Source organism: Carcharhinus amblyrhynchos, chromosome 13 (assembly GCF_965287045.1).
Source record: "Carcharhinus amblyrhynchos chromosome 13, sCarAmb.v2.hapA, whole genome shotgun sequence".
Lineage (NCBI taxonomy): Eukaryota > Metazoa > Chordata > Chondrichthyes > Carcharhiniformes > Carcharhinidae > Carcharhinus > Carcharhinus amblyrhynchos.
Window position 1 is genome coordinate 28,482,814 of NC_137336.1, and position 288,358 is coordinate 28,771,171.

The following is a 288,358-nucleotide window of genomic DNA, read 5'->3' on the forward strand; positions in this document are numbered from 1 at the left end:
GGAAACAGAAACCTTTAATGCTTTAAACCTTTAAAAAAAAAACCTAACCTGCATTCAAAATATCATAATCAAATAGCTACTAACCAAGATCTGGAAAGTGGAATTTGACTGGATAGCTCTTTTTCAGCTATGCAGCAACATGATAAGCCTCAAGGCCACCTTCTGTATTGTAAATCTATGTCCTCTTTGTACAGTACCTGTTTCATTATCTCATCTCTTGTCGTGAAACATGGTGCATCTTCAACGTCAACTCCATCTGCCATATCCAAAACTTTCTCCATAAGATGCTCACTGTAACTAAAAATGGTACAAGTTACAGTAGACTGTAGAAGTCATTCTACCAAAACATACCTGATTTTTCTGAAAAAATGAAATATACTCTTCTGAACTCTAACCTTCATAGTTCTACAAATAATTTAAATAAGAAATAAAGATTAGTCTCCTACTGATTAAGTTTATCTGTCACCAGTAGCTTTACATTAACACTGCAATGAAGATGTGTGAAAATCCCCTATTTGCCACACTCTGGCACATGTTTGGGTACACTGAGGAAGAATTTACCATGACCAATGCATCTAACCAGCACATCTTTTGGACCGTGGGAGGAAACTGGAAAGCATGCAGACTCTGGATATCATTGGCTTGTTTTAAGCCGGGTTTTGGTGGTAAGGAACGCCCAGGGTGAGGGATATTTGTACAACTCTGCTCTGACCAAGGGTCGTCAAAACTCGAAATGTTGGCTCTATTCTCTGTCCACAGATGTTGTCAGACCTGCTGAGGTTCTCCAGCAATTTCTGTTTTGGTTTCAGATTTCCAACATCCAGCACGCACGCACACACACAGGGGTGGCTAGGTGGCACAGTGAGGCTTTGCTGCCTCACAGCGCCAGAGACCCAGGTTCAATTCCCAGCTTGGGTCACTGTCTACGTGGAGCCTGCATGGGTTTCCTCCCACAGTCCGAAGGACGTGCTGGTTAGGTGCATTGGCCATACTGAATTCTCTCTCAGTGTACCCAACAGGTGCCAGTGTTGCGACCAGGAGATTTTCATAGTAACTTCATTGCAGTTACTGTGAAAATAGTAAGCCCACTAGTGACATTAATAAATATTTATATAGGGGTACATTTATGGTGCGTTCCCCTCTAATCTGCCTCAGTGATACTGGGGACGAGGGGCGTTGTATTGTATACTGAATATTTTTTGAGGTGGGGCTGGGGGGGGGGGGGGGATGATAACCTTGGAGTTAGTGTTGGGGGAAAAGAGGCCGCGCTGCTGCACTAGCCAGGCCTGGGTTCCCATCTCTGGAGGGACCCAAGCGGACCGGCCGCCCGCCCAGGGAAATACCCCGCACCCACCCGAGAGTCAGTCAGCGGTTACCCTCCCCCACTCACCGGCAGCCCATGAAGATGTGGTTGGCCCACACCATGGAGAGCGCCACCAGGTAATCCATGCGCTCCCGCGGGTAGTGCGGCAGGTTCCGCGCCAGGAAGCTCCGGCGCGCCGTCCAGTGCTTGTCGCTCTCGGACAGGCCGCGGAGCTGCTCCAGGCTCAGGTCCGCCAGCTCCCGGTTCCTCCTGAGGAAGTCGTCCAGGCTCGAGTCCTCCATCTTCCCGGCAGGCCCCGCGCGGCTTAGGCCGCAGGCCTCTGGGGATCCGGGAGAGCGGCGCCGGGCGAGGCTGCAGGGAGCTGCTGGTGCGCCGCCCACAGCATCCTGTTCACAGAGCAGGCGCCCCAGCTCCCACTCAACCATGTGTCCCTCATACCAACACACATTTAACATATATATATACACACATTTAACATATATAAATAGATACATATATAGATACACATACATTTAATATATACATATGCACACATTTAACATATTCCACAATATATAATGTATATAAAAGTATATATACTCACATTTAATATATAAAAATATATATACACACATTTATATAAAATATATATGCACTATATAAATACACACGTGTGTGTATTTATACATGTATATGCATACATGTGTATACATATATATGTACATACACACACATATTACTAATGAGAATTCTGTTTTGCAAACCTTACCAAAGTTCTCCCATAGGAAATCATGTAATTTTGTGAGCAAATACTTCAACCAGTTTGCACTTGCACACTTCTGAACTAATTAATCAGTTCATCTGATGATGGTTGAAGGATTTGCGTTAGCTCAGGCATGGTGGCACAGTGGTTAGCATGTCTGCCTCACAGTGCCAGGGCCCAGGTTTGATTCTCAGCTTGGGTCACTGTCTGTACATTTTCCCCATAATCTGCGTGGGTTTCCCCCGGGTGCTCCAGTTTATTTTTTTCCACATCAGAAAGGCGTACTGGTTAGTGCAGTAGCTCTGCTGAGTTCTCCATCATTGTACCCAAACACGCGCCAGAGTGTAATGAGTAGGGGATTTTCACTTCATTGCAGTGTTAATGTAAGCTTACTTGTGACACTAATAAATAAACTTTAAAGAAGAACAGGACATACTCTCTTCCACCTTCTGTCAGGAAGAAGAAACAGAAGTCTGAAAATACGTACCAACTGACTCAAGAATAGCTTCTGTGCTGCCATCAGACTTTTGAATGGTCCTATCACACATTAAACTGATCTTTTACTGCAACACCACATTCTGCACACCCTGCTTTCCTTCTCCCCTATCTACTCTATTAGCTCGCAAGAAACAATACTTTTCACTGTATCCCTGTACGTGTGACAATAATAAATCAAAGAACTCCTTCAAGTAGGGACAGGAGTAGATCATTCCTGCGTGTTCCACCCTCCAGTGGCTGATCTGTATTTTAATTCTACCCTGGCTCTGCATCATTTTGTCGAGCAAAAGTCTTTGATCTCAACTTGTATAAGAAATAGAAGCAGGAACTATGTCCTTTTGAGCCTACCCCATCATTCAGTAAAATCATGCTGATGTAATTTGTGGCCTTAACCCCACTTTCTTGACGGCATCCCCCCACCCCTTGACTCCTTGGAATACAACCCAAGCCACCTTGAAATCTTAGGTTTCCATCCCCCTGCCTCTCACCACCCATCTCATCCCTCTCCTCCTCCCATCTGTCTTCCCCAGCATGGTTGACAGGGCCCTCCACCATTTCCAGTCTATTTCATACACCTACTCTCACTCCTCCTTCTGAGAAATATAATTGAGTTCCCATTGTCTTCACCTTCCACTTCCACCTTCCCATATTCAACAAAATTTCCACATCCAGGTTTCATCTGCCAATTTTGAAGGCCTACAGAGTTTTCCAAACTCCGTGAAAATCCAGCCCTTTTGTTCTCCTTATTGCTTGTTTTCTTACCTATCTTTGCTGTAATAGAAAATTTGGCTACTCAGTTGCTTAATCAAGTTATTATTGTAAATAGTTGAGGCATAGCAAATCTTTGATTTCATTATTACAGTTTGCTAACCAGAAAATGACCCATTTATCTCAACTCTGTCTTCTGCTAGTTAGCAAATCCTTCATCCATGCTAATATATTACCCCCCAACACAATGAGCTCTTAAATTTAGAAATATAGAAATAGGAGCAGGTGTAGGCCATTAAGCCCTTTGAGCCTGCTCATCCATTCATTATGATCATGGCTGATCATCCAACTCAATAGTCTGTTCCTACCTTCCCTCCATATCTTGATCCCTTTCGCCTCAAGAGTTATATCTAACTTCTTCTTGAAAACATTCAATATTCTGGCCTCAACTATTTTCTGTGGTAGCAGATTCCACAGGCTTTCCAATCTCTGCGTAAAGAAATTCCTTTTCATCTAAGTCCTAATTGATCTACAAAAACAGTCTCCTATCTTGTGCTGTAACCTTTTATGTGGCACCTTAACAAATGCGTTTTAGAAATTTAAATACATCTACCAGTTCCCCTTTATCGATCCTGCTTGTTGATCGGACCTCTGGCACTGTGAGGCAGCAGCACTAACCACAGTGCCACTGTGCCACCCACGATAAATAGCAAGCAATAGACAAAGCTATGAAATTCCACAACCAACAGATCAGATCTAAGTCTGCAGTCCTTGCCACATCCAGCCATGAGTGGTGATGGGCAATTAACCATGGATAGGACTGGGGAGAGGGCCTGGATAAGATAGTTTGAGAGTCAGTGCAGACTCAGTGGGCTGAATGGCTTCTTTTGCATTTTCGGGATTCTGTGAAAAGAAAGTCAGTCCCCCTATTCACACCCTGTAGGTTGATCCAGTGGATGGTTTCAGGCTGTGTTTTGTGATTTTATCAGGATTCTGTGCAGATACAATTTAAAGTCTCAAAGGACAATCTCTGTCTTTTCTTCTGAAGTAAGCAGCCTGTTGGTTTTCACTGAAGACACTGTGTGTGGTGTTTGCCTGGTCAAATACAGACTGAACATATGTTTGCAAAATGGCTGGAGAGAGAGAAAGAGGGGCCATAAGTTCTCTTCTCGCTGTTGCCCAGTCATGGTCTGTCCGACTCTCTGGAAAAGCAGGATCCTTTGAACATAAATGGCCAACTTGGTGTCACATAATCTCCATTCACAAGCTAGCCAATTACTAAGAATGGTTATAGTAAGCTCGGGACCAGGCCTATTTTTTACAGTTGTTAGATTAGATGGTCAATGGAGCCCCCTCCTCAGTCAATGTCCAGTGTGACTGAGTTTAACGGCTCAGTTCACACCCACCTGGATAAACAGATTAGGTCTAACTGTCTATGAGGAGTTCAGAGGATGGTCTACTCACACTCATTTAAGCTGATTGTCCCAGTGAATTACCTCCAGACAACATGATTCCTTTCTACTAGCTTCGCGATTTGCAAGATGAACTTGTATAAAAATGCTCTGCCACTCCAAGAGCTGCTGTTTAGGACTCTTTCAAATATGGCTTTTAGTCATTTTAAAACTCAGCCCACTTAGTTAAAAAAAGTTATTTTTGATATAAACAAATATTATAACAAATGTTTGAGCCACTCATTCACCTCCCTCATCAGTATTGGATCAGTGAGAGGTGCATAAGGAGACAGGCAGATATGCCAGAGTGAATCTGAGTGGCAAATTAGCTTTACATGATAAATTCTGGTTCCTTTTCAAGTTTAACTATAGATTAAGAATCAAGAGCTGACATAGTACTCACCTTCCTGTAAATTAAACTGGCTTTTTAAATAGAGAACTACCTGGAGTGGCAGATATCTCCACTCCAGCAGTTAATTCAAGAGATGTTAATGAGTGTAGCAGTAATTAAACTGGTTAGTGACTTCTCAGAAGGTTCCTAAAAAAGACAGAGACTGGATGAATAGTGAATTAGGTGTACGTGAGAATTTGGTGCTTGGGGAAAGAGGTGTGGCATACATAGAAATTATTCAAAGTCAATTAAGTTAATTAAATAACACAAGTTACAATTAAGTTAACTAAATAACACAAGTTACAGTGGCAGAACAGGTGTTATATTTGCAGCTATGGAATGTGGGAGCATTTGTACACCAAGGTGATCCAGGACAAACATGCCTGCAGGAAATGTAAACTGAATAAGGATTACTGATATAGAAACCAAATTACAAGAACTGTACAATACAAGATAGGGGGAGAAATATCTGGATACTTTATTCCAGTCACACCTCTTGGAATAGGGTCATCTGTTTTGGTCAGCAGTCAGGAGGATGTGACCATGAGTGAGGTAGGCAAAAGGACCGAACAGATCACAGTGGTGGTGGAGCCTCAGACTTCACAATTGTCATACAGGGTTGAGGTGCTCGCAACCTGACTGAATAAAAATGAGGCCTGCAAGGTGGATGAGCAGGCTGACCATGGTACAGGAAGCCTATTCAAGCAGGGGCCTTGGGTAGAGGTTAACTGGCTGGAGTGGGGGCAGAGGGTGTCGGAGGAAAGGGCAGGGAATGAGCAGCAGATCCTGGTGGTGATCCCTCCCTCAATAAAGCACTAAGTACTTTTGAGGGACTGCCTATGAGAGAAATCCGCAAGCAAAGCTGACAGCTTTTGTTTATTTGATCTCCTCACATGGTAACTCCTCTGCACATTACTTTTGTATACCAGTAGTAGGATGAGACTCTTAACTGAGCAATAATTGCCAATTTAGGGCAGCACAGTGGTTAGCATTGCTGCTTCACAGCACCAGGGGCCCGGGTTCGATTCCCAGTTTGGGTCACTGTCTGTGTGGAGTTTGCATGTTCTCCCTGTGTCTGCATGGGTTCCCTTCAGTGTCCTCCTGCGGTCTAAATGACATGGTGGTTAGGGGCATTGACCCGAACAGGCACTGGAGTGCGGCGACTAGGGAAATTTCACAGTAACCTCATTGCAGTGTTAATGTAAGCCTTACCTGTGACTAATAAATAAATAAACTTTACTTTTTAATTAGTGTTCTGGCAAGATGGCTGTCATGACGTGGGAATGCCGGCGTTGGACTGGCGTAAACACAGTAAAAAGTCTGACAACACCAGGTTTTAGTCCAACCGATTTATTTGATAATACTCACAAGCTTTCGAGGGGACTGCCTCTTCATCAGGTGAATGGAGAGTTCTGGCCTCAGACAGAGCATATAAAGCACAGACAGTTTAGAGATTACTGATTAGAATGCGAATCTTTATACCTAACCTGCTGTTCAAGACCTGAAGTGGCTGACAATGTGAGTGGAAGGAGCACTGATCACAGGTTACAGAGATGTGTATTGTCTCCAGACAGTACAGTAAGTGAGGTTTTGCAAACCCAGGCAAGTCACGGGGGTTACAGATAGTGCGACATGAACCCAAGATCCCTGTTGAGACCGTCCTCATGTGTGCGGAACTTGGCTATCAGTCTCTGTTCAGCGACTCTGCGCTGTCGTGTGTCGTGAAGGCCGCCTTGGAGAATGCTTACCCGAAGGTCAGAGGCTGAATGCCCGTGACCACTGAAGTGTTCGCCAACAGGAAGGGAACAGTCTTGCCTGGTGATTGTCGAGCGATGTTCATTCATCCGTTGTCGTAGCGTCTGCATTGTCTCCCCAATGTACCATGCTTCGGGACATCCCTTCTTGCAACGTATCAGGTAGACAATGTTGGCCGAGTTGCAAGAGTATTTACCGTGTACCTGGTGGATGGTATTCTCACGTGTGATGATGGTATCCATGTCGATGATCCGGCATGTCTTGCAGAGGTTGCTGTGGCAGGGTTGTGTGGAATTGTGGTCACTGTTCTCCTGAAGACTGGGTAGTTTGCTGCGAACAATGGTCTGTTTGAGGTTGTGTGGTTGTCTGAAGGCAAGAAGTGGGGGTGTGGGGATAGCCCTGGCGAGATGTTCGTCTTCGTCAATGATATGTCGAAGACTCCGGAGAAGATGTCGTAGCTTCTCCGCTCCAGGGAAGTACTGGACGACAAAGGGTACTCTGTCCACTGTGTCCCGTGTTTGCCTTCTGAGGAGATCGGTGCGCATTCTCCAAGGCGGCCTTCACGACACACGACAGCGCAGAGTCGCTGAACAGAGACTGATAGCCAAGTTCCGCACACATGAGGACGGTCTCAACAGGGATCTCGGGTTCATGTCGCACTATCTGTAACCCCCGTGACTTGCCTGGGTTTGCAAAACCTCACTTACTGTACTGTCTGGAGACAATACACATCTCTGTAACCTGTGATCAGTGCTCCTTCCACTCACATTGTCAGCCACTTCAGGTCTTGAACAGCAGGTTAGGTGTTAAAGATTCGCATTCTAATCAGTAATCTCTAAACTGTCTGTGCTTTATATGCTCTGTCTGAGGCCAGAACTCTCCATTCACCTGATGAAGAGGCAGTCCCCTCGAAAGCTTGTGAGTATTATCAAATAAATCGGTTGGACTAAAACCTGGTGTTGTCAGACTTTTTACTAAGATGGCTGTCCACAAGCCTTTTCACCCCAGACTTAATCAAGCAGAGATGCACAGGCAGCAGGTTCCCCAACCCGCATCCTCCCATCTGATTAAATGACCTCACCATCCCTTCCCCCCATCTCCAAACGCACCACAGGAAAGGCCATTAAATCCTGCCCAAATGATTCGGTGAACCTGGTCCACGCTTTACAAATGCATGTTGGCTCTCTCTAATCAGCTCAAATTTCTCTAAATGTTCAGTCAACCTGTCTTTAGTTATGGATTCCAAAAACATCCCCAAAACAGATGTTGAACTAATGGGTCTATAATTCCCTAGTTTCTTTATCCCACCTTTCTTCAATAATAAAGTTACTTTTGCAATTTTCCAATCTAAGGGAACAATTCCTGAGAGAGCTTTGGAGGATGATGGCTAAAGCATTTGTAATTTCCTCATCTATTTCCTTTACAACCCTGGAGTGGAAACGATCAGGACCTGGGAATGAGTCAGTCTTTTGTGCCATTATTTTTTTCTAACCTGTTTTCTTGCTTAAGTTAACTTTAGTTAGTCGCAGAACTTGATTTATTATTAACCTCTCTTGAGTGTTCAGTACATTATCCTCTTTCTCTGCTATGAACAAAGTGACACAAAATGATTGTTCAAGTCTGCCATTTCCTTCGTTCCATTTTCAATGTTATCCACATCTGGTTTCAAAGGACCCTTGACAACCCTTTTTCTTCCAAAATAATTGCAAAAAAAGCATTTTGTGTTAATATTGATGTAACTTGAACGTTTCTTTCATATTATCTTTTTGCAGTGGTTAACTCTTTTTTTTGCCTTCCTTTACCATTCTTTATAACTCTCCTAGACCCTTGGATTTACACTGTTCTTTGCACTTTCCTTCAGTTTTATGTTATCTCTCCATTTGTTGCCCATGACAGTTTTATTTGTGAAGTGGAGCTCTTTCTCCTTGCGGGTATGTACCAACCCTGCATAAGCTAAATTGTTTGAACACCTCCCACTGCTCATCTGCGTTTTATGTGATAACAGTTTTAGAACATAGAACATAGAACATTACAGCGCAGAACAGGCCCTTCGGCCCACGATGTTGCGCCGACCAGTTACAAAACAATGACCCACTAACCTAAACCAATCCCTTTTCGTCCATAAACCTATCCATGGATCTCTTAAACACCCCCAAACTAGGCGCATTTACAACCGCAGCAGGCAGGGCATTCCAATCCCTCACCACCCTCTGGGTAAAGAACCTACCCCTGACATCCGTCCTATAACTACCTCCCCTTAATTTAAAGCCATGCCCCCTCGTGCTAGCTTTCTCCATCTGAGGAAAAAGGCTATCACTGTCCACCCTATCTAAACCTCTAATCATCTTATATGTTTCAATAAGATCCCCTCTTAGCCGCCTTCTTTCCAGCGAAAACAACCCCAAATCCCTCAGTCTCTCCTCATGGGACCTCCCCTCCATACCAGGCAACATCCTGGTAAACCTCCTCTGCACCCTCTCCAAAGCCTCCACATCCTTCCTGTAATGTGGGGACCAGAACTGCACACAGTACTCCAAGTGCGGCCGCACCAGAATTGTGTACAGTTGCAACATGACGCTGCGACTCCTAAATTCAATCCCCCTACCAATAAACGCCAAGACACCGTATGCCTTCTTAACAACCCTATCTACTTGATTCCCAACTTTCAGGGATCTATGTACACATACACCTAGATCCCTCTGTTCATCCACACTATTCAAAGTCCTCCTGTTAGCCCTATACTCAACACATCTGTTATTCCTACCAAAGTGAATTACCTCACACTTCTCCGCATTAAACTCCATCCGCCACCTCTCGGCCCAGCTCTGCAACCTGTCCAAGTCTTCCTGCAAACTATGACACCCTTCCTCACAATCTACCACACCTCCGACTTTGGTGTCATCAGCAAATTTACTAATCCACCCAACTATACCCTCATCCAGATCATTAATAAAAATTACAAACAGCAGTGGCCCCAAAACAGATCCCTGAGGTACACCACTCGTAACCGAACTCCATGACGAATATTTACCATCAACCACCACCCTCTGTCTTCTATCTGCTAGCCAATTCCTGATCCAATTTCCTAGATTACCCTCAATCCCATACATCTGCATTTTCTGCAGAAGCCTACCATGGTGAACCTTATCAAACGCCTTACTAAAATCCATACATACCACGTCAACTGCCTTACCCCCATCCACCTCTTTGGTCACTTTTTCAAAAAACTCAATAAGGTTAGTAAGGCACGACCTACCCGCTACAAAACCATGCTGACTATCTCCAATCAATTCATTACTCTCCAAATAACTATAAATCCTATCCCTAATAATTTTTTCTAAAACCTTGCCCACAACAGAAGTGAGACTCACCGGTCTATAATTCCCGGGGAAGTCTCTGTTCCCCTTCTTAAACAATGGGACAACATTCGCTAACCTCCAATCTTCCGGTACTATACCAGAGGCCAACGACGACCTGAAGATCAGAGCCAGAGGCTCTGCAATCACTTCTCTTGCCTCCCAGAGAATCCTAGGGTAAATCCCATCCGGACCAGGGGACTTATCTATCTTCAATCCCTCAAGAATATCCAGCACATCATCATTATCAACTGTAATACTGTCTATTCTACTCCCCTGCAACCCAGTGTCCTCCTCAGCTATATTCTTGTCCCCCTGCGTGAACACCGAAGAGAAATATTGGTTCAATGCCTCTCCAATCTCTTCCGGTTCCACACATAACTTCCCTCTGCTGTCTATAACTGGCCCTAATCTTGCCCTAACCAACCTTCTGTTCTTGACATACCTATAGAACGCCTTAGGATTCTCCTTAATCCTATCAGCCAAAGTCTTCTCATGTCCTCTTTTAGCCCTTCTTAACTCACTCTTCAACTCCCTCCTAGCCAATCTAAAGCTTTCTAGTGCACTACCCGAGCCCTCAAGTTTCATCCGAACATAAGCCTCCTTTTTCTTTTTAACCAACAAATCAACTTTTTTAGTGCACCACGGTTCCCTAGCCCTACCAATTCCTCCTTGCCTGACAGGGACATACCTATCACAGACTCGCAGTAGCTGCTCCTTGAAAAAACTCCACATTTCGGACGTTCCCAGTCCCTGTAATCTCCTAGTCCAACCTATGCTTCCTAATTCTCTCCTAATGGCCTCATAATTACCCTTCCCCCAGCTAAAACTACTGGCCTGAGGTTCATGCCGATCCCTTTCCATCACTAAGGTGAACGTAACCGAATTGTGGTCACTATCACCAAAATGCACACCAACTTCCAAGTCTAGCACCTGGTCTGGCTCATTTCCCAGCACCAAATCCAATATAGCCTCACCTCTAGTTGGCTTATCTACATACTGACTCAAAAAACCCTCCTGCACGCTTTGTACAAAAACTGACCCCTCTAACGAGCTAGAGCTATAGCAATTCCAATCAATATTAGTAAAGTTAAAGTCCCCCATAACAATTACCCTATTACTTTCACTCCTAACCAGGATCGTCTCCGCAATCCTTTCCTCAACCTCTCTAGAACTTTTAGGAGGTCTATAAAAGACTCCCAACAGGGTGACCTCTCCTCTCCTATTTCTAATCTCCGCCCATACTACCTCAACAGACAAGTCCTCATCAAACTTCCTCTCTGACACTGTGATACAGTCCTTGACTAATAATGCTACCCCTCCCCCCCTTCTACCTCCTTCTCTACTCCGACTAAAGCATTTGTACCCCGAGACCTGCAACAACCATTCCCGCCCCTGCTCTATCCATGTCTCTGAAATGGCCACAACATCAAAGTCCCAGGTACTGATCCACGCTGCAAGTTCATAAGTTTTAACTAGTTTGATCTCATGAATCTCTGTCTCACCCTGTTACAGTTAGCCTGAGCAAAAATCTAGAGTTAGTTAACATTGAATTTGATCATATTATCTGCACTTAAAAAATTCACTGTCTTTCTTACTGGAACTCCTGTGCCATTCCCAATGTATACAAAAAAGAAATGCTCCCTTTTAAACAACTCTGCTTCTGCTGCAAATTTGTTTATTCTCTGAATTAATAAATTCTGAAATTTCATTTTTGCCATTGAGAAGACCGTGGGAGCTCTGCTCACAGCTTTAAATCCCCTCTCATTCCTCAATTCTAACTATAGTTTCTACTGGGAGTGTTTCCTTTAAAATTATTCCCTCAATAGTATTTTCTCAATAAGGTTACCATCCTCTTAAAAAAAACAGTTCCATCTGTTAAAATGGGTTTCTGATTAATGTCTCTTTTTCATCACAAATCCACACCTTAAAGTTCCTGTTCCTCTTGACACCACAATGATGTAAGTGACAAATATGTAAGTGTAATATTTAGGTTTTGGGTAGGAGCCTCCAATGGTTCCTTCAAGGGCTGCTGCATGGATGTTTGTACTAAGTCTGCAGCAACAGAAGTCCCTTCACCAAAATTCCTTTATTTACAACTCTTAACAGCAGTACACAGAGTGCTATCAGTTAACAGTCCACCTCCGGGTATGTCAGAGGAACTGACACTCCCGGTTAAGTAGAAGGCAAAGACTCATTGGCCCATCAATTAGGTCCTTAGTCAGGGACATCTTTTTGTGTCTAACCAAATAAACAAAATCAACTTAACTTAGAGACAACTCAAAAGGGACAGCTCCCTAAAGGTAGGGAAACTTTAAAAGGAGGGAAAGTTCCTTATTCAGGGGGTTCATACTCCAATAGGCCAACCTCAGTGGTCTGAATGAAGTCATTACAATGTTGAGCATTGAAAAAATAGTATCCTTTGCCCTACACGGCATGTGTTACAGTCAATTGCAGATGCATTCTTGAAAAGGGCCTGAAACAGACTCTAGGCCCTGATTTGCTAATAGCTTGGGCTTGTAATATTCCAGTTTTATTGGATACAAAATTGGCTTGATGACAGAGACCAAAGGGTTGTTTTTCAAACAGGCGACCTGTGATCAACAGTGTGCCTCAGGGACCAGTGCTGTGTCCACAGTTATTTGTCATTTATATTTATGATTTAAATGAGATTATAGGAAGCATGGTTAGCAAGTTTGCAGATGACACCAAGAGTGGTGGCATAGTGGACAGTGAAGAAGGTTATCTCGGATTGCAATGGGATTGTGATCAATTGGGCCAGTGGGCTGAAGAATGGAGATGGAGTTTAGATAAATGCAAGGTGATCCATTTTGGTAGATTGAACTAGGGCAGGACTTACTCGGTTAATGGTAGCACTTTGGGGAGAGTTACAGAACAAAGAGATCTAGGGATACATGTTCATAGATCCTTGAAAGTGGAGTCACAGGTGGACAGAGTGATGAAGAAGACATTCAGCATGCTTGGTTTGATTGGTCAGAACATCGGATACAGGAGTTGAGATGTCTTGTTGAAGTCATACAAGACATTGGTAAGGCCACACTTGGAAAAATGTATACAGTCCTGGTCACCCTATTAGAGAAAGGATATTATTAACCTGGAAAGCGTGCTGAAAAGATTTACTAGGATGCTACCAGGACTTGATGATTTGAGTTATAAGGGGAGGCTGGATAGACTGGGACTTTTTTCTCTGAAACATAGAAAGCTGAGGGGTGACCTTATAGAGGTCTATAAAATAATGAGGGGCATAGATCAGCTAGATAATATCTTTTCCCAAAGGTAGGGGAGTCTAAAACTAGAGGGCATAGGTTTAAGGTGAGAGGAGAAACGTGCAAAAATGTCCAGAGGGGCAATGTTTTCACATAGAGGGTGGTGAGTGTCTGGAACAAGTTGCCAGAGGTACTAGTAGAGGCGGGTACAATTTTATCTTTTAAAAAGCATTTAGATAGTTACATGGGTAAGATGGGTATAGAGGGATATGGGTAAAATGCGAGCAATTGGGACTAGCTTAGGGGTTTTAAAAAAAGGGCTGCGTGGACAAGTTGAGCTGAAGGGCCTGTTTCCACACTGTAAACCTCTATGACTCTATGAAAACTGGATTTTAACACGCAGCATACTCAACAATCTTATCTCACCAGTGTACCTCTAGCAATGTTGCTGACTTGTGTGTTTCCACTTGCAGTTTCAGTTAAGTTCACGTTGAAGTCCATAGAACCCCTAGAGTGCAGAAAGAGGCCATTCGGCCCATCCAATCTGTACTGAGTCTCCAAAAAGGCATCATAACTTTATAGAGCCCCAATACTTTTGAAGATCCGCTCTGTGCAGAGAAAGTTTTTGTTGGTACAATTAATTGCCACAATTGAATTAGCGCTGAATGGGAATGTGAAGGGTTGGAGCCAGGAATTGTACTTTTGCAATTTTAACCGTGTGTTCAACCCTCATCTGTGGGTCCAGGCAGCGGACGATTGAGGGGGCTGTCCATCCTGATTGTCTGCCCTCCTACCGCGGCTACATTCACAGCCAGGTGTCCCTGAGAGGGAGCATACAGTGTCCACGGGCACAATTAAGGCCTTCCGTGCCTGTTGGGCACTGCAGGGGCTGGGGTGCATCATCGACCTTAATAATATCATTTTAATTTGATGTTTTCAAGTCTCCTTTGTACTTTGATTTTGTTCGGGCTGTTCCCCCTCGTTTTGGGGATCTGCCCCTTTTACTTTGTCCTGATTTAACTTGAGTTTGTTTATTTGGTTTGATCTTAAAAGAGGCTAATCCTCATCTGCCTGTCAAGCTGGGTTAAAATTGAGGCCAAGAATACAAGAGTAACGTAGTAATAGAAAAGTTTTTCAAAGCATTTGTAAGACTAGTTCCAGCTCTTGGAAGAATGTGGGGTAAATTTTGGATTGTTCTTGCAAAGAATTGGCACAGATGATATCTGATTTGGTAAAATCAGAGCCAATTGTTTTAATGACTCTGGACAGAATTCATACAAACTTCTTTCTAAATATTTTCACTTCCATTGGGTATCCACTATCCCAGCTACAATTTAGCACTCTTTCCTTGGAACAGGATAACCTCACATTGTGAACAATACCATTGGACATTTCAATTGAGTAAAATTATCTCCATATCTTCTGATCACATAGTGTCAAACCAAAGTTTGTGTATTTGCTGCAACATCTAAAGTGACAGGTAGACTTGGGCCGTTGTTGACAAGCAAAATGCACAAGTATTTGCTGCAGGCACAAATGTTGGGCACATACGAATGCCAAATGATTATTTCCAAATGTGGAAAGGTTTTGAGCCTAAGACAAATATGTCATATTTCAAAGTGTTACACTTTATTGCAAATGGCAGTTTTCAAGTATAAAGCAAAGAGCTAGCCAATCAATACTTAACTGACCTGATGCCTAAAAGTTGCAACCAATTCAACATCCTTCATAAATAATCATTAAATGATAATTGACCTAAGGCCATTTTCAATTAATAGCAATTAGATTTTGGATATGAACATCATACACTGCTTTACTTTTATCGCTTTTCAAAGTAAAAGCTCCCACAATTTACCCACAGAACTCTTAAGGCCAGAGAGCAAAGAATTTGTTTTGGACTCAGATAACCTTAAACTGGAATTCAAAGTTAGCAAATATACTGGGCAGGTAATTTATAATTTTCTGGCACTCCAACGACTTGGGAATTCCTCTTGATAAGTACTCAAAGGAATTGCATTTAACACGGGTCACCCTGACCCAGACAGAATGCTCCATCTCAAGAGATTCAAAACCACAAAATAACACTATTGTTTGCTTAGTTAGCTCTTGTTCCACCAGTTTTGATGCAAAATTAAACTTACTTTTGTTTCACAAGGATGCCACGATGGGTTGACTCATAAACCTTATCGCAGTTTTGGCCATGTATTAAATCTGAAACAAGATAGTTTTCTTTTCATGAATCTTTATTGTTTCGATATAATTCTGGTGGGAGCGGCACAATTTGACAGTTTAGAGCCCCACAATATGCCACCTAGTTAACCTTCCACATGCTAACTCCTAGCTCAGTTGTGCTTCTTTAGGAAGGCTTGAAGGTACGATCTATGGAAAGAAAGGAGCAGTAAGAGGTATAGTTACGCACAGAAACCACACTGTCCGGCAACTTCAAACAACTGGCTATAAAGTGATATTGGCAGAAGGTTGCGATTGAACAGTCCATCCTGTTGCCTAGATAGGTTGTGTGATACAGGCACAGCTCAGAAAAAAAACTAAAAGTGATTCACCCATTTCAGCATTTTTGAATTTTACTGATTTTGTGTTAAACAGGTTTATTCACAATAAGTATTATTAGTGTCACAAGTAGGCTTACATTAACACTGCAATGAAGTCACTGTGAAAATTCCCTAGTTGCCACACTCCGGTGTCTGTTTGGGTACACTGAGGGAAAATTTAGCACGGCCAATGCACCTAACCAGCATGTTTTTTGGACTATGGGAGGAAACCGAAGCACTTGGAGGGAACCCAAGCAGACACGGGGAGAACATGCAGACTCTGCACAGACATTGAGCCAAGCCAGGAATTGAACCCAAGTCCCTGGTGCTGTGAAGCAGCAATGCTAACCACTGTGCCACCGTGCCATCCCAATAAGACTTATTTACAGAATTACAGAATCAACTATTATATGTGATATATTGAACGCTTCAATAGACGTCTGGCAACAGTTAACAAATACACCAAATCGCTTTGAGATGAAGCAGATAATATAGGCAATGAATGCAAGTTCAGTTTTCTTTCTCGATATTCAAGATTCTTCATTTGAAATTGTAACCTATATCCTACATACAAGGGGGTCCATCTGAACTGGCTAGGCCAGGAAGACTCTAGGTTTGAACCTTTGTCTGTGCCTATGTGTTCTCAGCCAACACAGTAGTGAAGGAATAAAATTTACTTCGTATTCGATTACCAGGTAATGGAAAATTACCCATAGTTTAATTACAAACGTTAAATCTGCTCAATACAATGGTAAAACATTGCAATAGGTAATACAAAATTAGTTGGCAAAATGATATGGGATCAGTAATCTTTCAATCAAAAGGAGTTAAATGAAATTGACACTATTGATTATCAAGTGCTCTGGGATACCCTGAGGTTGTACCAGGTGCTATATCAATGGAACTTCTTTTTACAATACTTAATCTATGTTTATATAAATTCAGAGTGTCAGCAGTGCGAGTAAAATACTGCTTAATCGCATTTTGAGCATTTCACTACATCAGGAATTGAGTATGAAGAAGACATATGTTAGTGAACTGATTTAAGGGCTTTTCAGTCTTTGGTGATAGGTTTGCTTTGGAGTGTGATATTTCACAGGAAATCTCTATGAGGAGCATTAACATTTTCATGCTAGTTGTCAATGTAGCAACTGAAAGGATTTGAACAAATTAACAAATGTTTGATTAGTTTTTTTTCAAATTTGTTCCTTAAATATTAAGATAATTATTTTACAATTTTCCTTTCTCTTTTATTTTCTGAAAATGAGACTCCCTTCCTTTTCAAATTACTTCCCTCCTCTATAGAAGACATTATGCCTTGTTACAATGTAGGTGTAAAGATACAACCCTCTGCTATGTCTTATAAGCAGCCATTCTTCGTATCTGATCCTATGGATGATATTTGACTGTGGGAGGTTTCACAGCTAATCTGAGGTCCAATCTCACCAAATGTAATCTTTTCAGGAAGGATCACTGAGCAGGATTAGGAATCCCAGCTGTTTTTTCCTCCTTTTTACAAGAATCAGCTAGATGATTTGTGGCTTTGATTTCTTATACATTTGAGATCAGTTAAATTCATACAGGACAACATCTTAAACTGGGGATCCCCATGATCTGTTTTGCAGTGGGGCAGATGTTAAGCAGTGCATTTACTCACTGAATAATGATTTAACATTTTTGCAATCTTGTTTTGAAGAAAATTTTACAAAAACCGTTACATGTATAGAACAACCAAAAAATGGAAATATTGTAACACATACATTTAAAATAGTTGTACAAATGATGAATATCTGTAAACTGTTGTAAATTTTGTCCTGTTCCTGGCACATGATGTCCAGATATGCAAAACAATTTATCCTGGTATTCTCTGTGATTGTCCAATGCCAACCAGCAATCCAACTCTGGTAACTTCTAATAGATCCTCCAACTATATTGGAAAGAGGGTCAATCAATTTCTCTTTTTATCAATACATGGGCTTAATCAATAGATAACTCCAAAATAGGGTAGACACTAGAGTTTAAGCCTTGATTTTCATATTGGTGTTGTCCTGATACTGTTGTGACCAGTTGATTTCAGTGAATTAATACTGGCAATGAAAAGAGGTTGATCAGTGTAGTAGAAGGGTCTGGTAATACAGGGTTAGTGTGGGACTGAGTACAGTACTGTCCACACAGTGATCTAAGGGGGCACATAACCTGAAGCTAGGGTCAGTGTAGCCAGAGATGTGTTAAGATCTAGACATGGAGATAGCTCCTTGCTTGTACCCTTTACTCTGTATATGCATATAGTTACAAGTAGTTAATGAAGACTTGTTTTTAATGTACAGAAAACTACAAAAGTATTTTTAACAAATACGTGCTGTAACCAACGCCATTTCAACAATCAGAAAATTTTGGCTTTAGTATCTATATTTAGAAGCTGGAAACGATCCAGCTTCTAAAATGCTCGAGTTAAATGTGTATGTATAACAGTAGGAGAGTTTATACAGATTGATAAGATGCAAATTAATTCAATATTCAGAGGTATAAAATGTTTGCAAGGGTGAAGAAAGCCAAAGAGGAACAGTATATATGTTCAGGAGAATTTTGAAATGAAGGAAAAGAAATTGATGTTCCAGGGAAGACACAAGCTGAAATATAAATAAAAAATGCTGGAAAAACTCAGCAGGTTTGGCGGCGTCTGTGGAGAGAAAGACAGAGTTAATGTTTCAAGCGTGCATGACACTTTTTCAGAACTGAAAAGACACAAACTGAAATACTGTGACTTGAGCATACAAACATGGAGGTCAAATTTAACGCCACAGTGCACTGGGGTCTAAAACCCAGAGCGAACATTCAGCCTTGCACACTCCCTCGCACCCCGTCCATCCCCACACACATACATACAATTAACTTTTGCAAATGAATATTGTTGGGTTGTATGAATAAAGATTCTGCATTTATGATTTAGATTTATTTTACATGAAAAATAATATTACGATACTGATTATACATTCTAATCATTCTACACTTGTCACAGGATATGTATGAGAAGAAATGTTCATTATGACTTGTAATAGGGCCTACATGCTATAATACTATCACCGGAACTCTACCACCTTGTCCGCCATGGAATCCCCAGGCAAAGCTGTAAAGTTCCACCCTGTGTGTTATTGCAACAATGTAGAGTTTAACTTCTGTGCTTTCAACTTAACAAATATAAAAGTAAATTTGTTCAGGTCGATATTTTGTGCCGTTCCCTGTTCTAGTAACAGGGTGGATAGTCCAATGAGTGTTTCTTGTACCATTAAGGAATTACTATATGCATTGATCAACTTTAATATGGAAAAGCTTCATTAACCACTGACCATGAAACAGCAAGGGTCAAAGGAAGTGGACAAAGTTATTCATTCCTCTTCAGCTTTCCACTTAAGCTATTGTGCCCCAGATAACTTTTTCTGATGCAGATAACTGGTGCATGTCCTGGGACCTGCATGTCTCTGATTTCTGGTGCTGATCAAATGCATGTCATTCCATTTAAATATGATGTGGAGATGCCGGCGTTGGACTGGGGTAAACACAGTGAGAAGTCTCACAACACCAGGTTAAAGCCCAACATGTTTACTTGGTAGCAAAAACCAAAGCCAGTGGATTTTGTTACCAAATAAACATGTTGGACTTTAAACCTGATGTTGTGAGACTTCTTACTGTATTTGAATACACAGAGCAGGTAAACAAGCCTGTCAAGTTCAGGTCTTCCCCAGGAGCCTCAGAATCCTGAAATGCGGGATCTGTGGTGGCTAGACGCTGCAAAGAGAGCTGCACATTACCTGGAGAGCACTTCAGGTTTTTTACATTAATATTCAATGGTGCAACCATCACTAAATCCCCCAAATGGCAACATCCTTGGGGTTATCGTTGACCAGAAACTCAATTGGACTCGCCATATAAACACAGTGGCTACCATAGCAGGTCAGAGATTAGGAATACTGTGGCGAGTAACTCACCTCCTGACTCCCCAAAGCCTGTCTACCATCTGCAATACCTAAGTCAGGAGTGTAATGGAATACTTCCCATTTACCTGCAGCTGCAAAAACACTCAAAGCTTGACACCATCCAGGACGAAGCAGCCTGCTTGATTGGCACCACATCCACAAACATCCATTCCCTTCACCACTGACAGTCAGCTGCAGCAGTGTGTACCATGTACAAGATGCATCGCAGAAATTCACCAGAAATCCTTAGACAGAACCTCCCAAACCCACGATCACTTCCACCTAGAAGGTCAAGAACAAGGGCAACAGATACATGGGAGCACCATCACCTGCAAGTTCCCCTCCAAGCCACTCACCAACCTGATTTGGAAATATATCGCTGTTCTGTCACAGAATTTCCTCCCTTATGGCATTGTGAATCAACCCACCACGTGTGGACTGCAGCATTTCAAGAAGGCAGCTCATCACTGCCTTCTCAAGGGCAACTAAGGATGAGTAATAAATGCTGGCCAGCCAGCGATGCCCATGTCCCGCGATCAAATTGAAGAAAGGTACAGATTGTGTCATATCTCAGGTCCCATTCAGTGTCCTGAACATAGTTGGTACACCGCTGACCCACTAGGCTGCCAGTGCAGCCTCTGACCCTGGAACTGTTGTGGTGTGTGGCTGAAAGACCAATTATTTTTGGCACCAATATATTTTTGTCTGCTTCTTAGTGGTGCAGATAACAAGATAATCTAAACTTTAGACACATTGCGGTTACTAGTCACCAAGAGTTAAAAGATATCTATGTTAGGGATCCCTAGCTAATCACTTGTAAGAAGCAGACCATTTTACAATTTACAATGTTGTTAAACTATGTTTTTTTAGACCATGAACATAACCTGACACAGTAAAAGTCTCACAACACCAGGTCAAAGACCAACAGGTTTAATTTCGGAGGGCTGCTCCTTTAGTTGAGTCAACCTGATGAAGGAGCAGGCTCTGAAGGCTCATGCTACCAAATAAACTTGTTGGACTTTAACCTGGTGTGCTGAGACTTCTTACTGTGCCCACCCCAGTCCAACGCCGGCATGTCCACATCATAATTTGATACCAATATTCCCATTTCTGATTTAATGGAAACATGTTTGGGTGCCTGTGAGTAACTTACTTGCTGCAGTCAGGACCTTAATTAATGCAGGTAGATAGATCCTAATCATATCAATTGGCATTAATGAGGTTTTTAATCTGGTAAATTATATTTAGCTATTAATTTAATATTTCTAGTGTGGGTTTATCAGGGATTGAGTAGCAAAATGGAGTTGCAATTAAGCTGCAGGTCAAGTTATGATTGCCCTATTTGAATACAAACTCACTTCATAGAGTCTGTCTCAGTCCTGTCTGGTAAAATTTGGAAGGAATTTTAAACTAATCAGGTGTGGTGGTTAGATATTATGTTTGACAGGATGGCAGAAGAGGAAGACTATCGTCAGCCACAGCACTGATGGTGTGTTATGTTGGGATCAGCATATGCAGAGGAGAGAGGCCAAGATCACCAGAGGCAGATCGCAGAGGTTCAGTTTCCTTGACCCATTGGAAAAGCAGTGTTTCTGCAGGCAGAGGTTCTCATTTAATGCAGTGGTCAATGATTGCTTTCTCCTAGAGGAAGCCCTGCTACCTGTTCGACCTGGCAGCCACATATTACCAATAGCTGAGAAAGCCAGCGCAGCGTTCAATTTATTTTGCTAGCTTCTGGTTCCTTCCAGGGCTTGACTAAAGACCATCGTCTCACACTCTGTATACAGAAATGTATAAGAGATGTGACAGATGGACCGCATGCCAGAGTTTGGTACCTGTTATGACAATAGACAAAATGAAAGGGCACTTGGATTCACCTCGCTGGCTGGCTTCCCAAAGGAACAAGGAACTACAACACAGGTGCACAATAGATTCTCTGGGAACTATCATGAGCCATTCACATTCCAGCCAGTGGAAACAATCTCCCTGCTTCTATCTTATCTATTCCCTTCATAATTTTATACGTTTTTATAAGATCCCCCCTCATTCTCCTAAATTTCAATGAGTATAGTCCCAGTGTACTCGGCCTGTCCTCATAAGCCAACCCTCTCAACTCTGGTTTCAACCTAATAAATCTTCTCTGAATTCCCTCCAATGTCAGTACATCCTTTTTCGAGTAAGGAGATCAAAACTGTACACGGTACTCCAGGTTTAGCCTCACCAGCACCTTATACAGCTGCAACATAACCTCCCTGTTTTTAAACTCCATCCCTCGAGCAATGAAGGAGAAAATTCCATTTGCCTTCTTAATTCCTTGCTGCACCTGCAAACCAACTTTTTGCAATTCAGTGTGGGAATGGAATGCCACACAATGGAGCTATGAATATGTTTCATATGAGCCTGTTGGATCCGAGTAGCAACACACAAAGAGAGAAGAAGCCAGGGTTCTGACTGACTTTACCATGACTCTCCACAGCAGTAATGATATTTAAGGTAATCATGTCAACCTCATTGTGACTGGCAGGGTTTTCAGTGTTTGACATTCTCATACTTTACATCAATTCAGGTTTGTCTTCTTCTAGTCAGTCACAATTATACGAGAGGAAAGGCAATTTAATGTTTACTATTGATTGAAAAATGAATAAGTTGAAAGATGTTTACAAGGAGTTTATGAAAATACACATAATGAATATTATAAAATAGAAAATGATTTTTTCAATCGATGTAGAATCTTACTTTGCCTGTGCTTATTTATTAGTGTCACAAGTAGGCTTCCATTAACACTGCAGTGAAGCTACTCAGCCCTCCCTTGGTCCTTCCAATGGCATGGGACTCCATTGGGCCATGTGATCAGGGAGTGGGTAAAACTCCTGTCAATAATTTTGATGAAAAAATCAATATGAGTAGGAAACAAGATTTCTTCAATTATATTTACATCATATTTTACAGTAAAAATATTGACAGGAGTAATTTCATTTTCCTTGTTTACTTTCCTCAAATGGCCGTTATTTTATAATATTTTATAATTTATTTTCAAATGCATGACATGATGATGTAAATTGTACCATCAGATTCATTATATGACATCCTCTCTTCCTCAAAAGAACACTTTTGATGACAATATTGACCCCTTTAAATATTTTAGTTCAAAACAGTGTCAAAGACAGCTCTGAATTAACAGCAGCAATTGGCACATCCTGTTGTCTGTGACCTTTTAATATTGTTGTTGGTATTGCATTGTTCAGCGGTCCAGGTTACAAGTGAACAGTTAAAGCACGTGGGGAAACCAAATGCATTTCATAAAAGGAAGGGTGTAAAAAACATCAGTGATAAGATATTCAGAAAATGGATCACTGTATTTTGAAAAATGAATTCATGATAAACCTTAACAAAGTTGCTGGTTAGACCTCAGCTGTAGTATTTTGTATAATCCTGGACACGATGCTTTAAGAAGAATGTCAAAGCTTTTGAGATTGGACAAAGAAGTAAATCAGGTTGAACCATAGAATCCCTATAGTGCAGAAGGAGGCCATGAATCTGCACTAAGTCTCTGATAGAATATCTTGCCTGGGCTCACCATCGCGCACAGCCCACCCCACCCTAACCTATCCATGTAACCTCCCCCACCCCCACTTACCATGGCTAAACCACGTAATCTACATATCTTGGGACACTGAGGGGCAATTTAGCATGGCCAATCCATCTAACCACCAGTACATCTTTGGACTGTGAGTGGAAACTGGAGTACCCAGAGGAAACCCATGCAGACGCAGAATCAAACCTGGGTCCCTGGCGCTGTGAGGCAGCAGTGCTTGCTCCATGTCTAACTTTTTGACATATCTAAGTTTCTGTGTTCTGATGAAAGACCACTGATCAGTAACCTTGGGTGGGAAGTGGCAGCTTTCATAGCAAAAAGCTATTAAAGCTGTTGGTGCAACAATGAGCAAGTGGTTAAACAGCTGCGGGTGCTGACATACAGAATACCAACAGCAGCACATCGATCACTTTTACCATAAACATAACCTGCAATGCACAGGCAACTCCCAGGGGACAGCTGAGTTGACAAAATCTGTAACACACGAATTAAGAACTGTTTTAACTCAAAAGTTGAGTTTTAACTGGTGCACATTCCCACTTTTGTGGAACTCGCCAAGGAAAACAACATGGAAGTACTATACTATATAGTGCAGATTCATGGCCTCCTTCTGCACTGTAGCGATTCTATGGTTCAACCTGGTTTACTTCTTTGTCCAATCTCAAAAGCTTTGACATCCTCCCTAAAGCGTTGTGTCCAGGATTATACAAAATATTACAGCAACTTTGTTAAGGTTTAGCATGAATTCATTTTTCAAAATACAGTGATCCATTTACTGAATTGCCTTCATATCTTATCACTGATTTTTTTTACACCCTTCCTTTTATGAAATGCATTTGGTTTCCCCACTTGTTTTAACTGTCCACTTGTAACCTGGACCACTGAACAATGCAACATCAACAACAATATTAAAATGTCACAGACAACGGGTTTGAGGGGCCTGAACAAATGGCAGGAAATCCTTTCAATTCAGAGACCTTGCACCTCTTCCCTTGCCTGAGTGAAAGGCCTTTGTTTCTTTTGCTCTGAAAGAATGCATTCCCTACTTGGGAGGTGATTTCCAGTATTTTGGAGATCGTGCCAACTATTTTGGAGATGGCACGGCGGCACGGTGGTTAGCACTGCTGCCTCACAGCACCAGGGACCCGAGTTCAATTCCGGCCTTGGATGTGGAATCTTGACATTCTCCATGTGTCTGTGTGGGTTTCTTCTGGGTGCTCCAGTTTCCTCCCACAGTCCAAAGATGCGCAGGTATTGGCCATACTAAATTGCCCCTTAGAATAGAATCAATTAGCCATGGAATAGTGGGCCTGGGAAAGATACTGTGTCAAAGAGTTGGTGCAGACCCGATGGGCCAAATAAGATCATAAGAGATAGGAGCAGAATTAGGCCACTCGGCCCATAGAGCATGTTCCACAAATCCATCATGGCTGATATTTTTCACTTCCCCATTCTCCTGCCTTTTCCCCATAACCCCTGACTCCCTTATTAATCAAGAACCTATCTATCTCTAAACCTCCTTCTACACTGTGGGGATTCTATGAATAAGGCTGCCTTACAGTTTCCAGCAATCAGTCTTCAGGTCAGGATGGGAGCTGTTTATGCAATATTACTTGGGCCTTAGGTAAGGAACAAGCTGAGGCAGCATCACCAGCTGCAGCAGCAGGAGTAACACCAAAAGATGTAGAAGCAACCTACTCTCCAACCACCAGCTGCTCCGGGGGAGAGGGGCACAGAGCACAGAGCTTGCAAGAGGTGAGAGATCTCCATCACAGGATTTACAGGCAGAGGATTACTTTCTTGGACATGACTGAGCTCAGACACTCAGAGTATCCTGTAAGTTGGTCAGTGGCATCTGGAGAAAAACTCCCCCCCTGCCAAGTATACCAGGTGGGCACACAGCAGCTATCAGTCACCACAGCCATTAATTCCTTCGCCTCTCACTCCTTCCATGGATCTGCAGGTGGTATCTGTAGAATTGCACAATCTGCTGAGCTGGGAATTATTTGCACTTCTCAACCAATGTGACCAGTCAGAATGAATGGATACCCAATTTTCCTGCTCCTGCTGGCTTTCCACAGCTCCAGAGAACCATTGACTGTCTACACATGACCATCAAAGCGTCAATGACTTCCTGGAGCTGTTAATCCAAAGCAGAGTTAGTAAGCGGCCCTTTGGTGACAAAGATGTGGCTGATATCACCTGTAAGCTGCCCAAACAATGATGTCCACAGAGAATAAAATCCTCCTGACCAAAGGAGCTGTTTTAGTGTAAGCAACTAGGACGCTGATCATGTGCTTCAGGTGCCTCTCTGCACCTGAAGGAGCAACCAGAATATCTGGAATGATGGTGATCTCCTGTATCTTGCACAGTCGAGTGCAGAACTGAATTACAGAAATGTTACAATGTAACGCTGTGTTAAACACCCATGCGTACACACCTGGACATTACACTTCCTTTCTGAATCAGCTGCATCGAAATAGCCGGCTGCTCTTTCCCTTGCCCCTTCCCTTGGAGACATTAACACCACTGACTGGAGGTGAAGGCTGCGGACCACTTGACGTGGCTCCACCTGGTCCTTCAAGATGCAAACCGCTTCGAGACTCAGTGACCTGACAGTGAGGCACAATGGCAGCAGCACAGGAAGAAGAGGGACACCAACTCGAGGCTGCGAATTCCACTCCTCCACACAACAACGTGGCCCCACAGCTCCGTCATCTGAAGGCTCACCATGCCTGATGTACATCACCCTCGATTTCGAGAGGCTGCCGCCAACAATCCATGCGATATTTAATTCCATCACTAGGTAACTGGGAGACTGTACCTCTGATAGTCAGGCATGCTGAGACTCACTTGTGTCTAGCGCCTCCTCTTCAGTTATAGTGGTGACTTCTCTGCCTCTCCCTGGTGTTGTGTGCTGTCTTTCAAGATGGGAAAGAAGTAGACTCATGAGTGTAAGAAATGAAACAAACAAAAAGTGTTGGAAACTCTCAGCAGGTTTGACACATCTGTGGAGAGACAGCAGAGCCAATATGTCTAGTCTGGATGACCCTTCGTCAGGCTCAAAATGTTCACCCTGTTCTCTCTCCACAGATGCTGTCCGACCTGCTCAGATTTTCTAGCATTTTCTGTTTCTGTTTCAGATTCCAGCATCTGCAATAATTTTGCTTTTATCTTAATGTAAGAAATGGAATGTATTGAGAAGATGGAGGGTGGTACTTATTGATAGTCATGATGAAGGAAAAGTGCAACATTGCATTGAGATGAGGACATGTGCCAGGGTGGCCAGATGGGATGTGAAGAGGTGCCTACACAGAGAGGTGGATACTGTCGCACTGCTGGGTGTGTTGGTATGAGGACTGGTGTGCATGCAAAGGCTTGGGAAGGCAAAGTGAAGGGATTTGGGTGTTTACTTGAATGTGCCATGCCACTTGCCTTCCAGACTGGATCAGGTTATCAAACCTGTCCTTGCACTATCTCTTGGAGGATATCATCATAGCAACCTGCTGACCTCAGTGACTTCTAATTGCTCCTTCTTATTTTCTAAGGTAGTCTTCTTCCCCCCTAATGGCAAGGAACAGATTCTAACTGCAGGCATTTATAAATCACAGCTATCTTTAGAGAGGCATGCTTGAGGCGCTGTGCTGCTTTGCCACATGGCTTTCCATCACTCCAGTTTCTGCACTGGAGTATAAAAGCCTCTAGAATATTTGAAGTTGTATCCTCACAGAGTCTCTTCAACAGGTTTAACTGAAATGGACTGATGCGTGCTGTTGTCACACCCGTTCACCCTCAATGGGTTGGAAAACCCCACAGTCAGATGTGCGTCCAGGAGCACTGACAAACGCGCTGCTAAATCCTTCGGATTTCCAATGCAGTGCCAACCTCCTCAGTGGCGAGTGGGTCAGAAAGTTAAAATCCAGCCTGTTAACTTGGTTTGTCTCTTCATAGACGCTGCCTGGGTATTTCCAGCATTTTCTATTTTTATTCGAGACTTCTAGCATTTGGAATATTTGCTTTTGTGTGTGTTTTTAAGAAGATCTGGAACATGCTACCTGAGAAGGCGATGGAATCAGATTCGGCAGGAATTTTCACAAGACTATTGGTCATGTCCTTAAACAGAATTCATTTGTAGGTTTATGGGGGAAAAGTTGGGATGTGGGACTAAATTAGATTGCTGTTTTAAAGAGCTGACACAGGCACAAAGGGCCAAATGTTAAATTCTATTCTGTTTTATGCACTCACCACCACATTGGACCAAAGATTGGTCTCTGTTGATCTGAAATATCTGTTAGACACAGTAAAAAGTCTGACAACACCAGGTTTAAGTCCAACCGATTTATTTGATAGTAGACTCACTAGCTTTCAGGGTTAGGGTACTCTCCATTCACCTGACAAAGGGACTAACCCCGAAAGCTAGTGAGTCTACTATCAAATAAATCGGTTGGAGTTAAACCTGGTGTTGTCAGACTTTTTACTGTGTTTGCCCCAGTCCAACGCCGGCATATCCACATCATATCTGTTAGATGCAGTGCCGACAATCATAGCATGATGAATTGAAACTGTAAGGAAAACTACCTAGTCTGGAAATCTCCACAAGTCTTAAGACATTCAGAGTACCTTGGGATGATGAAAGATTGACTGAACCCCACTGACCCCACAGGTTTGACCCCACTAATTTTGATAAAATGGTGAATTCAGGGATGGCTTTCCATCTTCCCCACATTTCGCTGGAGATTCCTTGTTGGAAGTCAGTTCGGAAGCCGATGGTTTCCTAATAGGACTGAAAGAGAAGTGAAGAGAGTGCTACTCTTCCATGCTTCCTACTGGTTGGTACAACAGCAACGCTAACAAATACTTCGGAGAAGGTTGTCCATCTGTTCTGTGGCCAAAGAAAGCATTTTTGTCTGTCTCTCTTCACATAGCATCCTCATTGTCAGAGGTTCCTAATCATGGCTTATGCCCAAGATATCACTCTGGGACACAGCTGGCAGATGGTTTGAACCCCCATTTTTGGCATTATTCTGCATCACACCTGAGCCATCTTTCTAACTGACCCACTCTAAGGACACCACCAAAGAAGAAAAAAAATCAAGGGACAAAATTAATAGGTTACACATCCTCAGAATAAGCTTGTGAAGGCATTTTCATATTATTAAGTATAGATACGGTGCTGGGAATGATGGGATGTAGATTACTACACAGCCATTAGGTTCCTACTTACTGAGTTACTAGTCTCATGTAACTTCTATATCTTCCAGCCTGCTATTGATGGAGGAATGGGAGAAAATCACCTGACCACTTGGCCAGAGATATTTAATTGGTTGATGACTCAAGAGAAAAGGAACAAAAAAAATTGCTATAATAGACAAAGCCTTGTCACCCTTGTCAAAAAAGTATCATTTTACATGAAAAAGTACATTCACTGGAGGTCATATGGATGATTGATTCAACGACACCCTTTTAATTGGTTTTTATTAACCATTGTGCTCTATGCAAAGTCTGTAATTCAACAGTAACTCCCTCTTGTGACACCCTACGTTGCTGAATGCAGCCATGACGTGTGTTGTTATTCATCAGAATCCAAACTGTTGGTGTTGCAATGTGGTTATCTGATACAGAAGCTGCAGTTTCATCACAGAAAAACCAAACTGGTCTCCGTCTGCTTCTAGCTGATGTCTAAGTGTCTTGAGTGACACCACAGGGTGCTTCATTTCCTTCTTTGGACCTTACTGTAGTTGGGAATGATATGATCAATGACCACCGTAAATGTAACATATCAAAGTAAACAGAGGGTGATATCTGTTAGCCTCCCAAACAGTATTGAAACATCCCTTTATCCAAGACTGCATGTCTCGTTATTAGCATATTGACTTTTCAGCTTTGAAAGCTGGGTAGGAACCCGACTAAGACTATTAGAATGAAGATCTCCCAACTCCACTGCATATATTGTTTTAACTTTCTGCGAGTTGCTGGCAAGGCCAGGGTTTATTGCCCATTCTCTAAATGCCCCTGAACTGAGTAGCTTGCTAGGCCATTTCAGAGAGCAGTTAAGAGTCAACCACATTGCTTTGGCTCTGGAGTCACATGTGGGCCAGACCAGATAAGGATGGCAGATTTCCTTCCCTACAGGACATTAGTCATTGTGACAATCAACAATGGTTTAATTCTAGATTTTCACTGAATTCAAATTTCACCATTCTCGAAGATGGGATTCAAACCTGGGTCCCCAGGCCATTATCCTGGATCTCTGGATTATTAGTCCTGTGACAATACCGTTACGTCATCGCCTCCTTCTGACTAAAATGGCAACCTAAGGTGTTTGCCTCATGGTAGAGTCCCATTACTATAGCAAACTAGTTAGTACACTTAATAATCTTGCATCTTCAAAACTCCAACATTGAACAAAAGATATAAATTCCCCCTTTTGGACACTAGTGAACAAAAAACACATTTGCATGCACAATCCTGTGTGATAGTGAGTTGCGTAAGTTACCCACCGTTACCATACATTGACAACTGTTTGTTCTACTAGTCTATCACTGCACATGCATTGTACACATAGAGTAGAATTTTCAGTCCATCCTGTGGCATCCAGTGGAGGAGGTGACTCACCATTGGCCCCTGCTGTGATCTTACAGACATGCCAATGTCAACAACATTTTGTGTGGCATGTCTTTCCTGCTGTGGGGTGGTCACCTTCAACTGGTCTGGAAGGGCTGGACAGTCCTGCCCATAGTCTCTAAACTATGCAGGTTTATTAATGGAACATGTGCACGTTGACATTGGCTGCTTGGCTGGATGATATTCCTTGTCCAGAGTGTCATTCCTATGATCATTGTTGACTTGGTGACTATTGGGGTTGTTGGGGACACATGGACTTTTGCGATTGATAGTATTTTTGTACTCAGTACAGCTGGTGAGATCCCTTCTTCCTGAATACCCAATTGCTGTGAAGGAACAGCATTGTGCTGTGAAAGAACAGCTTCGCTAATTGCTTGGATAAACCTGGAGTTGCGCTGGTCTATTTGGTCAATCACTTCCACTATGTACAATTGAGGTGACAATTTCTCTATGCCTGTCCCAATGCGGGCTGACTCCTGTTGAGAGCACTGAAGCTTTATACCCTGACTGGCTTCCAGTTCAGCTCTGATGTGAACATTTTCCTTTGGCTCATGCATTTCAATGTCCTCATGGGGTCAGCAACCATTCTGTGGTTTAAATGAATATTATCTCCTTTTCTCTGGGTTCTTCAGTCCCCCTCACTTTGGAATCATTTGTTTCCTGCTCTCTGTTGACACATTTAAACGCTTCAGCTGAGATAAATGGCTGTTGTGTCCCATGTATGTTCTGAAACTCAAGGGCTTCCTTTGTGCCATTGTACTTGGTTCTCAAACTAATTTGTTCTCTCAATGACTATCGTGCCATCTTGTAATAGCAATCTTACTTTCGAGGGCTTACTTTTCAGAGGTCTAGCTACCATAAACCAGAGGAGATGACGGCATAGTGGTAGTGTCACTGGATTAGTAATCAAAAGACCCAGGGTAATGCTTTGGAGATCCTGGTTTGAATCCCACTACAGCAACTGGTGAAATTTCAATTCAAATAAAGGTCTAATGATGACCATGAAATATCTGATTCATATAGGACCTTCATGGAAGGAATTCTGCAATTCTCATCTGGACTGGACTATCTGACTCCACACCCACAACAATGTGGTTGACTCTTCAATGCCTCTGAAATGGCCTAGCAAGCCATGCAATTCAAGGATAGTTTGGGTTGGACAATAAATGCTGGCCCAGCCAGCAATGCCCATGTCCCTGAAAAGAACAAACAAGTTTCAATGAGCATTGAAATTGACAGGTCAGGGAAAAGTTAAGTGGATAAGACTGGGAATTGGAGATCAAAGGGGAGGTCAGACATCATGGTGCTGGTGGAAGGGGTCACTTATATGGTGGTGAGGGATTAAGCCTAGGAGGAGGAGGGTTGAGTCAGGACTGCGAAGGGAGTGAACCTGCTTGGATCAGGGAGAATCCCATGGGGAGTCAGGACTGAAGAATTCTACTGGGGGTTTTGTTTGGGGGTGGAAATATCCCCATGGGGAGTGAGGGTGTTGTGATTATGCAGGGTGTACTTGGGAAAGTTAGGATTTTGAACATTGTCATGCAAACCCTTACTTCTGAAATTCCCAGAGGATTTCCCTGCTGTATATTTGGCATACTGCCCCCACCGCCTCAAAATCTGATGCATTTGGGAATTTCAGAAGTAAGAGTTTGCAGGACAATGGTCAAAAGTTCTAACTTTCCCTAGGACACCTTGGAAGTTACACAACATTGCTCTCCCCATGCTGAACTATCCTTCTGTGCATGCTGTCCTCCAATATTTACATCCTACAATTATTCTGCTTTTTTGGCTTGGACTGTCTCTCAGCGGAATGTATCTCTTGGTCTGCTCTGACATTTCACAACTGCTGCATTTTTGCATATGTCCATCATTTCTTTAGTATCCGTTTCTCATTTTTCAGTAGATTTGCTCTCACCAAGGAGTCTCTCATGCCTAAGCCTAATCTATCTCTGTCAGTTCATCTTTTAGCTGTCCAAATTCACATGATCCTGCTAACTGTGCTACTGCTATCACTTACTGTTGCATTGTCTCATTTCGCCCTGAACTCTAGTGTTAAATACATATTGTTCATGTTCTGATGCTAGTGTGTCTTTAAGAATTTTTTTTTCAATCATGTTCTCTGCAGATTGTAAGCAGGTTTTTTCATTGTGGCATCGGCTTAGCAGTCCTTTTATTGCTCCTTCAGTGGTTTAAATAAGGCTTTGTTTATTTTTACTCCGGGCCTCAGGTACTTTCTGGGATTTTTTTTATGACCCTGGATTGTTAGAGAAAGAATGATTGACCGATAAGGTGACAGGAACCCTTTCATTTTCAGTTTTGGGTTGCTGGCTGCTGTTTTAGTTTAGAAGATGTTTGAACATCAGCCTGAAACGCAGCCTTTCTTACCTGTGTCTCTGCAGCTGAGTATTTCATAGGGCAGCATAGTGGCACAGTGGTTAGCACAGCTGCCTCACAACGCCAGGGACCCTGATTCAATTCCGGTCTCAGGTCACTTTTCTCCACATCTCTGTGTGGGTTTCCTTCGGGTGCTCTGCTTTCCTCCCACTGTCCAAAGGTGCGCAGGTTAGGTTGATTGGGCATGCTAAATTGACCATAATGTCAGGGAGAATTAGCAGGGTAAATGTGCAGGGTTACAGGAATAGGGCCTGGGTGGGATGTGGTTGGTACAGACTCGGTGGGCCAAATGGCCTTCTTCTGTACTGTAGGGATTCTATGATTACAGGTTTTCTTTTTTTGTTTTCTTTTATCAGCAGCCTTTTTGTTTCAGGTTTGAATCTTTCTGTGGTCCTCTGCTCTTGTTGTCTCCATTTTTTCACAGGGTTCAAAAATCTCTTTTTCTCCACTTCCATACATTTCCATATATGAAACCATGTTTCATTATAAGGACTGAAGGATCCTCAGTGTCTGTCTCTGTCTTTATTAACCTGAACAAAAATGGCAGCCAACAGTGCTTGCCTCATGGCAGAGTCACATGACTTTGGTAAATTAGGCAGCACACTTTGTAAGATTGCATTTTAAAAACACAAACATTACCCAGTATTTACCTTATCAAGTTCCCGCAAGATTTTACATGTTTCAATAACATCGTCTTTCATTCTTCTACAGGCCCAACCTATTCAATCCTGTTCCATAAAATAAGCCCTTCATCCCAGGAATGAGACGATGAAACTTCTTTGTACTGCTTCTAACACAATTATATACTTCTTTCAAATACGCAAACCAAAACTATACACAGTATTCCAGATGTGGTTTCACCTGTAGCCTGTGCAGCTGGCCACGATAAAACTTCCCACCTTTATATTCCATTTCACTTGCAATAAATGGCAACATTCCATTTGCCTTCCTAATTAGTTGCTGTACCTACATACTAATATATTGTGAATCATGGACCAGCTTACCCAGATCCCTCTGTATCACTGGGTTCTGCAATCTCTCTTCATTTAAATAATTTACTGCAGTTCTATTCATACTACCAAAGTGGACAAACTCATATTCCCCATGTTATACTTTATCTGCCATTTTCTCCCCACTCAACTTAACTTGTCTATGTCCCTTTGCAGGCTCTCTACCCCCTCCTAACAATTTACCTTCCTACCTATCTTGTGTCATCAGCAAATGTAGCTACCAAAGATTTGATCCATTTATCCATCATTGATGTGCATTGTAACTAGTTGTGGCCACAGCTTTGACCCTTGTGGCACTCTACTCGCTACATCTTTCTAACACTAAAAAGACACAGTTATCGCCACTCTCTGCTTCCAGCTGGCTAACCAATCCTTTATTCATGTTATTATGTTACCCCCTACGCCATATTTGTTTAACTTTTGTAATAACCTGATCATAAGAACATAAGAAATAGGAGCAGGAGTAGGCCATCTAGCCCTACGAGCCTGCCCCGCCATTCAATAAGATCATGGCTGATCTGTCGTGGCTCAGTTCCACATTCCCGCCCTCTCCCCATAACCCTTAATCCCCTCGCTTATCAAAAACCCATCAACCCGCGTCTTAAAAATATTTAGCGAGGTAGCCTCCACCACGTCAACGGGCAGAGAATTCCAGAGATTCACCACCCTTTGAGTGAAGAAGTTCCTCCTCAACTCCGTTCTAAACCGCCCCCCCTTTATCTTGAGGCTGTGCCCCCTAGTCCTACTGTCCTTTCGGAAGAGTCTCTCCACCTCTATCCTATCCATCCCATTCATCATCTTATACGTCTCAATGAGATCTCCCCTCATTCTTCTAAACTCTAACAAGTACAAGCCTAGTTTATTCAGCCTCTCCTCATAGCTCAACCCCCTCAACTCCGGTATCAGCCCAGTAAACCTCCTCTGCACTCCCTCCAAGGCCAAAATATCCTTGCGTAAGTGCGGCGCCCAAAACTGCACACAGTACTCCAGCTGCGGCCTCACCAATGCCCTATACAGCTGCAGCAAGACCTCCCTACTTTTATATTCAATCCCCCTCGCTATGACATGTCTTTTGGAAATCCAAATACACAACATTACATGTTGCACTTTGTCCACCTTGCATGTTACTTCCTCAAAAAACTCTAATAAATTAATTAAATATGATTTCCCTTTCACAAAGCCATGTTGACTCTGCCTGGTCACATTATAATTTTCTAAGTATCCAGCTATAACTTCTTTAATAATGGTTTATTGCAATTTTCCTATGACAGATCTGAAGCTAGTCATGATGTGGAGATGCTGGCATTGGAGTGGGGTAAACACATTAACTAGTCTCACAACACCAGGTTAAAGTCCTGTTGGACTTTAACTGGTGTTGTGAGACTTCCGACTAGATCTGAAGCTAACAGGGCTGCAGTTATCTCCTTTCTTGAATAAAAGTGTTATATTAGCTATTTTGCAATATATAGCTGATATGCTTCCAAAATGGAAGATATTTTGGAAGATTATAACTCGTGCATCTACCATTTCTGCAGCAGTTCTTCTAAGACCTTAGGATGCAGGCCATCTTGCCTTGGGGACTTGTCAGCCTTCAGGTGTAATAGTTTCTCCAGCACCTTTCCCCCAGTGACGGTGATTGTTTTAAGTTCCTGCCTCCCATTCAAAGATTTTCCAGTGTTTTTGGGAAGATTTCTGAATCTTTTACAGTGACAACTGACAGAAAATAACTGTCCAAGCCTCTGCCATATCCTTCACTGAATCTTTTAATGTTAATTACAAAGTTTTGAAGTCTATTTATTAGTCACAAGTAGGCTTACTTTAACTCTGAAAATGTAGGATGGCAGGGTGGCACAGCGGTTAGCGCTGCTGCCTCACAGCACCAGGGACCTGGGTTTGATTCCCAGCTTGGCTCACTGTCTGTGCAGAGTCTGCACGTTCTCCCCACATCTGTATGGGTTTTCTCCGGTTGCTCCAGTTTTCTCCCACTGTCCGAAAGATGTGCTGGTTAGGTGTATTGGCCATGCTAAATTCTCCCTCAGTGTATCCAAACAGGCGTTGGAGTGTGGCGACTAGGGGATTTTCACAGTTACTTAATTGCAGCGTTAATGTAAGCCTACTTGTGACTAATAAATGAACTTTAATTACTTGAGTTCTGTAACAATCCACAGAAGGAAAATATTGTAAAATTTGTATTTTTCCCTTGTCAACCAATTATTCATATTTCCAATAATGGTGCAGAGAACACAGTTACCGTCCCCCCCCCCCTCACCGCCCACCCTCCATATCCCCACACTTATTAATCTGTCCCCCTTCCTCCCCAACACCTCCACGTCCCCTCATTCAGGCACCACCAAAAATGTACTTGGCAGAAAAAAGACACCTTCATTATGCCATTAAAACTCCTGAGATTGGCTAAAAGGGCAACAAGGAATATGAGAGCCATGAATCAGAAGATGGAAATTAAAAATACAATATAATATGAGATAGAAAAAAAAGAACATTTAAATTCAAGTAAAATATACTAGAAGGCTCTCAGAAAGATGAGGCATGCTGCTCTAATGAAAGGACAGAAATCATGTTGGGTAATTCTATACAAAGAGATCATTTGGATTTCTAAAACAAGATATTTTTGTTAAATTAGAAATTGTACAGTTCCACACTGACAGAATATTGGTGCAAATCCAATTTTTAAAGAAGTCAGAACAAGGGAACCGAATGTTAGTTAGACTTCAGTATTAGGTAACTTGCGTGAAACGATCATAATAGACACTATTCATAATCACCTAAACAAAGGAGTCTTCAATGACACTCAGTATGACTTCTGTAGAAGAGGAGTATGTGTTAAGTATTTGGTTTAATTCTTTGGAGAAGCCCTTGGATTAGTGATGAGAGTAATCCAGTTTGCATTGTCTAAGTGGATTCTTAGAAAGCTTTTGAGAAGATATCTCATGGTAGACACTCTAAAAGGTAGAATTCTGTGGCACTGGGAAGTTACTACACTGGATCAAGAATTAGCTGCGTGCCTATAGGCAGAAATATGTGGTCAATGGAGATCAGTTACCAATGGTGACCTATAGGAATCTGCCTTAGAGTCCTTGTTGTTTACAATACTAATAACTTAGATGTGAGTATTGGAGGAATGATCTACAAGTTTGCAGAGATATTCAAGTCTTAACACAGCAGAGGAGACCAAATTACGGCGAGCAGATGTATCGCAGAATGGGCCCATGTTTGGTAGTTAGTAATTAACTTAGACAATTACAAAGTTTTGCACATGGGCAGGACTAGAATTAAATATATCCTGTATGAAACAGAACTGAATTCAATGTAACACAAAGCCTAGAATTCTGTCATGTCAAGTAAGTAAAAATGAAAATACTGGAAAAACTTAGCTGGTTAGGCAGCATCAGTGAAGATCGAACCATAGGCTGGGATTTTCCAGTGGAAGTAGACCTTTGGACGGTCCATTAAACTTTCCATCCCACCCATGGTGGCTGCTGCCATGGGCAGGACAGGGAAATTCCATCCATAGAGTTATCAATTTTATGTAGGTGACCTTCAGAGGAGGGAGGACGCATTAGTTAAAGTTTATTTATTAGTCACAAGTTAGGCTTACATTGCATTGCAATGAAGTTACTGTGAAATTCCCCTAGCTGCCACAGTCCAGCATCTGTTCGGGTCTATGAACCTAACCACCACGTCTTTCAAAATGTGGGAGGAAACGGAGCACCTGGAAGAAACCACACAGACATGGGGAGAATGTGCAAACTCCATACAGTTAGTGACCCAAGCCAGGAATTGAACCTGGGTCACTATGAAGCAGCAGTGCTAACCACTGTGCTACCGTGCTGCGCATTAGAGGTTCTAGTGGGCTTAAAAGTGGATAAATCCCTAGACCCAGCTGTGGAGGCCAGGAAGAAAATTGCAGGGGCTCTGACATTAATTTTCAAATCCTCTCTGGCCATAGGACGGGATAACCTCCTGACTTGAAACATTGGCTCTATTCTCTCTCCATGGATGGTGTCAGACCTGTTGAGTTTCTCCAGCATTTTCTGTAGATAGGAAGAAACTTTTCTCCTTAGTAGGGGTTTAGTAAGGGGCATTGATTTAAGGTAATAGATTTAAAGGGGATTTGAGGAAAAGCTTTTTCATACAGAGAGTGGTGGGAATCTGGAACTCACTGCCTGAAAGAGTAGTAGATGCAGGAGCCCTTACAATCTTTAAGAAGCATTTAGATGAGTACTTGAAACTTCATAGCGTACAAGGCTATGGACGAAGTGCTGGAAAATGGGATTAGAATAGATGTTTTCTGCGCCTATCACAGCATAGACATGATAGGCCAAAGGGCTTCTTTCTGTGCTGTTAAACTCTATGGCAGGATTTACCCGAGTGTTTTGCGGCAGTGGCTGGCAGCGGGATCTTCTGGTCCTGCCAAGGTCAATGGGGTTTCCTGTTGAATGCACACCTCATTGCTGGGAAACCTGTCGCAAGGGTGCACTGTCGGTGGGACTGGAAGATCCTGTCAGTGTGAGCGGCTAGAAAGTTCTGGCCTATTACTCTGTGATTCATCAAAATTGGAAAATGTTACAAATGAACTGTTCAAAAACAAGGACAGATCAAGGGGACAGAGAAAGAAAAGAAGTGTCTGTGATTGATTGGAAAGCAAGGGTGATTTTTTTTTAACAGAAAGAGAATTGTGCTGATAATGACCAGTTGTGAGAGAGAAAATGGAAGTGGTGGTTACAGTCAATGTTGAGGCTAGAAGGCTGAAGTATGTCGTAGAAAAAGTGCGTAGTGGTTGGAGTCACACTCATTCAGGCGTATCAGAGATGTTCAGTTAACAATCACCCATTCTACATTCAGTCCCTCCAGTGCAGAGAAGACCACATTACCAGCAGCAAATCCAGTTTGTACATCAGAATAAAAGGAAAACAACTTAAATCACTGTCCAATTTGAAAGAAATGCTTGGGAATCTGGAAGACGACAAGGGAAGTAAAAATGCACATGTTGCAGATCCTGCATTTGCATGGGATGTTGCAAAGGGAAGGCGAGCATTTGTTGGTCTGATGGAGAAGTGGACCAGAGTTCTGTATCATTTCTTGCTTCTCCTCTCATTTCACAAAGGTAATCCTAATCCACATTTCAGCCCGTTCCATATTTGCTTTCTGTGATAGTCTCCACACTAACATCCTAAACATTGCACAACTAGTCCAGATCTTTGTTATTACATCCTATTCCACATAAAGTCAAATTCTTGGTCCTTGTCCTCTGTGCGTAAGTCTCAAACTGCTCAGCACCATATATAAACTTCCATCCAAACCACATCAGTGAACCTTTCCACCATAATGCCCAAGGCTGAGCCCTTTATTCCTCTGACCCTTACCTTCTGTGTATCCGTAACCTCCATTGGTGGCTGAATTTTTTATCTGACTTGGCTTTAGCCTTCTCTCTTTCCCAGAATACATTGATTCATTACCTCTTTTCCTGCTTTTAAATGCCTCTCCAAACCTTGCCTGTGGTCTCTTCATTTCACCACCTATTGATGCTTGGAGTCTGTTTTAATTTTCTATAAAATGCCATGGGATTTGGTTTCTCAATGTTAAAAGTGGTATTGAAATGAATGTTGTTTAACAAAATCATTTTCCAAGAAGATTCTGCGCTCCAAAAGTAACTTATTATGTGAAACACTTACAGCTGTTTCAGTGAGATGAAATATGTGAAATATGGTGTAATATTGTTTCCCAAATGCAGGTTGATTCCAGCAGTGCACTTGCAAATAAAACCTTCCTTCTGTTGAGTGCTTATATCTAAAGTGCTACTGTGCAACATTAAAACGGTTTAATCTCCAGGGTATCTCCATTCTTGCTCCTTTCTGAAATGTACAGTAGAATGATAACATCACTGTTCCAGCTTGTGTTCGACACTTGTTACTGCAAAACTTTCTGAACCTGGTTGGTTTATTTAAAGTCAATCAATGCAGGAAAATAAAGAATATGTGGTGATTATGAGAACATGAGCAGGCCACTGGACCCGCTCCGTCATTTAATATGATTATGGCTGATGTGTACCTCAACTCCATTTTAATTACATGCAAAAGCCAAATACTGTAAAGCTGAAATAAAAACAGAAACTGGTGAAAACAGTTAGCAAGTTGGGCAGCACTGAGGTAAGTCAGGCAATGGCGAGAATAACAGAATGATCTGTGCTGGTCTCTCAGGCATGGCTGCACTGCAACCCTCCCACACTCAGTCACTTTTTTGAAGATTGAGAGATGCATGCAGGTACTTGGGGGGGCAGTGCCTAAACACATTGTTAAGCCTGGCTTCAGAGTGCTGAGGTGAAATTTTGCTAGGGCACCCCATTTTCACAGTGCACTTACTCCGCAGGCAACAGAATCTCCCCCCCTCCCCCACTTCATCTGTGGCATGTTCCCGCACCCCCCTCCCTGGCAAAGGCCACTGACATTGGGCATCAGGCCCTCCTGAATGGACCCCCTGCTCGACCCCTGGCATACGTGCCCCCCCGACCCCCGTCAGGACCACCGACACGATCCACCACTGAGTGATTCCCGTCATAGCCATCTTGTCATAAACCCCCTCCCAATCAATTGTAGCCCCTCGTCATAGCCCCTGCTCACACCCACCCTCTTGGCACTGCCCTAGCACACTTGTGGTGCCCATTGGCCACTGCCTGGGTGTCCGCTGGCCACTGCCGTGACGTCCGGTGGCCACTTCCGGTGTGCCAGATGGGCACTGCCAGGTGGGCACTGCCCAGCCGTGCCCCCAACCCCCAGGGGGCTTCAATGGCTTCCGAACTTCCCCGACGTGACCATCACTTCAGATCTCTGTTTGTGGAAACCAGTGGTGGTTCACGCCATTTTGGTGCCACGTCTGAAGACCGCTGAACTCTGTGTGCTGGGAATTGAACAGGCTCCATATATTTAAATGCTGCTTTAAACATGCTAATTGGACTCATGCCTTTCTGGCCGTGATCCAGTTCATGCCATTAGGAAGGGGCTGGGAGACTCACTAATTGTTTGGTGTCAAGCGCAAAACAAACTTTTAGGCTTGTACACAATTCTCTGGGACTAACAGAGCAGTGAGGCTGGAGAATCGCCTCCAGTATCACATTAGGGACACCAAAGGAAAGTCCATTCACAAGTTGGTTGGTCCAGATTCTTGCGCAACGCTACAACTCTATACAGGGTCTTTGAGCAGCCAATGATAAGGCAGAAGCAAAAGGCACATTCATAAGCTCAGATCAACATCTTCCCTGCCGCCTTTTTTCTCCTTGGCTAGAGAAGCCGGAGTCTGCCTTTGCTCCACAGTGGCCGCAGGTATCCCTGCTTCCATAGCTGGTACACATGAATCCGCAGCGGGACACACCTGGATCAGGCTGGCTCTCTTCCTTATAAGATCCACATGTTTTTTTACATGGCGACCTTGTACTTCCAACACGTAGAAAATGATCACAGAGGTGCAGCAGGTAATCAGGAAGGCTAATGAAATGTTGGCCTTTATTTCAAGGGGTTTGGGGTAAAAGAGTACAGAAGTCCTGCTGCAACTGTACAAGATATTGGTGAGACCACAACTGGAGCACTGTGAGTAGTTCTGGTCCCCTTATTTAAGGGAAGATATTATTTCATTGGAGACAGTTCAGAAAAGGTTCACTAGGATGATCCCCTGTATGGAGGGATTGTCTCATGAGGTTGGGATTCTACTCATTGGACTTTAAAAGAATGAGAGGGGATTTTGTTGAAACATACCAGATTCTTAAGGGACTTGACAGGGCAAATGCTCAGAGGGTGATTCCCCCCCTGCCACCATTCTCCCCACTCCCCTAAACTCCATCGCCCCCCCCGCCACCTTGAACCCCCTCCACCACCAGCGGGACAGTCTAGGACCAGCAGGCATAGTCAGAAGAAAGGGTCACCAATTTAAGCCTGAGCTAAGGAGGAATTTCTTCTCTCAGAAGTTTGTGACTCTTTGGAATTCTTTTCCACAGACAGCTGTGGGGGCAGAATCCTTGTGTACATTTAAAGTTGAAATAGATAGATTTTTGATTAGTAAGGGAATTGAGGGTTATAGGGAAAGGGCAGGAAAATGGATGTAAGGTATGTTGGATCAGCCATAATCCTATTGAATGGTGGAGCAGGCTTGAAGGGCCAAACAGCCTCTTCCTGTTCTTATTTCTTACGGAAACTGCATCCCTTCACCCTTGACAACCCTGCCTTCAGCTGCCAAGGACCTGCTCTTGGAATTCCCTCCTTAAACCTCTTGCCTCTTTGCTTCTCCCTCCGCCTTATGCATAAAGATACTTCTTCTGATAAAGCAAGGCATTGTGCAGTGTGATGCTTGCTGCAACCTGACTGCAGACCATCTCCAGCACAAGTGTCACATGGCCAGGGGCTGTCTAGGTCACCTCTGCACTATTTTATTTGTGATGTGGGTATGCCGGCGTTGGACTGGCGTAAACACAGTATTTTATTCGACCCTGGATGGTCTATACGGTATGTTTAACATTATCAAACTTTCACAAAAACTGGAATAACACCAATGGGAGCTTCAGTGAGCGTCCAACAATTATCTGTAAGCCTATAGATCATGGTAAAACCTCAAAGATATGGAGAGAGAGCAGGAGTATGGTGCTGAAGTAGAGGATCAGATATGATTATATTGAAATGGGTGAGCAAGTTCGATGGGCTAAATTACCTATTCCCGCTCCTATTTTCTATGTTTCTACAATAACTGATTACTTGTTCTCACTACAGTGTTTCTCCGTGTTGTTAAATTGTGGTGTTTTATGTGTTAAGCCTATTTTTACGTTCCTTTGATGTGTCACTTGAGAGACAGAATATGAAAGGTGTCAGGCCTCTGATTTTTCAGAATGGATTTTCCTCCATTAAGGAGATGAGAGCCCATAATCCATTCTGTTTCATTACCTATCACTGCCGATCGAGGGATCACCAGGAGCAAGGTGGCGATATCCTCCAGGACAGCATGAGTAGAAGGTTTGTAACTGTGTACTCAGTGCATGGCATCTTGGATGCTGTTGCCTTACCTGACAAGACCAGAACTTTAAACTCTGTGCAACACTTTGTACCACCACCTGATGGATCAAGGATGCGGCATTAACAGCTGAGGTCACCATCCTCATTCGTCCCGAGCTGTCCCTCCTGCTGGCTTGCTCCCTATATTCAAAAAGCTGCATCAATCCCCAGTTCTTATAGAAACAACCCTCTCAGCTGCCTCAGGAAACTAGAATCCCAAAATCCAAGTCCAGCCCTTAATGGCACTGCTTTGAATTCACTACTCCTTCTGATTCCTGCAACACCTTACTCTTTAAGTCCTTGTTAGGCTACAGTTGGAATATTGTGTACAGTTGGATGCCCCTCTATAGGAAGATCATACAAGTAATGAAAAAGGTGCAGCAAAGATATGAAAATGCTTCTCGGATCAAGAGTTACAGATGTTGAGACATTTAAAAGTTTGAAACAATTGGGATTACAGATGTTGAGACATTTAAGAGTTTGAAACAATTAGAGAGGTAGACAGTGACACAGTGGTATTGTTGCAGGACTAGTAATCCAGAGATCCAGGATAATGCTCTGGGGACCCAAGGTTCGAATCCCACCATGGCAGATGATTAAATTTGAATTCAATAGAAATCTGGAATTAGAAGTCTGATTATGACTGTGAAACCATTGTTGATTGTTCTTTCAGGGAAATCTGCTGGTCTTACCTGGTCTGCCCTACATGTGACTCCAGACCCACAGCAGTGTGGTTGGCTCTTAAATGTTCTCAGTAAATGCTGGCTCAGCCAGCAATGGCCACAAAGAAAGCAAGCAGTAACTGAATAGTGGCCTTCAAGACTATCAAGAGTTAAGATAAGGCAAATAAAGTAGGTTATATCCAACGGTTGACGTTGTTTTGTACTTGCCTCCTCTGATACCTCGGCTACCATTTTGTGAATTTCTTTCCCTCAGTCACCAGGTGACTTTATTTTCTGGATTTTATTTCTTCTGGAAAGATAACTCCAAAATAATTCTGGGGCCTTTATTCTTTTTCTCATTGATTGCTATACAATTCTAATACTCCCTCCCCTTCCTGCTGACAGTAACCCATTAGGCAGTGGCTTTGCCAAGGTATCATGCCCCAAATAAATAATTAGGGTATAATGGCAGACTCGCACATCAACCAGAGGGATTGTAGTTAAAAATGTTTGAGAGAAGATTGAATATTATTTTACTTACTTAAGTACTTAAAGTTTTGGATAAGAATGCAGTCCTGAATGTCAGGATAAAGTAAGATTATAGATTGTCTAAATAAAGCTATCACTTACATATCAATACAAAATGTAGAACTCTAGTTCAGTGAAACTAGATTTCATGTTCAGGAGTTAGATACTTATGCACTTTATAAACTTAGTATTGAGTCTTTTAATGCTACAAGCAAGTGGATACTGCTGACTGTTCTATCTTCGCAATGAAATCAACTTGGACAGCAGGGTACTGTTTGTGCATGTTAATAGAATGCACAAGGCTTTCTCCTCAGGCAGACTAAAAATTGATTTCCATTGTATTGTTAGAATTTCTGTTGAGACTAGTAACTCTTAAAGAGAAGGTTGAACTTCCAATTAAGAGCTGAAAGAACTACATCAAAATCTTATTTTTGAATCTTTTACTGTAACAGATGAATAAAAAGCACAAATGATTAAACTTTATTTTCTTTTTGTTGGGGATCTTATTGAAACATATAAGATGATTAGGGGTTTAGATAGAGTGGATAGTGATAGCCTTTTTCCTCGGATGGAGAAAGCTAGCACGAGGGGGCATGACTTTAAATTAAGGGGGGGTAGCTACAGGACGGATGTCAGGGGTAGGTTCTTTACCCAGCGGGTGGTGAGGGATTGGAATGCCCTGCCTGCTGCAGTTGTAGATGCGTCTAGTTTGGGGGCGTTTAAGAGATCTCTGGATAGGTTTATGGACGAAAAGGGATTGGTATAGGCTAGTGGGTCATTGTTTTTGTAACTGGTCGGCGCAACATCGTGGGCCGAAGGGCCTGTTCTGCGCTGTAATGTTCTATGTTCTATGTTCTATGTACATATGCTATAAATTACAGAAAAAGAGTCTCTATTTTACTGTTAGTGTAACCAAAAATCTCCTGCTGCAGTTTTATGTCATACTGTCCCTTAAGTAGGCATTTCAACCTCCAGGAACTTGTCTAAGATTTTCAGCTCCTGATGGCTTGCTTCCTTATTACTTTCCTAGTCAAGTAACTTCTAATCCCAGAACAACCTTTCACTGTGAGGGTTATACATAGAAAATAGAAGCAGGAGTAGGCCATTTGGCCCTTTGAGCCTATTCTGCCATTCATTATGATCATCTATTTCAATACCCTGATCCTATCTTTTCCCCATATCCCTTGATCCCTTTAGCATAAAGAGCTATATCTAATTTCTTCGTGAAATCACACAATGTTCTGGCCTCAACTACCTTCTGTGGTAATGAATTCCACAGATTCACCTCATTTCTCCTCATCTCAGTCCTAAAAAGTTTACCATTTATCCTCAAACTAAGACCCCTCGTTCTGGATACCCCATTGGGAATATTCTTTCTGAACCTACCCTGTCTAATCCTGTTAGAATTTTGTAAGTCTCTATGAGATCCCTCTCACTCTTCTTAAATGCCAATGAATATAACCTGACTCAGTCTCTCCTCATATGACAGTTCTGCCCTCTCAGGAATCAGCCTGGTAAACTTTCATTTCACTCCCTCTATAGCAAGAACATCCTTCCTCACATAAGGACACCAAAACTACACCCAATACTCTAGGTATGGCCTCACCAACAACCTATACAATTGCATTAGAACATCCCTATTCCTATTCTCAAATTCTCTCTCTATGAAAGCCAACATACTACCTGCCTTCTTTACTGTCTGCTGTACCTGTATGCTTACTTTCAGCAACAGATACAGGAAGACATCAAGGTCTTGCTGAGTTTCAACCTCCTTTTTTTGTTTTTTCACTCCATCCTTCAAGTGACAAAGCCAATGTTCAGAATGGGGGCAGAGCCGAATCCATTTCTTACTTGCTTCAAAAATCAAATTCAGAATCCAATTGAACTCATTTCATGTCCCCATAAGTGAGACAAACAAGACCTAAGCTGACAAGATAAGGCATTGCATCCCATATTGGGCTTGAACTGACCGATGCTTGACCTTAACCAAAAGGTGAGTTTACACCTTTTTCAATTTACATCCCAACAAATAATAATCTGCCTTCCTGTTTTTGCTGCTGAAGTGGATAACTTCACATTTATCCAGATTGTACTGCATCTGCCATGCAAATGCCACACAGTCTATCCAAATTATGCTGAAGCATCCGTGCATCCACCTCACAGCTCACCCTCCCACCCAACTTTGTATCAGCTGCAAATTTGGAGATAATACACTTAGTTCCCTTATTCAAACCATTAACATGTAACGTGAACAGTTAGGGTCCTAGCACTGATCCCTGCGGTACCCCACTAGTCACTGCCTGCCAATTGAAAAAAGATCCATTTATTCTATTTACTTCTTGATTGTGTACCAGCTGTCTATACATCTCAAGGCATTACCTGCAATACCATCGATTTAACTTTACGTAGTATTCTACTACAAGAGATCTTGTCGAAAGCCTTCTGAAAATCTAACTGAACCATATCCAGCAGCTCTCCTTGGTAAACTCTACTGGTTACATCCTCTAAGAATTCCAGTAGATTTGTCAAGCATGATTTCCCTTTCTAAAATCCATACTGGCTTTATCTAATTATATCACTGCTTTCTAAACACTGTGCTATGAAATCTTTGATAATGGACCCTAGCAACTGCTTCACTACCGATTTTAGGCTCACTGATCTACAGTTCCTTGTTTTTTCTCTATCTCTGTTTTTGAATATCGGGCTTACATTAGCTCCAGTTTATCAGAACTGTTCCTGACTCCAAAGATCTTTGGAAGATGACCACCAATGGATCTACTATTTCTAGGGCCACTTACTTAAGTATTCTCGAATGAAGGTTAACAGCTCCTGGAGATTTATCCGCCTTCAATCCCATCAATTTTCCCCAAACCATTTCTCTACTAATACTGATTTCCTTCAGCTCCTCGCTAAAACTTGTGTTTCTCAGATGTCTAGTCCATTATTCATGTCTTCCTTCGTGAAGACAAAAGCAAAGTAGGAATTTAGTTCTTCAGCCATTTCTTCGATCCCTGTTTTGAATCCGTTTCTGACAGTAATATTTGATTTTGTCAATCTTTTTCTCTTTACATTCCTATGGAAACTTTAACAGTCAGTTTTTATGTTTCCTGCTAGCTTACTTTCATACTCCATTTTCCCCTTCTTAATCAAATCCTTTGGTTCACCTTTGCTAGAATTCAACTGCTCTCAATGCTTTTTCTTGCCAATTTGCAAATTTCTTCTTTAAATCTAATACTATCCCTAATTTCCCTAGTAAGCCATGGGTTTGCCACAGTTCCCTTTCCACTCTTGGAGCAATTAGGAACAACTTTTGGAATTCATTCCTTGAATGAATCTGTCATCATCAGTTCACTGTCTTGACTTTCAGTAATGTTTCCCAGTTCATCACAGCCAACTTGTGCCTCAAACTATCATAGTTACCTTCACTGAAATTCAGGACCCTGGTCTCAGAGTCCACATTATCCACCTTGAAAAAAATTATTTTATATTATAGTCACTCATGCCCAAGGGTTCTCTCATTACTAGGTTGCCAACTAATCCTTTCTCATTGCACAATACCCAGTCCAAGATAGCCTATTCCTTGTTGGTTCTTCAGCATATTGATCCAGAAAACCATCCGGTATACATTCCTGACATTCCTCCACTATTGTACTGTGACGTATTTGACTCATACAATCCATATGCAGATTACAGTCACCATAATCACAGATGGTCCTTTAGCACATCTTTCTCTGATATCCTGTTTAATACTATTCCCAACATTACCACTAAGTTTGGTGGATATTGAATTCTCCCCGCTCCCCCCTTGCCACTCATTTGTGGTCTTGTTTCCTTGAATCCATCTTCCACTATCCGGAGGGGTACTGATTCATTAGTTGAAGGGACAGATTTTGGGAGGTGTTGGTGGGGTGGGAAGAGATATAATCAGCAGGAGATTTATTTGCTTTCAGTAGACCTGTTCTCCTGGGAACTGACTTCAATAATACTAACACTCAAGGCCATGCCTATTCAACTGTAGCATTATCTCCCTCTTTCTAGTGGGCTTGTCCTATTTCTGGGATGAGGCATACCCTGGGATGATGATAGAACAATCTAGGATCTTAGATGATAGATATGAGTGGGCAGTACTCCCAAGTTAGATAGTAATCCTCATGTGTTACTGAGGAGAACACAGCTGAATTTTGGCCTAATCCAGTGCTACAAGATCATAGAATCATACAGTGCAGAAGAGGCCCTTCGGCCCATCGAATTTGCACCGACACGTTGGAAACACCTGAACTCCCATCTAATCCCATCTGCCAGCACTTGGCCAATAGCCCTGAATGTTATGCCAAGCCAAGTGCTCATCCAGTTATTTTTTAAAGAATGTGAGGCAACCTGCCTCCATCACCCTCCCAGGTAGTGTATTCCAGACAGTCACCACCCTCTGGGTAAAAGGTTTTTCCTTACAACCCCCCCCAAATCTCCTCCCCCTCACGATGAACCTATGTCTCTTTGTGACTGACCCTTCAACTAAGGGGAATGGCTGACTCCTTATCTACTCTGTCCATGTCCCTCATAAGCTTATACACCTTAATCAGGTCGCCCCCCCCCCAAGTCTTCTCTGCTCCTCAAAAACAACCCTAGCCTATCCAACTCTCTTCCATCTGCTATGTCCTTAATATTCTATTCCATGACGACTGTTTTACAACACTGAATAGTTCATCAGTTGGCTTAGGAGGGTGTTTAAATTCAACCATATCATAGAATCATAGAATCCCCACAGTGCAGAAGGAGGTCATTTGGCCCATCGAGTCTGCACCGATCACAATACCACACAGTCCCTATCTCAGTAACCTCACATACCCTGCTAGACCCCCTGACACTAAAGGACAATTTATCATGGCCAATCCACCTAACCTGCGCATCATGGGACACCCCATTGGCACAGCGGTTAGCACTACTGCCTCATAATGCCAGGGACCCAAGTTCAATTCCAGTCTTGGTCACGGCCTGTGTGGAGTTTGCACCTTCTCCCCGTGTCCAAAGATGTGTGGGTAGGTGGATTGGCCATGCTAAATTGACTCTTGTAGCAGGGTAAATGTGTGGGGTTATGGAAATAGGGCTTCGGTGGGATTGTGGTCAGTACAGACTGGATGGGCCCAATGGCCTTCTTCTGTACTGTAGAGGTTCTATCGTTCTATGATCTTTGGAGTGTGGGAGGAAAGTGGAGTACCCAGAGGAATCCCACGCGGACATGGGGAGAATGTGCAGACTCTACACAGACAGGGACCCAAAGCCAGAATTGAACCCGGGTCTTTGGTATTGTGAGGCAGCAGTGTTAACCATTGTGGCACCGTGCTGCCCCATGTCACAGTTTACATAGTGCAATCTGGATTGATTAGTTTAAATACAGCATGTGGCTTTCTAGAGAGCTCCACTCTGCATGCAGTGCAAATTACACCCACATTTACATTGCTTTAAAAGTTTCTGACATATTCCAGCCTTCACTGTACAGTAACAGCAGAGCTTAAACTATGGCCATTCTCCATCCATCACCTAACAAAGCAGAAGAAATTACAAAGTTATCCTGAACTCATACCCATATAACTATGTTATTTTATACTTTAATTTATACTGTTGAAGAATAAGAGTAAACAGAATACTTTTCTTTACTTTTTGAGTACTTGCATAGTATCAGATTCTATCAGTTAGAGTCATAGAGGTCCTTTGGCCCAACTTGTCCATGCACTCCATTTTTACTACTAAGCTAGTCCCACTATTGCCCGCACTTGGCCCATATCACTTCATATCCATCTGTAGCTGTCTAAATCCTTTTTAAAGACAAAATTGTACCTGCCAATACTACTGCATCTGGGAGCTTGTTCCAGACACTCACCACCCTCTGAGTGAAAAGATTGCCCCTCTGGACGCTTTTGCATCTCTCCTCTCTCACCTTAAACCTATGCCCGCTAGTTTTAGAGTCCCCTACCTTTGGGAAAAGATGTTGACTATATACCTTATATATCCCCTTGTTATCTCTGTAAGATCACCCCAAATCTCCTACACTCCAGGGAAAAAGGTCCCAACCTATCCAGCCTCTCCTTATAACTCAAACCATCAAGTCCCGGTAGCATCCTAGAAAATATTTTCTGCACTCTTTCTAGTTTAATAATATCCTTAAATATAATACAAGACTGGAACCCCATGTAGACCACACTCGACAGGTTTGTTTTCCTGTAGGACATAGAATCTGGAATTCTATGACAATAAGCTACCAAGTTTACAGAATTCAGTTTCATACATTGCCAAGGTGGCATTTAAACCCACTGCTTTGCTGGTTCAGTAGCCTAACCATTATAAAACAGGACTTGTTAATGCACTTCCACCAGTATTGTATTTCAGGCTATGAAAAGCCAATTAAGCTTGATTCAGATTCTGTTCCCTGTTCTTCAGAACTGTTCTGGACCAATTTTCCATGCCAAAGACTCATAGACTGCCAGGTTTAGATATACCCATCAAAAGAGGTGCAGCATAGAAACCAATGTTTTCACACTTGTTTTCCATTGAGCAGGTGAGCTGGTCTAACCTCCTGTGCAGCAGGGAGAATCTGGAGAAGGGGAGTACAATATTGAGTCTGCTTGAAAGGACAGTTATAAAAAAAAATCTGGATCTTATGGCATCTCATTTTCATTTGTGAATGTAACATTCTTTCCTTTCTTGGCATATTCTCATTGCATGATGCACCACTAAGAGGGAACATGTTGCTGTTACATGTCCACAAATTCCATGAGGCTATTAGGAGAGAATTAGGAAGCATAGGTTGGACTAGGAGACTACAGGGTCTCGGAACGTCCGAAATGTGGAGTTTTTTCAAGGAGCAGCCGCTGCGAGTCCTTGATATGTATGTCCCTGTCAGGCAAGGAGGAATTGGTCGAGCTAGGGAACCGTGGTGCACTAGGAAAGTTGATTCGCTGGTTAAAAAGAGAAAGGAGGCTAATGTCTGGATGAGACTTGAGGGCTCAGGTAGTGCACTAGAAAGCTTTAGATTGGCTAGGAGGGAGTTAAAGAGTGAGTTAAGAAGGGCTAAAAGAGGACATGAGAAGACTTTGGCTGATAGGATTAAGGAGAATCCTAAGGCGTTCTATAGATATGTTAAGAACAGAAGGTTGGTTAGGGCAAGATTAGGGCCAGTTAGAGACAGCAGTGGGAATTTATGTGTGGAACTGGGAGAGATTGGAGAGGCATTGAACCAATATTTCTCTTCGGTGTTCACGCAGGGGGACATAAATGTAGCTGTGGAGAACACTGGGTTACAGGGTTGTAAACTGGACAGTATTGCAGTTGATAAGGAGGATGTGCTAGTTATTCTTGAGGGTTTGAAAATAGATAAGTCCCCTGGGCCGGACGGGATTTGCCCTAGGATTCTCTGGGAGGCGAGAGAGGCAATTGCAGAGCCTCTGGCTCTGATGTTCAGGTCGTCGCTGGTCACTGGTATAGTGCCAGAGGATTGGAGGATAGCAAATGTTGTCCCATTGTTTAAGAAGGGGAACAAAGACTTCCCCGGGAATTATAGACCGGTGAGTCTCACTTCTGTTGTGGGCAAGGTTTTAGAAAAAATTATTAGGGATAGGATTTATAGTTATTTGGAGAGTAATGAATTGATTGGAGATAGTCAGCATGGTTGTGTGGAGGGTAGGTCGTGCCTTACTAACCTTATTGAGTTTTTTGAGAAAGTGACTAAAGAGGTGGATGGGGGTAAGGCAGTTGACGTGGTATATATGGACTTTAGTAAGGCGTTTGATAAGATTCACCATGGAAGGCTTCTGCAGAAAATGCAGATGTATGGGATTGAGGGTGATTTAGGAAATTGGATCAGGAATTGGCTGGCGGATAGGAGACAGAGGGTGGTGGTTGATGGTTAGTATTCGTCATGGAGTTCAGTTACGAGTGGTGTGCCTCAGGGATCTGTTTTGGGGCCACTGCTGTTTGTAATTTTTATAAATGATCTGGATGAGGGTATAGTTGGGTGGATTAGTAAATTTGCTGATGACACCAAAGTCGGAGGTGTGGTAGATAGTGAGGAAGGGTGTCTTAGTTTACAGGGAGACTTGGACAAGTTGCAGAGCTGGGCCGAGAGGTGGCGGATGGAGTTTAATGCGGAAAAGTGTGAGGTAATTCACTTTGGTAGGAATAACGGATGTGTAGACTATAGGGCTAACAGTAGGACTCTGAATAGTGTGGATGAACAGAGGGATCTAGGTGTATGTGTACATAGATCCCTGAAAGTTGGGAATCAAGTAGATAGGGTTGTTAGGAAGGCATACGGTGTCTTGGCGTTTATTGGTAGGGGGATTGAATTTAGGAGCCGCAGCGTCATGTTGCAACTGTACAAAACTCTGGTGCGGCTGCACTTGGAGTATTGTGTGCAGTTCTGGTCCCCACATTATAGGAAGGATATGGAGGCTTTGGAGAGGGTGCAGAGGAGGTTTACCAGGATGTTGCCTGGTATGGAGGGGAGGTCCTATGAGGAGAGACTGAGGGATTTGAGGTTGTTTTCGTTAGAAAGAAGGCAGCTATGAAGGGACCTTATTGAAACATATAAGATGATTAGAGGTTTAGATAGGGTGGACAGTGATAGTCTTTTTCCTCGGATGGAGAAAGCTAGCATGAGGGGGCATAGCTTTAAATTAAGGGGTGGTAGTTATAGGACGGATGTCAGGGGTAGGTTCTTTACCCAGAGGGTGGTGAGGGATTGGAATGCCCTGCCTGCTGCAGTTGTAAATGCGCCTAGTTTGGGGGCGTTTAAGAGATCCGTGGATAGGTTTATGGATGGAAAGGGTTTGGTTTAGGTTAGAGGGTCATTGCTTTTTAACTGGTCGGCGCAACATTGTGGGCCGAAGGGCCAGTTCTGCGCTGTAATGTTCTATGTTCTATGTTCTATTCGTCAGTCACTGATGGTTGTAAAGGATTGAACTATGTTGACCTGTTTTGCTTTCCTTGTGGAGAAGCATTTCACAAGTTCTTGGAATTTTTACACAATTTTCTGTCACTAAGATTGAGGCCATCTGTTCAGCGCTCTCAGCTATTTCCCATCTTTCTCAAAGCCCATCAAACCAAGCTTACCCTAAAGATACCCCTGCCATGAACATGCATCTTTCTCTAATTTTTCTCCTTTTTCCCCTCATGCCCCTTCTAAGCTTGTTCTATCCATAAGGCTCACCCCTACTTCCTCGATCCTCTCCCCACTGCTCTTCTTCTGAGGCAGTCGCTCAGGATCGAGGATGACTTGCTTCCACTCCTGTTCTGAGATGATAAGTCCAATGCACAATCTGTAGACTCTGCCACATAAAGGGCAGATGGTGTTTGAAGGGTTGTCAAGAGGTTTGTGTATTCTCTTTGATACCTCGCCTTTGCCACTATCTGTTGCCAGAGAAGCGATATGATGTATTTGGTGCATTGCTGAATGAACCTTCTCCATTTCGGCTGGTCACAAGCTGGGGACTCCCATGTGTCAACAGAGATGTTTGACCTTTTCAGGATGCCCTGAAACACTTCCACCGAGCTCCTGGGAGTTTCCCGCCATGACTGAGTTCTGAATAGAGCAGTTGCTCCAGGAGTTTGGTAAGAGGTGTGCAAACAACATGTGATGTCCAGGGGAGCCGGCTTTTAATGCTTAGTACTTTCATGCTGGATATGTTGACTTGGGAGAAGATGCTGCTATTGGACCATCTTCCTTGCATCAGATTCACAAGATCTTGATCTTCACCACATGGCAACTCATTGAAAACTGCAAGGGACAATGGCAAATGCTGTATGTGGCCTTTTTCAATCTCATGAAAGCTGTAAACTCTGAAGGTTTATTGAGTATCCTCCTCAACTTTGGCTGCTCTCACAAATGTGGCACCAGCCATTGTGTACTCTGTGCAAGCTGTGATCCTCAGAACCACCACAGTCCCTATCGGAGTGAACATGGTAGGGGGAGGGATGGGTTTGGGGGTTGTTAAACAAGGCTGTGTCATCACATCAACTCTCTTCACTATCTTCATTGCTGCAATACTGCAGTTCACCTCCAGCAAATTGCTCACAGGCTTAGAGCTATTTTACAAAATATTCATTCTGCCTTCAATCCCAATCCACAAGCAGTCCAGTTTCAGTCATAGAACTTCAATATACAGATTACACTGTTATCTGTACTCACTCAGAAGCTGAGCTCCAGGTCATTGTTGACTCCTGCCCCACAGCATATGAGAAAATGGTTCTCTCACTTAATATCCAAAACACTAAGACTTACTTCCAAACAGCCCCCGACTAGACAATCAATCACCCAGCTTGCCTCTTCAGCCATATTTTAGTTGATATTAACAGTTAATAGTTAACAGTTCTCCCTTCAGGTACTATTCCTCTCTGCTTCAAATCTTCCTCCATCATCCCACTGCTCAAAACAAAACCCTTTACCTTCCTGTCCTTTCAAAGTAATGCTCCTTTCTTCTCTGGTCTATGCCTCCTTGTTTTTGCTTTCCAAATTTGTGTCCATCTTTCCTGCAATCTGGCTGTCACTTGTGACCTCGAGATGAGCTTCCAACAGTGTTTACATCCCATCTCCAAGACTGCCTACTTCCACCTCCATTAAATTGCCCAATTCCACTCCTGTTTCAGCATACCTGCCACTGAAACCCTTACCCATGCTTTTGTTACCTCCAGTGTTACTATTACAAAGTTTTTCCAACTAACCTCCCATCTTCAACTTGCATAAACTTGAACTGATCCAAACTTGTATCCAAACTTGCACTAAGGCCGATTCACTTGTCATCTCTGTGCTGCATTATCTCCCAGTCTATTAACATCTTGATGTTAAAATTCTCATCCTTGTTTTTATATTTCTTCATTTCTCCATCCCTCCCTGTCTCTGTAATTTTCCTCAGCCCCATAACATTCTGAGATCTCTGCACTCCTCCATTTCTGGCCCTTTAATCACTCCACCAATAGTGCCTCAAGCACCAATGAATTCCTATGAATTCCCATTAATTTCCTCCAAGGTATCTTTCTACCTCTCTCTTTTCCTTAAAATGCTCTGTTTTAACCAAACTACCTTCACTTGTGCTAATACCTCCTTATGTTTCTTGGTGTCAAATTATGTGTGCTAACAGTTCTGTGACTCTGTGCGGGCGCATACTCCCTGTGTCTATGTGGGGTTCCGCCGGGTGCTCCGGTTTCCAGCCACAGTCTGAGACATTGGTTAGGTGCATTGGCCATGCTAAATTCTCCCTGAGTATAACCATACAGGCATCGGAATGTGGCAACTGGGGGATTTTTGCAGCAACTTCATTGCAGTGTTAATGTAAGCTTACTTGTGACACTCATAATTAAACTAAACTAAAATTGAAGTGCACTGGAATGAGGTACTACGTGAAAGGCATTATATAAAAGCAAATTTTTATGTTGTTGTGTCTGAGATCAGGATATTGGTAAGAGCAAACCAGCAACCATGTAACACAAAGGGCTCTAATGTGCTTCACTGAGGACCATTTTCAGATGGGAAGAAGCAGTAGCAAACCAAAAATGGTGGTGTGTTACAGACTACCTGGTTTCTGTGACATGATTCACTCGTGGTTTTGGAACTGGCCAGAAAATATGCAAGCAGTACTTAAAACAATATCTTCCCCTGGATATCATCTCCCACACCCCTCATCTTTGAATGACCTACATCTAGTTAGGTTTTACAGAAAAGCCCCTAGATTTCTGGTCTACTCTGTTGCAAGCTGCCTGCCAGATCTCACTGAGCCATGGCAACTTGTCATGTAGCACTGTAATCAGACCCCACCATGAAAAGTATTTGCCAATGCCAACACCACCCAAAAGTCACCAATGTATCCAAACCAAAATTGTCCCCACTGTCTCTGGATTTTGTAGAAAATTTTAAAGAGTAACACCTTACCAGGTATTTACACAGATGACGCACAAATTCCAATGGATCTGATCTGGTAAAACGTAGATTTCTAAGTTATTTTGGAGCTCATTTATTCTCCCAGTTTCTTTTTCATAGCTTTTTCGTGGCATCTCAGCATCGTTGGCAAGGCCAGCATTTGTTGCCCTTCCCTAACTGCCTTTGAACCGAGTGGTTTGCTAGACCATTACAGAGGGCAGTTAAAAGTCAACCACATTTTGTGCACCTGGGGTCACATGTAGGACAGACCAGGTAAGGATGGCAGATTTCCTTCCCTCAAGGGTATTAGCGAGCCAGATGGGTTTTTACAACAAGCGATGATAAGTCCCTGGTCACTATTACTTTATTTTCCAGAATTATTAATTGAATTTAAATACGACCAGCTGCCATGGTGTGATTTGAGCCCATTCTTCGGATTTCTAACATTGACCTTTAGGTTACAAATCCAGGGGTGTTACCATTATGCCACTGTCTCCCCCACCTCTGCTCCCACCCAAACTCACCATCAATTATGTTCCATTTTCACCAGCTAAGTTGATGCCAATCTCACAGCCAATAAAGACTGAAATTACCCTGTATTATTTTTCTCACTCATTCCTTTCTTGCTTGTGAGGAGTAGTTGGTTATCCCTTAGAATGGCCTAAATTGTGAACTTCATAGGTGGGGAACTGGAGGCACCTAGAACTCTGTGGCATACTACCTTGGTGTAGAAACATGTAATAATAGTTGGCCTCCCATTCTGCTAATTTTGATATCATAATTAAAACTTGAATGCGTAAGCAAATTGGCAAACAAAATGAGTGTGCATCCTATAAAATTCTATTTTGTATGAAGAAAATGATTAAAGGATTTAAGGATTGATTCATTTTGTGTAACAATCTTTTCAGGGTTTTTAGAAGTAATTTGTAGTGTTTCAAAACTGAGAATATATATTTATACTTTCATTACCTGAAGCTTTCTTTGTTTTCCTTTGGTGCTGAATGTCAGTGGGATCATATGCTTCTTTTGTATTCCATGCTGTAGCAGTCACAAAATAAAATAGAAGATGAAGTGATTGGGCACTGTCTTCACACAAGAATGTTTGTGATTCTTTTCTCATCTGCTTTCCAAGCACATACCCCAGTGATGATATAGTCTGCAATGAAACATATCACACCACTGTAAAATATTCCCAACCAACCACCTCCTTTTGACATGATGAAGACAGAAATAAAACATGCGATATAACCAGCTTCTGCCGTTTAACATGGTATTGTCCCTCAAAAGAGAAACAAGGTGATTGAGCGGCACGGTGGTTCACACTGCTGCCTCACAGCGCCAGGGACCCAGGTTCAGTTCCAGCCTCGAGTCAGTGTCTGTGTGGGGTTTGCACATTCTCTGCGTGGGAGTTCCTTCAGGTGCTCCGGCTTCCTCCCACAGTCCAAAGATGTGAGGGTATGGTTGATTGGCCATGCTAAATTAACCCTGGTGTTACGGAGATTAGCAGAGTAAATATGAGGGGTTATGGGAATAGGGCCTGTGTGGGATTGTGGTCAATGCAGATTTGATGGGCTGAACGGCCTTCTTCTGCTCTGTAGGGATTCTCTGATTCAACAGTGGCTGTACTGGATAAATTATAACCGACTTGAGTGTTTGAGGAGAATTTTTTTTTCAGATTATTCTTTCCACCTTCTGCTGTCATTGACTTGGAGATATATTGCCATCACTGGTCCAAAACCCTGATATTCTGTAACAGCATTGTGGAAACACACCCACCATGAGAACTGCGATGGTGCAAGAACAGGTTCACCAGCACATCTTTTGGCCAACTAAGGATGGTCAATAAATTCTGGCCTTTCCAAAAACGCTCACACCTCTGAAGTGAATTTAAAAAGTGCAGAGAGGGAAGGGGGCAAGTGGAATGGAGAATTAAAGTGGCAAGTGACTGGGAGTTCAGCACTGTACTTGTGGACAGAGGTGAGCTGTTCAGCAAATAGCTCATCTTATCTACCTTTGGAAGAAAAGTAGGTAAATTACTAGTTCACCCAGAAGGAGTGTTTGAGGTTCTGGACAGTGGTCTGTGAGGAGATACATTTAAGAGAGCCATATGCAAATGATGCAGAGAAAATAAATAAATGAATAAATATAACTCTGTAGTATAGCGGACAAGATGTGTGATAAATGCAATGTTACATATTTATTAGGGAATCCCCAATGTGGTTTGCTTATGGTAAAACAGGTGATACATTACTGCTGCAATTTTACAGAGCCTTGGTGAGACCACCCTTGGAATATTGTGGAGTTTGGGTCCCCTTACCTAAGGAAGGATATATTTGTCACAGGGGGAGCACAGCAAAGGTTCACCAGACCAATCCCTGGGATGGCAGGATTGTCCTATGTAAAAGGAGACTTATTCTCTAAAGATTTGAAGAAAGAGAGGTGATCTCATTCAATTGGGCATAATTCTTGCAGGGCTCAACAGAGTGCATGCAGAAAGTATATTTCGCCTGGCCCAGGAGATTTGAAGCAGGGGGCATAGAGTCAAAATGGATAGGCCATTTAGGACTGAGATGAGAATGTTCTTCACTCAGAGGGTGGTTAATCTTTTGAATTCTCTACTATTGAGAGCTGTGAAGGCTTAGTCATTGAATACGTTCAAGACAGGGTGACAGATTTTTAGATATTAAGGGCATCAAGAGATGTGGGGCCAGTGTGGGAAAATTACATTGAGGTAGGTCAGCAGTAATCCACCTGAATTGTGGAACAGGTTTAAGTGGCTGAATGGCCTATTTCTGTTCCTATGTTTCTTTTAGACAATATAGTCGGCTTACATTAACACTGCAATGAAGTTACTGTGAAAATCCTCTAGTCGCCACACTCCAGCACCTGTTTGGGTACACTGAGGGAGAATTTAGCATGGTCAATGCACTTAACCAGCATGTCTTTCAGACTGTGGGAAGAAACCAGAGCACTCGGAGGAACCCATGCAGACATGGTGAGAACGTGCAAACTCTGCACAGTCATTGACCCAGGCCAGGAACTGAACCCGGGTCCCTGACGCTGTGAGGCAGCAGTGCTAACCACTGTGTCACTGTGCCACCCATAATGAATTATTCTGCTAAAATTGTGACTCTTTGCAGCCAAACAAATTTCCGTTCAGGTACAAGTGAGGTTAATCAGTGTTCAATTTCATTTCGATGAAGGAAAATTACAGATGGTAAACTTCTTACAAATAGAACATAGAACATAGAACATAGAACATTACAGCGCAGAACAGGCCCTTCGGCCCACGATGTTGCGCCGACCAGTTACAAAAACAATGACCCACTAGCCTATACCAATCCCTTTTCGTCCATAAACCTATCCACAGATCTCTTAAACGCCCCCAAACTAGGCGCATTTACAACTGCAGCAGGCAGGGCATTCCAATCCCTCACCACCCGCTGGGTAAAGAACCTACCCCTGACATCCGTCCTGTAGCTACCCCCCCTTAATTTAAAGCCATGCCCCCTCGTTCTAGCTTTCTCCATCCGAGGAAAAAGGCTATCACTATCCACCCTATCTAAACCTCTAATCATCTTATATGTTTCAATAAGATCCCCTCTTAGCCGCCTTCTTTCCAACGAAAACAACCCTAAATCCCTTAGTCTCTCCTCATAGGACCTCCCCACCATACCAGGCAACATCCTAGTAAACCTCCTCTGCACCCTCTCCAAAGCCTCCACATCCTTTTTGTAATGTGGGGACCATCAGTCAAAATTCAGCATATCATTCCTTTCTAAATAAATGGATCCTTTCTTCAGTCAGAAGATGCATTTAGCACTCCTGCGTAACAAGGCATTTTATGATATCAAAAAACTTTGCTTTTCTCCCAGTATCTTTTGAGGTTTAATGCAAGAAAGTGTACATAGGTGGCACAATGGCATAGTGGTGAGCATGCTGCCTCAGAGAGCCAGGGACCCGGGTTCGATACCCGGCTTGGGTCACTGTCTGTGTGGAGTCTACGCATTCTCCTGGTGCGAGTTTCCTCCCATAGTGTGAAAGATGTGCTGGTTGGGTGTGTTGGCCATGCTTAATTCTCCCTCGGTGTATTTGAACAAGTGCCAGAGTGTGGTGACTTGGGGATTTTCACAGTAACTTCATTGCAATGTGACACTAATAAATAAACTTTAAACTTAGGTGTTATAAACAAAATGTATACACTATTCATATCAAGTCACCCGTGGCACTGCTCATAGTAAGTCAAGAGGATTCAGTGTTTTAGAAGGACTGAAGTATTATGTTATGAACAAATCTCTATGTATTATTTTTATAGGCATGTAAATGAAAGTCCATTTAAGGCCGTAAAGTCTAATTTGATTAATCAAACACTGGGATTGTGTAGAGGACAATTAAGAGGCTGCTAATATTAGTAAGCACTGAACAAGCTAATTAAGAGACTGCATATGCTGACTTCACTGTTCTGTGTTCCTGGAGAGTATTTTTCTACTTATCTTGAAGAAAGAACTTGCTCTTTGAACTGTGACACAAAAGGTTGAGTGCGACATTTGAAGTGTGGCAGACAGAAATTGAATGGCTCTCTGAGTGTGTCATCTTATTATAAGATATTTATTTTGATGTACATGCTGTAATTCATCCTAAAATGTAGGGAAATGTAGTCTGTTAAATCACAGCATACACTCTAACAAATATAAAACGTTATCTAGTGTCAGGAACTTACTTGAATTTAACTGAACTAATCTGAATCCTCAATTTTGTGTGTGGCAAATTAAACAGTGGAACATCTGCACTGGCAGCATCCTGAAAGATTTTAATTGTCAAGTGCACCTTTTTAATATAAACATCAGTTCAGCTAGGACATTTAAGTATAAACGTTTTCTACCAAGTGAGGATTTTTGTTATATTTTTCAAGCTGTGGATTTTTTTTCCCTGGAACGTAGCCATAAAAGTTTAGAAAGGGTTTTTTTTCAAACACTTGGATGAATCTGGAGTTTTAGTGAAACTGTGTTATCTAAAGAGCATTGACTGTCTTTTCTCAGGCTGTACCCTCAGTCAAAAGCAAAGTCCTTGAATGCTTTACACACAATGGAAAGCAGTTTCTACCAGTGCACTTGAAGCAAAGAGACTTTCAGCACGAACAAGTCCCTAGGTCGTCTCATACCATAAAATATTAGATCAAACCATTTGTGTCGTTTTTGTGTGTTATTGTGTACCAGATATATACTAAACTGTTTAAAAAAAACTTTTCTCCCTTCATGCGAGACCACCTTTGCCTCACTTCCTCACTGCAAGTATTTGAAACAAAGAGAATAAATAGTAGCTGAAACTTTCGGAACTTGTTGAGTTGGTGTAATGAAAGAGAAACGTAATGGATTTACATGTTATCTCACCCGATTGTGATTAGATTTCCATTTAGTTACCCTGCACTTTAATGTGCAATCTCGTACATTTCACGTGATTATAAAACTATTTCCGTATCCACCTTTGGATATATATAGTCAATAGTTAGTTCAGCATCTAATAATTAGAATAGGCTGACCGCCCCCCCAAAAAAAAGTGATCATCTGCTCATGAGTGCATTGGGGTGGGAAGGTTGTGGATAACTTTATTAAGGCTTAAAATGTACCTGGGAGATTTAATATATAGTGTTTGGGGTGGGGTGTAGGGAGGTGGAGGAGCACCTTACATTCCAGGTTTGCTAATCGCTGTCAGTAGCTTGCCCTGGGTCAAAATTCTCAGCGTGAGAAGTGAAGGTGCCACCTTTTGCAACACCACTGGGGCGACTGATTAATGTTAAAATGAAAAATGCACGCAGAGGAGGGGAGGGAGGAAAACTGACAAGTGCTATGTGATAAATAAGTGCAAGATACATATTATTTTATAAAGATATGCATCTGCACCCTCCTCTCCGCCCCCTTAGTGCACCACTCTTGTGTAGTTTCCCGAGCTGTCTTTTGGTGCGTTACAATATTTAAGTCAAAAAAAAAGACGCCGGCTTTGACGCAGGGAGATCTTGTCTTTTTTTTCCAAGAGGCAATTTTAAGTACGTCATTAATATGGCGCCAAAAGATTTTGAAGTATGAGCTATTTCGTTGCTAGGTCCTGTAGTGTACGCCCGTGCCAAAAGAGAGAGAGAGAGAGATCGCCTTCTTTCCTGGAGGTAAATTTCCCAAAGTGAGTCTGCCTCCCGCGATCTAACCTTTGGATTTTTTTCAATCCCACTACCCAACCCCCCCCCCCAAAAAAAATACGATCAGGAAGGGCACTTTTTTTTAAAAAAAGAAAAAAAACCAACAACAAGGAGGGAAGATTTTGTTTGTAAGAGAGGGGAAAAAAGATAAGTAAGAGAAAGAGGGAGGGAGGGAAAGAGAGGAGGTGGGGAGGGGAAAAGCCACAAGATGCAGTTTGACACAGAGAGAAGGGGGGGGGGGGGGAAACACACACACACACACACACACACAAACAAACCCGGAGCGAGAGGATCCAGGAACGCAACAGGAACCTGCATTAAAGTAATCTGAAAGGTGGGATTGGGAGAGTGAGTGAGTGAGTGAGAGGGGGGAAAGCGGAGCTGCAAACTGTATGTATGTGTGTGTGTGTCTCTCTCTCTATGTGTGTGTGAGAGTGAGAGAGAGCGCCCATTGCATTTCATTGGCAGCCATCTCAGCACTGTGTAACTGCATGTTTTTTTTTACAGAGAGAGAGAGAGGGAGGAGGGAAGAGAGAGAGAGAGAGATTTAAATGTATTAATGTGCATCGGATCGATGTGCGTTTCCTCCTCCTGCGCTGCACGCTCTCTCTCTCTCTCTGCTTTTTTTTTCCTTAACATATATCAGCACCATCGCATTCATATTACAACACCATCATCATCAGCATCGTGGCCCGAGGACAAGTCACCGCAAAAAGAGAGAGAGGGAGAGGGGGATATAAAAGATCCGAAGCTTTATAAGCAAGCAAAAAAAAAATTGCGTGGTAATTATTATTGATCGTTTATAAGTAGCGAGCTGAGTAACTGTTTTATTTGTGGGAGGTGTGTGTGGGGTGGGTGACTGAGGAGGGGGGGGGGTCTGGGATCTGCATACCCCCCCCCCTCCCATAGACACACACACTCAGGCGTGCAGAAATCACCCTCATTTTGCTCCTTGACTTTTTTTCAAGGGGGGGGGGGGTGGAAACCAGAAGTGCAAGGCTGAACTTTTGTTTCTATTATGGATAATATTCTACCGCTTGCCTGTAGCTGTGTAGCAGTCACTGCAGTCCAGGAGTCCCAAAATATTGTTGACATTTTTTTGTTGTTGTACCCCCGCCTCTCCAAATTGGGGGTGTGGGGGGGGGGGAGAAGGAGAGATTGTCATGTTTGGTCTGTGTGTGTGTGTGTGTGTGTTTGAGAGGGGTTTGTGTACAGATGCAGATCTTAGGAGTAAGGAGGGAGTTGAGGAGGGAGAATTGGGGAAAGAGGGGGAAGAGGTTGAGAAGGAAAGATGTGCATTTAATTTTTTTTCAAACCAAATTCTTTATTTGGTTGCATGATTGTGGGTTTGTGTACGATCCACGGGGTGTTGGGACAACCGTTTGCAACGTAGGAGCTGTTTTTTTTTAAATGATACGTTTAATAAATGGTGCCTGTCTCTCTCTCTGTGTATATGTAGGTTCCTGAGTGCAAGCTGCGCTGCTGACTCTAGGGGGAGGTGGCTCTTGTTTATCCCGAATTCGCTGCGCTCAGGTTCACCGGGGGGAGGCGTGGCTGCTCAATATCACCCCTTCCAGCAAACAGCAACACCCACCCAGAAGACAGGAGGAAGAGGAGGAGGGGGGGAAGAAGAAAGGCAAAAAAAAGTTGCTGGATCCTGCACGCAGGTATAACTTGCAGCACGTTTTTAACACTTATTCAACCCCCTCGCCCCTCTTTTTTTTCCTGCCTGGATGCACAACTTAATGACAGATGCACACGTGTTGTTGCCTGATGTCGTGTGGCAATCACTTGACCAGTTGACTGAGTCACGCATTCAGTGAAAGCCCACAGATTGAAGATGTGGACCTCACCCCCCCACCCCTTTCCACCACCACTCTCCCAGAACTAAATTAACTGTCCCTGTGCTGAAACTTTTTTTTTGGTTGGGGGGGAAGAAAGGTGTGGTTTAAAACAACAGACTTTCAGCATCTTCATTTGCAAAGAATGCAAGCTGTAAAGCACCAGCTGTATACATTTTTTTTGTAACAGCTCTTTGAGTCAGTTTCTGATTATTCGCGTTCAAAATTAAGTTGTACGGAGGGGGGGGGGTGGGGCAGCTATTCTAATATTGCAATACAACTTGTTTCTAACATATGTTGCTTGTTTATTGGAAAGTAAAGATGACATTTCTAACATGCAAACATTTATTGTCACGTATTATATACAGTGAAAAGTATTTTCTTTGTGCTATGCAGACAAAGCATACGGTTCATAGAATATGTAGCAAAGAGGGTGCAGAATATAGTGTTACAGTCATAAAAGGTAGGTCCATTCAAAAGTCTGCTGGTGGCATATTAATTGTCAGGTTAAAGAGAATGCAATTCACAATGGGCCATGTCACAAGCAAAGTTAGAAGTGATTGTGATCTTTCTGGAAATGATTGAAGCCTTTCGATTTAAAATAAACTCAGCATTTCCATGCAGGCTGTGTTTGCAAATAGTTTGGATTTCAAACCAGCAAATGGACTTTCTGAAGTTTCTTCTGCACAGTCAAAGTGGAGAGGGAAATGTGACAGTTGTACTGTGGTTCCCCTCCCCCTTTTGCGCATCACTTTGCACACTGCTGTTCTTGTGGTTTGTGTATTGTGTTCCTTCCTTGCTTCATTGCTTTGGTGAAGGGCAAAAGCATTTTTTTAAAAAGCTGTGATCACATGTATGAGTTAAAAGGTAGTGGAAACTCTAGAGGTCAGTATTATGCCTGAGATTACTCGTAGATACTTGAAAGTGGGGTTAACAATGAACTGTCTATGATAATCAACTACAGTATCCTTTACAAAGCCCCATATTTGTTTGGAGCTGTGAACTCAGGGGTAACTCCTTGAAGCACTTGCAGCCCTTGTCTGTACTTGGTCTGTTTTGAAATGAATTGCAGTGGATTGATGGTGTGCAGATAATGCATCAAGTGACATAATGTGCAGGAGTACTGAAGTGCAGTAGTCAGATGCAATTTTGATGTTCTGTGTAGATTGTGTGAACTAGTTGTGTCGCTGAGGGGAAATGGTATTGGTACAGGCAAAAAAATGTGTTCAGGTCCTGTGCCTGAAATGGGCAATGAAAGTCCGTTGTTTATGCAATTAGAGGGTCTAACACCCATTTGTGATACTGTTCCATTGCCCAAATGCACTCAGCACTGGGCTGGCCCTGTTGAGTAATGCTTGCTCTACTTATGGCTAAACCAGTGGGTCCTTTAAGGCATTGTCACAGGCTGTCGCTGAAAAGCTGAAGTTTTTAAAAAAAAAATGACATGCCTGAATGTGGAGCTGGGTGGCATGTTCTATGTTGAAGCCATGGGCCACTGTTGGCAATAGCTCATCTCCTCACCTCTGATTGCAACCACAACACCTTCCCCTGTAGCAGCAACATGTCAACCTCTCTATCTGTGTGAATGAATTTCTATCTTAGAAAACTGTTCCAGGGTGGTTTTTGCACACCTCCTAGTGGTGGGTTTTAGACTGATATTGTTGGAAGGCACAAAGCATATAGTCCACCTGTTCTTGTGTCTACTATTAATTGTGGCCTAAGGAGATCAAGGTAGGCAAAATACAACACAATGAGACCATTTACCTTCAGATAAAGATTTTTTTGAGTAATATAAACTTGTACAACTGAGGGAGCAGATGGATTTTAAACAGATCTTGCTTTCTGTGTACAGTACCAACTTGGATGTCAGGTTTATAATCAGTGGATGAAATGCATGCTGTCAAAGAAGTCTGTAAATGGGATTATGCCACAACTAATTGCTCAAGCAGGTAGTTGATTCTAATTTGAAAAACCTGCTATATCATTGACCCCTATAATTAGTAGCATATTTCAACTACGTATTTGCAGTTTAATAAATCATTTTATGTATAATTACATCAAGACTGACATAAGCAAATATATGATGAGTATAGCATGACTGCTCAAGTTTCTAAAAATATTATTATTCGATATGAGTGACTCTGATCAGGTCACATTGATAGCTACTCCTTAGTGATATTCAGAAGTTGGTGATGAACTTTCTGTTGAAACCATTACTGTAATTGTGCTGGTTCTCCTAGAATTTAGTCAGGCATTCCAGGACTCCAGTACGTAGTGACAGTGAAGGAATGGTGAAATATTTTCAAGTTAGGAGGGTGATCTGGAGGGGAACTTGGAGGTTGTAATAATACTCCCAAGAATCCCCTTCTCTTGGGAGGCAGTAATTGTGATGAGTTGGTAGATTGCATCCTCTGGATTGTACATATCGCAGCCATAATGTGCCAGTGATGAAAATGTGGATGATGAGCCCAAAGGAAGGGACATCAATATGACAAACTGCTCCGTCCTGAATGGTGCCAAACTTCTTGAGTGTTATTGTGGTTGTGCCCATCCAAGCAAGTGGTGACATTACCATCACACTGTAGCCTTTCAACCCAAGTGATTGCTACTGGAGGACTCATTGATGATGACACATGTAAATATTGGGGAGGAGGCTGGGCTTTTTTTCTTGGAAATTGTTTTAGCCTGACACTTGTGTGAATGTTATCTGTCACTTCTCAGCACAAGTCTGAATGTTGTGCAGGTTGACATCAGCTGTGTTGTTGGAGGAGTGTGAATGGAGCTAAACCTTGTAGGTTCCTTAGTGCCATTTATGGTTGAATGCCTCCTTGTTGTATAAAGGTTACTGTTACTGTTTCTCTGGCAGTCAACACTTGTGGAAATGTTTCATTCAGGACTGTAAATGAGATCTGGAACTGAGTGGTCAGGCAGAACCCAGAGTGAGCAACATTGAACAACTGGTGATTACGTTGTCCATCACTTTGCTGTTAATTGGGGAGGGCTGATAGGGCGTTAATGGGTTTAGGTTTTTTTTGTAGAAAGGACACAGCTGGTTTCCATATTGTCAGGTAAATGCCAGCATCATAACTGTAGTAGAGCAGCTTGGTGAGGTCAGCTAACTCTTGTTTTTAGGTCTTCAACACTTCTGTACATAAGGGGAGCTTGCAGCCACGAGGGCTTTTATTGCTTTGGCGCACGTTCTGCTTTGGGTCTTTGTTGTCATGCTCAGTAGAATGCTTTCTTGATGTTCAAAGATTACTCTGAACCCTCAGAATACCAAATGATGGACATATATATTTTGAGTACTTTTTTTTAAGTGTTAAATTAACATCCATCTTTCGTAAACTTAATTTCATCCTTTCTTACCTCTGTGCATCCCTTCCCAGCATTTGAACCTTGGTATGCAATGTTCTGAGTTTTCCTTCTAAACTAATTCCTGAGTTAGAGGGACTCGCATTAAAACAGTGTCGATCCTGGATAAGCACGCCTATAAAAATCTTTGTTGGAAAATTTCGCTAAAATTCAATTTGCCACCCCTCCCCTACACTACTGTGCAATAGCAAAATTGAGATTTCAAATTGATCTGGATGTACCATGATACCACTACATTCTCTGAATTTCCTCCAGATGAGTTGCACCATATTTGTACATAAGAAATCTGTTGTTGTACAGCTAAATGTGTACTTGAAAGATCCAACAGACCACCGATCCCTTTAAGTTGTGGTACTTCAGGGAGGCAGTTTATAATATGAGTAACTTTATTGACAGCTGAGCAGTGAGGAATTTGCTTCCTCTTCCTGTCCAGTACTCTAGGGTCAATTATACTCTGAAATGTATACTGCCAGTCCTCTGCCATAACAGAGTTTTCTCTACTTTGCTATTAACACATAAATCTTTTGCCCCTTTTTGATTTTAAAGCCCAAACACCCCACCACTGCATTGCATCAAGATGACATCTCCATTTCCAAATGACCATCCTTATTGCCTGTTTGAGCAAGAGTGACAATTTCTGATGATCTCTATTTGATGTTGTGGACTCACACACAAACTAGTTTATGACTGCTGTAAACTCAACAGTCTTAGAGATGCTAAAGCTAGTAGGGAGAGGAGACTCAGTTCACCAGTCCCAGCTGGATTTCAAAGCAGGTGCCACAGATGGAAAAACATTGTGCAGCCCACTACTCTACCCACTCTGCTACTTTTTCACAGGTTGTTCAGAAAAACAGAAACGGTCTAAGTATTCTTCCATGATGGCAGAAAAAACACACCAAAAATGACTCTTATTTGTGGTACTTTTTTTACACACCCTTGTTTTGAACGAAGACAATGTGGTAACACTTCTGCTCGTGTTTAGATGGCTTAACACTCGTGGAAGCACCTGATTGGTTGAAAATGCAGTTACAATCCACAATACAAGATGTAGCTACTGGGCAAGTCATCTGGGAAAACAGACAAATTCTTTGAAAAGACCAGAAGATTGTATCATAAGGTGAGCATTTCTTACTGTATCTGATTCTTAACTGGCATTATCACTACCCAACACTTGTGGATTGATTGTTTCATCCTGCTGTTAAAGTATTTGCTAGTTGGATCAATATGTCTGGAAGATCTTGTTTTTATTCTTTCATGGCATGTGGACGTTGCTGGTTGGACCAGCATTTATTGCCCATCTTTAATTGCCCTTGAGCTGAGTGGCTTGCCAGGCCATTTTCCTGGGCAGTTAAGAGTCAACCACATTTCTGTGGGTCTTGAGTCACGTGTAGGCTAGATCAGGTAAGGATGGCAGATTTCTGTCCTTAAAGGACATTAGTGAACCAGATGGGTTTTTGCAGCAATTGATGATAGTTGTCATGTCCACCATTACGGAGACTAGCTTTATATTCCAGATTTATTAACTTAATTTAAATTTCACTGGCTGCTGTGGTGGGATTTGAATCCATGGCCTCCAGAGCATTTTCCTGGGCTTCTGACTAACCCAGTGACTTTACATTATTAAACTTGGATTTTTTTCATTACCTCTTGAGTTTGTTGTCTTGCTGTCCTTGTGGCCTCTTTGCAGTTCTCAGCAACCCTTTTGGGATGCTTATGTGCCTTTTTACCCAGTTGGAAGCAGTTTGTGTGTGGGTTCCCACAGTGTGACCCTCCCGCCCCTGTTCTGGGAGGTGCTTGGCTTTTACTTGGTTTCAAGCCATAATTAGGATTGACACCACAGTATGTGGAATTGCTGTTCAGTGTGTGAACCAGTGTTCTGCTGCCCTAGCAATGGAACACCAAACTCAAACTTTACTCGAAATACAGGTATTGCGGATGCTAGAAATCTGAAATAAGAATAAGTGTTCTGGCAACATCTGTAGAAAGAGTCAGGTTTAATACACTGTTCTGCAGAATTTTAAATGTTGTGTTACAGAGTTTACAAAGTTTTTATGTTTAAATTGAAGTTTTGATGAAATCTTATGTTTGGTCATTTTAATCCTATATTAAATGAAAATGCATTCCTGACTATAAACAAATGTCTAATTAAACAGGTTAAAAACCTGCAGTACTGGTGCCATGTTGCTGATTAATCTACTCAATAGATATGTATCCACTTTAAACAATGCTCAGTGCATCAGTCCAGCTGTGGAGTGTACTAGTGCGGGATTGATGAGGGAGAGATGTACTGTGAACTATTGTGAACCATATAAGGGAGTGGAACAATAGGTCAGAAGGGCAAAGCATCACTAAACAGAAGGTGCAGCAGGTGAGAGCAATTCAGGCACATATTCAGCTGTGTTTTTATATATTCTTGGAGGAAGTTGTCCAGCTTGAAGGAAAGTATTCAGGTGAGCAATGAAGATCACTGTCTTAGTCATCACACTGATGGACATAGAAGTGAATATCAATTATTTTACATTGCTGTCTGGGTAAGTATAGGGACACCTGTATACTAGGAGCTGAGAAAGATTATATTACACAGATAGAATAACTATACAATTAACTGAATCTCCTTTGCCATCTGCAGCTATCAAGTTTTTTAAAACATTTCAATGGAATTTATACACTGTGACACTGTGGTACAGCATTTGACTTTTCTCCAAAGTTGCTGCACCAGTCACATTGATGTTATTTTTCAATAGAAGACAATATTCCGGCGTCACGATTGTGTCAGGACTGGTGGTGGGTGCAAAGCAAATAGAACGCTTTACACAATAAGAGGAAATCACTATGAATGTTTATTGATGTAGAGTCTGGGAGATACTGAAGTTTATGCAGATGACATAAGATTTGTGTAAAGTACATACTTTGGCAATGATTTTCATTTGCATCAAATTCAGGGCATTGTCTTTTGCTATGAAACATATACTGTACATAGCAGTAGCCACAAACTCGTCCTGTGGCTTTTTCTGCAGAAAATCCATAAAGACAGCAAGAGCAATCTGATATTGCAGGACCATCATATACACTTCCGCACCTGCACACTTTGTGAAGCACTATGGAGGACGTCAGTGAGGTTGCAAGAGTGAACGCAGGATGATTCACAGCTTATGAATGAACACAGTAAGAAGTCTCACAACATCAGGTTAAAGTTCAGCTGATTTGGAATCACGAGCTTTCGGAGCACTGCTCCTTCATACTGCTGTTGTTGATGGAGAACTAGATGTTAAAGTTTTAAATTTTAAGTATATTTATTGATGTCACAAGGCTTACATTAACACTGCAGTGAAGTTACTGTGAAAATCCTCTAGTCGCCACACTCTGGCGCCTGTTTGGGTACACCGAGGGGCAATTTGGCACGGCCAGTGCACCTAACCAGCATGTCTTTTTGGATTGCGGGAGGAAACCAGGGCACCCGGAGGAAACCCACGCAGACACGGGGAGAAACATGCAGACTTCGCACAGACAGTGACCCAAGCCAGGAATCGAATCCGCTGACCACTGTGCCGCCCAATGTAGCTCACTCCATCACATAAGAACATAAGATCACGATGGCAATGTCATGCAAACGCATTCATAATTCAACCACTAGTATCACGAACAACAATTTCTATCTCTAATTGCCACATTCACTCCATTGAACATCTCAGTTGTTTCCCTGAAGTCAACTCTTAGCTTCTGCTCAGCACCTGAGTTTCTTTTCATTTTGTCCCATCTCTACTCCTATTTAGCATCTCCAACAATACTGTTAACTTCAGATTGCCTCCAAAACTTCACCTTATACATTGCAACACACAAAGAACCACAAATCACTTTTGTCTCTGGCTTTATTTTGGCCATATTAAATACATATACTAACACAGATTTACAATTGTTAATTTTCCTGTCTTCTCCATCTTACTGGCACATTTTTAATTTGGTATATTTCGGAGCAGAAACTTGTCTTGGGCTGTAGTGTTTAGCGGGTGATATGGCGCTAACTGCCTGTTATATGCTCAGCTTGATATTTCGTTCTACTGAGGTGAACGGAACTGAATATCGAGCTGGGAGTATAAAGGACGGTCATTATAAACCGAACCACCAGATGAAGCTCGCAACTGACAGCATGAAATCAGAATAGCTGTCCTTCCACGTCAGCTACTTTTTAAAAAATGCTGTCTTCACTTGTTTTATGTCTGTTCACACAATACCACTATCAGTTCCACAGCTGTGACCTGTGTCTTCAACTAAATGGACTGGACAACAATCCTTTTAGTACTTGCAACCCAGAAACCACCAAATCACACAGAACTCAGTTTGCTGTCTGTATTATAGCTAGCCCATGTGTTAGGTGTGAGTTAAAGGGGTAGCAGGTTTTACATTTTCATGAACAAATGTGACCCCACTTCTCGTACATAAGAACATAAGAAATAGGAGCAGGAGTAGGCCATCTAGCCCTTCGAGCCTGCCCCGCCATTCAATAAGATCATGGCTGATCTGAAGTGGATCAGTTCCACTTTCCCGCTTTCTCCCCATAACCCTTAATTCCCTTGTCTGTCAAAAATCTATCTACCCGTGACTTAAATATATTTAGCGAGGTAGCCTCCACCACTTCAATGGGCAGAGGATTCCAGAGATTCACCACCCTTTGAGTGAAGAAGTTCCTCCTCAACTCCGTTCTACTAAGAACATTTGGAATGTTCCCTGGTTCTACCAAAGCCGAGAATCTTACCAAGTGTTAACAAAGCCTAAGACTGTCATCGGAGCTATTAAACTGCACACCCTACCAAGTACACCTAAGCAACATATCCTAAACTCCAATTGGTACATTTTAATAGCATCGGCCTGTACTTCCTTCAGTTTTGAAAATGTTACAGGATAAAAATTGAATACCCATAAATGAAATATACACAGAAGGGCTACTTATCGACACTTTACACACAATACTGTAGTTCAATGACCAGAGCACTAGTAAAAATTGCATAATGCCTGATTATAAAAGTTGTAATTCAGTTTGTTCACTTGCTGCATTTCACAGCCCTGATGTTATTCCCACTGTAGCAGAAAGACCCTTTCTTTAAAAAAAAGCAAGAAAGAACTTGCGTTTATATCACATTTTCCTGTTGTTGGGACATCCTGAAGTGTTCCAAAGTTAATGAAGTACTGCTGACCAATATTTGTTGTTATTTTGTTGACAAAACAGCAAATCCTTAGCCTCACTATAAGCAGTGCCATAGGAGATCTGTTTGTCTCCTTTAAAATTGTCAGATGTTGTTTTTTCTTATTTTCTAAACAATTCAGTTTTACTTTTACATTAATTGTAAAAGTAAGGTAAAAGTTCACCCACTGTTTCATTAACATGAGTATAAGTGCAGCTGCGCAATCCCGTTATACTCTAATGCATCATGTTCTATCTCATGTCCTGCTCACTGTGATGCAGTATTGGAAAAAGTAGATGTAGAAAAACTATGAAATAGGCTTACTGCCTATTTCAACTTGTTGCAGATCAAAAGCAGCCTTTCTCTGTGCCACAATGGTTGCCTAGCTTTGGCTGTGTCGACCTTCATTTTGTAAGGCACTTCTTTGTCACTTGAGGGCCATTTAACTCTTCTTATACTTTTTACCTAGTCATTATCAGAGACAAAACATAGCTACCTGTGAGCAGAAGCCTCTGAATCCCTTGTACACTGAGGAGTATACAAAAGCAAATCCCTAATACATCTTGGCCACCAGATCCCAATATCTTCAGAGCCAAAATTCATGCAAGCTTTCCCACCGCCTGCGCCCCCACCCCCCCACTGAATTAACAGACATGGTTGGTCTTTAGGAAAGTATTAGTTAGAAACTCTCTGTGGGAAGAGTGCACTTCACTGAAAATACTGTTCACATGCAGTGCCAGCTCCTGCAGGAAAACCTGCAATCACAATCATTTGCTTAGCTATCTTTCTTCATGTCTGTGAATATTACCAGTGCACTCAATATTTGGGGCACTAGCTTGTTCGGAGCAGTGGCAGGTGATGTTTATAACATCACACAGTGTTGCCATTTGGATTTGCACTTGTCAGGTAGTTGACATGTATTTTTAGGGGAGTTGGAGAATTGGTCCAGTTTGGCATGCCAGTAAGGTAGCAATGTGAGAAGACATTCCAGTCCTATCGTGATGCTGTGTTCCTCAAAGTGCACAGTGCAGCAGGTGAGATGAATGCAGCATTGCAAACTCACGACAGCTACCGCCCCCTCCTTCAATCTTCTCAATGGAAAGAAATGTACCATTGTCCAAATCACTTGAGCTAGTTGTTACTCGGTAGCCTTCGTCCTCAGGAATTCTGTTCTTCCTGAGCTCTTCACAGATAATTGTCATTTGATTGAATGGCTTGTAGGTGACAAAGGGTAATGCATGATACTTTGGACAGTGATCCAATTGCACATGGTAAGAACGGATGCTGAGGAGTGCTACGAAAAAGCACATTTCTCTCTGAATTATCATTCAGTTCTCAGCTCTGCCACTTCCTGACCTTGCAGGTCCACTGGGGATTGAAAGGAATCTTTTGTTGCCTGAGTGGATGAGGAGGTGCTCAGCAATATGCTCCAAAACGTGTATCTCATACAGCTGTTGTTTGATGTGACCTGCCACCCCAAAAGGTCTTTATTGAATTCTCTGGGAGTGTAACAATTGCTGCATTGGAGGCAATGGGAGTTTGAAATGAGTCCTCCGATCGTCGCTTGGAGGATTCCTCTGCAGAGAAATGACAGTTACTTCATTGCAGACCTGAAAGCTTGTGGCATCTCAGATCTCTATCCCTATGTAAGATTGCAGGTATTTGCAACCTCCATGAGTACGTGACCACAAGATGAGTGCCTTCATGTTGGATGATGACACTTCTTTGAATACATGTGTAAATCAATTCTGGAGTGAACAACAACCGTTACACTACTTGTTCAATCTGTGCTTGACCCCTGTGAAGTGCTTTGAGACATTTTATTACATCAAAGACACAATATAAATACAAGTCGTTTCTGCTGTTATTAGGTGATAACGTGGGCCAGAATCAGGCAATGTGCTTGGTTAATGAGGAGGTACAAGGGGCTCATGGCACTGAGATGGCCCTGTCTTCATATAAGTTCAGCACTGGGCAGGACTATACTGAATTTCTTGAACATCCACCTGTGCAGCCTGGTCCTGTCTCCTAAATGCTATGTTGCTACTTGCATGAAACTTTGATGGAATAAGCCAGAAAACTGGAATGTGCTGCTGTTCCGTGAAGTGATAGCCTCATAAAGGTATCACCACTGCACTAGTCCTGGATCTGATTTCCCGCTAATCAGCAAAACAATTGGCCTTATGACAGCTTTCCAGGAAAAACTTGCTTTCTGGCGTCCAAGTGCCTGAAAGATGGTATGCAGCTTCCTCTTTATTGCCTCTCTTAATACAAGTATTGGGATGAGCTGCAGTTTCTTCCAGTTATGCATTGGGAAGACCGAGGCCATTGTCTTTGGAACCTTCTGTGTTACTGCTTCCAATCCATCCATGGCTGTGGTCTCTGAATCAGACTACTCTCATTCTTAGTCTCTTTTAAGTCCTAGTCTGAACTTACAACTCCATATCCTGTTACATCACAAGGACAGACTGTTTCAGTTTGGTTTGATTTATTATTGTCACATGTATTACTATACTGTGAAAAGTATTGTTTCTTGCGCACTATACAGACAGAGCATACTGTTCATAGAAGAGGAAACGAGAGTGCAGAATGTAGTGTTACAGTCATATCTAGGGTGTAGAGAAAGATTAACTCAGTGCGAGGTAAGTCCATTCAAAAATCTGGCAGCAGGAAAGAAGCCGTTCTTCAGTCAGTTGACACGTGACCTCAGACTTCTGTATCTTTTTCCCGATGGAAGAAGGTGGAAGGGTCCTTAATTATGCTGGCTGCTTTTCTGAGGGCTCTTTGTAGTTTCTTGTGGTTTTGGGTAGAGCAGGATCCACACCAAGCTGTGATACAACCAGAAAGAATGCTTTCTGTGGTGCACCTGTGAGTCGTAGCTGACATGCCAAATTTCCTTGGTCTTCTGCGAAAGTAGAGGCATTAGTGGGCTTTCTTAACTACTATCAGGACCAGGACAGGTTTTTTGTAATCTGGACACCTAAAAACTTGAAGCTCCCGATCATTTCTACTTCGTCACCATTGATGTCGACAGGAGCACGTTCTCCAGTACGCTTCCTGAAGTCGATGACTACCTCCTTTGTTTTGTTGACATTGAGGGAGAGATTATTTTCGTTGCACCAGTTCACCAGATTCTGTGTCTCATTCCATGATATTGCGTGACTCCAACCCCGTCTCCCAGCTGCTGCCCAAACTCTATCCATGTCTTTGTCTCATACAGATTCAACTATTCATGTTCACTCCCTGATTAGCCTGTGAAGCCCATCCAAAGCTCTGCTACTCATGACCTACTCTGCACCAAGTCTGCTCTCCCATCACCCATGTCCTTGCTGACCTGCAGTCTCCCTGATGTCTCAATTTAAGATTATCCTCCTCCTACGTATAACCTCTTGATGATCTTCCTCCTTCCCCATCTCTTTAACTTTCTCAAATTTTCCATTTCTCTGACCCTGACCGTTTGTGAACCCGCTTTCCCTTCTTGCTATCGTGTCATGTTTTCAGCCAACAAGATCCCAAGCTTAAGGCTCTTATCTCGGAACCTTATTCATCTTCCTTTCCTTTAAAATTTACACTCGACTCAATGTTTGGTTATCCCTCTTAATATCTTTGATTTAGCATCAATTTTTGTCAGATTAGGATTCTGTGAAGTGCCTTGGGGCATTTATTTTTCTTGAAGGGGGCAATGGGGTATGTGTAGGGTTGACTGGAGATCAGGGCATCCTTTACAAAGGGACAGCATGGTGGCACAGTGGTTAGCACTGCTGTCGTGTAGCCCCAGGCACTTGGGTTCCATTCCGGCCTTGGGTGACCGTCTGGAGTTTTCACATTCTTCCTGTGTCTGTGTGGGTTTCCTCTGGTGCTCCAGTTTCTTCCCATACTCCACTGATGTGCAGGTTAGGTGGATTGGCCATGCTAAATTGCCCCTTAGTATCCCAGGATGTCTAGGTTAGATGGATTAGCTATGGTAAATGTGTGGGATTACAAGGTTAGAATGGGAGAGAGTGCCTGGGTAAGATGCTCTGTCAGTGAGTCGGTGTAGACTCGATGGGCCGAATGGCCTCTTCTGCGCCATAGGAATTTTAAGATGAGTGGCCTTGTTGGCCTGTTGAGGTCCTCACTCCAAGAAGAATCTACCTAGCTTACAAAAGAATTTCAAAGTGTGGTTGAATAGTGAATTGAATCGCACTGACCTTCCCAGCAAGAATCTCATCTGTTTTGCCTATTGGGAACAACACTTAGAAATCTTTTGGGAGAATTCTGCCCGCCACTTCTAGACTTGACAATTACAACGCGTTCTTGACTGGCTTCTGATATTTTACTTGTCATCCAAAACTCAGTACTCTGTGTATTAACTCACATCAATTAAGTATGAAAACTAGGGAAATTATGCTTAACATCCGTCAAACTTTGGTTAGACCACACTTAGAATACTTCTGGCAGTTTTAGTTGCCATACTACAAAGTGCATAGCGGCACTGGAAAGGGCGCAAAGAAGACTTAGAAGAAAGATATCAGAAATCTGTGGGCATACACAAATCAGGAAAGACTTTACAAACTAGGTGTCTTTTCTGTTGTAAAAAGGGTGACCTAATGGAGGTGTTTAAAATTATATAAAGTTTTGATAACGGGGATACAGAGTGAAAGTTTCCTCTTGTTGGGACAAGCATAACTAGAGACCATCAATATAAAATATTCACCAAGGAATTCAGTAGCGAATTCAGCAGAATTTTCTTAGCTGAAAGAGAGTGGTAAGAATGGAACTCGGTACCACAAAGAGTGTTTGAAAGAAAAAGATGCATTTAAGAAGAAGATAGGTAGACATTGAAGTAGAAGAGAATAGATGGCTACATCGGTGGATTTATGTGAAAAAGAAATGGGAGGAGACTCGAATGGAGCATAAATGCAGCATGAACTGGTTGGCTTGAAAGTCCTATTTCTGTGCCTTATATCCTACATAATTCTATATAAAAACAAAGGCTGGGATTTTCCAGTTCCATCAGAGGTGGGATGGAAAATTTGAAGAGGCAGCCAAACATTCGTTGACTTTGGCTGGGAATTTCTGTTCTCACCATGGGTGGGATTGATAAATCCTGGCCAGATTCCCATTAACGTATTACCCTTGGGCTTGCTGGCCCACATTGCTTGGCTGGGAACCAGTGTCTTTATTTTGACATTCTCACCTTCCCTATCTCCTCTTAGCCCTACAACTCTCCAGGACGTTTGTGTTTATCCGATTCTGACCTCTTGAACATTCCTGATTCTAATCGCTCCATCATTGGTGGCCATCTTAATTGGTTAAGATCTAAGCTCTGGAATTCCCTTCCTCCACTTCTCTACCTTCCTACTTTGCTTTCCTCCTTTAAGACGCTCCTTAAAATCCTTTGACCAAGCTTTTGGTCACATGTCCTCATCTCCTTGTGTATCTCTGTGTCACATTCTGTTTTATAATATGAAGTGCCTAGTGAGGTTTCAATGTGTTAAAGGCAGTATCTGCTGTTCTTTGAATTTTAACCTAAAACAGTTATTCTGGTAAAATCTTGCAGATTTGGAATTGATGGAGATTGTTTTCTTTTGTTTTGTTTTGTAATTATTGCAGATCTTCGGATGGATAATGAAATAATGAAACGGAGGAAGTTCTCCACCAGCAGCGAGGACTCGGACACCACTGACAGTAAGAACCTCAATCGGTGGAACTTGAAATGTCTCTTAGGAAACAGAGTGAATGGTCATTAAGCGTTTATAAGAATTGGCAATCCAAAAATGATCTAATGTGTTCCTGAATCTGTGCTCCCATCGAGCAGGACTTTGGAAGCTTGTAAATGTACACCTTTTACGATCTGTCAGAAATTAGTAACAGTTTGTCATTCAGTGAGAATGATTGGTTTAAATACCTATGCTTTCATGTAGCTAAAATGATGACTCCAGTGTGATCGGAGCTGTACTAAGATTTGGAGTCGATCGTGAGCCACATCTAATCATTAACACTGTATATCCTTGCACGAAATAAACTAATATTATTATTAACTTGAAATACACAATGCAGAATTTGATACACACCTGTGGTTTTGCAGGTGAGGAGGTCCAGAACATGCCTTCCCTGGCACCCATCCATCTACTCTTGCATTAATTTTACAAGGAAGGTACCTTGATGGGGAAAGTATCAGATGGCTCTCTGCCCTTGTACCAGTTAATGTGCCACTCCGCCCCAGCCACTGTTTCTCAGGAGATGGGCTGAGGCCTGCAATGAGTCAGAATGCCGGCAGAGAACATTGCAGAGGTTTCGGATGTAAAGAGGAATCTTGTGTAGATTGGCTCTTGAATCTCCAGATACCCTTGTGTTTTACCCCCTCCCCACCCCTCTGTAGGGCTCTCCTCTACCCCCTCCTCCTCCTCTGGGGCTGCTAGCCTGGCCCTGACAGTGCATCCCATCATGTCCCCTCCCTACTTAGCTTGCATCCAGCTCCAGGGCTGAATATTGTTGGGGTCTGGATGCAGTCCCAGCGGTGGCCACTGCTCTGGGTAGCGCTGCTGAGACCAAAGAGTGTTTACCATCCAAATGGCCAGCAGCTCATTGAAGCAGGACCTTCTCCCCAGGTGGAGACTGAGGTCTCACCTCGAGATAATTAACGACCCAGCTGATACTGAATTGCTGTTGTGCCATCGGACTGTGGGAGCGGAAGATATGCCCATTTCCACAACTTCCCACAGCACCTGCTTGCTGGATTTAAAATCCAACCCATAAGAATTTAACATCAAAGCAAAAAATGATAATTTAATAAGAAGTGCCTTCAGTTACAAGTTGAAGTTAGTTCCAAATTAATGTCTGAGCTCAGTTGGCATTCCAGTCCTCTGCAGCATGGAGTGAGGACAGTCCTTAACTCTGTAGTTCAGGGATATTGAGTTCCTGGCCATTGTTGTACTGCTGGAGATGGGTATCTGTCAGACCGAGTTTTCTCCTCATGGAGAAATTGGACTATCCCTTGATCTTATTGAATGAACTGTTAGCAATATTGGAAGAAGCCTGGGAATAGTTCACCCGCCCATCCTATTGGCTGGGATATGAGAGGGGAACTGCGAAAAAGGACAGCATCATGGAATCCGACAGTGCAGAAGGAGGGCATTTGGCCCATTGAGTCTGTACCGACCACAATCCCACCCAGGCCCAATCCCCATAACCCCATGCATTTACCCTAACTGGTCCACCTGACACTAAAAGGTAATTTAGCATGCCAATCCACCTAACCTGCAATTCTTTGGAGTGTGGGAGGAAACTGGAGGAAATCCATGCTGACACGGGAAGAATGTGCAACCTCCACGTGGATAGTGACCCAAGTCGGGAATCGAACCTGGGTACCTGGTGCTCTGAGGCAGCAGTGCTAACCACTGTGCTACCCTAAGCTTTCATCCACTTTTGTCTCATCATTAATTGTGGCAAACGACCTCAATTGACCCCAGTGAGTCTTGAGATTTTTTTCTGAGCATTGGCTGTTACCAGAGTTTTTTTTTGCACCTTTTAAATCAGTTGATTTTCATAATCCAGTGTGAGATGGTTTTACTGGTGGGAGAGTCTCGAACAAGGGGACATAGCTACAAGATAAAAGGGCTGGTCATTTAAAACTGAGGTTTGTAAAAATTTCTTCACCTGCAGACGGTGGTGAACCTTTAGAATTTTCTGTCCCAAAGGATAGTGGAGGTTGGAGCATTAGAAGTATTTAAAGTAAAGGTGGGTAAATATTTGATAGATTGAGGAACAGAGGACACAGAAAAGGAGTTGAGGCAGGCATGGCTCAACAGTGATGGTACTGAATAGCGGGGCAGTCTTGGAAGTGTCAGGTGGCCTATTCCTAGTTCCTGAATTCTTGTGTAACATTAGTGTGCACAATTCTCTTCCATTGTCATCACCAGAGTCTAAAAGCTTTTCGACCTCTCTTTTTCCAAGGTCACATAACGTTATGGTGTCGAAGTTCTAAGACAACAAATACAAAACATCCCTGGACAAGACAGGAAGAGAAGAAACCTTCCGAGGTATGTTTTTACACACATTCACTTCAACATAGTTAAGTGTATGGTTAGATGCACTGACCCAAACAGGCCAGACTGCGGTTACTAGGGGAATTTCACGGTAACTTGATTGCAACTTCATAGTAACTTCACTAATGTAAGCCTTACTTGTGACTAATAAATAAACTTTAGTTTATAATGATCAGGAATAGACTTCTTGTCTATCAGCGACTCTACCTCTTATGTGAACTGGAAAAAGGGTCAGAAATTTACGATTAAACTCCAGCCAAAGTGGCTGTTTGGTTTGATTTAAGAGACGTTGATGATCCAGTGCAGATTACTTGGAAGGTTGAATAAATGAACACACAGTTTTTTCATTCATTCTTGCCAGTTGAGATCCATGCATATTTCTGCTCAATGTGTATGGTTCAGAAATGATCCAAATTGAACAGCAAGCAGTAGATTAAAAATAATTTTCCACAGTATTGATGTTCTGTGATTAGATGTCACTAACACATCATATTGATAAAACAGAACATCATTATCGTATTAATGTTTGCTCCATGTGAACTCATTGAATTTAATACTGGGCTCTTATTCTTGGGGTAAAATTAACCTAAATGAAAAAGAAAATTTGCAAAGCCCATTTTGCATAATCACCGAATATCAATTTCACCAAGTTTGTCTTTAATAGGCTTTAGATAGTGTTGACATTTTGGGTGAAGGGAGTGCTTTACTTTGCATGATATGTTGCTCTGCAATTTCCTGTGCAGCGCAGGAAGTGACACCTACAACATCTTGTTTTAAAAAAATCAAAGATAAAAGACTAGCATAGTTGATATCAATAATTGCCAACATTTTTATATTAAAATAATAACAATGCTTTCTTTAATTCAAAATGTTACCTGTGGGGTTAAAATTGTAAAATTTCTGCTCCTCCTGTTTGCACACAGTGGGGTCTCTACCATGATCCATGAGATTTGTTGCAACCTGTCCACATGGATGTGAGAGGGACTAATTATGTCATAGGCTGCCATTCACTTTGTGAAAAAAGGCACATAACAGTACTGGGTGGAACTTGTGAGTTGTCTTTCTGTTCCCTCTGTGATGGTTTCACAAATGGCAGTGCAGAGTAACAGGATGCCACCTGTAGTGCAGAGTCTCGAGTCGTTCTGATCATAGTCTCCACCTTCAAGTACTCAATCAAATTGCTGTGTGAGGAGGATTTATAGGCTGCAAATCCAATCTTGGAGACATAATGTGATGAGGACAAGAAGCTGCACATGCTGCCCAGCCAACCGGGTCCTGTTCAAGATGCAATTTATTATATTTTGCCTTGCTCTTTTTAATGGCAAAGACCCCCAGAGCAGCTTGTAGTAGAAAAGCATGTTGACCTGAGCAAAAGAAATGAGAGATTTGAGCATTGATTTTTGGCTGCTGATTTTTGTTAATGATTTCCAGCAGCGATATAATAATTTGCATAATTAAGATGATCACCGTCATGCAATTTCTTTCTTCGATTTAACCCTTCCCGACTTGGTGCTGCTTCTTGTGCTGTCTGTGGCCTGATGCTTTGTTCTTCAGTGTCTCTTCCCTGCTTTCCTATTGCTCATCCATCTATTGAAGGTTCCTTATTTACATCCCCCACCCCTCTTCCGTGAGAACCATCCCTTCAATTACCACCTTTCTAGTGCAGTGATCCAGTATTCCCTGTCTTGCTTCTTGGTGATGGAAGATTGCCTGCTGACTTAACAAATTAATTAATTATTTAAAGAAGCTGGCACATAGAAGAGTCAAAGGTGTTTATATAATTTCTCTTGCCGGGCAGTCAGTGGTCTGCACCGCCACCTAAGAAGTGGTTACAGTGTCTGTTAACTACCACTAGGTGCCATGAGCACAACTTGTCATTGGTAGGCAGAGTATTATAATAGGTATACCTATACCGGCACTGATGGGTAGCAGAGAGAACGTTTGTCCAGTAAAACGTGATCTCTGTGGTAATCTCCCTGCTACAGTTTGCTTATTGATTTGACCATGTACCTTGATTTTCTGTCTGTAACATAAGCAGTGAATATCTTGATCACTAATTCCCCCAGCCACATGGGATTCTTGAAACCCCAGATATAAAGTGAATTGTTGCTTTATAAGTAGGCCTTGAAAGCTAATTTGCAAAATAGTGGAAATAATTTGGATCCAATTGACTTGACTGCTAGTCGTATAGATAGAAGAGATAACATTTTGTGTAAAGGTGATACATTCAGATAGAGCCGATCAGTACAAGTTATTCAGTCTGTTTCTTGATAATCATGGTGTAAGATAAAATATTATTCCCTTTATTGAAAGAAAATGAGGAAAGGGGCAGTGATCCAATTTGAGATACTCTTCCAGTTTTCAAAAGATTACATATATTCAGATTTGTGAAAGACATTCACTAAGGTGTTTATAATGTTGTAAGTCCCTTTAATGTTACTTCATTATTTGTCATGCCTATTTGTGTATTTGTCATGCCAAAAGACATTAGAAAATATTCTAAAAGCCAACAGGCTTGGACAAGCCTTTGGGTGATTTGTAAAGGAGTAAAGTTTATTTATTAGTGTCACAAGTAGGCTTGCATTAATATTGCAAAGAAATTACTGTGAAAGTCCCCTAGTCACGACACTCTGGCACCTGTTTGGGTACACTGAGGGAGAATTTAGCATGGCCAGTGCACCTGACCAGCATATCTTTTGGACTGCTGGAGGAAACCCACAACACGGGAAGAATGTGCATATTCTGCACAGGTAGTGACTCAAGCTGGGAATCGAACCTGGGTCCTTGCCGCTAACCACTGTGCCACCCCAGAGTGTTGTAGACCCAAAATGTGTTGAATGGTAAAGCCAAATAGGCTTAAAGGTGATTTCAGAGATAAATCATTGAATCAAGGAATTGTAGAAAACTGAAAATTTATGGAGAGCATCCTTGTGCATCATCTAACTGGTCAGATTAACTAAGATGTGTGCAATATTTGCTAACTGTAATCTGGAGTTAATTTACATTTTGGATTTCAAGTCTTGCTTTGGACTCAATGAAGTGCCTAGGGCCTCACATAGCACAGCTGACTTAAAAAAAAGTGTAAGGGATTCTTTGATATCAAATCTGATTTAATGATTTCTATACTCTTCATTGCTCAGTCACTGTGTGTGTAATTAAACACCCTATTGTTTAGTCAGAGGTTATTAGATTGATTGAAGCCAGTGTGTTACCTCTCATCTGTGAAACAATTAATGAGTTACAGTAAAAATACTATTAAAGACACAATGAAAAGATGTTGTTTGCCCATTTTAGCCTGCTCTTTTTGCCAATCAGGTACAATCTCCATTACTGTGGTCATATGCAATTAAATTATTCTTTAGGATATTGTCATGGGTGAAGATTCTAGAGTTATGATGGATAATTTTGAGACATTAAGACTTTTTCACTAGAATTGTGGAAGTTAAGCAGTGACCTGATAGTAGTCTTTAACATATAGGAATTGCTAACTCTCATTAGGCACGTCCCTTAAGGTTGATCACTTGATCTCAAATCTGATAACATCTGATCATATGCAACTTGCCTGCAGTTTGCAAATGTTATTACATTTACCATCTAAGGGTTGGGACTTCTGTAGGTGAGTATCAGTGCACAGGATTTTGTGCCAGCGTTTGTCACATGAGAAGTCCGAAGAAACAGAAGGTCACCACTTGAAGTTTGTCTTTCTGAAATTCAAAACCTTGGTTTTTGACTCATTCTTATCCACTTGAAGCTTAATATCAAATTTTAATATTATTATGATACCACCTCCTAAGCAAGAGGTATACTCTAGAAATATATCTTCTGTGGAAATGATTGAGATGTATAAGATTATGAGGGGCATTGATAGTGTTGACAAGAAGAAACTTTTCCCCTTGGTGGAGGGATGGATGACCAGGGCCATTCTCTTAGAGCAGCAGATTTCCAGGGAATTTGAAAACCTTTTCACCCAAAAGGTGGTGGGAGTCTGGAACACACGGCCTGAAAGGATGGTAGGGGCAGAAGTATTTAAGTGTGCAGTTGCGATGCTAATGCACACAAAGCTACAGGCCAAGTGTTGGAAATGGGATTAGAATAGTTCGATGGTTGTTTTTGACTGGCACAGACATGATGGGCTGAAGGGCCTTTTCTGTGCCGTAGGTCTCTGTGGCTACACATGGGCAGAAGGATGGAACATGGCGGATAGTAGAGTTGAATGTAATTTTTCCATTTGCAGTGTTCTCTAACTTCCAAAAGAACTTGCTGCTGCATTGCTGTTTGTGGTGTTTATTTGTTTTTGTTGGAATTGGTTGCTGGCTGCAAGGTCACATTTTTCTCCTCTCCTTCCACTGCCCATTCACTGGAGTTAGTTTCCCTGTAGCCGTTTGGGAAGGGGTGGGGGGTAGACCGCTTGGTCAGTTGTATGAATGAAGTTGCAGCACCTGCACCCTGACACCCCCCAAGTCTGATTGTGAGAGTGGATTGGCCAGATGATCTTCATGATAGAGCAGTGGCAGCTGGATGGATTTTGCTGACCCTGCAGATTTTCCTTCCTGGTTGCTGGCGTTCACTGCACAATTTTGGCATACTCTTGGTCAAACAGAGAGCATTGACAGCCATGTTAAGATTATAAGAGGTTTGGGTAAGGTAAATGGTGGTAGATTGTATCCATAACCAAGACTGCCAACCTCTGTAGCATTACCAGTCTCCAAACTGGCCTCAGTTCACTTGCAGCTGAAGTCTTTCCCTAGACTTGACTATTCCAATGCTCCGCTGGCCAGTCTTCCAGCTTCCACCTTTTGTAAACTCGAACACATCCAGAACTGCTGCCCAGGTCCTTTCACCCATGACCCTAACCTACACTGCTTTCCAATCTGGCAAAGTTGCTTTTATCAAATTCTTATCCTCCTTTTCGCAATCCCAGCCTCATCACTCCCTATTCCTGTAATCTCCCAGCCTTAAACCCTCCAGGATCACTGTGCTTCTCCAGTAATAGCCTTCTGAGTTTCCTTGATTTTCCTCACTCTGCTATTAACAGCCTTGCCTTGTAGCTACCCGGGAAGTCCCTTGCTGAATTTCACCACCACTGCATCTGTCTTTCCTCCTTTTAGATGCTCCTTAAAGCTGCCTCTTTAACCAAGTTTTTATTCACCTGTCCTTTTGTGGCTGGTATCACATTTGGTTTGAGAATGCTCCTTGGCAGTTTTGACTACAGTTAAATGCAGGTTGCTGCTGGGTCATCAAGGAAATGAAAAGAGGGTGCAAGAAGCATTAAAGGGGAAGTTATTAAAAAAATGTTCTTTACGTCAAAGGCAGTAACCATCCCTGGCCTTGGGTCACTGTCTGTGTGTGGGGTTTGCACATTCTCCCCTTGTCTGCATGGGTTTCCTCTGGGTGCTCCGGTTTCCTCCCACGGTCCCACAGGTTAGGTGAATTGGCCATGCTAAATTACCCCTTAGTGTCAGGGGGACTAGCTGGGTAAATGCATGGGGTTGTGGCATGGGGTAGTATATTCTATGAATGGCTTCCTCTCTCCTGATCTAGTCTGCTGTTCTGGGTTACTGGTTTGCTAGTGCCCCAAGGGAAGTCATTCACTGATATGTTTAAGAACAGGATGATAACCACGCCCATCTCTGATTTCCCTGTCACAGTAAGTGCTACATGGTGTGCATACTTTGACCTCTTGCGGATAAGGTAGTACAGAAGTCAATCACGCAATTCTAAAATACATTTTGATTTCATTTGTCAAGCTTGAACTTTGGAAAAATAAACAGGCTCCCATAGAACTTGGGACTATTGAGGTAGTCTGGTAAGGACAAAGCTCATTGTTTAATTTGACAGGCAAACCAAGGTTGTGCCCTGTCTCTTAAAGGAAGACTAACAAGATGCCATGCTTTCAATCTGTAACGGCAAATGAACTGAGTTTACTACCAGACATGCGGCTTGATATTTAATATATTTTTAATCCTCCACAAGCTGTTTAATATTTATCTAAGAGACTATTGCCAGACTTTACAGATCTTGCCGCCGAGAGCAAGGAGTGCTTAACCTTTTTGTGGCCTGCGGTATGATATGTGCATCAAGGTACGCACGTAACCTTATTGATTGTGATCTTGGCATTTGTTGCTAAATGATTAAAATCTGGCCAGTCACAGGTGATGAAACCTCAGGTAAAGGTGGATTTTATGGTGCATTTCCTGCCTCTAATTACAGTGACACAGGAAGAATATTATTTCTTTCCCTCCCATACATCCCGCGCCGGGTATAACCATTCTAAACTGGTAAGGAGCTGGTGTGATCTACATCTCATTATTGCATATTAATTTATAACTCCTGTTCCACCCTGCCTTCAGAAAATCCTCATGTTGTTTATGGTTGACCGTAGACAGTCGGTTGATGTTGCCGCACTGCTGTTACACATTCTGGAACAAAGTCTAATGATCCTGCAGGCACGTGGCGTGAATGGGGCTGTAACAAGCGAGTGCACAATGATATTGTACTGCAGTCAGTTAAATGAAAGGGACAGCAAATACTTCTGGTCGCCCATATGAGATCATGAAACAGAAGACATGAAACTTGAGTGACTGATGTAGCAAACGCCCAAGATTGAAATGCGCCTTAACTTGATTGCCAATTCAGTACTGAAACAGTCCATGTCCAAATGCAGCAGGACCTGAACAATATCCAGGCTTGAGCTGACAAGTAACATTTGCGCCACACAAGTACAGGGCAATGACCATCTCCAACAAGAACGGATCTAACCATCACCCCTTGATGTTCAACAGCATTACCATCGCTGAATCTTCAACTATCAGCATCCTGGGGGGGGTTAGCATTGACCAGAAACTGAACTGGACAAACTATATACAGTTACAAGAGCAGGTCAAAGGCTAGGAATCCTGTGGTGAATAGTTTGCCTCCTGACTCCCCAGAGCCTATCCACCAACTACAAGGCACAAGTCAGGGGTGTAATGGAATACTTTCCACTTGTTTAGATGAGTGCAGTTTCAACAACACTCAAGAAGCTTTACACCATCCAGCGCAGAGCAGCCTGCTTGATTACTACCAGTTCCACAAACTTTCAATCCTTCCTCCATCAGTGAACAGTGGCAGCTGTGTGTACTATCTACAAGATGCACAGCAGGAACTTGCCAAGGTTCCTTGGGCAGCACTTTCCAAACCCATGGCTACTACTATCTAGAAGAACAAGAGCAACAGATACCTGGGAACACCATCACCTGAAGGTTCCCCTCCAGGTCACTCACCATCCTGATTGGAAACCATTCCTTTACTGTTGCTGGGTCAAAATCCTGGAATTCCCTTCCTCCCAGCACTGTAAGTGACCTACGTCTCCGGGACTGCAATCGTTCAAGAAGGCAGCTCCCCACTATTTCTCAAGGGCACCTAGGGATGGGCAACAAATACTGGCCTAGTCAGTGACACCCATGTCCTGTAAATGAATTTTTAAAAATGACCATTGTTTTGCATGATGCATCACCTATATTTCAACACGTTGCTATTAGATTTTTACGCTTTCCTTGTTATATTGGGGTGTTGATCCCTGCAGTGTTGCCATTATGTATGTGAAGGAATGGCAAAGGTAATTGTTCAGGCAGGGCTATGTTTAAGATAGTAGACTGGTTTAGTTTTTAACAAAAGATTTTTTTTCTGAAAAGCACATTATCAGTCAATAGAAGGCGTTTGCTTTCCTAGTAACAGGCTGCTACTGCTTTCTCAGATTTCATAAGAGGTCTTTGTAATACCAATGAAAGATGAGCTACTGGCTCCTCTAAACTTTGTTGCATTGCAATTCCAAGAAAGTTTAAATATGAAAATGTATTTATAGTAAATTGTGACTAATGAATCTATAATTATCTTGCCAAGAAATGTTACAGTTGATTTAAACTGTATTTGGTTTGGGACTTCCCCAAATTAGAAATGAATAGGAAGTGATTTGGTCCATTGAATGATATATGATAAAAGTGCAAAGGTAACTTCCCTGAAGCCTCCTTCCTCGTCCACGGTTGAAATGGTGCTGGTTTGTGTATGATGGTGTTTCAGCCACCTGGCTTTCTAATTCTTACCTCGCGCCTTGTCTGGAACTGTTTTGTCTCTGACTAAAATGGTAGAATCCCTACAGTGCAGAAGGAGGCCTTTTGGCCCATCAAGCCAACACTGATTCTCTGACAGAGTGTCTTACCCAGATCCCCTCCCCCACCCTATCCCAAAACCCCTCATGTTCACTGTGGCTAATCCATCTTACTTACGCATCTTGGGACACGAAGGCACAATTTTTAGCATGGCCAATCTACCTAACCTGCACATTTTGAACTAGGGAAGGAAACCAGAGCGCCAGAGGAAATGCGTACAGAGATGGGGAGAATGTGTGGAGTTTGCACATTCACCCGAGTGCTGGAATTGAACCTGGCTTCCTGGCTCTGCAAGGCAGCAGTGGTAACCACTATGCTGTCCAATGATAGTTTCAAACCTGGGAGCTCAGGTTTGTGGAACCACATGGTTGAATACGATATCCCAGTGTATTCAGTTCCATTTTGCTAGGACTATCCACATTGATCTTATTGTCTCATTGATGGCTGATTGTTACCTCACTGCTAGCCTGGTCCTTAGGAATGAGGTGGGCCAGGTACATCCAGTATCAGCAGGAGAACATTTAAGGGGACAGTGATCATTGTATCATAAGGTTCAGATTGGCCACTGAAAAGGAGAAAGAACAATCCAGAATAAACATCACTAACTGGGGGAAAGCCAACTTCAGCGGGATAAGAATGGATCTGGGCTGGTTAAATTGGAATGAAAGGATGACTGGAAAGGTGGTAGCTGAACAATGGGCTACCATCAAAGAAGAGATAGTATGGACACAGTCAAGACATGACCCCTTGAGTGGGAAAGATAGGGAAACAAATCCAGAGCTCCCTGAATGACAAAGGAGATAGAGATAACTTGAAGAAGAAAATCGGCTTATGACAGATGTTGGTTGGATAATAGGATGGAGATCCCAGCGTCAAAGTAGAAAAAAGTTAAAGTTTATTTATTTGTCACAAATTGACTTCATTGAAGTGTGAATGTAAGCCTATGTGAAAATTCCCAAGTCGCCACACTCCAATGTCTGTTTGGGTACACTGAGGGAGCATTTTAGCATGGCCAATACACCTAACCTGCACATCTTTGGACTGTGGGAGGAAACCAGAGCACCTGGAGGAAACTCACATAGATATAGGGAGAATATGCAAACTCTGCACAGACAGTGACCCAAGCCTGGAATTGAACCCAGGTCCCTGATCAGTGCTAACCACTGCGCCGCCGTGCCACCTCAGGTACAGAGGAGAAGTAAGCAAGCAAATAAGGGCAGCAAAGAGAGAGTATGAACAGAGACGTAACATAAAAGGGAATTCCAAAGTTTTCTCTAAGCACATGAAGAGTAAAAGGCTGATTTTAAAAAGAACCAGAACAACTAGGGATCAAAAAGGGCATGTATGTAAGGAGGTGGGGGGAATATTGGAGGTATTAAATGTATACTCTGCTGTTAAGGAGGAAGAAGATGCGATCCATGCCATGGTGAAAGTGGAGGTAATTAGTACACTAGATGGATTTAAAATTAACGAGGAGGGCATGTTAAATGGGCTGTCTATACTTAAAGTTGATAAAGCACCACGGGCTGGATGAGATGCATGAGGGAAATGAGAGTGGAAGTTGCAGAGGCGCTGACAGTAATGTTCCAGTCTTCTTCAGACTTGAGGGTGGTGCCAGAGTACTGAAGAATTGCAAACGTTAACACCCTTGTTCAGAACAGGCAACTACAGGACTATAAGCCAGTAAGTTTGGTGGCAGAGAAATTTCTAGAGTCAATAGGCAGATTTGGTGGCAAGCAAGGGGAATCTGATGGGAGCTGAGAAGTCTGAAAGCCACTGCCATAAAATCACGTTGTAACCTGCTGGCAGGTGGCGCAAGTTCGATTTGCATCCCATTGAATTCTTGTTAAATTAGGTGCTAGCTGGCATCCCATCAGACATCCTATCACACAAGCAGCAAATCACTTCAGCTTCAAACCCGATTGATAAAGAGCGGTGTGCACAAGGCGGCCCTCCATGTTGTGCTGCTTCTAGAATCCGAGCAGTGCCGAAGGAGGCCATTCAGCCCATCGAGTCTTCTCCACCACCCTATCCTTGAAACTCTGTACATCACTCTGCTGGGGCAGATCAGTTCCTGCCCTCCATTGCCACGCCGAGTTTGTCTTCATGGACAGTGCCATGCTGCTGGATCCATGGACCCTCCTGTGTCACTGTCTTGGATCAGTGCAGCATCTGTCGTTGGAGAGCATAGGAGGTCATTCAGAACCACCTGCCTCCGCATTAGCCTCAAAATGGGAGAATTCAGCTCAATAAACTAAGACAAAGTTAATGTTCAAATTGACAATTTTGGTTTAATTAGGGAAAGCCAGCATGGATTGTTAAAGGAAAATTGTGTGTAACTAACTTGATGGAGTTTTTCTTTGAAGCGGTAATAGAGTTGGTGATGTTAATATGAGGTACATGGACTTCCAAAAGATATTTGATACAGGGCTGTGCAACAGACCTGTGAGCAAAGTTATAACTCATGGAATAAAAGAGACAGTAGCAACTTGGATGCAAAATTGGCTGAACTGACAGGAAACAGAATAGTGGGGCATAGATGATTTTCAGGCTGGAGGAAGATTTGTTGTGGAGTTCCCCAGGGGTCAGTGTTGGGGCCAGTGATTTCATGATGTATATCAATGAGCTAGATGTTGGCGGAGGGCACTGCTTCAAAATTTGTGGACGATACTAAACTTGGAAGCGTTTTGATTTGTGAGGAGGATAGTATAGAACTTCAAAAGGACATGGACAAGTTGGCGGAATAGGCAGATGTGCCAGTTGAAGTTCAGTGTGGATAAATGTGAAGGGATTTGTTTTGGCAGGAAGGACATGGAAAGACAAGCAAAGGATGCAACTCCAAAGGGGATGCAAGAGCAGACAGACCTGGGTGTGTTAGTGCATCAGTCATTGGAGATGGCAACACAGTTAATAAAGCCTACAGTTACTTGGGCTTTTTGAATAGTGGCAGACAAAGATTAGGTTGAACTTGTATGAGATACTCAGCTGGAGTATTGCACCAGTTCTGAGTTTAGAAAAGATTCCAGGGATGAGACACATCATTTATGAATAGTGTCAGGAAAAGTTAGGATAGTTTTTGTTGGAGAAGAGAAGGCTGTGAGGAGATTTGAAAGCGGTACTTGTGAGGTTCTGAACAGAGTGGATAAGGAGAAACTGTTTCCACTCATGAAAGGATCAAGAACGAGAGGGCACAGATTTGCTTGAACAGAGTAGTTGGCAAAAGCAACATGAGGATAAATGTTTTCAAGCAGCCAGTGATTAAGGTCTGGAATGCATTACCTGAATGGAGGCAGGGTCAGTCAAGGCATTCAAAAGGGAATGTAGTGTGAAAAGGAATGATATGTAGGTTTATGAGAAGAAGATGGGAGAATGACACTCAGTGAATTGCTCATTTAGAGAGCCAGTGCAAACATGATGGGCCGAATGAAACCTTCTGCACTGTAACAATTCTGTGTTTTCTATAGAGTTATGGAAATAATTTCCTTTCTTCAGGTTTCTGTGAATACCATTGATCACCACAGAAAGTCCCTGGTGTATAAAACAAAATTATTATTCCAGCCTCAAAAATTGCATTTTTTGCATATATAATCATACAAGTAGACCTCTCACTTTTAAAGCCATGACATGCAATGCCCACATTAGTAAGTTTCACTGTTTAGCCCAATTAATGCATGCTTTAGTTACTTTATAACTGGGATCAAACAGGTGATACAAAAAGCCTTTTGTGGAAAGAGTTCATCTTCCAGCAGTAGCTGATCTGTTGTGGGATTCTGATCAGTTATATTCTTGATTCTCAATGCCATGTTCATGATGAGTAAGATGAGCTAGGGTGGAATTTTCCCATCCTGCCCACCACAGGAATTGTAACGGGCAGGACAGGAAATCTTACAATGTAAAAGTCCGTTGACCTCAGGCGGGAATTTCTGGCTTTGGGGGTGCAAACAACTGGAAAACCCGCCCTGATATTAAAGCAAAAACGTTTCATCCAGCTTTGAATCTATATTGATTCTCAGATTAATGTATTCACACTATGTTTGTTTGGGCTTGGTGCTCAACCTGCAATTCCCAGTGTCTAAACTAACTCAATTGGAGCAAGGTAGCACTCCCAGGATATCTCATTCCAGTTTGCACTGGTGACCCTACATTTACTCTGCATATGCAGCGTTGGTGCAGAGCAAATCAGCTCTGCAGTGACACAGTAGGTGTGATGTAAGTGCCAACGTATAGCCCTTTTTCGTGACACAAAGCCCACACAGTGGTTAGCACTGCTGTGTAACAGCTCCAGGGACCTAGATTTCAATTCCAGCCTCAGATGACTGTTCTGTGTGGAGTTTACACGTACTCCCCCGTCTGTGGGTTTCCTTCACATGCTCCGGTTTCCTCCCACAGTCCAAAGATGTGCAGGTTAAGTGGATCGGCCATGCTAAATTGCCTTTTAGTGTCCCAAGATGTGTAAGTAAGATGAATTAGCCGCGGTAAATGTGTGCGGTTGAGTAAGATGCTCTGTCAGAGTCAGTATAGAATCAGTGGGCCAAACAGCCTCTTCTGCACTGTAGGTTTTCTATAATCTATTCTATGACTCCATTGCGTAATCTTTCCTTCCCTTTAGGAACAGGAATGAGCTCATTTAATTTTTTTGCCAACTTCTCCTGGTTCATACTTATGCTAAATGGCAATTAATTCCTAATTGATTCTAAAGGTGAAGTAATAACCCCCTTATGTAACATTTATCTTAACTTTTCATTACTTTACAATCCTGGCCACTTTTTTTTCCTCCTGATTCAACACAAGTAACCTCTTAGCAAACACTTCATGGATTTCTCTTGTAATTTGAAAACTTGGATCATGTCCCTCCTTCACCTTTTGGTTAATGGGAACAGATTAATCTCTTCACCTCACTGTTCACTGAATTAAGAATTTCCATCATCCTTACTGACCGCCTTTGAATCTCTTCCAATTGATACACAGGCTTTCTCGTTCTTTTTGCACCTTCAATCCCTATGTGTGGTTATCAATATAAAATCCATAACTTCTGACTAATTGCATGTTTAAGGACACTGACAAGAAAATTATGTAATAATACAGTAGTAGAATAGCTTATTTATCTTCTGATAAACATTCAGTTCTTTCCCCTTCCTCCTTATTATTAGTCAGTTTTTTTTGTGAATAGCAGATTCTATGGCACTAATTGATGAGGAAACCGTTTGGATTTCACCATAATGAGAAGCAATCAGTGTTGCTATGAAACAACACTACAAACAACAACAGTTAGCCTATCTTTATATCAACACAGGTTCAGTCCGCTATATTGGGGCCAATGTGGGTTGTATACTGCTATCTCATAGAAATTTGCTGTTTCACCCCATACAAATTTGCTTGCTTGTTGTTTGTAGACCGTAGAATTACATTAGAGTAAACATCTTGCATGCTACAAATTTACTGGAGTTCTATGAGGATGTGTCTAGGGCAGTGGATAGAGGAGAGCAGGTGGATGTGGTCTTTCTGGATTTTCAGAAGGCGTTTGACAAGGTACCTCACAAGAGGTTATTGCAGAAGGTCAGGGGACATGGAGTTGGGGGTAGGGTGTTAGCGTGGATAGAGGATTGGTTGTCAAATAGGAGGCAGAGAGTGGGGGTCAATGGGTGCTATTCGGATTGGCGGATGGTGACTAGTGGGGTGCCCCAGGGGTCGGTGCTGGGGCCTCAGCTATTTACCATTTATATAGATGATCTGGAGGAGGGAACCGAGTGCAGGGTGTCGAAATTTGCTGATGACACCAAGATTGGGGGAACGGCAAATTGTGCGGAGGGTGTGGAGAGTCTGCAGAAGGATCTAGATAGGCTGGACGAATGGGCCAGGAAATGGCAAATGGAATTTAATGTTGGCAAGTGTGAGGTGGTCCACTTTGGTAGGAAGAATGGTAGGAAGGACTATTACTTACGTGGCGAAAAACTGCAGCAGGCGACGGTGCAGAGGGACCTCGGGGTCCTTGTGCATGAATCGCAAAAACCCAGCTTGCAGGTGCAGCAGGTGGTCAGGAAGGCGAATGGGATGCTGGCCTTCATAGCGAGGGGGATTGAATATAAAAGTAGGGAGGTCTTGCTGCAGCTGTATAGGGCATTGGTGAGGCCGCAGCTGGAGTACTGTGTGCAGTTTTGGGCGCCGCACCTGCGCAAGGATATTTTGGCCCTGGAGGGAGTGCAGAGGAGGTTTACTAGGCTGATACCGGAGTTGAGGGGATTGAGCTATGAGGAGAGGCTGAATAAACTAGGCTTGTACTCGTTAGAGTTTAGAAGAATGAGGGGAGATCTCATTGAGACGTATAAGATGATGAATGGGATGGATAGGATAGAGGTGGAGAGACTCTTCCCGCTCAAAAAAGACAGTAGGACTAGGGGGCACAGCCTCAAGATAAAGGGGAGGCGGTTTAGAACGGAGTTGAGGAGGAACTTCTTCACTCAAAGGGTGGTGAATCTCTGGAATTCTCTGCCCGTTGAAGTGGTGGAGGCTGCCTCGCTAAATATTTTTAAGAAGCGGGTTGATGGGTTTTTGATAAGAGAAGGGATTAAGGGTTATGGGGAGAGGGCGGGAAAGTGGAACTGAGCCACGACAGATCAGCCATGATCTTAAAGAATGGCGGGGCAGGCTCGAAGGGCTAGATGGCCTACTCCTGCTCCTATTTCTTATGTTCTTATGTTCTTACATGTTGCTGTGGATTTGAAGAAAGCACATACAAGTGCTGGGAATCTGAAATTCAAGGAGAAATTTCTTCCCTGCTGTCATCAGACTTTCGAATGGCCCTACCATATATTGAGCTGATCTTTCTCTTCGCCCTAACTGTAGCTGCAGCACTACATTGAGGCCAAAATGTTGTCTGATTTCAAGAAGAAATTAGATATTTAATTTTGTATGTTAACTATTATTATTAGAAATCAGATAATTGGCAGCATGGTAGCGCAGTGGTTAGCACTGCTGCTTCACCGTGCTAGGGATCCGGGTTCAATTCCCAATTGTGTTACTGTCTGTCCAGAGTCTGCACGTTCTCGATGTCTATGTGGGTTTCCTCCGGGTGCTCTGGTTTCCTCCCACAAAACGAAAGATGTGATGGTTAGATACGTTCGTCATGCTAGTTGTCCCTCTGTGTGCCCAAACAGGCACGGAATTGTGGCGACTGGAGGATTTTCACAGTAACTTCTTTGCAGTGTTAATGTAAACCTACTTGTGACACTAATAAATAAATATAGCTCTCGGGGCTAAAGGGATCAAGGGATATGAGGGGGAGGGGAAATCAGGATAATAAATTTGATTATTAGCCACAATCAAAATGAATGGCGGAGAAGGTTTGTGGGGCTGAGTGGCCTCCTCCTGCTTCTGGTTTCTATATTCTGCATCTTATCCTTTTCCTTCTTGAGTGGTATGCTGTGCCTATACAGCACGCAAGAAACAGTACTTTTCACCATATCGCAGTACATGTGACAATAAAATCAAATTCAAAATTTTTGGAAATGCAATTTAAATGCATCAACATCTTAAAACAAGTGTTGCAGTACTAATGAAGGGGTTAAATCTGAAACATTAACCTTTTTTGTTTTCAGTTTGGATATGCTGTTTACTGCCAGGTTGTTCTGTTTCTTTTATAATAAACCAACGTATTGGTAAACATTTATACTTGTGGTTGGAGCAGTGGCAGCTCCACCAGTTCACCCACTGATGGCTTGGTACTTGGGATGTGGGTGTTGCCAGCCAGGCAAGCATTTACCGCCCATCCCTTGTTACCTTTTGTATGTAAAGAGATTAGAGATAGCTCCAAGAAAAATAGGGTGGTAATAGTAGGGATTTTAACTTTCCCAACATTGACTGGGACAGCCATAGAATTAGAGGGTTGGATGGAGAGAAATTTGTTGAGTGTATTCAGGAAGAATTTCTCATTCAGTATGTGGATGGCCCGACTAGAGAGGGGGCAAAACTTGATCTCCTCTTGGGAAATAAGGAAGGGCAGGTGACAGAAGTGTTTGTGAGGGATCACTTTGGGACCAATGACCATAATTCTATTAGTTTTAAGATAGCTATGGAGAAGGATAGGCCTGACCCAAAAATTAAAATCCTAAATTGGCGCAAGGCCAATTTTGATGGTATCAGGCAGGAACTTTCAAAAGTTAATTGGGGGAGTCTGTGGGAAGGCAGGAGATAAGTGGGAGGCTTTCAAAAGTGTGTTAACCAGGTTTCAGAGTAAGCACATTCCATCAGAGTGAAAGGCAAGGTTGGTAGAAGCAGGGAACCCTGGATGACTTGGGATATTGAGGCCCTAATCAAGTAGAAGAAGGAAGCACGTGACATGCATAGGCAATGGGATCACGTGTATCCCTTGAAGAGTATAGGGAGTGTAGGAGTACGGTTAGGAGAGAAATAATGAGGGCAGAAAGGGGACATGAGATTGTTTTGGCAGATAAGGTAAAGGAGAAGCCAAAGAGCTTCTACAAATACATAAAGGACAAAAGAGTAACAAGAGAGAGTAGGGCCTCTTAAGGATCAACAAGGTCATCTGCGTGCGGATCCACAAGAGATGGTGAAATTTTAAATGAATGTTTTTCATCAGTATTTACTGTTGAGAAAAGCATGGATGTTGGGGAACTTGGGGAAATAAATAGTGATGTCTTGAAGATTGTACATATTACAGAGGAGTTGCTGGAAGTCTTAAAGCGCATCAAGGTAGATTAATCCCCAGGACATTGTGGGAGGCTAGGGAGGAAATTGTCGGTTCCCTAGCAGAGATATTTGAATATTGATAGTCACGGGTGAGGTGCCTGAAGATTGGAGGGTGGCAAATGTTGTGCCTTTGTTTAAAAAGGGCTGTAGTGAAAAGCCTGGGAACTACAGGCCAGTGAACCTCACATCTGTGGTGGGTAAATTGTTGGAAGGTATTTTGAGAGACAGGATCTACAGGTATTTAGAGACACAGAGACTGATTAGGGACAGTCAGCATGGCTTTGTGAGCGGAAAATCATCTCTCTCAGGTTTAATTAAGTTTTTTGAAGATGTAACCAAGAAAGTAGATAAGGGCAGTGCAGTTGATGGATGTTTACATGGACTTTAGAAGGCCTTTGACAAGGTACCGCATGTTAAGTTTTTGCATAAGATTAAATCTCGCGGGATCCAGGGTGAGGTATCTAAATGGATACAAAATTGTCATCTTGACAGAAGCCAGAGGGTGGTTTTAGGGGGTTGTTTTTCAAACTGGAGGCCTGTGACCAGCGGTGCGCTTCAGGGATCAGTGCTGGGTCCACTGTTATTTGTCATTTATATTAATGATTTGGATAAGAACATAGGAGGCATGGTTGGTAAGTTTGCAGATGACACCAAGATGGCACAGTGGACAGTGAAGAAAGTTATCACCGATTACAATGGGATCTTGATCAATTGGACCAGTGGGCTGATGAATGGCAGATGGCGTTTAATTTAGGTAAATGCGAGGTGATTGCAACAGGGCAGAGCTTACTCAGTTAATGGTGGGATGTTGGGGAGAGTTACAGAATAAAGAGATTTAAGGATACATGTTCATAGCTCCTTGAAAGTGGAGTCATAGGTGGACAGAGTGGTGAAGAAGGCATTCAGCATGCTTGGTTTTATTGATCAGAATATTGAATACAAGAGTTGGGATGTCTTGTTGAAGTTGTACAAGACATTGGTAAGGCCACACTTGGAACAGTTCTGTACAGTTGTGTACAGTTCTGGTCACCCTATTATAGAAAGGATATTATTAAACTAGAAAGAGTGCAGAAAACATTTACTAGGATGCTACCCGGACTTAATGTTTTTGAGTTCTAAGAAGAGGCTGGATAGACCGGAAAGTTTTCCTCTGAAGCGTGGAAGGCTGAGGGGTGATCTTATAGAAATCTTAAAATAGACCTCTAAACACAGATCAGCTAGATAGTCAATATCTTTTCCCAAAGGTAGGGGAGACTAAAACTAGAGAGCAAAGGTTTAAGGTGTGAGGGGAGAGATACAAAAGTGTCCAGACGGGTGATTTTATCACAGAGAGGGTGGTGAGTGTCTGCAACAAGCTGCCAGAGGTAGTAGTAGAGGTGGGTTTCTGTCTTTTTATTTTGTCTTTATTTTTAAAAGATAATTTTGTCTTTTAAAAAGCATTTAGACTGGTACATGGGTAAGATGGGTATAGGGGGATTTGGGCCAACTGCAGACAATTAGGATTAGCACAGAGGTTTTAAAAAAAAGGTAGCGTGGACAAGTTGGGCGAAGACCCTGTTTCTATGCTGTAAACCTCTATGCTTCAGTGACCTTTTGAGAAGGTGGTAGCGAGCCATTGCCTTCAGCTGCTGCAGTGCATGTGGTGAGAGAACACCCACAATACTGTTGGGGAGGAAGTTCCCGGATTGAGATCAAGTAAACGTGAACTAGCGGTAATATGTCTGTGGTGGGGTGGTGTGTGACTTGTGGATTTTATGCTTTGGTGGGATGTGGGCGTCGCTGGAAAGCCCATCCCTAATTGCCGTTGAACTGAGTGGTTTACTAAGCCATTTCAGAGGACAGTTAAGAGTTAACCACACTGCTGCAGAACTAAAGTCACATACGGGCCAGACCAGGTAAAAACATCAGATTTCCTTCCCTCGAGGACATCAGTGAACCAGACGGATGAGGATCCTGAGGGGTCTTGACAGGACGGATATGGAGAGGATGTTTCCTCTTGGAGAATCTAGAAGTAGGGGGTCACTCTTTAAAATGAACAGGTTGCCCATTTAATAAAGAGATGAGAATTTGTTCTCTCTGAGGGTTGAGAACCTTTGGATCTCTGTCCCCAAAAGGCAGTGAAAGTAGAGACTTGAAATACTTTTGAGATAGAGCTGGGTAGATTCTTGACTTAACAAGGTAAGGGGGTGGAGGTGATAGGTTATCGGGAATTGGTGGGAATGTGGAGTTAAGGTTACAATCAGACCAACCAGGATCTTATTGAATGGCGGAGCAGGCTTAAAGAGCAAGGTGGCCTATTCCTGCTCCTAATTCGTATCTGTGTTTAAAATATTTGATAGTTTCAGGGCCACCGTTACTGAGACTAGCTTTTATTTTTAGATTGATCAATTAATTGAATTTAAATCCTACAGCTGTGGTGGTGGGATTTCAGCCTGTGCCTCCTAAAAGTTGGCTGGGTCTCTGGAGTGTACTAATCTAATGACACTGCCATTACGCCACCATCTCCCCTTGAACTTGGAGGATGCTATCGAATAGTCTTATTGAGTAGCTACAATGCATCTTTTAGATGGTACATACTGCAACCAGTGATTGCTGGGGGTGTGAAATGGATCCAGGCTCAGTTAAGGAGCAACTATAGAGCAAAAAGAGGGAGCATCTCAACACCGAGAATAAATGAATTGATTGGATTCACAGAGTTCCACTAATCAAATATTGGACTAACCTAACTAGGTTCAACCGTATGCTCGTACTGATTTGAGGGTTAGGGTGGTTTCAGCTTGTGCCCTGAACTGTGGGAGGCTCATCTACTGCAAGGAGAGTTCTCAAGAAATCATTACAAATCAATTTCTCTGCTCACGTATAATGACAGTGTGAGCGAGTATTCCTTGAATTGACAATGATGTGAAGCACAGGTAGAAAACTGAACAACCCAGAATGCAGGGCAGAGCTGGGAGAGTAAAGCTACTGTACGTCACTCTTGTATTTATGGAACAGTCTGAAAGGAAAAAGAAAGATTTGCATTTATTTAGCATCTTTCTTGATTTTTGGGCTCCCCAAAGTGCTTTACAGCCAACGAGATACTTTCTGTAGTGTAGGCATCATTGTATTGTGGAAACATGGCAGCCAATCTGTGCAGTCTAAAGCCTCAACAGCAACAATGCAATACTGACCAGATAACCTGTTTTCAATTGCTTGAGAGACAGCTATAGTCCAGGGCACTGGGGATTTCCTTACTTCTAAGACCATAAGATGTAGGGGCAGAAGTAGGTCATTCGGCCAGTCGAGTCTGCTCTGTCAGTCAGTGAAGTCATGATTGATCAGTTAAATTTCAACTCCACTTTTCCACCTTAACCCTTGATGCCGTCACTGATTTAAAAATCTGTCTATCTCAGCCTTGAATATGCTTAACAATCCAGCTTCCAAAGCTCTCTGTGGTAAAGAATTCCACAAATCCACTACCCTCTAAGTGAAGAAATTCCTCCTCATCTCTCCCTTAAATGGGTAACCCCTTTTGCTCTTAGATTATGCCCTCCAATCTAGACTCTCCCACAAAGGGAAACAACCTCTCAACATTTTCCCTGTCAAGCCCTGGAGAATCCTGTGTGTCTCAATAAAGTTGCCTCTCATTCTTATAAACTCAGGGCCAACCTACTCAGCCTCCCTTCTTTGCAATAATGCTTTGGGATCTTTTGCATCCACCTGGGGGGTGGGATTGGAAGATCTCAGTGGCATGAACAGTGAGAAATCTCCAGCCTGAGAGTGAATAATAAAGATTTTCTCAAAGTATTCATGCCCACTTCTGGATTTATTTGTCTTATCATTTTTGGATGCTAATCTACTGGAAAAAAATTAAATCTGGAAATGAAATGGATGGTGAATGCCTTTTATGATGTGGAGATGCCAGTGTTGGATTGGGGTAAACACAGTAAGAAGTTTCACAACACCAGGTTAAAGCCCAACTGTTGGACTTTACCCTGGTGTAGTGAGACTTCTTACTGTGAACGCCATTTACTCATTCTGTCTGTTGACAAAGGGGCAGCCCACATCCACTTGACTACATTTCAGTCTGTTACCCAACTTGGTATGTTATATCAGGGTAGCCGTTATCTCAGGATGGCTTTTAAGCGTCTTTGTTTCAGTACCAAGCTTGCACAGTGAGCAAAATGACTCCGGCCCTAAGAACTCAGTGGCAGATTAGGCCTGGTGACAAAATGGGGTGCAGTGAAGCTACCCTGAGGTACGGGGCTACCCTGATCAGATCACTGCCCGCTGTATATTGTGTAAACACATGAATGGGCTTTGTTAAACTATCTGGCCATCTTCAAAGGTTGGTACTCGGGTGGCTGCCAGGTTTCTCTGTTCTCGCAGTTGGACCATTTCACCGGCATTGCTTCTTTGACCAAAACCTATCGCTTTCTCTGTGTTGAATTTGATTTGTCACATTTTGCCTATTCCACAGATCTCTTTATGTTGTCCTTGAAAGGAAAGGAAACACATTGCCTTTGCACGGTGCCTTTCACAAGTTCAGTATGTTTCAAAGCACTTATGCTTTCGGGTGGAGTTGCTGTTGTAATGAGCAGGGAACATGGCGGATATTTTACATGAACCTGATTGTCCTGGAAAGCACCCCTGCTGCTCTGTGATTGCTGCCATTGAATCTGTTAGATTGAATGACTGGACAGGTAGGACATCTCACCTGAAAGTCAGCACTTTTGACAGTGAAGCATTCCCTCAGTACTGCACTGGAGTGTCAGCTGAAATTATGGGCCTGATTTTACCATTAAGTCGTGACCATTTTCAGGCGAGTAAGGCAATCTGCGCCGGTTCCTCCTTTACGGAGGCCCAAAAATGGCTGCGACCGGGACCACGCCCGAAATGGGTGCAACGGCCATTTAAACACATTTCCGTGCAATTAAATTGACTTAATGGGCTGCACGCCCAACCTTACTGGCACTTCCCCCTTTACCACCATGTTCGCCCATCCAGAATTGGCGCAAAACAGTCATAGAAACACGACAATACAGGAAGAGGCCCTTCAGCCCATCGAATCTACACTGACCACAATCCCACCCAGGCCCTACGCTCATAACCCTACATATTTACCCATGAATCCCTCTAACCTACGCACCTCAGGCCACTAAGGGCAATTTTTAGCCTGGCCAATCAACCTAATCCGCACATCTTTGGACTGTGGGAGGAAACCGGAGCACCTGGAGGAAACCCACGCAGACACGAGGAGAACTGCACACAGACAATGACCCAAGCCGGGAATCGAACCCAGGTCCTTGGAGCTGTGAAGCAGCAGTGCTAACCACTGTGCTACCGTGCCGCCCATTACGGTTCGTAAAAGTCCGATTCGGGTGTTGCAGTTAGTGAGGAGGTAAGTGCCAAGCTTCCGATGGCTGTCTGTTTGAGATCTGACGGGGGGAAGGTGGAGGTAGGTGGGTCCGACGGTTCTCTGCTTGAGATTGGTGGAGGGGGGGGCATCTGCTGCCATGAGATCAGTGAGGGAGAAGCGGGGGGAGGCGGGTTGGGAGGTTTCCACTGTTTGTAATTGGTGAGGGGGGAGGGAACTGCAATCAGTCTGGGTGGTGGTTGGTTGGGGGATGGGACTCAGTAATGTTGTGGATGTGGAGTAATGTCTGTGGGGGCCAGGGGGAGACATTATCCAGCCTGGGAGGGATGTGGCAGGGGAGCCGCAATCTATCTTTTTTTGCGCAAGCGCAGTTGGGAACGTTGATCGGAGCTGCAGGGTTTTGGATGCGTTAAATCTTGCCCACTGGCTTCTGTAGTGCAATTCGGAATTGCTGATATTTTTGTAGACAGAATGCGTATGGGAGCGCCTGAGAACAGGTTTAAAAGTCGGATCTGAAACCTCCCAATTTCAAGTCTTCCCAGCACTTAGAATCAAAATGGTAAAATGTGTTCAAGTCTCTGGAGTCCGACCTATGACCTTCTGACTCAGAGGCGAGAGTATTACCACTGAGTCAAGGCTGAAACCTTTTAGTAGACCGATGTTTCCAATTGCTATAGCAACGAGCAAGAAACCAATTAAAGAATGCTGACTCATATAACCAAAACTGTACAAAGGATACTCGATAAAGCCGTACTGGAAAGTGTGCAGTATTGTGTTGAGGTCTGCTCCATAAATTACAAGGAAGCACCCCAAACCCTGAAGCCAGTTTACAAAGTGAACTTATTACCTCATGTCTGAATGAGGGGTAAAAACAAAGGGGAGAGGGGCTTCTCCATTTGAAATGAGGTGATTCAATGTTGACATTCTGTTAGTATGTGAAGCAGAAAAGGGATCAACAGGGGGAATTTATCCAGCCTAGTTGAGGCAGGTTTGACCATGCGCGAGTAAAATTGTAAATGTCGGGATGGGATTCCAGCATCATCCCGCCTACTTCATGCTTTCGCTTGGTGGGAACACCCCCGACCCCCAGTATCTCATTGAAGAATCCTTGTGACGCCTTCAGTGGGTCTCTTCCAGATGCTCCGGTTTCCTCCCACTGTCCAGAGATATGCGGGTTAGGTTGATTGGCCATGCTAAATTGACCCTAGTGTCGGGATTAACAGGGTAAATATGTGGGGTTGTGGTTGGTGCAGACTCGATGGGCTGAATGGTCTCCTTCTGCATTATAGGGATTCTGTGGTGGATACTCTTCCCCCTGGCTTCTGTCCTCTCTGTCTTTACAGAAAATGAGGCTGAGTTGGTAGTAACTGTTGAAAAGGTATTGGGGCTTGTGCATGTGTTGAGAACTGGTAAAGGAGCAATTTAGAATGAAGGTAGGGAGGTGATGAATAAAAACCCAAATATGTGGGATGTGAAGTGAGGAAGGAGTGTTGGGAGGAATTTCTGGATTTTGTGACTGCGGGGATATGAGGCGGGAATGGTGTTAGTGTGCCGCAGGATGTGACGGAGGGCAGGGAATTGGAAGTGAATGGGAAGGGTAGGAAAGGTGTATGGTCAGGAATGGAGAGGTGAAGAGCTGTGTTCAGCCCTGATGCCCTCAAAGTCCAACAGACGTTGCGCATATCCAGTGGGCAGTTGCCTGATTTCCAGCATCATTGAGTGGATGGCCTGTCACTCATTGAAATGAGGCCTGCGAGTTAAGATTGCTTCGGCTTTATGTTGGCGATGTCATGGGGTCTTCAGTTTGCTTCACCACCTATCTACCTCCCCAAGCTCATACAAAATTGGAGCTAAAATTTCTCATGCTTTCAGTGACAAATGGAATGTCTCTCCTCACTCCTCTTCACATAGCTGCCTGCTCAGTAAGGGAAAAAGACTCTTTAAAAAAAAAATTCATTCATGGGACATGGGCCAGCCAGTGTTTATTGCCCACTCCTAGTTGCCCGAGTTCAGAGTCAACCACATTGTTGTGGCTCCGGAGTCCTGTGTACACCAAATCAGGTAAGGATGGCCGATTTCCTTCCCTAAAGGACATTAGTGAACCAGCTGACAGTCAACAATGGTCATCATTAGATTCTTAATTCCATTTTTTTTATTGAATTCATATTCCACCATCTGCTGTGGCAGGATTCGAACGCAGGTCCCCAGAACATGAGCTGAGTTTTTGGATTAATAACCTAACGATAATACCACCAGGCCATCGCCTCCCTGTCTACATTTCTGAAATGTTAAGGGAGCTTGGTAATAGGGCAATTAAGTCTGACTTTTTTTTTCTAGCTATTGTAGTCTCGGAAAAAGTGAGTTGCTTCAGAATTGATGGTGTGAAGGCAAGAAGAACGATGTTTATGGAACGTGCGTGTGTAATGTTGAAGAGAGGGGCTGTTCTGTCCCAGCTTGTGGGCAGTAATTAGGTTTGCTTCAGTGGCATAATCACATTGCAGTGGAATTCATCAAAGCACCGCTACCAGTCGCTGGTAAAGTAATGAAGATGTGATGGACGTTTGCCATTTAGTCAGCATATTCCAAGTAAATTTGTTATTTACTTCCTTTTTACCCTTTCCAATTTTCCTTCCCCCCCCACTCCCCCTTGTAAATGTAGAAACTAATTGATCCATGGATGTCAGCAACTCCACTTTACAAAAGTTATCGTTCTTCGCATGTAATTTTAACAGTAAGCTAATCAGCTGTATGTGGCAATCCAGTGCAACCTGATTCAATGTTCTTCTGGATGAGTTGAGTTGGCTCAGCACAAAGGGCGAGCTGGAACCAAAGGCCATCTTGCCCGATAGAGCATCGTGCTATGTCTTCGCTTTCTGGGCAGCTGAGATCTCAACACTGCTGCTTAAATGTTGTGCCCACGCTTGATGCAGTGATATCAAGCAGAGAAGAAAAGATAGCTACCAAAGGAAATAAAACAAGAGTGTTTGGAACCGAGGTTGGGTTGCGAATGCACGTTGCCGAGCGATGTTCTGCTGAAAATAAACCACTGAGGAATGCTAACCACATAAGGAGTAAATGAGTTATGGTAGCTGTAACATGAGCGATTTACTCATCATAAATCACACACCCTGGTGCCTACTCTTGTTTATAAAACCCATATAGCACATGTGTTTATAAATGGAGGACCTCAATGTTGTGAAAATATTTTTATTTTGTTTTATTCATATCTAATTCGCCTGTGTTTCTGGCTGCGGGGTGACTTCTGAGTGGGGGGGGGGGGGGGGGGGGGGGTGGCGGGGGGGTGTTCCACGTGTGACATTAGTTACTCTGCCTGCTTGTTGGGATTGCATTTAGCACCAAGCCAGTGATGTGATCTTTGACTGCCTCATTGTTTCTGTCCTGAGAAAGCAAAGCAGACGTCAGTACAATGTGCCTCTGTATGTGATGGACATTTTGCAAAGCCAGCAAAAACAAACCTGTACTCTCATCTGGAGGGGTGGGCTGTATTTATATTTGCTTTGGCATATTGGCCAAGGACTGCCAGCTTTTTTTAGGCTGGCAAACATGAGAAATGCAGGGAGTGGATAAGTTCTGCTGTATGGGCGAATTGCTTATAGAAAGTAAGAGGATACAAGACATATTTGGATCCCAACCTCAAATAATACCTTTACATCTCTGAATAATCAGGCCTTGTATTATATCCACAACTAGATTTTCTGCTTTTGTAAAATCCCAAATGGAGCTGTGGCACAGTGGAAATCAGCCTAACCAGAAGTGGCCTGATCTCTGTCACAGTTTCTAGCAACCCGTAAAGTTAAATAATGATGGTCAGCTCCAAACAATATGGACAGAGGTACTGGGAACTCTGACTTGGTGGCTGGTGAGGCCTGGATCGTTGCTGGGGTGGAAGTTAATGTGCTTCTGCTAGCAACTGAGTTCAACAGTTCTAACAAAAATGGCTTTGGAAGCAAAATTACACACACACCTCAGGAATGTCTGTGGAAGGGCCACATTCTCCTGGTTCACTGCTGCAGGTCAAGACGGTGTTTTGAATGAAGTCAGGTAGAGGAAGAAGGCACCACTTGGCTTAGAATGATAAGCCCATTAGGAGTGGCAGGAGCTAGCAAACCCAATTAATTCCAATTCCTAATGCCTCACACCCAGCCACTGTGTACTATCTAAAGACCCGATCAGAGCAGGCAAGGGAAATGGACACAGCTATGCATTGTAAGATGCAAGAAACACATCTGCTACTGACATTGATGTCTCCTCTGTGAAATATTTAAACTGCTCACCAACAATGTCCAGGTAACCCCATCCTTTAAACCTTCAGTTTTCAACTCAATGTGCTCTTCATTCTCAATTTTGCATGCATTCACCTTATCAGAAGCCTCTTTTTCATGACTTGCTCATTCCCGCCTGCTGTGACCCTCACTATTGTCTGCATGCTGAGACCTGGGCATTACCAAGTTTTATTGGTACCATCAGATCTGCTTTCCCACAGCTCCATGGGTGTCAGCGCTCAGTACTGGTGGTATGATACGAACAAGTGTGCACATTGCTGCCTTTTCTCAGGGCAGTAACACAGAATCCTGTTGCCAGCTGCTTGCATGTCTGGCCACATTCTGATCTCTGGGGGTGATAATTTGCTGTGCTATTGGCACATTCCCACTGACTCTTACCCAGTAGTGTGATGGGACAGTTGGTAATTAGGTGGAATGTTGAAATAAAAATGTGCAATGTGTACACTTCATAGCAACAAGGAAGGCTGCTGGAGGCACTGAGGGGAGACCTGTGCTCACCTCCTTCTCTTGTTCTATTAGCCTTTCCCCTGTGAGGTAAGAGTGGCATGGTGGCACAGTGGCTGGCTTTGCTCCCTCACAGTTCTAGAGTCCTGGGTTCAATGCTGGCCTCAGGTGACTGCCTGTGTGGGTTTCCTCCCACATTCCAAAAATGTGCGGATTAGGTTGATTGGCTGAGCTGAATTTTCCCCTTGGTGTCAAGGAATTTGCAGGGTAAATATGTGGGGTTTCGGGGATAGGGCTTAGGTGGGATTGTGATTGGTGCAGACTTGATGGGCCAAATGGCCGCCTTCCACACTGTAGGGATTCTATGATTCAGTGAAGGCAGGCACGACATACGTGCTACCTGTTACATGAAGGAGTTTCCATGGATGGGTCCATTCCTGGCAACTCTTGCACTTTCCTCACCTATTTCCTTTAAAACTTGTCTGGAAGGTCATCAGTTCCTGGAGATTTGCTTGTCTTTGTTTTTCCTAACACAAAAGCAAAGTACCGCCGATGCTAGAACTCGGAAATAAAATAGAAACCACTGAAAGTACTCATGAGGCCGGGCAGCCTCGGTGGAGAGAGAAACTGAGTTCATGTTTCAGGTTGATGACCTTTCATCAGACCTGGGTAAAGTTATAGCGCTGTAATAGTTTCTAAGCAGGTGAAATGGTTATGGTAGAAAAGAGGAAACGTTAAATGGGGCGGCACAGTGGTTAGCACTGCTGCCTCACAACTCCAGAGACCTGGGTTCAATTCCAGGCTTGGGTCACTGTCTGTGTGGAGTTTGCACATTCTCCCTGTGTCTGCATGAGTTTTCTCCCAAATCCAAAGATGTGTGGATTCGATTGATTGACCATGCTAAATTAACCCTAGTGTAGGGGGATTAGTGGGGTATTGCTGGAATGGGGCCTGGGTGTGATTGTTGCTGAGTGGCCTCCTTCTGCACTGTAGGGATTCTATGATAGTTTTATACTATGAAGAGACTGTCGAGGGATCAGTAAAAGCTAATACCTTGTTTCTTGCTTTTTCCCCAAAAGGTTTTTCGGACAGATCTGATCACTGCCATGAAGCTCCCAGAGTCGCACCAGCTAAATGTGGATGAGTACTACATACTAGCCGACCCATGGCGACAGGAATGGGAAAAGGGTGTTCAGGTGCCGGCTAATACTGAGTCGATCCCCGAACCAGTGGTGAGGTAGGTCACGGTCGGTTTTGGTTATTCTATGGAAGTCCAGAGAGGTCCAGCCGCAACAATGCTTTGATTGTGATTTGTTCGCTACTCTGTGAACGTATGTTGTTTCAGTATTGGGACGTGCACAACATCAAGAGCTTTTATTTATAGTGTGCCTGTCACATGACAAGAGAAGGCATTGCTTGGAACGGTCTGGAGGTAGTTGGGTAGGACAGTGTTAAACCAAACAAAGGCTGGAAAGTGGAGGAGAACCATGGCCTGGCCGAAGGTCGTCCCGTTTCAGCCCTGTAGCAGGGACAATTGGAGAAATGTAGGCAGGGACTTAGAGTTAAAGTGTCACATAGGCTTACAGCATGGAAATAGGCCCTCGGCCCAACTAGTCCACGCACTCTTTTATTAAAATCCCTAAGCTAATCCCAATTGCCCGCATTTGGGCCATATGCCTTTATACCCATTATATCCATGTAACTGTTTAAATGCTTTTTAAAAGATAAAATTGTACCAGTCTCTACTACTACCTCTGGCAGCTTGTTCCAGACAGCCAATACCCTCTGTGTGAAAAAATTGCCCCTCTGGACACTTTTGTATCTCTCACCTTAAACTTATGTCCTCTAGTTTTAGACTGCCCTACCTTTGGGAAAAGATATTGACTATCTACCTTATCTATGCCCCTCACTATTTTATAGACCTCAACTTCCTATGCTCCAGAGAAAAAAGTCCCAGTCTATTCAGCCTCTCCTTATAACTCATTCCATCAAGTCCTGGTGGCATCCTAGTAAATCTTTTCTGCACTTTTTCTAGTTTAATAATATCCTTTCTATAATAGGGTGACCAGAATTGCACACAGTATTCCAAGAGTGGCCTTACCAATGTCTTGTACAACTTCAACAAGATGTCCCAACTCCTGTATTCAGTGTTCTGACCGATGAAACCAAGCATGCTGAATGCCTTCTTCGCCACTCTGTCCACCTGTGACTCCACTTTCAAGGAGCAAAGAACATGTACCCCATCTCTTTGTTCTGTAACTCTCCCCAGTGCTCTACCATTAACTGAGTAAGTCTTGTCTTGGTTCCGTCTACCAAAATACATCACCTCGCATTTGTCTAAATTAAACTCCATCTGCCATTCGTCAGCCCACTGGCCCAATTGATCAAGATCCCATTGCAATTGGAGATAACCTTCTTCACTATCCGCTATGCCACAAATCTTGGTGTCATCTGCAAACATCCAAATCATTGATATAAATGATAAATAAATAATAGTGGGCCCAGCACTGATCCCTGAGGCACACTGCTGGTCACAGGTCTCCAGTTTGAAAAACAACTCTCTACAACCATCCTCTAGCTTCTGTCAAGAAGCCAATTTTGTATCCATTTAGATACCTCACCCTGGATCCCGTGAGATTTAACTTTATGCATCAGCCTACCATGCAGTACCTTGTCAAAGGCCTTGCTAAAGACCAAAAGCTTGCTCGGAATTTGGTAGGAATTTTGGAGGGGAGCCTCTTGAATTTTGTTAGTGACCATATCGCAAAGGGGGAGATCAAACAGGACAGAGGGTACTGGATTATACTGGAGATCAGGGCAGCAAAAATGGAGGAGAGAGAGAGAGCGATTGAGAAGATCAACAGTTGCAGAACTCTGTATGTCTGGACAGTTAACAGGTTGAAAGTATAATTGTAGATGTTGTGGGGCGGGATTTCTTTCCAGGGTGGAAGTAGTTGGCTTGTGAATAGATAGGGAATGTGGGTTATAGTGAAACGGTGAGGGGATGCCTTTCTCTAGTAACAGAAAATAGCAGCGTCAAGGGGCTGCTCATGAACACTGTTAGAATTCCTATGAGGCAGAGGTCCAGAGAGGCCAAGGGCAGTGAGGAATACATCATTGACCAAAAGCACATTAGAGAATTTATATGGCTTGAGTTAAAAGACACATATCTCAGCAACATAAGAAGGATATGCTGTAGAAAGACCATCAAATAATGGAAGGTGACAGGAGGGAGAAATAAGTAATTCACTGGGAGGCCATCAGTAGGCTGAGAATAATCAACAATCATTAGCGTTTTCATTTCGGCTGCGCCCAAAAGGCAGAATAATATAATCAAAGGAAAAAAGGAAATTGAATTTTAACATGGAAACATTCCTCAGGGTAGAATTAAAAGAAATAGATACTGGGCATGACTCATAGAAACATAGAAAATTAGAGCAGGATTAGGCCATTCGGCCCTTCGAACCTGCACTAGTATTCACTATGCTCATGACTGATCATCCAACTCAGCAATCTGTTCTTACTTTTCCCTCATATCCTTTGATCCCATCAGCTGTAAGAACTATACAGAACTCCTCGAAAACATACAATGCTTTGGCTTCAACTACTTTCTGTGGTACTGAATTCCAAAGGTTCACTCTCTGTGTAAAGAAATTTCTTGTCATCTCAATCCTAAACGGTTTACCCCCATCCTAAAACGCCTCAGCCATTGGGAACTTCCTTCATGCATCTATCCCATCTAGTACTGTTAGAATTTGATAGGTTTCTATGAGATTCCCCCCTCCTGCACCCATTCTTCACTCCAGCGAAAATATAATCTATACTGATTCAATCTCTCTTCATACGTCAGTCCCACCATTCCAGGAATCGGTCTGGTAAATCTTCTGTGTAATCCCTACATAGCAAGAACATCCTTCCTCAGATAAGGAGACCAAAGCTTGACACAGTATTCCAGGTGTGGTCTCACCAAGGCCTTGCATAACTGCAGCAAAATATCCCTGCTGCTATACTTGAACCCTCTCGCTATGAAGGCTACCATACCATTAATCATCTTTATCACCTGCATGCTTGCCTTCAGCGATTGGTATACAAGGACACCCAGGTCTCGTTGCACATTCCTCTCTCTCAATCTCCAGCCGTTCAGATGATAATCTGCCTACCTGCTTTTGTCACCAAAGTGGATGATCTCACATTTACTCAGATTATACTGTATTTGTCATGCATTTGCCCACTCGTTGAGCTTACCCAAATCACACTGAAGCATCTCTGCATCCTCCTCACTGCTCACCCTCCCAGCCAGCTTTGTGTCACCTGCACATTCGGAGATATAACATTTGGTTCCCTCATTTAAATCAAAAATGTACAATGGGAGTAGCGCTAACCCCTGCTGTTCCCCACCAGTCACTGCCTGCCTTTTGGAAAAATACCTGCTTATCCCATCTGTTTGTTTCCTTGTCTGCCCACCAGTTTTCTCAGCACACTATCCCCAATCCCACGTGCTTTAATTTTATATGCTAATTTCTTGGGTGGGATCTTGTTGAAAACTTTCTGAAAGTCTAAATAAACCACGTGTCCATTGATTCCCCCCTGCACCCCCCCCCCCCCCCCCTCCAATCCTCCAGGATTATTTCAGACAAGTGTCATAAAATGTGGCGGGAATAGCTGATAGTGGAGCCAGCGGGCTACACAGTTGGCGGGATTTTACGACTTTGCTGGACCTGAGCCGCAAAATCCCGTCCAAGGTCAACTGACTTTCCTGTTGTCTGCCCTTCGCCCTCTCCGCTTCCCGTGGCAGGCAGGGTGGTAGAATCCGGAGGCCCCCCCCCCCCCCCCCCCCCAAGTTGAATTGGAAAATTCCACCCACTGTTTTCTGGGTTGTTATGAAAGCTGACTGAACTGTTGTATTAGCAATCACTGTGAAGTTTTACAGCTCTCTTAGTAATAAAGATAGGAGCTGCTATGAGTGTGAGTGTGTGTGTGTGCGCGCGTGTGTGTGTTACTGTACTTTTGTTATTGCAGAGTGATAGGTTCAGCTGAAGAAAGGTTTCCTGCCCTTTTTTTATCTCACCCCTTTCACGTACCAGTTCCGACCATCATTCTGTAGCAAAATATGTTTTCTTTTTCAAGGCAGCCAGTATCCTGACATCAACACCCCTCTTGGCAATTTGTCAACAGTGACCGTGTTCCTGATTTTTATCCTCCAGTCTTAGTCAGGTACCTGTTCCTAAGGTGTACCTGAAGGTTTTCTTGGATGAGGGTTTCAGTTTCTGTGCATTTAGGACGTCGACAGGCAGATCAAAGATTGTAATTCACTGACCAGTAGTACTATTAAAAGAATTGCTGACGTTTTTTGCTAAAATTACTAAGAGGGGAATTCACCCATCTTGAGCTCTATGTACCACACCCTCAGCATACATCTGTCACACAGAGACTGAAATTCATGTTCAAATTAGTCACGTCCAGTGAATTTTTGCAAGTCAGTCGGGAGGACTTTGTTGATCTGCAAGAGAGCTTAGAATTGGCATTTTTTTACACTGATTGCCCCAACTTTTTAAAAAAAAAACTGGTTCTATTCATTTTCTGGACCTGCATATGAAGAACGACCTAATGGATTGCTGAGACGAGTATAATCATACAGCATCATTCATCACTGCCATCCAGCAAAATTGGGTGGAGGCGGGGATGAAGAAATGAGAATATTGGCGAACAGCAATGTCCACATGATAAATGTCGAATTAAAAAAGTAGGGGATGGCACTTCTGATCAGTTTTCAGAAATCTAAAGAGTTTGTGTATCACAGGCCTAGGATTTTCCTCGAAGCAGCAAAATGCACAGCACTGAAATGGACACTCGGATTGGTCATTGTGAGTGGGGGTTGGACGTTTATATTTCCGAATATACCGGGCGGCATGGTAGCACAGTGGTTAGCACTGCTGCTTCACAGCTCCAGGGACCTGCGTTCAATTCCCAGCTTGGGTCACTGTCTGTGTGGAGTTTGCACATTCTCCTTATGTCTGTGTGGGTTTCCTCCGGGTGCTCCGGTTTTCTCCCACAGTCCAAAGGTGTGTGGGTTAGGTTGATTGGCCATGCTAAAAAAAAATTGCCTTTAGTGTGTAGGCTAGAGGAATTAGTGGGTAAATGTGTAGGGATATGGGGGGTAGGCCTGGGTGGGATTGTGATCGGTGCGGACTCAATGGGCCGAATGGCCTCTTTCTGTACTGTCGGGTTTCTATTTCTATTTCTATTTCTAAATATGATAACAAAATATTAGCTGCTTTTTGGCAAGCTGGCATACATGCTATCCTTTCCTCCGCCCTGGCTCCTGTGTACCCAAAGCCGAACCACATGCTGGTCCCTCCTCTATCCTAGTCTCTAAAATATGTCAGTCTCTGAGATGTTATTGTTTATTTATTAGTGTCACTAGTAGATTTACGTTAATGTGCAATGAAGTTATTGTGAAAATCCCCGTGTCACCACACTCTGGTGCCTGTTCGGGTACACTGAAGGAGAATTTAGCGTGGCCCGTGCACCTAACCAGCACGTCTTTCGGGCTGTAGGTGGAAAACGGAGCATCTGAAGAAAACCCACACAGACACAGGGAGGACATGCTGACTTTGCATGGACAGTGACCCAAGCTGGGAATCGAACCCAGTTCCCTGGTACTGTGAGGCAGCAGTGATACAGGGTATCTGTAAGTAACACTAGCTACAACAGAAACCTGTTTATGTGCACAGCAGCCGGACAGCAGGGGTAATGCTGGCTGGACGCAGAACTCTGGTAGAACAGCAGCAAAAAATTACCATGCTGCTTACAATGCAATGCAGTGAATGAGTTAATCGCACGCCATGATCTCCATACATGTTTTCAGGGGTTGTCTAATTTCTCTCCCATTGAATGCATTAATAGACAGGACTAATTGAGCTGATTTACGCCAGCAGAATCTGACACACTGACAAATGACTATCAACATGAAATACTGACTGTTGACATGCTTGCTGCTTCTCCCTAATTAGGAAGAATCCTGTGCTGTTACATTGGATAACTTTTGTGAGATAGATCATTGTCCTGGAAAGTTTGATGAGAACTTAATCTGCCAATGGACCCACTGAATCAAAGAGTTATATCTTTCAACTCCACAGACTGTTGTATTCTGAGCTTTGCACCACATTGTTCATTAAGCTCAGCTTATGCACTTGGCTTCCAACCCCATGGCAACGACTGGAAAAGATGTCATCAATCAATGGTGAATCCTATGGAGTTTCTTCATTTATTGTGTATCAGCAATTAATCTCTCATTTCTCTAAACGAAATGTTTACATTGGAAAAAATATATGGACAATATTGTGATACACTCAGCTTCGTTATTTGCTCATTGGATGGAACTGTAAAATGTACCGGAATATAACAGTGCAATAAGGAATTCATTGGGACTTCATAGGGGCAGTGCGGTGGCACTACTGCCTCACAGCGCCAGGGACCCGGGTTCAATTCCGGCCTCGGGCCATTGTCTGTGTGGAGTTTGCACGTTCTCCCTGTGTCTGCGTGGGGTTCCTCCGGGTGCTCCGGTTTCCTCCAAAGATGTTGGGTTAGATTGATTGGCCATGGAAAATTGCCGGTTAGCGTCGGGGGGCTAGCAGGATAGATATGTGGGGTTAAAGGGATGGGATTTGTGTGGTATTGTGGTTGGTGCAGACTCGATTGGCCAAATGGCCTCCTTCTGTACTGTAGCAATTCTATGATTCTATGGAACCTTGTAAATAAAAAGTTGCAGTTTAAGTAATCCAAACTGCTGATAAGAGAAGGTGGACTATATGTTTAACTAACTTGGTAGTTTAACAGGTTAGCCATCAGTGCTGGAGCCTGCGTTCAAGATGTGGCTGACACAGTGACACATTTGTTAGCACTGCTGCCTCAGCACCAGGGACCTGGGTTCGATTCTGGTCTAGGTTAGTTGGTTGTACTAAATTGTCCATTAGTGTCACGGGGATTAGCAAGAGTAAATAGGGTACAGACTCAATGGACCGCATGGTCTCCTTCTGAGCTGTAGGGATTCCATGATCTATGATTCTAACTGATTCTATGATCTACGATTCTAAACTACGATTCTATCATATTGACAGGATAAACATCCACTCTGTCTCCTTGCTGTTGGGAGGTGTCCTTTCCAAAATGAATGTAGACAGTGCCAATCAAAGTCGCAGTGAATTCTTTGGGATGAAGTAGTGTCCTTCGCAATTCCGGCTAACATTTAACACGTTGGGCAACCTCATCTTTGCTGAACAGGTCCAGAGAAATCAACAAGACATAGAAGAATGAGCTTGAGGAAAAAACTGCAAGATGAATGAGCTTGAGGAAAAAACTGCACTGTTACTACTGGATCTTCTTGGTTTTCTTTGAGAGAGCTTGGACATTGTTGCTTCATGCGTCTTCTGGCATGCACCTCTGTATATCTTTGCCATCAAATCAAAGCAAGAGCAGTGATTTGGTGGATGCAAGTTCTTTAATTCATGGATGCCATTCATGGTCTGTGAGTTCCTCGTAAGAGGTTCATCTTCCTTCCTTACTGTGAAATGTTAATTATTTCACAAAGGGAGGTTCAGAGGTCCAGGAAAGTCGGGCTCCGGCAGCAGAATGCACTTCAAGTGCCACTTGTGTTTTTTCACATCGTATGGTCTCTTAAGGTGACTTCCAACAAGAAATTAGTTCAAACTTTGCTTTATTTCTTTTATTTGCGAGCATTAGCACAGATGCATGTGGAGCTGTCTCTCTCTCTCTATCTCTCTCCCGTGGTAGGTAGCAAAGAAAAGTTTTAAAATGGAATTAATCATGTGCAGAAGTGTTTCCACCTCATTCGTTCTGAACCTTGGCTTCTGAGTCTAAAGTGATAATTTTCTATTAAGGCAGTATGTTAGGAATTACTACTTCACCTTAATAGGTAAAGCTCGTTGCTTGTCTGCACTGTGATTATCACCACGGGCCGAGTAGTGTCCTTCCACAGGAAGGAGGGAAAAAACTAAAGGCAAGTCTCCCGCCCCTTCACTCCTTCCAACTCAGTTTGTTTTGTACATCTTCTCATAGCCAGTATTAGCACAACATTGGCGAAAAGTGGGCCAGATGTTAAGTGCGGTTGGGTGACTCACAGGAGGGGGAGTAATAATAAACTATCGAGCAAAATGTTGTATGCATTTGGATCCTTGATTGAAATTTGCCTTGTTAAATGTTCACTTCAGCCCCTTGAGTGAATTCATAGAATCATAGAAACCCTATAGTGCAAAAGGTGGCCATCTGGCCCATTGAGACTGCACCGACAACAATCCCAGTTAGGCCTTATCCCTGTAATTCCACATATTTACTCCACTAATCCCTCAAACCTATACATCCTGGGACACTAAGGGGCAATTTAGATGACCAGTGCACCTAACCTGTGCATCTTTGGACTGTGGGAGGGAACCAGAGAACCTGGAGGAAGACATGGGGAGAATGTGCAAACTCCACACAGACAGTGACAGAGGTATGACTGTCGCATGCCGATGGGTTCGTTCTGAAGTGAGTGGGCTTGCTGCCACGAGTCCAACTCCATCTTCCTGCAGTCGCCGTGGCACCTTCCTATGGGGAAATGACTTTCCCCATAGTCGGTCAATAATGGACCAAACTGGCCACCTGCTGGGTAGCCGGCCAAACATGCTATTTTTCAATTTAGTTCTCAGTCCTGGCCTTGAGGGCCTGGGAAAATTCAGCCCAGTCAGTCCGCAAGTGACAGCATACAGCCGTAATCCTTGGCAGTACATTTATATGCATTGACAACCCTGCTGGCTTAAGTACAGGGAGCTACAAACAGAGAAATAAGGACCAGTTGACAAGCGTTCAAATAATTAAGTGGAGAGAAGAGTATCAAAAGAATAGGAGTGACTCGTTGCTGGGTTTAATTTTCCAATTAGCAGCTGTAAACTGAACTCTGTTTTTGCAAAAGCCTATTCGATGTTCTGCACCTCCTTTGATGTTGCCCAGTTTGATGTTCTGTTGCGTCCTTTGCTGGGGTGCAGTTCCAGAGGTGACAATTATCAGCTGTTCCTTGACTGGGTGCCCAAAATTCATCTGGCAATGGAAGCTGCTTAACTGTGGAGTGGGCATCACAGCTGAGACCTGATCCAACCCTCACTGACAACAGCTGAGTGCTTTCAGTAGAACGCACTGGACAGTCCACAGGGGAGAGCGAGTTTTACAGTCGTCCATGGGATTTCGTATTCCCCCTGCCAAAGCCTGAACTCGGCGCTTGGGATTGTTGGGATGGGATCATTGGGTGGACGAGGCAGGTGACTAAATGGCGGCATCGCAACATAAATTTGCACATTAATAGTTAGTAGTTTGATTAGAAATGTTCACCCAAACTTAAAATTCCCCGCAAATTTCGTTCTGCATCATCCCAAATTAATTTCTGTTTCATTTCTCAATTGCTTTAGTCTGCCTTATGCAGCTGCTTCCCAGTTTGCCTGTTTTGGATCAGATGATATTTGGATTGAGATGGCCTGTGTGGCTGATTAACCTAGAAAAGGGTTAGTGTCCATTGAGAGATCGTGGCAGGCTCATCACTAGATTTGACTGAGAATTTGCAGCAGGAGATGGCATGCTGCAGTTGATTTTTTTTAATCTGCTGTGGCACACGCTAATCTGATATGACGGCAAAATTCTTCAGATAGAAATTTGTAGAACAATTGCAATTGATAATTTACCACCCTGATTATCATCATGGTAAAGAGGTGTTATGACAACACTGGCTTTTAAAACCCAGCTTTGTCGTGTTTTAATCTTGCTACTTGAGATTGTGTGCGTATGAATGCAATCAGAAATCTAATGTCGCAGGTCAGAGAAATGAAGCTGCCCATTTCTGGTTTGGATTTCGCTACGTTCTCTCTCCACACCCCACCATCACCCAAATACCATTCAGTCCTTGCCGCTCAGAGTCATGCAATGCAGCATTTATACAGATTATGGTGATTCCAAGTCTTCAATCTGTTAAACTTCGAACAGTAGTAAAGGTCCTGCACTACCCTGCCTCACGCTGTACCACAAGCTAATGGTCCACCTCACATAGATAATGATCGGCAACTCAACAGTCTCAGTAACACCACTGGGAGTGGCAGCTACTGCTGGAACTGCGCTTGGCCATGGAAACAGGCTGATTCTTCCCTCCCCAGCTAGAAAAGTGGTGTCTGGGGGCACCAGAGTGGGTGGGGAACAGGGAGGGGATAGATGGTGTTGATGGGGATAGTTGATGCCATTGCTGCAAGGATGGCCATTGCTGGGGTGGTGGAGGGGGTTGAGGGGTGGGTGGTGTCAGTCCCTGGGCCACAGCGTGTCCAAGTAGGAGCTAACTGAGCCCACTGGGAAGCTGCCAGCCTTCATCTGACAGAAGTCCCTTCCTCAACCACCATTAACGTGTCATATAAGTGGTTCAATTGACTTCTGGGCAGGAAGCTAGTCCTTCGCCTTTCCTACTGCCAGTAAGCAGCATGGCCAATGCCTTTCCTCGCCTTTTTACAGGACCCTTCGCAGTCTGCCCCTAAATGGCTAGTAACCACCTCATTTGCATTCCAAAATCAAGGAAGTGAAAAAACATTGTCAGATATTCTGCACCGTCTTTCCTTCTCCGCTGTGTATTACTTTCATTTAGAACTCCTGCAGTGCAGAAGGAGGCCATTCAGACCATTGTGTGCACCAACTCTTACTCTATCCCTATAACCCCACTAATCCTCCTCAGCCGCACATCCTGAGATTCTAAGGGTCAGTTTAGCATGGTCAATCCACTAACCCGCACATCTTCGAACTGTGGGAGGAAACTGGAGCGCTCCGAGGAAACCCACGCATATATGGGGAGATAGTGCAAACTCCACGCAGACCTGAGGCCGGAATTGAACCCGGGTCCCTTGTGCAGTGGGGCAGCAGTGCTAACCACTGTGCCACCATGTTCTCTATGAACAGTATGCTTTGTGTAGTGCACAAGAAACAGTACTTGTCACTGTATCCAAATACATGTGACAATAATAAATCAAATCTAATATTTGGGAGCAGCTTTTTCCATTGCTTTGAAACCCAAAGGAATGGGATAGAAGATATATGAAGCAGAGAGCAATAAAAGTACAGCCAAAGGGAGGGTAAATTCAATTTAAAATTTGTAAGAGCTTGTTCTCGTATTCTGCCCAAACATATTCTGTTATCCATGAAAGATGAATTGCTGCATCAAATTGGCAATTTATGCAGTTACTCACTGATAATCGAGTATTTCTTTGCATTGTGTGTTAACTGGAACTCTTCCAGTTGGGTTTCTTACAGTATTTACTTATTCTTTGATTTACATTGTAGGTCTGACCCTCCTGTCTTTTCTCTAATTTTAACCTTCTCAGAAAGCAATGAGTCATAATGGCTTTGCCCTGACTCAGACTGCAACACCAAATCCAATAACACTCTTCGAGCTGCTGACTGTAATTTTTGGAGCTGTTTTCTTTTTTAACCACTTGGTGCTCATGGACAGCGGTGAGCTCACTTTAGCAGAAACGGCTAGGCCTGCCAGAAGCTTGCGCTGATGGCCGCCTGATCCATTTTCTCAATGGTGCAGAAGAGTGTTACATCACAGCGAAGCATGGTCCAGATCCAGTTCAAGGCACTGGACACCTGCCAAGATTTTATATGCCTGCCTTCAGAGGTCTTTGTGGCTTGTGACTAAGTCACTGGAAAATGTGAATGAAGTCTATTGATACCCCTCTTTGTTTGATAAATAGCATCAATATCTACTTGAGTAGGTTGAATTGAGGGAATCATTTTTTTGTAGGTAACCTTAGCAAGTGGCCAAGAAAAGCCACGCATTTCCTCAGAAACATATTCCACATTCTTCATCTGACCACATTGGCATGTGAGACTCAGAAGCAGCACAAAATGGGATTCTTTTAGCAACCTTCTAGACCTGCACATAGTACACATTTATCAAGCAACCTCTAATTTCACCAAATTTGCAATCGTTTCCAAGCCATTCATTTTTCAAATATAATTTTATCATTTGTACTTCCTAAGCATGTAATAAAATGGTCCAGTGACTGCTTTTGAATTCTTTTGAGGGTACGCTGGAAGAATATAATGAGATTTTTGACTTCCACTTTTATCCTCGCTGGTAAAGCGTAAACACTGTTGTGTCCTGCACTTGACAGCATTTCAAAGTTAATTAAGGTAATAACTGTCTCAGCCTGAGTTGTGATTTCAACCTTCAGTAAAGCATTCTAGGCCGGAATTCTCTGATCTCGTCTGCCCCGCTGATGCTGACAGCAAGAATGGAGAGTTTGATGCTTAGCCAAATCCCTTGTTTACTCCAGCAGGGCTGGAGAAGCCCAGCCACTGGCGAGGTCAGAGAATTCCAGCCCTAGTTATGCATTTTTCTTTGTTATTGCTCAGATTCAGGGAGCAGTGTTGGTTGAAGAGATGGTTCATGCACTGAATTGCACCTGCAGTTATTCTGGAAACATGAACATTGGGTGGTGTGGGAAGATGTGATCGGAACCAAAACAGTTAACGTTGTGTATCCCATATCACAATTGACATTTGATAAAATGGAGGCGTTCTACTTTCTGACTTCATTCAGGTCTAAAAACAATATTTGTTTCTCGTTTTGTTTCCTCTTGTTGACAGGACAATGGGCCTATCGAGCCTTCTTTAGTATAAATAAAAATCCTTTTCCTTGCCTCCCTTCCTTCCCCCATTCAGTCATGTTGTATTCCCATTCAAAAGATCTTGTCAGTCTGAGTTCCCAGTCAGCGATTTGATGAATGGGGTTTGGTTTCGGAATAATGGCTGTCCTTCATTCTGAGCTGGATCTTCACGGAATTGGAAGGCTTCGAGGAGGTGAAAAAATGTGAGCCAGGACATAATTCCGGGATTCCTGGACCTGTTCCCAGTGCAGACTAGTAGGGCTGCACCTTGTCTTCCCAACCTGACTGGCTGCATTACGAAAATAGGCAAATCTTACGCTTCCACAATTGAAATCAGGTCAGCTTTCAAAGGGCTTGTGGTTCAGGGCCCCTCGGATATATTATGAACTATAGTCTGGATCAGGGAACCTTTTGAAAGATTAGTTCAAAAGGTCTGACCCATGCCCCCATGGCTCCTCATGCCCTTCATGCCAAGCTATGATATTTCTATATCCATTCGCCCACGTTACACTCAGTACAGAACCAATAATCTCTATAGCAATAATAGGATGTGTGAAAAGGCTTTTTTTAAAAAAATTCATTCATTCGTAACTTTCTGCTTAACTAAAACTGCTTTACTACAACACCACCGACGTGTCAATCGTAGATTGTTTGCTGGAGCAGACGAGTGAAGGAGCAGAGGGACAGATAAGAAATTACCTGTTTAAAAACCTGTTTAAATAAGTTTAAAGCACTTTGTAGTAAGAACTAACCTTGTAGAACTGTTTAAATCATTTAAAAGCATTACCGCTTTAAGAATTCTGAGGGAGTGGTTAGAAGGGATTGTGGGCCAGCAGGCTTTAGATCAGCGCCAGTTTTAAAAGGAGGCCTGGTGTAGACAGCGGGCAGCGGAATGAGTGGGAAGCAGAGTGAGCTATTAGGGCTTAAGATCAAAAGGGCTGGGGAGAAAAAGGGCCAGGTAAGTTCGTGTGGAAATTTTCGTGAATAATGGAGGGGCATGTGATGTGTGGTTTCTGTATGATGTGGGAACTGGTGGACCCCAGGGTCCTTCCCAGTGACCATGTCTGCAGTAAGTGCAGGTTGCTGGAGGAGCTCCAGCTCAAGGTAGATGAGCTGGCCTCTGAGTTACAGACACTGAGGCTCATCAGGGGGAGAGAGGGTGCCATTGTCAATGGGGTGCAAGTGACATCCACCCCTCCTAGACTGGCTAAATCTAAGGGTCAGGAACAAGAGGGGGCTGCTGAGAGGAGGAAGGGGGGTGGGGAGAGGAGGAAGGGGGGTGGGGAGCGGAGGCCTCAGCCTCTCAATCTGCATAACAGGTTTGAGGTTCTTGCTTCCAGTCTGGACGAGGACGAGGGAGGTGAGGTTGGTGAGCAAACTGCACACGGTACAGTGATGCAGCAGGGCATAGGCAAGGAGAAGGTGAAAAGGAACGTAGTTGTAATTGGGGATAGTGGGGTGAAGGATATTGACACTGTCCTTTGTCACAATGACAAAGTGCACAGAAGGGTGTGCTGTCTGCCTGGTGCTCGAGTCTGGGATGTCGCATCTGGGCTGCAGAGGAACCTGGAGTGGGAGGGTGAGAATCCGGTCGTTGTGGTACATGTGGGTGCCAACGACATAGGCAAAATGCAAACTGAGGATGTGGGGAGGGAGTAGGAAAAGCTGGGAATGGAATTAAAAAGTAGAACCGACAAGGTGATTATCTCTGGATTACTGCCTGAACCGTAGGCAGACGGGCGTAGGGTTGATAAGATTAAGGAAGTGAATGGGTGGCTCAGGGATTGGTGTGGGAGGAATGGGTTTGAATTTATGGGCCATTGGCATCAGTATTGGGGTAGGTGGGACCTGTTCGGGCGGGATGGGGTTGGTCTGAACCGTGCTGGGACCAGAGTCCTAGCAAATCGTGTAAAGAGGACTGTAGGTAGGGCTTTAAACTAATTGGGGGGGGAGGGTGCGAGGGTAGGTGACATTACGGGGTCTAAAGTTAAGGAGAGGGTACAGGTAAGGGTAGAGGCCGAGGATGTCCCAATAATAAATGGAGTAGGGGGCGTGAGTATGGTTGGTGGCGTTCCGGCAAATAGGGTCCAGGTGAAGGCTGGGATGAAGGCACTGTATCTGAATGCACGAAGCATTCGGAATAAAGTGGATGAGCTGGTGGCGCAGATCGGCACAAATGGATATGATCTGGTGGCCATTACAGAGACGTGGCTGCAGGGTGACAGGGACTGGGAGCTGAATGTCCAGGGGTATCAAGTGTTTAGGAAGGATAGGCGGGAGGAGAAAGGGGGGGGGCGTAGCTCTGCTGATTAAGGATAGCATCAGGGTGGTAGCAAGGGATGATATTGGAGCCAAAGAGCAGAAAGTGGAATCGTTGTGGGTGGAGATTAGGAACAGCAAAGGGAGGAAGACGCTGGTGGGTGTCGTCTATAGGCCCCCGAATAATGATCTGGAGGTGGGGCGGGCTGTTAACGCGCAAATAAGTGCGGCGTGCAGGGATGGGACGGCCGTAATTATGGGGGATTTCAATCTACATATTGATTGGTCGACCCATGTTGGACGCGGTGGGCTCGAGGAGGAGTTCTTGGAATGCTGCCGGGATAGTTTCCTCGAACAGTGTGTGTTGGAGCCGACGAGGGAGCGAGCTATCTTGGATCTGGTGTTATGTAATGAGGCGGGTAGAATTAGGGACCTTGCGGTGAAGGATCCTCTTGGGGACAGTGATCATTGTATGGTGGAGTTTCTGGTGCTGAGGGAGGAGGAGAAAGTGGGTTCCCGGACGTGCGTCCTTTGTCTGAACAGAGGGGAGTATGGTAGGATGAGAGAAGAATTGGCGAATGTGGACTGGGGGAGCGCGTTAGAAGGTAGGTCTGCTGAGGAGCAGTGGAGGATCTTTAAGGAGATCTTTCTTGGTGCTCAGCAGAAATTTATTCCGATGGTCAAAAAGGACCGTAGGAGGAGAGGTAATAAGCCGTGGATAACGAAGGAGGTGAAGGAAAATGTTAAACTAAAAGTAGAGGCGTTTAGAGTAGCTAAGAGTAGTGGGCGAGAAGAGGATTGGGAGAGGTTTAAATGTCAACAAAGATTGACAAAGAAGTTGATAAAGAAGGGTAGGAGAAACTATGAAGCTGGGCTAGTGCTTAATATAAAAAAGGATAGCAAGAGTTTTTATAAATATATAAAATGGAAGAGGCTGGCTAGGGTGAACATTGGACCCTTAGAGGATGAGAAGGGGGACTTAGTGGTAGGGGATGGGGATATGGCTAAGGTCTTGAACAACTTTTTTGTTTCGGTCTTCACGGATGAGGACGTGAATAATTTGCCGGGTGTTAGCGATGGAAAGGTGGTAGGACTGGAGGGTCTCAATGACATTACTGTTACTAGAGAGGCGGTGCTCGACAGACTGGAGGGGCTGATTGTGGACATGTCCCCAGGACCGGATGGAATGCATCCGAGGGTTCTGAAAGAAATGGCGGAGGTGATAGTGGATGCCTTGGTGGTTATTTTCCAGACGTCACTGGATTCTGGGGAAGTGCCGGAAGATTGGAAAATGGCTAATGTTACGCCGTTGTTTAAGAAGGGTGGCAGGCAAAAGGCAGGGAATTATAGGCCGGTTAGTTTAACATCTGTTGTAGGTAAAATGTTAGAATCCGTCATCAAGGAGGAAATAGCGAGGCATCTTGAGGGGAATTGCTTGATAGAGCAGACGCAGCACGGTTTCGTTAAAGGGAAGTCATGTCTGACAAATTTACTGGAGTTCTATGAGGATGTGTCTAGGGCGGTGGATAGAGGAGAGCCGGTGGATGTGGTCTTCCTTGATTTTCAGAAGGCGTTTGACAAGGTACCTCACAAGAGGTTATTGCAGAAGGTCAGGGGACATGGAGCTGGGGGTAGGGTGTTAGCGTGGATAGAGAATTGGTTGTCAAATAGGAGGCAGAGAGTGGGGGTCAATGGGTGCTATTCGGATTGGCGGTTGGTGACTAGTGGAGTGCCCCAGGGGTCGGTGCTGGGGCCTCAGCCATTTACCATTTATATAGATGATCTGGAGGAGGGAACCGAGTGTATGGTGTCAAAATTTGCTGATGACACCAAGATTGGTGGAACGGCAAATTGTGTGGAGAGTCTGCAGAAGGATCTAGATAGGCTGGGCGAATGGGCCAGGAGCTGGCAAATGGAATTTAATGTTGGCAAGTGCGAGGTGGTCCACTTTGGTAGGAATAATGGTAGGAAGGATTATTACTTACGTGGCGAAAAACTGCAGCAGGCGACGGTGCAGAGGGACCTCGGGGTCCTTGTGCATGAGTCGCAAAAACCCAGCTTGCAGGTGCAGCAGGTGGTCAGGAAGGCGAATGGGATGCTGGCCTTCATAGCGAGGGAGATTGAATATAAAAGTAGGGAGGTCTTGCTGTGGCTGTATAGGGCATTGGTGAGGCCGCAGCTGGAGTACTGTGTGCAGTTTTGGGCACCGTACTTACACAAGGATATTTTGGCCTTGGAGGGAGTGCAGAGGAGGTTTACTAGGCTGATGCCGGAGTTGAGGGGGTTGAGCTATGAGGAGAGGCTGAATAAACTAGGCTTGTACTCGTTAGAGTTTAGAAGAATGAGGGGAGATGTCATTGAGACGTATAAGATGATGAATGGGATGGATAGGATAGAGGTGGAGAGACTCTTCCCGCTCAGAAAGGACAGTAGGACTAGGGGGCACAGCCTCAAGATAAAGGGGGGGCGGTTTAGAATGGAGTTGAGGAGGAACTTCTTCACTCAAAGGGTGGTGAATCTCTGGAATTCTCTGCCCGTTGAAGTGGTGGAGGCTACCTCGCTAAATATTTTTAAGACGCGGGTTGATGGGTTTTTGATAAGCGAGGGGATTAAGGGTTATGGGGAGAGGGCGGGAATGTGGAACTGAGCCAGGACAGATCAACCATGATCTTATTGAATGGCGGGGCAGGCTCGAGGGGCTAGATGGCCTACTCCTGCTCCTATTTCTTATGTTCTTATGTTCTTACAGACCATTTAATGTATCAGTAGCAGAAACTGAAAGCACTTGAAATGTCTTCACCTTGTGCAACTAAACATTGACAGAATCAATCAGAGAGCACAAAATGTTAATCAAACAATATTTTCCAAGGGAGCAGGCCTTTTAAACAATCTGCCTTGGCACTTGGCAAGTTTGTGCCAGCCTCCGAACTCTTTCAGGGATTAGTGTGCCTGACTTCTGTTATTACCTGCCCCCCCCACCGGAATGAAATTCCCACCTTTGCTGGTGCTTACTCTAGAAGCAGGTGTGTCGAGCCAGAAAGTTTACCGACTCCTGGTCCCCGCTTTGAAGCTGAACATCCTGCCCCTCTGTTCTTGGAGCAGACAGAAATAACATTTAGTGATGGAACACTTCAACTAGAAGCATATCATGTTAGGAATTAGTCCCCTTGTTGAAAACAGGCCTATAACTATTCCCACTGTTTCAGCAGCAGTAAAACTACAGCTGATGTGGTTTCTCTCAGTACCCATGTGCTTTGGGTAGACCTTCCATGAACATTTCAGGTTGTCCTCTCAGGCTCAGGTGCTGCTGAATGTCAGTGTTGACTTGACCCTAGGTTGACCTATATACCCTGGATATCTTGCTAGCATGATTGAACGATCCCTGCACCAATTCCAAACTATTCCATGCACTTCTGTTCTTATCCGTTACCCTTTATCATCACTATTGACTGGGCAGTTGATAAATGTGAATCTCTTGTTCCACCTTTCTTTAAAAAAATGCGTGAAAGTTGGGGGAAGGGGTGCGGGTGGTGGTTTCATTGACCTAGGATTGGCAAAATGAGCCATGCAGTTTCTTGCAACCTCAATGAGTTTCAGGCTGCCTTTGGATGGCGATGCCATTCTCTCAATGTCAAGATTCCTGCTGACGTGTGCAGCTATTGGCGTGGTGGCACAGTGGTTAGCACTGCTGCCTCTCAGCGCCAGGGACCTGGGTTCGATTCCTGGCTTAGGTCACTGTCTGCACGTTCTCCCCGAGTCTGCGTGGGTTTCCTCCAGGTGCTCCAGTTTCCTCTCATCGTCCAAAAGACATGCAGGTTATGTGCGTTGGCCATGCTAAATTCTCCCTCAGTGTTCCCAAACAGGCGCCAGAGTGTGACAACTAGGGGATTGTCATATTAAGTTCATTGCAGTGTTAATGTAAGCCTACTTGTGACACTAATAAAATAAAAAAAAACGTGGGATGTGCTACCTGCACGCAGTAATCAGTTAAAACACCAGATGACACCAAGTTGCCACTAGTAGCCATCTGGACTCGAAACAATGGTCCTCTTCTCATTCCGCAGATGCTGAGATTTTCCAGCATTTTCTGTTTTTGTTTCAGTTTCCAACATCTGTAATAATTTAAAACCAAGTGACCATGTGGCGTGTGATGCAAGGAACATATGCAAATTAATGGTGGACCACAATCCTTTTACACGTTTTCAACAGCCAATCAATTTAACTCCTTTTAAGAGCAGCATGGTGGCACAGTGGTTAGCACTGCCGCCTCGCAGCACCGGAGACCTGGGTTCAGTTCGCGGCTTGGGTCACCATCTGTGCAGAGTCTGCATGTTCTTCCTGTATCTGCATGGGTTTTCTCCGGGTGCTCCGATTTCCCCCACAGTCCGAAAGATGTGCTGGTTAGGCGCATTGGCCGTGGTAAATTCTCCCTCGGTGTACCTGAACAAGCGTTGGGAGTGTGGTGACTAGGGGACTTTCACTTCACTGCAGCGTTAATGTAAGCCTGATTGTGACTAATGAATGAACTTAAAACTCCACATCTTTCTCAGTCTTCCAAAGGTAATTGACCCAGCCTCCATGGTGTTTTTTGGAGATGAGCTCCAGATTTTTTTACTGCCCTTTGTGCAACAAAATACTTCCTAATTTCACTTCTAAACGGCCTAATTTTTATTTTGAGATTATGCTTACTACTTCCAGAAATCTGTAAATCAGATTCCATCATCATTTTCAGACACTGATTAAAACTCTGCCTTCTAAATGCAAGGAAATACAAGCCAGTTTTCTGCAAACTAGCTTGACAATTCAATCCTTTAAACTCGGGTAAACTGATAAATCTGAGTCCCGTCCCGTTCCCCGCCGCCGCACCCCCCCCAAGGCTACTTTATCTTTCCTGAAGTTTGGGGTACATAAGAACATAAGAAATAGGAGCAGGAGTAGGCCATCCAGCCCTTCGAGCCTGCCCCGCCATTCAATAAGATCATGGCTGATCTGTCGCTGCTCAGTTCCACTTTCCCGCCCTCTCCCCATAACCCTTATTCCCCTCTCTTATCAAAAACCCATCAACCCGCGTCTTAAAAATATTTAGCGAGGCAGCCTCCACCACTTCAACGGGCAGAGAATTCCAGAGATTCACCACCCTTTGAGTGAAGAAGTTCCTCCTCAACTCCGTTCTAAACCGCCCCCCTTTTATCTTGAGGCTGTGCCCCCTAGTCCTACTGTCTTCTTTGAGCGGGAAGAGTCTCTCCACCTCTATCCTATCCATCCCATTCATCATCTTATACGTCTCAATGAGATCTCCCCTCATTCTTCTAAACTCTAACGAGTACAAGCCTAGTTTATTCAGCCTCTCCTCGTAGCTCAACCCCCTCAACTCCGGCATCAGCCTAGTAAACCTCCTCTGCACTCCCTCCAAGGCCAAAATATCCTTGCACAGGTGCGGCGCCCAAAACTGCACACAGTACTCCAGCTGCGGCCTCACCAATGCCCTATACAGCTGCAGCAAGACCTCCCTACTTTTATATTCAATCCCCCTCGCTATGAAGGCCAGCATCCCATTCGCCTTCCTGACCACCTGCTGCACCTGCAAGCTGGGTTTTTGCGACTCATGCACAAGGACCCCGAGGTCCCTCTGCACCGCCGCCTGCTGCAGTTTTTCGCCCCGTAAGCAATAGTCCTTCCTACCATTCTTCCTACCAAAGTGGACCACCTCACACTTGCCAACATTAAATTCCATTTGCCATTTCCTGGCCCATTCGCCCAGCCTATCTAGATCCTTCTGCAGACTCTCCACACCCTCCGCACAATTTGCCGTTCCCCCAATCTTGGTGTCATCAGCAAATTTCGACACCCTACACTCGGTTCCCTCCTCCAAAACTGAATGCAGTGTACCACATGGGGTCCACAAAGACTGTGCAACCACGCATCATTCCCTCACTTTGGTCTTTGATAAAGGCCGACATTCCATTAGCTGTTACCAAATAAAGGCAGAAGTTTTTTAAGTTTGGTTAAGGCATCATGATCGGCACAGCCTTGGAGGGCCGAAGGGCCTGCTCCTGTGCTGTATTTCTTTGTTCTTTGTTTTGTACTCGTGCACTAGCTTCGAATTATTTGTGTTCATGAATACCCAAATCTTTTTGTTCCAGCACAGCTCCCAAGTCTTTCACCTTTAAGAAATATCAAATCTAGAGTTAATGACTTCAGATTTTTCCTCATTGAACTCCAACTGCCATAAAGAGATAAACAGTGTTTCATCAGAATCGAGTCCCTTTATTATTTTAGTACCTTGTAGATCACCAGTGCCTGACTGCTGTGTTCTTCCAGCATTGTCTTTTCTTAGTTCAGATTTCCAACATCCACATTATTTTGCATTATCGTCTGCCATAGCTTTGTCCGCTCACTTTGTGGCTTTCTGCTCCCGTTCACACTGCTGCGTCAGTACATTCTGCCAACTTCCCCTCAGTGTCCCCAAACAGGCGCTGGAGTGTGGCAACTAGAGGATTTTCACAGTAACTTTGTTGCAGTGTTAATGTAAGCCGACTTATGACACTATTAAATAAACTTTACTCAGTTTCCTTGGATACATCTTAGTGCCTTATTCACTTCAAGTACAGACAGCCTATCTGAAACCTTCTGATCCATTTTAAACTCTTCAAGTGTCTGAACTGCCTCCTCTTTCACCAAAGCCTGGGTAGCACCTTCCAGTGTAAAGGCAGACACGTGATATTCATTTTGTACCGTAACCATTATCCCAACCACCAAGCACAAATCCCTTTTTTGGTTCCTAATTGGCACCACTGCTCCTCTTACAACCCTTTCATTATTTGTGTGCCTATTGAAGACTTTTGAATTCATTTGTACATTAGCTGCAAGTCATTTCTCTCATACTCTCTCTTTCACTTTTACTTTTCTAATTGCACTCTGAATCTAACTTTCAGCCTAATATTTTATTCACTGACATCTGCCAGAAGCACACTTTTCCTGCTTCATCTTAATCCCTGTCTATTCCATCATCCAGGGAGCTCTGGATTTATTTGCCTTACCTTTCTCCTTCCTGGGAATATATCTTCACTATACTTGAAGTATCTCTTCTTTCAAGGCAGTGCACTGTATGGTTACAGCTTTGCCTGCTATTCCTTGGTGATCATTCCCACAGTAGCATTCTGTCAATTCAGCTCCTCAGCGCCAATGCAGTGCTGACCATTGGGCTTACCAGTGGCTGTGTAGATTTAGAAGAGGAATGCCTGTTGAAAGAAGGAACACGAGTGCACTCTCAGAGAAAGTGCTTGTACTCATTGGTAAACATCTTGCACTGATTGACAAGTGACCCAGGAATTGTGTCAATTATGTTTGGCGCAATTACTTGGTCACGTCGGAACAGACTTGGTGATTGAGTTGGGTTGTCAACTGCAGCATAATCTCCAACGCTGTGTTGAAGTTGTATATTTTTGGCTATTTCAAATCAGTCCTGTAGGTGTTTGTTAGATTAGTCAATTTATTATAGAGTGATGCGTCAAATAGGTCACTGTTGATTTGCCAGCAGCAATACCATTGTCACTTTCCTAACTGAAAGGAGTGACTAACTTGAGTTTGCGTAATATTGCGATCTGATGATAAGCTTGCCAAAAGTGCAAGGATTCACTGATAATGTCTGTATTGCTACTAGGATGCTAAACAACCCGACAGCAAACAAACGCTCCACTGAGGCAACCTCTGTGCAATTTGGGATCATCATACTTAAATAATGCAGGTGATGGCAAGATTTCCTAGCAACAGCTAGGAAAGGGGAGGCTATGGCCTAGCGGTATTATTGCTAGACTATTAATCCAGAAACTCAGCTAATGTTCCGGGGACCCGGGTTCGAATCATGCCACAGCAGATGCTGTAATTTGAATTCAGTAAAAAAAAGAAAATAAGGTAAATTTATTAGTCGCAGGTAAGGTTTACATTAACGCTGCAATGAAGTTACTGTGAAATTCCCCTAGTTGCCACAATCTGGTGCCTGTTTGGGTCAGTGCACCTAACCAGCAAATCTTTCAGACTGTGGGAGAAAACCCACACAGATACAGGAAGAACATGCAAATTCCACATGGATAGTGACCCAAGCCAGGAATCGAACCTGGGTCCCTGGCGCTGTGAGGCAGCAGTGCTAACCACTGTGCCAAAATCTGGAATTAAGAATCTACTGATGACCAGAAAACCATTGTCAATTGTTGGAAAAACCCATCTGGTTCACTAATGTCCTTTAGGGAAGGAAATCTACTATACTTACTTAGTCAGGCCTACATGTGACTCCAAAGCCACAGCAATGTGGTGGACTCTCAACTGCCCTCGGGCAACTAGGCCATGTCCCACGAATTAATAAAAAAAAGTTGTGAAGCTATAACCTGGAGTGCTGTCACCATTTGAAGTTTGTTGTGATACAGATCCAGGATATATTTTGCTGGGTCAACTTCCAACTTCAATTCAGAGGCAGAAGGAAGATTATGGACAGGATTTTATGGCCTCTCTCATCCCGAAACTGTAAAATCCCAACTGATCCTCCCATTGTTTGCCCTTCACCCACTCCGAATCCCATGGCCGATGGGGTGGTGAAATTCCAGACCATCCCTCAATCCAAATTCGGGTCTAAAAGCTATCAGAATCTTGAAGCAGTGCTTCCAATGTCTGTGCGGAAGGAAAAAGAGGTGAAAATGCTAATGGGTAGTATATCTGATGAGAGATACTGTCCTTCAGTATTTTTTGGCAATATTTCATGAGAAATTGGAAGACCTTTATCAGCTCTTGTAAAGGACTGACTCCGAGAAGCTTTAATCCAAATTGAGCTAAGATAGTTGAGTCCATGATCTGAAATTCAGAATTTTTCTGCCCCCCGCCCCCATCCATTGTGAGAAGTTAGCATATTTCCATCAACCCAGCCAGAACTCATTAGTGTATTTCAGCCAGGTTCAGATACGTGGCTTTGGTCCAGACGTTTTGTTGATTAATGCGAAAAATCTTTTACTGAAATTTGATTTAACTGCACTAGATTAAAGACATGATTATCTGTCATACTGTTTGCTTTTTGCAATACTATGAACTGTGATTCCAATATACTTTAATTTCCTTTACTGGAGCTATTGAATGCTTGATGAATGAATCAAGTTGAAGTTCCCATCCTAGTACCAGGACTTGAACTCTTGCATTTCCAGGTGTTAAATTCTCTGAGGAAGGTTTCTACTTATAAAAAAAGAGCAACTTCGAAGCATGCCTGCAATTGATATGGAATTATTATATTCAGGAATGCTTGTGTTACTCATTGGCAGGATGTAGCCCATGTATTTTTGGACTCTAAAGTCTTCAAACATGAGTCAAGAATTTAAAATTGACGGCAAGAAAGGGCTAGTATGATCATCAAGCCCATTGCTATCACTGACCACATTTATTCCATTTTATTAGCTCTAGCACTGAAAGTGGGCAGAGGTAATATTTTTTGCCCCAGTCTGTAAACAATATATCTCAAAAACTATAGGACAGATTTCAACGAAACTTGGTACACAGAAAGGATGTGGCACAAAAAAGAACTGATTTGTTTTTGGTCAAGCTGAGAATCTGGATCCTGGAATGTTTTAACGGATCTGTTAACAGTGGGCTAAAGGGCGATTTGACTTTTGCTTTGAATGTAATGTTTTAGAATGTTGTGAATTGCCTGAGCCATTGTGTGGTGCAATTTCTCACAGCTGTCAAAATGTGAACAGTGTTTTCAGAGCAGGTTGTTGGGATATGGATTGGCCTACAGCCTCCTCAGTGAGAAGGAAGCTCTTAATAAAGGTTTTTTTCAGTTGTAATTACGGAGCATCACCCAGGCGAGGGAAAGCCTTAAGGAAGACTTGCTTTATTGTGTTAATTCTGAGTTATCTCTTCACTTGCTTTGAACTGTACCCAACCCATTTTACTCTGCAAGAAAAGGTTTTGTAAAATATCTCTAATCATAGAAACCCTACAGTGCAGAAAGAGGCCATTTGGCCCATTGAGTCTGCGCTGACCACAATCCCACCCAGGTCCTACCTCCCTATCCTGACATATTTACCTACTAATCCCTCTAACCTACGCATCTCAGGACACTAAGGGGCAATTTTAGCATGACCAATCAACCTAACCCGCACATCTTTGGACTGTGGGAGGAAACCGGAGCACCCGGAGGAAACGCACGCAGACACAAGGAGAATGTGCAAACTCCACACAGACATGCGAAGGGAAGTAAAGTGAACCTGTAGATTATCAGTCTGACCTTCCATTCTGTGTAACCATTAGCTTACCTTGGAACACTATGATACAAGGGTGTGAAAGTTATGGTACAGCTGTAAAACGGAGTAAGTTCAACTCAGTTGGATGGACAGCTGGTTTGTGATGCAGAGTGATGTTAACTGCGTATTTCAGTTCCTGTACAGTCTGGGGTTATTCATGAAGGCCCAACTTCTCAACTTTGCCCCTCACCCGAGATGTGATGATCCTTAGGTTAAATCACCACCAGTCAGCTCTCTCCCTCAAAGGGGAGAACAACCTATGGTTATCTGCAACTTAACCTTATACAGCTATAAAAAGACCTGGTTAAACAACACCTGAAGTACCATGAACAGTTCAAGGTACCATACTTTGGAAAGGAAAAATTGGGCTTGGTGAGAGTGCAACGTAGAATTATCAGAATGATATCTGAATTCCAGGGGCTATGTTATGCGGAGAGGTTACACAAACTGGGGTTGTAACTCCTAGTCTTCAATATATTCAGGGTAAATGATGGAGAGGCATTTTCTGCTGGTTGATGAGAATAGGACCAAGGAATAAAGTCTAAAAATGATAGACAGACCTTTCAGGAGTGAAATTAGGAAATATTCACACGCAAAATGGTAAAAAGAAAATTGGGACTCTCTTCTGCAAATGAATATCAAAAGTGGATCAGTTTTTAATTTTAAATCTGAAGCTGATGGAGTTTTGTTAATCAAAGGTATGAGACATTGGGTAAAGGCAGTTACATGGATAAAAGCAACATACAGCAGAATTGGAGATGTGAAACAAAGTAATAAAGTGGAGGAAAAACTCAGCAAGTCTGGCAGCGCCTGTGGAGAGAGAAACAGAGTTAACATTTTGAGTCCAACATGACTCTTCTTCAGCAGGTATGTGGAGTTAGATGGCAGATCAGCCACCGTCACATTGAGTGTCAGAACAGGGTCCAGGGCCTGAATGGCCACTCTATTACCTAAGGCCTTATGGAGCTACTATTCATCCAGCTGTATTCAAGGTGATGTAGCTACACCCCTTAACTTTCTAAGTTCCAAGGGATCCATCGTTAGCTTGTCTAATCTGATCTCATAATTTAACTCTTGAAATCCAGCTATCATTCTAGTAAATGTATGCTCCAATCCCTCCAAGGGCGGTATGTTGCTTCCTAAGGTGTGGTGCCCGGAACTGCTCACAGCATGCTAGCCATGGTTTAATCAGGGCTTGTGCAGCTATATCAAAACAGCTACCCCATTGTTTTCAATTCCTCAAGATATGAAGTCTTTTCCAGTTACTTTTTTGATTATTTACTTGTTCATGACATGTTAATTGATGGCTTAACAGTATTAACTGCAAGTTTTCCTATATATTCAACAACAAGTTGAATTTAAATAGTGCGTTTAATATAGTAAGAGTGTTGCAAGGCACATTGCAGGAGCATTGTCATACTTCGTTTGATAATGTGCCACCACACTGGAGGTATAAAGGCAGTTGACGAGGAGGAGCTCCTTTTAAAACAAAGGTGAGCGAGAGAGGAGAAGAGGTTTGCGGAGGGAATTCCAGAGGTTGAGCCAATGTGGTTAAAGGTACGATCGCAAATGTAGAGTACTGAAAATCGGGAATGGTAAGAGGCCAAAGTTGGTGGAGTGTGGAGATCTTAGTAATTTGTGAGGCAGGAGAATATTACAGAGATAAGAAAAATCAAAGCCATGGAAAGCTTTGAAAAGAGGAATAAGAATATTAGAATTGAGCCATTGCCAGACTGAGAACCAGTTTAGACCAACAAGCACAGAGGCGATGGGTGAATGGGGTTTGGAGCGAGGTAGGATCCGGACAGTAGAGTGATGGACGTGGGCTGAGTTGGTGGCTAAGGACCAAAGTTCGTGAAGGAAAAGAAAGACAATGGCTTTGGTCTTCCCAATATTTGGTTGGAAGAAATTCTGCTCATTTATTGCTCCACAGGGAATAAATCTTTCTTTCCAATCTCATGTTCTAATAATCTAATCATCTGATTGCATATTCACAATTCAGGTTTGATGAGCTGCATGAATGCATACTATCCATGTATGCTGGCATTTTCCAACTGTGACATGCCTATATTGAGTTCTAGCCCCCTCAGAGCTTCAGCAAGATGTTGCAATGAAATATAACATTGTAACTATCCTGTGCCCTTTCAGTCAGCAGTCCTTTTATACTTCACGTTTTCCTTCTAAGTTCCGTTCCAATGCCAGTTCCCTCACTGTCCTCAATCACCTACACTCATCTGAGTGTGGAAAAGATGAGCTAAGTCATCCCAGGATAAAAGGCTGAATGTCGGGGCTTGATTTCAGTTGCCCCGTGGGGGTGAGAACAGATGTGGGCATACTGTTGAAAATAGGGCTCTCGGATAGCATACCAGTGCCCCAACTCCCCTGGAACACACTGCTATTTCCAAAGTTAGGTGGGATGGGTGAGGTGGCTACAAACCTGCTCACCTCCAATTAACAGTCTGTTAAGCTCCTTGAGAAACTTACTATCTAGCTGGGGACGACCAGAGGTCTATAAAATAATGAGTGGCACAGATCAGCTACATAGTCAGTATCTTTTCCCAAGGTAGGGAAGTCCAAAACTAGAGGGTATAGGTTTAAGGTGAGAGGGGAGACACACAAAAGGGTCCAGAGGGGCAAGTGTCTGGAACAAGCTCCCAGAGGTAGTAGAGGTGGGTAAATTTTGTCTTTTAAAAAGCATTTAGATAGTTACAAGGGTTAGATGGGTATAGAAGGATGTGGGCCAAACCAGGACAATTGGGACTAGCTTATGAGTTAAAAAAGGGTGGCGTGGACAAGTTGGGCTGAAGGGCCTGTTTCCATGCTGTAAACTTCTGTGGCTCTACAACTGAACAGTCTCCTGTCCAGTCATACACCGCTGTCAGGTACAATATGGGGAGCCATCAAATAATGTTTATTCTTGTTGGGGAAACCATATCTTTATAAACTGGACTTTTTTAAAATATGAAAGGACATTAGATTATTTGGGCTTGTTTTTTTTACAAAAGTTTAGAAGTTCACCTTTGGAGTGGGAGCAACAATGGCTTTTCCAAGAATTCATCTGACCAGCGTGGTATTTGAGGGGGGAACAGCTGTTTGCAATTCTTTTCATTGATGAGGACTCACTGGCAAAAGCATGTGATTTACTGGAAATCACATGGCAGAGACAGGATTTAAGTTGTGGATCTGTTTTTTGAATTCACTTGGGTCTAAACTGAGAAAATAAAAAGCTACTCAGCTCACCTGCTTTGCCTGAAATAAGTGCTTAGCAATATCCAGCCAGAGGATCCTCCTCTTGGGTGGGATTCCCTGGCTGTGCGTGCTCCAAAATCGGAGAATTCTGCCCAAGTCAATAGACCTATGCATGGTCTGCCCCTTGCCCACTTTGGAAACCTACAAAGCTGGGGGGTAGAAACTGACCCGGGTTTAAATATTCCTCCAGGCCAAAACTCTTTTGCTGAGAGCCTCCAGACCCTGGAATTAGAGAGTGAGCTTCAGATTGACAGCATCAAACCCTTAAAATTTCATCCCCTTTTTGCCCATATCTGCAGAGACTACCCATGTGTCCTTTGTTCCCCTGTGTGAGAGAACTGGGAATGTTTTCAGAAGGGATAATAGTTCTACTCCCAGTTAACAAGTGTGTGTTGAACAATTCTTGCAAACTTGCTAAAAAGGCTTGTTTTCTAGTAAATTGATCATTCTGAATTTATCCAAAAAAAAAGCCTGGTTGAAGTCTTCCTTATTCTGGGTTCCGAGTAGTGAAAGTAAACAATTGATCATTTTGGGGAGTAGATTAAAGTTTTAAGCTAGTGGAGTAGTAAAGTTAGATAATCCATGCACACCTCCCATCCTGGTCATAACATCCTGAAGGAAAATGTTTGGGGCAAGCGTTCTGGTATCAGATAAAGTTTTGTGCCTTTTCAGTGGTCATTGGGCCATTTCTGTGCGCTGTGAGGCAGTTGCCTTATGATGTTCTGCCTCCCCTATTCTGCAACACAGCAGCTTCAAGCCCCTGTACTTGTTGCCATTGAAGGTTGCTCTCAGCAGACTCCCAGCTCCAGGCAGTGCTTGGCACCACTGACTGGGGAGATGTGGCACGGGTTCAGAACCCGGAAGTGACCCCGGAATTTGTTTCCAGTCCTGGATTGAAAATCAAGCCTGGCGTGATTGAAAACAATGAGTGAGATTCTCCAACCCCCCCAGCCACGTGTTTCCTGCCGGCAGGAGACGGCACGTTGTTTGTGAGCGGCGGGATTCTCTGGTCTCGCTGCTGTCAATGGGAATTCCCGTTGACCTCAGCCCACATCGGCTGGAAACCTGTGGGGGGAGGTACGCTGCCGATGGGACTGGAGAATTCCGTTGGCATGAATGGCCGGAAGATTCCAGCTGATTTCTTTTGCAGCATTCTTCTCGTATTTATTTTCGATTTTTATGCCCTCATTAAGAGCTTTGTAAATCCTTGATGGTTTTATGTTGGGAAGGAAGGGACAGCTATCGGAAGAGGACTCCTGGTTCTAGTGAACGAGTCCTTGGTTTAAAAGCTCAAGTTAAGAGGGTTCTTACTGGTGTTGCCGTTTGCAATCTGGAACTAAGCAATAGAGATCAGGAAGGTCTCAGAATTGATTTTATTTTTGTGTGTGCTGATGTAGACACTCTTGGTTATAAGAATCGTCCTTGGTGCTCCGAGGATGCTGCCAAAAAACCAGCCTGGGCAGACACGGTTTCTCTTCCGATTGGTTTTCAGTCTCTCTGTAAAAAGCTGCATAGAATTTTGCAGTACAGAAGCAGGCCATTTATTTGATTTGATTTGATGCATTGTTGGCACGTGTATTAGCATACAGTGAAAAGTATTGTTTCTTGCGCTATACAGACAGAGCGTACCGTTCATAGAGAAGGAAACGAGAGAGTGCAGAATGTACTGTTACACCCATAACTAGGGTGCAGAGATCAATTTAATGCAAGGTAGTACCATTCAAAAGGCTTGACGGCAGCAGGGAAGAGCTTTTTAGATTTAGACCCCAGGTTTGTGCTAGGTATTTTTCCCAGTGCCCTGGTTGTTCTTAAAATGCTCTTTTTCAAGCAAGAACTGGAGCTAACTCATTGAAAGAATCTGTAGAGAGTAGTTCCACAGTTTTTGGTGGCAGGGAATTTCACACTCTGTCCACCCTTTTCTGCAAGCGCATTTTTTAAAATTCCTGTGAATTTTTTGCTTTGTGCCCTTTTGTTACCATTTACCCGACTGGTAGAAATAATGAGTGGTTAACACTGCTGCCTCACAGCGCCAGGGTCCCAGGTTCGATTTCCAGCTTGGGTCACTGTCTTTATAGAGTTTGCATGTTTTCCCCGTATCTCCATAGATTTCCTCCGGTGCTCCAGTTTCCTCCCATACTCCAAAGATGTGCGGGTTAGGTGGATTGGCCGTGCTAAATTGCCCCTTAGTGTCAGGGGGCCTAGCTAGGGTAAATGAATGGAGTTATGGGAATAGAGCCTTGGTGGGCTTGTGGTCAGTGCAGACTCAATGGGCTGAATGGCCTCCTTCTGCACTGTAGGATTCTATGAATCTGTGATCATTTGTTTATGTTATTGGAACCGTGATCCTGAAAACCTCTTATCGGGTCAGCTCTCCTGGAAAATTAAGTCATGGATGTTCAGTGTTGGGAATGATCGGCCCATCGTAGTTGTGGCAGCTCTTTGGGAGAGCTGGCCAATTAATCCCATTGCCCTGCTGTTTTCCCATAGCCCTGTAGTTTTTCTCCTCCTTCAGGTATTTATCCAGTTCCCTTTTTGAAAGCTACAACTGAATCTGCTTCGAACACCCTCCCAGGCAGATTGGAACAACTTGCTGGGTAAAAAATATATTTCCTCACATATGTTGCTTTTGCAGTCAGTTTAACTCTGTGCCCTGTGCTTACCAACTGGGAGAATTCTCCTTATTTGCTCAATTATCGCCTCTGTGGAGAACAACCCAGCCACTCTTGTTTCTCCACGTAATTCGAGTAAGTTTCTTTCTTCCTAACATGTCGTGGCTAGCATTGAACAGAATATTCTGGCCAGTGTTTTAGAAAGTTGACTTGTTAACAATAGCCGCGGCAGATGCAGGGACCTCGGGGGAGGGACCTCCTCCCTTTACAGGCAATGTATCTGAAGGTAATGTTCTGTGAGGTAAGGCAAAGGAGCATCACGATATTTCATTTGGAGTGGCACTCTCCTCAAAAGGCAGCTGGCAGCTGGTCGAGCTGTGTGACAAAGAGCTGGCAGAGCAGTTGCTCCAGTGAAGAGCGCCATAGCTGAGATGTTGAAGAAGTTTACCCATTGAAGATGTTTGTCTGTGCCCACCTTTTGCTTTCGCTAGTGACAAGCTTGGGGGCGCCATGGGCATGTAATCCCTCCACCTCCACCAGAACTAAGTTATAGATGGGAGGCCCATAGGCGACCTTCCCGCCCCACTGTCTGTTGAGGCCTCTGTGGCCAAGTAATGACCACTTAAGAGCCTCATCCTGCTGCTGTTGCTGGTATTAAACCAGTGACATTTGCGTTGTGCACAGCAGTTAAGACCGTGCAGCCAGCTTGTAATGAGGAGCACACAACATGTGTCTACATTATGATGTTTGACTACTTTGTCTCCAGTGGAGCCCTTAATAGAACATGTTGAGGCAGTTCCGAACAGCAAAGACATCTTTCAGGGTGACTGTACATTCCTTCCTGTTAACCACATAAATCAAATGAAAGGGAGCACGCCCAAACAGACACTACAGTAACAAGGATGGTACTTGCACTTGTCAGACTGTCTTTTGGACCCAGCCGAAGTTTCAAAGCTGCCGCCAGCCTAGGAATCACTGAGGTATCCAGCAGCCAGCCACTGCTTCTTCCCTACAAAGTTAACAATGAATAGCACTAAACTAGGCTATTGGGTATAAACTGCAAGCAGTCACAAAAAGGATGCGCTGGAGCAAGAGATGCTGAGTGCATACCAAGCTTTACTGTATTAAAAAAAGTATCTGGGATTGGATTTGGACCTTGTGCAGAGACAGGACGTTCACTCATTTCTGCAGCACGAGCCCAGTGTTGTCTGTCTGGAAAATATCAGGCCAAGTATACTCTAAACTTACTTAATCCTAAATTTTCTAAATCGTGCACACACCATTAGTGCATTAGAGAAAAATATCTCCCTTTTAATTTCTACTCAGTCTACACCATTTCTATTTGGTATCACCAAGTTCAGACCTGTCATTGTCATTTGCCATGCCCACCTCTTAGACTCTTCTGTCCAAATTAATGAAATTTGGATCCCTTCTATAATAATAATGGGTGGGATTTTCCAGCCCCGCTTGTCCCAAAAGTGGAAAATCCCACCCGATATCAGTGTTCCTTTGCGTAGACTGCCCACCCTGCCCGCAATGATTCCAGTGGTGAGAAGGGTGGGAGTATTCCTGCAAATGGATAGATAGTTGCAGATTTCTACTTGGATATCCATTCTACACACCAAATGCTTCATCATGATCATTTGTACCATAGAATAGCAATTATCTAAGGATGGGTTACACACCTTCACCTAATCTCAAATTATATTGCAAATCATGCAGTTTGAACTCGTGTGTTTTGTGGTCTTCATCCAAGATTTATTTTCTCTTCTGTTATTTTGTATGTTATTTGAATCTATTTCATACTCCTCTCCTTCTGAACTGGCCAAGTTGCTAATCATCCCAGGTCGAGGGTGGACAGCCTTCCCTCAGTACACATGACTGACAGATGAAATTATTTCATCAACTCTGGAGATTTGTGACTGAAACTGTCTGGGGATTAAACTCTTGGTACGAGCACTCTTGTACCTGAGGATAAGTAGTCAGAGCATTGTGAATCCAGAGGTATCAGTGACAGAAAGTCTTGGAGTGCCTCTTCAAAGATTGACACTTGTCTGACATTGTAGGAACGCCACATCTCAAACTGTTCAAACTCTATCCAGTCTAAAATCATAATTACTTAAATGTAGGAGGAAGGGTTTTGCTTTTATTCTCATTTTTGGCCCAAAGTTATTTTTTGCAATTTTTCCCCAATGTAATCTTATATTTTAATAATTATAATTGTTCACCAGTTGCAATAATTACATCAATGTTGCAATCATAGTACATAGTAGGAGCATATATATTTGTAAGCAACATAGGTCCATGTTTTAGAACATAAAAGTTGCAGACGCTAACGTACTCTGATTTAGGATTTGTCTATCAATGAGGTAATGTACTAAAAAGAATCCTTCTCCAAACATTATCCCCACAAATTTCCAATGGGGCAAACAAGTGAATAAGATATAATTATTAATGGAGTTAAGCCTCTGTGACTTTGAAGGCCTTATGTTATCATTTTGACATCTCCAGCATGCAGTATACAAGATGTAGTTTATCTGATGGAGGGTGCCATGAATTAAGCATTACTGCGTACGTTAGCTAGTGGATGATCCTGGCAACTAACTTTGGAGAGCTGTTGTAGTTTCATGATGCCCTGCCAAACTATCTTCCAATTACTATTTTAGTTGCACCAATTAACTTTGCGGCACATATGGGTAGCTTGATTCATGTGGTCATGGCTACATGTTAGAAGGTTAGCAGAATGGGCACTGCATGTGGGAAAATTTCTCCTGGTTCAGCCTAAGGGGAAGCATGATTTTCTCAGGAAGCATTTGAGAAGGCAGTGTGCTGGCAGTGGTTGAGTGACATGTTTAGTGGTCTTTTTGATGTCGTGAAATGCCTTCTGTAAATAGGGTTGCACGTCTTGTCATATCCAAACTTGATACACATTGCACCCTCTCCACTGCAACCTCTTGAACGCTGCTGTGAGTTCAGGGTTCCAGCTGTGTGGATGAATAAAGATGTGCCACGTTTATGGATTATGTTGCTCTTGTTTTAACTTATTTCAGTAATTTAATTCTCCCTCAATGTCCATGTATTCTTGGATAGAGTAGAACTCTCAAAGATACCAGTACCATTTTATGGACATTCAGATTTTAGCACTCTTTTTGTTTTCTGAAAGAGGATGGTCATCCTTAAGATGTTTTAAGCATTTGACTTTGTAGCTCTTCTATTAAGAATAAGTTTGCAGGCTACAATTTTACTCTAGCATTCTAAGGGGCTCATATTACCGCTCATTCTTGAGGATACTCTTGTACTGGCATTAAATCCATTGCCAGTTAAACAAACCAAAGAAGTGAAATCTCAGTTGTCAGCTTTGAAATTGCAAAATTCACAAACTTATTGATCCATTTTGAACTTTGGCTCTTTGAATCAGAATGGATAACAGTAGTGAATGTCGACTGCCATGACATTGGCATAATCACCTTGCATTCATACTGCATCTAGACACAGTAGTCAGTGTTATAAGGCACATCACAATGACAAAATGGACTCTGAGCACTGACGCTGAGGCCAAAAACTCACGTTTGGAAACCCAGGGAGAGAGGGAGCAAGGGGAAGAGTTTAGAGAAAAAGAGGTATTGGCAGTGGGTGGTGGAGTGGTTGAAAACTCTTCTCTAACTGTGAAGTAGAAAGAAGTGAATGGCCACGAGAATAGTATTAAACAAAGTCACAGTCTGAAAATAGATACATTGATATGCTGGGAATTTGTAGGTGAAGATTTTGTATTTACTATATTGGAAGTCAGTCACCACAGGAGCTTGAGGGAAAATGGGGCAGTGAATGATTAGGATGGGAAAGGGTGAAAGCAACAAACCTTCAGACAAATCAGAGTTTATATAGAACATGGGAAGTGGGTGAGAGACTTATTGGAGAAGGCAAGTCTGGAGGTCACTAAAGCTTGGTTATGAGTTTCATTATTGATGAGGTTGTGGTAAAGACAGAGACAGGAGATATTGTTGAACTGAAGATAACATTGGTTTGTAAAGAATATGGAGTTTGAAGCTTAGCCCATGGAGTCATGTTAGACAATGTTGGGTTTGGGTTGAGCTTTTCACCGGGGAAACAGTGTGAAGCTTTTGCCAGGCGACAAATGTGAAAGTCCCGTTTAATTTCAAGAATATTAAGTAAGGCAAAGTTCTGATTCATCCAGTACTTCATATCAGACAGGAGACCTGATAGCACACTGTTGTTCATGGAGTTGGCAGTCTGGTAGAGTGAGATACTAACACCAGAAACCTTTTACACAGCATGTGGTAAAGACTTGTAATTCCCTGTCAATGAACATGAAGGTGCAGCAGGAGGTCATTGATTTTAAAAGGACAATGGATAGGCACCTGAGGAAAATAAACTTGCATGGCTACGGATACAGAGCGAGGAAATGGGACTGACTGCATTGCTGTACAGAAAGACAGCATTGACCTGATGGATTGAATGGCCTGCAGTTTCTTAATGTTTCTGGACTCTTATGACTTGTTAGCATGCATGCAGAGTGTCATTGGGTAGTCTGACTGAGGAAGAGTGTGTAAACAAGGACTTCTGGTCATGACTGTGCAGGTGATTGAGAAGAAGCCCGTTTGCTGGCTAACCTCTGCCTATAACTCAATATGGCATCATTTTAGTTGTGTTGGCAGGAAGGTGATGGCGTACGGTGGTTAGTACTTTCGAGTGTTATGTGTAAATGCGCCAGAATGTACTGGGACCAGCACTGTATCCAGCCTGCCAATATAGAATATGATTGGGTATTCTCTTGAAAGAATCCTGATTTGTATAATTACAAAATGAACAAAAGAAGCAAGTACATCACCTCGTGGGAGCAAATAATGTGAATGTTGCGCAATTAAATGCACTGGGATGTTGATGGATAGCAGCATTATTATTGGCCTTGGGGTAATATTGGTTTGTCTGAAGTAGCGCTGTGCTGTTGTTCCCTTAAATGCAAAATTGTACATCAACAAACTGGTCCCAAATCACTTGTATGCCAGTTACAGCGGGCTGTTTTAAATGAGCAAAGTTCATTTTGGCCCTATGATGCACATAATTGCATGAAGGATAAAAGGAATGCCTGCTGCATTTGTAATGCTATTTCATTTTTGATTTCACTTTCTCCTTCTGCAGGGTTTTACCAGAATTTGAGAAATCGCTTCTGGCTCCAAGAGAACAAGTGTTGGAGACTCTGACTGGCTGCGAGTCTTCCGAGTCTGGCTACATGGACATGAAGTTACCTCCCAGGAGCGCATGTCGCTATGACCTTGACGAGGTGGACGTCTACTGGCTGGAACTGGTGAATGCGGAGTTTCAAGGAGCAGGTATTGTTTGGTCCTTTCCTCACCAGAGAGGACAGTAAGTCGGATATAAGTACTGTTTCTCTGCTGCTGAGGGATTTCCAAATTTTAATGCCAGCAGGTTGACACTCCACAAGTAGATCTTCTTCAGTTTCCTGGTTGATTTCGCAACCACCATTTTGCTGCTGAGATTCCCAAACCGTCAGCGTTGAGTGTTTGGGGATTCATTCTCTGCATACAGCTCTCTTGTTGAATGGGCTGGAAAGCTCAACTTTGCATTTAAGAGGAATTGGCTGCACGGTCTCGCTCGAAACTCCCACCCAAAGTCAGTGGAGATTTTCATTGTCGGACTCTCACCCGCTCCAATTCTGTGGCGGGCTGTGAGGTAGAGTTCGGGTATAGATCTCTCAAGTACATTGTGAGTACACATCATTTATAGGTGCGAGCAAAACCATCCCTGTCTGTCTTGAAAGTAGACAATTAGAATATTCTTTGAAAGGGAATTCTTGCTTAAAAAGGTGAGGTAGTGCCATAATTGAAAACAACATTGTTTTGCCAAACATGCCCAGGACTTTTGTTCTTACTGTTTTAATTGCGCATATACAATTAGTGACACACACAGCCTTAAACAGAGCAGTGATCGCCTTTGCTATTCTCACATACACACTAACATTGATACACCAGAGAGCACTCAGAAGAGTCGGTGCTGTCCGTACTTAATGTGTCCCATTATAATAATTTATCCTTTACTGGGATTATAGACAGCATAAAGACTAGTTCTATACCACTATGACACGCAATTTCAAGAAACCAGTGAAGCGTTAGTGTATTTGTAATGCTCACCCCAGCTTTTAGGATTAGGTACTTGGATGATGAATGAAATTCTGTGCGTTTTGGATCTTTTGAAATTTTGCTTTTGGGACTGGAAACCATTGATAAAATCTTACTTATTGTGGAATTTGGATTCTTTTCATTGCATTGGAGCACAGTCTAAGCGTCACATGCTCACCATGACAGAAATACCAGGTTTTAGTGAGATCTAATGTCTGCCATGATGATTCACAGCGTCCCCACTGTGCAGAGGAGGCCATTTGGCCCATTGAGTCTGCACCGACGACAATCCCACCCAGACGTGAACCACCCACCGCCCCCCTCAGATTTACCCCTGACACTAAAGGGCAATCCACCTAACCTGCACATCTTTGGAGTGTGCAAGGAAACCAGAGCACCCAGAGGAAACCCACGCAGTCACGGGCAGAATGTGCAACTTTCACACAGTCACCCGAGACCGGAATTGAATCCAGGTCCCTGCGGCTGTGAGGCGGCAGTGCTAACCACTGTGCTACCGTGCCGCCCCATGTTGGCACATAATGTCTGATGTTAAACTTTTGACGACTGGTACTTGCTTGATTTGTAACCCACACATTGCAGAGAATGATGAAGGGTCTGATTTCTCTGCAAGTCAGAGGTGCTGCTGGTGGCTCCAATGGGTCCAAAGCCCTCAGGATCTTCCATCCCCAGCAGACTGTAGTTTGAAATTAGGCAGTGTAATTTGAAGAAAAATAGCACTTGATTAGTTCCAAGGAAGTCATTTTGCACCATTATAGTAATAGTCCCTTTAAGTAAAACATCTTGCTCTAAACATTTTGCCACAGGTTTTCAAGGCCACTGTGAGTGTACATTGTGAATGAGAACAATGCAATGTTTGTCCAGCTCTATAAATACTATACAATGCGTTTCAAACAAAATCTGAAGTATCAGCTGCATGCAGGATACGTCCACGTACTTGAGAATGTTTACCTAACGGCAGTGTCTGTCTGTGTGACGGAGCTGGAGATGGCATGGATTTTCCTATCGTCAGCATTTTAACAGCTGCATTAACTCATGTAACTAGTAATGCAGTTTGGAAAATCTGTGCACTTCTGCACAGCCCTTTTATCGCTGAGACTTTGAGAGGGCAGTTAGAAAATCATGTGGGACTTTGGGCTTCACAAATACGCGGTATTGAGTACAAAAGGGGGGAAGTGATACTGAAATAAAGAAAATGCTGGAAATACTCAGCAGGTTAGACAGCATCTGTGGAGAGAAACAGAATTAACAGCTAGAATCTTATGTTTGCAGCAGATATTTCACAGATTTTGGGATCTTGCGACCCATGAGGGTGATGGAAGTGGAGCCAATGAATGATTTGAGAAGGAAATTGGAGGGGCAATGTGCAAACTCAACTCATTGATCCGAAGCCTCTCCCGGAGGCATTTCTGGCAGCTGCCTCCGTTCCTGTTGTTGCAGCCTGCAATGGACAGCTACCGGATCCTGATTGGCTATAAACGCTCTAGGTGGGAGTGGTCCCCCTTGATCCTTGATTTGGGCAGACTCAACGCTGGCCACTGAAGTGCCTGAGAGGCACTTGGATCTCCTCCAAAGTAGACAACATGAGGCTTTCATCACTTCTGCAGCCAACAGGCAAGACTCACCATTGCCTGCATTAAACATCACAAGTTAACTTTGTTCCTTTCTCCACCTGTCTGACCTGCTGAGTATTGTCACCATTTTTTTGTTAACATCTCAGATTTCCAAAATCCTCAGCAGTTTGCTTCTGGATAATGTTAAGTTGGGCAGTTTTCTTTTTGGGCGCCCAGTATATACCTATCCACAGTTTGGTGCTAATTGGCAAGATTGGAGTGCATTGGAAGGGTAAAGCAACTCGGATGAAAGTGCTTAACTTTGGAAGTGCTTAATGTTGATGTAGGGTGCAAGTAGTGGAAAAGGTTAATTCCTTAAAATTCATCATCTATATTGACAAAAAGATCACCAATACCATTTTGTTGGACTCCTTCTTTCACTGGGGTAGAATTTTAAGGATTTTAAGGGAGCGTAATACACTACCATCAACTGTTTGTTGGAAGCCTTGGACTTTATAATACCATATGATTGATGGTGGGCAGGACTTCCTTCTGTCCATGGATATAGTCTAGCCCAGCTCATCAACCTGGCAAGGCACAGCATTGCAGTGGCCAGAAGTGATAGTGCAACAGTCTGCCTGGAGCTAATTCTCAGGACCATTGGGTGGGAGGATGGTTGGGAAGGACTGTATCGCAGTGTTGGGGAGTAGGATGTAGGGGAATGGACCATCAGGCTGAGGATCCCAAACCCACCATACCTCCTAAGATGGAGAAAAGCTTTTTTTTTCCCCCTTTGTATACAACTGTACCTGCTAGCCTAGAAATTGAGACTGGGTGTGAAAAGGCCCTTAGTGGCCATTAAATGGCCTTGATAAAACCGTATGAGATAGGAGCAGAATTAGGCCATTTGGCTCCGCCATTCAATCATGGCTGATAACTTTCTCAACCTCATTCTCACACTTTTTCCCTGTAACCCTTGATTCCTTTACCAATCAAGAACTTATCTATCCCTGATTAAATACACTCAGTGATCTGGTCTCCACGGCCTTCTGTGGCAATGCATTCCATAGATTCACCACCGAAGAAGTTCCACCTCCTCTCAGTTCTAAAGTGTTGTCATTCTACTCTGAGACTGTGCTCTTGGGTTCTGGTCTCTCCTACTAATGAAAACATCTTCCCAACGTCCACTCTATTCAGGCCCTTCAGTATTCTGTAAGCTTCAGTGAGATAATAGAAACATGGGCGAATTTCCCACCTGAGGTACTGCCCAGCCATTCGTGAAATTGTGTCTGGGTTGGGGCGGGTGTGTTCACAGTGGGAGAATAGCATTCACGCGCTTTTATTCCCCTATCCCGGCCTCAGACCCTGCTCTGGGGAGAGTGGAAAATTCTGTCCCAAGTGCATTTACTGTATTAATATGAACAGGCTAGAGGAAAACATCCACTTGTGGCAGCGTGTTTAATATGGTTTTATTATATAACCTGTGATACTCCTCATTTCAATTACATCCTTTCCCTTCAACTATCACAAGTCAAGGGCAATTAGGGATTGGCATCAAATGGGTTCTGTGAAAGAACAAATAAAAGTGATCTGTAACCAGATGAATGACACCTGATATACCGTTCTCCTGACAGCGCAGGTTTTAATGCTGTGGGTTTTTCACAGTTCAATTGACATCGTACAAATGTTTCACCCTCCTTTTGTACTTCATTGAAATTCATTTACAAAACACTGCTTTTTTACGAGGCTGTTCTTTAAAAGTAAAGGCCAAAGCTTACCAGACACCCATCCAAGCATTAACGAGATAGTTGATGGCCGTATCCTGCTAATTAATAACTGCAACGTAATTGACCAGTTTGCACTTTGTTATGCTAATTATATATTACGCCGTGGAACTGCTGCAGCAAAGCAACAGCACAATCAGTTAATTGGTAATAGTTAAGGAATGGTGTATCTCAGTCGTTACAGTTCCAACTAAGTAATTACCCCTCTGATCAATTACCCTGTGGAAGGGAGAGTTCTGGAGCAGTGTTCCTTTCTGTCACTGTTTAGATTGTAAATACAATGTCATTCTCTTGCTTTGGAAGAGGAGGAGATGTCCCACAAGCTGAAAGCAGCATGAATTCTGTACCTGGCTTGGGATTTGGATGTGCGTAGGAGAACAAATTGGATCTGTCTGCATTTAAACTGCAGTCTCCCCTGAAATGTTCATATTCTGTTTTTGACTGACGTTTGCTACATGGTTTTGCATCGTGTACAAGAGGGAAAGATGGAGACAGGGAATGCAAGCCTTGAGTTTTGCAGGAAAATAATTAATATGATTGAGTCAGGACGGTTATCACTGCTGCCTGTCAGCGCCATGGACCTGGGATTGATTCCCAGCTTGAGTCACTGTTTGTGTGGAGTCTGCACGTTCTCTCTGTGTCTGTGTGGGTTTCTTCTGGGGGCTCCGGTTTCCTCCCGCAGTCCAAACATGTACGGGTTAGTTGGATTGGCCATGCTAAATTGCCTTGTGGTGTCGGGGGATTAGTTGGAATAACTGCATGGGGTTATGGGGATAGAGCCTGGGAGGGATTGTGGTTAGTGTAGGCTTGATGGGCCGAATGACCTCCTTCTGCACTGTAGAATCATAGAATCGTTCAACCCTGCACTGAACACAATACTCCTATATCATCCTAAATTAATAAATATCAGCTAAATGTGGTATTATTTGGTTGCAAGCAACAAAAGATATTTTTCAGAAACTCCCACTCGTAGCTGATGCTTCATTCAGGGAGTTGTCAAGTGCCAACAGCACAGAGAAGCCTGACTCTAGGTGTCCGCCATGACGGGTGATCTCCAGTCTGTATTCTTCCCTTGAGATTTGAGATGACGTTATTCTAATCTAATCATTTCCAGTTATGCCAATTTTCTACTTATCGAAAAACCTGAAGTTTCTTTTGGAAACTACAATTATATTGATTGCTGGAGGGACTGCTGGTTATGTATAGAAATGAAAATTCAACTTCTTCCCCATATGGACACTGGTTTCCCCAAAATTTCATTGGAGCCATTGAATAATGGTAAGTTTGCTGTGCCTACCACTATGTTTTACAACTAATGCCCTGATTAATGATAGACATTAAACTCTTGCCTGCATTATTTCTATGCAGTTGTTACCTGTGCTTAGAATAAATTGTATCAAGGAACTCGAAACTGGCTGCAGTTTGCACTTGGCTGCTGCTTGCCCTTAAGTGCAGGCAACAAGGCTGGGTTATTGTCATGACAAGGACATGCCAATGACTTTCATTGGGGTCAAGTCATTTCAGTCATGCTGTTGGGGCATCCAACCATTAATATCAGCCATGATTGAATGGTGGAACAGACTCGATGGGCCAGATGGCCTAATTCTGCTCCTGTATCTTATGGTCTTATAGGAAAAGTACTTAAGGTGATACAAGAAAAAGTTGAAGGCCTTTGACTTGCTAAAATGAACATTTTCAAAACAGAAAATTGCACCATCATAATCGATTTAAATGGCCATTTCCGTCCTTTCTGGTGATGGCAGGAGTGACTTATGAGGAGAGATTAACTAGGTTAGGATTGTTTTCACTGGAGTTCAGACGAATGAGGGGGCACCTCAGAGAGACTTATGACATTCTAACAGAACTAGACAGGGTGGATGCAGGGGGGGTATTCCCAGTGGTGGGGGAATCCAGAACCAGGGATCACAGTTTGCGGATTCAGGTTGGACCATTTAGTACAGAGGTGAGGGAGACATTTCTTCACCCAAAGAGTGGTGAGCCTGTGGAATTCATTATGACAGGAAGTGGTTGATACCAAAGCAATGAATGCATTCAAGAGGCGGCTGGATATAGCACTTAGAACGAATGGGATCAAAGGTTATGAAGTAAAACCAAGAATGGGCTATTGAGTTGGATGATCAACCATGATCGTAATGAATGGAGAAGCAGGCACGAAGGGCCAAGTGGCCTCCTCCTGCTCCTATCTTCTATGTTTCTATGTAAGTACAGGCATTTCTGAGTAGTCAGTGTTACAATGCTGAAATTATATTTATATTATATATGCTATATTTCAGTCAGTTGTATACCATTGAGAGACAGAACCTGCCATTTCCAGTGGAAAGTTGATGTCTAAAATTGGGTGGTGGTCTTTCAGAATGGTCACTTTGATTTGATTTATTATTGTCACATGTTTTAGTATATAGTGAAAGGTATTGTTTCTTACATGCTGTACCGAGGAAGCACATTGTACATGGAGAAGGAAACAAGAGGGCGCAGTATTATAGTGTTACAGTCAGAGCTAGGATGTAGAGAAAGATCAACTTAATATAAGGTAGATCCATTCAAAAGTCTGATGGCAGCAGGGAGAAAGCTGTTCTTGAATTGGCTGGTATATGACCTTAGACTTTCGTATCTTTTTCCTGACGGAAGAAGGTAGGAGAGAGAATGTCCGGGGTGGGCGAGATCTTTAATTATGCTGGCTGCTTGTCTGAGTCACAGGAAGTGTCGACAGAGTCAATAGATGGGAGGCTGATTTGCGTGATGAACTGGGCTTCATTCATGACCCTTTGTAGTTTCTTGGTCAGAGCAGGAGCCATACCAAGCTGTGATACAACCAGAAAGAATACTTCAAAAGTGCTCCTACTCCATTCTGTTGAAAAAGCAGTAGAGGAAAGGTCAAGTATGTGAGGCACGATGTCAAAAGGTGGAATTAGAGCAGTTATAGCCAAGGATGAGTATTAGTGCAGTCTTATTGTTCCATGTGTTTGAGTATGAATATTATAAACCGTAGTTTTACATTTCTACACACATTTGATTTAATACTTCACAGCTTTCTGTGATTAAACCATGCTGCAAATTCCCCACCGTAATAAATGTGTTGATGTTTGTGATAGGAAGGCAGGGCACCCAATTCAATCGCGTGTCTTATCAGACATCCTTTGCAAACCACTCCAAGCAATTGCAGCAGAATCAGAGTTATGAGCCGTGTATTGAGTACAATAAACATTACGCATTGAATTTCAATAAATTATAATGTTTGGCTATTGTGCCAGAATTGCTACTGGGCTGAATTAATGGGCTGTGCTTGATGGACTGAACAACCTTTCTTTCTGAAAGAAAATATAGTTTCCCTGTTTTGTTGCCTGGCGGCGACGACTCAGTAAGGGAACCAATTCAGCAGGTGCTGACAAGCTTCCAAATCCTGCCCGAAGAACCATTCCACATTTGGGCTCCAGCGCGGAGTGTGAGCAAGATCCCAAGGATGGTAGAAATGGGCATTACAGCTGAGGCCAATCCTGTTCTCATGCCGGATGTCCGCACCTGATTCTCTAGCATGGGTCACTTGATCAAGGGTTGAGGCAATGTTCTTCCCTCCGGAGACCAACCCCAACCTCACATTGCTACCCTGAAATCAGATAGCTCAGCTCAATATGATGTTCTATGTTTGTTGACCAAACCCATTTTTACCCAGTTTTCTTGTGGCTTATCATTTGTCCATAAAATTCTGTTTTTCCAAAAAAAAAATTCACTTCCAAGTTGGAATGTGTTTGGCCCCTGATCCCAACGTCTGTGAAGCAGTAAGTTGAATTAGGACAAATTTTAGAAAGACAAGGAGCCAGCACAGGTGGAGAGGGAAATCAGACCACAGGATGGTAGAAAAAGAATGACACTTAAATAAAAATAAAGATGATAGTGAGACCTCAGCTCTAATTAACAAGAAAAAAAGCTGCTGATAGATTTAGGATAAGACCAGGTCTAAGTGTTGTCAGACTTCTTACTGTATTTACCCTAGTCCAACGCCAGCATCTCCACATTAGATTTAGGATAAGCCAGCATCAACTGCACTAACAACTTGCATTTATATAGAGCCTTCAGTGTGATAAAATAAATGCACCAGGTGCTTCATAGGAAGTTTATCAAAGAAAATCTGACATCTAGCTACATAAGGAGATATTAAGACGGGTGACCTCAGCAAAAAAATGTAGAGAACAAAAGCCCTGGAAGTTTTAGGGAGGGAATTCCAGAGCTTAAGGCTAACATCAGGATGGTGAAATTGAGTTGAAGGGGCATTGATTTCTCTCTCATAGGGCTGGAGGAGAATACTGCAATAGGAACAGGCAAGGTCCTGGAGGATTTTGAAAACAAGAATGAGAAATTATAATTGAGGCAGTGCTTAATTGGGAGCCACTGGAAGTCGATGATTACAAGCATGGGACAATGGGACTTGGTGCAAGTTGGGATGTGGGCAGCAATGTTTTGGATGAGTTTACCGTTATGGAAGGTGAAAGATGGGAGGCCGGCAAGCTGTGTTTTGCAATAACAAAGGCATGAATAAGGTGTCAGTAGGAGACAAGCTGAGGTAAGGTTGGAGTTGGGTGACATTGTGGAGGTGTCCTAGGTGATGTTGCTAAACAAGTCAGATCCCAGTGTGGAACCCAGAATGATAAATCCTGACTTCTTTGTTCAGATATGTGGAAGGCAGCTAGTGAACAAAAATCATGGAAGTCTGCTGATGAACTTCTATCAAAAGAATACAATGTATAACACAAGTTACAAAATTTACCTAATGATCTCAGTAAATACTAAGTGAACTGAGGTTAGACACCCCACACGCTGAAACCAATTGGCAGATGCCACCCAAAATAACTTCTAGCAATTTTTATCAATCCTTCCCCCTTCTCCCCAGATACTTGTCTGAGAGCCAATTGGTCTCTGTCTACCACACAAAGGTTTCCAATCTCCATTTTGGAAGAACATGCCTTGGAATCTTCTCCAAAACAATACTTCCTCTTGGATGTCTTCACTAAAGATCCACCTCCAGAGTTTCAGCCTCTCCTTTCGATGATAATTTTTCAATTTCAGTCCTTTTTGTTTACAGTTTGTAATTTCTAATTTTGCAGGCACTTCAGCTGTTTCTGTACTGTCCATTACTGAGGTTGATAGAACAATAATGTTACATGAACCAGTTCTCTGCTCAACTGTACCACAATTAGGGAAGGAGTTTTAATTCACAGGAGCGGCTTCAGAACTGTGACATTTTGTGTCATACATCTTCATTCTCTCCAATTTGTTTTGAAGTTCCAGAATCTCATTGCTCTTTTCAAGATAAAGTTTAAGTTTTGGTTTCTAATTCTGCATTCAACAAATTATTCTTATCTCCCAGCGATTCTTTTTCTTGTTTGCGACATTTCCCCGACGCTTGAAGTTAATCCAAGTTTTAACTGAAGATTGACCTTTTGTCAGGTTTGCTTCCACAAGTTTATTATTTAGACATTTCAGGTTCTCAGTCAAGTATTCCATCTTCCGTGAGTGATTCTCGATCATTCTCACCAATTCATCTTTTTCATTCACAAACTCCTCTTTCATACCAGAAAGCTGGTTTTCTACATCAAGCAGGTTTTCCTTCAATTTCTTGTTATCTGAAATAAGTGTCCCAATTTTTGAATACCGTAACTTCCGGTCGTTTAAAATCATCATGATCAGCTGCTTACTACAATACAGTCATCACCACATTCTTGTCTCTACTATCCAGTCATTACCCAGAATAAAATCTACCCCTTCAATAGGTGATTCCGGAATAATGCCCACCTTAAAAATTGTGCTGATGAAGTTTCTGCTCGAATTGACTTTACACAAAGAAACAGATTCATAAATGCCATTAATACCCTTTTATTAATACTGCTTCCTTCATAAAAACTGTTCACAACACAATTTGTATTATCAGCCACCATCTGTAACTGATCTGCTCCAGTGTTTCTCAAAACTTTATTTACTTATTTTGTTGGAGTAAGGGAACATTTCTCCATTCAAAACAAAACATCCAAAACGTCTAATAACCTGACTTCTTTCACCAGTAATTAAAGATTTCTCTAGATAATCTTGAACCATATCCTCCCGCCTTTTTGTAGGTTCTGTACTAGATTTCACCTGTACCAATACTACAGTTATAACAACCATTTCCTTTTCTAAATCTGTACATATCTGTAAAGGTGTAGTTGGGATGAAGGGAGCCATGTATTACATACAGTTCATCTTTTCTTCTTTAATGAATGTTTTATTCTCTTGTTAAAAGTTCCAGCAGCAGATTCCTGCGACTTTGTTCGGTAGCTGCCTTCCACATACCTAAGTAGAAAATAAAAGTTAGGATCTATCAAACTGACTTCCACCCTGGGGATCTGATTTGTCCAACAGTTGGGTTTTGTAACAGTTGAAGTAGGCAGCCTTAGTGATAGCATGGAAATGTGTTCAGAAACTGATCTCGGCGTCAAATATGGTACAGAGAGGTTAGAAACCATTTAATTAGAGAAAACAAAATAGTTTCAGCATCTGTACTGGTTCTACCAAGAGCTGGTTCCAATTTCTTGCCTCTTCCCTGTAGCCTTACATTTTTTTCATGTACTTATCCAATTCCCAAGACAGGAGAGGGACTGTAGCAACCCATCTTATTTTTAGACTGAGGTTGGACTTCTGCAAAGAACGGATTGTCAATTTCATGGATAGTGATCAAAAAATGGAGGAATTCTTGAATAAATATTTTGCATTGGTCTTATTACAGAGAAGAATGTGAATTATTAAGTCGTTGAGAGTGAAATGAGCGAAGTGGTGGACAAAAAGAACTTATTAGGAAAGGCAGTTGAGCCAAAGTATGTAAAAAGCTCCTGGCCCTGACCAGATGCATCCAAAGATCCTGAGATGAGGGAGAAAAGTGGAAAACCCTAGAAACTAAGGGAGAAATTTGAACCTGATTGGCTTCAGGGACACTGACGCAATCAGATTGGCCGCCTGTTTAACATCCTGTTTCCACTGAAGAGTAAAACAAAAGGCTTGAACATACCACTTAAACGTCCATTGTTGGGTCAGCGAAGACACAACTCTACATCTGGGAGTATGCCTGGACACGGAATCTTCGATGATTCTGGCCGTTCACTAGACTTTTAGCCTGTCTAGCTGTTATTTAGCCGGTCAGATGTCCTGGCCTCTTGGGGAACTGGACCCACTGATTTCCTTCAGATAATACAGGATTGGTATGGAACATAGTACCAGAAGTAGGCCATTCAGCCCCCCGAGGCAGTTTTACCATTTACTTGATCTTGGCTGATGTGTATCTCAGTTCTATTTACCTGCCTTTGGTCCATATTTTTAAGTACTTTGTGTAACAGAAAGACTCAAAAATGTAAGTTAACCATTTTGTGGAACGTTTTCCAGATTTTCATTGACCATTATGTGGAAGAAGTGCCTCCTGATTTTATTGCTAAATGGCCTAACTCTAGTCTTGGGACTCTGCCCCTTTTGCTCCGGATATCCCACTGGAAGAAATGGTTCCTCCTTATCTAGCCGGTTGAATCCCTCTGGGTTTTAAAATATTAGATACCTGCTGAGGTCCATTTGATGATAACAAGATGAAAAATTCTATTTGTTTTCCCAGGAATGCTCGAAGTTGATGAGCTGATGATGGAGAGGATCATTGAGGAGCTGGAAAGTCAGTGCCAGGAGAACATGAACCTGGCCATCGAGACGGAAGAGGGCCTTGGCATTGAATATGATGAGGATGTGGTGTGTGATGTGTGCCGCTCCCCAGAGGGAGAGGACGGTAATGAGATGGTTTTCTGTGATAAATGCAACATCTGCGTTCACCAGGTAAACAATCATTCTTTGTTCGTGGCCTCGGTAATCCATGAATGCTTATGTTTTTATTTATTCGATTGTGGGACATGGGCGTTACTGGCTGACCAACATTTATTACCCATCCCTAGTTGTCCTTGGAGGGCAGTTGAGAGTCAACCGTCTTGCTGTGAATCTGAAGTCACATGTAGGCCAGACTGGGTAAGGATGGCAGGTTTCCTTCCCTAAAGGACATTAGTGAACCCGTTGGTTCTTTAGGACAATCAGCTATGGTTTCGTTGCCGTCAATAGATTATTAATTCCAGATTCTCTTTAATATTGAATTCAAATTCCACCGTCTGCTGTGGTGGGATTCGAACCCAGGTCCCCAGAACATGAGCGGAGTTTCTGGATTAATAGTCTGGCGATAATACCACTAGGTCGTCACCTCCCCAGTGTATGAAATTCATTTTACTGTGATTGAAGCCCTGGGTGCAACAGCAGCAGATATGGGAAAAGAACACTGTTCTCAAATTGGGGCAGAATTTATGAACCTTTAGTTCGTATCCAACCCATGTTTTATCTGACATGAGAAAGCATGATGATGCATGATACACAGTCAGGATGATAGCCCAGAAAGCTAGTCAGCCCATCAGGCCTGTCCTTTCAACTTGCTATATCTATGGACTTCACCATACCTGTTTGATCTCCTGGTAAACACCATTAGTAAACGTTCTATAGCGTTTCTTCCTGCATCAAACAATATGTTTAAATATCTGGCTGACCTTAAATCCTACATTCTACGTCTTTGGTGTCAAGCTTTGTGGGTTTTATGCTCCACAGTTCCTTGAGTTTAGAATCATTGGCTGCTGTGGTAAATGAACCTTCAATCTCCTTTCAGCCAGGTTACAGTTTTACCTGCCTGATTTTCTGGGAAAAGGTGATAAGACCCAGGATTCAAACAAGGAAATCTTACCGCTGCACTGGGTCTTACAGGAAATGTATCATGTGCCATCAACATGATATTTAATTTTGCTAAATAGATGAAAATGAACTCTAGCTCTGTGTATCTCAGGCTAATTAGACAAATTTACCTACAAGTGCTTGAATAGTAAATACGTGTACCCAAAGTGTAGTTACAGTAATTACAAATCACTTATTTCCTCAAAGCTCCCAAACAGCAGGCACTTCGCTATACCAGCACTCACCTTGAAACTAACCTACGGCACAGTTTCTTCCCATTACCACAAGCCTTCCCAGAGTCTAAACTCAGTTCAGATTGCTATCTAGTTTCAATAGAACCCAGATTAAATTCCAGATTTATCTGATGATCTGCTGGAACAAAAAGATTTTAAAACTCTCTTTCTCATAACTACATCAGTCAGCTGTTCACCAGACTCGAAATGCTGTTTGCCTAACAAATACAGCTAGTAAATAAATCTATACTGCAAACAGTGCCACAAGACTCGATCCTTTCATCTCTTTCAAATATGTTGAATGAGCAGGTGACACAGGCATTACCGCCTCACAGCTCCAGGGACCCGGGTTCGATTCCCGGTGTGAGAACGGGCAGAGTCTACATGTTCTCTCCGTGTCTGTGTGGGTTTCCTCTGGGTGCCCCAGTTTCCTTACACAGTCTGAAAGATGTGCTGGTTAGGTGCACTGGCCCAAATACACATTGGGTACACATATTTACTATTACATAAGAACATAAGAAATAGGAGCAGGAGTAGGCCATCTAGCCCTTCGAGCCTGCCCCGCCATTCAATAAGATCATGGCTGATCTGTCGCTGCTCAGTTCCACTTTCCCGCCCTCTCCCCATAACCCTTAATCCCCTCTCTTATCAAAAACCCATCAACCCGCGTCTTAAAAATATTTAGCGAGGCAGCCTCCACCACTTCAACGGGCAGAGAATTCCAGAGATTCACCACCCTTTGAGTGAAGAAGTTCCTCCTCAACTCCGTTCTAAACCACCCCCCTTTTATCTTGAGGCTGTGCCCCCTAGTCCTACTGTCTTTTTTGAGCGGGAAGAGTCTCTCCAAGTACTTGTAGGTAAATTTGTCTACTTAGCCCGAGATACACGCAGCTAGAGTTCATGTTCATCTATTTAGCAAAATTAAATATCATATTGGTGGCACATGATACATTTCCTGTAAGACCCAGTGCAGTGGTAAGATTTCCTTGTTTGAATCCTGGGTCTTATCTGTGAAAATTCTCCATCAGTGTACCCAAACAGGTGCCGGAGTTTGGCAACTAGGAGATTTTCACAGTGACTTCATTGCAGTGTTAATATAAGCCTACTCGTGACACTAATAAATAAACCAAACAGATCCCTGACCGTGCAAAGTAGCAGCATTAGATTTCTGCATGACACCCGGTCTGGGATGTGTATTTTCTTCAGTTTTCAGCAGCCTCCGTCCATTTGTTTGGAACTCCCTCCTTAACACACTCCGCCCTTCAATCTCTATCTCTCCACCCTTAAGAACCTCTTCTAACCCCCATCACTTTCACCAAGATCTTAAATTTTAATTTAATCTAATCTGATAAAAAGATATTGGCCACTCCTTACTAATCTCTCCCTTTGTCGCTGACTTTATATTAAAGGTGTCGTATGAATGTAAATTGCTTTTAGATGGAATTAATATTAATGATTAATGATAGTAACATGCTATAATCAGCAAGAAAGAACTCAGTAAATGATCCACCAAGCATGCGATTGGTAATGTTTGGCATTTTTCAATTAACCTCTGCTGTGCGCTGGAAGTCATGACGTGGCGGCGCCGGCTTTGGACTGGGGTAAACCCAGTAAGAAGTCTCACAACACCAGGTTAAAGTCCAACAAGTTTATTACCTGACGAAGGGGCAGCGCTCCGAAAGCTAGCGTCTTGTGCTACCAAATAAACCGGTTGAACTTTAGCCTGGTGCTGTGAGACTCCTTACTGTCTTTGCCCTGGAAGCTCAGGCATTACTAGGTTTCAGGCACATGTACTTTCCGGATTTAGGCTTTGCTATTGTGCATATGTTTTAACTTTAAACCCTGTGATTTAATCCTATAAACTGTGATTACCAACTGCCTGCACACACAGATTGTGGTTTTTGTAAATCTCTCCAACATCAGAGCCAGAATGTACCGGCACGCGTTTGGTAATTCTTAAAGTAGTTGTCTGCTTCTTGCCATGTCAGCCAGCCATCTTGAATTTCCACGGAGCTTCTTCAGATTATTTGGACAGAAGGTCAGAGCTCCAGAGAGATGGTGGCGGCCATTTTAAAATTAGAACAGAAATATTTAGACATGATAAACAATTGTCTTAACTGTAACTGTTGTCCATTTCCAGTAAAGAATCATTTTTAACTGAGAGCCGTAACATTATGAAAAGAAAATTCCTGTTAGTTTTACAAGTGTCATTTAAATATTGATTCCAACGTTGGCTAAGATGGCTAATTCTTTAGAACTTCAGTTGAATGCTGACTTGATGATGACAGATGACAGTTTGGCTCACAGCCTTCCCATAGATAAGAGTTTATTCGCTTGTGTCCTCGTAGGAGACGTTTGACCGTTTGCTGTTTTTAAATCACAACAGGCTTGTTACGGAATTCTGAAGGTGCCCCTTGGCAGCTGGTTGTGTCGGACGTGTGCCCTGGGTGTTCAGCCAAAGTGTTTGTTGTGTCCTAAGAGAGGAGGTGCGCTGAAGCCAACACGCAGTGGTACCAAGTGGGTCCATGTTAGCTGTGCCTTATGGATACCTGAAGTAAGTCACCTATCTGTACAGAGATTCATAGAATCAAACAGTGCAGAAGAAGCCCTTCGGCCCATCGAATCTGCACTGACATGCAAGAAGTATCTAGTCTTCCATGTAATCTCATCTATCGGCTTTTGGTCCATACTCCTAAATGTTATGATGTGCCAAGTGCTCATCCAGGTACTTTTTAAAGGACATCAGGCAACCTGCCTCTACCATCCTCCCAGGCAGTGCATTCCGGACCGTTATCATCCTGGATAAAAACGTTTTTCCTCACATCCTCTCCAAACCACCTGCTGCTTAACTTGAACCTAAGTCCCCTTGTGACTGACCCTTCAGCTAAGGGGAACAGCTGCTCCTTAGCACTCTGTCCATGCCCCTCATACACCTCGGTCAGGTTGCACCTCCCCTCCCTCCTCAGTTTTCTCTGCTCCAACGAAAACAACCCAATCTCTCTTCATAAATTAAATGGTCCATCCCAGGCCGCGTCCTGGTGATTCTCCTCTGCACCCCCTCCAATGCAATCTCAAGATTAACAACAAGGTCTCACCAAACTGCTGTCATCTCATTTTGAGAGAAGTGGGTGCCCACTACTTTTCCTGTTGACCAAGGAAAATAAATTCAAGAGTTAAATATTTTCTTGGTACAAAGCTAGTTGGATTATTTGACTTCGTTGTGAATGATGTGTTTATACTACAATTGGCTAGAATCAAAATTTAGAGGTTAGCAAACTTAAATAAAAGAAAGCATTTGTAACCTGGGGATTTTTTTTAACAAGACTTTGTTATTTGGATGATAACCCCTCTCACAAGAATTAAATAATATACTGGGTTCAATGTAGCTCTCACACCTCTGGGATCTCATCAAATCTTTTCTCTCAGTTGGCTGCAAGTGTTTTGTTTGAAATGAATGTGGACAGTCTCAGTCCTCTTTCCCCATGAGAACGGGGTGACAGAATTGTCCTTAATTTGGTGCCAAGCCAACAATCTAATTTGCAGCCCTTAAAAATGGCTAGTGTCGGGAAATAGATGATTACATTGGTGCATTATGGCATACTCTTCTAAGGTTAATTGTTAGGAGAGAGTAGAGGAAACCTTTCTCCGTCTTGTCAGCACATTATCACTGGGCACCTGCAATTATTACGGATTATTTTTATTTGCAGTAGCTTTCCTTGCCTCGATAAACATGGAAGTGAATGGAAAAAGAAAAGGACAAAGTTAATATACAACTCTGATCTTGCATTGAAACACAAGGGGCTCTTACTCATTTTGTTTAAAATAGGCAACACCAGGAAGAAGTCTAACATCTTTACATTCTGTTGGTGCAATTTCCCTATCTGTGAGGAAGGACAATCACATATTCACACACATGCAATAGACAGTGCTTTTCCACAAAGCATTACTCCACATTTGTTTAAACTTCCTTGCTTTCATAAACTTTCATAAATGTTCTGCTGATTCTAACTGCAACATAATTGTTTTATGATTGAATGATCAGGAGGACAGTTGGCTCTTGTACACTGGCTAGAAAGATGACCCAAATGAGCTGGGTGAACTTGTGACTTTTCCTACTATGCGGCTGTTGCATCTCGGTAATGGGAAACATTCTAGAAATGATAAATTGGGGAAAACATTAAGAGTCACTTGGGCAAATGCAGGTTAATTAAGCAAAGTCAATGTCAATTTGTGTTTTAACTAACACGCTTGAGTTTTTTGATGAGGTAACTGAGGGTAGGTGAAGGTAATGCTGTTGATGTGGTGTACATAAACTGGCAAAAGTTATTTGATAAAGTGCCACACAGCAAACCTGTGAGCAAAGTTGGAGCTCATGTAGTAAAAAGGATAATATGGATGTGAAAATGGTTGCGTTACAGGAAACAAAACAGTGGTTAATGTTTTTTGAATTGGAGGAAGGTTTATAGTGCAGTTGCCTAGGGCTCAGTGTTAGGACCCTCTGCTCTTCCTGATATGTACAAATGACCTCCATGAACCACAGATGTGCAATTTAGAACCTGCCTCCATTCCTAAAAATGGTGGGGTTCAGAGCAGGACTTCCAGATGTATGCCTCTGCCACCATTTTCACTCAGGCATCTGGCCTTGGTTTCAAAAAGCTGAAGCTAGAGCTAAGGAATGAACTTGGGGTCATAGAAGGAGCATCTGCCTGTTCTGGGATTACTGCCTTGGGATATAAAGAAATATTATTCTCTATTAACCTATACTGTACATGATCTGGTGATGCTTCGCCCTAGCGTTGGTAGAAAACTTATTCCAGTTCCCAGCATGGGTTTCATGCCTCACTTGGATGCAATGTTTCCCACCAAAATTAGTGTTTGCTTCATTAAACAATTACTCGCCACTGCTTTAGATAATAGAAGTCAGAGAGTCACAGACGTTTACAGCATGGAAACAGGCCCTTCGGCACAACTTCTCCATACACTCTTTTTGTTAACCACTAAGCTAGTCCCAATTGCCCACATTTGGCCCATATCCCTCTATATCCATCTTACCCATGTAACTATCTAAATGCTTTTTAAAAGACGAAACTGTACCACCTCTACTGCTGCCTCTGGCAGCTTGTCCCAAACACTCACCACCCTCTGGAAAAAAATTGCCCCTCTGGACCCTTTTGTATCTCTCCCATCTCACCTTAAACCTATGCCTTTTAGGTTTAGACTGGGAAAAGATGTTGACTATCTAGCTGATCTATGCCCCTCATTATTTTATAGACCTCTATAAGATCACCCCTAACTTCCCACACTCCAGGGAAAAAGTCCCAGTCTATCCAGTCTCTCCTTCTAACTCAAACCAGTCCCGGTAGCATCCTGATAAATCTTTTCTGTACTCGTTCTAGTACAGAAAATACTATTTAATACTATATATTCCTTCGATAGTAGGGTGACCAGAACAGTATTCCAAGTGTGGCCTTACTGATGTCCTGTACAACTTCAACAAGACACCCCAACTCCTGTATTCGATGTTCTGTCCAGTGAAACCAAGCATGCCGAATACCTTCTTCACCAATCTGTCCACCTGTGACTCCACTTTCAAGCAGCTATGAACCTATACTCCTAGATCTCTTTGTTCAATAACTCTAGAATAGTTTATTCTAACTCTGTTATAACTCTATTAAGTCTATTAAATGTATTATTATTAAGTCTATTACATGTATACAAATCAAACACACAATAATAACTAAAACCGGAATATGCCACATGTCAGTTGCATTTGAAATATTCAATGTCCTGCTTCTACATTTCCAGTTTGACTGTTTTAATTTCTGAGTTGTGTGCGCTTTATTTAGTTTCTTTACACTGTAAAAGTATATTCCTCTTTGTTCACAGGGCGATAGCTTTAGGAGTCAAGACAGATCTGGCGTTCTTTTTTAAATTCCCTTTCCCTTCATAAGCTAGTACGAAAAATCAGACACCAATTAGCTCACACCGAGCTCAAGTCCTTTCAGTACCTGTTTTATGAGATGGATTACCAAACCTTGAGAGCAAATTGCAGCCACCCTTCCAGTTGAGGAATAGTTGGGGCTGCCCATCTGGTGCGCGGCCAAAGCCATCCAAGACCATAGGATGGTCGTGCTTGGCCCTGACTGTGCACGTGGTCTCGAGGCAGCGCAGGTGTGCGGTGGAATCCCGCCCGAATGCTCCCCTGTTTGGACGGAATTCCATGTTGGCCCAAAGCCTATGCCGCCCCCCCCCCCCAACCTCCTGGGTCAGGTGCCCCACAGCATATGCCGCCTCATGGAAATGCCTTCCGTGCCTTTTTCCAGCACACGGAGGTGTTTCCTGTACGGGCTGCTGCTGCGCACCTTCCACTACCGCATCCTCGCCTGTCGCCCGGATACACCTTTGCGGGCCTTGTTGCCACCGGGCGGTGGAGGTCCCTCTACAGAGGGATCTCCCCCAATTATCCTGGGGACCTGGGGTGGAGGGTGATGCATGCAGTCGTTCCATACAGCCGTAGGTTTCGTGGGTTCACGGGCTCCCAAGATTGCCCCTTCTGTGGCCTGGTGGAGTCCGTGGACCATGTCTACGTTTTGTGATTTAGATTGCTCCCCCTTTTTGTTTTTCCGGAAGAACCTTTTATTGATGTTTTGTTTGCACTTCAGTCCCACGCTCCTGATCTACGGGCACCTGGTACAGAGCGGGGCAGGTCGGGATGGCAACCTCCTCATGAATCTGCCCCTGGGCCTGGCAAAACATGCCATTAACAGGTCCAGACAGCAGGCGATCGACGGGGTCATCTGTCCTGATTGTCTGCCCCTCTACCACAGCTATGTTCGCTGCCAGGTGTCCCTGGAGAGGGAGCCTGCAGTGTCCATGGGTGCATTTGATGCCTTGTGCGCCCGTTGGGCACCACAGGGGCTGGGATGCATTATAGACTCCGACAATCACATTTTGGTTTGATGTTTTAAGTTTCCTTTGCACTTTGTTTCTGTTCGGGCTGTTCATCCTCCTTTTGGGGATCTGCCCCTTTTACTTTATCCCTGTTAATTTGAGTTGGTTTATTTGGTTTGCCTGAAAGAGGAAGGAATAGAGTAAGATAGATAATAAATGTACAATATTGAACTGTCAAAGTATAGGGCCACCAACTCGTGGTGTTCATTTTCCAATTCTGACCACTTAGCAGTCCACAGTATCTGCCTGAAACAAACAAGTGCCGCAGCACCCAGTCCAATACGATTGGGCAGAGGCGGAGGCACTCAGTCCAGTGTGATATGGGCAGAGGCTGAGGACAGATTTCTGCCAGTTGCCCTTATGATGGCAAGATCTAGATCCATGATTCGACAAAGGCAAGGTAAAAATACTTCATGACCCATCAAACTAAGATTTAATGTGTTTCAATATTTTTAGGTAAGTATAGGTTGCCCTGAGAAGATGGAACCCATTACAAAGGTGTCACACATTCCCGCTAGCAGATGGGCTCTGGCTTGTAGCCTTTGCAGTGAACGGACTGGGACATGCATTCAGGTTAGTATGAGCATGCCAGTTTCCAGTAATGTTCCATGACTACAATAAAAGTGAAATGCAGTTTGTTCTGGTAGGAGATGTAGAGGTGATTAAAGTGCCAGATTATGCTTTGTTGCATTAATTAACTCCCTGCTTCCGAGCCCAGCCTGAACCTTCATTTTGACTGATCGTAGACAGGAGAATTTACACCTTTGTGGAAACTTGTAGAATGTAAATGTCTTGGGCTCTCCTGGAGGTGACAGTTCATTAACTGACTTGTACAGACTATGAACAATCCAAGTTTGATACCCATCCCTCCTGCTGTACAGACTGTACTAAATTGGCTGATCTTAACCACACAATGGCCGGAGCTTTGCAGGTTAGGGGTAAGAAAGAGGAAAATTGGGCTGATTTCCCACTACTGATCTCTAGTGAACAACTCCTCCTGGAAGCTGCATTAACTTTGGGTGGGATTCTCCCACGTGCCCGCTATTGGGTTCAGTGGCAAGCAAGGGGTTGGGGAGAGGAGAATTTGGTTGGCGGTCCCAAAAATTGGGTTTAGCTTTGCCGTGCATTTACAGCAGGATATTCCGCTGGTGCCCACCATGGCAGACTGGGAAAACTGACCTGAGGCCAGTGTCAGAGTTATTTACATCCTGTTAATCGGACGCAGATGAAGACACCCACCCACTCTGCAGCGCCCAGCAGGAAAACACACCCATGCAAAATGTGTCTGGAACAATGTGGTGTGCGTATGTTGGGATTCACCTTAACGATGCCTGGCATTGGGTCTGGAGTTCACGATGGAGGCTGCCAGCGACCCTGGACCCCAGAACACTACCACAGTAGGTGTGGGGGGGGGGGAGAGCATCTGCTGGCAGACCTTCCAGATTCAGTGCCCTGCAGGGGGTCCATGTTCCAGCTTCAGGATGTTCCTGGAGATCCATCTTCATTCTGAGGAAGTCCACCTTTTTTCAATAGTGGGTCAGTGATGTTAGGCACCTTTTCAATATGGCGTTGAGATAGGACGACAGACTACTCGACATCGGGCCTGCCCCCCCACGGAACAGGGCACGGACCACCCCGTTGCATAATTAAGGAGGTTGGGGCTGGAGGGTTTAGTGTGTTTTCCTGTCAGCCTTCACGGCGGGAAACCCTCCACATTCCAGTCTCCGCCACGGGACTTAGTCCCCTGAATAAGGGAGAATTTTGCCCTTAAAGTGAAGTTATAATTAGACTTACATATGGCGCCACATGCTGATGAACCGTCTACTGAAGGTTACTGTCTTGGCCTGTATGTGAAGGATGGTCACTTTGGCAAGGTATCCAAAATTAGCCAATACCTGCAGAGCTGTAACCTATTGTATATCCAGGAAAAAGGCGAAGGAAGAAAATTGTCAGGAAAAAAATGGACGGATAAAGGCCTAAGTGCCTTAAAGTAAGTTCCAATTTAAAACTCGCATGTAGTAGTACTGTGTATGTTTTTGAATATTCTCATGTTAAGAAATTTCCTATTCTAGTTAATCGTAATTGTTTTGGGTGTGTCACTTTTTTTAATTTTCACAGAAACAGATTGATCCTAATGTTTATGTTCCGCATGAGCTTCTGCCCACCTTGCATTGTTTTAAAGTTCAAAGTTTTCACTTATTAGTGTTACAAGTAGACTTACGTTAACACTGCAATGTAGACTTACATTAACACTGCAATGAGGTTAGTGTGAAAATCCCCTAGTCGCCAGACTCTGGCACCTGTTCGGGTACACTGAGGGCGATTTTAGTATGGCCAGTGCGCCTAACCAATACGTCTGTTGGACTGTGGGAGGAAACTAGTGCACCCGGAGGAATCACATGCAGACACGGGGAGACAGTGCAGACTCCAAGCCAGGAACTGAACCCAGGTCCCTGGCGCAGTTTGGCAGCAGTGGTAACCATTGTGCCACCATGTGTGTTGCCCCATCAACAGATCCTTCCATTAATTCCTCCCTCATATATTCATCAACCTTTCCCTTCATGGACCTGTACTTACTGCCTCCACCACTATATATGGTAGTGAATTCCACATTCTGACCACTTTCCCCCTCTGCCTTGACACTGGCAATCCTCTGCTCTCTTATCACAATGAGCTGTACCTCGGAGTTGAATCAGAGTGGCGAGACTGCCAAAATTCTCTTGTCTCTGTTCTATCAGCAGAAGTGCAGTGGAGCAGGACTTGCGTCAGAAGAAAAGGGTGCAGATCCTCAGGCTGACATCAGAACTGAGTCCCTACAGTACAGAAAGAGGCCATTGGAGTCTGCACTGACTACAATCCCACCAGCCTCTACCCCCATATCCCTACATATTTACCCACTAATCTCTCTAATTTACGCATCTCAGGACACTAAGGGACAAGTTTAGCACGGCCAATCAACCTAGCCCACACGTCTTTGGATTGATTAGAGGGACTAGGCTGGGGAAATAGCTGGGGTAGAACCTGCCTCGATTGCTTGAAGCAGCTTTTGTCACTTCATCAAATTAGCAAACCATCAGTTATCAAAACTGTTTGCTGTAGATATCTTCACACGTCACACAGGCAGCACAGCGCCAGGAACCCGGGTTCGATTCCCCTCTTGGGTCACTGTCTGCAAGTTCTCCCCGTGTCTGCATGGGTTTCCTCCGGGTGCTCTGGTTTTCTCCCACAGTCGGAAAGACGTGCTGGTTAGGCGCGTCGGCCATGCTAAATTCTTCCTCAGTGCACCCAAACAGGCACCTGAGTGTGGCGACTAGGGGATTTGCACAGTAACTTCATTGCAGTGTTAATGTAAGCCTACTGGTGACACTCATAAATGATAAACTTTCCAAAAGGTGCAATAGGTCAGTGCGCAAATCCCACACAGATTTGAAGATGGAATTTTCCCGGAAGTTGGTAAAGGCCAATAACAGGTGGGAAAAGCAGTATCGACAGCTTTTTCAACCACATAGCCCTACACTTAGGAAAAAAACGGCCAGGGACAGGTCCCGTGACGTATTGCTGGCAGCGCGAGCCTCTGATTCACCCGTCAGTAGCTTGGTCCCACCAGGATTGGGGCATTAGCTTTGAAGGTCATCCCCCAGCATTAAGGAGTTCATCCTGGATTTCCCTGCCTCCCTGCTCCCTTTACTAATGGTGGGAGGGGGGCAATCACTTTTCAAATTCACCTCAATTTAAAACCCAATTTGTCTGCTCGCCCAAGACTTTCCATTCCCTGCCTGACTCAATCAGGAGTGAAAAATCCCAGCCTGGGTTCCATTCCTCACAGGTTGCAGGTTAGTACGTATTTAGCACACATGCCCTGCAGTGTAGCTATACTGCCAATGTGAGGGCCTCGCCAGGAAAATGGAGTTCCCTGGTGGAGTGGAGGGAAAACCATTGCAAATTTGTAAACCGTAAAGTGTTGCGAGTAATCTTATTCACTTTTAGCTCTGCTTGTTAGGAGCAGCTTACATTGATTATCTTTGCTTTCCCTTCCAGTGCTCAATGGCTTCCTGTATAACAGCATTCCACGTGACCTGTGCGTTTGACCGCAACTTGGAAATGAGGACTATTCTCGCCGAGAATGATGAAGTTAAGTTTAAGTCCTACTGCCTGGATCACAGCAGCACTCCCACCAACTCCTGCACCAAACGGGACGAGGCCATGAGCAAACTGAACGAGGCACGGCAGCTTGCCACGGCAACTGATGGGATGCCGGAGGTCAACCAGACTGAGCGAGACCTGGAGAAGGCGAGCCTAAGGAAGCAGAAGCTGCAACAACTCGAGGAGGAGTTCTATGAACTGGTAAAGCCCTCCGACGTGGCCCAGCAGCTGCAGATGTCCGACGTTTTGGTGGATTTTTTCTACCAGTACTGGAGACTCAAGAGAAAGTCGAATTTCAATAAGCCTCTCCTGGCTCCCAAAACGGATGAAGTGGACAATCTGGCCCAGCAGGAACAGGACATCTTATACCGACGACTGCGGCTCTTCACACACCTGCGGCAAGATTTGGAGAGGGTGGGTATGAGCTTTGAAGTTACTTACACCTCACGCAGACCACTGTGGAACCAGCTGTCATTTGTTTCTCCGTTAAACCTGCATTAACAACCGTCATAATCTTTTATGTGTTGGGAGGTCCAATAATTGGTATTGTCTTCTGCTGCCAACATAAAACATAAGAGCTAGGAGCAGGAGTAGGCCATCTGGCCCGTTGGGCCTGCTCCACCATTCAATAAGATCATGGCTGATCTTTCCGTGAACTCGGCTCCACTGACCTGCTCACTCACCATAAACCTTAATTCCTTTACTGTTCAAAAATTTGTCTATCCTTGCCTTAAAAACATTCACGAGGTAGCCTCAACTGCTTCACTGGGCAGGGAACTCCACAGATTCACAACCCTTTGAAGAAGTTCTTCCTCAACTCAGTCCTAAATCTGCTTCCCCTTATTTTGAGGTGATGCCCCCTAGCTCTAGTTTCACTTGCCAGTGGAAACAACTTCCCTGCTTCTATCTTATCTATTCCCTTACATAATCTTATATGTTTCTGTAAGATCTCTCCTCATTCTTCTAAACTCCAGTGAGTATAGTCCCAGTCTACTCAGTCTCTCCTCATAAGCCAACCCTGTCAACTCCGGAAGCAACCTAGTGAATGTGCTCTGCACCCTCTTAAGTGCCGGTATATCCTTTCTCAAGTAAGGAGACCAAAACTGTACACAGTAACCCAGGTGTGGCCCTCACCAGCACCTTATACAACTGCAACACAACCTCGCTGTTTTTAAACTCCAAGCAATGAAGGACAAAATTCCCATTTGCCTTCTTAATTACCTGCTGCACCTGCAAACCAACTCCTTGTGATTCTTGCACAAGGACACCCAGGTCCCCCTGCACGTTGTACCATTTAACTAATAGTCCATTTTGCTGTAATTCCTACCAAAATGGATGACCTCACATTTAGAAAAGAAACTGACCCTCTCCCATAAACCAGAATAGACCATAAAAGCTAACATGAGTGAGTGCAATGCTGTGGGTACACACAGGATTGTGACAGACAATCGCATTCACTAATCTAGAGGAAATGGTGATTCAGGTTAGTTTACTCCTTTGTTGTGTGCCTAACCGAGGCTGAAAGCTGGAATTGGTGAAGTGATCCCTTATTATGCTATTTCATTGTTAACATTTTAAAATAATCTCCTGCGGCTCCTAGCTCTCCAAAAGATGGTTTTCTCATTTCTGCCGCCAGTGTCTCCTTGAAAGCAGTGGCCCCACGGGGTGGAAATAAGCTCGATGTCTTGCTGTTGAAGATGCATCGTGTATCTAGTGAAATCATTGCATCCTGAAATACAAGTGTCTCTGCCTCTTTTGGCTGAGTCAGCCTTATTCCCAGCGCAGTGGGTTCAACTTCCACTGAACTTTGGGATCTTATGAGGATCTGGCAGAGTAAGAAGTCTGACAACACTAGGTTTAAGTCCAGCCGATTTATTTGATCAAATAAGTCGGTTGGACTTAAACCTGGTGTTGTCAGATTTCTTACTGTGTTTACCTCAGTCCAACGCCGGCATCTCCACATCACGATCTGGCAGAGTGCCAGTTCTGGCGAGGAAATCGGCATGAGATTCTCCAGCTGCACTGGCCAGTTTTCTCTCTTGATCTTGTCACTTTAGCTGCTTTAAAAAAAAGAGTGGGAATGGTTTGTGTTATCACTGAAGAGGCAGGGATTCTCCGAGCCGGGAGCCAGCCCCACTGAGAAAGGGCTAATGGATAACTGGAAAAAGAATGAGTCCCACCACCCCGGCCCCTCAATCACTTCTGGTCCTCCCAATCATTGCAGGCATCAGCCCCCTTCTATATTCCCCCCCACAACAGCAGCATTGCAACTTCCCAACCCCCCACCACCGAACACCTCATTGCTCACAATGTTCGCTCCGCTCCACTCCACCCCTGCCACAAATAGATGAGTGTCTGTCCGCATGTGAGGCTCCCCCCTAGGGCCCACTTCTGGCATGGCTCCCTGGTACAGGTTGGCACTGCCAGGTTGACGGTTGCAGGGCACACTGCCTGGCCATGTCTCTCTTCCCTGGGAGGCACAGTGACCTTTGTGCCCCGCCTTGCACCTTCTTTATCAGCCAGCCGATTCCTTCAGAGCCTGCTGTAAATGTAGTGTCTGCAGCCCCATTTACACAAGTAAAGGGGGGGGAGTTTCCAACGCTCTCCTGACAAAGTCTCAGCTGCAGAACAGGAGAAGCTCAGAAAATTATCCGTCTGTGGCTGGCTACACAGGATTGCGAAAGCGTGTCTAGCAGACTGAAGAGTATATTGTGTAAAAATTGCTTTATATCAGCGTGTTAGTGAACTAAGCATGCCCTGAAGTGGAGAATAATGACTCACTGATTCACTGATACATATTGATGTTATCTGAGTACATTCTTGGACAGAAGATTGCGTTTACAGGCTGCTGTCGGAATTTACAGTCCTACCTACTGCTTTTAGCTTGTTGCGCAAATCTCCCATTTAAAGCAGTTTGCATTCCTAGTTCTTATTTCGATCTCTATCTCCATCCCTTTTTCTTGCAATCTTTTTCTTACTTGCTTTCCAGATGTGGGAGAATTAGGTTTGTACAATAGAAGGTGGAACTAACCCTTGCTTCTCACAGCACAAGTAAAAACTACTTTGCAAATCATCTATAAATTCCCGACTTTGAGCTATCTTTGACGTCAGTATTTAGACTCGCATACACGCAGTGTAAAATGTCACGGAGCTACGCAGAACAAAACGATGACCCGGGTTCAGCCTCTGTTCGATGTAGCATTAGTTGATTCAGACTGGGTGAAAGTGGAAGCACTACAATCAAAAGCAGTGTTCCCAATAAAGGGTTACAAAAAAACCAAAGTGTCTCCTGCTTTTAAGCATACGCATGTAGGCTTTGAGAGAAGAACAGTTTGGTTGCAATGCCCTATAGCGAAAGAGTATGAAAATCCAATATTGGCAATTGTTAACTTGATGAAATATCAGAGACTGTCAGAATCTGCAAATGTGGACCCCAGACTTGGTCACTAACTTCCAATATAGGAAGGTTAAAAAGAGAAGATCATAGAGAAAAGAAAGGAGAAGATGGCACAGTGGTTTTTGCGCTGCTGCCTCACAGCGCCATGGACCCAGGTTCGATTCCTGGCTTGGGTCACTGCCTATGTGTGGAGTTTGCACATTTCTCTTGCGTGGGTTTCCTCTGGGTGCTCTGGTTTCCTCCCGCTCGCCAAAGATGTGCAACTCAGGTTGACTGGCTAGGCTAAATTGCCCCTTAGTATCAGGGGGACTAGCTAAGGTAAATAGATGGGGATAGAGTCTGGGTGGGATTGTGGTAGATGAAGACTCGATGAACCAAATGGCTCCTTCTGTACTGTATGATTCTAAGAATATGGAGCTAATGGAAAAGACTGTGTTGTATTGGTGTTTACTTTCTTATTGTATGAATAGCTCTTGTCTTTTTGTAGATTTCCTTGACCCTTTCACCTATCCTTTCTCCTACAATCTTGATTTCACCCAACTTTTTGCTTCCTGATTTATGTCCTCTAATGTCTTGAACAATGCATTCTGTTTCTCAATTAACAAAAAAAATCCTGTGGTCAAATTATATTTCTATTTTCATCCATTCTTTGAAGACGTGCAAGACCATGTTATTTCACTACACTTATTATGTTTCATATACACATTGGAGCCCAGAAACATTAGCAATACCGCCACCACATCCTCCAGGTTCAGTGAAAGGACAGTCAAACGCTTGTGTCCTTCTTGAAGTCAGGTCCACAAGTGTTCAGCTAAAACTTCTGCAAAATCAACTTTGATGGACTGGACACTGAGTACAGTTGGCTGATAATCCGCTCCTCCGCCAGGTCCAGTCCTCTCTCAAGTGGCCAGTATTCCAGGGGAGGACAAATGCAGTGCTTCAAAGACACTCAGAAGCATGGGAACACTGGCCATACTAATTAGAAGTTGTTTGCTGCCAAATGTTCAGAATGGCAGCAGCCTGTCCATTAAGTTGCATCATGCTTCGAGTTCATGCCTTAATCCATAGAATCCCTACAGTGCAGAAGGTGGTCACCTCGTCCGTCGAGTCTGTACCGCCTCTCCGAAAGAGCATGCCACCCCCACTTACCCCCTGCTGCCCTATTCCCGTAACCCATAAGTATCCAAACATGTATAGGTAAGTGGTGGATTAAGCATGGTAGATGCACAGGGTTATGGGGATAGGTGGATGGATCTGGTCGGGATGCTTTTTTGGAGAGCTGTTACAGAGTCAGTGGGCTGGGTGGCCTCCTTCTTTAGGGATTCTGTGATTCTTAATGATCAGGCAAAGCAATGAAAAAGAAGGAAACAAAAGGAAGTAAATTCTGCACTTTGGACCCCACTAACTCATGGGACATCCTGCCTCTTGTCTTGCCCCAGGAGACATTCCTTCACCCACAGAGTGGTGAACCTGTGGAGTTCATTACCACATGAAGTAGTTGATGCCAAAATATTGAATGTATTCAAGAGGCGACTGGATATAGCACTTGGGGCGAATGGGATCAAAGGTTATGGGGAGAAAGCATTGAGAATAGGCTATTGAGTTGGATGACCAGCTATGATTGTGATATATGGTGGAGCAGGCTCAAAGGGCCAAATGGTCTCCTGCTCCTATTTTCTATGTTTCTGTGTACCTAAAGATCGGTGGATCAAAAATTAGCCTGAGTAGAAATCATCTTCAAATCGAGGGACAGCCCATGACATGTCTGGCTGCCCAGCCATTAGATTGTTGCCTGACACTACAATTGGGAGTGAGTTCCTTCTAGCCCTGTCCTTGATTTATTTTTCCAGCTTGTTGAGATTAAAACAAGGGGGCCAAACTTTACTTGACATCATTTCTAACGTTCTAAATTGAGAGTTCGCACTGTGGGAAGTCTGTATAAACCACCTCATTGCCCACTGCAGAAATTATTTTCTATGAGCGCATAACATAAAATCATAAATATAATATGGGTGAAGATGGTGTTGTAGTGTTAATGTCCCTGGACTGGCAATCCATAGGCTGGGATAATGCTATGTGGCCATTGGTTCACCTCCCATCACAACAACTCTGGAATGGCTAGGAGGAAGAAAAATCATCAAAACAGGCTTTACTGCTGGTGACGGGCTTTCTCCAAAAACTGGGACAGCACCTGGACCTGGTCAATGAAAGTTACTATGCAGATAAATGGGGATATGGGAACCCACTGGAATCTGGAAGTTGTTGTCCATTCAGTGTCGTCGATGAGGACCTCGACATTGTTAGTCATTTTGAGGCTGGATGTGGTGTGTCCGAAGATGATGGATCAGGTCAATTCGTGCACGGAATGTCCTGGCACATATTGGACAGACTTGTGTAGGCACCATAGTTGTTGCACTGGTGGCTCTGGACTTGCACAGCTCGCGCTTAAGTTGTGCTCCAGCAATGCACCTTCCTTCATAAGCTTGACAGCCCTTGTGGATGAGGCAACGCCAGGTAGGGCAGTTTTGTGCCAGCATTTCCCAGGTGGTCATGACTATGTCAAGCGACTTCAGGGAGGCCCTAAGTGTGTCTTTGTAACATTTCTTCTGCCCTCCATGCGAGTGTCTTCCAGCAGAGAATTCCCCAAAAAGGAGCTGCTTGGTTTCATCTGGCAGACGGATGACATGACCTGCCCACCGGGTCTGCCCTCTCATCAGCAGTGTGTGGACTGATGGTAGACTTGCTCTAGAGGGAACTTCAGTGTCTGGTACTTTGCCTTGCCATCTGATGCGTAATATTCTGCAAAGACAAGTCATGTGGAAATGATTGAACTGTCTTGCGTGCCTTTGAACAAAACTAAAGGTCTACAGTGCCACTACCCTCCTGTATGCCTGTGAACCATGGACTGTGAATCTGGAAGTAACTGAGGTCTGTTTGCTGTGTGGAGCATAATTTTGTGGAGTGCGCTATGGCTGATGAATATAAAATGGGAACACAATTTTTGTAGTTAAAAGTATAATTTGTATACAAAAAGAAAATACTGTTTAATCAACTGTGCTTTTAGTCATTTGTTACAGTAAAAGTTTTAAAACATACCATTCTTTCAGCTATTAACTGGAATTTTGAATTTATATTGAAAAGGTTATTGCCTCTATGGAGATCATAATAGCAGGAATATTTGAGTAAAAACCCTAATATTCGTAGCACTAGTTACCAGTTATAGTAATCTTTAATATTCTCATTACTAACAATGAGATTTACCATTATGTTTAACATCAGTGACTATCAGAACTAATGCACAAGCCACTAGCCAGCAGTTAGAATTCTCTTTAACATTTATACCACTGACCAAACGAATTATATTTTCCTTTTCTTGGATTGGTACCATTGAAAAACAGAGTCTGCAATTTCACTATGATGTCAGGCATTTATAAATCTTGGAATTCTGAAATTACTGTGTTACTGAATTACTGTTAATTAATTATGATGGCAAAACAGGCTTTATTTTTATTATACATGCTGCTTATTTATAGCAATGTTGTTGCAGTTGTTGTTAAACAGCTGTATGCTTTAAGAGCCTAGTGTCAAATCTTTGTTACAGCTTTACAGTCGTTGCCAAATTGAGACTGCACATGGCTATTATAGTACTTTGTCTGTGAGTTATTTCCTTTTCTTCTTCCTCTTTCCTCCGAACCTTCATTTTGCTGTCACACAACTTTGCCAGTCAAGAAGCAGGCACGGGAGTCTGCTTCTGGCTGCACCAGTGCAATATCAGGAGTCATGGAAGCAGTGGGATATATTCTGGCACAGCGAGTTGTGAGCCTCTGAGTTCCCTGTGAAAGTGTGAGGAAAGCTCAAATAAAGGCCAAGTGCTCTTCGGTGGGGTGGAGGGGAAGAGAAAAAGTTGAGTAGAGTCTATTTCTGCTTTGTGGAGCGCTGAAGGTGGTAGTAAGCTACCAAACAGCTTGGCTGCAGTCGACGCCGAGCCAATGTTGCAGAAATCATGCACAGGAACAAGCTACCCCCATGCAAATCACACATCTTACTGACTTGGGAACATATTTTTGTCTCTTTATTGTCACTGGGTTTCCAATAGCCATACTGTCCCCCTATACCACATGAACCGCAGTCGATCAAAAAGGAGGCTCACGACCAGCCTCTCAAGGGCAGTTAAGAATGGGCAGTGAATGCTGGCCTAGTCAGTGAAGCTCACATCCTATGAACAAACTTTTAAAAAACTTTCTCGAGTACCTGTGATTTATCTGACTGGTAATTGTGTTGTCTGTAGGGCAGGTGGTCTGAAGCTCCTACCACAGGCGCCCTTTTGAGAACTTGTAGGGATGTAGAGGACTTGGTTACAGATAACACTTTAACTGCAGTCGACTTGGGTACAAACAACACTTCAACCCAGACTTCTCAACTTCCAAGCTTTAATAAGTTGTGCACAAGTGAGAACATGAGACAAGCAGTATTGCAAGGTGATCTGTTGTTTCATACGGAAAATTTAGCAATCATAGTTAATTAATAGCAAATGAGAAACACGCAATTTTTCAAATGCTTTATTTGCACACATATCCACCAATCATTAGCATGGCCTTTTGCCTTCTGTCTCCCGCCAATCTTTCATTAGCATAATATGTCCGCTTATCTTGCCATATGGTAATTGTCATGGTATCTTGTTCTTTGCTTTTATCCTGTGTCTTAGTCTTGGAATGCGGTGTTTATGGAACAAGGTTTTCAGGTTTAGTCACTTATCTTGAGTACATTAGCGTCGACCTTACTGATGGCATTACAGACGGCATCACTGAAGGCCTTGTTTGGCTAATAATCACTTTCCATTACTTGACAAGAGTTTTTTTGACAATTATGGAACTTCAATTTTCACAATTGTTTGTAACCTAACGTCCACTGGGACAATGTGAGGTAGCTTTACTGTTCATTTAATATGTGTCGTAGCTGACCAGTGAGTTTCTGTTGTTGACACTGTACACTCAACATCGTGAAGCATCATTCTTACACGGAATGAACACAGAACTCACCAGCATACCTAAACCAAGAAAGAAACTCCCTCAAATCACTGGAAATTTCTGTAAAACAAGAAAATAACTCTGTTTGTGAGGACTCTAATGCTGCTGGTTATTTTAGAAGATGTTGCTTTTCTATCCAGTTAACATTGATTAAGTCAGTGCATTCCCCATTCCTCCAAAGTAGTTCAGACAACTGGCAGAACAACATGTCTGTCACATCAAGATCATGCTTTTTTGCTGGCGTGTTGGGGTCTGCTTGATGCGTAATGATATGGGATCAAGTTGACTGTGCAATCATCTGTGCTCTGTGCTGCAATGGGAGTTGATGGTGTTTTGATGTACTCCAGTGTGAAGGACAATAATGTGCTTGTTTTAACAGGTTAGAAATCTGTGCTACATGGTGACTCGGAGAGAGAAAATGAAGCAATCGGTCTGTAGGCTCCAGGAGCAAATATTCCACCACCAAACCAAGCTGATAGAAGAGAATCTGCATCAAGGTAGGGCTCTAGTCGTTTGATTCTTTATTATTCCACGTTTCTAGGCTGTTATTTTCTTCTTCGGCTTCAAACACAGTTCTGATTTTTGGAGAAGGTCGGAAAAAGGAGAAATGTTGTTCGCTCGATTTTTTTTTCCCCTATTGACTTCAATTAAATATTTTTGAAATGTAGTCATTGTCATTATGTAAGCAGTTAATTTGCACACAGCACAGAGTTGCAAACAGCAATAAGATTACCAGAAAATTTGCATTTGGTGTTATTAGTTAAGGGATAGATATTGGCCAAGACATCAAAAGAGCTACCCTGTTCCCCTTTGATTATTGATGCGGAGATGCCCGTGTTGGACTGGGGTGGACACAGTAAGAAGTCTCACACCAGGTAAAAGTCCAACAGGTTTATTAGGAATTACGAGCTTTTGGACTGCTCTTCCTTCATCACCTGCCATGGAATCTATTGCTTTGTACCCGCTCTCTGATGTGGATGTGGAAGTGTGACCACAGGGTCATGGCTGACATACTTTATCTTTTTCTTTACACCTATTAAGTCTATGTAATTACACTTCAACTCCTTTTCCGAGTCTTAGGTAACATGTAACATGAAGTGGCGTTGCGATATCCATCATAGTGCTTCTTTACATTGCATGGGGACAATTAAAGCTGCCAGCAAGAAATTTTGTCTGGGCATTGGAGCTGTGGCTTCCCATTATGATTCTGTTTTAAAATTGAGGTGAAAGAAGTGAAATCCAAATGGGAGTGTGGTACTGATGAAACAGTGGTTTAATGGGATGCCCCATGTCAGTGCAGTGGGATGGACATTGCAAACAAACGAACCTTACGTGCCAACAGCCTGTTGCAATGAAGAACTGAATCTGAATAAATGCCTTCTTTTAATGAGCACTCACAATTCAAGGGCGGCACGGTGGTTAGCACTGCTGGCTCACAGGACCTGGGTTCAATTCTGGCCTCAGGTGACTGTGTGGAGTTTGCACATTCTCCCCATGTCTGCGTGGATTTTCTCCAGGTGCTCCAGTTTCCTCCCCAGCCGAAAGATGTGTGGATTAGGTGGATTGGTCATGCGAAATTGACTCTTACTCTCAGGGGGACTGGCAGGGTAAACATGAAGGGGAGGGGAATAAGGATTAGGGAGGGTGAGTGGGGGGATTGATATCAGTGCAAGCTCTTTGAGCTGAATGACCTCCTTCTGCACTGTAGGGGATTCAAGTGTGAGTAAACTCAAGGGGAGAAGTTAAAATGATACATGCTGCTGACAGTAACTATACAGTGGGACGGAGTTGTAGCTTGAATTTCTGTGTCATTTTTTTTCTTTTGAAATGAGATATTCCTCCCAGTGGACCACTTGCTCATTCTCAGATTTATCCACTCCAGGGACTGCCACAAGGATTGATCTGATCGTGGATAAATAAAACTTGCATTTGTATAACACTCTCTCACATTCACACGATGAATTGCTTTTGAAGTGCAGTCCAGGTAAGCGCTGCAGCTATTTAATTGCAGCTGTGTCCTATCAGCAATATGAGGCCAGTCAGTCAGTATGTTTTTATGATATTGGCTTAGGATTGAATGTTGGCCATGATTCCAAGCAAATTCCTGCCTTTCAAAAGACTGCCTTGGGATGTGGGTGAGCAGAGAGATTCAGATATACAGTGATGGCACGTTTACCTTCATCGGACGGGGCATTGAGTATAAAAGTTGGCAAATTATGTTACAGTTATATAAAACGTTAGGTCACATTTGGAAGACTGTGTGCAGTTCTGGTCACCACACGACCAGAAGAATGTGGAGGCCTTGGAGAGAGTACGGAAAAGATTTACCAGGATGTTACTTGGTATAGAGGGTATTAGCTATGAGAAGAGATTGAATAAACTGGGATTGTCCTCCCTGGAAAGAGGGAGGCTGAGGACCGACCTGATAGAAGTTTATAAAATTATGAGGGGTATAAATAGGGTGAAGAGTTGGAAGCTTTTTCCCAGGGCAGAAATGACAATCCCTAGGGGGTATAAGTTCAAGGGAAGGGGGGAAAGGGTCGGTGGAGATGTGCGGGGGAAGTTTTTTACACAGAAGCTGGTGGGGGCCTGGAATACACTGCCAAGTGAGGTGGCTGAGGCAGATACGTTAGTGACATTTAAGACTTACCTGGGTAGGAACCTGATCAGATGGGGAATAGAGGGATTCAAGTGGTTGGTCTAGATAGGACAGCATGATCTGTTGAAGGGCCTGTTCCTGTACTGTACTGTTCACAGTACCTTCATTGCAGTGTTAATGTAAGCCTTACCTGTGACTAATAAATAAACTTTAATTTTAATTTTTAAACTTTAATTTTTTTCTTTGTATGGAAGTCGTTGAAGGCCAGTGGACAGATTTTAAAAATTAAACAACTGAAGGAATCTTAGCCTTTTTCTCAGGAGGCTGGAGTAAAGGTGATGTTAAGTTACAGCAGTACAAACCTCTATTGAGATTCCCATCTTGAGTATTATATTCAATTCTGAGCATTGTATGTGAGAAAGGATATATTGGCCTGACAGTGAGTGCTGTCCAGTATATTTATTAGTGTCACAAGTAGGCTTTCATTAACATTGCAATGAAGTTACTATGAAAATCCCCTAATCACCACACTCCGGCGCCTCTTTGGGTGCACTGAGGGGAATTTAGCACGGCCAGTGCAACTATCCAACACATCTTTTGGAATTTGGGAAGAAGCTGGAGCACCCGGAGGAAGCCCACACAGACACAAGGAGAACGTGCAGATTCCGCGCAGACAGTGATCCAAGCTGGGAATCGAACCCGGGTCCCTGGCGCTGTGTAACACCGTGTCCGTTGTTCAAAGTGGTTTAGTCAGCTGCTTTTTTGTTCATGGGCAGCCACTCAGTGCTCTTTAAAACATGCATGGGATTTGAACATTGCTGGCATCTGTTGTCCGTCACGACCCCACATCTCACCCCATCCCTCAGGAAACCATCCTTTTCTGTATGATACGGACAGCAATTTTTATCTCACAGAATGAATATCGTGTCATAGCCAACCCCTCACCTCTAATTTGCATACAATAGCAACACTTGCGTTTAAGGCATCCAACCAGAACCTTGGTCAAAGAGGAACATCTTTTAAGGAGCATATTAGAAGAGGATATAAAGCCAACGAGGTTGAGAGGGGGGAATTCCAGAGCTGAGAACCTTTCAGCTAATTCAGCATAAATTGGAGATAGAATCTGTGACGAAATTGGTCTGTTTAGATCGGACATCAGTCATCATGTTTACACTTACTTACCTTTTCCAATACATTTCTAGATTTCATAGGATGTATATTAGTTCAGGGATAAAAGAGATAAACGCTGCATGTAGTTACACTTAAGATCTATCAGCGGTAAAATTCTAGGCCTTAAAGCTGCACAAAACCAGACTTACTCGCATTACTTGGCAGACCCAAAGCTTTTTCAGGGAATTCCCCTGATACTTGTTTTAAGCTAAGTTTCTGCACCTGGGGTTTTTTTTCTTAAGTTCTCTTAATAGTTTGAAACCTTCCTGGAACAGCTACTGACAACATCAGGACTGCATTGATCTTTTAATTGGATGATATGAATGGTTCCCATCTTCTTTCAGCATTTGTTGAAATGTCCTGCACGCACAAGTCAATTGGACATGTACCCAATTTAAACGGAGGCACTCCAGTCAGCTGTTAAAGAAGGATCAGACACTTATAATAAAAATTACTAGCTACTTGATTCTGCCAACCATGGAAAAAGACAATCGGCGAAATCTTGCTGGAGTTCATGCCGGTGGGCTCTTAGGCCCCGCCGGCAATGCACTCCTGCAGTGTGTTTCTCATCAGTGAGGGGTGCATTCAGTGGGAAACCCTATTGACAATGACAGGAACACAAGATCCTGCTACCAGCAAGCAGCGCACCATCTCCTGCCGATGTAAAACACACTGCAGACAGGGAGAAAAATCCCAGCCAATTTAAATGTGTGGAATTTAAACCCAGAGTCTTGTGACTCGGAGAGAAAGACATGACCAACTAACAGAGCCACTGTTGACCCAGAAACAACTCAGTGAAGGGCTTAATAATTTATGAACAGCAAAAACTGTCTTGCTAACTGCAAAGCATTATTCAGATTAGTAAACAAAAGGGATGCCCCCGACTACACCACAAATCCCACTTCCTTGTGACAAAAGTCATTTAGAGAAATGGAACTGAACTTGAGTGGGGTAGGGTTGAGGCAAAAGGCAAGTCCTAGGACAGCAGCTTCAAGGCTGGTTTTGGCCGTGAAGTGTTGCCAAATGCACATACGTAGGTGTAGGTAACTCATCTATTGCCTTGTTGCTCCTTAAGTTGGCTGTGATTTGGTTGAGTGTCTTCATTCTTCTGCAATCATTTGTCAGCGTTTGCAGAAAGATTTTCCTTGTGCAGCTGGTGTTCTTTATTCATTTTTATTTTTCTACAAAGTAGGTGGAAGAAGGTGTCCGATAGGAAGTATTTACCAATTATTTTCATTGGTCAAAGTTTTCTTTCCTCTTTCCTGCCCGCAACTAGATCAGTCATTCGACTAAAGGAGCAAGGGGTAAAGGAAGAAGTTCTTTAAGGTGCCTTCATATTTGATTTACATGTTGGCCCACATTTTTAACGGTCTTTGATGCTGCTGTCAGGACAAGGGACATGACTTTAACAATATAAATGCAGGGAGACAGATAGCCAGGTGCTTTTTCCTGAATAATCAGAAGCTTTTTCCCAGCGTGGAAGAGTCAATTACTAAGGGGCACAGGTTTAAGGTGCGAGGGGCAAGGTTTAAAGGAGATATACGAGGCAGATTTTTTACACAGAGAGTAGTGGCTGCCTGGAACTCGTTGCCAGGGGAGGTAGTGGAAGCGGATACGGTAGTGACTTTTAAGGGGCATCTTTACAAATAGGTGAATAGGATGGGAATAGAGGGATATGGGCCCCAGAAGGGTAGAGGGTTTTAGCTCGATTGGGCAGCATGGTCGATGTAGGCTTGGAGGGCTGAAGGGCCTGTTCCTGTGCTGTAATATTCTTTGTTCTTTGAGACAGCATATAGACTTCACTGCTTGTCAATCAAAACTACAAAGTCGCCATGTATAAAAACACCACTGTACCTTGTATTTATATAGAAACTAGAAGCAGGAGGAGGCCATTCGCCCCTTCGAGCCTGCTCCGCCATTCAATTTGATCATGATTGATCATCTAATTCAATATCCTGATCCTTGCTGCTATTCCTTGATCCCTGTAGCCCCAAGGGCCATATCTAATTTCTTCTTGCAATCACACAATGTTTTGGCCTCAACTACTTTCTGTGGTAGGGAATTCTACACGTTCACCACCTTCTAGTGAAGAAATTTCTCCTCCCCTCAGTTCTAAAAGGTTTGCCTCTTATCCTCAAATTATGACGCCTAATTCTGGAAACACCCCCCCCCCCCCCCCCCCCCAACCATTGGGAACATTCTTTCGGAATCTATCCTATCTAACCCTGGGTTATGGGTTTCTGTGAAATCCCCTCTCAGTCTTTTAAATTCCCGAGAATATAATTCTAACCAATTTAGTCTCTCCTCGTATGAGAGACCAGGAATCAGCCTGATAAACCTTTGCAGTACTCCCTCTAGGACATATTTTGCTCAAAAGATCATTGAAAATATGTTGCTGAAAGCAAATGTGATGATGAATATCAAACTCTGTGGCACTCTACACAGTTGACACAGGGAGACAGTGGCATTGTCGTATTGCCACTGAACTAGTAATCCATAGACCCAGGATAATGCTCTGGGGACCTGGGTCCCTGGGTCCCAATATCACCACAGCAGATGGTAAATATAAAAAAAAATCTAGAATTAAAAGCCTAACGATGACCATGAAACTGCCTGGTTCACTAATGCCCCTTAAGGAAGGAAAGCTGCCACCTTGCCTGGTCTGCCTTACCTGATTCTGGGCCCTCAACAATGTGGTTGACTCTTAAACGCCCTCTGAAATGGACTGATAAGTCAGTTCAAGGGTAATTAAGGATGGGAAATAAATGCTCCTTAGCCGGCAATGTCCACATGAATATAAAAAATATTAAAACTTGAGACTTGCTTGCTAAAGGATCAATAATTGATCAAATAGTGCAATGGCGGCACAGTGATTAGCACTGCTGCCCCACATCGCCAGGGACCTGGGTTCAATTCCCGGCTTGGGTCTCTGTAGAATTGTGTGCAGTTTGCACATTCTCCCCGTGTCTGTGTGGGTTTCCTCCAGGTGCTCCGGTTTTCCACCCACAGTCTGAAAGCCGGGCTGGTTAGGTGCATTGACTCAAGCAGGCGCCAGAGTGTGGCAACTGGGGAGTTTCATAGCAATTTCATTGCAGTGTTAATGTAAGCCTTATAAATAAACTTTTTTTTAAGGTTGTGGAATTATACTGTACAGCTGATTAATCATAAGAACAGTCTGATTTGTGTGATACCCCAGTCGGTGCATGTTAGATTCAGAAATGACAACAGACAGATTGATAAAACGGAACATGATTTTAGCTTCCTCGTGTTATCAGACAATCCTGAGCGAAGAAGTGGCACAGTTGAAGGATATGCTGTCTCTCTATTTTGACAGAAGAGTTTTTTGAGAAAACTGGCCCAGTTAGTTTCAAATTGTCTACTTTGCTAGGAACATTGCTTACAGGTTCAAACATCATTGTGGAAAAGTTTCAGTGACTAAGCTGCAGTGACATTCAGGTATCATATCTCAATCAGGACTATTTTACTCTAGATTATTGGGTGATAACTATAGGACAGTTAGCTTAATTCTGTCATGAGAAAATGTAAGAGTCTATTCTAAAGGATATAGTAATAGCAGAACATTTAGAAATACGCAATGGCTTCATGAGGGGAAATCATACCTGACAAATTTATTAAAATACTATGAGATCATAGAGAGCAGGATAGATTAAGGGGAATCAGTAGGTGTAATATCCTTGAATTTCCAAATGTATTCAATAAGGTGGTGCACTAAAAGCCTTGTAGACTGCATTGGAGGCAGTCCAGAGAAGGTTCACTTGGTTGGTCCTGGGTATGGAGGGATTAGGAGGAGAGGGTGATCGATTAGGCCTATCCTCATTGGAGTTTGGAAGAATGAGAAGCGACCTTATTGAGAAATGTAGGATTCCTAGGGAGCTTGACAGGGAAGATGCTGATAGGTTGTTCCCCTTGTGGGAGTGTCTAGGACCAGAGGGCATATTCTCAGAGCAAGGGCTCACCCGTTTAAGTCAGAGATGAGAAGGAATTTTTTCTCTCCGAGGGTAGTGGAATTCTTTACCACAGAGGGCTATAGATGTTGAGTTGTTAAGTATGTTCATAGCTGAGATAAACAGATTTTAATCAGTAAGGCAATCAGAGGTTATAGGGATAAGGCAGGAAGGTGGAATTGAGGATTATCATATATTAGTCATGATCTCATTGAGTGGCAGAGCAGATTTGATGGGCCGAATGGTCGTCTTCTGCTCCTACGTTTTATGGTCTAACACTGACCTGAAGTGCTACCCTCAGAGCAGCCCCAATTTTGTGCTTAAGTCACTGGATTGAACGCACAATTTTCCAGTTCTGAGATCAGAGCACGACCACTGCCATGACGTTGACATCGGTGAACTCCTGTGCTAAGCTTTGTTTTGTGTTTGTGTGAGTACGTCTTGCATTCCTCCTCTGTTCGAACCACTGTGCATTCCTGTGTATAAACTATGTTTGTAATGTGCAAGGGAAAGCCAAATTAAAAATCCCTGCTCTTTGTGAAATGGGGGTTCCTGCTTAGCTGTACTGTCTCACCGAATGCTGCTGGAAGCACTGAACGCGTTAACTCTAATTCTGTGTTGTGTACGTGCCAGATCATAGCTGGAAAATTTTGGATGACGTCAGAGACTTCCTGTGATTGCTGCACAATTCCAGTTGTACATTTTCTTACAACAGGGTTGAGGCTAATTGCAAATAGTGACGTGGGGCCATCTAATCTTGTTCTATGTGGGTGTTTGTTATTTTAAAGTTTCCCTTATCCGCGTTTTGAACTCCACACAGTGGACACCAGACAGCTTGATAATGTTTACAGTTCACAAGTAAGGCTGACCACATACTAGTCAAGCTGGTAAGCAAAGTCAGGATTCTGCGGAGCTGCTGCTTGTGCAGCCTTCTGCTCGCATGACCAGATTTAAAATCATTTAGAACTTGAAATTTGTGCTCACTATCAGTTTTGGCTAACTGCTACAGGCAGCAACGTGAGTTGTCAGCAGGGGAGTTGGAGTCTGGGCATTATGGTGCCATTGTCCCAGAGTTTAGCAGAGCGTGTGGGTGCCTCGTGAGGGGTGGAAAAGGGGGATTGTGGAGCATATATAAGGCTGAGCTACAGCTTTGTCTGAGAAATAAATGGTGGTAATCGTGCTGCAGAAGGGTGAGGTGGAGGCAACCGTTAGCAGTGATGGCAATAAAAGGCGGCACAGTGGTTAGCACTGCTACCTCGTACTGCCAGGGACCCGGGTTCGATTCCCGGTTTGGGTGACTGTCCGTGTGGAGATTGCATGTTCTCCCTGTGTCTGCATGGGTTTCCTCCAGATGCTCCAGTTTCCCCTCTCAGTCTGAAAGATGTGCTGGTTAGGTTGATTGGCCATGGTAAACTCTCCCTCAGTGTACCCGAACAGGCGCCGGAATGGGGCGACTCAGGGATCTTCACAGTAACTTCATTGCAGTGTTAATGTAAATCTACTTGTGACACAAATAAATAAATAACAGAGACAGCAACAGCTGCCCTTTGGGAAGCGGAATGGTGATTGTGGTGGAGAGGAAGCAGGTGCCTTGGAGATCGGAGCAACGTCTCCCAACGGGAAGCTAGTTTGGTGAGCTGCTTCGTGTTTCCACGGGGCCAGGTGACTGCAGCAACTGAGAATCAGAAAGCTTTCCCTGCAGTGAGAAAATTAGATTGAATGTCAACCTTCGACTTAGCAAAATTCCCAGCAAGGAAGGAGTAAACACTGAAAGCAAAGCTGAGCTGCCAAAAGAGAAAGTGCTGGAAAATCTCAGCAGGTCTGGCGGCATCTGTAAGGAGAGAAAGCTGACGTTTCGAGTCCAGAGGACCACCATAGTGTTATTTAAGTAAATGTGGAATAAGAGTTGGTGAGTGTGTAACTGAAGGATTGTTATAAACACTCATCTGTTCATGGCAGTCCTCTCGGGAAGGAAATTCATCATCCTTATCTGGTCTGCCTAATGTATCATTCCCGACAACAACTGTAACATCCTTAGATAGCATCTTTAAAATAATGTAACGCCCCAAAGGGCTTGATAGTATTATAAACCAGTGTATGACGATCAGCCGCATATCGTCGGCCATATCAACTCAGACGACCAGAAGCTTTGTTAAACAGGTAGGTTTTAAGAAGAGTTTTGTAAGACAGAAAACAGTAGAGGCACAGAAGTTTAGAGATGGAATTCCAGAGCCTGGGTCAAGGCGAGTGAAGACGCAGCCACCAATGGTGGAACAATTCAAATTGAGGACGCACAAGAGGCCAGATTTATATATCTTGCAGGCCTATGGTGCTGGCAGAGATTACAGAGATAAGGCTGGATGAGGCCATCGAAGGATTTGAAAACAAGCATGAGGATACCAAATGCCAAAATCAAGGCGTTCCTTGACCAGGAGCCAATGTAGGCCAGCAAGGTGAAAGGGAATGGGACTTATTGCAACTTAAGACACAGGCAGCGGAGTTGTGGATGACCTTAAGTTAACAGAAGGTGGAATGTGGCAGATCAACCAGGAGTGTGTTTGAATGGTCAAGTCTAGAGGTAACAAAATGAAGACTTCAGCAGCGTATCTGTTCGGGTAGGAGGTAAGTCAGGAGAAGTTATATAGATGGAAATAGGTGGTCTTCACAATGATGACAGACCTTCTGAAATGGTCTAGCTAGTTTTCCTGAAGTGCTCTAGACATGGTCACTATGGGAGCATCTTCACCAAAAGTACCTGGACTCTTCCAGGTTCCTTACCATCGAAAGCAAGCTCTCAGGCTGGTTTGGCAAAGCATCAAACATTTCACATGTATACTCAGCATGCTTCTGCAGTGTGTCCCACCAAAGTCCCCATCTGACTTGCTTTTTACTTGCCTCTGATTCAGCCCTAAAGAACTTGTACACCTGCAGTGTGGATTGTGAAAAAGCCTTGGACCGGATGAACTGGCAAAATCTGTTGAAAGTGCTGGAGATGATCAGAGATGATTGGAGAGATAAAAGAATAATTGTCCATGGGACAGACTGCTACAATCAGGACGGGCATTTGATGAAACAGGACTTGGTGCAATCGGGTATTGGATGGGACAAGGCTGCGTATTATCTCCACTGCTCTTTAACACCTGTGTAGAAGTCATGTTAAAGAACCACTAATGAAACAGAAAGTAGGAGGTCAATTCTGGAAGTAGTGACATTTAAAAAGAACCGGGCCCTAGTGACTAGAACAACAGAGGATCCAGAGATAATGCATAAGGTAAATGAAATGCTGGAAGCTGTGGACTGAAGGTTAATATAAAAAAAATGAAAAGTTATATAGATTGGAAGAAATAATGGTGGGAAAGTAGAAATCAAAATAAATTGTCAACAACTGGAACAGCTTTCACAGCTTAAGTACCTAGGAAGTGTCTTGTCAGAAGGTGGTCACTGGCATAAAGAAATCTGAGCCTGAACATTGATGGCAGAGAATGCATACTCTGCACATAAAGAATTGCTCAGTGTAAGAATGAGTAGAGATCTTAAGAAAATAATGATCAAGACTGTGATCTGGACTGTCTAGCTGTACAGGGCTGAAACGTGGGCCTTGAGAAAAGTGGATCTCCACAGGTTAGAAAGTTGTGAGATGTGGTTCTGGAGCAGGATGGAGAAAGCACCAGAGCAAGGAAGAAGCTGTCCAGATGGTGGAGGTGGGAAGAACATGAGTGAGTGTCATCGAGAAAGGGCACGTAGCTGGGTTTGCTATGTGCTGAAGGAGGTGATTAAGGAAAGGTTAAAGGATGAAGACCCAGCAGGGGAAAGGGTATGAGAATGTTAGAGAACTTGAAATTGAAAATCAGAGGGTTAATGAGTATCTGAAGAGGAAACTGCAGGACCATAAGGAGCAGAATTAGACCACTCGGCCCAGCAAGTCTGCTCTGCCGTTCAATCATGGCTGATATTTTTCTCATCCCCACTCTCCTGCTTTTTCCCCCATAACCCCCTTATTAATCAAGGACCACAATGTGTGGCAAAATGAGCAGAGGATCTGCCTTCAGGCAGATCACAACTATGACTAATGCAGATTCCACATCCATATTATTCTCTAAATTGCAGGCATTGTGAGTATCTGAGCTGCTGTCTTCGAGTGTGGTGACAGTGCTGTGCCCTTTTCATCCCTGCCCATTTTGCTGTACCTTCCATTCACTCTTGTCCTCTAGCTTACTTGTTCCTGCTATCTCCAATTGTGCACCAGCTTATCCGGCAAGAGAGTTAAAAGTGTGGTGTTGAGTGTTGTGCAATCCGTTTCGCTGTTGTGACTGGCAGAGTTGAATAGCTGGCAGTTTGCACAAGCTGTGAGAGACTTGCAGAAGTGCCAAGTGTGTCAGGGTGAGGTGCAGTATAAATGTCTTGGCCAGGATTTTTTTTTTGTTTTAAAAAGACTGCAATTAGAGATCTTAAGAAAATAATTATCAACGCTGTGATCTGGACTGTCTAGTGGTACAGGGCTGAAACATTAGGGCGGCACAGTAGTTAGCACTGCTGCCTCACAGCGCCCGGGACCTGGGTTTAATTCCGGCCTCGGGCCTGCTTGGGTTTCCTTCTGAGTGCTCCAGTTTCCTCCCACACTCCAAAAACGTGCGGGTTAGGTTGATTGGCAATGCGAAATTGGCCCTTTAGTGTCAGGGGGATTAGCAGGGTAAATGTATGGAGGTATGCGAATAGGGCCTGGTTGGGATTGTGTTCAGTACAGACTTGATGGGCCGAATGGCCTCCTTCCATACTGTAGGGATTCTATAATTCTGTAAAGGTTCTGAAAAATGACGGCGCCTGGTCATGTTAAAATTCGGGTCTCCAATATTGACACTCCTTCTTCACCCTCATCCTCCTCTCCCACCCCAATCTCACCCCCGCCCCCACCATCACAGTCTCTCCAACTATGCTGTTACCCACTTCCTCATGAACAAGTGTGCAGTTGGAGGATATTCCAATTGATGGCAGTGAAGCAAGATCTGGGAGACCCCCGTATTGGGAGGATTTGTTGGACAGATATAAAAGATTGAGGGTACTTGGACAAATATCTTGTAGTTCTGCGGGTTATTTACTTGCAGTCAAATTTCTGCAATATTTTAATCCATGTAACTGAGTGCTCCCAGATGCTCTGTAACGTGGGTGCAGAAAGAACTCCGAGCCATAAACAACACATGAAATAGAGGAACAAATGAGCCCTGACATGATTAAGGTTGGAAAGAGAGGAAGGATTTTTAAAAATGTTTTATGGACTTCTCTCGTTAGTTTCTAACTTCAGTGATGATAGTTTATTGCTAGGCCTGGTGGTATGAGGATGTTCTTGAAGGGCTCTGAAAGACCTGCTGGTTAGGTGGATTGGCCATACTAAATTCTCCTTTAGTGTACCCGAACAGGCGCTGGCTGGTTTGGTGCTTTATAAACCTGGTTTCCCAGCTTTGTGGGAGGGGGGGGTTAATTGTTCATTTTCTCCTCAGCGCGAGATTGCTGAAAGAGATTTTTATATCAAGTGTTCTTTCACTCCTGTTCTTTGGACATCTGCAATATTGCCACAGTGAGGATGCCCCCATGGGACTCTCCCCTTTTACATTTTACAGGAGTAAGTGTAGGGAGGAGCTACATAGAGATATCAACCCGTAACAGGCAACAGAGAAAGGGTATCTCTGGCATGCGTTACAGCTGTTTTATGTGGACATTGTCCTGGAACAGCCCAATGAGGCCATCCTTCTCATCTCAAGACTTTTTTTAAATTCATTCATGAGACATGGATGACGCTGGTGGCCAGTATTTATTGCCCAACCCTAGTTGGCCTTGAGAAGGGGGTGGTGAGCCGCCTTCTTGAATTGCTGCAGTCCATGTGCTGTGGGTCATCCCACAGTGCTATTAGGGAGAGAATTCCAGGATTTTTCCCAGCAAAGGAACGGTGATATGTTTCCAAGTCAGGATGGTGAGTAGCTTGAAGGGGAACACCACCTTTACTTGGCCAGTCATTCCTGCCTCCATGTTTATTTAAAGGTGCTGTACATGATGCGTTATCTGTTCTTTAAATATATGCACTACCTTATCCTTAAGGCCATCCTTAAATATTCCTTCAATATCCATCCTCAAGAATGATTTGGTAGCACCACCAATGACTGATTTGTTCTGAAGGTCATTGCTACCATGTTTTTTCAACAACACCTTCCAAACCTGTGACTTTTACTGCCTAGAAGAAGCACATGGAAATATCATTGGTACAAATTCGTACAAAAGTCATGCAACATCCCAACTTGGGACTTTTAACCATCCCTTCATCGTCGTTGGCTGGCTCGGTGTAAAGTTTTTGGGGGTCAGTTTAGCTCAGTTGGCTGGACGGTTGCTTCGTGATACAAAGCGACACTGACAGCATGGGTTCAATTCCCATACCAGCTGAGGTATTCGTGAAGGCCCGTCTTCTCATCCTTGCCCTTGCTTGAGGTGTGATGATTCTCATGTTAAGTAACTACTAGTCAGCACTCCTAAGGCCCTCTCCCCACATAAGGGGATAACAGTCTTATTAGGTTGAGACGACTTGTATTGTAATAAATCTCTTCCCATTTTTCTAACTGGTTACTATTTATGGGAACTTTACCGATTGGTTTACAGCACCTGGTGAGAAATCAAACACAAGGGAAAAACTCGCTTGACCTCATCCTGACCATTCTACCTGTCGCTGGTCTATCTGTGTGGCAGGAGTGATGATTATATAGTTAGCCCTGTGAAGATGAAGTCTTGTCTTTACGCTGAGAATACCCTCTGTCACGTTGTATGGCACAACCACCATTTTTAATCAGACATGCTCAGAACAGACCCAGCAGTTCAAACTGGGCCACCGACAGCAGCAGAGTTTATTCATACACAAGCTGCCCCCCTCTGATTGTCATATTCTTATCCTCACTCTACCATTGCCATCAAGTCATTGACCAACCCTGGTTCAGTGATGTTTGCTGGAGAGCACGCCAGGAGCAGCACCGGGTATTCCCAAAATTAGCTGCCAGACTACTGAAGCTACAAGAGGACTACATGTATGTTTAAAAACTGGAATCAGCTTCCTTTAGATGCTGGAAATCCAAAATAAAAACAGGAAATGCTAGATCTGGTCAACAGCATTTGTGGAGAGTCAGAGTTGATGTTTTGTGTTGATGGCCTATTGTCAGAATCGTTCTGATGAAAGGCCAGACCCGTTGAGAATTTCTAGCATTTCCTATTGTTTATTCTAAAGACGGATAAATTATCAAACCACAGTGGATCAGATCAAAGCAAGTACATCCAGTCAACAGTGTTGATGGACAGTTAAACAACTAACTGGAGGTGGAGGCTCCATGGGTAGTGTCCCCATCAGCGGACAAGGTTGGACTATTTGGAACCATCTACAGTCAGAAGTACAGGGTCAGTGATTCATGCCAGGTTCCTCCTGAGGTCACCAGCATCATAGAAGCCAGTTTTTGCTGACTGGAATTTAGAAGAATGAGACATGGTCTCATTGAAGCATATCGATTCTTAAGGGGCTTGGCAGGGTAAATGCTGAGAGGATGTTTCTCCTCATGGGAGAGTCTAGGACTAGAGGGCATAGTCTCAGAATAAAGGAGCGCCAATTTAAGACTGAGGTGAGGAGGAATTTCTTCTCTCAGCGGATTGTGAGTCTTTGGAACCCCTTGCCACAGAGAACTGTGGACCAAAGCCTTTGTATATATTTAAGGCTGAGATAGTTAGATTTTTGATCAAAGGAATCAAGGGTCATGGGGGAAAGGCAGGAAAATGGGTGTGAGGAATGTTGAATCAGCCATGATCCTATTGAATGGCGGGGCAGGCTGAAGGTGCCTCTTCCTGTTTCCAATTCTTCTGGTCTTATGGAGTGTACCTGCAATACATGGACTGTAGCAGCTCAAAATGGTGGCTCACTTCCATCTGAGGAGGAACACTTTCAGACAGCAACTGGTTAGGCCTGGCATACAAGGCCTGAAAAGGTGGCAGAGTCAGATTTTCAGTTGTGGATTTCATAAGGAAATTGGATAAGCATGTGTCGGAGTACTGTGTATAATTTTGGTCTCCTTACTTGAGAAAGGCACTGGGGGGGATACAGAGGAGTTTCATCAGGTTGATTCCAGAGTTGAGAGGGTTGGCTTACGAGGAGAGACTGAGTAAATCGGGGCTATAGTCACTGGAATTCAGAAGACTGAGGGGAGATCATATGAGATTAAGAAGGGAATAGATAAGATAGAAGCAGAGAAGTTGTTTGCACTGGCAGGTGAAACCAGAACTAAGGGGGAGCAGATTTAGGACTGAGTTGAGAAGGGACTTCTTCACCCAAAGGGTTGTGAAGCAGTGGAATTCCCTGCCCAGTGAAGCAGTTGAGGCTGTCTCATTGAATGTTTTTAGGGCAAGGAAAGATCAATTTTTGAACAGCAAAGAAATTAAGGGTTATGGTAAACGGGCAGGTAAGTGGAGCTGAGTCCTCGAGAGCCATGATCTTATTGAATGGTGGAGCAGGCCCGAGGGGCCAGATGGCCTACTCCTTACATTCTAAAAAAATTCCAGGGCAATGGGGAAAGACTGGAAAAGGACAAACTAAATTGTTCTTGCAGAGGACCGGTAAATACTGGCCTTGCTATTGATGCTCACATCCATGGATGAACAATAAAAATAAGTGTGAATCTGGATTTCAATTGTCAGTAGACTGTGTAGGCGTGAGAGTCTTCACAGCTAAACTTCATCCTGTCCTCCCCACTTTGCACCTTGAGTAGGAGTTATGATAAGTGGTTAGAGGAAGGAGTGTTGACTGATTTTCCCCTCCCCAACTCCAAGATGCAAAACTCAATTATATGGCTTCAGCTGCTGCCCTGGTTAAGATTAGTTAACTCGAGACGGACTGGAGAGATGTACCAGAGACATTCCCACTCGAGATGGTTTAGGTGGATAATTTAACTGAGCTATTTGGGAAGCCATCTTCATATTTGCCCACTCATTGCTGATTGATGGCATGCCCTAAAGCCTTGATGGTGAACCATTTGACCACTAGTTTCAATAAAAGATACTCAGACTGTAAATAATTCTTAGCTGATATGTCTGTGTTTGATAAACTTGCCACTAGAATTCTTCCCAGCCAATATACTTATGCTGCAGTCAGTCAGGGTTACCTGTATCTGCTGTGTGACACTATAATTAAGACTTTGGAATATGAGCACGATATAAGAATTAGTTCAGTATTTTGATATACTAAAGTAATAATTAATGTCTTTTCCTGCCTGAATGAGGTAATTATCCTGATAACCATGACAGACTAACAGGAAACTGGGAAAAACAGTCATTTTTTGTTTTGCTTGCATGGAGGATGTTGCCTATTTATAGACCATAATAATTTGAGTATTTATATAAGTTTGTTTATTTTTTTTGTTAAAATTAACCAACACAACATAGATCTCTGATCTGTCTTTGTGACTCAGTTTCACATCAGTCTCCTTGCATTTAGCCTCAAAACAACCTGCTGAACCTTCCCAGATGATTGTTCTGTCTTCCAGAAACATAATCTGCTCCCAGTTCTGTAGGTTAGAAACTAGAAGCAGGAGTAAGCCATTCAGCCCTTCAAGCCTGCTCCGCCATTGATTATGATCATGGCTGATCTTCAAAATCCTGTTTTTCCTCCTCCCCACCCCTTCAATAATTCAATACATAGGAGCTATGTTGCACCCTTTCTGGTCCACCCTAACATGGAAAGGATATTATTAAACTAGAAAGAGCGCAGATAAGATTTATTAGTGTGCTACTGGGACTTGATGGTTTGATTCTAAGGGGAGGCTGGATAGATTCAGATTTTTTCCTCTGGAGTGTAGAAGCTGAGAGGTGATCTTATAGAGGTCTATAAAATAATGAGGGGCATAGATCAGCTAGATAGTCAACATCCTTTCCCAAAGGTGTGGGAGTCTAAAACTAAAGGGCATAGTTTAAGGTGAGAGGGGAAACCTACAAAAGGATCCAGAGGGGCAATTATTTCACACAGAGGATGGTGAGTATCTGGAACAAGCTGCCAGAGGTAGTAATAGAGGCAGGTACAATTATGCCTTTTAAAAAGTATTTAGACTGTTAAATAGGTAAGATTGGTATAGAGGGATATGGGCCAAATGTGAGCAATTGGGACTAGCTTAGTGGTTAAAAAAAGAGGGTGGCATGGACAAGTTGGGCCGAAGGGCTTGTTTTCATGCTGTAAATCTCTATGACTCTATGTTAGAAATGTATTTGGCTACATCATCAATGTGTATGTTTAAACCATTCCACTCCTTTGTAATTTTCAATGGTCAAGGCATAGGCGCCTTGGGACTCTGAATTAACAGACGTTATGTGTTATGTGCCTGTGTTGCTTTCACGCTTAAGAACTTTGTAATTGATGCTGTTTAGGTTTGTAGTTCCGGGTCTACACTAGGACTAATTGGTAGACTAAGTGTGTTTACTGGCATCATACTGCGGCACAAAGGTCGGTTTGTGAAGAGATTTGATAAGCGCCTGATGTTCCTTTAGAATATCTTGCTGAAAGTAATTGCGCTGTTAACTTATGAAACTGCTTTCATGTGTCGTTATAGAGACCCAATCCCAGGAGATATTAGAGCATTGTTGAATGAATTGTGCACGCTATTCAGAATTGCTTTAAAACGGTGTGCAGTGTATAAAATAAGGATCAGATACCCAGTTATTTCAGGTTCTTGTAATTTAATTTTAAGGAGTAAAACTAATTGTTGGGGAAAAGAGATGCTGCAGTGTTGATGCAGTGCTTAGTTAAATATAGCATTGATCCATAACGAGCAATTTTCTTCCATTCTCCGCTCTCCCACTTAACTATAGTGGTACTTCAATGAATCTCTGGCACTGCCAGGCTGGCACTGCCCAAAGGGCACCCCCTCTCCCAGGAAGGCCCCAGTGGTCTCTATCCCCACCAGCCGGATGAGCACACTTGTGGGGGACCTCTCCTGGCAGTGGGGGGACACTAGCAGGCCCCGTGACTACCGTACCAGGCCCGCTAATCACACGGGAATTCAGATTTCCAAGTGGTATTCAGCCCTGTGCCAATTTCTGATGCAGAACTAATTACGTGGTAAAAAGGGCCTGGGAGATTCAATCGACCAGATGTCAGTCATGAGTCCCACTAGAGCCGCTGCCACCTCCTCACCGTGGCCACACACACACACACACCCCACCCCGGTGATGTCTCTCAGTCTGCGATGCTACCCGAGTAGCGCAGAGGGCTGGGAGAATCCCATCCATGTTGAGGTATTGTATAAATACACATTTTCTTTCTTCTTAGAGAGCAATCTGGAGATTGTGTTGAAATGATTGATATTCTGCAAGTTTCTGGACTTGGGGCATTCGGTTTGCTGTTCACCTTAGCCCACAGTTGCCCAATTCTTGCCCAAGTTTAAATCAGGGCTAGAGTTTCCTTAATTGTGGGCACCCTTTGTGAAGACTGACTGGAATGCCAGCTCTCTGCTTGTGTGGTGGGAAACTGGATTGTTTTCATGATGGCTCCATTTTTCTTTAAGTTTCTGTGTTGATATTGTTCATTATGTAAGCCTTGGCTTAGCGACATCACCCTGCTCACCCCAGTTAGAAAGTCATGGGTTCAAGATCCATGTTAAAGACTTGAGCCAATAACCTAGGCTGACCCTTGGGTACAATACCGAGGGAGTACTACACTAACTGTGCTACCTTTTGTATGAAATCTTAAACTGAGGTCCTGCCTTCTCTTTCAAGTGGGTACAAATGACCCCAAAGCAGCAGGGGAAGAGGAGTAGGGTGTTGTTCTGATGTACTGGCCAATATGTATCTTGCAACCGAGCTCATTAAAATGACTTATCTGATCAGTTATCTTATTGCTGTTTGATTCAATCATGACTTACAGAAGGGAATTGGATAGCACATGAGGGCAAAATATTTGCAGGGCTGTGTGCTGTAACCATTCGATGATTAATTGACTGCGCAGCATTTTGGGACATGCTGGAAATTTGAAAGGTATGATATAAATTGAAGTTCTTTTAAAAGCTTTTTTTGGAGGTAAGGGAGTATCACTGAAATGTATAAAGGAATGGGGAGATGCAGCTTCTCACCTGCCAAAGGCAATCTTCCTGACTAAGAGCGCCAGAAAAGCTGGCTGTCTATATTTTAGTGTTAATGCTTGTGTCAGTTGTGAGTCTGAATTCGTTAACCTTATTTCCCTCCCCATCTCTTTATTGAACCATACTGGAGTACAAGCTCGTAGGCACCAGTAAATAACAGCCTTTCTTTATTAGTGAGCTACTTAATCTCCTGTAGTTGAGCTGAACCCTACCTAAAGTTTATTTATTGGTCACAAGTAAGACTTACATTAACACTGCAATGAAGTTACTGTGAATTTCCCTTAGGCCATTCAGCCCATTGAGTCTGCTGCACCATTCAGTTGTGGATGATAAGTTTCTAAACCCCTGTTCCCATCACTCTTGATCCCTTCACCAATCAAGAACCTACCTATCTCTGTCTTAAATACACTAAATGACCTGGCCTCCACAGCCTTCTGTGGCAATGAATTCCACAGATTAACCACTCCCTGGCTGAAGAAATTCCACCTCATCTCGGTCCCTTTACTCCGAGGCGTTTTTTTTATTATTGATGATTCACTGAATGACGGCAAATTAAAGTTGAAGTAACTTACAACCTGGGCAAGCTTCCATTTGTAGGTGCAAATCTGCACAAAATTGTCCAACAGCAGTTTATTGCAGGTAAGCAATTATAAATTTCTGACGTGAGCGAAATGAAGGAAATTAAGGGCTATTCATGAGCTGGTTACTTCAAAGCCATTTTCTGATGAAGCAGTAAAATCGTACCTCCATTTGAAGGTAGTGGAGCCTTAAATAATTAAACCTGATCATCTGTTATGTACCTCCTTGATTATTTGATAAATCATCTTCCTGTGCTTTTCATCCCATGGCTCTCGCTTTTCTGGGTAGCTAGGGCCGGATGAAAATATATCTGCTCTTGTTCCTTCAGAGAGTGCTTTGAAGTTTTGCGAAAATAATTGAAAAAGATACATATCCATTTATTTTCTCCCACTATCGTCAAGAAAACAGAGAAAGGCAACCTGTTCTTAGGTTTCACTTTTTTAAGTTAGCTAGTTTTGAGAAATTGGATAGAGTAATTGTCAAATACTAAGGAGGAAAGTATTACATGTCCTGTTAAAAGCTGGTGCTTTTTCTTGCTTAGAGATTTAAACTGTAAATACGTAGAGAGCCCAAAACTGAAACATTTACATCGAAAGGCCAAGCAGCAGTTTTACCAAGACAACAGACTTTTGATTTTAGCCCATCAATTTGAATCAAGTACTTAAGATGCCAAAAACCTATTAAATTTAAATCTGATGGTTTTGACCACCCATTAGCAATCTTATTGTGGGAAATACTGATATGTCATCACAGGTATAAAAGGAGGGGACAGTGGGACAAAGAGGTAAAGCAACTGCCACTTTCTAGAGCTCTCAGCTGTAGAGTGAGAAAGAGAGAGAGAGTCGCTGGCTCTCATAGCTTCATCTACACCTTAGAGAAAGCACCATCTAAATAGCAAAGCTACAAAGAAGAAAGAAGTTCCAAACAGAAAAATCAACAGAAAAGGCCCAGAATATTCTGGAAGACGTAAAATCTGGTTGTAATTTAGAGTGACTAAACTTGCTTTTTGTTAATGAATGGGAATTGTATTTATTTGAACAGCATTCTATTAGAATCTTGTTTTATTGGGGAATAGTTAATAGTTAGAAGGAATTTATTTGGTTTGTTAATAGTTAATTTGCTTACTGTTAGATAAATAAATTGTTACATTCATTTTAGAGTGAGTGTCAGGGATTTATTTTGTATTTAATCACTAGAAGTTGCTGAAGGGCAGGTCACACTACTTCACACACACTTTATATAGATTATAAGGTGAGGTACTCCTCTGGGTGTTTCGGTATGAGTTCTCAGAGGGGGGATCCATCTCTGCTTTATAACACTAGTAAGAAGTTGGCGTGAGTGCTGATAAGAATGGCTTTTCCCTCTGACCTCAGTTACTATTTCCCCACAGCATCGTGACTAAGACTCAGACATAATATTTAATGTACTGCTGCTTAGTAAAGTTGTACATTAGTGCTCCAGTGAGGTACTCGACTTTGTGGCCTCATTGCAATGCTAATGTAAGCATACTTGTGACACTAATAAATAAACTTTAAAAACAAAACTGGAATCCATTTGACTAAATTCAGGTTTCAGTCCTTAAACTTGGGTCTGATTCTGAAATATTCACACGCAATCCTCATCCTGCTCCCACAGCCTACCTTCCATTCAATAAAAAACAGCAGCCAGCCGTGTTAGCAGCTTTGGGAACTTCTATGTCGGATTCTCTATCCTAGGAAATTCCACGAAAAAAACAAAAGGAAAACCGAGTGATCCGAAGGAGCGTGGGAAGAACAGATCGAAGGGCAGTCTCGAGAAGAAAGGCAAGTTAAAGAGTGAAACGCGGTCCTTATTGAAGCAACTTGGTAAGTCACCTTGTAGTTTTACACCAATGAAAAATCAGAATCAGCAACATACTGGTATTTCATGTGTGCCTGGGAGGCAGGGCCTAAGCAGAGGGGAGATTTTTCTATACTCATAAGATGATTTTGTCAGGAGAGCTCCAAATGTTTCTTCCCCAAAAGGAAGAAGGTATCAATTCTGTAAACATGGAGCAGGTCACTTGCTCACTTTCAGTTTATGAAATCTTTCTTCTGCACTTGATGGTACCACATCTGTCTCTGAGCCAGAATACCCAGGCTCAAATCCCCCTCCAGGACTTGTTGGCCATGGAATCCATGGTGCATGGCCATGGTGCAGACAGGCCAGCTTATATGGCCGCCAGTCCCCAGCCTGCAATAGGAAAAGTTCAAGGCAGGAAGAATGTCTGGCTCTTTAAAGCTCCCCCCGTGAATCCCAAAAATAATCATTGATAGGAATGGAGAATGGTGATCAGCCAGCGATGTGGTGACCATGTGTACCATGGGAAAAGCCAAAAGAGAGAGGGAAACCATCAATGTTTTCAGATATTCTGAATGTTTGTACACGTTGTCTAACACTGTGGTGGGCTCTTTGTGTTTGAATAGCTGAACAGGCTTGAGGGACCATAGCCTACTTCCCTTCCTATGTCTTATTTTAACTATCGTTTTATAGGTGTCCTGAGAGAGATTGCCAAGTTATCTGAAATCCTGGATTCAGATTCCCGAAACACCAAAGTCACTAGATTTGAAAATCCTATCAGTCTGCTCCATTGGTGGAGGTTGTGAAGCAGGTCTTCATTCACTGGTCCCCAAAGATGGAGACCCAGTTGCGAATAAGGTCATTACCATGATTGAGGTGCACCATCAGTGCCTGCAGCCACCTACTCTAATCTGTCCTTCAAACTAACCATTTCACTTGAGTTTTCAGAGGCCAAAACTGGGCAGTTAAAGGTGCAGTCTATAGAATAGAATCATAGAATCCTTGCAGTGCAGAAGGAGGTCATTCAGCTCATCGAGTCTGACCACAATCCCACCCAGGCCCTATTCCTGTAACCCCACACATTTGCCTTGCTAATCCCTGACACTAAGGCACAATTTAGCATGGCCAATCAACCTAACCCACACATCTTTGGGACCCGCACATCTTTAGTGATCCCTCTGCTCCTAAAGGAGTCAGTTCCCAACATAACCAAGATAATCAGACTCCTTCAGGGTCCATTTGTTCTGGAGACTTTTAAACCCTTTCCTGGGACTTTTGATGGAATTCTTTGCAACTCTTAGTTGAGAACTCCATTGAGGTCCCCAGAAAGCCGAGTAGACGGAATTCCTTGGATATCCCAGGGTCCTCGCCTTGGTTCTAATCATGCTTCCTTGACATGATGGGGTGAGTGGAAGATAAACCTCTGGAATCTCTTGGTAGAATTCCATCCTGTTTTATAGTCCCTCATCAGTTTTGGCCCAAGTGAATTTTGGAGCCTGCAGGATCATTTTAATTCCTAAAAATAGGTGGGTTTAGGTCAGGTGAGCAGCTAAGACATAAGAAATTTCAAACTGGAACACAAATGGCAAACTTCCACTTTTAACAGGGATGGGCAATCAACTCATCCTCATAAGGTGGGATCCTCATTTTAAATATTTTAGTGAGACTGTTTTTCTCATATTATCACTCTCTCAGCTTTGACACTGGCAAAGTTTATCATGCCTTGGGATGCCCAGCAGCCAAAGGGAGGTGGTGTTGCCCAGGTCCAGCATATAAATGAGAAATAGGAAGAGGCGAGGATAGACCCTTGGGGCTCATGAGTGCGCAAGCAGGAAGAGAAGCCACTGCAGCTGCTTCTTAAGCTGTGATTTAAATAGGTAAGAATGGAAACAAGTGGAGTGCATTGCACACACATGGGCAACAGTGGAAAGGTGTTGGATGAGAATGGTGTGGTCAACTATGTCAACGGCTCCAGGCTGAGAAGGACAAGGAGGAAAAGTTTATCTTAGTGACATTAAGTTTGGGAGAACCTGAGGGGAAACCTGTACTCCGGGGTTTCCTGACTAAAAATAGCTCCCCTGCCACCTCCCTGTAAATGTCAGGGGCCATTGTAGCTGAGATCCATAGAGACAGCAGAGACAGAAGTCAATTTGGTTAAGATTGGAATTCGGCTTCCAAATGTAAAGTAAAATGGTGTAGCTTTATCCACAGCAATTATATCAGTCCAGGAGTGGTATATGATGCCTTTCAAAGAAACCTGTTCAAAACAGTTTGTGAATCATATCGGGATTACAGAATTAAAGTGAAGCAGATCAACGAATGGCTCAACTATTAGAGTAAGGTTATTATCATTGCATATCTGTACAAGAGTGTAGGATTTTGTACTAAAAGTATTGTTATTTCTGCAAAAACTTTGCAGAATCAGTTGTGTACGGGATAGGAAAAGAACTAACAGAGAAGTCTTAATCAGCAACATTTCAAGTACTTTCCCCAGTTTCACCATGGGCAAGGAAATGCAATTTAAAACGGATAAGTGCTGAGCAACACTTGCAAGTCTGAACGATATTAAATTTGTTTCCAGTTGATTTATTATGATGAAACTTACAGAGCAAAGGGATTTGGGGAAAGGAAATCATAGACCAGTTAAAATACCTTGAGACTGAGAAATGGTGGTAAACAAGAAAACAGAATTTGTATCATGTTGAAGATGATGCGTTTAAATTATAATGCATTAGTGAAATGGGCCTTCCATTCATCTTTATTTGTCATAAACCTGCCTCGGGACATTTACATATTAAATAGGGGTTTGGGGTGAAGAGAAAGCAGAAACAGGTACATTGGATAGCTAATCATAGAGAGAAAATCAGATAGGCCAGACAATTTACACAGGAGGAAAGAGAAGTATTGTAAATGTTTTACAATAATTGGTGTTGAATGGATGCAAAGTAAAGCTCCATTAAACTCTCTTGGGGAAAAGATTTAATAAGTAAGATACAGAATAAAGCTTTATTTCCTCTGCCGTAATAGAAATGAACCATTTACTGTAACGGCATGATACTTGGTTGTGCACTTATCAACCATCCATCCTTGTTACCTCTCTTGAAAATTCCCAACTCACACCAAACCGTGGGCAATTTCAGCTTGCCCACATGCAACTGGATTGAGAATGTCCAAAACCTTTTTCAGTTTAAGTGCTTTACAAACAAACAGGGACTGTGGAAACATTCAATGCTGCACAACAGTCTTGTGAGCAGAGTTGTGGCTCATAGTATAAAAGAGCAAGTAGTAACATGGATATGATGTTGGCTTGGTGACAGTAAACACTGAGTAATAGATGTTTTACAACCTGGAGGAAAGTTTGTAGTAAGTTCCCCAAGAGTCAGTGTTGGGACCCTTGCTCTTCCGGATGTTTATCAGCGACTTAGACTTTGACGCACAGTGTACTATTTCAAAAATTGCAGACTATATGAAACTTGGAAACATTGTGAACTGGAAACTAGGACATAGACAAGTTGGTGAAATGGACAGACAGGTGGCAGATGAAGTTTAATGTGGAGAATATAAGGTGATACATTTTGATGGGAAGAACATCGAGAGACAATATAAACTAAAGTGTACAACTCTAAAGGGGGTGACGGAGCAGAGGAACCTGGGTATATATATGTGCATAAGTCACTGAATGTGGCAGGACAGGGCGAGAGAGTGGTTAATAAAGCATACAATATCCTAGGCTTTATTAATAGGGACATGGAGAACAAGAGCCAAGGAAGTTATGTTGAACTTGTATAAGACAATAGTCTGACCTCAGCTGGAGTATTGTGCTAATTCCTAGGTACCACAATTTAGGAAAAAAGTGAAGACATCAGAGAATGTGCAGAAAAGATTCACGAGAATGGTTCCAGGGATAAGGAACTTCTGTTAGGAACATAGTTTGGAGCGGTGAGGCTGAGAGGAGATTTGATAAGAATATTCAAAATCATGAGGACAGAGTAGATCGGGAGAAACTGTTCCCACTTGTGAAAGGATTGAGACCAACAGGGCACAGATTTAACACAGCAAGAGATTCATTTTTGGAATGCACTGCCTGAGCGCGTGGTGGAGGCAGGTTCAATTGGAGCATTTAAAAGGGAATTAGGACTGTTATTTGAAAAGCTAGAATATACAGGTGGCGGGGTTGGGGGGAAGCAGGCCCCAAACGAATTGGTCAGTTGAAGAGCTGGTGCAGACACGATTGGCTAAATGGCTTCCTGCACCATAACAACTCTGTGATCCCATTAGCCTGGTTGAAAAATGAAAAATCACCGAGATGAATGGATATTGTCTCTCTCTCCTCAGATAGTGTCTAGGGACTGTTCATCAAGGCTTAGACCATGATGCCTCTATGGACAAGGTGAAGAAATAGGTCCCAGTATAATGGGGATTGAACCCACACTGTTTGTGTTATTCAGCACTACTCTTAACCATCTGGCCAGCTGAGATAACTGGCTTCAACTAGGCATTGTGCCTCCCAAATCACCATCTAACAAAGCATTCTAAGTACTAATCCATATTGTACTCTGTCACGCAGAGTCAGAATGTCAACATTTTCTTTTTGGCATGTCCCGCTCCTTCCTAATTTTCTTCCGAACAATTCACTGGTATCTTGTCTAATTACCTTTACTCCACTTGTGAACCTGAATAGTGAAATTTACCAAATATTTGACCATGGGACAGGGTCTGAGAGTCACAAGATGACAATCAGGAATGAAGGCCCCAAGAACCCTCATTCCAGGAATGCTAAGGTCATGGGCCAAATTTTTGTTACTGAAGTGGGTAGCTCAAGTCAGGACATTTCATTATTTGGCAGGCCCTCCTCAGTTTAAAGAGCCCCATTACAGTCAATCGTGGCTCTAGGGAGATAAGGGCAGGAGAGAATCTGGTCTGCCAACTCTCGAAGCATATGATGGATGGTTATAGGAACAGGGAAGTGCAGAGACTGGCTGATTAGAAGGCCTATCTCAGTTCTCTGTAACTTCCTGTCAGTTGTAGTAAAAGTGACCAGACCCTCTAACCCTCACTGTCCACTCACTGTCACCCTCCCCCACCTACTCCCTATGATGCCTCTGTAGGTACATCATACAGAACCAATAAACCACTAATAGCATTGGCAACTGTTGAATTGCCAACAAAAGAAATGTCTTTTCCGAAATCTGCTTAAAAAACCTGGTGTTCATACAGCCCTGTAAAAGTCACACAGAGTCATTAGAGTATCAGTAACAGAAGCTTTACCCACTTCAACCCTCCTTCCCTCTTTAATATTGTCCAAATAAACATGTAGACATTGACAAAAGAGATCACAGAATAATATAATATAATCTCATAAAGCTGTCAATCAGGCAACATAATCACTCCAGAATGTCCAGACTCCCTGTTGAGCTTTGGTTTTTTTATGAGTCTTGGAGCTCAGTCAAGCTTTCATAATAAACTCAAGCCAAAATAAAGTCTAGCCATCTGTTTCTGCTGATACTGTTCCCAGATGGCAAATTATATAAAAAGTTTTGCCTAAGTTCCCTTTTGGATTTCTTGGTAATTATCTTATACATGTGTCCTGTAGTTAGGCTTTAGCCAAAACTGGAAACATTCTCTCCATATCCATTTTATCAAAATCTTTCATAATTTTAAAGACTTTCGTTGGGTCAAACCTTTTTTTTTAGTGAAAAAACACTCTTGTCTTCAATCCTTTTCTGATATGTATACCCGTAAATTCCTGGTATGATCCATGTAAATCTTCCTCATAGAAATATAGAATCTAGAAGCAGAATTAGGCCATTTGGCCCTTTGAGCCGGCTCTACCATTCATTTTGATCATGGCTGATCATTGAATTTAATATCCTGATCCTCCCCCCCCCCCCCCCGCCAACCCTTCCCCAATATCTCTTGATCTCTTTAGCCCTAAAGCTATATCTAATTCCTTCTTGAAATTAGGTAACGTTTTGGCCTCAACTACATTCTGTGAATTTCACACATTCACAACCCTCTGGGTGAAGACATTTCTCCTCACCTCAAGTTTTAAAAGGTTTACCCCTCATCCTCAAACTATGACCTCTAGTTCTGGAACCCCTCCACCATTGGGAACATTATTTTTGAATCCACCCTGTTAGAATTTTCTAAGTTTATATGAGATCCCCTCTCACTCTTCTAACGTTCGCTTAGTATAATCCTAACCAATTTAGTCTCTCCTCATATGACAGACCTGCCATCCCGAATCAGCCTGGTAAACCTTCACTTTACTACCTCTATAGCAAGGACATCCTTCTTCAGGTAAGGACACCAAAACTGCACACAATACTCCAGGTGTACCCTCACCAAAGCCCTATACAATTGCAGCAAAACATCCCTATTCCTATACTCAAATCCTCTCGCTATAAAAGCCAACATACCATTTGCCTTCTTTATTGCCAGTTGTACCTGCTTGATTACTTTCAGCGACTGATGCACAGGGACACCAAGGTCTTGCTGAGTATCCACCCCTCTCAATTTACACCCTTTCAAGTAATAATCTGTCTTTCTGTTATTGCTACCAAAGTGGATAATTTCACATTTATCCACATCATATTGCATCTGCCATTGCAGATGCCCACACACTCAGCTTATCCAAATCATTCTGAAGCATCTCTGCACCCTCCTCACAGCTCACTCTCCCACCCAACTTTATATTATCTGCAAATTTGGAGATAATACATCCAGTTCCCTTTTCCAAACATTAATATGGAATGTGGACAGTTGGGGCCCTAATACAGAGCCTGTGGAAACTCACTAGTCATGACTGCCAACCAGAAAAAGACCCATTTATGCCAAGTCTTTGCTTCCTGTCTGCTAACCAGCTTTCTCTTCATCTCAAGACATTGCCTGCAATCCCATGTGCTTTAACTTTACATAGTAGCCGGTTATGTGAGACCTTGTCGAAAGCCTTTGCAAATAAGTAAACCACATCCACGGGTTCTCCTCGCTCAACTCGACAAGTTACATCCTTAAAGAATTCTAATAGATTGGTCAAGCATGACTTCCCTTTTGTAAATTCATGCTGACTTTGATTATACCATTGCCTTCCAAATGCTGAGTTACAAAATTCTTGATAATAGACTCTAGCAACTTCCCCAGTACTAACATTAGGCTTATTGGCCTATAGTTCCCTGTTTTAGCTCTATCTCCCTTTCTGAATAGCGAGCTTACATTAGTTACCCTCCAATCTGTAGGAACCAGTTCAGAGTCCAATGAATTTTGGAAAATAACCATGAATGGATCTATTTCCAGGGCCACTTCTTTAAACTATCTGGAATGAAGAATGAGATTTATCCACCTTCAGTCCCATTGATTTTCCCTAAAATGTTTTTCTACACATGCTGATTTGCTTCAGCACCTCACTAAAACTTGTTTCTCTCAGAATTTCTGGTACATTATTCATGTCTTCCTTTGTGACAACTGAAGCAAAAGACAAATTTAATTCCTCAGCCATTTCTTTATTCCCCATTTTGAAATCCCCCATTTCTGACTGAAAGAGGCTGCCGTTCATTTTTGTCAACCTTTTTCTCTTTACATATCATTAGAAACTTTTACAGTCAGTTTTTATGTTCCCCACTAGCTTACTTTCATACTCTATTTTTCCCTTCTTAATGAATCCCTTGGCCCTCCTTTGCTGAATTTTAAACTGCTCCTAATCCTCAGGCCTATTGCTTTTTCTTTTGCTAATTTCTATGCTTCTTCCTTGAATCTGATATTATCTCAGATTTCTCTTGTAAGCCGTGGTTTGGCCACAATTCCCTAACTTGTCTTGCGCCAAAAGGAATAACAACTTCTAGAGTTCACCTTTTTGTTCCTTAAATGCCTGCCATTGCTTCTTCACTGTCTTTCCTTTCAGTAATATTTCTCAGTCCATCATAGCCAAGTCATGCCTCATACCATCATGGTTACCTTTATTGAGATTTAGGACCTTGGTCTCAGAATCACCTAATATCACCACCCTCCTTGACAAAGAATTCTACTGTATTATGTCACTCATCCCCAAGGGTTCTCTCACAACTAGATTGCCAACTAATCCTTTGTCATTGCACAATACCCAATCCAAGATGACCTGTTCTCTTGTTGGTTCATCAATGTGTTGTTCCAGAAAACTATCCTATATGCAGTCCAGAAATTCTTCCTCTATTGCACTGTAACTAATTTGACTCCCAATCTATCTGCAGATTAAAGTCGCCCATAATCACAGATGTTCTTTTAACACATGCATTTCTGATTTCCTGTCTAATGCTTTTCCCAACATTACCACCACAGTTTGGTGATCTGTATACCACCCCCACCAATGTTTTGCAATTTGTATCCTTTTTATTCTGTGACAACCAGAACTGCATGCAGTACCGTAAATGTGGCCTAACCAAGGTTGGATGCAGGTTTAGCATAACTACCTTACGTTTCAATTCTGTTCCTCCAGAAATAAACCAAGGTGTTTGTTTCTTTATTTTATGGTTTCGCTGACCTAGATATCTTCCCTGCAAATGTCTTGAGGGGAATTTGTACATCATTGTTTTGCTTCGGCTTGGAATAGTTTTAAACTCTGGGAGCAAGTGGGTCTGCTGACTAGAAAGTGAAAGGTCTGCACAGTACACAATTTAGCGTAGGTTTTGCTGCTAACTGCAAGAAGGTGTAGCTTCTGGCTAGGTTACAGTGCAGCTCTCCTCACCGCAAACACATAGCTGAAGCACCTATCCAAACAACTGATGGTCTGATGGAGGAAATACCAAGCAATCTGGAACCTCACCCACCCCCAGTGTCTAAACCACTTCCCAGGAGGAGAAAGCAGGCCAGCAGGAAGGAAATAAGCTAGGGGCAGGCACACACAACAGCAACTCCAAGCAACAAGGCCAGTCTAAGTTGAGATTTTCATAGAAAGGTTTGTACAGGAGGAGCACAGACATTGCACCTTTGGAGCCATCCAAATAAGTGGAAATTGTTACAGTGAGTTCACATGCCCACAGCCTCCTTTGATGCTCCCAAAACATCTGCTATTAGTAGACAGGAATTTCGGATTGCAAGCCAAAACAAATTCCGAATGGTAGTAATGCATTTTAGAAAAAGAACATTGCCTCCGGCACTGACTTCAGATGACAGAAACAGGGATGGTTTAGTAGGAAGTTTTAAACACGGGCTGAATGGATGCATGGTGGGATCCTCTGATGTGCTAAGGAGTTATTGACATTAAAACCGTGCTATCGATTCTTCCATTCCATTAGTGCTACCTCAATACCCTGTGTGGCATTGCTTGCTTCTTTTTTCTTGTTACCTTGAAAAGGGTTACCTGTAATCATGAGTGCGAAACATGTCAGTATTCTCCCCGAGAGGAAACAGAACTCCTCTGAAGTCACCAATTTGGAGGGGCAACTTTAGATAGTATGAAGATTGGAAGAGTGTTGTGGGACCATTGGTTTGCGGGCTGCGTTGCAGATGTGACAGTTTAATACAAACATAAGCAGAAGAAGCAGAAATAGGCCATTCGACCCCTTGAGCCTGCTCAGTTACTCAATAAGATCACAGCCGATCTGTTTGTGTTTCGAGTTCTATATTCCTGATAACCTTTGATTCCCTGTCTATCTCCACCTTAAAAATACTCAATGATCCCATCTCCGCCACCTTCTGACGCAAAGAGTTCCAAAGTGGCACAACCCTCTGAGAAAGTGGAAACGAGCCCAGTCTGTCCAATCTTTCCTTCGAAGACAACCCGCTCATTCCAGGTATTAATGTGTAAACGTCATCTGAACCGGCTCCAATGCATTTACATCCTTTCTTAATTAAGGAGACCAAAACTGCACACAGTATTCAAGATATTGTCTCACTGATGCCCTGTTAACTGCAGCATAACAGGATGATACTCTCCAAAAATATTCTAAGTGTTGAATTTGTGTGAAAGCTGGTTTTTTTTTAGCGGGAGCTCAAAAATGAATCTCCCACACTCTGCACTGCAGAGTGCACCAACATGAATCGTGCTATGGGGAGTGGGGGGGGCTATCCCCGCTGGAGAGGCTGCCTGCATAGTGCTGAGCAGCCCACCTTGCATGCGTCAATCTGTCCATGCCGAGATCAGCGCGTGCGCAGTGGCCCCTGTCTGCTGGCTTCTTGATTGTTGGTCAGGTCGATCACTGGCCAGCCCCACACCGCCAGCCATGCATCAGCCCCGACCCACGCACCAGGCTGACACCCCCCCTCCCCTCCCCCAATGAGATGGCCAGTCCTAATGGCTGGCCTCACTTCTCCTCCCCACTCCACTGATTTTGATTGCAGAGGGGCAGTGGGACCCCCTGTCCCCATTGATTGCACCCCCCCCCCCCCCCCCCCCCCCCACCAGACCTTGTGCCCCCAGAGACACATCCATCAGGATCTGCCTTCAGAGGTCCACCCCCCCACAATCAGGCCCGGTCCCATTAGGCCTCGCCACTTTGGCCCTGCCCATGACTGTTAGGCGGTGCCAATATTCCCCCTGTGCATTGGCACTTTGCCCCTTGGGCAGTGCTGGGGTCCCAGGCTGGCGATGTCAAGGTGGCAATTCACTGGGGGCTCTCTGCTGGCACCCGGCTCTCTGGAAGTCCTTAATTGCCCCCTTCACTCCAGTGGAGTCGGGCCACCAGCTGCCTGCAACTGGGGCGCTATAGTAATTTTCGCTGAAGTAAAATACTCCTGACTCGGTGGGGGCATGGATATGCTAGCGGGCCCGGAAATTTCAGTCCCGGACAGACTAATGGCATTTAAATTATATTAAAACTAGACCTTACATATATTATGCTGATGAGCTGACAGTGCTGGAAATCTAGGGCTGGAAGACGCACTAAGACCCAGATGCCCAGCATGAATGGGCTGCCACTAAAGTCTCCTGGCCTACTGCGCTAGCGCTGTGTAGTGGGATGGGAGAACCGCTCCCAACAGCTTTCCTTTTATATTCAATTCCATTCATAATAAAGAATAGCAGGCCATTAGCCGCCTTGATTACATGCTGTACCTGCATGCTAACTTTTATGACTCGTGTATGAGAATACCTAAGTTTAAGATTATTTATTAGTGTCACAGGTAGACTTAAATTAACACTGCATTGAAAATACTGTGAAGATCCCCTGGATCCCTCTTAGCTTGGAACTCCGCAGTCATTCTCCATTGAAATAATTCTCTGCCTTTTTATTACTCCTGCCAAAGTGAACAACTCCACTATTTCCACATATACTCCACCTGCCAGATTTTTGCCCACTCATTCTGTCGATCTATATCCATCTGCTAACTCCTTATGTTTTGTTGACAAAATACTTTCCTACCTATCTGTGTGTCATTGCAAATTTAACTACCGTGCCTTCACTTCCCTCATCTAAGTCAATGATGTAAAAAGTTCATGCTTATACAACCACTTCCTTGTTTTCAGTGAGCAGCTGATGGACCTTGATTCACCCCCTCAGCCCAAAGAATTTCTTTCTCAATTTCTCCCCATGAGTGATACACTAAGGAGATAGTATTTGGGTGATTGGTCATACCCTGCTGTTCTGCTGTAAACTAGCTGATTTGGAGGCTGACCAGCTGCCCCTAAGTTACCTATACCTGAAGAACAACTTCGTCAACAAAACTTCCAATTTCTCTTTGCTCTACAGAAAGATTTCGAGGAGCTTTTACAACTTTCTATGTTGTTAATCAGTCTCCACAAAAGAAAACTGCTGGTTCTCTATCAGTGATGCAATCTCCCTAATTTGCCCCCTACTCCCTCAAACACTGTACCGTCCTCCGGTGGAGTAATCACACATCGCAGACCCTTCAACCAAAAAAAAACACACTATCTTTTTATTTGTTTTTTTTATTCATTCGTGGGACATGAGTGCTGCTGGCTGGCCAGCATTCATTGCCCATCCCTAGTTGCCTTTGGAGGGCAGTTGAGAGTCAACCACATTGCTGTGGCTCTGGAATCACATGTAGCCCAGACCAGGTAAGGACAGCAGATTTCCTGACCTCAAGGGCACTAGTGAATCAGATGGGTTTTTCCGACAATGGTTTCATGGTCATAGGTAGATGCTTAATTCTAGATATTTTTTATTGAATTTAAATTCCACCACTTGCCGTGATGGGATTCGAATCTTTTACATTTTAGTCTGAAATGGAGTAGTTCTGAATTGGAGTTAGTAAAGAGCAAAATCCTGAGTTCTACACGTGTATGCTGCCTCTTGCAAAATTTAGGTTTGCTCATTGTGCCATTTCTTTTCCAGGTTTGTCGTCGTCTATTTCATTGGATGGGGAGCTTTTGCAGAATTGGCTGGCTCAGACTGTTCAAGTGAAGACAGAAAATCTCCTGAGCCATTGGTCTTTACACAGCCGCACAGGAAACGAAGAGACTACAAGCTTCCTGTCAGATAAACTTCTGCATGACGAGCAGTCGTTACTTAGCATTGGTTCAGTGAACCATGCTGGAGATCTTCAGTCAGAACCACCCTACGCACTGGAGAAAAAATCCAGGCACAAAGTAGGGGAAGACAGTAAGCCCAAGTCCCTGAAAGATTGTATGGGCATCATTCACACCAAGAATCAACATAAGAAACAGCCGAACTCTCCACTAGATGGCACATCCTGGCATGGTAACTCCAGTGAACTTTCCACCCAAGGCAGTTACACCAATGGGTCTAAAGGACCGGGGTCTAAAGCCAATGGAAGTCACAAAAGGGCCAGCGATGTGCGAAAGACCAGCAAAAAGCAGGCCTCCCATCATTCCAGTTCCAAGGCAGCTCTCCCCAGTACATCGCCAGTAAGGAATATCGGTGAAATTGGAGAACTGTTGGACTACTTTGAACCTGCTTCACCTAAACCCAGTTCTTCAGTTAAAGTGCCTAACACGTCCGCAAACCCCAAATCTTGGGTAACGTTCAAGATTCCAAAACCGCGAGAGAGCAGCAGGAAGTCACAAGTGCAGAAGCAGGATCTGGGAAACAAATATCAGCAGCTGAGCCCGGACAGAGAAAAAAAGCCCAAAGACATGTCCAAGGTGAAACGACTCTTCGACAATGAGACTGACGGCTATTTTTCTGATGCTGAAATGAGTGACTCGGACACGGAGTCTATGGCTAACAGGTCACAAAGGCTTCAGCGCTTGAATTCAGAGAGTGTGCACCGCAAATGTGGCGGAGAGGTGGTCAGAAGGAGCATTCTGGCTTCCTAAGCATCCAGACTGATTGGATAAAGAATAGTCAGGTGGTTCAAAATCTCCAGTCACTACTCTCGCACTCACTTCTGCTGATAATCTGACCTATGAAATGCTTACTCTGCAAGTTCCAACTCAATGGTTAAAGTTTCAGTGTCACTGCCTCTCTTTACTCTACCCTACAGCTGCCAGCCTAACAAGATTATCATGTGGTGAACTTTTAAAATTCTAGTCCGTAAAAGCCCTTTGAAATAGGGACTTAACTTGTCATAAACCAGCATGCAGTCAAAGTTACTACCTATGGTATATAGTGTGTAGTTTATGCCCTGGCGAAGGAATAATTCCACGTGAATGCCAGTTATTTGATGCCATGTACGTTCAGGCATTACATCACTGTCATATTTATTCCCCTCCTGTTCTGTGCATCGTCTACCCAATTCCTACATGGCTGTAGGAAAAGAGCCCTCCCCCCCCCCCCCCCAAAAAAGGAGTGAATCTTAACTAAAAATCAGACAAAAACTATACACTATATATTGTAAAGCTAAAGGGTTGACAGTCAGTTGAGGCAATGATTCAGTTTTTGAAAGTGTTATGCTACATTCATAAACCCATTCAAGCTTTAGTCTCAAGATTTGTGGCATCATCTAGAATTCTCGACTGAATCACTGCCTCCTAACTTGTCACCACCCGCCCGTCTGCTATCCCCTGCGCGATGTAGAAACATTTTGCCGAGTGTCGTTCTGGTTGTCGTGAAGAAATAAGAGGCTAAGCGGTCACCCTGCTCACTGTTCTGAGGGGTGTCCTTTGCTCTGTCCAGCTTGGCAATCTGTCTACATCACGTCGGCAGTCAGGTGGGAGAGGTTGCGTCCCCGTGATTGAGATTTTGAATGAGAAAGAAAAGCTACCGCTCGTTGATGGTCAAGACGTCGTGCAAGGAGAAAAATAAAAATGATTAGAAATTTGTGGCATTCGTCTTCGACTAAAAATAAAGCACAAAATGCACTTTTTGGAAGTCTGTCACAGTGAAGAAAGTGCAGACTTCGTCAGCCGTACAAGAGTCGCAAAGCAAAAGGGATTTTTTTTTAATGCTTTTTAGAAATTTTAGGAAGTAGCTAGGTGCTGGAAAAGAAAATTTCAATAGTATCAGATGTATACTGGGGTCTTGTACCCAGTAGCACAGTTCATTCTGTAATATTCTAGGTGTGTTATACATTGGTTATTACACTCATATCATGGTGTGTAACTATAATACACCTGAATGTTTACCCCGTAACAATACAAAATTTTTGCAGTTATGCCACAGAGCATAAAGTTTTGAAATTCGCCTCTCCACTATTTTAACAAATAAATTAATCTGTTTATTTTAAACAGGTTAACACTTCCACTAAAATAGCGAGAGAAATTCCAGGCAACATCCATACTCTGATATCCTAAGGCATTATTTCTGGATCCCAGTCTTTTATATGATATTCCCAGTAACACACACATATGTGTGTGGGATATATATATATATATATATATATATAGTGTCCTTACAGTGAATTATTAGGGCAGATGATGACTCAGCCTGCAGTTAAAGCACTATCATGGAGTTACAGATTTCTGTGGCTCTCACACAGTGACTGCTCCACTGCCATATTTGCTGTGGACTTGCTAAGTTACCCGCCTGAATCAGCCGGCAGCCACACAAATGTATGCAAAATGGGGTTCTTCGGAAGCTGCCACAGTTCAGAGGGCAAGGTGGGATAGCATGTGCTCTGTGCACATTCCATCCAGCTGGACTGTGTGGTGAAAAGAGGCCCCGGAAACAACTGAAGTAATTTCGTTGGGCCAGGAGAGGCAGGAGTGCTACTCAGGGATCCACAAAGATTATGTGGGCTGCTGCCGTTTCCTCATCCCGCAGCCCCCACAACCCTCCCTCCCAGACCTGCCTGCCTCTCAGCCTCTAAGCTCACTGATGCTGCACTGGCGAGCTGCAGCAAGAATGTCCGTTCGGGGAACACGGCTGACTGGCAGCATGGCGATGAGGCCTTCAATGGACCTTGCCTCCCACCAGCAGAATGCTCCCTGCATATCTCATGGCTGGAGTTGCAATCAACCCTATTATACAAGACATACACTCGTGTGTCATGTATCAGTAACACATTGTATTACACAGGTGAATGCTATATCTCGCAACACAGACTGTAATCTACCATATGTTACATATTTTCAGGTGTGTTCTATCTAGTAACACACAGGATAAACTGTACACAGCAGTGTGTTGAATACACACCAATTACACATTGTGCAATACCTGGTGTATTACATGGTCAAACCCTCTCAAGTATCAAACTTTCTAATGCTCTTTCAATGGTAGGATCAGCACCCAATTCCCTGCTGTACATTTTTACGGACATATTGGGTGAATGAAAGCTAAATCCAAAGGACAGTTGTTAATGTTCCAAATTTCCTCCTTTAGAAAGTCAATGACATAGATTCCAGCACAGATTTTCAGTGCCCCTTGGTAAGATTAACAGGCATGGGGTCAGCTTCTTTATGCTAGTAACACCCAGTTCTACCTCTACATCCTTCCCCTTGGTCCCACTATCATTTGTGCGCTATTGGACTGTCTATCTGACATCATATCATGAATGGGACAAACCCCATTAAGTAGACCCTTAGGCATTAGTTTCAGCCGTCCCCAAGCCTGGACCATTACCATTGACTTTGACTTTGTTCTCCTTCCCAGCCATTTGCTCAAACAGAATTTCCTCCAAAAGATTGCTTCTTTCCAATGTATTTAAACCTCACCCTTTTTGCTGCAAAACCCTTACTTACCCTTAGACTTGTTTTCTCTGATCTCCTCTTCCCTGGTCATTAAATGTCACCTGAGTCTAAACAAAATGTCCCCATTTATCACCAAATATCACCAAAGGCTGGAGTTAGACCTACTCCACAGAGGTCACTTTGCGGAATGTGCGATCAAAGCCTGTTTTGCACATGTAATTGGGGTTTCTGATGCTGTTACTTTGATGTAATATGGGCAAAGCTAAAGCAATGCAGAGGAATTCCCCATCTTCTGTCTCGCTCGCCCATCACCTTATCCGTGTTGACCTACATCGAACCCAGTCCTCCACCGTTTAAAATTTCAAACATTTAAGTTCTTTGTTATTTGTCGTCAAATCTCACCATAACTTTATCTTACTCCAGCCTTGTGTGATCTCCCTCTCCAGCCTTGTATGATCTCCCACACCCTTGAGCTCTCCAGCACTGGCCTTTTTTGATAAATGCTTTCCATTTAACCCACCATTTGTGCCAAGGCCATCAGCTAACTTGATGTTATTTGCGAGAACTTCTTCCCTAATCTTTGTTACTTTATGGTGATCATTTAGCAGAAATCTTTAGAAAATTAGCTTCATTCACATTGAATGAAAATTCTACAAAGCTTGCTATTAGTACCTGTGGCATTATAACTTCAAATCTCAACTTGTTTTAGCCTTTAAGCTTTACAACCACAACCAAGCTTGTGGTGAGAAAGTTGAAGGAAGACTTATGAGATGCCTGAGACAGACGATCACTCACGTTGTATTGTAAGCTAAAAGGTAACAAATTGTTTTGGGAAGCTTTTAATATTCACTCCCAAACTAGTCCTTTTTTGTTCTTAAACATGTTAATCATTGGATTTGTCAGTATAGTGTGGCTGACTACTTTTTCTTTTTTCCTTCTTGAAATCTTGCACAGAAGGCTTTTGTGACAGGAACTTCCTGTCAGCAATAGGAAGTGCTTGCAAAAAGAGCTTCCTGTCGATATTCAATACTTTTTGAAAACTCACAAGATGTGTTGTCAACCAGAGATGTCTAAACCAAAGTTACAGCACTGCTGGCCAATAAGAAACCACTGTGACTGACTCTGATCTTGAGTCAAGGTTACTTGTGGTTTTTAGCACCTCCAGTCTTGTAGAACTGACCTAAAGTAGCAAATGGCCACAATAACTAATTGAGATTCTCAATGGCTGGAACTCCCAACACGACTCCATTACAATGCACAATTTCGAATATACTCTTGATCCATTTTGATGCACAAGTCTCAAGTTGAATAAGTTCTGTATATCCACAAGGGCAGCAAAGCTACTTTCTTGTCCATGTTTGTATTCACTGGCAGTAATAAACACTTCTGGGTCAGCTCTGTGTGGCTGAGGGCTGACTCTTGAGTTTTACAGCATTGTGCTATACTGAAGCCTTCAATATTGTCTCCAATGAACCACTCCTGTTGCATCAAATAACATAACTAGTTTAAACTGGCCTTAATCCGAGGCCTGCTTCACAACACACTGCCATGAGAATTGCCCGATAAAATACAACCTAGAATTGCGAGAAATTATAAAACAGGGTTTATTTACTTAACTGTTTATATTAAACCACAGTTGTTATTCCATCCCTTGAAGTAAACAGTCAACAGACGTTGACTCCGCTGCGTTGTCTTAGTATTGCTGTCATGTGGATGAATATGTTGGATTGCTGCATTACTTTCACCGGGTTCCCTCTAAAGTAATTGGGATGCCTTGGTAAATAGCCACCAGTCTCTTTCCCTGCGCGTAGATAACTTTGGGAGGGTTGAAAAAAGTATGTAAATTACATGTGTGAATATCTGTTCTATTTAAGAAGTGTCTTGTTTGGAAAACAGAAGAGTCTGCACCCGCAATTTGCCACATGATGTGCCAAAAGTGAGTAGAGATGGAGTAACAATGCAAGGACTTCTACCGTCCATAACAAGGAAACGTTCTTCACCCACATTTGCTTCTCTCTCTGGGCATCCCATTTAGTTTGGGGCGATTCCTATATAACTGTCATGTAATGTTATCAAGGCTACCAGTGTCCCCACAAATACACTCTGTACCAATAACAATACTTCAAAAAGTGGTCATTTAAATATTTCATCTGAAGTTTACCATTCCAGCTTATGATATTGATGTTCTACATGGATATCTCATGAACACTTGATTCTTGTGTGAAAATGACACCAAATGAATGAAAGCTGAAATAGATGACACAAGGCATTGAACCCTCCAGCAATTGAACAATGCCAGGCTTGTTGTATGAATATATTTAGATCAAAACCAGACTGTTTGACACTTTAATATAGCTGATTGAATATCAGCGCTCTTGAACGTGGGTATCTCACAGGCCTTTGCAAAGGTTAGTTGATAAATTCATTGCATGATGCGGTATTAAGCTACGCAGACTAGGAAAATACATGTTTGATTCCCTGGTTTGTTCTGATCTAAGCTGGAGTAGTAGTTGATGAGCTGCAGTTGGCCTGCAGTGTCTCTAAGCTAGGGAAAGGAAGAAAAAAAATAGATTTGTCATTCCTGATTGGTGTCTAATGGGTGTACAGATTGAATGAGGTCAGAGCTCAGCAGTTAAGCTTGACCCTTTCAAATTACCATAATACTCAGTGTCTCAGCTCACATATGTGGATTGGCTGCTTGGACATGGTACAGCGTCTGGCATATGATTCCCCGGTGCGAGTCTTCAAGAGAGGAGGCGGAGAAAATTGGGGGAAAGTGGCATCAAGCATCAGCATCCCGCAATATGGATTTGTTAGTTTTAGAAACAAAGGTCTTACTGTTCCTGCGCTTTGTCTCAGATTATGGATAAGTTCAAAGAGACACTTTACTATGATAGCATAGTTTCAGAATATTAGCTGGTGCATGCTCTGTAGATGCAGAGACTCAGTTATGAATCCTAAATTGCAAAAATTGGCATTGCTTGCATCCTGTAGAGATCGGAGTTCCCTTAAAAGCTGAAGAGAATTCAGTTGTTGCCACACAAGCAATTAAATGTAGCAAAGTACTGTGATCTCAAATTGATTCTGTTGCTTCATTTTGTCACCACTTGATGCAGCCTGAAAATAATAGAACACTTATAAGCAACAAACCGATCCCTCAAAATCAGACATTTTTACAAAGAGAAGGGCTAGTTCAAGGAAAATGCAATTGGAAGCATCAGTTTCTCTAGAGACATTTAAATCCTGAAAGGGATCAAATTGAATTTTTTATTAAGATGTTAGGAGGAAATAGGAACACTTATACAAGGAGCTTGTCTTCCAGTAAAGTGGGACTTACTTGCCATTCTCTTTTGATCTATCAACTCCTTGGCAATTCCTATATGATGTAACATCTTGGAAGTAATGAAGGAATAATCGGGGATATTTGTTTGTGTTGGCCCATTGTCAACAATCCCTTTCAAACATAGCAAACATGCGATCCATTTCTTTCAAAAAAGTTACGAAATGAAACTATCACGTAAGTAAATGACACTTTATCGTGCACGCACAAGGCCCTATATTTCTGTCAGTTTCCAGGTGCCTGGTCTTCCTGGACTGAATGCCATCTGCAGTTGAGAGCACAATAGCTGTTTCTGCTCATGTAACAAACTCAGAGCTACAAGTGGGTGCATGAAAATGATCCAGGCATGACTGGCTCTCTGGCATTCTCAATGCTCTGGGAAGACAATTGGCCATTTCCCAACAGCTGAGATTGTCCGCTGCAGAGGAAACAGTTCTGTATTCCTGACAGCCATAGCATGCATTGCACAGTGCTCTTCCAATGCAATCAAAAAGGAGTTATTTCTTTTACTGAAAACTAGTCACAGTAAAGTGTGCACAACTCATTTTAACTTGCTAGGTGTACAGTTGAGTTAATCCTAGCTATTTAAAACTCCACGATTTTATTAGGAAGTCCATATTGCATTTGTCCATTTTTCTTCTTGGTTAGTGTTGTTCGTGTCCCATTCTGAACCTCATTATTCATGCAATGATCTGCCCTCCCAATTACTGGCAGTGGAAATCATGTGGCTGTGCACTTAAACACAAAAGAAAGTTGGTAGGGAGAAGAAAGAATGGTGATAAACTCCTGTAGAGCACAAGTGTACCAACTGTGAAATTATTTATCAAGCCCTCAACAGTAGTTCTTTATGGACCCATACTAATCCCAATAGTTGTCTGGGTCTGTTCACCCACAGACTCCTGCAACAAGAGTAAAACAACTTAAATGTGTTTGAGTTAAATGCTATTAGTACATTACAGTTTGTGTTTTTTCAGACTTTTCAGTGTATGCCTGTTTCCACTTGTTTGTTCACTCTCAGTTGAATAACTTCTCACACCTAGGATGGCAATTGTGTTTATTAACAAAACGAGTATAAGATTCTAGTCAATTTTCCACTTCAGGTATGCAAATCTAAAAATGGGTCTCCATGCCATGGATTTAATTTGATTTGGTTTATTATTGTCCTATGTATTAGTTAATATACAATGAAAAGTATTGTTTCTTGCATGCTATACAAAGCATAGAGAAGGAAAGGAGGGGATGCAGAGTGTCATTGTTTAAAGCATTGTTAGAGAGTTTAAAAGGGTTAGAATAAAGTCTTAGAAGCACAGAGCAAAAGTAAAGGTAGAATTAGAGGGTATGCTGGGCTCAGCTTTCAAGATGTCACCAGGTTCTGGTGCCACTTTGGGCAAAGGCTTTGAGTTCTTAATTTTTGTTTTGAAAAGCCATAAAAATCCAGGGTCAAATTCATGCACCGGCGTTTGTTTAGGGAGTACAGAAAAAAGACTAAAAAAATGAAGTAGGAAGAATTTCTTTAGTCAAAGAGTGGTTTGTGTTCCATTAATCTCTTGTCCAGGATAGGAAAAGCAGAAGTATGCAGCTGAATGTGTTGGTGTAGCTGAAAGATGAGCTGATAGTATTTTGGACAGCCAATCCTAGGGATTGAAGATCTACAAATCTTCAATGGGGGCAAAAGGATAGACTGGTTTTGGAGTAAATGCCTCAAATTTATTTTAATTCATCACTCGTAAACATTCAAGATCTTCCTAAGATGCTTATTTAAGTAAAATGGATGGTTTATCAAAACCACTTTGGAATGTAACTTTCATATACCAAAAAGCCATATTTTACCATTAACACGTTAATACTCACAGGTCCCTGCGCATGTTGCTGGCGGACCATGTTCCCTTAAGCAATGAGGAATAACACAAATGTGGTTGCAATTCTAGGATAATTATCTGGATTACAATGCTGAGAAGTACATATATATATACACATAGACACCATTAACAATAATGAAGTGTGTGTGCCCTGTTACTGTGCATCCTGCTGTCTTGCCATGCCATTTGTGTGACCCAAAATGGGCAGTGGCTCTCATGAACATATAAGCAAACATTAAGTAAATAAAAGCCTCAGTCATTTAATTTAAAAAAGGAAGACAGATGATGAGTATTGTAGACCAAAGGTAGATTACTCTTTGCTTGTGGAGGGAAAATCTTTGCCCAAACCAAGTGAGCAAAATACATTGAAAATATGAGGGGTGGGGGGGTGGTGCATGGGAGAAGCTAGTTGCCTGCCAGCTTGATTGATTGGGGTATGGCCTGTATTGGTAGTGGGGGGAGGATGGTGGTGATTGGGACAAGGAGAGGGAAAATAAACGTTCTAAGAGAAAACAAGTGAGGGGCTTCAGAATCTGGTCTGTCTTAAGATCTGGGTTTGAATTAAACTTGCTCAGTTCTTAGTGGGAGTGAATGCCGAAAGCATAATCCTAATTTGAAACAACATTTTTGCAGTGTTTCTGGCAGGCCTATTGATAGCTGGTGTGGGAATTAAAAAGCAACACTTGTACAGTAGCAGGCTTCTGTCTGGTTGAGTTTGAAGCTGGGAGACATGTTTGTATTACATCTAACTTGTACAGTTTTTGATCTGGGAGCAGCTAAAATGTCAAAAGAAAAGGAAAGTGTTTCAGACTTGCATTGATTAGTAAAAAGGTTTCCAAAAAAAACAAGCTTTTTTTTTAATATGCTATTTTGGTGGCCATGAGAATGTCAGAAGTAGGAACAAGGCCAAACGAACCCTGAAACCTGCCTGGCCGTTCTGTAAGGTCACAGCTGATATGATTTTTGTCCTCAACTCCACTTTCCTGCCTGCTCCCCATAACCCATGCCTCTCCTATAGTTCAAAATTCTGCCTCTTTCAGACTTTAATATAGTTTCAGCCTCCACTGCTCTTTCTGGAGTAGAGAATTCCAAAGGTTAGGAATATCTATCACATTGGACTGTCACAAATCATCCTGATGTTATGGTTTCTGAGATTTTTTTTCTCCAATAATCCCTCCAAGCATCTGCAGTGTGACTTACGCAAGCCTGGTTACCTCATCTCATCTTGGCTGTTAGATACCCACTGTTTTTTCCTGGAATGCATCTAGCTGAGATGTAGGCTCTATTCGCTATTTCTCAGAATGTTGAGTGGAGTGTGAGGAATTCTGGGCGCAAGTTTGCAACCAATAATCTAATTAAGTGGTTCGGATAGTTTGTGTGTGTGAAATGACGGATATCAGGGCTGGAATTTTATCGTGCCGCCTGTCATGGGAATGGGAGCGGCAAGCAGGAAAAGGTCCATGACCTCGGGCGGGATTTTCGGTTTTGGGATGAGCGAGGCCGTAAAATCCCGCCCTGAGAGTGCATTACAGACCGGAATCTAATTCAGAGGATCCTGTTGGTTTGCACGTGTAATAATAGACTTCCAGGAGAGGATCACAAGCTCGGGAGTTTGTGAATAAGCTGAGGAATGTATAGTTTTCACCCCTCTTGATTAGATTCTGGTCTTCAAAGCTCCTCCCTATCTGTTACTGTTTAAAGATATGCGCTGTTTTACTTTTAGGAGATGATTTCATTTGTGAAATTTATTTTTAAACTGATAGGTCTGAGTGCAGACGCTGTCTGCCAGTGCATCATTGATGTCAGATGGTGCTTGCACCTCAGGATGGTGAAGGTATCACTGCATTTTATTGGAAAATAACTCGCAACTAAGAAGTTCAAACACCAGTGTAATATTTTTGAAAAAACAACAACGCTTTATCAAGAAGGGGTAGCCGGTGCGTTAACATTGTGCTTGTTAGTTATCATTTTCCAGTTGTAGGATATGTAGACCAGTACAAATATTTCACACTTGATCATTGATTTGGAGTCATTACACAAGCCTTTCGAATGGTTGGCTTATGACTAATACTAACAAATTGAGGAAACTGATGAAATGACAGACATTTCAGAATGGAAATTCTGCACCAGTTTCTCAAATGGAGTCAATTTTAGACTCTAGATTACCTGTGCTTGCTGTATTAATGTAAAGGGCATATAGATTCGGTAATGTAGTGTAAACAGAGATATAGACAATATTTAAAACAAAACATTTTCCATATTCAGGTTCTGTTAGACTGTAGCAACAGTATGTACCATAGGAACTCCAGACCTTACTGAACACACTGCCTTTTACCAGTACTTGTTTCAATGTGCTTAAATAGTTAACAATATATTCACATACGCTGTTTGCTGATACTGTATTCCAATCCTAGACCATACTGCCTGCTGAGTAGTTTCTTCCGTCATATGTACTCATTACAGAAAACGCAAAAGAAAGGAATCTTGTCTGTTGTCCGAGTTAAGTTGCTGTCTGCGCTGTATGTACAATATTAAAACTCAGTGTGAGCTCTTGGGGGGGGTCACACAATTATGGCAAATGAGAGGCCATGTGTGTCTTGTTTCAAGGAAAAGCGATGTGCCATTTGTTAATAATAGAGAATAATGGAAATGATATATATAAAGAAGAAATGCTATTTTAAATTATTTTTGGCTTTTTTTTTGCAATATTTATTTTCTTGTATTAGAGTACTTATAAATCCTTTGTAGAGAAGAAATGTATTTTCCATTAGTGCAAAAGAAATCGTATAAACTGCAGATCTATTAATCTTTTGTACATTTTCCATGTCAGCGACCTTTAAAGCAATATGATGTATCAGAAGTTGTGTACTTTGTGTAACTACATTGCTGTTAGTATTGACTTGGAATTGCTAAGTCCTCTAATTGTCCCATTTTGGGTCTCAGTTGGAGCAAAGTTGCATTTCAGAGTCTTGAGAGAGTGAGACTCTCAACAGAAAGAACTTGTACAGATAGAGAAAGACTGTACAGAGAGGGACCCTGTGCACAAAGAGAAAGAAATTGCTGATTACTGAGTTTGATAACTTGGCATTTGTCAGTTCATTGGCAGCATACAATCAATAAAGCAGTGTTTTACAAGTAAACAGTTGTCTTCCAATTTTTTTTCACCCACTTCTCTCCCTTCTAACCCTGAAGCCAATGAGTTACACTGGAATCCTGTTGTATGTGTATGGTAACTCATCCAAGAAGTTCGTCGGCTGTCAAGTGTGATATTGGGCAGATTTTTTGATTCCTGTCGGAAGCAGAAAGCGTAAAAATTAGCATCAGAGAGCAGCGTGTTGAGTTGTCAGCATATTCCCACCTCTGGGCCATTTTTGTTCTGGGAGGAGCTTTTCTATTAATTCTTGGGTTAATTTTTTTGTTTTATTCATACGTGGGACAGCATTTGTTGCTGAATCTTAGTTGCCTCTTGGAGGGCAGTTGTGATTTGGTCACATTGCCGTGGCTTTGGAGTCGCATGTAGGCCAGACCAGGTAAGAATGGCAGATTTCCTTCCCTAAAGGACATCAGTGAACCATTGTTTTTCTGACAATGGCAATGCATTTCATGGTAATCAGTAGATTCTTAATTCCAGATTTTTTTTATTGAATTCAAATTCCACCGTTTGCCATGGTGGGATTCGAACCCGGGTTCCTGGAATATTGGCTGAGTCTCTGGTTAATAGTCTAGCGATACCACTAGGCAATCGCCTCCATTGCACATCACTGTTTACCCTTGATAAATGGTGGTGAACTATTCAAAGCAACTGAGGTGATCTGCTGTGCCATTTCAGTGAACAGTTCAGGCTCAACCATATTGCTGTGGGTCTGGACTTACATTCCCTAATGGATGTTAGCGAACCAGAACGTTTCCTAACAAGATCTGATAATTTTCTGTGGTAGCCTTCTATCTTGGATGGTCAACTCTATGTTAAGCATCAGTCAATGTGGCTCAGGAGCCCCACTTTGGAGGAGTGGGCACTGTTGCACTTTGATACGAAGGAAGACATGGGCTGAGTAGATGCATGATTCTCTGGCCTTTGTTGTCTGTGGGTCCTATTCCCGAACACTTGAATATTCATACCTGTTCACCTCTTCCAATGTCCCTCCCAAACATTCAACCTCCAGAGGTCATGGCCAGCAGCGACTGTCTCGTAATTGTCACCATCCGCCATCTTCATATTTTCCTTTCAGGTGCCCATATGATGGAGGTATTGATGCCCAGGAGGTCATGATCCAGGGGTCCATTCACCATACAGAAGATCTTTGGATATGCAGTAATATTCAGCTGATGAATTTGGCCCAGCCAATGCATTACAAAACGTGGCCAAGCCCTTCACATTATAAAATTGCTAAAATCTGGGAATAACAGAACAGTATTATTCCAGGACTTCTAAATGTGGCCAGTGCAGCTTTCCAGTAAGTAACAGGTTGGCTTAGCAATGAGTTGATGGAATTAGCACACTCCCAGGACCTTTGAGTTGGTGAACCTGTCCTGCCAATGGATGCAGAAAATACATCTGAGACAGCGAAGGTGGGTACTTTTCACTTTTTCTCCTATCTAGCGTATGTTGGCTAGGTCTCACCACTGTGGAGGAGTACATGGAGGAGCAGACTTGTTAGATGGGCTATTTGGCATTCTCAGTCAGGTTGCTGTTGTTCCCCACTCTCCTGCTCAACTTGGACGTAACAGCTGGAGCTTTTACAATGTGAGCGCTGATTTCAGCAACAATTGATGGTGATTGGGGAGTACATTTCTGGCCACCATAGCAGCTTTTGACTCCAGATTTAATTCATTGAATTCATATTCCCCAGGTGCTGTGGTAGGATTTGAACTCTTATTGCTGGATCATTAACCTAGGCCACTGGATTATCAGTATTATCTAACCACCGTGCTGTTATACCCACTGAGCTTTAGCTTAGATCTAGGCCGTAAATGTCTGGCTGTTCCCGCCAGCAGGATCTTCGGGTCCCACTAATGGCAAACCTCTGCCATGGGTACCTTGCCAGCGAGGGGTCCTTACAACAAGAAACCCCCTTGATAACAGTGGGACCGGCAGATCTCACTGCCGGGCAATGCCAGGCTGCCTCAACAAAACATGCAGCACAGGGTGTGGAAAATCCCACCTCAATCACCACCAGGATACAATGATGGTCCTCTGCTAAACATGCTGTGCTCTTGTACTAGACAGGCAGGGCACAAATGAGGAATTGATCACTTGATATTGATCGAGTCCTCACGTTATCTTCTCAAAACCCCGGGGACACTGAGAAAATAAAGTAACGCCTCGATTGATATCAAATGAACCCCACTGGACAGTGCACGTGTCCCAGTGTCAGATGAGACTGTGGCCTTCTACCACTCTTATAATTTATAAATACTCTACTAAGACTTCATAAATGTGCAGGAAACATTTCAAAGCTGCACAGGAAAACATGGGATGGAATCATCCTGTTTTAGCTACTGAACACTATTACCACCCACTTAGTGCTTGTGATGAATGGTTATTTCGAAATTAACCCTACTTCTGGTAAAACTGCCATAATTCATGTACGTACCGTTAATTACTTATAGTTGTAACGCAAAATCAATCATTCAGTGAGTAAGTGACCAATTAAAGCAATCGCTAAGAGCGTGCTGTGTAAATCAAGCTGTAGTTTTTCAGTATATTTGTGTATGTAAACATATGCACGGTGAAGCTTAGAGAAATGACTACCAGATCACAAGCCTTCAAGTATACCATGAGGCATACAATATTCGAAAAATTTATAGACCTTGTTGAGATTTATCTACAATGACTGGGATACAATAATGAAATAGTTTGGGGGATATTACATAAAGTGTGCCATTTTCACTGAAGAGCAGTAATGTTTTTACAATATTTAAAATAACCTCACATTCTGCAAGAACTAACTATGCAACTCAGATGCAAACAATACTGCAGTGCTTCACAGCTACTCCTGAATTCCCCCGCACATCTCCTTTCATTTTCCCAAGCCCACTTCTTCACATTATTCTTTTTCCTCTTCATGGGATACAAGTCAGTCCCCTCTCCCCTCGCCATCATCTTGCTCTGTTTCCTTTCATTCCTCCAAGTGCAACTTGCCTATTAGTTACTGGAAGGCTGTACAAACCGTATTTCGATGTTGGAGAATGATATTGTTCTCCTATTTCCAGCTTGTAACAGTTGTAACATGAATGATGGTTTATCCATTTTGAACTGCCAAATCTCAGGTTTCATTCAAAGGATGGAATTTATACCAGCTCTGATGCAAAGACTTAAAAAGGCTAAATTCATTTGATATGGTATCTGAGGAAGTTTGTGACAGGTAACTGGGGAAAGAGCCTGATGAAGGAGCAGTGCTCCAAAAGCTCGTGATTCCAAATAAACCTGTTGGACTTTAACCTGGTGTTGTAAGACTTCTTACTGTGCCCATCATCAAGATTGCCTATTTGTATCTCCCCAACATTACATTAGCCTGCCCTTGCCCCAACTCACCTGTTACTGACACGCTCATCCATCACCTTGTTACCTCGAGATTTGATTATTCCAACCATTTCTGGCTGATGCCCCACATTTCACCCTCCCTGAAATTGAGATCTTACAAAGTTCTGCTGTCTGTGTCCATTCGCTCCAGGTCACATTCACCCAACACCTTGAAAACCTATATTGTCTTCTGGTTTAAGCAATGCCTTATTTCTAAAATTCGCATCCTTGTTGAGTGGCACAGTGGTTAGCACTGCTGCCTCACAGTGCCAGGGACCCAGGTTCAATTCCAGCCTTGGGTCACTGTCTGTGTGGAATTTGCACGTTCTCCACGTGTCTGCATGGGTATCCTCCGGATGCTCCAGTTTCCTCCTACATTCCAAAGATGTTCAGGTTAGGTGGATTGGCCATGCTAAATTGCACTCTAGTGTCAGGGGGACTAGCAGGGTAAATACATGGGGTTAGATGGAAAGAATCTGGGTTGAATTGTGGTCGGTGCAGACTTGATGGGCCAAAGGGCCTCCTTCTGCTCTGTAGGGATTCTATGTTTACAAGTACCTCTCTGTCTTCATTTGACCTTATGTTTGCAGTTTCTTCCAGCTCCACAACCATCTAAGAATACTGAGCTGGCCTTTTCTAGCCTTTTCTTGGCAAACCCAATGTAATCATTCCAACATTGGTGGCCTTAGCTTCAGCAGCCAGGGCTCTAATCTCCGGAAATCTCTTCATAAACCTCTCTAGCGTTCATGAAGCTGGCTCATCATCACCTACTTGAGGACAATTATGGATCAGCAATAAATGCTGGTCTAGCCTGGCTCTGGTAAGCCATCTGGAGGGGAAGGGTTTGATGTGCGAATAAGGGGAAACCCAATGTTTCTTTGAGTAATCAGAAGGAGCAGGAAAAGCAGTGGGGTTGAATGGATGGGTGGAATGTAGCTCAGGTTAACCCCAAAGGTCTGGCTGATGCCATATAGGCCTGTAGTGGGACTTAAACTGGCTGGGTGACCTTGATGCAAAATCCAGCTGCAAATCAAGCAAACCCTTCCCCTCCCCAATAGTTGTAGGAGGCTGCAGAAGAGGAAGCTGCAAATCTATTGAAAGTTACATTCTTATGAAGACAGATGGGGCAGGAGTGCCCAGCCTGGATGCACAAACATATTGCAAGCCAAGCTCACCTCCCCCAACCTGCCACCCTCAACCACCAGCTTTGTCTCACTCCCATCCTTATGGCAGGTCAGCTCAATGCTGGAATTTTTCAGGCTAAATCTGCAAGTTGTATCAGGATCCAATTTGGCACCCATTTGAGCCACAAGTCAAGTTATCACCCTCCTCACCTCCCCATCCCCATGTTCTGTCTGCTTGGCATGAAACTGTCAGCTATCTGATAAGTTGCTGATTACTAAGCACCTTGTGTTGCAATTTAAAAAGCAAATAATTCAATTACTATTGTTTGTACAATTTGGGGTCAATCTATTAACTGATTAGTTTAATTTGTGTGAAGAGTGAGTATTTTTGAGAAGGGTGTTTCAGGAATTCAAATCTAATCAGTGTCCAGCTCTCAGGAGGATCTTATTAAATGTGATGAAGGGTGCTGGTCAACACAACTGAGGGCTCATTAGAACTGGGTCTTTTGATGACTAACCTATATTTTCACTGGCTCACTGATGTCTTTCTTTAGAAATCAATAGTATTTCCCGTGTCTGTAATTTTCATAAGACTGAATTTCAACAGCACACATAACATTCTTCCAGCAGATCAATAATGAATTGACCAGGATTATATAAATACAATTAGTGTAGACATCTAACATCCCATTCATCTGTATTCACAGGACTCCCTGAGATGTGACAAGACACCGCTACATTCCAAACCCCTGACCTCTACCACCACAAAGAGCAAGGACGGCAGGCACATAGGAACACCACCACCTGCAAATTCCTCTTGAAGCTGTACACCGTCCTGACTTCAGAATATATCACTGCTTCCTTGTGACAGGGTCAACATACTAGAGCTCCTGATGGAAGTTGCCACACTGGAAAACTTGCAGCGGTTTAAGAAGGGAGTTCACCTCCACTTTTTCAAGGACATTATAGGATGGGCAATAAAGATTGGCCTTGCCAGTGATGTCTACATCCCCAGAACAAACAAAAAGAGCGATTCAGACAAAATTCTATCCTGCGCTGTGTAGGAGGCATTTATAAATGCAGTAATAATAGGGTTGCATATATTGGCTGCAGTACCTCTAGGTTAGGTGAAAGAATGATGACCCAGAATTCCTGCTTCTGATTGCTACATAACATCTACTAGAAATATAAATGCCAGAAGGGAAGAAAATTGTTTAAAAAAACTTCCCAAACATAGTATTTCCAACTAGAGTACAGTTCATTCATTGCATGAAAACTTTCTAAAATATAGATTGGCTAGCATTCATTTTCCATTATTTTACGTGGAAGCATTTCTGCCATCCACTTCCTTCCAATCTCCTGATGTCTAAGGCTAGTGTCTTCCATGATTGGTCAATTTGAAATTTGCAAACTTATGCATGAATTAATTAGCTTATTTTTTACTGTCACAAGTAAGGCTTACATTAACATTGCAATAAGTTACTGTGAAATTCCTCGAGTCACCACACTCCAGCACCTCTTAGGCTCAATGCACCTAACCAGCATGTCTTTCAACCTCTGGGAGGAAACCCACGCAGGCACGGGAAGAACATGCAAACTCCACACAGACAGTGACCCAAGCCGAGAATTGAACTCGGGTTCCTGGCACTGTGAGGCAGCGGTGCTAACCACTGTGCCACTGTGCTACCCCAGTGAGGAGAAGACAATCAGGAGAAGTTACTTTCAAAGTCTAGATTTGGGACCAGTGGGTGAAGGCGGGTAATGCTGCTGGTTTTAGCTTCAGCCAAAAAAGTGTTGGCTTCAATTCTGCCATCATGGCCCACAACTTTTCTGGTGGGTTGGGTTTGGGAGATGCATGTCACCGGCCTTGTTGCAGGCATGTTGCACATGCACGGGGAAGGCACATGCATCTCCCAGACCCAGCGAACGCTTGTAGGCCAGACCGGCTGGATGCCAGCAGGAAGGCAGGTAAGTCATTTGAATCTGCTTTTAATATGTTTTAAATGTAGTTTGAATGTAATTTTTGGGAACTTACTGGTCCCGATTGAACCTCCCACCCCACCAGGAGTACTTCCTTCTGGCAGGATTCAGACTAGCTGCCCACGTTCGGAGACCTAGCAGGAGACTTTGCTCTGGGGAGTGGGGGTGGGATCAGGCCCATCAGGGGGTCTGGCGGCAGGGGAGCAGTGACCCCTGGGCACGAATACAATGACAGTGCCAGCCTTTGCCCCTTGGCACTGCCCAAGGGGCAAAGTGCCCATGCCTAGGGGGCACGTTGGCACTGCCCACTGGGCATTACCTACTGTGGGCAGGGCCTAGTTGGGGGGGCCTGTCCCACAGCCACTGTGCATGGCGATCGGTCTGTGATGGAGGGAGGCGAGCTATTGGGGAAGGCTGGGGGGAGTGCGTGGTCTCCTGGGTGGGGTTGTGGAGGGGAGGGGAGGGGTGGAGTCTGACCCAGGGTGGGGAGGTGTCTGCCGGGGTGAGGGGAGTGGGAGGATTGTCACTTCTGAGCGGGTGGGCTGGACATTGGGATGCTCTGGGGCGGGGGGGATGCAGGTTTGGCCCAGGAATTGTTGTGGGAGGAGATAGAGGAGCAGCACTGTGGGGGTCCTGGGCTGGCAAGTGATCGAGCTGGCCAGCAAACAGGGAATCTAACAGATCAGGATCACTGCACATGCACAGAGTTCCAGAATTGTCAGATGCTGGCATGAATAGGCCCTGCTTCCCTGGGTTTTTAACAAGATTCACAATTGGGACCTCTGCAGTACACAGAGTGAGGCGATTCAGGTGAGAAGCTGAACTGACAAAACAGTCGGGATCTAGAACAGTTTTCCCGCCAATTCAGCACTTTTGGGAGAATCACGGCTGTTGTTGACCAGATTAGGATCAGATATGAAATGAAGGAAGCCTAAAACTCTTCAACAAATTCAAGGTAGAACTTAAGTTTTTATGGGAAGAAACAAGTGTGCAGGGTTGGAAGTGAGTGGGGAACGTCTTAGTTAACTATTAATGGGTGGATTCAATGATACTTCAGAAGTTTGGACCGGAATTTTACAGCCTCGCGCACCCCATATCGGGGCAGGTGAGGCTCGCTGAACGGAAATCTCCATTGCCCTTGGGCAGGATTTTACAATCTTGCCTGAGTGAGGTAGTAAAATCCTGCCCTAGTTAGTGTTCAAATTTGGGAAAGGACACATAGATGACCATACGTACACTGATCAAGAATACATGGCAGAGATTGACAAACAAAAGTTGTTAACGTGAAAAAATGGACAGCCAGCTGAGGGTAATCTCAGTATTTCAGTACCTGAAGTGTTTACCTGTTTCTGTAAATGGTTCTATCATTGATTGTAACCATTATAAAGGAACTTTTGAGAATTATAATAGTTGAAAGCAAATTGTTTACATGATTGATGCAGTAAATCTTGCTTTTCCTGACAGGGGCCTCAATTTCCAGACAAAGAAATCTTTCAATAGTCTACAAGGCATCTCTATTAGAGAGATAGAAACTTGGCTTGATTTGATTTGATTTATTACTGTCACATTTATCAGTATACAGTGAAAAGTATTGCTTTGTGTATATTATACAGACAAAGCATGACATTCATAGAGAAGGAAAGACTGCAGAATGTAGTGTTGCAGTTATAGCTAGGGTTAGCTGTGACGTCCTGCAGGCTTCAAGCAGTCCCTCCACTCCACCCTTCTACAGGTGGCCCACACTCCTGAAAATTAACTCCTACAGCCTAACAATCACTAACTCTGCTCTTTTAAATTTACTTGCAGATCTAGAAACCCTCTGACCTCCGAAGAAAGACCCCGACCTGGCAGTGACCCAGCAGATCCCAACACATGGACCCAACCACCAGCTCATCCGCGACCATGACCCCAGGGAAGTCATCCACTTACCAGCCTTCGATCCATCCATGCTGGAGCATGGTGTGAATATCCATTGACCAGCAAAGCCAAAGCGCAACCCCGGAGTGACCCAGAACACCCGACTGCACAAACCCATCTACCGACGCAGGGACCACAAGCAAGGCAACAAATCCTCCATCCACGCTGACCAAAGTGAAGAACCTCATTGGACACACCTATATCCTTAATACCGCATACCGCTCTCACAGCCTCCCAGGCTCAAAAAGAAGCAGACTCCCCAGGAAGCGTGGAAACATGCAGGCCTGCAGGTGAGAGTGAAACAACGCGGCCCCAAGGCCCCCCTCCCCAGCTTACTGCTTGCAAACGTCCAATTTCTGGAAAACAAGCTAGACAAACTTAGAGCCAGACTCACTTTCCAACGAGAACTAAGGGACTGCTGTGTGCTCTGTTTCACGGAGACGTGTCTCACTCCTGCTTTACCGGACTGTGCTCGACAATCAGAGAGCTTCTCAATCCATCGAATGGACCGTACAGCGGCCTCAGGCAAGGCTAGGGGAGGTCGGGTCTGCTTCTTAGTCAACACCTCATGGTGCCTGGATCTAGCAACACTGGCAAGTTTCTGCTACCCGGACCTAGAATACCTGACGCTAAAATGCATCTCAAGAAAAAGGGACGCTCTGAAAACTTGTGCTACCGAATAAGCCTGTTGGACTTTAACCTGGTGTTGTGAGACTTCTTACTGTGCTATACAAGAAAGCCTTCATCCTGTAGCATCAAAGATGTCAAAAGACAATAGCAGACCAAGCTAGCCACACCGACAAGGTCCACAAGACATAAAAGGCTATAAGATGAAGGCATGTAAAATTGTCAGCTCAAACGCACCCCTCCCTGATGAGCTCAATGCATTCTACACTTGTTTTGAGCAAGAGGTCAACAAGAGTATACCCTCCACCCTGGTAACCCTGGATGAACCTGTATCTGGGATCACCGTTGCAGGTGTCAGGGCAGTTTTCTTGAAGGTCAACCCTTAGAAAGCGACTGGCCTGGATGGGCTACCCGGATGAACATTCTGATCCTATGCGGATCAGCTGGCCGGGGTATTTGCAGACATCTTCAACCTCTCTTTACAACAATCTGAGGGCCCTATCTGCTTCAAGAAGATGAAGCCTGGTACCTAAGGAAAGCCAGGCGGCATGCCTTAATAACTATCGTCTGATAGCTCTGACATCCATCATTATGGAGTGTTTCGATAGGCTAGTCGTGGCACGAATCAATTCCAGCTTCCCCGACTGCCTGGATGTACTGCAGTTTGCCTACAGCCGCAATAGGTCCACAGCAGCCACCATCTCCCTGCCCTGTGCTCAACCCTGGAACACCTAGATAACAAAGTCACCTATGTCAGACTCCTATTTATTGACTACAGCTCAGCCTTCAACACCATTATTCCTATGAAACTCATCTCCAAATTCTGAGGTCTAGGCCTCGACTCCTCCCTCTGCGATTAGATCCTGAACTTCCTAATTCACAGACGACAATCAGTAAGAATAGGCAATGACACCTCCTCCATGAGCATCCTCAACACCGGTGCCCCACAAGGTTGTGTCTTCAGCCCCTTACTATACTCCTTTATACACCAATGACTATGCGGCCAAACACCCCTCCAACTCAATTTTCAAGTTTTCTGAAGACACTGTTGTAGTGGGTTGGATCTCAAACAATGACAAGACAGAGTACAAGAATGAGATAGAGAATCTGGTGAGCTGGTAGGGTGACAATAATCTCTCCCGCAATATCAACAAAAGGAAGGAGATTGTCCTCGATTTCAGGAAGCGTAGAGAAGAAAATGCCCCTGGCTACATCAACAGGGACGAAGTGGAAAGGGTCGAGAGTTTCAAGCTCTTTGGTGTCCAGATCACCAACAACCTGTCCTGGTTCCCCCATGCTGACACTATAGTTAAGTCCCCCAGTGCCTCTACTTTCTCAGAAGATCGCATGTCCACTATGACTCTCACTAACTTTTACAGATACATTATAGAAAGCATTCTTTCAGGCTGTATCACAGTTGGTATAGCTCCTGATCTGCCCAAGACCGCAAGAAACTACAAAAGGTCGTGAATGTAGCCCAATCCATCACGCAAACCAGCTTCCCATTCATTGACTCCGTCTATACTTCCTGCTATCTTGGCAAAGCAGCTAGCATAATTAAGGACCCCATGCACCCCAGACATTCTCTCTTTCACCTTCTTCCATCAGGAAAAAGATACAAAAGTCTGAGGTTACGTACCAACCGACTCAAGAACAGCTTCTTCCTTACTTTCATCAGACTTTTGAATGGACCTACCTTGCATTAAGTTGATCTTTCTTTACACCCTAGCTATGATTGTAACACTATATTCTGCACTTTCATTTCCTTCTCTATGAACGATATGCTTTGTCTGTATAGCGCGCAAGAAACAATCCTTTTCACTGTGTACTAATACATGTGACAATAATAAATCAAATCAAAGGGGGGAAAGAAAGATCAACTTAGTGCGAGATAAGTCCATTCAAAAGTCTGATGGCAGCAGGGAAGAAGCTGTTCTTGAGTTGGATAGTACGTGATCTCAGACTTCTGTATTTATTGTTGAACAATTTTGTGACAATTGATTAGATAGTGTGAGGGATACCACTCCACATCAAGCATGGGATAGGTGAGGAGGCAGCAAATCCCAAGTCTACCTCAGCAGAATGGGAATTGAATCCGTATTGTTGGTGTTATTCCGATCAGCCATCTAGCCAAGTGAGCTAACTGGCCTTCTTCCAGCACAGTGCATTTGGAAAGAAAACACACTCTCTTTTAAGAGGTACAAAATTAACAACTCTAAACCTATTCTCTTCAAAATCCACAAATCAACATTTTTTAGGGATATTATTGTCAATGGCAAAAGTTTCAACTTCCCCTGCCCATACACAGACAAGTCAATTGTAGCACCTTCCTACCTTTCTCAACAATTCTAAATATTGAACACATCATAAATCAGCGATTACATTTGGAACCTTCTTGATTGATATGGCTGTGTGTCAAATGTATGTCATGTGGTTACCATTGAATCATTTGGGTGTGATGTGGCAGTCCAATTCTGTCTCTCAAGTTTGTGCTTTAGTGTTCAATTCTATGCCAAGCATCACCTGGTCTGGCTCATCCTCCATTTACTGTAGGGGAAGACTGTCGGTAGAGAACGTGTACAATTTACTGCCTCTGTCTTTTTTGGCTAGCTGAGCTTTTTGTTTCGCTTGCCTCTTCCAGTCCGCTTTTCAACAGTCAGGCACCAGATGTCATGGCCATCCATGAGTGTCTCTCACTTGTCAACGTTCATCACTTTCACATTACACTTGTAGCCAGTGGTGACCTGTGGCCAGTACACCGTAGAGAAGGTCATTGGAATACAGTCATCATCCATCTGGTGAACATGGCTAAGTCAACATAAATGTCATTGGCTTAACAATAGAAATATAGAAACCCTACAACACAGAAAGAGGCCATTCGGCCCATCAAGCCTGCACCGACAGAATTGGACTGCCACATCGCGCCCAAATGATTCAATGGTAACCACATTACACACATTTGACACACAGCCATATCACCCAGGCCCTGCCACCATATCCCTACATATTTACCCACTAATCTCTCTAATCTATGCATCTCAGGACACTAAGGGCAATTTTAGCACGGCCAATCAACCTAACTCACACATCTTTGGGCTGTGGGAAGAAATTGGAGCACTCAGAGGAAACCCACGCAGACACGAGGAGAATGCGCAAACTCCACACAGACAGTGACCCAAGCCGGAAATTGAACCCAGGTCCCTGGAGCTGTGACGCAGCAGTGCTAACCATTGTGCTAGCGTGTTGCCCAATGAGTATAATCTGAAGGAATTGGCATGCTCCAGGACCTCCGAGTTCGTGACCTTGTCCTTATAGAAATGTTGAGTATACATCTAAGTGGAAGTGGAAACTGTTCAGCCTTTCCCCCTGCATGGCATATGTTGTCCAGACCTCACTACGGTAAAGAAGTGCTTGGTAGCCAGGCAGTTTGAAGTTCTCAGTCAGGTTGCTGTTGCTCTACACTCTCTTACTGCAGCGTTTGCAATATGTATGTTGATTTCTGCATCAAGTGACAGATTGCTGATGAATTTGGAGTCTAGATATGTGAAGCTATCAGCAACTCCAGTATCACACTGTCAATGCCTATCAGTGGCGGTAAGGCAACATTTTGGAAAACATTTGTCTTCCTTATGCTGATTGTCAAACCAATCTCTTTATGGGCATGAGAGAGTCTGTCCATTTGCTGTGAAAATGGACAGACTCTCACATATTCCTCAGCACAGAAAGCATGCTAACCCTCATTAGCCACACATTAGACACATCAAATTGACCTGTTCGATAGATTGGGTATTATAATCACTCAGAGCTGAGGGTGACTTGCTTCCACACTAAAAATGAGTTCACTGGTGTTTGAGGAATCCAATGTGCAACCTACAGTCTCTGTCACAGGTGGGGCAGACACTGTTTGGAGGAATGGGTGGGAGGGGTGACAGGTTGCCACATGCTCCTTTCTCTGTGAATACTTGGCTTCAGCTTGTCTTGGTGATGAAACTCAAAGCATTCAGCTCCATCCTGATGCTTTTCCTCCATTTGAAGCTGTCTTGGGCCAGGGATTCCCAGGTGTTAGTGGGGATGTTGCATTTTTTCAAGGAGGCTTTGAGGATGTCCTTGGAGAGTTTCCTCTGCTCTTCTGGGGCTGTGTCAAAGCTCTGAGTAGAGTGCTTGTTTTGTGAATCTTGTGTCGGGCAGATGATGTGCCCCGCTCAGTGGAGCTGAATGAGTGTGGTCAGTGCTTCATTGCTCAGGATGTTGGCCTGAGCGAGAATACTGATGTTGGTGTATCTATCCTGCCATTGGATTTGCAGTATCTTGGAGAAGTACCGCCAGCACTGCCTCCACAAGGTTTTGAGCTGCTTACTGTACATATTCCATGTCTCTGAGCCATATACAAGGGTAGCTATCACTACTGCTCTGTAGACCATGAGCTTGGTGTCAGGTTTGAGGTCCTAACCTTCAAACACTCTCTTCTTTAGGTGACTGACACAGCTCACTGAAGGTGGTGATGCAGCTCGTTGTTGATGTCTGCCTTTATTAACAGTAGCTCCCAAGGTACGGAAAGTGATCGAAATTGGCAAAGGCCTTGTTTTGGGTTTTGATAACTGGGGCCAGTGCTGTGTGGCGGTGGCACATTAGCAGAGGGACTTTGTCTTACAAATGTTTAGTAAAAGGCCCAAGCTCATGTACACCTCGGTGAAGGTTTTGACAATGACTTGGATCTCAGCCTCCAAGTGTGCGCAGATCTGTGATAATATTGATTTAACATTTAGCCTTCAAACATTTACTTGTTACGTAATCCTTTTTCATTGCTTCAATAGCGACAGAGTATTTTTAACGTCTGCCAAGTTTAAAAAATATTCTTTTGACTACATGGCCACTCTTAACCCTTCTCCTTAATGTTACTGAGTACTTTGTAAAATGGTTTCATTCCCTGAATCAGTATACTTATAACAATAAAAGCTGTAACAATAAAATTGAAAACCCAGTTGATTTTTGCAGTAGCTCACTGCATGAATCAGAAGCTTTGGCAAGTGTCTGACCCGCCCGCTCTTTGGAGTTGTGTTCATTGCATTCCCTCTCATCATTCACTTCAACGTGCTGTTAAATCTCTCCACTAGTATTCCTTGTGACAAGAGCTTAATATTGCATTTCTCATCATTGAGCAACTAAAACAGGGCGTCACGGTGGCACAGCGGTTCGCACTGCTGCCTCACAGTGTTAGGGAGCTGGGTTTGATCCCAGCCTTGGCTGACTGTCTGTGTGGAGCTTGCACATTCACCCAGTGTCTGCATGGGTTTCCTCCCGCAGAACAGAGATACCTATGTTAGGTGGATTGGGCAGTTTTGGCGATTGGTGGAGGGGAGGCCTGAGTTAGATACTCCTTCAAAGGGCCAATGGGCCCTCTGAAGGAGCCTCTTCTGCATTGTAGAGATTCAATGATTCTATAAAGCTAATACTTTCGTCATAGAGGATTTCTTCTGGAAACACAACACTTTTTAACATTGTTGATAATTGATTGTATGTGAGGGGCATAAATGATACCCAGTAACCTATATAAACCCTTGTCAGCATCATTAAGACATACCCCTTCCATCAACTGCCCTGATTTCCTGGAGAAACAATGGCCCTACTATATTTATGTCCACCTGTTTAAAAGGCTCACTGACTATTGGCAGGGCAGTAAATTCACTTGCATTTAAACCCCAGTTTAATGTTCCCTGGCATTGTTCACTTATTCACAATATGTGACTACATCCCAAAACATTCAGCCAACGCATAATGGAACAGTAAATTATGGTTTGTTTGCTTTAATTCTTGTTGCCCAGATTTTTTTAAAGGCTGCGCTGCTAAGTATTGCAACACTTCTGGCTCACTGCCATTTCATCATTTAGGACAGTACTTCCCAAACTATTCCAATGTGACTCCATTTTAACATTTGAAAATTAACAATGAGCCCAGCAAAAGCAAAAGAACAATAAGGCAGCAGAGGAACACTCATTATATCTTCACTGAAGTTCACATGTTATAGATCAACATGTAATGACACATCATTGAAAATGAACACCTCAGTTTGTAAAGTAATTTGTAAAAAATGTTGTTATTTTATGTACTCACATAGCTTTCAGCCAAACTCTACATATTCCTCCATGACAAAAGATTCAGTGAAGCCTCTCATCTCCCACCCTCATACACACATTGAAATCAGCCCCTCTCCCTGGTGGTCACATAGTGGTATTGTCACTGGGTTCATAATGCAGAGTAACTAAGGGTAATGCTTTGGGGACCTGGGTTCGAAACCCACCATTATAGGTGGTGAAATTAGAATTCAATAAAATTCTAATGGTGACCATGAAACCATTGTCAATAGTTGTAAAAACTCATCTGGTCCTTTAGGTATGGAAGCCTGCCAGCCTTACCTAACTCCAGATCCCAGTCTGATTGACTCTTAAATGACCTAGCAAGCCACTCAGCTCAAGAGCAATTAGGGATGAGCAACAAATGCTTGCCCTGCCAATAACATCTGTATAAATAAATATAAAAAACATGCGCGCGCGCGCACACACACACACACACACACACACACAAAGGTTTGTGCACACATGTTCCCTTCCCAAACGCCTCCCTCACTCAATCTCTCATTCATCAACCCCTCTTCCCAACCAGCTCACCCAGCAAATCTTTTTCCCAACCCACTTCTCCAAACACTCACTGACAATGAGACAATGAGACGTCTCCCCCAGAACCCTTCCCTCACTCACTCTGCAGCCCATCTAACAAAGCCCCAGCACCACACATAGATACACACATACACCCACACATGCCAACACAGACAAACATATGAACACACACAGAGACAAACATGCAAACACAATCAAACGCACACAGAACACATGTGCACACAAACACGGATGCATGCACACAAGGCTCACACCAGTGAGCCTCACATCTGTGGGTGGGTAAGTTGTTGGAAGGTATTTTGAGAGATTGGATCTACAGGCATTTAGAGGCATTTATTTGTCATTTATATTAATGATTTGGATGAGAATACAGGAGGCATGGTTAGTAAGTTTGCAGATGACATCAAGATTGGTGGCATAGTGGATAATGAAGAAAGTTATTTCAGATTGCAATGGGATCTTGATCAATTGGGCCAGTGGGCTGACGAATGGCAGATGGAGTTTAATTTAAACAAATACGAGGTGATGCATTTTAGTACATTGAACTGGGGCAGGACTTACTCAGTTAATGGTAGAGCATTGGGGAGAGTTACAGAATAAAGGGATCTAGGGGTACATATTCATAACTCCTTGAAAGTGGAGTCACAGGTGGACAGAGTAGTGAAGAAGGCATTCAGCATGCTTGGTTTCATTGGTCAGAACATTGAATACAGGAATTGGGACATCTTGTTGAAGTTGCACAAGACATTGGTAAGGCCACACTTGAAATACTGCATGCAATTCTAGTCACCCTATTACAGAAAGGATATTATTAAACTAGAAACAATGCAGGAAAGATTTACTAGGATGCTACTGGGACTTGATGGTTTGAGTTATAAGGGGAGGCTGGATAGACTGGGACTTTTTTCTCTGGAGTGTAGGAGGCTGAGGGGTGATCTTGTAGAGATCTATAAAATAATGAGGGGTACAGATCAATTAATAGTCAATATTGTTTCCCAAAGGTAGGGGAGTCTAAAACTAGAGGGCATAGGTTTAAGGTGAGAGGGGAAAGATACAAAAGTGTCCAGAGGGACAATTTTTTCACACAAAGGGGGGAAACAAGCTGCCAGAGGTAGTAATAGAGGCAGGTACAATTTTATCTTTTAAAAAGCATTTAGATAGCTACATGAGTAAGATGGGTATAGAGGTATATGGGCCAAATGCAGGCAATTGGGAGTAGCTTAGGGGTTTTTAAAAAAAAAGGGTGGCATGGACAAATTGGGCCGAAGGGCCTGTTTCCATGCTGTAATCCTCTATGACATACACAAACATACACACACACACACACACACACACACCATTCCCTCTTCCTGAGCCATTTTTGGTTAATTTGCCTTTGCCTGGGTATTGGAGGTTAAGAAGCCTCCTGTATAACAGGCAAACAGGTGCAGAAACACAGCAAGGTTTGAAGCCACCAATCACTTTTGCTGCTCAGTTTTGTGATCGTCTGATTTTTCCTGCATTCAGTCAGCAACTGAGTTACACTCACTGGCCTCCACCGGCAAAAAGTTGGCATACAAATATCCTGGGCCCACTTAAATTCACCGTTAAAAGTATTTTCTCATGTTAAAGTGTGGGCTCACCATCTGCATTTTGCTGTTTGGCAATATTGATCCAGTGGATTCAGGTTGTCATGCCAAGCCTTCAGACCAGGCAGTCTCCTCTCCACAGTTACTACTGCTTCCTTGGAGGAGTGGGTGCTTGCGACCCCAAATGTGACTTCTCTAATCATATCAGGGGTCATTACTCAAGTTTGTGAACCCATGTTTAGGAGCTCAATGACAAACCAGCAATTCAACTCTTGGCTCAGTACTGTCCCCTAATGCCTCACACAGTCTTGACTACTTGGTGCCAACTTCCTTCGTCTTTTGGCCAACTATACCTTGCATGATTCTAGGCCCACAGGTTTATTTCCAGAAAGAAAATTATATCATGAGTAATCACAGCAGAATCTTTTTCATTAGGGGTGTTACCCCTCTCCCAGTGGTTGGGGCAACCTTTGGTCATGTAAAGCATAGCCAGCATCCACCTTCTACAGCTCAGTTCGCTTTGCCACAGTTTGGGTGTGTTGTCCATCCCTTCCTCGACACTAAATTACTGCCAGCACATATATCCTTTCCTACGAGTCAAGTAAGAATTATTGCCCCTGACATCAAGGCAGTATTTCACCGCGTGGCATTAAGGAGTGCTACTAAAACTGAAGTCCAAGAGCATCAAGAAGAATACTCTTGTTTATAAGGAAGACACCAGAAATGAAAGGTTTTGACTGAGGAAAAGCTAAACTGGCTGGGGATATTTTCTATAGGAAAGAGGAGGTAGAAGGACTTGTCTTCTGTGAAAATCTCAATGTTGTAGCTTAGACTGGGAAACACAGCAGATGAGGAAAATGGAGGGGGCCCTATTCCCTGTAACAAAAGAATGTGAAATTTCAACCAAACCGAGTAGAGGATGAAAGAGAGTGAGCACTCCTAATGGAAAAATAAAGGAAGGTGAAATTAAAGCAAGTTTATTTTTTTGAAAGGACATTTGGGAAATTCCATGTTTGCGAGTCACCAGTTCCTGAGGGTGTGCTCTCCAGTTAGTGACAATACTGGAAGGATTACTCATACATGGAAACAAGATAGCAGCAGGGATCCTGCAGAAAGCAATTGTTATTCAACTCTTCTCTCAGACTGTGCACAGTGAAAAGAGGGGGAAAACATCAAAGGGAAAAGCTATCACATATATACTGTGCACATACTTGAAAACTGACAACGATCCGTGCAGTATACAAGAGCCATATCCCAATTATAGAGAAGGTGGTTATTTTTGATTTGGGGATTGTGCAGAAGAAGCAGCAGCAGTGGAATTGCACCTACATGGGTAATTTCAGCAAATTATTCCTGCTGCGTTCCAACAACCAAAGATAGCTGCTGGCCTTGACTCAGTGGTGCACTCTCGTCGCTGAGTCAGAAGATTATGGATTCAAAGAAACCTTCACATTTATTATACCGCCTTTCAAAATCTCAGGAAAGTGCTTTAGAACCAAGGAAGTGCTTTTGGAGTGCAGTCTAAGGAATGTGACGGCCAATTTATGTACAGCAAGCTCCCACAAACTGCAACAAACAATTCATATATATATGGCACCTTCAACATAATGAACCGTCCCAAGGTACTTCACCGAAGCATTGTAAGACAAACATGGCAGGATATATTAGGTCATAAGAGGTAGATTTTAAGAACTACTTTAAAGAAGGGATGCAAGAGGCAAAGAGCATTAGGGAGTTTAGGGCCAAGACAACTGAAGGCATGGCCACTAATGGTGGAGCAATTATAATTGGGAATGCATGAGAGGCCCGAATTAGAGGAGTGTAGTTACCTTGAAGGGTTTTGGGTTTGGATTGGGAGATTGGGAAGGGCAAGGCCATGGATACGAAAACAAGGAGGAGAATTTTAAAATCAAGTCATTGTCTGGGTATTAAGGTAGGTTAGTGAGGACAAGAGTGATAGTGGAGGGAGAATTGCTGTAAGTTTAGACATAGTAAGAAGTCTCATGACACCAGGTTGAAGTCCAACAGATTTATTTGGAATCAAGATCTTTCAGAGCTTTGAGGATGAAGGAGCAGCGCGCCAAAAGTTTGTGATTCCAAATAAACCTGTTGTATTTTACCCAGTGTTGTAAGACTTCTTACCATGCCCACTCCAGTCTAACACTGGCATTGCCACATCAAATTCTGGATGACTTAGTGCCAGAGGGACTAACAGGGTAAATATGTGGGGTCATGGGCGTGGGTGGGATTGTTGTCAGTGCAGGCTCGATGGATCAATTGGCTTCCTTTTCCACCGTAAGGGTTTGTAAGGGGATTTTCCTGGGGCCTTCCCTCTGGTGATATGTATTGAGCTCAACCCAGCTGATACAAAGACACGTAGAAGACAGTATGCAGTTAAAGATGTCCTTTATTTGATCAATATGCATTGGGAAAGAGATAGTCAGAGGATTCCAATTTCTCTCTGATGTTACAGTACACTTGTAAAACAGATACACCTTTTTGAAGGTTTGTTTCTCCCGCCATCCTGTCATCCAAACTGGATGATCCAATTACATTAATACACATTAATTAACTTGGCCAATAGCATCCTACCTTCTAGCAAAATTGGGAATTCATTGGTCAGACTGACCCCTAAATCTTCCCTGCATTGCCTAGCAACCTTACTTATGCAAATCCAGTAGGTTTAAGAATCACGCCCCCCTGCCCCGCTCCCCCCCACCAACCCGCCGCACCACCTGCAAACCATGGGAATGGAGAGCGAGTCATTTCACTCTGCCTACTAGCTACCCCTTATCAGTAGAAGCTGAATACTTCTATTCACTGCAACTTGAAGCTAAATACCTTCATTCATTTTAAAACTTGGTAACTTGCAGTTGCAGGGTCTCTTATTGATAATAGTAAATATAATCTATATCTTACTGTTCCCAAAAATTTGCTGATGACACCAAAATTGGGGGAACGGCAAATTGTGCGGAGGGTGGGGAGAGTCTGCAGAAGGATCTAGATAGGCTGGGCGAATGGGCCAGGAAATGGCAAATGGAATTTAATGTTGGCAAGTGCGAGGTGGTCCACTTTGGTAGGAATAATGGTAGGAAGGATTATTACTTACGTGGAGAAAAACTGCAGCAGGCGACGGTGCAGAGGGACCTCGGGGTCCTTGTGCATGAGTCGCAAAAACCCAGCCTGCAGGTGCAGCAGGTGGTCAGGAAGGCGAATGGGATGCTGGCCTTCATTGCGAGGGGGATTGAATATAAAAGTAGGGAGGTCTTGCTGCGGCTGTATAGGGCATTGGTGAGGCCGCAGCTGGAGTACTGTGTGCAGTTTTGGGCGCCGTACTTACGCAAGGATATTTTGGCCTTGGAGGGAGTGCAGAGGAGGTTTACTAGGCTGATGCCGGAGTTGAGGGGGTTGAGCTATGAGGAGAGGCTGACTAAACTAGGCTTGTACTCGTTAGAGTTTAGAAGAATGAGGGGAGATCTCATTGAGACGTATAAGATGATGAATGGGTTGGATAGGATAGAGGTGGAGAGACTGTTCCCGATCAGAAAGGATAGTAGGACTAGGGGCCACAGCCTCAAGATAAAGGGGGGGTGGTTTAGAACGGAGTTGAGGAGGAACTTCTTCACTCAAAGGGTGGTGAATCTCTGGAATTCTCTGCCCGTTGAAGTGGTGGAGGCTACCTCGTTAAATATTTTTAAGACGCGGGTTGATGGGTTTTTGATAAGAGAGGGGATTAAGGGTTATGGGGAGAGGGTGGGAATGTGGAACTGAGCCACGACAGATCAGCCATGATCTTATTGAATGGCGGGGCAGGCTCGAAGGGCTAGTTGGCCTACTCCTGCTCCTATTTCTTATGTTCTTATGTTCTTATGTCTAGTTCTGCTCATTTCCCATTATGCTTTGGGGCAGGCTGCATCTTGGCCAAAGCTTGCAAGACATTTGAAAATACATTTTAAATCTACAATACTTATTAAAAATTCTCTACCAGTGATTATACATGTACTTATGCAGGCAATACTTTCATATGATGTATATATTTTAAGCATTTTGTGATTCCTTATGGTATATATAAGGCACACTGTAATCCCTATTCTAAACTAATAGTCTAATTCTAATAGTCTTCAAAACCCCAGGGGTTTCTGTACCCTCTTCTGCAGAATTCTATAATTCAATGTCTTCAGACTGTCTACTGTCCAGACTAGGACTTCACTGGGGTGATTATCCACTCTCACTCCCAAGCCGGGTGATCCTCATCTGCTGAATTGTCCTTCAAAGGACAATCACCACAAAAGGTACGTCTCCCAACCAATTTGGTTACCTGTATAGTTTTCCCTTAAGTTGCCCCTTAAAGGACAATTTCCACTTGCCAGTTAATTGTATAATACAAATACTTTGATGAAGTGAAAACTTTGACTCTTCAGGTCGGGAAGATGCTAAGGGGAGTGAGGAATATTTTTGCAGCAGTCATTCCAATTTATAAAAGAATCAATAAAAAACTGTAACAGAATCCTGTTTATCAATTATATTCACCAAGTAAATTGGAAGTTCATTTCATAGAAATATTGTTTACAAAATAAGCTAAAATACAATTTATTTTCCTGTCACTAATGACAGCAAAGGACATCCAGTGGGTTCAAGTCCCACTCTAGGGGTGGAACGTTACAGCCGCTCCTGCTAGCAGGATTTTCCAGTCCCGCTGAATTTTACATCCCTTCTTCCCTCATGACAGGGCCATAATATTCAGCCTGATGGCCAAGGAAGTTATGTTTAAAACACAGCCCAACAGCTATTAGAAACCAAAAGAGAAAATGCTGGAGAATCTCAGTTGGTCTGGCATCAGCTGTAATGGGAGGTTCCCTTTAACTCACAGTCACTTCTCTTCCAGGAATGCTGACCCTGAAGAAATACTGCTCTTCTCTCTGACAAAATTTCCGTATGTCTCTCCCCACCACCCCCCCAAACCCCGTCCACCGTCACTGCTTTCCATTTCTCCCTTGGTGGTTGGATTAACTTACGAACAGGTATTAGCTTGTAAATGTTTCAGACGTATGCCAGCAGCAGATGGTAAGAGTGGGCGAGATTCCTGGTCAGCCATTGAAAGAAATTGGAGCACCTAATACAACTAACAATTGCCCCAGGCTGCAACATGTTGCCACAGCAGCCTGGAATACTTCAGGGACAGGTTGGTTCAGCTGCACAGACAGTCATACTGGATCAGTTAGTCCCAAAAGCACAGAGTTCGATCCCTGCTCTGCCTGGGGTGGATTCAGGACATGCTTCCTTGCCCTACTTCTGGTAGAGATTGTGCTGCTGTGTCTTGGACCTTACTCCAGGCAGAGGACTGAAGAAGATTGATTGCATATAGATTATAAATGGTTTAATCTCAAAGGTTTGATCCTTTGCACCCAAAAGTTAATTAACATTGAAGGCTACTAATCTGCCGTGTGAAATAAGCAATGATACTGTCACCACAGATGTTGATGTATTTGTTATTGATATCGACACTGTGGAAACAGAGAATTTGAAAGGCTGATTATCATTATTTTCACAAAATGAAGGTAGGAAAATTTAATACTGAATATTACTTGTGGGCAAAGCAATAATATTTGGCACAATGGCACAGTGGTTAGCACTGCTGTTACACAGTGCCAGGGACCCAGGTTTGATTCCTGGCTTGGATCACTGTCTGTGTGAAGTTTGCATGTTCTCCCCATGTCTGCGTGGGTTTCCTAAAGGTGCTCCAATTTCCTCTCACAGTCCAAAAGACATGCTGTTTAGGCGCATTGACCATGTTAAATTCTCCCTCAGTGTACCCGAACAGGCGCCGGAGTGTGGTGACTAGGGGATTTTCACAGTAACATCATTACAGTTAATGTAAGCCTACTTGTGACACTAATAAATAAACTTTAAAATTTATTCTCATAATATTTATTATGTATTGTGTGTATAATGCAAGCGTATCTGCTGATTGTCACTGGCAGTGAGATTCTAACTGACTAAAACCCATGAAAAAGGAATATTTAGTGTCAGCTGTGGCTATGTGTGGGTAGCATTCTTAACTAGAACCTTCCATTCTGGAGTCTAAGTTTGATGTCAGGTATGGCAGTGGGAGTGGTCTCCCTGGACGGCAGAGGGTGAGGGACGGGGACAACTGATCACATTCATTCTTGTTCTGTTTAGCTCATTAAAAATACATTTATGAGGATTCTCGCAGCTCGGGGGGATGCGGGGGGTGCTCAGGTAGGATGTCACTGTCTCCACCATTATCTCATGGAGCACCATATTTAAAGGACAGGGTGTTGTCTGGTATGGACAGCATTAGTTATAAGGAGAGGTTGGAGAAACTTGGTTTGTTCTCATTGAAACGATGGAGGTTGAGGGGCGACCTGATAGAAGTTTACAAGATTATGAGGGACGTGGACAGAATAGATAGTCAGAAGCTTTTTCCCAGGGTGGAAGAGTCAATTACTAAGGGGCACAGGTTTAAGGTGCACAGGGCAAGGTTTAAAGGGGATGTACAAGGCAAGGTTTTAATATAGAGGGTGGTGGGTGTCAGGGACTTGCTGCCAGGAGAGGTAGTGGAAGCAGGTATGATAGTGACTTTACATGAATGGGATGGGAATGGAGGGATATGGTCCTCCAGCAGTTTTTGCATAACTAACTAATGTGGCCTCCCACTGCAGTACAACTCAGAAACATATCAACAATGGGAGTAACTACAAAAATAAATGTGTAAGTGTAAAGTGTTTTAGTTCAAATGGGCAACATGACCCATGCAGGCTTGGAGGGCCGAAGGGCCTACTCCTGTGCTGTAATTTTCTTTGTTGTTTGACAACCTATACTAGCTCTTCCACCTCTTCACATTCATGGCTCCACACTTCCCCACTAATCCTTCCTCCCTTCCAAAGTCATCCTACAAACAATTTGCACTGCCTCTACCCAGCCTTAAGGATAGACTGGCTTTTTTAAATGTATTTTGTCCATCCTTAATTGCCCTTGAACTGAGTATCTTGCTAGGCCATTTCAGAGGAGCTATTAAGAGACAACCACATCACTATGGATATGGACTCATATGTAGGCCAGACCAGGTAAGGACGACAGATCTCTTTCCTTCAAAGACATTAATGAACCTGATGGATTTTTACAACAATCGACAATGGTTTCATGATCATCATTTGACTTTTACTGCCAAATTTTTATTGAATTCAAATTTCACCATTGGCCATGGTAAGCCTTGAACCTGTGTTCCCAGACGATTATCCTGGGTCTCTGGATTACTAGACCAGTGACAATAACCACTGCCACCCCAATGAGGAAATTCAGCAGCAACTCGTGGAAACCATAGAATGCTACAGTGCAGAAGGAGGCCATTCGGCCCATCAAGCCTGCACCACAATCCCACCCAGGCCCTATCCTTTTTTTTTAATTCATTTGAGGAACATGGGTGACGCTGGCTGGCCAGCATTTATTGTCCATCCCTGTTTGCCCTTGAGAAGGTGGTGGTGAGCTGCCTTCTTCGCTGCAGTCTATGTGCTACAGGTTGACCCAGAATGCCGTTAGGGAGGGAATTCCAGGATTTTGATCCAGTGACTACGAAGGAACGGTGATATATTTCCAAGTCAGGATGGTGAGTGGCTTGGAGGGCAACTTGCAGATAGTGGTGTTCCCAATTATCTACTCCCCTTGTCCTTCGAGATAGAAGTGGTCATGGGTTTGGAAGTTGCTGTCTAAGGATCTTTGGTGAATTGCTGCAGTGCATCTTATGGATAGTACACACTGCTATTACTGAGTGTCGGTAGCGGAAGGATTGAATGTTAATAGATGTGGTACCAGTCAAGCAGGCTGCTTTGTCTTGGATGGTGTCAAGCTTCTTGAGTGTTGTTGGAACTGCACCCTTCCACGTATTCAGTACACATTTTAACCCTGCTATTCCTCCTGACACTATGGAGCAATTTAGCATGGCCAATAAACCCAACCTGCATATCCTTGGGCTGTGGGAGGAAATCGGAATACCTGGAGGAAACCCACGCAGACATGGGGAGAATGAGCAAACTCCACACAGATAGTCACCTGAGGCCCGAATTGAACGTAGGTCCCTGGTGCTATGAGGCAGCAGTTCCAACCACTGTGCCAGGGTGTCACCCAACTCACTGCTAATCAGGGCAGAAGTCTACCTTGCCAGGTCCACATCACTTCTCTGGAGATACAAAAGGGCACATTCTAATTTCTTGCTGACAGGGCAATTAACTTGAAGGGTGAACTTAATTCCTGTGAGCTAGCCTTTTACATACAAAATGGTTTCCTGACATTGTTCGCTGAGAAGTTTACCTGCCATTTTCCCACCACCTTTCAAGTCTTGGGAATGTAATTGCTGAAACTCATTCTGCTGTTGGGAAACTCATTTTTGGCCTTAAAGTCAAATTAAGTTCCCAAGCCAGCCATGTTTCCTGCTGCTGGTGGGAGCAGAAGTTTCCATCCCCTGTCTCTAAGTTAGAAGAGCGTGGGTTCGATTCCCAGTTCTAAAACATAAATATCTCAGCTAACACTCCAATGCAGCACAGAGGCTATCCTGCACTTTCTAAGGCACTGCCTTTGGATGAAATATTAAACCAAAGCTATCCAGTCAGCTGGGCATAAAAGATGCCCTGGCACTGTTCCAATAAAGGAGCGAAGGAGATCCCTCAGTAACCTATAGTCACCTGTCAACAACCAGCACCAAAATAGATTAGCTGGTGATTTATCACATGACTGTTCTTGGGACCTTGCTGTGTGCAAATGGACTGCTCTATTTCCTATATTACAACAGTGGTTATGCTTCACAAAGTATTTAACTGACTGTAAAGCTGAGTTCAAGAAAGGCACCAAGTAAATGCAATGTTTTCTTATTGGCATTCTGGCAATAATTTCCTCATGGCGTGCGTACCCCTTTAAAAGATTCGAAGCTGTTGTTGCATAACTAACTAATGTGGCCTCCCACTGCAGTACAACTCAGATGTATATCAACAATGGTAACTACAAAAATAAATATATCAGTTTGCACGGCAATGATACTTGATTGCGTCAAAAAGCAATGTCTAATGTCAGTGCTGAAGGGAAGTTTGAAACTTGCAGCAATGAAAGTCATTGCCCAATGTAAAAATCCCAAACGCAAGAGTGAATAACTTAGCCTGAGTACAGGTATAAAACACCACAGTAGCAAGACAGATGAGAAGTTGTAAAATGGACAACCGCGTGGATGGCATGGTGGCCCAATGGTTAACACTGCTGCCTTGCAGTGCCAGGGACCTGGGTTCAATTCTGGCCTTTGGTGATTGGGTGGAGTTTGCCCATATGGGAGGAAGGGGGATCAGAATATTGAATTCAATGATCAGCCACGATCACCATGAATGGTGCAGCAGGCTCAAAAGGCCGAATGGCCTACTCCTATTTCTAATTTCTATGCTTCTATTCTTGTCTGTGTCTGCATGGTTTCCTCCGAGTGCTCCAGTTTCCGAAGGTGTGCGGGTTAGGTTGATTGGCCATGCAAAATTGACACTTAGTGTCAGGGTGATTAGCAGGGTAAATACATTGGATTATGGGGTAGGACTTGGGTGGGATTGTTGGTGATGCAATCTCAATAGGAATTCTATGATTCAAACAGGATTGGAAATAATATGCTGAGGAAATTGTGAATCCTAGTCAGAGGAGGGCAATCATCTTCTTTTCATCATCATCATATAGTGAAGGATCTTGGATAATATTATCAGGTATGAGCCTATCTTTTCCTAAGTGTGTAATATCCTTTCAACACTATAACATGAAAGAGATCAATTATCAGCAGAAAAAAGAGATTCTTCTGGAGGCAGAGTGCAGAATCACTTCCAGGGCTACAAAGGAATGAAAGCACGGTTATAATCTGGTCACTATATCATGAGATGGATAGAAAAATTCCATATTCTGAGATTAGGAGGATGAATCAAATAGAAAATGTCAGTCCAACCTTTTAAAATGGACAGGGTGGGTACATTTTAAGACCAAACAATTTCCAGGATCAAGCAATATAAACTTGCAACTTGTCCACACATTACAGAAAAAGCAAGGCAAGATATATCTGTTTCAAAAGCATTGTATATTGATTCCTATAGGGCAAACGGAGGCCATTCGGTTCATTGAGTCTGCACCGACCCCCTGACAGAGCATCTTATCCAGGCCCTCTCCCCTGCCCCTATCCATAACCCCACACATTTACCATGGCTAATTCATCTAACATACACATCTTTGGACACTAAGCGGCAATTTAACATGGCCAATCCACCTAATCTGCACATTTTTGGACCATGGGAGGAAACCGGAGCACCCGGAAGAAATCCACGCTTTTTCTTTTCTCCTAGTAGTTCTTCTGGTTGCTGCTTTAAAGACAGTTGAATTTGACTCTGCAAAGCTACAGTTGTTTTCAAGAGTCCACCCCCAAAATCAATGGTGCTATTGGTTGCGGAGATTGATTTAATTCCAAAAGCAGACTCAAAGTCAATGTTAAGGCTAATTAATGCTGGTGCCTAATTAATGCTGGTGAGGGATTGAATCCTGAACTCCCCATGTACTAGCTGCTGGGATACTGTTCAGATAGACTGAATGGGTGGCTGAAATGTTGGCTGAAGATAAAGCAAGTCATTTTGCAATTTGGAAGTGCCTTTGGAAGAGCCAGGTGTAGAGAAGATGTCTCTGGCTGCAGTGGTGCTGATACTCCCACCCCAGCTGGAATTGGATGAAGGTGCAGTTGTCATTAGAAGATGGGTAGGATTTCTTTGCAAGTTCTCTCAAGCGCTGTTCCTTTAGCACTTTTAACCAGGCCTGTTCCTCCTCCAGAGCTGCTTGTTTCTCACTCATCCACTCTGCCAAGTGACTAACCAAGGTTAGAAAGTGATGAGACTGCAGTTGAAAGGCCCTAATAGCTGCTGTTGATATTGTATTCATCCTGCCCATTAGGAGAGCCCAATAGCTCCCTGCACTATCCAATCCTTAAGTGCTCAGTGAATGAAGAATCAATTTTCGCTCCACATTCACTTACCATATTTGTAAATTTTCCCAGAATTACCATAATTCAGTGTTAACTCTGCCTGTAGATGTTGGCCAGCTCAAGTAACTACAAGCTACTTGCATTCTTTTCTTTACACACCAACTGTTATAGAGCGTTATTGTAAGCATCTTCTTATTAAATGCATTTGCTGATGCCTGCAACAGTTGTGCATGTGTGCAGTGACATTATCAGTGGTACGGATATCGCGGGTTTAGTTTTCCATGAGGGATCTGTGTACCAGCTGCTCCTCCCGGTTCTGAGTTCTTGTATTATATTATCGATGTATATAAAGCAGTTTAAATGTATTAACAGACTCAACCAGCTTTTGTGGCTGAAGTTACCACACCAGTCTTGGACGTCAGGAATACTTTTGCATCTTCATTCCGTTGCCACAATTTTATTAACCCCATTTGTTCAAGTTAAAGTTTATTTTTTAGCCACAAGTAAGGCTTACATTAACACTGCAATAAAGTTGCAGTGAAATTTCCCTAGTCGTCACGCTTCCATGCATCTATGGATACACTGAGGGGAAACTTAGCATGGCCAATGCAGCTAACCAATGTCTTTGAGTGTCTTTAAGACAGAGATAGAAAGGTTCTTGATTAATAAGGGGATCGGGGGTATGGGGAAAAGGCAGGAGAATGGGGATGAAAAAAACATCAGCCATGATTGAATGGCGGAGCAAACTCGATGGGCTGAGTGGCCTAATTCTGCTCCTGTATCTTGTGGTCTTATGATTAGCCATTCTTGATGTGGGGTTGAGTTCTTCAAGCTATAAGTTCCTGGTGGCAGGCTAGCAACCTGTCCCAGGTCAAACACATTATGGAATCAGGTGAAAGACTGCCTTGTACTCCATTAAGTGCGGGAAGAGAAACAACACAACAATGGATTACGGGATTCTGAGGCTGGGCCACATGAAACCAGATCTACTAGCTGGCTCACTATTCATGTATGATTAGAGACTGCAATTCAGGATGTGGAAATGGCAAACACACTGCTTGATTGAATCCCAAGGAATCTAACCCACAACACCAATCAAATCCATACCAAACCAGGATGTTGTGAACTTGACTTTCTAACCACACAGTGAGTGAAAATAGCAACAAATATTTGCTCTCGTTCCCACGCACGCATGGCAAAAGTGGAAAAAAATATTAATTTTCAATTTAACAGTGGTAAAGGCCAATAAATTTAGAACCCTGTAACGACACTGTGAACATGCTAACATCTGAGTGGCTGCTGAGTAATGCAGTTTAGCTTTTCACTCATCATATATCTTCGCTTGAGCTTTATTTGGGAAATTAACCCTAAATATCAGTAAAATCTACCCTTGATTCAGTCAAAGCACAACTTCATCTGCAGGGCACAACAAGAAAACAAAGCTAAATCAATGATCACAGCAAGAAAGACAAATTAGCCCAAGTTAAAGGTGATTGCCTGGCAGTTAACCTTAATCAAAGCTGATAACAAACTCACCTCCCCTCTGGCATCTTTCACCATTAAATTCCTCATTAATGCAGCCTATCCATTACTCAAGAGCAGGTTCTTGCCTGCTGCATCGGCTTCCAGGTTAACTTACCTTAAACTCAGCTGCAAAAATATTTGAATATTTCTATAATGCCCATGTTGCTTTAGCAATGTACAAGTTCTCTTTCGAGCGCCCTGAATAATTACTCAGATGAAAAGGCAATGCATATGACACCCTCCCTGGGATTTGGATCAGGATCACCAGCCTACCTGTTGATTATTCCTGCATGAAATCCTCCTCTGTTTCCTTATTCTCTTCTCGTAGGGTGACAAGTCAACCGTTCTTCTCATGATCCAAGTGCATGCTTATTCCTTGTAGGATGGTAAAATGATACAAAATGCAGTGGATGGTGTTGATGTTGAAGACTTTGGCTAGGCTACTGAACAGGACCTTGCTTAAGTAGAGTTGGCAGCCTTCCATCTCTTAGAACAGTGGTTTATGCTGCGGTGGCCAACTGTATGCCAAGTATGGTCTGTTGAGGCTCAGGAGCCTCACTCTGCCATGCCAGGTGTAGAGGAAGACAATGGATTGAGAAGGTGGGGGTTTTGCTGGGATCATTTTCCTTTTGGGCCCTCTTTTCAGCAAACAAAACTTTCCATTTCTGCTCATCTCTTCCAAAGCCCTTCCAAACAGTCAGGCTTCAACTCACAACCATCTGTGACTGCCTTCAGCGTCAATGACCACAATCTTCATGTCTCGTTGCAGGTGTCCTTGTGGGTATGGACGCCCAGAACATTGTGACCCAGTGGCAAGTCCACCTTACAGAAAATCTTTCAGTATATGATTGTTATTCATTTGATGAATGTAGCCATTTCAGCACAGATGTCATTGGCTTAGTAATGAATGTATGTTGACAGAATTAGCAGGTTCCAGGATCTCTGAGTTGTTGATCTTGTCCATCCATGAGATACTGAGGACACATCTGAGACAATGAAGATGGAAACTGTTCAGCCTTTTCTCCTGTCTTACATATGTTGCCCAGGTCTCACCATTTGAGAGGAATGTGCAGAGGATTCAGGCTTACTGGTAAACTTGCAGCTTGGTGTTTTCAGTCAGGTTGCTGTGATTCCACATTCTCTTCCTCAGCTTGGAACAACCTGTTTGTCAATGTTGAGAGACAGTGGTATGGTAACATCCTGGGCCATGGCATTTATCTTCCTGATGCTGATGGTCAAACCAAAATCATTACAGATGTGAAAAAGTTTGTCCATTTGCACTATAGGTGTGCCTCAGCATGAAATATTGGGCAGACTCTTTCACCTAAATAATTAGCTGAGTAAATAATGAAGTTACTAAAGAAACAACAGAATTATAGCATCAGTGTTCTTAAGCTGTGTTCTGCAATAACTCAGTCATTTGTGCTGTGTTGTTCTGTGGCTGCTTCCAGTTGGGGTGCTGACTGAGCACTGTCTGACATTAGGCAACTGTCCATTCTCTCAATACCTCCAAATAATGCAGGCAGCCTTAACTGCTGAGTAATAACTGAGTAATCTCAGAGAATTGGACATTTACATGCAAGATCACATTTCTGTGTTCAGAAACCCGGGGGTTATTATGGAGTTGTATAAAATGCTCATTAGGCTGCAGCGAGAGTACTGTGTGCAGTTCTGGTCGACACGCCCTCAGAAGGCTGAGATTGGACTAGAGAGGGTGCAGAGGAGATCCACCAGGACGTTGCCTGTGCTGAAGCATTTCAACTGTGAAGAGAAACTGATTAGGCTGGGGCTGTTTTCCTTAGGACCAAGAATGCCTGAGGGGGCACTGATTGAGAGTGAGGGACATAGATAGGGTGGATAGGGAGAAAGGTTTCCCTTAGCAGAGGGGCCATTAACCAGGGAACATAGATTTAAGGGAAGGGGCAGGAGATTTAGAGAGGATTTCAGGAAAAGGTTTTTCACCCAGAGGATGGTAGGAATCTGGAACTCACTGCCTGTAGAGTAGTGAGTTCCAGAAGCATTTAGATGAGCACTTGAAATGTCATAGCATGTAAGGCTATGGGTTAAGTGCTGGAAAATGGGATTAGAGTAGGTAGGTGTTTGATGAATGGGATGGATAGGATAGAGGTGGAGAGACTCTTCCCGCTCAAAAAAGACAGTAGGACTAGGGGGCACAGCCTCAAGATAAAGGGGAGGCGGTTTAGAACGGAGTTGAGGAGGAACTTCTTCACTCAAAGGGTGGTGAATCTCTGGAATTCTCTGCCCGTTGAAGTGGTGGAGGCTGCCTCGCTAAATATTTTTAAGAAGCGGGTTGATGGGTTCTTGATAAGAGAGGGGATTAAGGGTTATGGGGAGAGGGCGGGAAAGTGGAACTGAGCCACAACAGATCAGCCATGATCTTATTGAATGGCGGGGCAGGCTCGAAGGGCTAGATGGCCTACTCCTGCTCCTATTTCTTATGTTCTTATGTTCTTATGATAACTAATGCAGACAAGATGGGCCGAAAGGCCTCCTGCTGTGCTGTAAAATTCTGTAACTTTCTGAGCAGCTCCCTCCAGCTAGTGCATGCATTCAGTTTGAGTTTGGGAAATCGGTATTCATGTTAGATGTATCTATGCTGCCTTGGCATATTGAAAAACCTATGAAGTGGGTAAAACTATTTTGTCCTTTCCAGCTGATGGTTCTTCCCTGCTACAAAAATCATAAACAATTTCTCCTGCTAAACATGTCAGTTACTTGATGCGGTTGTAAACTTTTTCTGGTTGAGGCCTGTGATGATACAAGAAATGTATTTATATCGTATTTTTAAAAATGTATTTATATCATGTTTCTTGTCAGGGATATGTTTAAAATTCAGCTCTGGTTTATCTGGTGCTGATTTCTGTGCAAATCAGGTCGCTCCATGCTGAGAATGTAGGAGAATAATTGATTCTAGATAATTGGGATAGAGAGGCAGCTGATGTGAACTTGAGAAGTCCCACCATCCACTGATGTTGGTATTCAGCAAGTGCCTGCACCATGGGATGCGTGGCAGATGGTCTTGCACCAAGCTCTCCATGGTAGCTGCCACCCTCATTCTGTCAACTTGCTTGAGTCAGAATATCAAACAGAAGGCATTAGGACTCCTCTATTCTGTCTCTCAATGCCAGGAGTGAAGTCCCACCATCCACTGATGTTGGTATTCAGCAAGTACCTGCAACAATAACGAGCTATGGTGATGGTGGGGCAAGTGAATCAGAGGCTGCCCACCACCGAGCCAGTGTGAATCCCATGGAAAAATTATTTTCTTCTCAGTGGCTAACGATACAACAAGGGGGAGGGGAGGGGAGGGGGTGGGGGGCATGGCTTTGAACCACCATCGCTACCAACAAGCTAACTACCACTTTTCCCACCCGCCATCCGACTCTGCCAAATGTAGGGAAAATTGCACCCACAGTGTTTCAAATACTGTGTTGAATGCTTGGGGTTTCTCCCTCTACCTATTTGAAGTGTTTCTTCCTCACAGCTCAAGCTTATGTCAGGCCAGTGGAGTTCGGCTTAAGCCTCCTGTCCGTTCCTATTGCACTGGTGTACAAATGTTCAGAAGGGTTTGTGACCCGACTCAACAATTCCAGAACCATGGAGCAAGAATAATGTCCAGATGAACTCTATACATTTGTTCAGGTGGCAATGGACTGATCATTTAGTGCAGTACCATTTACAAATTGTGATCGGACACCACACAAGTCAAAATACCACATTATTAATCATCACATGATTAAATCTCCAGGAATATGTCCAACCAGTAAAAGTAACACTGGAACCCCTCCTATTTGTTCTATCTTGGTTTGGCATCTTGTTTTCTAAAAACTAAACAAAAAGTATTTAGATCGCAGTTTGCAGGTTCCAGCAATAAAAATCAATGGGTGGCATTTTCCAGCCACCCTTCCCCAAGACCGGAAAATCCTGCTCGAGGTCGATGGACCTTGCATGGTTCCCCCCTCCCAACCCCACCACCTGCTACGATACCTGCATCAGGTGGGACAGGGAAATTCCACCCAATATCTAAAAATACTGTCACTTCATTGTAATTCAAAGTACTTCATTGGCGGCAAAGCACTTTGGGATATCCTAAGTCATGAAGGGTGCTACATGAATGCAAGCCTTTAGTTTATCTTACAGTTGCAACCATTGGTATTATAACCTGACGTTAATGGGAAAGGCATAGACGGACAGGCATCCAGTGCCTTGGGAGGATGAATGATCTCTTCTGTTCCCCAGGGTAAGTCACTCCTCTCATCGCTTTCAACCCCATCACTCACACACCCACAGGAGAGCGGCCCAGGCAATCAAGGGAGACCCCCAACACAGGCCAAGATGATTTCTCTAAAGTGAGTATTGAAGAGCCATCATAGCTCTCACCCACACTCTTCACCAGCTCAGAGACTAAACACCTTGATGGCATTTAGTTTTAGAAAGGTCTCAGGGTCTAAGTCAGTCAGTATCTCCCTCTCAGGTTCACAGCAGGCAGAGGAAGATTGTGAGGGAGACCAGTAACAGATTGTGCATTGCAAATTATAATGGCTTCACCAGTGGTGGCCATGCCTTCAGTTGCCTAGGCCCCAAGCTCTGGAATTCCCTCCCAAGACCGCTTGTCCTCTCTACCTCACTTTCCTCCTTTAAAACGCTCCTTAAAACCTTCCTCTTTGATCAGGCTTTTGTCATCTGACCTAACATCTCCTTGTTTGATTTGGCACACTATTTTGTCTTGTAATGCTCCTGTGAAGCATCTTGGGACATTTTATCATTTTAAAGGTGCTATATAAGTTGTTGTTGCAGCATTGCTGCTCTTCCTGGCTCACAAGGGGTGCTGCAAAAGACACTTAACTTTTGGCGCCGAGAGCTCCCTTCCATTGCTGGATTTTCTGACTCTTTGGAAACCTGTGCAGAAATTGTCAATTTTAAATCAAGCTCTCAATTATCCCATGGGAGCCTGATCTAAATAAGTTAATTAGGTGTTCCATTATAGTGGAACGCTCGATTTCCTGCTATTTGTCACTACATTAACAGGTGTAAGGCCTGTTGGTGTGTATTGACATGTGTAGTAGACGTGCTCGACGTGTTGTCTATTTTTAATTCTTTAACACCCTGCTCCCAATCCTTTCCCACCTGTTGTGGGCAGGCTACTATTTAGGCCCATACTCTGTGTTGCAACCAAAGATTGAAGCATGTGCAAGCAGTCAGGGACACCTCCTGGCTATTTTATGTATTCACAAACACGCACACCGCATGTGGCTTTCATCAAGTTTGAGGCAGATCCACTCAAGTTTTTTTTCAACCTCCTCACATTGTGCATCAGGTGACCAAGGATACACATCACTGATGTAAACAGTAACCAGAAATTGAGCAGCAGCCACTTAAATAACGGAAAGTTGCAGGAAAAGTGGTTTCATCTTGGCTGCAAACGGGATCTGTGTCTAGGAGATCCATGAAGTGGCTCAAATCAGTATGCCGCACTGCATTCTCCATCTTATGTTCTCAGTAGTCTGTGGAATGTTCTCTGAATAAAAAAAATTTGCCTATAGTTTACTGATGCTGGATGGCGAAATGTCCCACCTGGACATAATCTGTCAAAGATGGAGGTGAGGGAGTGGAAAAGAAAGGACTGTGCCAAGTTGGAATAGCATGGAAGGAATTACTGAGAGATGGTTCAAGTTGTAAGCAGGTTCGTATCTTCTAACCATTGTTTAAATGGAGCTGCTGATCAGTATGAAACTCCAAAGAGAAGCAGCTTGAGCCACTTGGATTTCGATACTAAAGTCAGGGCCAAGAGTAGATTATACTTCCCTGGTGCTATCAGCAGCAAGGCAAAGCTGGTACTAGAACATGCAAACAGCCAAGTCCTTGGAAGGAACTGAAGGCACTGTTGCTAAGTTTGCAGATGATACAAAGATAGTTAGAGGGACAGGTAGTATTGAGGAAGCAGGGGGATTGCAGAAGGACTTGGACAGGTTAGGAGAGTGGGCCGAGAAGTGGCAGATGGAATACAATGTGGAAAAGTTTGAGGTTATGCACTTTGGAAGGAGGAATGGAGGCATAGACCATTTTCTAAATGGCAAAATGCTTAGAAAATCAGAAACACAAAGGGACTTGGGAGTTCTTGCTCAAGATTCTCTTAAGATTAACATGCAGGTTCAGTCAGGAAGGCAAATTCAATGTTAGCATTCATATCAAGAGGGCTATGGTACAAGAGCAGGGATGTACTTCTGAGGCTGTATAAAGCTCTGGTCAGGCCCCATTTGGAGTATTGTGAGCAGTTTTGGGCCCTATATCTAAGGAAGGATGTGCTGGCCTTGGAAAGGGTCCAAAGGAGGTTCAAGAAGTATCGCTGGAATGAAGAGCTTGTCATATGAGGAACGGTTGAGGACTCTGGGTCTGTGCTCATTGGAGTTTAGAAGGATGAGGGGAGATCTTACTGAAACTTACAGGATACTGCGAGACCTGGATAGAGTGGGTGTGGAGAGGGTGTTTCCACTAGTAGGAAAAACTAGAACCAGAGGCCACAACCTCAGGCTAATGGGATGATCCTTTAAAACAAGAAGAGGAGGAATTTCTTCAGCTAGAGAGAGATGAATCTATGGAACTCTTTGTCGCAGAAGACACTCAATGACCTGGAAATCCAGGTCATTGGGTGTCTTTAAGATAGAGATAGATAGGTCTCGATTAATAAGGGGATCAGAGGTTATGGAGAAAAGGCAGGAGAATGGGAATGAGAAAAATATCAGCCATGATTGAATGGTGGAGCAGACTTGATGGGCCGAGTAACCTAATTATGCTCCTAAGTCTTATGGTCTTTCTCGGGACACTAAAAAACTATTTCGTATGGCCGGTTCACCCAACCTGCACATCCTGGAGTGCGGGAGGAAACCAGAACACCTGGACAAAATCCACATAAACAAGGGGAGAATGTGCAAACTCCACACAGACAATTACCCAAGGCTGGAACTGAACTTGGGTCCCTAGCATTGTGAGGCAGCATAATATCTGCTTCAATATTTCATAATCATAAAGTCATGGAGTTAATATGGCACAGAAGGAGGCCATTTCGTCAATTGAGATGACGCTAACTCTCTATATTTCCAGCCATTTCCCTCTGTATTTCTATAATCCAAAAAAAAATTTTTCCTTCAAGTACCCACCCAATTTCCTTTTGTCCTCACTTCTACCAGTAAGGCAATGAGTTACAATCCATAATGAAAAACACTAAAATTATAAATATGAACACCTGTCTGGATTAGTTTTTTTAAAATTTATTTATTAGTGTCACAAGTAGGCTTACATTAACACTGCAATGAAGTTATTGTGAAAGCCCCCTAGTTATCACACTCCAGCGCCTGTTCACATACACCAAGGGAGAATTTAGTATGGTCAATCAACGTAGCCTGCATATTTGTGGACTGTGGGAGAAAACCAGAGCACCTGGAGAAAACCCATGCAGACATGGGGAGAATGTGCAGTCACCACACAGACAGTGACCCAAAGCAGGAATCTAACCTGGGTCCCTGGCAATGTGAGGCAGCAATGCTAACCACTAAGCCATCCCAACTTGTATAACTGGGAAATAAGAATACTATTCTTTCCTTTAGGGAGGTCAGTACCAATTACAGCATAAAACAATTCTTCCGCTTTTCCCCCCTTTAGTTTTTAATCTAAAACCTTGGATCTGTGCCTCTTAGTACCATCAGTTATTATATATTAGAAAACATGTTTCTTTATCTATCTTTCCTAAACCGCTTATAGTCTTCAACACCCACCAAACCTCCCCTCAATCTCCTTTGTTCCAGTCCCCGTTTATTCAACCTAACTCTGAAGCTAAAATAAATGCATGTTGCTGTGACTTCTGGAATCTGAAACAAATACAGAGAATGCTGGAAAATCTCAGCAAGTCTGACAGCATCTGTGGAAAGAGAGCAGAACTAATGTTTTGAGCCTGGATGACCCTTCGCTATCTTCTTCTGTCTTCTAATTCTTTTCATGCTTCTTCCCTGAAGCTAAAATACCTTATTCTAGCCTTCACTGCATTTTGCCAGTGATTCTCAGTGCAGTGCCTGGAACTGGATGCAGTACCCTAGCGTGGCCGAACCAGAATTTTATAAAGGTTGAGCACAATTTCCCTGCTTATGTATTCAATATCTCTATTTATGCAACCCTATTAGCTTTGCTAATAACTTAATATGCTATGTTACTTCACAAATGAACCCCACATCCATGCCCATTCTTTACAGCTGTGCCCTAAAGTCTATATAGTGCCGTCTCCCTATCCCTTGGGTTAAATTCCATCTGCCACTTGTCTGCCATTTTGCTAGCCCAAGTTTGTCCTATTGCTTAAGAAGATAAGAAATAAGAACAGGAGTAGGCCATTTGGCCCATTTATATCTATTAAAAAACAGTGGCCTCCGCGCTGACCATTGGAGAATACCATTATCCACCATCTTACAGTCTGAAAAATAACAACTGATCACAACTCGATGTTTTCTGATCTTAAGCTAATATTTATTTATGAGTAGAGGAAACCAAAGCATCATTTGGGGCAATAAGTGGAAATGACAGCTGAGTGCTGGTGACATGAGCCTGGTGAAGCCACAATAGTGAATGCACCAACGGTGGGATAAAAGCAGAAAATATTGGAAACCATCAGGCAGCACCAGTGAAAACTGAAACTCAATTAGAATTTCAGGTCACTGACCTTCTATCAAGTGTGCTTTCAGCTTTGTGCAATGTCTTTTGGGATAGACATGGAAAGATCCTTTTTTTTCCTGATTTTCCCAAATTTCTTCTCTTTCCCCAAGGATACTTCTTTTCCTTATAGCCTAGGTACACCAATGTGACTTAGAATGGTTTCTTTTTGCAAAAATATACTTTATTCATAAAATAACATAACAAACTTTGCAAAATAACCATTGCACAACATGCAGTAATATTCAGGTTCTCTATATATATATTAGAATGTCCCCACGCTGCTCTCAGCAAAATTCAGTGCAAATGTTTTTGCTTTTAATATTCTCTCTTTAAAGCTGTTTTGTTTCTTCGCTGTTTTGGCTGCACTGATGAAACTGCACCATCCAAGTAATCGCACATCCTGCTACTGCCGCAGCCTCCTTCAACCTGTTTTCAATAGATGACTCACCATCTTGTTACAACCAATCCACGTTGCACTGAACATGTTTCTAGGGCATCTTATCAATGATCTCAACTGATCTTTGATCCAAAACAATTTGTACCTCATTAGCTGCATATTCATTAAGGCAAACTTGATTTTTAAAGGCAATTTATATGTAGCAGATCAACAATGTTCAAGTGCTGCATTGACAATACCAGTTGGCTTTGTTAAGTCATTGTCTTTTTTTTCCAAATTAATATTTGAATGCATTTTCAAGTCACCGGGGTTGGAGAGAAGGGAGCCTGCAATGATGGGCTGCTATTTGAGTCTCAATTGTCCTCAAATCCACTTCCAGCAGTTAGCCGTCAGTAAGTAAGTATGTTTTGTGCCATTGTATTGATTAACAAGTAAGCAGATGGGTACATAGTCTAAATTCATTTTAGATAGGGCGCTATAGACAACAGAGAGAAATTTGCATGAAATCACAGAATCCCTACAGTTCAGAAGGAGGCCAGAGGTTGGAATTGAACCTGGGTTCCTGGAGCTGTGAGGCAGCAGAGCTAACCACTGTGCCACTGTCCTGTCATGATAGGATGGATTTGATTGCAGATCTTTTAAGTGAAAATTAGCTATTAAAAGAGGCAATATTATGACGCACTCCATGTCTTCATGCATTTAAAGAAATTCATTTTGATTTTAAATTTTCTTTGATTTGTGTCACCAGATAATTTTAGGAGAGGTTCTTCCATTGTAACAGACAAATAAATTAATTATATTTTAATGATGTAAACATTCCTTTGAGGTAAGTTCCTTGAGGTGTGTTATTATTACAATTTGTTTCTAATTTCTTGTCTCCTGAAAGCAGCATTCCACTCAAGTATGGTTATGTAAGTGAAATAAGCTTATTGCTAACTTATCCATTCACCTATTCTGCATTTGTGAAGCACAGTGGTTAGCACTGCTGTCTCACAGTGCCAGGGATCTGGGTTTGATTCCTAGCTTGGGTCAAGCTGTCTGTGTGGAGTCTGCATGTTTGTCTAGCTTAGTCTAATTTAACCGAGCACTTCCCAAGCTGTGGGTTGTGACCTCTGGTGGAGTCACAAAAACAGTTGATGAGGTCTAGATTATCCCTCCTTCCCAAGACTCTGGGCTCCGTGCCAGGGCTAAGCTAGCAACCGGCCTGCTTGCCTTGTTCCTCTATCGGTCTCTCTCTCTCTCTCTTTACAAGGTTGGCGGAGAAGAGTAATAGAGCCGGCGAGTGGGTGGGGAGTCTTCCTAAGCATCCTGTAGGCTGCAAGCTCAAAATCAAATGCTATTGGTCCTGCAATAAAATTGGGTGAGATAGCGGCTGCTGGGCTTCCCCCAGTGACAGGCTGAGGTTGATGGCAGCCACTGAGGGCAAGGTAATGCAGGACAAATGCGCGGCTGTCACAGGTCAGATGTCAGGAGGGGAGGACATTCACTGATTCTTCTATCATGGGGGACGTGTGGCGAGCTTGATTAAAACTTACACAAGTACATAAAATAACAGCACCTTTACAAAGAACTTTAAAACACAGATTTTCATATGTAATGGGGGGTGGGGTGGAGGGGAATGGCACAATGGTATTGTCACTGGCTCAGTAATCCAGAGATTCAGGGTAATGCTCCAGCGACCTTGGTTTGGATCCCACCTCGGCGGGTGTTGAAATTTAACTTCAATAAAAATCTGGAGTTAAAAGTCTAATGATTACCATGAAACTATTGTTTGATTGTTGTAAAAATCCATCTGGTTCACTAATGTCCTTTAGGGAAGGAAATCTGTTGTCCTTAGTGGTCCAGCCTACATGTATATCCAGATCCACAGCAATGTAGTTGATGCTTCATGTCCTCAGGGATGGGCAATAAATGTTGGCCCAGCCAGCAATGCCCACATCCCATGAATGAATTAAAAAATAGACTATGCAAACGTTGATTATTAGGTGTTGAATGTTATTACGCTGGTTTATTGCTGTTTTGTTGCCGTTTGGAGTCACATTAATATGTTAGAAGTGTTATATTGGAAAATGGTTTGGGAAGCACAAGGGTGTAGCCACTGGATCTTGTTTTGATGAAAGATCATGAACTGAGACATTAACTCTGTTTTTTTCTCTCCACAGATACTAATCGACCTGCTGAGCATTTCCAGCATCTTCTGCTTTTATATTTGATCACTACTTTATATTGCTGTCCTGCCAGATCCTGTCTTAATTGATAGTACACATGGATCTGGGTTAGATTCCTAGCTTGGATCACTGTCGGTGTGGAATCTGCACGTTTGTCTAGCTTAGTCTAACATACTTTGCAGCACGGATTACTGCATAGAAAATTGTAACCTTAAATAATGTTTCAATAGCCCAGGGATTATTGCCAATCTAGCTTGTGTCAGGTAATAGCACAGCCAAGGACTGAACATTGGATTTTAACGTTCAATCTGTCTCTCTACAGCAAGCGTGTCCAACGTGCAGCCTGAGGGCTGAATGCGGCCCTCGAAGCCCCTCAAGGTGGCTCCTGGAGTCAGTTTCCAAAGTGCTGGTCGAACAGGTAACTTTGAATGGGAGAATCTGTATGGAGCTGCTTCTACAAATCACAGGCTGTTTCTTGCAATGTTTACTGCTGATAGACTCGATTTTTTTTATTCAATTGTGGGACATGGGTGTCGCTGGCTAGCCAGCAGTTATTGCCCAATACTAGTTGTCCTTGATATATGGCGGTGAGCTGCCTTCTTGAAGTGCTGTATTACACGTGCTGAATGTTGATCCACAATGCCATTAGGGAAGGAATTCCAGGATTTTGACCCAGTGACTGCTAAGGAATGTTGATATCTTTCCAAGTCAGGATGGTGAGTGGCTTGGAGGGGAACTTGCAGGTGGTGATGTGGATGAGAGTATGGGGGCAGATTGGGTCCATAAAGCTGCCTCACACCCATTATCAGGGTTTTCACTCATCCTCACCCATACACTTCCTCATGCCCTCTCAATGGCACTTGCAATGGGTGAGAGTGAGTGAGTGAGCACTCCAAGACTGGGAATGAGGTAGAAACACACACTTGTTCCCTATTACACTCTAATACTCTGCTTTATTTATTATTCACTGTTGTTTTGTTCAGCAAGTTTTTCTATTCATACCTCAGGGTTTTTTAATTAATTAAAATTAATTTTTTAACTTTTTAAATATTTAATGTTGTACCAAATTGTATCTTTCCAAAATGTGGCCCCTTGAGTGAGAAGATGTTGAAATGTGTCCCACCCACTTGAAAAGTTTGGAAAGCTTACTCTACGGGGATAAAAGTAGGAATCATTTCCTTTCAGGTTGCAATTCCCATTGGTTCTCAGTTTATGAAACTTGTCCAAATTATAATGATTGGTCAATTTACAAAGCTGTCTTGGTGGCACAGTTACCTGATACATTAATGAAGGCTTACTACAAGTTATTTGGCAGAATTGGCTACACGCGAAAGATTTTTATCGATGTTGTGTTATTGATTCTTTATTACCAGTAGTGACACATGAGGGGTTAAATCCAAGTACACTTGCAAATGCCAACTCTTTTGATAACAAAAGCTCTGTTTGGGCATCAGTTGGACATATATGTGTAATTAGTAATTCTGTGTTGATGACCTTAGGCATTGTGCGTCAAATTGCTGCAGTTAATCACAGCTGGATTTTTACGATAGCGACTAATCTAATTGTTACTATCTTCTGACAAAGATAGAAAATGCTTGAGCCACTCAGCAGGTCAGGCGACAAGTTTCTAGGAGGTGGCTGATATTGTCCAGGCTGTACATTTGCTGTGAATTTTGTGGGCAACATCAGAGAACATGAACAATCAAGCAAAACAGAGTGGGACTGGAATCCAGAGCATGTTGTGTCTTTTCCCTGAAGAATGTTAGTCAACCAGTTAGATTGTTACAACAACAGGACGGCATTTATTGCCCATTCATAATTGCCCTTGAGAAGGTAGTGGTGATCTGTCTCCTTGAATTATTGCAGTACATGAGGTGTAGATACACCCACAATGCTATTACGATGGGAATTCCAGGATTTTGATCCAGTGATAGTGAAGAAACATATTTCCAAGTATGATGGGGAGTGGATTGGAGGGAAATTTCAAGACGGTGGTATTCCCAGATATCTGCTGCTCTTGTCCTTCTAGATGGTAGTGGTTGTGGATTTGGAAAGTGCTGTCTAAGGAGCATTTTATAGAAGGTACACATTGCTGCCACTGTGCATCGGTGGTGGAGAGAGTGAATGTTTGTGGAGGGGATGCTAATCACGGGAGCTGCTCTGTGCTGGATGTGTCAAGCTTCTTGAGTGTTGTTGGAGCTGCACTCATCTAGGCAAGTGGAGAGCATTCTATCACGCTCCTGACCTGCGCCTTGTAGATGATGAATAGCCTTTGGGGTGTCAGGAGGTGAGTTACTGCCCTTCACAGAATCACAGAATTTTTACAGTGCAGAAGGGGGCCATCATGTCTGCACCAGCTCTCCAAATGAGCATCATAACTTTGTGCTTTTCTCCTGCCTTTTCCCAGTATCCCAGCACATTGTTTTGATTCAAATAATCATCTAATGTCCTCTTGAATGCTTCGATTGAACCTGCCTCCACCACACTTCCAGGCAGTGCATCCCAGACCCAAACTACTTGCGCATAAAACATTTTCTCACACCACATTTGCTTCTTTTGCAATCAGCTTAAATCTGTGCCCTCTCCTTCTTGATCATTCTACTCGCAGGAACAGTTTCTTCCTATCTACTCTGTCCGGTCGCCTTATGATTTTGAACATCCGTATCAAATCTCCTTTCAACCTTTTTCTGTCCAAGGAGAACACATTCAACCTCTCCAACCTCGTGACTGAAGTTTCTCATCCCTGGCATCATTCTTGTAAACCTCTTCCGCACTCTCTCCAATCAGTTCACATCCTTCCTATAATGAGGGAGTAACAATGACTCTCTTACGAGGAATAGTTACAGTAGCTGTGTAAGTTTTGTCACTCTCTGTAACACAGTGAGTCACACCTCACCGGTAGTCATGCTGGGAACATCATCCCTAGGGCCGAGTGATGATGGCTAAAACGACTGGCCAAGAAGTGACACGGATGTAATTGTATTTCTGTCGCCCATTGTTACAAACAAGTGGCTTGGGTTTAGTTATTCATCCATTCATGCACAGGGGTCCCAGAGTCTCTAGTCCCAGTAGCTGTATGAATTTCCTTGTTTCTATAATACAGTGAGTCGCGCCTTTCTGCAAGAACCACCTAGTGTCATCTCTAAGGGCATCGAGAGATGATATTTAATGACTGGCTGAGAAGCATATAGCAGGAGCAACTATGTCACCTAGGACCATTGCCACCTGAGACTGCCAGCAGGAAAATAGGTGGTATGAAGAAATGAATGGACGTTGGTGTCCGGGTGCATTCGTGTTGATCACAAACCGGATGAAGAGGACAAGGAGAAGGCTCGTGGGAACCTAAAGACTTTACCTTTAAGACTAAAGTCTACCATGCCACGAAGGGTCGGGCATGCGAACGGTACTACTCCCAGGTCACGCAAGTGGGTATCATGTTACTGTAAATATTGTTGGATCTGTTGTGTTGCCAATTGCACTGTTGTAGTTTTGCTTTAATAAACATCACTGAGTTTTTGCGTGATTTAAAGGGTAAACATCTCTGGACAATTGAGCAAAAACTAACCTTACCTGGCTCTGTTTTCAGTGGTGTGAGTCAGTCTGCTTGTCTGCAACTTTATGGTTGAGACTGTATCTTACAAGACATCAACCCCCTGTTTCTGCCTTTTGCCTTAGAGCTATGGTACCATCTTGGTGGATGTTGCTCTGATTCCTTTTGGAAGTGTACAACGCAGCCGACAAGTGACGTTAAAACTCGAATAAGGCATTCAATGAGTGTTACAAAAATAGCTGTACACCATATTCCAGCTAAGGTCTAACTCCTGGGTAAGTTCAGCATAACCTCCTTGCTCTTGTACTCTTTACCCCTCCTGATAAATCTCAAAACATTATATACTTTATTAACTGCATTCTCCACCTGTCCTGCCACCTTCAGTGATCTATGTACATATACACCCAGGTCCCTCTGCTCCTGGAACCCTTTAAAAATGTTACCCCTTATTTAATAATGTCTCTCCATGTTCTTCCTATCAAAACTCATCACCTCATACTTCTCCACATTGGACGTCATCTTCCTACTCCACCAATCTCTCTGAAAGAGATTAAATGTTTTTCCTGAAGCTTGTGTTAAGTTTGTTAGAAGTGTCTACAAAGCCAACAACAGACAGTGGGCAAGGAAGGCAAAATTGAAATAGTGAGCATCTCCAGTATTTTGCTTTTACAATATTGACAAAAATTGTACTTGATCTTCTCCTGCAAGAAAAAAGAGTAACAACCTTGAGATGTTTAGAAAATCTGCTGCTATGGCTGAATATGGCTCCTGCTTTGCCCAAGACAGCAAGAAACTACAAAGGATAATGAATGAAGCCCAGTCCATCACACAAACCAGCCTCCCATCCATTGACTCTGTCTACAATTCCCACTTTCTCAGAAAAGCAACCAGCAAAATTAAGGACCCCATGCACCCTGGACATTCTCTCTTCCACCTTCTGTCAGGAAAAAGATACAAAAGTCTAAGGTCATGTAACAACCAACTCAAGAACCACTTCTTCCCTGCTGCCATCAGACTTTCGAATGGGCCTCTCTCGCACTATGTTAATCTTTCTCTACACCATAGCTATGGCTAACATTATGTTCTGCACTCTCTCCTTTCTCTCTCTATGAACAGTATGCTTTGTCTGTATAGCATGCAAGAAACAATACTTTTCACTATACACTAATACATAATACGATAATAAATCAAACCAAATCAAAAAGTTCATTTGTTGTGTGGAAAACGTGAAGTGTGAAGAGGGCAAGGAGAAGGAAGTGGATTGAATGGTGGTGTAGTGGTTGTAGGAGAATGAAAGGATAGTGTGGATGGAGTTGTGAGTTGTGGGCTATAGGTGGTGCGAGTGTGAAAGGTAGAATTCTTACCTCGACAGCTTTGATGAACTTTTTTCTGTATTGCAGCCATCCTGAGAGCCGTGTTCCTGGCATTGATCCCCAACATGAATTCTTTCCATTGGTGGCAGTTTTCTTCCCCTTGAGAGAATACCTCTCTTCCTGTGTATGTACTAGGCGCTGACCTTCAAAGCTTCATTCGCAAACCTGGGGCTCTCTGTAACCCTTGCAGCTATTTTATCCTTTTTGAGAATGATTCCCTATTGTCTGCAGTCAGAATGCACTACACTTTAAGAGGTGCTGGCTGCTTTAAGTTACGCCAGAGAAGCTTGCTCACTACACAGGCACTCAGCCAATTATCAGCATGGGTAGTGCTGACTGCAATCCTGACTCATGATAATGAGCTGGCAGTACTGCATGAATAAGCTTGTGCAGTGCAAGCCATCCTTTAGCAGCTAGGTATGATTGACTTCCACAACAAGTGATTTTAATTATGCCTTACATCGAAACACGGGTCAGACCTCTTACAAGGGGCAGGGTCAACTAATGAATGTGGCCCTTTGATTGAGAGCCTTACATGGCCAGAAATCTTTGAGCTTGTCTGCATCTGCTTGTGCCTAGCTATTTGGTCTGATTCAGCTGGGAGACTGAGCTTTTCCAATTCCACTGTAGTGTTCTGCCATGTGGGAAATGAACGGCTGTATTCAAAGTCTCAAATATAGGAGTGATAGTTCGAGAGAAGCATTTGTGTTGCTGTATTTGTGTTACAGTAGTTTACAATGTTTGTAATCTACTGTAAATAGACAGTTTGTGGTGAATATTGTTCACTTATTGGAATGAATACATTTGCGGGGGTGGGCGGTGGGGGGGTTATTCTCCCATCCAGCTGCTTATTTTCTAGCACAGCGGGACAGGAGAATCATGTGGGAAAAGGGGTGTGCGATTCGTGGGATTCCCGTGAGCGATTGTGCCCTGTTAGTTATTCCCAGCGCTGGATTTCCGGCACAATCTGTTCTGCACTGGAAATCGGCGGGGAGGTGGGGCTAGCGTTTAAATTAGATTTTACATAGCAGTTAAATGTTATTGGTGGGCCTGGGACTGAATTCTCTGAGCCCGCTAGCCTCTCCCACCCCGTCAGACTATTTCATTCCAGCAGGGATTACACTAGCTCCTCACTTTCGGGGAGATTCTATGTGAACTCCCACTAAAAAAAACAATGTGAATTACTCCAGTTTTCCTACAAATTCAACAAGCCGTATTTTTTGGGAGAATTTTGTCCTTGAGATTTGCAGTCTGATCCTTAGTCCGATAGAGTGCATGTTTCATTAGATGACATACACAATACATTCCAATAAACCTGTAATGTTTAAGCGCTGTAATGTTCTATGTTCTATGTTCTATGTTCAAAGTAGAATGGATTTCAGTATGTGTTATCCGAATATTAGATGTAAAGTCACTTAAAGGAATAGCCAATGACACAGATCACAGTAGAATATTAAATATAACTCCCAAAAATGTAACTATAACTCCTCACTAAATTAAACAGATTAACTATGAATAAACCTAGAAAGACATTGAGTGAGATTTTAACTTACTCAAAACCCATTTGGTTTCACAGAGTTGAAACCATGAATCATTTTAAAGTGTCACCACTGTTGGCAGAATTTTCTGCTAAGGGGGCAATTTCCTTGTCCTGACCGCCATGGGAATTGTAGCAGGCAGGGTGGGAAAATAGTACCCAAGATCTGTTGACCTCGGGGGGATTTTCCGGTTTTGGGGTGAGCGCCACCAGAAAATCCTGCCCTAAGGATGTAATTTTGTGCCCGTATTTATCATCAGCGTAAACAGCAATGCAGATGCAAAACCCAAGTGTTAGGAAAGAAGATTCTCACCTGCGAGATCTTGATTCCTGATTTTCCATGCCTCTCGCCCGTGATGTAACGAGGAAGGTTGGGAACCTCGTATTAATATATTAGCATCTAATTAGCGAGCCGCGCCACTGGGATATTGGAGGTGAGCGCACTGTTTGCCACTATGCACCACGGGTCCAACAGGGAGAGGGCACCAGAGAGGATGTGGAGAAACTAGCCAAGTCATTCTTGGGGCCAGGGATGAGGAGGGGTGTGGGTGGAGGTGTCGAGTAGCAGCATTGGGAAAGCGTTGCTGCTCACAGGCTTTCATTATTGTGGACCATTAGGTATCTGAGAGGCCTGGCGCTTGGTGTGGAGTTGACTAAGGCAATCCAAGGTAGATTCCCATCTGTCTGGTGGAGTTGGGAGTGGCTGGTGGGGATATGGCCATTGTGTGAGAAAGAGGGGAAGAAGACCATTGGAAAAGCACTCACATAGAAGAATGTGCATGGGTGGATGTTTCCAATCCTGGTCTTGCAATGGGTCAGGGCATTGTCCGGTCTCCTCATTACTCATATTTCTGTTTGTTTCCTTTCAGTTTTTAGATTGAGAGAATGATGGAGCCATTCGAGATGGCTGCACTGTTGCTAGCAGTGGACCGACATCAAAAATGTCACATGTGGCTGGGTGTGGACAGGAGCAGCACCCTACAGAGTGGGTCAGATCTCAGACAGTGACGAGACAGAGTATAGGAATGAGATAGAGAACCTGATGAACTGGTGCAACAACAATAATCTCCCCCTCAATGTCAACAAAACAAAGGAGATAATCATCAACTTCAGGAAACCCTTTCTACAGCAACAGGGACAAAGTGGAAATGGTGAGAGCTTCAAGCTTTTTGGTGTCCAGATCACCAACAACCCCATGCTGACACTATAGTTAATAAAGCCCACCAACGATTCTACTTTCTCAGAAGACTAAGGAAATTTGGCATGTCAGCTACAACTCTCACCAACTATTACAGATGTACCATAGAAAGCATTCTTTCTGGTTATATCACAGCTTGGTATGGCTCCTGCTCTGCCCAAGACCACAAGAAACTACTAAAGGTCGTGAATATAGCTCAATCCATCACGCAAACCAAACTCCCATCCAATGATTTTGCCTAGACTTCCCACTGCCTCAACAAAGAAGCCAGCATAATTAAGGGCCTCATGCACCACTGATATTCTCTCTTCCACTTTCTCCCATCGGGAAAAAGACACAAAAGTCTGAGGTCATGTACCAACCGACTCAGGAACAGCTTCTTCCCTGCTGCCATCAGACTTTTGAATGGACCTATCTTGCATTAAGTCGATCTTTCTCTACACCTCAGCTATGACTGTAACATTACATTCTGCACTCTCTCATTTCCTTCCCTATGAATGGTATGCTTTGTCTGTATAGCGTGCAAGAAACAATACTTTTCACTGTATATAATACATGTGACAATAATAAATCAAATCAAATCAAACCAGAGGAATTGGCAGGGCCCACTGAGGTACTGGGGGCAGGATTACACATTGGGGTGGCTCAGAGGAGACACTACTGACCACAGGTGTACCGGAGGAGAGCATTGTACCTCCAGATGTCGGAGATCCAATGCAGGAAATGACTGTGTCTGTCCCATGGGGCATTGGACCGCCTGTACCAGGTAATGTGAGAGTTAGCACCACACGGACTGGGAGGTTACCCAAACCCTGTGGCATTGAAAGTTACAGCCACGCTGAACTTTTATGCAATGGATAATTTCAGGGCCGCGAGGATGACTTGAGCAACATCTCTCAATCTGTCATACACAAACACATATTGGAGGTGAAGGGTGCGCTGTTTGTGAGGGCTCACCACTAACTAACTTTGACTGGGACCAGGTGAGCCAGGACACTAGAGCTATAGGCTTTGCCCATGCAAGGACTGATTGACTTCGCCCATGTGGCTCTATGTTCACCGTGGCACCATGGGGCGTTGTTTATGAACCGCATGGTAAATGCCTTTTAACTTTGACAAAGGGCCATCTGGACTCGAAACATCAGCTCTTTTCTCTCCTTACAGATGCTGCCAGACCTGCTGAGATTTTCCAGCATTGTCTCTTTTGGTTTCAGATTCTACCATCCGCAGTAATTTGCTTTTATTATTATGTGGGCGAAGAGTCGCTGAGTGAGCCATCACTGCTGATACTGCCTCCTCCCAGATTAGGGCTCCCGGTGTGGGTCTGCACCTATCGAGCTGTCGCACTGACTCACACACAAGCTCTCAGCCGATGGCTCCCTCGTGAAAGAAAGCTGCAACAGATGAGAGACCATTTGCATTGCCCTGCCTGGGTGGGGGAGGGGGGAGGGGTAGTGCATTGCCAGTGACACATCAGCATGACTGCATCGTCACACTGGGGGGGGGGCGGGGGTGGGGAAACATTGAGCTGCCATCCTCTCAGAGCAGGTGGAGGATTGTGTTGTGTGGGCATTAGCTGAGCACGCTTCAATGAAATGAGAGCGGGGAGGCACTTCAAGGGTGCATGACTTTAAAAAAAAATGTAGTAGTGCTGATAGTGAATAATTTCTACTCATGCCTAAATTCACCCGTGACTGTATTTTCTTAACCTTCCTCACCTTCCCACTACATCGAGGTGCTTCTCCGGGATCCATAGCTGAGGATGAGGTGGGGAGGGGGATTGGGGGGCAGGGGGAAGAGTCAGTCTTGCTATCAGGCGGCATGGGTGTTGCAGTGCTGACAGCTTTGGTGTATGGGACTGGTGGCTTGGCCACAGGGTGGAGGGACAGAGATGGGTTGAACATCAACCCACTCCCCACCCTCCCCACCTCTTCCCCCCCCCCCCCCCCCCCCCCCCCACCCCACAGAGTCTCCTGGGTGGAAAGCCCCGGGCTATGCACCTAACATTCCTGTTACCTTGGAGTCTCCGGGAACTTCTGGTCTCCTTCACAGAATAGAGGGGCAGCTGGATTGAGATCCAGAGTCCCTGCTGTCCTCAACACAGGCACTCCTGGATTCCCACAAGTGCCTGCACCATGCAGTTGACGTCCTCCACCATGCAGTTGATGTCCATAGAACCATTGAACCGTACAGTGCAGAAAGAGGCCCTTCGGCCCATCAAGTCTGCACCGAACACAATCCCACCCAGGCCCTACCCCCATATCCCTACATATTATGTCCACTAATCCCTCTAACCTACACATCCCTGGACACTAAGGGGCAATTTCTTAGCGTGGCCAATCAACCTAACCCGCACATCTTTGGACTGTGGGAGGAAACCGGAGGACCTGGAGGAAACCCACGCAGACACAAGGAGAATGTGCAAACTCCACACAGACAGTGACCCAAGCCGAGAATCAAACCCAGGACCCTGGAGCTGTGAAGCAGCAGTGCTAACCACTGTGCTAATGTGCCGCCCGTCCTTCACCATGCAGTTGATGTCCTTCACCATGCAGCTGATACCCTGTACCAAGCAGTTGATACTCTGCACCATGCAGTTGATGTCCTGCACCATGCAGTTGATACTCTGCACCATGCAGTTGATGTCCTTCACCATGCAGCTCCAGAGGATGGTTGGTTTCCTCATTGAAACTGACATCTTGATATGCAACAATATCAAGCCAACAACCCCAAAGACAGATATATATGGACTAACCACACCCTGCACACCATGCTGAGCACAACTGACACAGGACTGAGAGGCCCTCTCCCACCCAGGACAGACATGCCAATCACAGCCCCATAAATTATGGCTGATCCACAGGAATGGCTATTCTTTCTGGCCCTAACTACCTTTTGCGCTTTTGCTCAGTGCTGTCTCTGCTTTCTAGACCCAACTAGTTCTACCCCTCAATCATGTGACTCTGTTCTCTCTTCCCCAATCATCCCCTCACAATCATATGTCTCTGTGCACCCTACCCTCCAGGCCCCATCGACACATTCCTCCACTACACCCTCACCCTGTCAAACTTTTACCTTCCAGCCCCTATCCTTGCCTCTGTTTTGTCCCCCTGCCTCCTCCACCACTCAAATCTTTGCCCTCCACACCCCTACCTGTTCACTAGGTGCACAACTCTTAAATGTGATCGTGAATCACATTGGTCTAATTAGCTGCCATGGTGGCCATTCAATTTGGAGTGGTGTCGTGGTTGCAGTGAGGGTTTTTTAAATGAATATTCATGGCTTTCAAATACATGCAAATATTCCTGCCATGTCGGGAGTGGAAAATTTTAAACTATTTTTACGCCGGTGAGAATCTGACATTTGTGGGAGGGAGATTTTCTGGTCCTGCCTACAGTGACACCCACTGCTGATGGGACAGGAAAATCCCGACAATTGTTACTTTGGTGATGAATTTTTCTGAAGCCGGCTTGCATTGTTCGTCATTGTATTCCTCTGTGGATATTGTTCCAAAATCGATAGCTTCGAAGGAGCGAAAGCCAGGACAAAAAGTAAAAGCTAGTGGATACAAATAGCTCAATAAAGGAACTGAGAAATAATTGGGTTTAGAGCCTGATAGAACAGAAGGTTGAGGGAAGGAGGAGAAGGAGACAAAGAAAGCGAGAGAGTATTGATCAGGTTGAAAATCACTTACCGAAAATTTGGGAGAATTGGAGACATAATAAGGCCACAACGAAATGTCGTACATTAGCGGTTAAAACAAAAATGTCTAAATTAAGAAACCCATCTGTGATGGCTTTATGCAGGCAATTGAGGTTGGCCTGCTTGATTCTCACAAAAAGATGTCCCTGACTGAGATCTAATTGATGGCCCACTCAGGGAGCCCCATGTCCTGTATTTAAACAAGACTGTCAGTCCCTCTGCACTCCTGATGTAGATGGCACACAGTGAGCACTCTGTATGATAGGGCGGTATCTTGTAAATAAAGGAATTCTGGTGATAGGACTTTCGCCACCATGGACTTGTTACGCAATCCAAAAGGCTTCATCAAGTACAAATGTTGAATTTGAATCTCACAATACTGTCTGCAGCTTTTCTACAAGTGCAAGAATTCACCAGACTAATATAAAGATAAAGTTTATGGATCTGTTACAAGTATGCTTACATCAACACTGCAATGAAGTTACTGTGAAAATCCCCTAGTCGCCACACTCTGGCACCTGTTTGAGTACACTGAGGGAGAAATTAGCATGGCCAATGCACCTAACCAGCACATCTTTCCGACAGTGGGTGGAAACCGGAGCACCCAGAGGAAACCAACGCAGACACAGGGAGAACATGCAAACTCCACACAGACAGTGACCCAACATCGGGAATTAAATCCAGGCCCCAGGCGCTGTGAGGCAGCAGTGCTAACCACTGAGCCTCTGTGCTTCATAATCTGATCTTTACTATGACAACTGTCTGTGAAAACATCTCACAAAACTTGTTAACAAAAGAACATGCGCTTACTTAAGATTTAAAAAGGAAACAGTTTACAAAGAATACAAATACCGCATATACACTAGATTTGGGAGCAGTTAAAAGACAAAAAAAACATTAATGGTTGTTTTTTAGGAACCCTGCCAGCTTCATTTCCGTTGAGGGAGGGAGGTTTGTTTTTTTATTTTGCTTAGTATTTCCTAAAGAAGAACATGAGATACATCCTCTTCATCTTAGTAACATCCTGCCATGTTTCTGCAAATTAATTTTGTAATTGAGGTACTCAGAACCTGAAATACAGTGAAATATTCCACCATCGATCTCAGAAAATAATAAAGCAAAAAACTTCCCGAGCATGATGCATGGCTAAATAAATTTTGTTTGAATGTTTCTAAGGAGAATAGAGAGAGGGATGAGAGCTATTATTTTAGAACTTATGAATATCATTACTCAGTGTTAGGGAATCAAATATCGTTAAAGATTGGGATTCAGATTCCACTCTTAAAGATGAGCTGAGCGAACATGTCATTTTATGAGCCTCTTGTGTATACCTTGTGGAAGCGCACGATTCTTATTCCATCTTTCCTTGCATTTCTGAGTCTCCGTCTTTGTATCTTTAAAATTCCTCTTTACATTTATGTTCCTTTCTTCTTTTCTCTTTTCCTGTATTTCCCTATTTTTGGGTGTGCATAGCTCTCGGGTAGAATTTCTGTGGTGGTTGCTGTAATTCTGGCAGAGGATTGATGGAAATTCCCCAAAATGCCTTTAATGTAGCAAAAGCAAATGCGCCAACATTCAGCTGTGCACACTTCCACTAGAAATGTCTAGTTAACAGGACATTAGGAAGAGAACACGAAGAAGACATATGCGCACACATATTGAGCCTTACAATGGCATATGTGCTTTTGATCAGTAATTATGTTATTCATCATAAATTATAATTACAATATATCATTTGCTTAGATCAGCATTAATGGGAGCATGTGGATTCTTTGTATGAAGAAGTTATTCCTGGTTTCACTCCTTTAGTTCAAGATTGTGCCGCTTTGTTCTTTCCAATGCCATGGCTGGAATTTTCTGGCCATTCACACTACTGCAAGTGAGGACGGGGAATTTGGCGCTCAGCCAAATCTTCGCTTACTGCAGCAGGACCGCAGAATCCCGCCAGTGTGGACAGCTGGAAAATTCTCTCTTTAAATCTGCCTCTTCGAAAAACCAACCCTTGATCCCGGCGTCTTTGCAAATTATCATCCCATCTCCAACTTCCCTTTCCTCTTCAAAGTTCTTGAGCGTGTTGTCAACTCTCAAATCTGTGCCCATCTTTCATGGAATTCCATGTCTGAACCAGCCCTTCCAATCAGGTTTATGATCCTGCCACAGCAGTAAACTTGTTCTTTTCAAAGACGCAAATAACCATGTGAGTGTCGCAAAAACAAACAATCCTTCCTTGTTCTTCTCAATCTATCTGAAATTTTTAACATGGTTGCGCACACTATCCTTTTCTGATACATCTCTACTGTCATCCAGCTACTTGGGACTTCACACCACTGGTGTTATTCTTATCTATCTAATTGTAGCCAGAATATCACGTGCGGTGGTTTCTCTTCCTGCTGCTGCACAGTTGCAGAGCCTGCACTGCTTTACCTCTCTGTCTTGCTTTCCACACTTCAGACACTCTTTCAAACCCAGCTCTTTGACCAGCCATTTGATCAGCTGACCTAATGGGCCCGATTTTACTATTGCATTGTGCCCGTGTTTGGGTGCAAAAACTTGATAAAGTCGAGTGTGAGGCAGGCAATCTGCGCCTGCCTCCACGCCGGTTCCCCCTTTACCAAGGCCTGAAAATGGTTGCGATTGGGACCTCGCCCGGAATGGGCAGGATGGCCATTTAAGTGCATTTGCATGCATTTAAATTGACTTAATGGGCTGCACGACCCAACCTTACCGGCACTTCCCCCTTTACCACCGTGTTCGCCCACCCAGAATTGGCACAAAACAGACATGCTCCATAAATGTCCAACTTGGGAGCTCCTGTTAGTGAGGAGGTAAGTGCTGAGCGAACAACAGCTCCCTGTTTGAAGTGTGTGGGGTTGGGGGTGGGGAGGGTGGTGCTACCACTCTGCCTGAGATCAGTGAGGAGGAAGGAGTTGGGGGGGGGTGGTGGGTTGGCCCCTCTCTGCCTGAGATCAGGGCAGGGGAATGAGCAGGGAGGGGCCCACAGTCGGTCTGGGTTGGCGGAGGGGGCGGGAGGATAAGAGGGTCAGTAATGTTGTGGGGTGAGGCAATACCTATGGGGGCCAGTAGGAGGCAATATCCAGCCCGGGAGGGATGTGGCAGGGGAGCCACATTCTATCATTTCTTTTTCTGCGCATGCGCAGTTCAAGTCGCTGATCGGAGCTGCCGGGTTTTGGGCATGTTAAGCCCCGCCCACAGGCCTGTGCAGTGTGATTCAGAATCGCTGATATTTTTTTCAGGCAGTCTGCGTATGGGGGCACCTGAGAACAGGTCTAAAAGTTGGATCTGAAACACGCCCAGCTTCAAGTCCGCTCAGTACTTAGAATCAAAATGGTAAAATCAGGCCCAGTATCTCCTCATGTGGCTCAATGTCATGTTTTGTTTCAGAACGCTTCCTGATTTCTACTTGATTGCAGACTAGGGTGATGTCAATGTTGCTATCTATGTGAGAGCATAGAATCATTGACTGCAACTTTTGGATTTCCACATTTAAGTGTGTGCGTGTGTGCAAACTCCAGAATTTGCCAAACAGGCGCTGGAAAGTGGTGACCAGGGGAATTTCACAGTAACTTCATTGCAGTGTTAATGTAAGCTTACTTGTGACTAATAAATAAACTTTACTATTTCTCACAACTCTGCAGATTCCCACAGTTCTCCAATTCTGACCTCTTCTACACCCCAGGTTTTCACCACACCACCATTAACAGTGACAGAGGTCCTAAATCCTGAAATTACTGTCCTAAACCTCTTCACCTCTTTTGCTCCATCTCCTCCTCTGGAAGGGTATGTGTTGCCTGCCTGGTGCTGGGATTGGGTCATCTGCTCTGGGCTTGCTGTGGAAGGGTGAGATCCAGTTGTCCTGGGCCACATTGGTACCAATGACAGAGGTTGGGCCAGGAAGGAGGTTCTGCTTAGGAAGTGTAAGTGGCTTAGGGCAAAATTAAAAAGTAAAACCTCAAAGCTAATCATCTCTGGATTATTACTTAAGCCATGAACAAACTGGCATTAAGTAAATAAGATTAGAGAGTTAAATGTATGGCTTAAAGAATGGTGTGGGGAAAATGGGTTTTCTGGGGAACTGGCATCAGAAAGCAGGCGATGTACTGTTGAGGTGATTTTCACCTCATCCATTGTTGGAACTAGTGTCCTAGTGAGTCATATAACCATAGCAGTAAAGTGGGCTTTAAGCTAAATAGTGAGGATGAGGAAAAAATTCATAAACTAAAGAGGGGGGGGAAGAGATCATGATTGAAATAAGGAAAATGGTTATCAAAGTGGGTGGCACATTAGGTATGTTAACTATTATTGTAAGAGGATTTGAGTACCAGAGTAAAGAAGTCTTGCTGCATTTATACAGAGCCTTCATGTATTGTGTATAGTGTTGGTCTCCTAATTTCTGAGGAGGGATATATTTTGGCCACAGGGGGAGTTAAAGGAATGTTCACCAGACTAATCCCTAGGATGGTGGGATTGGCTTATGAAGAGAAGTGAATGAATTCTATTTTTTGGAATTTTAAAGAATTCAAGATCTAATTGTAGTGTATAAAATTCTTACTTAACAGAGTAGATGCAGGAAAGATGTTTCCCAGGTTGGGCAATCTAGAATCAGGGGACATCATCTCAGAATGAGAGGTAGGCCAGTTAGGACGAAGGTGAGGAGGAATTTCCTCACGCAGAGGATGGATGGTGAGTCTTTGGAATTCTCTCTGCCAGAGGGCTGCGAAGGCTTAGGCATTGAGCATGTTCAAAGCTGAGGTTGATAGATTTCCAGATACCAGTGATATCAAGGGAAATGTGGTCAGTGCAGGAAGGCGGCGTTGAGGCAGCAGGTTAGCCATGATTCAGTTAAATGGCAGAGCAGGCTTGAGGGGCCAAATGGCCTCCTCCTGTTCCTATGAAATTTTGACTAGCTTTCTACCAGCTGTTCTATAGGCCCAGATCTTCTGTTCTCTTGGAACACGTGCTGGGGGAATCCAGACTCTCCAAATTAAATTAACGTTTCGGATAGTTCCGGGTGTAGGGTAATTGTTCATTGGAAATTTAAACTTCCAAGTAATTCCTATGCAGACCTTAGGAAGCAATTAACCTGCACCAGGAACCATCTGAAACATTGACTTAAATCAGAGACTCCAGATGGTTCCGACTGTCTTAGCTGAATAGTTTCCCAAGAAAAATTAGAAGGATTAGAATCAGTTGTAACTGCAGGAATACTAATCCACAGCCACCCCCCACCATCACCCCCTCCCCACCCCATCCCATAAAGTGGGTCATTTAGAATTTTATGGCAATTAGTGCCATGAGTTTCAGTGTACGGTAACTGAAAAGAAGTGGAATAGCAATCCATCGATGATTGCCGAGCCACTGAACATTTAGCCCAATACCCCTTTATGTGGCTCAATGTCAAACATTGTCTGATAACAGTCCCACGAAACAACTTGAGGCATTATTAATGTCACCATAGTTGTTGTTGCAACATCCAGCTCCCATCCACAAAAGTGATTGGGTTAACTTGGTGTTGGAGCGGCATGGTAGCTCAGTGGTTAGCACTGCTGCCTCACAGCGCCAGGAACCCGGATTCAATTCCAGCCTCAGGTCACTAACTGTGTGGAGTTTGCACATTCTCCCCATATCTGCGTGGGTTTCCTCCAGTTTCCTCCCACAGTCCAAAGATGTGCAGATTAGGTTGATTGGTCATACTAAATTGAACTTAGTATCAGCAGGATTAACAGAGTAAGTATGTGTTGTTACGGAATAGGACCTGTGTTGGATTGTGATCGGTGCAGACTCAAGGGGTCGAATGGCCCCCTTCTGCACTATAGGGATTCTATAATTCTAACCTGCAAACTTTCTTTCATCCTTGTCATTAAATGCTGAAAGATTAAGATTCCATTACTGATCCCTGGGGACACCACTTGTCAAATCTTGCCAATCAAAAAATGTTTCCTTTATCTATATTCCATGTTTTCTGCCTCCTAACAGTTGTGGAGATGCTGGCATTGGACAGGGGTGGGCACAGTAAGAAGTCTCATAACGTCAGTTTAAAGTCCAATAGGTTATTTGGTAGCATAAGCTTTTGGACTGCTGCTCCGAAATAATCTACCAAATAATCTATTGGACTTTAACCTGGTGTTATGAAACTTCTTATTGTCCTAACAGTTAGCAATCCATGTCTCAAAGTGATCTCCAATACGTACTGTCATGTTGGCTAATAATCTCTTTGTGGAACCTCAATAAATGCCTCAGGCAGTCCATATAGATGACGATCATAAATAGTCCCCAGTAAATAAGTATCAGTGCCTCCTCAGAAGTTATACTAGGTTAATCAGAATGATCTGTTCTTCACAACTCTTCACTGGCTTTCTTTGATTAGTCATGATGTGGAAATACCGGCATTGGACTGGAGTAAACATAATAAGAAGTCTCACAACACCAAGTTAAAGTCCAACGGGTTTATTTGGTAACAAACACCACTAGCTTTCGAAGCACTGCTCCTTCATCAGGGGAATGGGGAGTTCTGATCACAAACAGAGCATATAAAGGCACACACTCGGTTTACAGAATACTGATTAGAATGAGAGTCTTTACAGCTAATCAAGTCTTAAAGATGCAGACAATGTGAGTGGAGATAGCATTGACCATAGTTAAAGAGATGTGTATTGTCTCCAAACAGGACAGTAAGTGATATTTTGCAAGTCCAGGCAAGTCATGGCAGTTAAAAATAGTGTGACATGAATCCAAGATCCCTGTTGAGGCCATCCTCATGTGTGAGGAACTTGGTTATCAGTCTCTGCTCAGTGACTCTGCGCTGTCATGTGTCATGAAGGCCGCCTTGATTAGCCCACACTTGTCCAAATGTTCAAATTCCAAAAACTTCCCAACAATTGACATTAAACTGAGAGGATTTTCTTCTTAACTTCCTTTCCTTCTTCAACAATGGATTGGTATTTACAATTCTCTGAACCTTAGACACAACAATGAACTTTGGAAAATTATGCTTAATGTATTTGTAGTTTCCTCTTTCTGCTCACATATTTTAATGCTCAGGTGCAAAGATCATCAGACCCTGGCGATTTGTCTATCACTCACATTAGTGAATCCCCCACCATCAACATTCTGGGGGTCACTATGATGAAGTGGACCAGCCACAAAAGTGCTATGATTACAAGATTTGTAGAGAGAATTGTGTCTGCCTGGCGCTGCTCGAAGTGTTGCCATGTAGACTGTGTTAATTCCCTGGAGGTAGGCTGTGCTAACGGCTGCGGAGCCCACACAGCTTTCTTCCATTATATCAATGAGGGAAGTGATGCAGGTCACAAAGGTATCAACCTAGTGTTCTCACCCCTGACGAATCAGTGTAAGTCTGTGCAGCACCACTCAAATAAATGCCTCTCTCATTAAGCGCAGGAGGTTTTCTTCCTCATTTATTTTTAGTTTCTCTGGGTATTTAGTACTTTTCCTCTGCTGTGAGAATGAACGGGAATGAGAGTGAGTGAAAAGCGGATCATGGAAAGGTCTATAGACCTTGGGCGGGGTTTTCCAGTTGCGGAGAAAGCGAGACTGGAAAAACCCGCCCAAAGTTTTTTTACATGTTTCATGAGACATGGGTGTCTCTGGTTAAGCCAGCACTTTTATTGCCCATCCCTAACTGCCCTTGGGATACTGGAGGCGGGGGGGAGCGGGTGGGGGGCACTTCTCGAACAGCCACAATCCATGTGGTGGAGGAATAGCCACAATGTTATTTAGGAGGGAGTTAAAGAGAACTTTGCAGAGTCGACAGGGCTGGGTTCACTGCTGTTGTATTCATTTATCTAATCCTCATTTCCTTTATGGATCTATCTCTGCAAGTTCATATTCCCCCTATGCACGCTCTTTAATCTTGATATACTTATAAAAAATATTTCTGTTAATTTTAATATTGTTTCTAATTTTTTTTGCATAATCTTTTTCCCAGCTCATTACTTTCTTCATATCCATGTACTGCTCTTTATAAGCCTCCCAGTCAACTGAATATTCACTTTTCTGTTCAAGTTTTTTGTTTGGCTTGATACTGTATCTTCTTGCATTTGTTGATCATTGTTGCTTACTTGCACACACCTTGCTTAGGGGTTTCTGTTGTACTATTAATACTTTCAGCCCTGTGTCTGTCAGCCTATCCACTAGAAGTTTAACAGAAGCTCTATGGCCAATTTATTTCCAGATTAATTTCTCTCATACCACTTAAACAGAAACTTAAATGAATTTCAGAATTTGTTTCCGGTATTGCCAAAGGCTGGGCATTCGGCGTCCCTACCCAGCCCTGTCTGGTTACCTGGGCAGGTACAAAATGCGGTTTTCATGATGTCAGAATCTTGTTAAGCAGGTGAGAAACTAGATTCGCAGAAGGAAATGTGTGTAATTAGTGCTATAAATAGGAGTGTCATTGTGGCTAACAAAGTCCCTAAATTCCTTCAGTTCCAAAAATAAGATCATAATGTAAATTGTATCTATTCAACAAGCTTAAAATAGAATCACTTCTTAATTTTGTTCTGGTAACTTAGCATAGAAGATGAATGCACCTAAAGTTTTGAAACAACTGCACTTGAAAACCCCATTGCAGTTGATGTAAAAACTATCAAAAATTGTTTATTAAGTAACAATCCTCAACAAATTGGCTGGAAATTCACAAAATCCTATAATGCTGGTGTAAGCACGGCCAAGGAAAAACTGACTTTCCAGTTCCAAACCACATCCACAAATTTGGGGATAAACTCAGGGTTAGGCAGCCAACAACTTAAAGTGCACATTAATGTCAGTTTCCCATCCAATCATAGGCCCGAATAACTCAAGGAAATATTTTTTATTTGAATTCTCAACTCCCACTGGAGCCACTCCATCTAATGACACCAATCTATGCCATCTGACATACTTACTTCTCATAAAGACTGGAACTAAAGGAAGAAATTGCAGCAAAGTTGACACATCTTCCAGGAATTGCTGAATGCTGGAAAAGCAGAGGTTCCTATCTTTCAACAGATTGGAAATTTCCCAGGAGACTACAGACAAGTGGGTTGGCCTGATCACGTCATCTGTGGGCAGCGGGGAGTATTGCATTCTAAAATTTCCTCTGCGCAAATCTCGCTAGGTTTTGCGACCATGACAGAATTTGTGTCCATGGCGAATGGACCCACTAAATTACAATGGCTATCTCATTAGTTGACTGAACCTAAAGAATGGTGATGCAGGCAATGTCATCATGGTGTTACGCTGATGTCTCTCAGGAATCTGCGTTTGAGATTTTTGATACTTTCATAAATGATTTAGAGCCAGGAATCACAAACTGTAGCTAAATTTGCAACCGGTAATGAAAGTGGTCTACAAAGCTCGGAAAGATAAAGTCATTGCACAATTTGTATGTACTTCAGGATTGGAATCACAGGTGGGAAGATATTCAATATGGAGAAATGTAAAGTTCTTCACATAGGGACAAAGATCCCAGAAGGAACAATTACTTGGCGAGAAAGAAAATAATGTGTGCAGAAGAAAGATATCTGGGTGTCTTGGTGGAGAATAAATTGAAGCTGTTGTAACAATGCTCAGTAGCAATATGTAAATCAAATCAGATGGCAGGATGTATTAAAAGACTGATTTAGCAAGGTAATCCTGCCACTTGGTAAATCATTAATGTGACTGCATTTAGAATATTGTGTAGAGTCCTGGTTCACTGTGGTCTAAAAACAACATTGCAGCTCTTGAAGTTTGCAGAAGAAGGCAACCAGAATGATTATGAGGAGTTATTGTGTAAACTGGACATGTTCTCATTGAAAAAAGAGAAGGTTGAGGGTTGATTTGATTGCTGCTTTTAGGATTCTAAAGGACTAGGCATTGTAGACTATGGTAAGCTGTTTCACCTTATCTAGAACAGTGGAACCAAAGGAGAAGATCTGTGGTTGAAGTATAAAGTGCATTAATCTATAAAAATGTTTCAGTCAGCGAATAGTAAATCTACAGAACAGGAGTCCCAAAGGTGAAAAAGGTATCATTGATTCATTCATATACATACTTGATAAGTTTCTTTCAGAACATAATATGATTGATTTGAAACAGAATATGAGGTTTGGATAGCATAACATGAAGTTCCCTAAACTGACAAGTTAGTCTAGCCTCATATCTGGAACTCTTGTACAATAATTAATAGAGCTTGATTGTCATTATTAGCCACTAAAACCATGATTTTTTTTATCATCAGCTGGACTAGCTAGACTCTGGTCTCTTGCTTTTGACTAGAATTTCCTGTTTTATGATGTTCGTTTAGGATACTCTTCCAATAATGTGAATGCAGGTTAATTGTGGTACCAAGCTGTACTCTTCTTCTATAATTCTCTAACTGAAGACAGATCCTACCTGCAGCGCTCTGACTTCCACTACAGGTAGGATAAGGAAGCAGGTCCCAAATCCAACTTCCCTGGCCGGAACAGGGATCGAACCCTGTGGTCTTGGGACCAATCGGATCCACATCAGCCATCCAGCCAACTGAGCCAACCAAGGAACCTGAATTTTTGTAGCATCATTCGCTTTTACATACATATTGTACGCCATGGATAGTGAACCGTAATATGGCTGATTGGGAATCTCTTCTGCTTTCACCATCTGCCATTGAAGTATGTTGAAAAGATTTACAAGTTTATATCTGGCTGTATTCTTTCACCATCGAGTTCTGGACTGGGACTTGAATCCAGAGTTTCTGGCTCAGTGGCAGGGACACTACTCACTGTACTCACACTCCTTGTACTAAGTTGTACAGAATCAGAAAGAAGCCAAAGTCAAGTCTCTGTCTCTCCAGAATTAGTCAATCTTAAGCGGCATGGGTAGAGGTGCCTAGCTTCAATACAACTGCGCCAGGGAGAGAAAAGTTCAACCAGAGCTTCCATTCCTTATGCTTCCCATGACTGCTGGAAAAGTGCTAAACTGTGGATATCAGCTGAAGACAGGATCAAACTTGTCTGTCAAACTTGACTTGCTCTGATGAAGGGTCATACAGACTTGAAATGTTGGCTTTGTCTTCTCTTCACAGGTAATGTCAGACCTGCTGACATTTTCCAGAATTTCCTGTTTCTGTTTCAAACTTGCCCTACACAGTTTGTTGAAAACTTTCTTTTTATTCATTCGTGGGACATAGGCATTGCTGGCTGGCCAGCATTTATTGCCCGTACCTAGTTGCCCAAGGACGGTTGAAAGTCAACTATATTGCTATGGCTCTGGAGTCACATGTAGGCTAAACCAGGTAAGGACATCAGATTTATTTCCTTAAAGGATATTAGTGAACCAGATGGGTTTTTCTGACAATTGCCAATGGTTTCATTGTCATCAGTAGATTCTTAATTCCAGATAATTTTTATTGAATTTAAGTTCCACTGTTTGTTGTGGCAGGTTTCGAACCCTGGTCCCCAGAATGTTATTTCTGGATTAATAGTCTAATGTTAATGCAACTAGGCCACCACCTCCACAGTATTTAAATGTATGCATGGTGAGGTCCCACAGAGCTACATAAACCAAGGATCCCTCTTCCAGTGTGAGTCAGAGACTGAAGGAAGGGAAGAAAGAAGGAGAAAAGCAATGAGAATAATGGATAAGGAGGTAGTGGAGGGAGGAATGCTTTTCAACTAGAAGGACAAGGGAAATATTAAAAAATTGCAGTAAGCTACAAATGAGGTTGGACTTTATTTAAATTCCCCTTGAATAAACGTCATCATGCAGAGCCTCATAAACTGCATAACAGCAGCTAGTGGAGAAGTGAAATCATTCATACTTGCTTTTGTCTCTCAGTGCAGCCCTGGAGCTATTCCTACATCACCACTCTCAGGAAACAATGAGTTGGTTCTCTGATTCAGCAGGAAGGCTGCACATGCAA

General features: G+C 43.3%; 2 protein-coding genes across 7 annotated transcripts in view; one reads left to right on the forward strand and one right to left on the reverse strand.

The window, feature by feature from the left end:
* The window catches only part of cdkn2aipnl (CDKN2A interacting protein N-terminal like), a 6,820-nt gene extending 5,114 nt beyond the window's left edge, over positions 1-1,706 (reverse strand). The window contains exons 1-2 of the mRNA XM_080201074.1: positions 1,391-1,706; positions 198-297 (exon numbers count right to left, since the gene is read on the reverse strand). Of these exons, the coding sequence (XP_080057200.1) occupies positions 198-297; positions 1,391-1,605 (315 nt within the window). The 5' untranslated portion in view covers positions 1,606-1,706. The remainder of the gene's footprint in view (positions 1-197; positions 298-1,390) is intronic.
* Positions 1,707-61,818: 60,112 nt separating this feature from the next.
* jade2 (jade family PHD finger 2) lies at positions 61,819-224,020 on the forward strand. 6 transcript variants are annotated; one of them, XM_080201435.1, is made up of 15 exons: positions 61,829-61,917; positions 62,443-62,715; positions 63,393-63,600; positions 68,129-68,263; positions 77,922-77,996; positions 80,265-80,350; positions 108,393-108,550; positions 144,568-144,758; positions 156,566-156,777; positions 160,324-160,491; positions 165,345-165,461; positions 168,927-169,445; positions 177,835-177,952; positions 199,621-199,749; positions 211,987-224,020. In XM_080201435.1, exons 5-15 carry the CDS (start codon positions 77,930-77,932, stop codon positions 212,928-212,930), a joined length of 2,709 nt encoding a protein of 902 aa, XP_080057561.1. In that variant the 5' UTR covers positions 61,829-61,917; positions 62,443-62,715; positions 63,393-63,600; positions 68,129-68,263; positions 77,922-77,929; the 3' UTR covers positions 212,931-224,020. The 6 variants fall into 6 exon arrangements, with proteins under 6 accessions (XP_080057566.1, XP_080057561.1, XP_080057567.1 ...); XM_080201441.1 differs by having other exon boundaries at positions 199,621-199,707; XM_080201436.1 differs by having other exon boundaries at positions 61,837-61,903.
* The last annotated feature ends 64,338 nt before the right edge of the window (positions 224,021-288,358 follow it).

Coding starts and splice junctions, on each gene's coding strand:
- jade2 (XM_080201440.1), top strand. CDS start 77,930: ATGGATAATGAAATAATGAAACGGAGGAAGTTCTCCACCAGCAGCGAG. Junction 108,551..144,567: donor ATCCCCGAACCAGTGGTGAG/GTAGGTCACGGT, acceptor CTCCTTCTGCAG/GGTTTTACCAGAATTTGAGA. Junction 160,492..165,344: donor GTGCCTTATGGATACCTGAA/GTAAGTCACCTA, acceptor CAATATTTTTAG/GTAAGTATAGGTTGCCCTGA.